The sequence below is a fragment of the Siniperca chuatsi genome, linkage group LG19 (assembly GCF_020085105.1).
Source record: "Siniperca chuatsi isolate FFG_IHB_CAS linkage group LG19, ASM2008510v1, whole genome shotgun sequence".
Lineage (NCBI taxonomy): Eukaryota > Metazoa > Chordata > Actinopteri > Centrarchiformes > Sinipercidae > Siniperca > Siniperca chuatsi.
In genome coordinates, this window is record NC_058060.1 from 19,311,238 (window position 1) to 19,599,595 (window position 288,358).

General features: G+C 40.7%; 5 protein-coding genes and 1 long non-coding RNA gene across 10 annotated transcripts; 4 read left to right on the forward strand and 2 right to left on the reverse strand.

The window, feature by feature from the left end:
- Nucleotides 1–685: 685 nt before the first annotated feature.
- On the forward strand, nt 686–92,938 carry gli3 (GLI family zinc finger 3). 2 transcript variants are annotated; one of them, XM_044175946.1, is made up of 15 exons: nt 686–1,109; nt 17,413–17,586; nt 34,500–34,745; nt 48,815–48,920; nt 66,589–66,794; nt 70,100–70,261; nt 73,948–74,149; nt 75,818–76,037; nt 77,148–77,261; nt 78,260–78,400; nt 85,669–85,818; nt 85,950–86,114; nt 86,224–86,514; nt 87,744–88,137; nt 88,728–92,938. In XM_044175946.1, the coding sequence occupies exons 2-15, from the start codon at nt 17,454–17,456 to the stop codon at nt 91,112–91,114; spliced, it is 4,917 nt and encodes a 1,638-aa protein (XP_044031881.1). In that variant the 5' UTR covers nt 686–1,109; nt 17,413–17,453; the 3' UTR covers nt 91,115–92,938. The 2 variants fall into 2 exon arrangements, with proteins under 2 accessions (XP_044031881.1, XP_044031882.1); XM_044175947.1 differs by lacking the exon at nt 686–1,109 and adding an exon at nt 7,551–7,569.
- Nucleotides 92,939–94,008: 1,070 nt separating this feature from the next.
- Nucleotides 94,009–104,101, reverse strand: prpf4bb (pre-mRNA processing factor 4Bb). 3 transcript variants are annotated; one of them, XM_044175948.1, is made up of 16 exons: nt 103,950–104,101; nt 102,518–102,596; nt 101,029–102,170; nt 100,536–100,703; nt 100,150–100,308; nt 99,038–99,119; nt 98,640–98,841; nt 97,386–97,459; nt 97,077–97,167; nt 96,678–96,825; nt 96,362–96,499; nt 96,086–96,239; nt 95,874–95,988; nt 95,637–95,788; nt 95,417–95,503; nt 94,009–95,219 (listed from the first exon to the last, which is right to left on the reverse strand). In XM_044175948.1, the coding sequence occupies exons 1-16, from the start codon at nt 104,006–104,008 to the stop codon at nt 95,016–95,018; spliced, it is 3,054 nt and encodes a 1,017-aa protein (XP_044031883.1). In that variant the 5' UTR covers nt 104,009–104,101; the 3' UTR covers nt 94,009–95,015. The 3 variants fall into 3 exon arrangements, with proteins under 3 accessions (XP_044031883.1, XP_044031885.1, XP_044031884.1); XM_044175950.1 differs by lacking the exon at nt 103,950–104,101 and adding an exon at nt 103,866–103,886; XM_044175949.1 differs by lacking the exon at nt 103,950–104,101 and adding an exon at nt 103,668–103,813.
- Nucleotides 104,102–112,342: 8,241 nt separating this feature from the next.
- On the forward strand, nt 112,343–123,496 carry pxdc1b (PX domain containing 1b). Of its 2 annotated transcripts, none has more exons than XM_044176424.1 (5): nt 112,343–113,046; nt 120,013–120,104; nt 120,260–120,377; nt 120,539–120,589; nt 121,164–123,496. In XM_044176424.1, exons 1-5 carry the CDS (start codon nt 112,791–112,793, stop codon nt 121,388–121,390), a joined length of 744 nt encoding a protein of 247 aa, XP_044032359.1. In that variant the 5' UTR covers nt 112,343–112,790; the 3' UTR covers nt 121,391–123,496. The 2 variants fall into 2 exon arrangements, with proteins under 2 accessions (XP_044032359.1, XP_044032360.1); XM_044176425.1 differs by having other exon boundaries at nt 112,344–113,046; nt 120,478–120,589.
- Nucleotides 123,497–124,607: 1,111 nt separating this feature from the next.
- On the forward strand, nt 124,608–156,704 carry LOC122866589 (protein disulfide-isomerase TMX3-like). The gene is made up of 16 exons (XM_044176427.1): nt 124,608–124,727; nt 124,974–125,031; nt 125,657–125,696; nt 127,345–127,468; nt 128,278–128,323; nt 131,401–131,481; nt 131,934–132,033; nt 132,285–132,362; nt 132,746–132,812; nt 137,763–137,861; nt 139,698–139,755; nt 139,973–140,026; nt 143,684–143,740; nt 147,365–147,494; nt 149,171–149,239; nt 153,682–156,704. Exons 1-16 carry the CDS (start codon nt 124,634–124,636, stop codon nt 153,961–153,963), a joined length of 1,437 nt encoding a protein of 478 aa, XP_044032362.1. The 5' UTR covers nt 124,608–124,633; the 3' UTR covers nt 153,964–156,704.
- Nucleotides 156,705–201,391: 44,687 nt separating this feature from the next.
- Nucleotides 201,392–209,377, reverse strand: LOC122867035. Its single transcript, XR_006375854.1, has 3 exons — nt 209,128–209,377; nt 208,234–208,342; nt 201,392–201,573 (listed from the first exon to the last, which is right to left on the reverse strand). It is a non-coding gene; the product is annotated as an uncharacterized LOC122867035 (long non-coding RNA).
- Nucleotides 209,378–267,272: 57,895 nt separating this feature from the next.
- Nucleotides 267,273–273,804, forward strand: LOC122866875 (dermatan-sulfate epimerase-like protein). The gene has a single exon (XM_044177076.1). The coding sequence runs from the start codon at nt 268,310–268,312 to the stop codon at nt 271,964–271,966; it is 3,657 nt and encodes a 1,218-aa protein (XP_044033011.1). The 5' UTR covers nt 267,273–268,309; the 3' UTR covers nt 271,967–273,804.
- The last annotated feature ends 14,554 nt before the right edge of the window (nt 273,805–288,358 follow it).

Sequence of the window (288,358 nt, forward strand, 5' to 3'; positions counted from 1 at the left end):
CTCACAAGCTAATGTATCCAAAAGGTTGTTATATCATGCAGGATTTTACCAGTGCAATTTAAAAATATATTTCATTTGATGCTAATGTATTTGAGATATGCAGGTTGACATTATGCTGAATGTGATGTTAGATATGTCCAGTAAGTTTAATTATAGGGATTTTATGTAAATGAACACAAAGCAACATATTTCTTGAATGAGCTTTAAATTATGTTACACTGCACTGGTGCAGTTTTAGCAGGGCAAAACATCTCTTTTAAAAAATGTAATTTATGAAGCAGAGTGCGACTTGAGTCTTTGATGTGGTCCATTGCCTAAGCAGGTTCTTTCAAACACTAGTTACTAAGCTACATGGGCAAACAAGCAGAAAACAAACAGGAAATAATGCCAGAGATAATCAAAATCTAACTTTCTTGTCAGTGAAAACCTACATTTTTTCTTCTTTCCTAACTTGGGTCAGTTGAAGACTTCCTAATGTGCTGCAAAGGCCTATGAGGAAAAGGAAAAGGTAAACTGAGTTTATTGTTGGTTTATGCTCCGTAAACTGTAATATTAGGACTAACTAGGATTAAAGTTTCAACAAATGCTGGCTTCAAAAAAAAAAAATAAAAAAAGAAAGAAAGAAAGAAAGAAAGAAAGGGGTACACAAAATAGAAAAGGAGGGAGGCAGTGAGCAAAGGAGGGAGCAATCCGAAGGGAGGAGTCAAGCGAGGGAAGGAGCAGCTGGAGTCCCACACTTCGCCCTCTCTCTTCTCCTCGAAAAAGCGCACTAAATGTAATAACAACTCTCCATGCGCTTCTCTGACGCTTATGTTGTTTTTACGCACATCTGCGGTCTGCTATCGGCAGATATTATCGGCAGGCTGATGGTGTTAGTCCGGCGGTGGTTAAACACAGCAAACTGTGAGAAGGAGGAGAAAGACAAGCAAGAGGAAAAACTCTGGCAGCGCCGTTTTGGAGTTGGAGTTGCAGCGTAAAAAAAAAGTCCCAGGCAACTCCAGAGGCACATCTGCAACTTAGGAAGAGAAGAAGACGAAGACAGAAGCCAAATCATTTTTTTTCTTCGAAGATAAAAGTCAAGAATTAAAGGGGAAATCACCCAGAAAGAAGTAAGTAAATGCACGCACAGGCGGGATAACTTTGAACGTTGTTGCGCTTATTTGTCTACTTTTTAACTTAAGTTTAGTTAACGAGAGGCAGTCAGACTTTGTGAAGCAGCAGAGGTTTCACATTTCAAAACGATGGAATTTCATACAAGTTTAGATGTAGACATGAAGTGGACTAACAGAAGAAACGGCGGTATGAAACAGCAGCTTTTTAAACAACGATGAAAGCTTCGATCTGGGATCCCAAAACAGCCGAAAATGCACTACAGACTGTGTTACACTTGGCCTGGGTGTGATTTATTCTCTGTGTTGGTTGTTAGAAACCCCGGATGGCACACTTAACAAGTATCCGACAGACAGATGTGCATTTTAAAACCAGTTTGAAGTTGCATAAAGTTTGGTAGTAATGAAAAACGTGTTTTTGGATCTTTGATGTGATATGAGACAGACCAAACACATGTAATTCTTTTGGGAGTTTTGAACTACAACTTTATGAACTTCTGCAGACGTGTGTGTGTGTGTGTGTGTGTGTGTGTGTGGGGCATATTTACGTGCATGTGTGATCATATTTCAGTGTCCGTTATTGATTCGGTTTATCCTGTTAGTTAGGCTACATGGACATGCTCAGACACAATTTTATTTTTTAAATCCATCCAAGCCTGTGACTGACCCTGGCCTTGACCTTTAACATTTACACATATTTAATTTTATAACCTTTCCACAACTCAAACATTTCTAGTCTACTATCACTGGTTTTTATAATGTTTTTAACTTAAAAGTCAATTGGAGACCTTTTTTGATACACACAAGAAATATTTGCACTGCAAAATATGTCTACATTAACACCTCATTTAGTTTCACATTTTGCATTGACAACTGATATTTTCAAACACGTACAGTATGCCACTGAGGTGAAATAGTTCTTTGTGTTTCCGGTGCACTTTCATTTTATTTTCTGCAGAAACAAGTGTAAGTATCTGGAAACCTGACAGAATCAAAGCATTTAGAAGGAGGAAATCATTCAGTTTCAATCTGACAATTTGATTTTAATTGGAAAGTTTTGAAATTATTATCTGCTTCACCTAAAAAAAAAAAGAAAAATGTTTGAGGATACATCAGAGCATGTTTGAAGGCATGTGCATGTGCTCAGAGAATTTTAAGCCCATTACAGTGGGGTCTGTGGTCCTGCAGGGGTCTATACGTGGAGTTTAATGGGGCCCCAAGCAAAATTAGAAATTGTGTGAAGTCACTATAATTTAGTTTATTAGAATTCATTGGATTTATCACAGTTAAAAATGGATAAGAACGACTAATACAATCACAGGTTTGTCTCTTTCATAGACAGTCCTTCATTTAAAAACAAAATCAACACTGAAAAAACAAACTCTCACATGGACTTGTGCAGGGTGAAAAAAAATCTCTCTCTGTGTGTTGGTTTTGGGGGTCCGGGACATGAAAATGTTTGAGAACCTCAGAGCCTCCACATGTGTGGATATTTGTTTGAAACTTTCCCTCCTGTCCTCGCCAGCTGTTCCACATTTTATCTGCTTGTCTGCTCTCGGGTTTCATACAGACGACGAGGGTCCGAGGTGCTCAGCCATGCGGTGCAGCTCAAATCCTCCTTTTTTTGACACTTGGCAAATTATTAATGGAGGTCTGGCTGCCTTGAGACGGAGCAGTGAGTGAACACACCAAATAAGACGTTTAACAGCACAAGTTCACACAGATAAAAATCTCCTTTTAGCTATTTTTATGAGGCTGTTCCATCAGTCATCTTGGCTGTGGATTTGGCTTTGAGCACAGTTTTTGCAGGTCTTGGTTACATTTGTCTAATAAAATTAAAAAGGGGACTGTCACATAAACTGTCATTTAATATGTCCCCTATTTTATTTATAATAACAAAATAACATTTCACAGGGTCTACAAGTAGGAAATGAATCACTGTCATGTCAATGATTGAGCTCAGTTAACAAAAAAATAATAAATAGACAGATGAGGCCGTAAACCACTCAGAATTTAGGCCTAATATTTTATATTTTAAAATGACATTATGAGAATTATAATTTTCTTTATTGAGATTAAACAAATAGAGCTGTACATTTGTCCCCTATATGTTTTGCTTTTTTTTGCTTGTGACTTGTTAATCATTTAAAAATATCATATAATTGCCTCTATATAATTATTATTTGAGGCCAAAATTATGATGGCATCTGATTTTATTTTCAGTGTTGGCAAAATATTAGATGTGATATATTTTTCACAAGCCTTAAATTAAGTGTAATTAAATTAAATTTCAGTGACTGACTGATTTGTGACAGTTTTGTATTTTATATTCTATAAAATTATTTTAAACATAACTAAGTTTAATTTCTGTTTTTACGCAACATGTGGATGTCAGTACATTTTTTTAAGTATGTGAAATATAAAACATATAAAACAGCTTCATATTGTGAAAAAAATCACTATCCAATAATAAATATGTATGAATATTATATGAGAACACTTAACTTTGTTTTTGGTACTATTACATTTTACCTAAAGGAAACTACCAAGGGGGACACTGATGTCAAACAGGTGCACCTTTACCAAAAAAAAGGACTTTGTCTCATTATGATGCAGCAGCAGTGATGAATGCAGCAGTGTTTAAGATGCTAATCTGCTGGAATGAGATGCACAACTCAGAGCCATTCGCTTACTGTAGCCAGCAAAGATGTATCATTGCCGCTCTCTGCTTCTTCAGCTCCACGCGTGAGGAACAGGCGGATAATGTTTCCCTCTGCAGGAGTCAGTCCGTCAGATAGCAGCAGCGTACTGTTTTATCTCAACTTTAAGCACTCCTTTAAGTAAAATTATGCATAGCGACACTGGCCCAGTACACCCATGACCTGGCGACCTGGCAGAATATGGGCCGTCATGTTAATGCAGGGAGATGACATGCTATTAGCTTTTGAGGTATGGTCCTCTCCTCTTTTTAAGGGCCTTGCATTCGTGACTAAAGGCAGGTTCTGTCCTCAGGCCTTTTACACCCTGCAGGAATAATAAACTGTTATCAGGTTTGTATGCAAGAGGCCCTAATGAGCTGTGTTGTTGTGCTAATGCTGTGACCCGAAGCCCTCAAAGAGGTGGCAAATGTTTTGTTAAAACGAGGGTAATGTGAGGAAGTTAATTTTCCTTAAGATAATGAGGACTGTAGTTTATTTTTAGTGTTTGCTCTCTTGTTTTGCAGGTTGTGGTGGGTTGTGTGTTTTCCCCATTTTGTGTTTTGTTTAAATTATCCTGTTTCGTGGGAGGTTACAGGAATCACACAGAGGTGTAAATAGTAACAATTATTATAAGTTTTAAAATACACAGTAACCACCTAACAAGTTTGCAGCAATTCCCTGTATAATTTTATTAGCTGTTGCTCCCCTTGCATATAACTGGTGTAGTTGAGTAGATGGCCCCCAAAAGAAATCTCTCACTTTGATGATTGGGTACTTTGATATGTTGACATCAAATGAAACAGACACAGTGGGGAAAGAAAGAGGACAAGTCAGACAGAGGTAGTGATTGAGGAAATAAAGGCTGTGCATGAGAGTGGGTGGAAATGTGTGTGTGTGTGTGCACGCGTGTGTTGGTGTGGTTTGCGAGGCGTGGAGGAGTGCTATGAAAAGTTGGGCTGAGATGGCAAACCTGAGAAGCGTCAAAATGTCTGGATGCATTTGCGTGCAAGCAGAGACAAGAAGGGGTCTTTGGGTGTGCAAGGGCTTCTCCTTGGCCTCCTAATCCCCAGGCCCAGCCATCCCTTCAGGGCATGCTTCAGATCTGGCTCTCTGGCTCTCCGCGCGGACAACCCAGCTCTGCCAGCAGATTTAATATGCTATGTGTTCCTGCTCCCCTGGCTCCCCTCTACCTCAGCCATCATTGTCCCACAGTGGGACCCCCGTTCCCCGCTTCAAGGAGCCTGCTAAAGGCACCTTTCAAGCCGGGTGATGTCTTTGGATAAGGCGTACGTACAGTGGGGGGAAAGTGGTCATGAAGTGGGTGTGAGACTCAAGATATCGTACTGTAATTTTAGATATGTATATTACACACATTCAGGAATCTTAATACACTTGGGGCTTTCGCAAACAGCATACTGACACAACAGTCATATGCCTCAGCACACTCGAAATACATGCATGTACATGCATTCTACTGCTCATTCACACTTCTCTTTCTCTCTCACTCATATACAAGCAGACAAATTTAGTTTTTATTTAGTCTCTTTTTCTTTTTCCCTCTCTTGTGGAAGCAATTTTTTTTTCATTTGTCTGAAGAAATAAGAAATGGGAGGAAAAAAAGTGGGAGCTCAAGTTGCCTTAGCAGGGGCTGAGAGAGGGCTGGTTTGTTTTCCATGGCTTTGGCCTGTTGGAAACTCCAACTGGACCTGACAATTAGTCTGGTTAACTGCTCTCCCAGAGTGAGGCACCGAAAACAGCAATAAAAAAAGGAAAAAAAGAGTGAAAACAGTCAAGTAAATTTGAATCAAGTGATTTGAATTTACGATCGATTAAGTTGTATTTGACAGCTTAACATAAGCCCTGTTATAGGTCATGGTAAATTTTATTACAAATATGCAGGTTTGTGTGCGAGAATGCAGAGTGTGCCAGCTAGCTGCTGCGTTTTCTTTTCTCACATACTTGAGCAGAAACAGGACAGGTCACGCCTGCATGTGGGTGCTGCTCATCCCCTCCTCTATTTGCTGTAGCTGCCGTAAAAATGTCTTTAAGTCTGCGGTGTGAAGTATAGCAGCAAGAGGTGAAGTGCTTTGGTTTGGGACCCATTTGCTCATGGACTGTGTGTAAAGTTGAGTGCCTAAAGTCACAGTTTCACGGGGCCGGGCTGTTATTGCAGATGTGGCATTGTGTCAGCTTTGATGGGAGCCGGTTGTGGCATCCGTGAGGGGATCTGTGCTTTTTCGTCCGGGGTGGTGATTGGGGGACAGATGAACTGGCTGCTTGCTGTGAACAATGATCTGTCACTTACTCCTGCTTCTTGATGTGTGAAGCCATGAGTCAGGCTCTGTCTACTCTAAGACACCAGTACGCACACACTTTTTTCCCTCTAGAATTATTTGAACTGAGCAAGAAAAAACAATATTGTTAACCGTGCATTTTCTAAACAAAACTCCTGTTCAGTAATTAAGTTATGCATTGTCATGCAATAATGCTCACAATATGAACCCCATGTGTTTGCAATCCCATGCTGCTTGTAGTTGTCTTTCAGTGGGAGTTATCCCTGAGTCTTGCTGCATCCTGGAGTGGAGGTCAAGGAGGGGTCTATTGTTTGAATGTCAAATGTAAATCCCAAGGTTAATACCTGAAAGAAGCACAGGCCCAGACATTCTCTCTGCTCTCCAAACATGTTTAGATGAGTACCTCTTCCCCTACTTTGCTCCTTCATTTCCTTCTGCTGCGGACTTGGGGCAAGTTGGAAAAGGAGGGGGTCGGGCATCCCGTATAAACCCCTCTAGTGTGTTCTTCTCAGCAATGAATGCTAACAGACCCTGGCTCTAATAATGCCTCATTTTAGAAAAACAAAAGGGGAACTCTACTATCTGAGCAAATTTCTGCCCCAACCTGAAAGAGCCCTCCTTTGACAGTGCAGCATTTGAAGACTAATCGTTTTTTCTCATGCAAAGCACGCTGTATTAAGAGCCCGGGCCACAGAAAGAGAGGGGGCTGTGTTTTAACAATACTCTGCAGGGAATGAGGAACAGGGTTTGGGGGGGGGGGGTCCTCTTTCCTTTGCTCCTCAGACAAAGCCCAGTTCCTTTCAGGGTTGCTTGGGGGGTAGGGTGCGTGGGGAAGAGGAGGGAGCATCCAAGAGTTTGAGTTCCTTGAAAGAGAGGGACTCTAGCTGTTTTTAATGACACTTTGTCATCATGGATCCTCCACCTTCCAGAGAAAATGTAGGGCTGGCCTTACAGTGACAGGCCTGGAAAGAAGTGGCCCCGAGAAAATTTATAGAGAAACAGAAATATTAACGTGTACATGGGGCCCTAAAACGGCTTTGGCTATTCCTGCCAGACTGGTGTTTTTATTAAGAGGGGTCGACATGCTTTGGAAATATATCTTATTCATGAAGAAAGCCAGGTTAGACTTCCCAAAGAATTCATTATATTCCCCCAGATGCGGCTTTGCGGGTTGCAGCCGTCCCTTGGAGGACGTGGAGCGTGGAGCGCGACATTGTAAAGCCTCCCTCAGTGGGCCTGGGAGTGCGAAGGGTTCCATTTGTCAAAGGTGCTGGAGTCTTTTTCCCTCCTCAACACTTTCCCGGCTCAGTCTCAAACTCATTGTCTGAGCAAAGGCAGGACATTAGTCACCGCAACACCACGGGAGCCTGCAGGGCTAAGGACCAGTGCTCTGGAGCCCTGGCTGGGACAGAGGGAAGGAGAGAGGGTAGAGGGAGCAATGGAGGGAGGGACGGAGCGATGGAAAAGGTGAGAGAGGGGCAAGAAAGGAGGAGGAAATGTGGGGTAGACGGAAAGTGAGGAAGAGGGAAGACAAGAGTGCAGAGTATGTGTGTGGGAGAGGGAGAAAGACCATGGGGGGGTTAGAGGGAGTGGAGTCTGTAGCTCTACCTCAGGGCTCAGTATGTAAGCCCCTGTCTACCCCCCAAAGCTGCTTTCACAAAGAGATTTACAAGACAGGTCTCCGGTGTGCTTTGCTACCCTGCATTATGAGTGAGTAAGTGTGTGAGTGTGTAAATGTGTGTGTGTGTATGTCTTGCTGAAATTTACTTTTTTTTTTGTTTTCTTTTTGTATCATCTATGCAAGAAAGATATTCATGTTGAAAGATATTCACCCACATTTACCAATACAGGCAGGTCACACTCAAAACAGCCCCAGTGGAGCAGTGTGAATAACCTATTCCCCCTGGTGGCAGGGTGTGTGTGTGTGTGTGTGTGTCTGCGGGTGAGTGTGCATTCATGTGTGAATGTATTTCACAGATTCACACATACAAGGGATCCTGTTAGCTTTTGGAATTATTTATAAAGCCTGGCTTTTGTGTGGCGCTCTAAGTCCCTGTCTCCTCCCATTACTGCCTATGACTCTACCTGGGCTTCCTTCAGCCCCCAAATGCTCCCTCAGTCACCCTCCCAGCACAAGGAACTGAGTTTGGTGTTGTATCTAAACCCTTTACAGCTACTAGTTTCCAGAGAGAATCACTTTCTTTCTCTGTATATATACTGGCTAAAGATTTGCTCCTCTGGAAAAATTGTTTTCTCATTTAGAAAGTCATAATCTGCAGAGACAAACACAAACTATACACTTCAGAGAGACACAAAAAGTTATACTGACCCATCCCATATGGGCCTAATTACCCTGTAATCCAGGGAAGTTTTTTCCCCCCTTTTTCTTGCACGGACTGAGCGGGGGTGAAGGTTTTAGTGTGTTTGAGATGGTTTATGTTAATGTTGCTTTTATTGAAACAAGCTGGGATGTGATTATAGTCCTGCTCGGTACATATGAGCAGCGCACTGCTCTAGTTTCCCCATCTCCCTCTGGCATAGAGATCAATGCAAACCAGCTAACGCAGGGTAATAAGCCATTAGTACACACATTGTTGGAGAGATTTACATACATCGACCGGCGTACTGATAAACTAGGTTCCATGTCCTAGAGGTAAGAATTATTGTGTGTGTGAGTGATTAGCTGAATGAACTCTGGGTTAGAGTATGTGTGTGTGTGCGTGTGTGTGCGTGTGTGTGTGTGTGAACCATCGCCAGGTGATCTCTTCCCAGTGACTGCCAGTCCTATGTGATAGGTGCCAGATTGCGTAGCTGGGAGCCAGGTTGTCTCTGCATGTCAGGAGAGCAGGGTGGAGGAGGGGAGATGTGAGGATGATTACACTATACACTGTTCCTCTGATCTGATTCATTACTAACTGTCTCTCCTGCAAAGGGTGAACTTATTATCCCTGTCTCAACTTCCACCGTGGAGCCAGCTGCTCTCCATGCTTCCCAATTAACCCCAGGCACCCGTCAAACGCTCCAATTAAGGCCTCCTCCTCTTCCTCCTCACAAATTTATTTGCCTGCAATAGCCGGCCCTGCTCCGGTTGGGATGCTCCAGCATGCAGAGAAGAGTGAGTGAGTGAGCCGGCAAGCGTTGAGCATGTTTGTTTAGGAGCTGTCCTAAGCAATGGCATTACAGCTCTGAGATTTATTTAAGGTGGGGTTGCAAACAGCTGAAACAAGTAAATACACCCAGATGTTTGGCTTCCTCACGATCAAGTCGGCGGGCCTGAGGAGGCTGCCTGTCTAATGACAGTCTTGTTCCTCGTTCGTTATGCCGGGGATTTTCAGGGGGCCATTTTGTGACTGTGCTCTTTGGAGTTTATGGGAAGTTTTTTGTTGAACATTTGGCAGTGCTGTGAGGTTTATAGCATCTCATTCCAGTGTTGCGTGGTGTGATATCGTCTTGGTATTTGAGTTGCGTGAGTTTTTTTTCACTGGGCTGAGAGTTTCTTCCGAACTCAGCCTTTCGAAATCTCAAATATTCAGCTGTGTGTTTTTGATGCATTGGTTTCTGATGAGCAACAGCGTGTGTGTGTGTGTGTAGGAGTGTTGCTGTAGGTGGTGTACAGGTTTGGCAACACTGCGAAATCCTCTGAGACTTCATGGATGGGGGGGCTCTGTGGCTGATATGAAAGTGAAGGGAGAGTGTTGTCTCCCTACACTGCCGTTGGGAGAGCCGTCAGGGAGATAGAAGTCTCCGGGACTCCCTCTGAGCTTCAGCTGTCTTTGATCTCACACCTCCGCTGCAGTATACTCCACATTACTCTATAGAACACACTCTCACCTGCTGCCAATCCTGCAACACAGACCCACAGTTCACATGGATGAGACTCTTAACTTGTATGCTCCACTTACTGACCTGCACAAGGGCCAGTGAACCCATTCACTGTGTTGTGGTTTCATATGAAAGCACTACTTATACAACTAGCAGGGAAGAAAACCTTTAAAACAGCAACTGCAAGAAGACATAAGGAAAATATTGGGCTGCAACCACTGACTATTTACATGATCAGTTCATCTGTTGATTATTTTTGTCAGTAATCAATTAATCATTTATTGTATAAGATGTCAGAAATTTGTGAAAATTGCCCATTAGAAGTCATTAGATGTCTACAAATGTCTCGTTTTGTCTGACCTAAAGTCTAAAACCCAAAGATGTTCAGTTTACAATGATATAAAAACAAAGAAAAGTGGGAATTTTTCACTTTTGAAGAGCTGGAACCAGCAAATGTTTGGCATTTTGTCTTGATAAATTACTAATTGATTCAGCTAATCGACTAGGCATTTAATCAGTGCTATTCATTGTGCTGTTAGTTTAAGATCAGTACAGCCACCTCATTAAAAGCATGTACTTTGTGTTGCGTGTACTCCCTCCCCTTTTTACTCCTGTCCATCACTGACATGTTGAAATTAAGGTTGGAGTGCTGATAGAGTGACCTTATTTTAAGGTATTTTTCAACCCGTCTGATGAAAGATAAGGAGAATGCAAAGATACAATAGAATCATCCGTTTCTTCATCTGTGGAATGTGTGACCCAGTGTTACCCTTTTGGATCTGTTCCCATCCACACAGGAAGCATTAAAGCAATGCCATTTCTTTCTTTTCTCTTCCTTTTCCCCCTCTCTCCCTGCATTCCTTTCGACTGACTGCGGCACATTTCAGGACAGCTTCATTCAGCATTCCTTTACATCCCGATATGTTTGCCCTCCTCTCTTATTTTTTTCAAGTCTCCCTCTGTTTAGGTCCGGCTTTCTCATGCGAGAGCCAAACACCAAGACAACTTCATCTCATCCAATTTTCACCCCTTTAATTCAGTTTAAATGGCATGACCGCGAGGGCCAGAACGGGAATTAATAAGAGCCAATAAAGCTCCCCACTGGGGCATCGAGGCCAGTCTTTAAGTAAACATTATGACTTCTTGAGGGGGGATTCAGGGGCAGCACTTGATGAATTGTGGCGGAGCTTGGGAAGGGCTAATTTCTCACTTAGCCGTCCTGATGGGGCTAGCTAATAGGCCTTGCTTTGCCTGGCTGATTGTCTGCTGGCTTTATTATTGTGCATTATCGCGCTGCCCCCTGGCTGTTGTTAACGTTCGGCCCCGGAGACGCCAGGGCCCGTCATTAATCACATACCAGAACTGACTCACTCCGCTCCAACACTTATCCCAATGACACAAAGGAATGAAGGAAAGGAAAGACAGATAGAAAGGAGGAGGGAAAAATGAGAGTAGGGGAGGGAGTATGCATGAAATAAGTAAGGAGGAAAACTGAACAGAAGAGAAGGGGAAGTCCAAGTGGGCAAGGCAGTTTCACGATGACTTCGTAACCTGTAGCTGTACAGTCTCCGGATTGCGCTCAGTAGTTCAGTTGCCTCAAATAGCGCTACGCTTTGTGATACACTTCTGTCTAAGGCACAGAGGATAAGAGGAGTGTATTCTACAGTCCCCAGGGCTAAGTGTGAAGACCTTCTGTCAAAGCCATAGCTGCTGCCACTACACTCACACAGGACCATCTATCTGCTTGATCCTTCACTGAGTGCATGTGCGAGGAGGAGGCAGAGATGTGTGTGAGGTTTTCATCAGTACAGGAATTTCTCTTCCTCCACTCACATCCCCTCCCTGGGGTCCCCTCTCTTGTTTATGTTCTGCACACAGTGATCTCACTTGCATACTGAGAGGCGTATAGAGCACCTGGTGCATCTAACTCCTATACACACCGTCATGCAGCAAGGCTTACACACTCTTAGACACAGTTGAAACAGTCCCTCTGTCTCCCTGTGCAATGTTCACACACACATGCATTACATAGGAACTGTGCTCTGAAACAACGCAGCATACGGCGTAACATGTTCTCTTTCGCTGTGAAAGCACAGTGAAGGATGTTGTCGCGCTCTGGTTGTGGTATCGTGCAGAGTGCTTTCTAAAGCCTTGTATGAAAAAGACTGTTTTCACTGGAGATGAGAGGCCCACTGACAGGATACAGACCTCACTCTCTTTTGCTTTACAGTGTGTGCCATGTGCAGGGGCCACTCGAGTGGAAACCTTAGCTATAGAGTATGTGGTGGCTGTTGCTACAGACAGTGATTTTATAATAAACTGAATTTCAACTGTGTGGATACAAGCAAACTCTGTTCTAAAGTAGGGAAAAGTATTTGTAATCATAATTTCTGCAAGTTCAAGGCAAAAAACTTTTGCATATAGAAAAATGTTTTTCTTTTCTTTCCAAGGACCTTCATGGTATTTGACTAAAGTAATAGGTTGCATTGTTTGCTTTGGCGTGCAGTAAACAAGCATATTTTCCTTCTTCTCAAGAATCAGGAAAAGTGTCTGATCAAACAAAGGCTCTACGTTTTAGCATGGGAAGAAAATGAATAAAGTAGAGAGCAGGGGAAACCAATACTGCATAACTGGGCCACCACTGCAACAAAGCTGACTGCATTATCCATTGTCTCAGTCTTCCCAGCCCCACTTGCCCTGACACAAGTGGCTCATGAACAAATGCAAAGTCAAAATAAAGAAACAATCTAATAAGCAGGGGGCTGTGGGGAAAACGTGCAAGATTTCCACTGTGGCGCATGCTTTATTTGCCCCTTATCTACTGGGTAGCGAGCGCAAAAGAAGCATCGTGTAAGCATTATGATTACATCGTGTGGGTTTGTTACCCAGAAATGTAAGATGCACTCAGCTCATTCTGCGGTGCAACACACAGGGTCCCTCACCAGCCCTCCAAAGCATCTTAAGTGGAGAGGTCTGAGGGACAGAGACACACGCGAGGATAATCTTATTAGCTTCGCTGAAAGCTACTGATGGGCTGTGTTGTTGCACTGTTTGTCCTTGACATAAAATATAAACACTCCTCATTTGCACAGGCTTTCCTTTTTCAAATATTGTGCAGTGCACTTGTGATAGCAGCCCATATTATTTGCGGATGGAATGCTATAATGGTGCTGTGCCTCCGGTGTAAAGATAAATTAAAGACAGGTAGGTCTTTTGTAAAATCTTAATGCAGAAAAAGCATAAAATATGCATACATTTTTACATGCAGTATTCACAAAATGATTTACTAATTCAAAATATAAATCATCTCAATAAGTATATCAACTTCAAGTTTTACAGTGTAGCGGTAAAAAGTGGGACTCCCACATCATGGTGAGATCATATAGAAACATGTAAATGAGCAACAATCTGCTCAACCATGTCACTGTATACAAAAGAGTCAGAAGGCCTAGCACTAAACCAATCTGGGATTTGATATGTGTGTGTGGCGGGGTGTGACTAATTCCTGCTAAATGGCCCTTACTTGAGGGGCTGGTCCCCATCAGCTGTAGGCCAGACTTAGTGCCATCTGGGCACAATGTTAAGTTTCACTGGTGAATGGGAGCCACAACCACCAACCCCCCCTTTTTTTTTTTTTTTGCCTTCCAGGGCCAAGGGCAAGCCATAAGTGCAGTGTTGAACACAGCATGGAAACCTAAGTATGTGGTTTCCTCAGAGGGCCATTGAGTTTGAGAACACCTCCTCAGTAGAGATTCTGAACCCATGACAGGTCCTCTAACCACCAGCAAGCACTTCCACTGTCTCCTTAAGGGGCCTCATCCCCTCACTGACCTTATCCAATGCAAACACATGCAGCCTGAGCCAGCGCGTTCTGTTATATTGCTAGATTCAGCTAATCTTGCTGAAGGGTTTAGACTCCTCCTCCCTCTTTGCCCCTCAGTGTTTTAGTTATTCCAGCTGTGCAGGAGCCCTTAATGTTGTTGGCATAGCTGCGAAATGTGGAAAAACACACATTGTACTCACAGGAAAACATGTGCAGGCATGCAGGGGCACAGTGAGGTGCACACACATGCATGCACACATACATGAGCACACACACACACATTCTCATGCTCCTCCCTTTCTCCATTCATTTTCTCCCCCTCTTATCCCACTTTTGCTCACAATCTCCCTCAATCGTCTCCATCTCCCATCTCTCCCCTCCCCTCTAACTCGCTGCGCTGCGGTGCGTTTGTGCGGCGTTGATAAGCCTAAGATAGCAGATCTCGGTGGTCGCTGATGTAATGATGATGAATGCTGCGGCGCTGCCAGTCTCCCCCCTCAGGGGGCCCTCGACACTGAACAGTCGCCCTAATGAAATGAACACAAATACAGTACACCGTCTGTGAGGGGAGGATGCTAAATCTAAGAAGACACTTCAAGAGTTTATGTGAAAATGTCCCCCAGTTTCTGTGTGTGTGTGTGTGTGTGTGTGTGTGTGCGCCTTCCATTTGCAAATGTGTTCCTAATGACAGAATGCAGTGCAACTAGAGGTACACCTTAAGCACTTTCATAGAGTTGAGCTTGTAAAGATGCAGCCTTTAAATAACAAAAGGCAGTGATTTTTTGATAGTGTTAGCAGTCGTTTGAGCTTGCATGAAGAAAAAAGAAACTGCATTTTTTTTCTATCAAAGGCAAAAGTTTATTTTAGTGTTTCACTTTGATGTGTACAATTTGCAGATGACTTTCAACTCAGTGCCTTTGTCACCAAGGCGTATAATTTATGTTAAATTGATTTGCTTAATGTGCTTATAAAATAAGAATGTTTTTTTTTCTGAGGGAACCGTCTGAATTGTGGTATTTTAAACCTGTTTAATCGCCTCCCTTTCTGTGTGGAAGGATTACAGTTGAGCACAAATAAAGATACACCCTCTTTCTCTCTTCTTTAATTGGGTGTGGGACAGACATTTCATGGGAAAGACATTAATATGAAATTAACATTTATTTTGGGTAACAACAGCAACCAATGCCTAGTTGTAATTCCTTCTTTTGTGCCAGGCCTCTGTGACACACCACTGATGCAGGGTGTGTAGTCCCCATACAGATTGTTATTTCTGTGCTGTCTCATCTAGCCTAAATGTATATAAAAATCTAATTTCTGCATATGGCCTGTAAGTACATTAGTGTCTATTTTCTTCAATCGTGACTCTCAAACTAATTCTGTAGGGACGTAGGATATCTGTCATTAGATTAACATCTTATGTAAAAGGATACACACAGAAAAAACTTTTTCACATCAAGAAGCATTCTTTCCACATGATAAAAGTCTTGATGTAAACACAGATGGAAGTGTCTCTGTGTTGGTGAATTTCTGAGTGTTTTTGGAGAGCTGGACAGGGCGAAAATGAGCAACACGAAAGGCGAAAGCAGGAACATCTGCAGGATTGGGTGTGGGCGTCCAGGTCAGAGGGATTATGGGTGAAAAGGTCCTGCTTTTAATTGCTGCTTTGGAACTGTGGCCTGCCTTGTGGAACACAAAAGGCCGGTCAGACACGCTTCAGTGGCTTGGACTTGTGAATATTTGCCCGACCAGTGGAATGCCCCGCTTTCTCCTCACCTCCCCTACAAACCCCAATCCCGACCCTCATATTCACTGCACTTTCAGCTCTTTTAGCTGTGGTCTGACTCACCTAGGGGTGACAGGAAGACACACACATACATGTATGCACACTCTGCAAGCAAAGCATGTTGGGAGCTATTCAGTAACAACTGTAAAGTAGGTTCTCTCCATGTTATTTTCCTCTTCACTGCTTTTGCTCAAGTTCAGTCATTAAAATGATGTAATTTTGGTTTCAAAGAGGGAGACTAAAAAAGGTTCTCTGATCGCACTCTCGTTTCTGCTGATGAAACTGAATGAGTGGCACCTATGATCAGTTATTATAGTAGGAACTTGCAAATATGCATTTGCAGGCATACATGCACCGCACATAGTCTTAACGATTAACTTGCTCATACTGCAAAGCCCCCCAGAAATGAAAGCATTCACTCTATCAAACACATGCAGCAGTGATATGAGATGATATCTGTGCAAGTAGGACAAAAATGTCTTTGGTTGGAGATGACGGCTACACATGTATCCATGTGGGAGCGATTAGAGGACGAGCGCTTGTTTAATTCTTGTTTAATTGCATTGTGTTTTTTTTTCCTTCATTTTTTTAATAAGCCAGCAATTGCTTACAGATGTTGTTGTCGGATCAGAATGGAAGACAGACTCTGGTTTTTCAGGGGGTTGGAAAAAAAAACAAACAAAGCGCACAGTGTTTGTCTGAAGTTTACCCCTCACCACTTCCCCCTCGCCTTCTCTCTTTGGGGAGTTGGTAAAAATCAGCCCCCCCCCTTCTCTTGTAGTTTCAGCAGCACTTCTCTGTTTGCATTATAGCTGACTTTATTTTACTATAGCTGGCTTTGCTGGCCTTTGTATCCATGCATGTTTATAGGGTGGAGGACAATTAAATAGTACAAATGTTAGTCAGACTAAATATTTCCACTAATTATCCATGAATTATGGAGTCTAAGTAAAGACTTTGTATTGGACCAAATGAAGCTGTCCTGTACTTTGTGTAAATGAGTGGTTGTGGTGTATCACCATGTTGTCTCCATAATCAGAGACCTCCATGACCTAGATAGAGTTGAGTTTGTAGACGGCCTCTGAGGTGCTGAACTGAGCAGCATTTTCTGCTAGACTGTTGGCTGAACCCCTTCTAAACCCACAGACAGTATTAACTTGAACCACCTTTATTCTTTGAAAGAAAAATTGCCCGGCACCATGATATTCCCAAAAGGGCCTTCAAACAACCCTTGTTTTTTCAGGACTGTGAACGTTTCTCTCTCTGTGGTATCCCCTTAAGGTTTCTCCTTTCTCTGTGGAAAGACTGCTAGAGCAGGATTATCAGTATATCCACAAGCTGCCTTTACGTCTATTCTGAGATATAAAACCTAGTCAGGATGTCCTGCCTTGTTATGTTTATAGAGTTTTTGTTTTTTTTGTCAAGAAGTCAGAAGTTTAGTGTGACATAGTTGAAAATAAGGTAAGCTAAAATTTGGTTTTGGATATTTAACCACAGTTAGTGGAGAAGGAGATCAGCCCCCGACAAGCAGATCAGAGCCCAGCAGGTTTTAGTTAAAATAAATCAGGGTGAGCTGGTGGATTGACCCGTGGTCTGCTCTGGGCATCATGAAAAGGGAGGGTTGGATCTGAAGTTTTCCTCACAAGGTTCTCAGTCTTGAAGTCTTTTCTTGAGGCACTCTATTGATCAAATGTTTAACTTAGATCAAACAACAAATACTTAATTTATGAACTTAATGCACAAATCCAGCCAATGATTTACTTCAGTTTTACAAACAGAGACACATAAAACAAAAAATTCATACATGAGCTGATTCATCTTGTCTTATGTGCTTCATATCTTTGCATTCACCCATCCTCTCTACCTTCTTCTTCTCCACCAGTTATCCCGTCTCCATGAGGTGTTGAGGAATGAGCAATCGCCATGGAAACCCAGTCCCAGGCCAGTTCAGCAGCTGAGAAGAAGAAGAGGGTGGAGACCATTGTGGCGACCAAGGGCTCATCAGCGCGCAATGACATCAGCGAGAAGGCGGTGGCCTCCAGCACCACCTCAAACGGTACGCATCACCTCTAACTGCACACTCAGCCGCTGTGGTTAATGTAAAAATAATATTGGTCTTTTAGAATACACTCAACTTTGGAGAGATTGGTCCGTTATTCAGCTTACCAGTTGAGTAATGGGAACATGGAGCCTTAAACCATGAGTGAATGTGATTCCACTAGGAGATTGGGTACAGGTAAAAATCACTACACAGCTGATATTTAGATGTTTTTCCACCTGAGACAGTTTCAAATATAAACTCGGTAAACAATAATACATTTTCAAATTGTATGTATCCACATTTCTTAAAATAAGATACAGAAACAACTTCATTTTTGTAAAAAACAGTGTCTTTAGTTTGGATATTGCTGGTGACCTTCTGATCCTTATCACAGGATGATTGAAGTGTAGAGAAATTCACGTTCTCTGTGCAGGCTCAGGTCGGTCACATCTGTTAATCAAACTTCATCACTAACTTGTGGATAAACATGCCATTAAATCACAAGTTTCATTCATTGTTATCCTAAATTTAGCTAAAGCCACAAAGGCTTTATGTATTGATGTATTCCAGACCTCTGTGAGCTAGAGACGGAGGTTTGGCTACCTGCTATCACTCAACATATTTAAGGAATAGGGGCCACTGACCTACTGGGAGTCAAGAAATGTTTTTTGTGCTTATGTTCTCATTACTTTAAGATGAATTTGACCAACTCCCAACAACATGATTTAAAGATTAAGACATGCACAGATCCTTGCTTACGTTACTTATGTTTACTTTTCCCTTATTCTTGTGGTTCACAGTGAGTCACATACACGCCTCACTGGTAGCAAAACTTTGGCATGTTTGCATAGCAATGTCTTCAACACATGCTATTAAAAGCGGTGTGGAGCTTACAGTTCACTAAGCCTGTCGCCATTCAGCCTTTCATTCTCATTTCAGATGCTGGAATGAGGAATATTAGATGGTGATTTTTTTTGTTGCTTTTTGCTGTAAAGCCTTGGAGCATCAAGTTAAAGTCATAACAAAACCAAAGTTGAGATCACCATGGCCTAAGCTGCAGCTGTGCTCATTAGCAGTGAGAGGATTTGGAAGGTTTTGGGTGTGGAGGGTTGGCTTTAGTAGCTGGAGCTGGTGGCCTGAGTTTTCTGTCACCCCCCTCGACTCTGCTGATGTCAAATGTGATCATCCCAAGTGTGAACCTGAGACAAACAGTCCAGGAAAGGGTAGATATGTTGCTGTGACTTGCTCCCCATATGGGAATTATCTCAGGAAGTGGGTAAGGTAATGCATCCTGAAGCAGCTTGGGAACACTCTCACTCTTACTCATTCCCAGATGGTCAGCACTGTTTTATTAATTAAAGGGGCAGCAAGGGAAAAAAAGAAGTTTGTTGTGGAAAAAGCATGGATGTAATTTTGCTCTGTGATTGTGGATTTTTCTTCGTAATGCGCTGGTAATTACATCTCTGAACAGCATAAGGTTTGTCTTGAAAACCTCGCTGAGGATTCTCCTACACTGACTCAGCCACATCAGAAGATACGCTACAGCTTTAAGCAATGTTGCCCTCCCTAAAATACAGTAGTCTCATAATTCACTTGGCGAAGGGAGGGATGATACTTATCAGCAGAGAATGGTCCCTTTTAGATCCCAATCTCTCTCTTGGAATCAGAAGATAGCTTACACATTCTTTGTGTTGTTATAATTACAGCACATTCCCAAGTCGCCCCCAGAACTCATAACCTCTTATCAGGTGTAACCCTACACTCGCCTCAACTTTAACCCCCGTAGCCCCTGCCCGACCGCCTCCATCCAAACAAAAGGTAATTGTGAGCAGCTGTGGAACCCCAGTGACTGGTTCTTCTTAGGAAGGCCTGGCGAAATATTTCCCCCCGTCAAGCAGAGTAGTGGCCCCTGATCTCAGCGCAGCGGAAACCCCGTGGTGCGCCCGGCAACAGCGTGCTACGATAAGTTGTGAAAAGTGGCTTGGTCTTTCCAAAGCAATCTCTGCTACCGAGAAGTCCATGCTTTTTCTGGTATTGGGATCAGCTTGCACAGAGGTATTGATCTGATCAGATCTTGTAGCTGATCAGTGGGAACTTTAATCTGTTCTAATTATCAAACTGCACTGTTGTCTGGAAACTGATTTAGCTCTAAAATCTTCACTTTACGTGCACCACAGGGATAATTCTCAACTTGATGCTGTCCTTCTCCTCCACCCTGTCTTCCCCTCTTGTCCCTAGTCTGTAAGTTTTGTCCAAGTTGAGCAGGCCCAGAATAATTATTGAGTCCTGGTAGAGCGTTCCCACATGGTTGGCTAAATGGTGGCTTCATCCTGTGTGCCATTCATCTCTGTGCCCCCTCCTCTTGCCCTGACAGCTCAAAAGAGCCGACTGTGCCACAACAATGCTGTGATTGGTGCTCTTTAGGAGGGGCTCAGGGGGGTTCTCTCCCCTCCCACCCTCATCATTCGGCAGGCAGGTGGACCACAAAGTCCCCTGATTCTTTTGTTGGGTCCTGAGCTAAAAAAAAAAAAAAGATGTCCATGCTCCTTGGCTGAATAAATCCTGTCGTCATGGGATAATTTGCTAATAAAAAAAGAGAAAAAACAGGGAGTGGGGGCTAAAGGATTGGTTATTTGCAAAATTAGAAAAAGAAGGGGGGAAAGTTTCTGGTTGGTTGGACTTTTTATGATATGGGTGCTGCTGATTTGAGGAAAGAGAGGGAGTGTAAGTAATAGGATGAGAATTGAAAAATGGGGAGGGGAACAACTGGACACAGTTCTGAAAATTGTCAGGGAATGCTGTTTTAACATGACAGGGCCTCTGTAAAGCAGGTTATGAAGTGGATGAGTTGGGACCTTTTAATGGACATGCTTAAAAGAGCAAGAGCAAGGGTCTCAGAGGCAAACAAGTTAAGCTTTAAAGGGCAACAAATGTTAGGCTTTCGTGCAGGTTACCAAATGGAAAGCGTGGCTAAAGTGTTTAAAGAAGAAAAAAAGAACTATTGACTGCTTTGAAAAAAAATCTCCTGATGGGAAGAGAAGGAAGAATGATACAGAGAGCGGGGAGAGATAGTGGAAGAGTGAGGGGCCACCTTCTTTTTAGGCAGTCATTTAAATGATCAACAGTAAATAGAGGGGAATGTCATCTGACAGAAATAAAGTTCCCGTTAACAGCGGGGATGGAAAGTAATTTACAGATACGCTGTCCCCGCCATCTTTGTGCCTCCCAGATAAGGTTTCATTTCAGAAACGGATAGGAGACATTTTCACTTACGGGCCCCCATTCTGGGACACCTGTGATAACAGCTTGTGGACCCCTAATTGAAAATGGGTTTCAAAATGGATTTTCACTTTTCTTCCTCCCTCCTCTCCCCCTCCATTCCCTCCCTCCCTCATGACTAACCCCCCTCCACCCCCGTCAACACCCAGCTCCATCCCTTTTTTCCTTGGCGTTGGCAGAGAGAGACAATATTGGAAGGACAGGGAGGGAGAAAGGAGGAAAGGAGGGGAGGCTTGGGGGAAATGGAGCGTTGGGCGCGGATCATCCCTCAGCCCATGTCACAGCTATGACAGCCGCGTGATCCGTCTTATTAATGAAATCATTGATCACTTGATGGGACTCATAATCAACTGTTTCTCCACTGTGTCCTGCCCCATCTCCTCCTCCTCCTCCTCCCCCTCCTCCCCCCTCATGCTGCCACCTTTTTTTTATCCCTGTTTTATACCCTCCTACAAGATGAACCACTTTGGGATTCTGATCTTTTTTGTGTGTCTGAAGAAAAAAAAAAGATAGATAAATACAAAAAATTAACAAGAACACCCAGACACTGCCTGACAATAAATGCTGACAAGTGATTCAGCATCTGGAGATCTGATGGGGATTTTAAAATGACAAGAATTGTAAGAAATGTATCTGCTTGTATTTGTGCTGTATGTATTTCATGGGGACCAAACGAGGAAGCAGGGGCCTCTCTGTGTTACCCTACTCTGGGCTCTGCCTGTGGGGGCTAATGAGAAAGGACTGATGGAGGGATAAGGGACCTCATGGGAGCTCTGGCTGGCCCACGGGTCAAACAGCACAATGGAGGAGGCGTTATAGAGCCTGACACACAACCCCACACAGGAAAACTGGCTTTTAGTGTCAAAAGACCTCTGTTTGGTACATCAATTATACATAAAATACATACAAACTTATTATAAAAGCTGAAATACATAGAAGAAAAAACTAATTTATCCACAATATGGCTGTTTTCATGATAGTACATCATGAGGTTTTAGAGATATATAGGTATCAAATATAAAATCTACCTGTAGATTAGGGTTTGTACAGTCACACTGGCCTCATATGCACACAGTGGATGTGCTTTGCCTTCACTGGTGAGCCATAACCATTTCATGGACATCTGCACTGAAGGCAATTTCCTGCAGCAGCAGGGGGACGAGCTTTGGCAGAGTCACCTCACTGGGGCCTGAGGCGCAGGATTAGCTTAGCCTCGTGCTACTCAGGGCGGAGGGGAACCTCAGCTGCCCAGCCCAGTGCAGCCCAGCCTGGCCTCTCTTGTCTGGCACACTTCCGCATGCCCAGATCTGCCTGCTGGAGCTTCACTGCTCCTTCACTGCTGGAAGATGCATATAAGCCACTGCCTCAAGACGTTTGCACGCTGTGGAGATACTGCCAGAATTTAGCTGTAGAGGAATTGCATCTTTGTTTTGTTTTTTGGTCAGAGATCATCCTACTTGTTTGCCCTGGTGGGTGTGGCAGGAAATATAGCTTTGAACCTCAATGAAAACCTCAAATTTTGCCCTCGAAGGAAAGTCTGATTTATTACAACTTGGGTCATGTTTTTGTAGTTTTTCCGTCGTTTCTATCAGTTATAATAACATTGTACTCACCAAAGCATTTGCTGAGATCTGGAACATATTGCTACAATGAAGTCAGACAGGGCAAGAAACACGAGCAGTCAGACAATCAGACATGTTGTAAATAAGCCAGATTATTTAAACCACTTTATTTGGCTGGATAAAATCCAACTTGAGCAAACCTGAAATGTCAGTTTTGTTGCACAGAAAAACTGGACAGATGCACAACCATGGTAAGTACTGCAGGTCAAAGTTGAACCAGGAATTCAGTATTTATACTGTGATGGATGTTTGCAATGGACAATTCGGGTAATAAATGTATTGCTTGCCTTGGTTTTCTCTTCCAAATAAGTTTGGCAGCCTTGGGGTTCATTAAAAACCTGTATGACTGTGTTCCTTGCTTGGACTTCCTTTTAGCAATGTTGCTGCATTCCCAGATCCTGGCAGTCAACTTGGTGAGTACAATGGTATTATTGCCAATAGATATGACTATAAAAATAAGACTCAAGTTGTAATTGGTTTTTCCCTTTAATTTGACTCAGAATTCATGCTATGCATTGATACAGAGAGCAATATAAATTTGACATCAGTCATAGATATTTAATTCTAATATGTTGTGATAATTCACGCTGACCATCACAATGGCTCCTTAGAAGAACCTGAGATCATTTTCACTGACACGCTGAGAGCCATAATAGCCTTGGAGTCAGAGGTCACCTGGGTCAGAGAGAAGTCTCTGAACCAACGACCAGCCTCACAAAGACAAATCAGCCTGCCCTGTGTGAGGATCGGGGGTACATCGACCAACCCGGCCCCGCTGCATCCCAGCAGCACTGTGGCCGGAACTTACTCATCTCAGAGAGGGATGCGCAAGGGCGACCAAGGGCCCGATAAACTCATAAACCCATAAAGTCGGGAAACAGTAGTTGATTATTCTACCACTCTGTCCATTTGTCGGTAGGCATCAGTGGCCTCCCTCCTGCCAGGAGGAACAAAGCAGGAGTGTCAGGAGGATTTATTGTGGTGTGTTTTTGTCCACATCCTCTTTGTTTTGTTCGCTCACTCACGCCTCCTTACCACAGTCGGGTTCTTGTTGAATGGGATGAAGTAGCAACTAGTGGCCTTGCCACCAGGGTTGGAGTTTATATGAAAGAATGAATGTGTATGAAGGACAGGTCCTACTAGTGAATTGATCTTTTGCATTCTGTATGTGATTTTTTTTTTACTCATGAAGATACTGTAATCAACAAAGGATAATAAAGATGATTTATATTATATGCATTTTAAGGCATTTTCTGCTTTTTCATTTTTTAGTTGCTTGTTTGACATATAAGTTGTAAGGACATAAAAAAGAATCTGTACCGTAGCTTGTGAATTATTAAAGTTCTCTGTGTGCTAAAAAGACACACAAATAATTCACATTAGTTTGCATATACATGTTTTATGTGTACATTACAAGAAAATGTACCACAGGTGAATCGAGAAAACACTGCTTTACTTTACGTTACGATACAGCAGTTTATGAAACATGTTTTAATAATTAAAGTCTTTTATGTCCCCCTCATCGAGTAAATTTTTCTTTCTAACATGTTGGCATAGTGGAAGTGTTATTTAAAATAATAAATCAATATGTCATTTTTAAAGAAGTTGAACAGTTTAAAAAAAACATTTTTGGCATTATAGTTATAAAATTTTACTTTGGAGCCGGAAACTTATTTTTTATCTTTCGTCTTTCCGCTCTCTGCGCAAAACTCACTAGATAAAATCAAGACATGCTTTCAGGTTTGAGAGAGCAAAAGGCCCTATACCCCCTAATCTCTCTCACCTGACCTCCACACCCTCTGAGCCTTGACTCTCACCCTGCTCCCTCTCCCCTTTCCCTGCCCAACTCTCTCCCTTGCAGTGTGAAAGAGGAGCTAGGATCAAAGGCCATAAACCATGGCAGTGATTTCTGGTGATTGATTAGAAGCAGAGGTTGAGAAGCAGCAGCTCTCTACCCTCCATTCTTCCCACCCTCCGGTGCTGCGTACGCATTCTCCCAGGGCTCTCGTAAATAGCTCAGGCTTCAAGTGTGAAAAGAGTTGCCACGATTGGCAGACAGAGCCCAGAAACACATCCGTGGCGGAGCGGCTTGGCCGGTCTTTCTGCCTCTTCCTCCTGGATGTCAGGGGGGTGTCAGTTGATAAGAACCATTTGTTGTCTTGCTTGGATCTGGGGAGGGACAGTGTAATCCCCTCGCCCTGGTCTGTTCGCAGAGCTGGAGGAAAAGAGCAGAGGAGAGGAGGAGGAATTGATTTTCAGAGAGAGGGCATGCGGAGAATTGAACTCAGATGTGTAGCAGAGACAGGGTTTGAAAGAAACATTCTACTTGCGGGGAAACAAATGTCTGTAGCTTACAGCAGAGGGGCCGTGCAATTTGAACTTGAGCAAGTCCTTCTAATGTTAATCAATTGCATAGTTGTCTTTCACCATTCTCTCCCCGCCTCCTCCTCCTCCCCCTGTCCTGAGCTCAACTCAGCCTGGAGGCCTCTTGACAAGCAAGTGGTCCTGTAAAGGCATTTTAATAGGCCATGCCCATTCAGAGGCATTGAGATTAACGCTTGAACCACATCTCCTACATGCATGCTTTTGCAAAGACACAAATACACATGCACCTCTCTCTGTCTTTCCTACCCTGCCTGATCTCACCTGGAGCTGTGAGTCTAATGATGTTCGGAGTGTGGGCCTCGCAGCGACAGCTCCAGTCCCGGGGAGATGTGTCTCATGTCAGACTTTGCGCCAGACAGACTCCAATAAGGAAAGGGGGGTGGCGGCGGGGTGGGGTGGGTGTTCTTCAATGCAGCTGGAGCGAAGCCAAAACTAAAAGTGCAATTCTCTGAAGGTTTTGTTTTTCCTCTATGGTATTTACAAAGTGATTGAGCGCATTTTTGAGTGTCATGGAGTATCTCATTACGCTCTTAAAAGCTTTTTATTCATCCACATGCTCTAAGATATGTACACATGCAATGCATACTGTAGATACTCAGTCATGCATGCATGCAGACACATAATCTCTCATTTTCTCTCACTTTCCTTGACTGCACCAAACTGTACACACACACTTAGTGCAGCTGGAGGATGGGCCGTCATTATTAACTGTTTGGCGACCTCATGACTTCATCTTAGGACCTGTCAGAGGCGGCCCACATTATGTCTCCGCTCGGCTCAATGGGCTCTTTGTTCTGGCTTGGCTCTGGAGCAGCTCAGCATGGGGCTGCGTGAGTCCAACAGTCCCACTGTGGCTCTGGAGGGAGGGAGAGGAATGAATGCATGGAGGTAGTGGAGATTTGAGAAAGACATGGGAACTGGGAGAAGACCTGGGAGAATGAGGGATTAGATCAGGAAATCAGGAGTGAGTAACAAGAGATTAGCAGGAAGAATGTGCGAATGAGATATAAAAGGTGGGATGTAGAGAGGTAAAAGGGGAAATGAAGGACAGAGAGGGAAGGAAATACTACATGCTACAGGTGAATCTTAAAGTAGCCTATAACAGCTGAGTCTTTTACTATGATAATTTTAAACACTGCTATCCCTCCTTCCCACTGACTCATTCCAATATGAACACCAGATTATGAAGGCAACATGTCATCTGAGCTGAACCGGCCATCCTTGTGTGGAATGTGGGATTAATGGCAAAGTAATGCAGAGATTAGAGAAGGAGGCGAGAGTGGAGAGGGAGAGGAGGATTCGCCTGACGAGAGTGACAGGAGAGGTCATACATGAGAAGAGCTCATTACCGAAAGGGGACAGCAACAGGAGGCAGAGAGACGGGGAGAGACGTATAGAGTAAAGGGGGAAGGAAGCGAGAGGAAAATGGACAGTTGATGCAGGAGATATGATGAGAAAAACTAAGAGGTGAAAAGATGAAAATGATTTAGGAAGCCACATAATATGTAGCCAGATAGAGGAATGTGTCTCATGTATGGAATGTTAAAGGAGCAACTTTTGTAGATTTTTGCATATTGTTAGAACTAATATCTTTTTTTCTTCTTCAAGGTAGTCCCCCTACTGCCAGTCACCTCTACTTATTTATGGAGAAAATGTATAGGATTTTTACTTCCGGAATCTTGGACACCTCAAATATTTCCTCTCTCTGTTACACACTACAATGTACACTTAGTGAGCGTGTAGGGAGTCAGTGACACCTGAAATATACTGGCTGATCTAATTTGTGACATACAATATGATTGCTCCAGCCACAAGTCCATCATATCGTCTTAAACCTGCAACTTTCACCTTGTATTGTGCTTTTTATTGCACTACAGAGGCACTTATCTAATCATATAGAAAGTCTGGTGCCTTTTCCTTTTCCCTACTCACCTCCAACCTCCAGCCCCTTCCCAGCAGACTGCGGTTAAGTCTGTTTGGCCAACATAGCAGATCCTCTAATCTGCAGAGCTTTCCCTGCCTGGTGCAGACACTGTAATGAAGGGGTCCAGGTCTTACCTGTATTTTAAGGGAAAGAGGGGTGAATTACACCCTGTTTATTAAGTGGGCACTCCCATTCATATCACACACTGGGGGCGAGAGAGGGTCAGGTCTGGGATTTTGTAGCAAACATGGCCCAACCATCAGACGTAATGATGATAGGATGTTGGAAGGCAAATGATGATTGATAGGTTTTAAAGGGTTCTTTGTGAGGTGATCTGGCAACTTTTAGGTCTTGGTGGAAAAAAATGTGGAAAATGAACTAATGTTATTTTAGATAATTAATGTGTCAAGCTGTAAAGGCAAAAAGTTGATTCAGTTAGCGTTTTTTTTAACACCAGGTGACTTAATGTGTGTGCCGAACAGCCCCTCATTGTGGGAGCAGAGTGAAGGAGTCAGTTGAGTTGTGTTATTTTTATGGCATTTGGCTTGTAGTTTGGAATTCTGATTGTCATGCTCTCTGGTAAAAAGGCCTTATGTCCAAATGTGACGAGTTAGAAACTATAAGCATTACCAGCTGCACCATCAAAGGCCCAGGCATACTGTTCATTTAACCCAGATCCGTCACACTGATGTGTTGCCCCTGATTCAACCTGTAATGTAGACATTCAGCAGAAGGCATTAGACTGAGACTAATGTAGAGTTATGGATGCAAATTAACTCCCAGCACCTCTCTACCTGTGATATATCAAAGGTTACTGACTATAAAAAAATAAATGAACTTTTATTTATAGAGCACAAAACAAAGTACAAAGTGCTTCACAGAGAGAGAAATAAAATACCACAGTGAACGATAAAATATAAAATAAAATAAAATACATAAAAACAGCTCAAGTAAGATCAGGATATGCTTTCCGATAAAAATGCGTTTTGAGAAGAGACTTAAAAGAAGACACTGACTCAGACAACCTAATTTCTATGTTTGAATATATTTGGTTGGGGTGCTGTTGGAAATTAATACAGGTTTACAATGAATAACCATAATCATTACCAGCAAATATAACCTCACTAACCTCTGTGCCAACACACAGAGAGTGTATCCACACTAAGCTGGCTAAATTTGAATCTTTTTCTCTCAGAATTGATAGGTATGTAAATGGCATGCGTTTCAAAGTGGATGGAAAAAAAATGATTAAGTAAGCCTGGTCAGGTTCTGGAATTGTTATTCTGGACAAACATGGTTTTCACACTTAAACAGCGTTTTCAAAATTAGCCTGCTTAGTGTGGACGTAGTCTAAGCGTTGTTATATGGCTCTTTAAACAGTTTCACCTCTATTTACTGAGCTGCATAGCAGGTGCGAGAATAGATCAGCAGCAGCAGAGCAGGCAGTGAATTAGACCGACAGATCTGAACATCCACAGGCCTAATCACCACAGAAGAGAGAGGGAGGGAGAGAGAGAGAGAGTCCACTCTGGGCTTAGACGTTCACCAGTCATTGATAAAGTGCTTAGCAGCAGGAAAATTAATGAATCCGGCCTGACTGGGAGAGGGGGTTTTGCGGTTGAAGGGGAGGGAGTGGAAGTGGAGGACGAAGGCTGTTGGGGTTGTGCGGGGGGGTAATCCTGTTCCAGCTAAATGGCTGATCCCTCTCATTCCTTAGATATCAAATGTCAAGAGTTAAATTAGCCTGCTAGCCTCAGATAGGAGTTAACATGCTTTTAAATGGGGCGGGGCGCGGCCCTCTCTGGGATGGCGGGCAGGTGCCTTTGAAGTGTCTAATTATCCAACTCCTAGTAAGTGCTAGCTAACTATCTTAATGGGGGGCTCTATGCCTCAATACAGTGCACACTTATGCACACATGTACCAGAATGTGTGAATGTGCATTTTTACACAAACAAAAACACACAACATCATACTTTGTTTACATAAGAGGAACAAATGCAACATGGACAAAATTAAAAGTTAAGTGAAAGAACTTTATGATATCATGCTATACTGTAAGGTGGGAAACATCCACAGTGGCATTTTGGATCGTATTTGATGTGCTTGAAATTATTGTATTATTCTTTCTATTTTATCCTAACTGTTGGCTCTGTGTTTCTTTGCTTTGGCTGGATATCCATTTCTCTTGGCGAGCCGTTCCTAATCTGAGTGCCACAGACTTGGTCCGGATCACTCTGGTGTCAGAAGTGGGATTCCAATGCTGAGGCCCAGTGGAAATCTGGCCCACTCTGGTCTGTTGGGCAGTGTGCCCAGATTCACCCTAAAAGACCCACTATCCCAAACGGACATAATTCTGCCCTAGTCTGCCCTAGCACACAATCATTTTATATTGTTACAGAGGACAGTATAAATAACTAATGGCTGATCATAGCTGGCTTGTGACTATCTGAAGCAATGCTAATACAGTCTATAAGCCAATCAGACCACTAAATGGCATTTTTTGCTTTGAAGCCTCGATCAAATGCATCTCTTGGTGTTTGATTCCTCAAAGAATCTAGGCCAAGGTGCCCTTTGAGTGAAAAACCTTAAAAGCCATAACTATCCATGGTCAAAAATGCATCAGTGTGCATTTTAGAGTCAGGGCTTTCAGCTCTCTCACCGCAATGCTCATTGCTCCCTCACAATGTGGCCCTGATGAAATGGTAGTGGGGTTTCGGGCTGCTCTATGGTGGGCCTGTGCCCCTAATGGGTGAATAAAGGGTAGCTAGGGGCAGGCGGAGGCTTGGCACGACACAACCCTGCTGTGAGACTGATTTGAGGTGAGGGCAGGAAAGATGGAAGGCGCCAAGCAGGCTTTGATTTGCCCCTCCCCAGCCCCGGGGCCTGGAGGCTGAAACTGCGAGATGCTGAGCTCTGGGTGCGTCCCAGCAGACCCCTGGCGGCAGAGAGAACAGGCTGGGACTGTGGGTCGTGGAACAGGGGGTTGGGGCGTGGGCTGCCGAGAGCCAAATTGAGATGTGGGAGTTGTCGAATTTGGCTGGATGAATATTGAAGAGGGCATTTGTAGGTGCTGTGTGGGAAATCAGCAGCTGACAATAGACTGCTAACCAGGAGAGGGAACATCCTGTCCTGCCCATGCCTCTCTCTGCAATTCATCCAAACATCAGTCACATGCTGATGGTTAAATAATGTACCTCTACGGATTCACTCTGCAGAGACAGAATCAAACATGAGCGCAAAGTTAAAGGGAGTGAACTTTGTGTGCTCAAGTTCTCCAGAGCTCTGACAATTTTTTTGAATTGGGGCTGCTAACTATTCTGCCCATAGGTATCAGGGACCTGATTCTGCCTTCTGACATTTAGAAGATTTGTTTGTCAAGGAGTTTGTTGAATGTCACCCTTTTCAGGCAGATACAGGAAGCTCCATTAGGACTTGGTAACCTTCACATAATGCAGAACTGAACTGTGTTGTAGGGAAGGCACCTAGCTCCTTGTGGCACTGAGCCCGTCAGCCAAGAAGTTGATCAGAAAAATACCTCACACAATTGCAGTAATCCCCTGTGCTCTTGTTGTGTTGGGTTTGGTGGAGTTTGAGCGGTCTCTCTCTCCCTCCTCTTTCAGCCTGTGCTAATCGTGAATGATTCCCTCTGTCTATAGCACCAGTGCCAGGGCCGGTGAATCAGGTACATAAGCCTAAGCCGCTTGGAGAGGTGCTCTTATTAAACTCCAGCCAGCTGCTGGAATTTTTCTTCCCCCTCTCATTGTTAATTGGGGAGTCTTGAGTCTTTGCCGGGAGTTGATTTGCAAGAGAAAGAAAAAAAGGAGCAAGAGATTATTGCACAGGAGGAGAGGAGCTTTGAAGAAATGTTTTGTGATTTCACTGTATATCCTCCACTCCTTTCGTCCTTGTTCACTCTCTATGTGCTCCCTAGCCAAAACCTGTTTGTGCCATTGACAACAGTGCTTTGAGAAGTTCGAAGGTGGAACACAGCATACGTCTGGCTTTGGCTCAGAGATACTACAACACCTCCTCTGATGTTTAGGCTTTTAGGAAAGGTGGTAACGGGGGGAAAGAGTTGCAATGTGATGTGCAATGACCCTTTGTGCACCCCTGAAACGTGTCTCAGCTTTAAAGACTCTGACTGACTGAGTTCAGGCTGGAGGGCAAATCAGATGCTTGAGAGTCAAGGACAGATTGGCATGTGGGGGAACAGCAATCCTTGTTCTTAACCTTTGCCTCTAGAAAATACCTTCAAAAACAACAAGCCAAGGGTTTTGTTTCACTTTTCATTTCTTTGAAATGGCTGGGCACCCTTAACTTAAGCCCTCCTTGTCCAAGAGCCCAACTCTCAGAGGAATTGGCCCCATTCAATAACTCATTATCTCTTAAAATTTCATTTTGTCATTGCATCTACGCTCTCTTTTATGCCACCATATTAAAGGCCATGCATAGGGTTTTCTCTGAAGGTATTCGTACCAGTTTTACAATAGAGACCCCAGACAAGGGGAAAAAAGGGAGAAACCTAGGCTTTAGGATTTAATGAGTGGCTTGCTGGGGGTGAAAGAAGGATAGAAAGCAAGTGAGGGAAAGCAAGAGAGAGTGCATTTGTAGAGGGTTAGAGAGAGAGAGAGAGAGAGAGAGAGAGAGAGAGAGGAGAAAGAGTAGTAAGGGAGGAAGAATGCAGGAATGGAGCACCAGGTACCATAATAGTGGCAGAGAAAGCTCCTGAAATACTAGAGCTGGGGCGTGTGCTCTGATCAGGACGGCAGTGAGCACAATTACCTTCTTTTCAAATCCTTCAGTGACACTGCGGGAGGAAGGAGGACTTTGAAACTTGAAAGGCAGGAGCTTGCTTTCAACCTCAAACGCGAGCAGGAAAGGGCTCTGAAATTTGTTCAGTGCTCCCCATCCACCATTAGCTTGTTTCTTCCTCTCGCCTCCAGGCATTTAAGCGCTTTTTGAAAAGATGTTAAGAAATTCAATCACCATAGAGAGAGAGCGGGATAGTTCTTTTTTCTGTTTTTTGAGAGGCATGCTTTCCTCTGGTCCACAGAGGACCGGCCTGCTGCTTTTGTATTGGGTTGAATAGACCTGCAAACTGGTAGAGGACTGGATGTGGCAACCATGGGAAAAGAGAGGGAAATAAAAGAGGAATGAAAAATGAGGGAGGGAAAAAGGGAAAGGGTCTGTTGGGCGGATGGTCAGAGTTAGAGAAGTGTTGCAGGGTTGAACTTTTCAAAGTTGCATGTGTTTACCTGTGTCTGCTCTGTCTTCATTAGCCCATTTTTTGACAGATACCTAACATGTTGTAAGGATACAAAAAGTTTCCACCAGCAGGTACAAGCAGCACAGAAGAGAAACCTTACTTGAGACTTCTGGTTCTCTTCTACCAGTACGACGAGTCAATTGATCAATGTGCTGCTGAGTGTTTGTTTAACCATTTAAGGTGCTATAAACTGAGGTAATGAAGCCCCTTAAGGTGGTATATGGTAGAATGATGAACCCCCCTGTGGGCTTTCTATGGTGACTGGAGGGGGATGGTGGGACTTTGACACTGCTGTGATTGAACTATTAGTCGCTTGACCTCCCTTGGAGGAGAGAGACATATCTGAATAGCATTGGGGTCACTGGAGAAGGAGAAAAAAGAAAGGAAGAACAAGAAAGATGGGGGAAGAGTGAACAAGACAAATTAAAATAGAGAAAAAATAGTAATGCATAGTATATTTTCTAAAGTAAGCAGTTGAGTCTCCTCAGTAGTTTTTTACTTGTAAGCTTGGCAGATGTTTTAGGCCAGTTTTAGTGCCCAATGGCCTCTTAACTGCTACATTATCTAAGGCCCCAGTGATTAATCTATTTATAAAACATCAAATATTTGAAAATATGAAAGTAAGAAAAAGACCTCATAAATATGGTGATAGTTTTTACTTTCCCAGATGTAATGCTAGATTTTCTGGATGTGAAAGAGCTGCACAGTGGAAGCCTGTGCTACACACAGCTACATGCTCTACCCTTAACAGTGCTTGCTCCCAGCATAGTGTACAGTCTCGACTTCTTTCAATCCATGTCAGGAGATGAACCCAATTCCAAAATCCCTTTATGTTAATATTGCGCTTTGCAAGAGCAGACCTATTAATCCAGCTTTAACCGTATAAGTGCCATTATTCCCTTAATAAGATCACTGGCTGTGCAGTATAGGATTAAATACTTATATCATAACTGACACTGTCATTTCCTACGGATGAGAGTGGCTTGCCTCTCTGGCTGTCAGTTCCGCGTTAAGAATCCTTGAATCTGCTGCCAGTGCTGTGCTGATGCACGGCTGGCCCGAACGCTGGTAATGGATGTGGGAGAGTGAGGGGAATAAAAGCGGGACCCGTGGGTTGCTACCCTGCTCTCTCTTTGCCTATCTCAGTCTCATTCTCTCTTTCTGTTTCTCTCTCTTAACCTCCCCCTTTCTGATCGCTTCTATTCTCCTGTGAAGTGATACAGCATTATGGCGGCCCTCTTCAGTGCTTAAGGTAGTGCTCTTTAATCTGGCCTTCTCCTCTGTTCTTAATTGGCAGTTGGATGCTGTTGGGTTTCAGTGCATAGTGGGGGAGCCTTGCATGGCTAGGCAGCTAACACTACAGAACTTCTGGTGCCAGCAAAGAGGCATTTTGCCAGGTTCTCTGTGAGCAACATTAATGCAAGAAAGAGCATTTGGGTGGTACTGATGACTAACACCCTCAATGGTGAAATCATAATTCCATATAACCAGGGTTGAACATGGAGACCATTCACAGCAGCAGCTGATAAAGGAGTCTAGGCCTGGTAGTGACAAGACCAGATTGTTTGGATCTGACTGAATGAAAGAGCTTGATTTGACAAATGTGGCTCAGGGGAAAAAGTAGGGTCTCACTCTGCAAATGATCTTACTAAAGAGCACAAAGTCTGGCCATCATAAATGTGACATGCAATGCCAGTTTCTGAGTTAGTCTATATAGTATTGTACTGTAGAAAAGAGGCCAGCTCACCCATATACATGTCAGTTCAGAGGTCAGGCCAAGGGTCGTGTCTTTCTGGTAGAGCTCAGCCCTTGAACTTAACTCTACATATATCCTCTTTACCCAGCATGCCAGGAAGCTTTCTCCGGAGAGTAAGATTTAGTTTGAGAACAGAGAATGGGGAGAAGGAGCAAACAAGAGAATGAAGGAGGGTGGGGTTGACACAACCCATGACGCTGGTTAATGGGCAGCCTGGAATGTAGGCAGAAAGCCTGTGTAGCCTCCTACATGGGAATCCATTTCTTCATTAAAAGAACAGACAGAGCTGAATTTAAGAACAGACTTTTGAGAAACGCTGCCTCAACTGTGCGAAATGAAGAGATTGGGATTTTTTAATTCATGGTGTCCACTGGCTCACACACCATCTGCCTCTGAACTCCCACATCTGGCGCCATGGAAGGCAAAGCCTTGCAGATTTACACTCATAATGCCCAGTAGGTTTTAGGTGTACAAAGCTGATCTCCAGATCTTCCCTTTACCCGTGCCTTCTACATGAACCGACTTCCTCACCATGTGTATGGGTGTTCAGAACATGTGTGATGGGAGCAGATGTGAGAAATTCTCACATCTGCACCCAACTTTAATTCTTATAACTACTCATAGTAAATCTGCAGCTCATTGTTTTCGTCCTCCAAAGTTTTAACATCAGATTCTCCTCCTATCTACCCTTGCAGAGGACGAGACTTCAGGCACGCCTTACCACCGTGAGAGGCGCAATGCCATCAGCTCCCAGGCCCCAACGCCCCGTGTCCCTGACAGGAACATAAGCGAGGAGCCCTCCACCTCCACAGAAGAACGCCCCTCTCTGCTCAAAAAGGAGCTGCATGGTTCCCTGCCCCACCTGGCTGACCATGCCCTACCGTACAGAGGCACTCTGTTCGCTATGGACCCTCGCAATGGCTACCTAGACTCACACTATGGTAAGTCCACTAACCACAAAATTGTTGGTATTAGAGGGAAAACTTGTAGATTTTGTAAAGTAAAGAAACTACACAGCTCAAGGACATGTTTGTAGCACTCCAAATGCTGAGGCCAAGTTTGTGTCTTTACTGTAGGTGAGAAAAAGGACTACCAGATGCTTGATTAAGTCTGACAGATTAGCCTTTCTCTTGCGCTTGCTCTTGCCTCACACACACACACACACACACACACACACACACACACACACACACTTGTGAACACATGCACGCACACTTGTCTTGTTTTGTGCCTGGGAAGTTAGTATGGGGAACGGCCAGCGTAGCTTCTTAATTCCCTCATTAGGGGCCTGTCTGAACACAGTACTCCGCTTTCTCTCATCAACACACACTTCAAAGCCCCAAAGCAGCGCAGAGTCAAACCTCACCACCCCCTACTCTGCCTCTCTCTCTCTCTGTGGGACTCAGAGACTGTGTGAGAGAAAGGCGGCGAGAGAGAGAGAGAGAGAGAGTGCGAGAGAGAGAGAGACTAATGGAGATGAAGCTTGAGAGATTGAGGTGAAGGGAGAGCTGTGGCTTGAGTGAGATACTGAAGATAATTTGAAAAAAAGGTGAGATAGCCAGTAGTAGTTAGATGAAAGCGAAGTTGTGTGTGTATGTGGAAAGAGAGAACAGGAGATAGATGATTGGGGAGTAAGAGGCTGATTAGGAGGTTAATTCAGTGGCCACTGTAGCCAGGCCTGCAGACAAGGATTTGATGTGATAGCTTGTTTAGTTTGGTTAAATTGGCTCTGAATTGGGGCAGACAGAGTGGGACAGAGGGATTTTAATCCAGTGGCAGTAATGAAAAGTCCAGTGGACCCCAACCTTATACTGTAACTCTATTTATTCAGCCACTTTATTAGCTACTGTTCCCTCGTACTTGTGTGCCTGAGAGTCACCAAGGTGCCTCTTTAAGGGAAAGGTTACTTAAAACCAGGCAATGGTTCTGTGGACAGGACCCTCGAGGGCAGAACATTACTGCCCATTACATCCTGACCTAACTCAGCAACACTGCCACTTCTCATTTTATGTATGTGTGTGGGTATGTGTGAAGGAGCTCTGGAGGTTCCAGACCACTGAAGCCTTGGAGTAGGAGTGGGGAGAGGGGGTCACTCTGAGGCTTGGGGTCATCTAGAAAAGTCACAGTCTGAAATGGAGAGTTCAAAAGCAGCAGGAAAAGTCAAAAGGGCCGTAGAGCTTGAAGAGGCTTTCTTTGTGCACTGGGACTCAAGAGGCAGACTGCTGGAAGACTGCAATCATATGAGGCAGAATAGAGTAGAGCACAGTGATGCTTGCTGGGAAGCTGTAGGCATGAAGCACATTGTATTGTATTCTCCTTCTACACTGCTTCTTCCACATTTTAATATAAAAGTCTTTAGTGTTGGTGCCAAAACAATAAGTCAATCATCACAAAACTAATCTGCAACAATTTGATAATTGTTCACTTGTCAGTAATGTCAGCAGATATATAGAATTACACAAAAAGTTAAGATCTGATTGGTTACCAGTGCTATAAAGAGAAATAACACCAATCAAGTGAAAAATAACACAAATTTTGACTTAAAAACATATGAATAGCTTCTAATGTTTTTTTATCGAAGTTTCCCCTTCAATTCTCTGATCCTGACTCTGCTCAGGAAGACTTATGATCTGAGATGAGAGCATTGCTGTGTAAAACACCTCCTCCTGGCCCCAGGTGTTGAGGACATGGGGTGTCCCTAAAGGCGGCAGTCCCATTCTGTCTGATTGAACCCAGTACCAGAGCTCAATCCTCATGAGCTCCAGCGGTCTGAGGGTCAGCAGAACGAAAGGGTTCCCCTAAAACCTCCGCTTCCCCTCCCTCCCTCCCTCAGCTGCTTTGAACCAGAAGCCTGTAGCGCCTGTCGCCACTCCTGCGCCACAAGGTGTAAAAAGCCACGGGCTCCTGTTCTGGTTTCTGGTTCCATACACATGTGAGCACACTCATTTTAAACACACACACACACACACACACACACACAGCCCATACTCCACCAGCAGTAGTCCCTCTCTATGAGGGCTTTGTCACCTCCTAAATTCATCCCAGGTGTGTGTGTGTGTGTGTGTGTGTGTGTGTGTGTGTGTGTGTGTGTGTGTGTGTTTGTGATGGAGTGGGGGCCCTAAGCCTTTGTGCTGTGCTTGCATAGCTTGCCGCGCCACGCAGCAGACAGCCAGGTAAATCCGATTACTCTTAGCACTGGTGTGTGTCAGTGCTTAATGTGCCTAAATGCGACGGCACCTGCAGCCTCCCCACACCTGGTCGCCGGGTCGTTAACGTGGTGGTGAAGCTCTGGGAAGCGTGGGAGTTCAGTTGAACAACGAGACAAGAGCAAGAGGGGTTTATCTTCAGGGGTCTGTGCTCTGGGTAAATCTCTGCTATTCACTCAGATTTGTGATCTCCCACTCCTCTTACATCCGGGGCCTAAGACTATGTTTACTATGATTTTTACACCCACTTCAGTGCAGAAAAGAGGAGGCACTAAGGAAACATTGCCCCTATTGTTAGCATTAGCTAATCGTGGTGATGCCTGAGTCTTAGCCGCTTTTCTTGGGCAAACACTGGATAAGAGTCCACATCCTTCTTAACACAACACTAATACATGGGGCTTTGCTGTGGGATAAGAAGAAAGGATTGAGATGAGGATTAATGAGGGAGAAGTCTTTTTTTAAGATCTTAATTGTCTAGAAGTGTGAATGGGATGCGCAGCGCCGACATCTGTTTACACTGTGCGCTGATTAGCCGGTCAGTGGTCCTGCAGCAACAGTGAGCCCACTTGCTGGCGAAGCATCTCTGCTTCCTCCGAGGGGATCTTCTTCTTTAAAGTGTCTCTTTCTTAAACACTTGCCCTTCTTTGCCAGACTAAACACATCCATGGAGGGACTTAAAGTACATCCCTTTCAATGGCTTTCTTACAAATGTTAAAACTGCACTGAAACACCCGAGAATGTTTAGTGAAAGGAAGGCAACTAGAGGAAAGTAAATTTGCCAATCTTTAGAGACAGTGCTTAAGTATTATGGCACTGAAGTGACATACGTTTTGTGGCTGTACTGTATCTGTGATACAGTAGGTCATTGACAGGAGTAGACCAGACACATTAATTGTGTCTCCAGGCTGTGATGGCTGTCCATCAGTTGAATAGTCTTTGGATTAGCTCCTTTAAAAGATCTAGCTGAGATCTGGCTGCCAGGACCTAATCCACACACCAAAGCCTTGCTGTCCTTGACTGATCTCAGAAACCAAGCCTGCTAAGCATGAGGCAGTGGAGGTATGGATCTCTTAGTTGAAGGATTCCTTCTCATGTATCACAGTAACCCTGCTCTCTGAGCCTGGACAAAGGTGACTGCTACCTGGATCATACTGGCCCTGTGTTCTGGGAAAGCCAGCAGGAACACTGAGGCATGGCGTAAAATCCGTCCTGGGGTTTTATGATGTGGTGGGGTGGTGAGTGTCCAGTCACAGGGGTTAAACTCTAAACTGCTGTTTCGAGCTGATCTCAGGTCTACTGGGCCGTAGCACGGCAGCCACTGCCATGGCGTCAGTCTGTCTGCCTCAGTATCAAAATTCAGCTGACCACTGAACTGAATGAGCTAGCTGTCACCAAAATGAACGTGATCCGCACAACAATGGCCCCCGACTCTATAGTTAATTACAGTGTTTGGTCTTTCAGTTCATATGGATTGCACAGGATCTTTCCATATGTCTTCAAAGCGTAAGAATGGCAATGAGAGCAAGAAAGAGCAATTATAAAGTGTGCGTGTATGTATAGGTGGAAAAAGAATACAAACAAAACACTCTTCTGAACAATTGAGAATGACTTCCGGATGGGAGCCGAAACGTCTTGATTCTGAAAACAGTGTCCAGATGACTACGACTGAAACCTTTTCTACTTGCTCTCAAAGAACAAACTTTCTGGCCTCTTGTTGGTTTAAACATGACAAGTACTGGCTGGGATACAGGTTCAAACATCCTCCCCCAAAGAACTGTGGAGTACAGAGGAGAGCCTGGGGTGAGAAGACACGTGCCTGTTTCAAGGGTAAGTATTTGTCTTTGTGATTGTTTCAATATTGGCTTTTTGAGCGTGGTGGCACAGTGTAGTCCCCTAGTGGTGTGCCGGCACAGAGAAGCCTGGGGCACACTGCAGGCAATGGAGAGGGATCCCTTCCATCCACCCTTTCATCAAGTAAGAACAACATGGGCCTGTGCGCTGCTGTGGCCCCTTGGTCCAGCGCACCAGGGATAATCAGATGATCCCCTTTTATACAGCTTATTAGAGGCATCTCATGCTGTAAAATAGGCCATATTCTCACATGCATGTGCCCCTTTGTAGCGCTTGATGATTTAAGGGGGTTAAGCAGAGTTTGAAGTGCTTCGAGAATGCACTTTCATACCATCTTAAGGTCATGTGGTGCTCTTACCACAAAGCTGATGCGTGTGAACCGAATATCTTAGAATAATGGCAGTTCTTATTAACAATGACAAGATTAAATGTGAAGGGGCTAAGAAGAATTAAGACACATTTCCAGAGAACTTAAGATGTTCAAAGAAGAATACTCAGCATTTCTTGGTATCATTGTCACAACATCTGTCAGTGTATTTTACTTCTTTTCAAATGAAATGTTCAGTCAAGTCACAGAGGCAAGTAGGAACAATAGCACTTTGCTGACTCTGTGAAGGCTTAAAATTAAGATTTGCTGCATCTAGTACATACAAAAGGAGAATCAACTACAGAAAACACCACTGGCAACAATAACATTAAGCACTATACTATAAAAACAACAAGACTAAATGCTCATGGGGGCTTCTCCTCAGCTAGCTGGTTGAGCTTTTTCCTCCTTAAGTTACCCTGTAGTCTCCAGTAGGATAATCACCTCTCTGTGCTATGGGAGAATCAGAGTTATTTCATGCCTTTCTACATGTTTGGTTCTCGTGTATCTAAATCTCATTGCTCCTTTTTGTATTTGCAGTCCTCTCACATAGTGGCAAAGATAAGCCCTTATCCCTACAGCCAACAACCTGTATCTTGCTCTCGTCTTTGGAGGGTCGCAAGTATATATTGTTCTACATGAAGAGGAGGCTGATGAACACAGTATAATTAAAATGTTTCTAGCAGTCTGGTGAAATGTAAGATATCACTGGAGAAAAGAGAAAAAAGGAAGGGAGTCAGGGCTGAGTCTGATGGTATAAGTGAGACAGAGGGTAAGAAAAAGAGAGAAGAGCCAGAGAGAGTGGAAGAAGGAGGAGGAGGAGGGGGTGTAACAAAGCAGAAAATGAAGAGAGACATAAAAGAATGGGAGCTCAAGGAGGTTCAGGCCCATCACAGGCTTTAGTGTTGCCTTTAAAGATGCCTGGGACAGGTGGCAGCTCCAGACAATCTCGCACCACAGAGCAGCATCCTCTCAGGAGAAGATAAGGGATTCCTCCATCCAGGCACTCTCCTCTCCCTCCTCCTCCCACCTCTCCTTCACTCACACTCTCCACCTCCCTTATGCCCACCTCCCTCCCCTTCATCCCGTCTTGGGGTTCTCCCAGACAGGCTGCTTTGATGTGGCTCAGTGTGAGCGGGCAGCTGTAGGCCACGGGGCTGCTGCAGCAGCGCTGCTGGGCCACTGGGCCGGTGGACCGTTGGGAGCCGACTCGAGTGCGGCTCAATCAGTGGGGCTCTCCGGTGCCCGGCATTTTCAGGTCTCATTAAAGCGCTCCGGCAGGGTTAATCCTCTTTAAGGTTTACATGGGCCCCAGTTTGTCTCTCTGCCCAGGCTGAGGGAACCCCTGGGCGCCACCTGCGTGACGAAGACTCAAATCACTGTGACACAAGTTCCCCTCCGTCTGTTGCCTCACTCCTCTGCTCTCCTTGTATGTTCCCTCTCATCCCTCTTTCTCTATGGCTCTTACTTGCCTTCCCCTGTGCATTCTGCCTCTTCTTTACTCCCCTTCCCTTGATAGTACCTAGGCCTGGTTGTAAGTCTTTTAGGATTATTTGGGTGGAATCTGTTGACAGGGGTGCAGTAAATGGATTACAACTTTGTCCTTGTTTTGTGATGCTGTGAGGAGGGAAAGGGGAGAGATCAGGAGGATGCACTTTGAATAATGAGAGAGGCAAAGAAAAAGAGATAGACCAAGAGCAGGATTAACTGAAAGAATTAGGAAGACGATGCAAGAGTGAAAGAGAGGGTGAAAGAGAGGCTAAGGTGACAGCAATGCAAAGAGCACAGAGAGTGGAAAAGAAAGATAATCAGAGAGTTCCAGATGATGTTGCACTCATACGACCTAATTGGTCCAGAAGTGTCTGGCCCTGCAGAGCCCAGCAGCTATTTGTCTGATTGCTGTGACACTGGTCTTTGTCTTTGGCTTTGTCTGTGACACACAGTTTCCTGCATTAGCCCAAATAATGGCCACATACTTCTAGAGGCCTGGACAGACTTTGTCTAATGTCTGTATGGGTTTGCTGGAAAATAGAGGAATAGACTTACAGTACAGGGGGAAATACCACTTTATTGTAAAATATATCAAAGAACTGCACTGGTGGTTTTGAATGTTAAGTTTATAAACTTAAAATCATATATCCATGGCCATTTTCCAAAGGATACAATATGTTCTCAGACTGATTTCCCACCTTCCAGACAGCCACTGGTTTCTACTAATTTTAACACATGAAAATCAGCTTGCAGAGGTTTACAACTTCTCAACTGTTTCGTGAATGCAAAGATTTTCCAAGATTGAGATTCCAGAGTTGGTTCTCAAACTGCAACCACTGAGGAGAATTTTTAAACTGGCCCCTTCTTTTAAACACATTACCATGCGATAATACATAATTTTGACATAAAAATAAAGGTGACAAAATGGTCACTGTGATGGATTACCACTCTTAACCAAGATTAAAGTATGTGCAAATTGATATTCATAGCACACAGTGAACTGAGACCAATGGCTACCTGGAAATGTAATTTTGTAAACAAAATTACATTAAAATGACCAGCTTTGGTCAGTGGCCTCTCAGCACGATTCAAAATTGAGAAACTGACCAGTTTCCCCAAGCAGTGTCCAGCCGGTGTGATATTATAATGCAGGTGCATTAGCCTCACAGTCACTATCACACAGTCAGATGCAGTTTCAGTATCACCTGCATAGGAGCCAAGGGAGCAGCTGTGACGGGTGAGGGTCAGTCTGTCACATAGTAGCCTGATACAGCTGTGGCAATCATAAACACTGTCACTGATATGACCTTGGCTCATATATAGATGTTGCAGTAAATCCCAAATAATTTATCATACATTTTCTATGATACAGGCATTTAAAGAAGTCTTTAAAAAAACAGATTACGGATGCATCTTTTCATTTCTTTGGTGACCCCAATTCCTAAATATTGAAAAAAAGATTCTATTTGAGTTGAATAAATCACACAGGGGGAGTTGAAGCAAAATAAATGTAGCAAAGTCCTGGTGAGTTAACCTGAGATTAAATCAACTCTCTTCTTTCTGTTTGGAGAGAAGGAGATAGACAGATGTGAGAGAGAAGGGGAAAGAGGTGTAGCGCAGTGTTTCAGCTACTAAACTGCTGTGTAAATCTCTCCCCAGCTTGGTGGGGGAGAGGAGGCTGGAGGGTGGAGTAGGGTAGAGAGGGTACTGGAGCGAGGGGGGAGGGTCAACGCATAGCGCTTTGTTCTGCTCCCTAGCTTATCCCAATCTGGAGAAATTCACCAAATGTAGGAGATAGATTGGTGCTCCACAGAGGCCTCGTGAAATAACCTTCACTCCCTGAGCCACACTGGGATACAGGGAGGAAGGAAGGCGGGGAAGGGAAGAAAAACGGGGCATAGCTGGGGTTGGATGGTGCTGGGGGCCCGTGGAAGAGCAGTGTGCGTGCTTAGCTCCACTCTTTAGCAAGGCAAGGGTCCTTGTGCTGGTGTGCAATTTGGTAAGACTGACTCGTCTTGGTAAATGTCTTGCAGATGCTGGAGTTCTATTAAGATATTTGTGTGACAGGGAGGGGGTAGAAGAGGTAACTGCAAGCTGCTTAGAGCACAGCCTAGATCATGATCTTCATCAATATGGGTTCTGACTCCTGGTTGCTAGAATCAGGGTTACTTACTGTATTTTATTTCAGATAAATGTCCTGCAAATGGATACATATTTCACAGGGGATACTCAAATGTAAAACGTTGAACTTTTAGATAAAGTTTGACAGTGAATTGTTGCGTGTCACATGGATGATGTATGAGCATTGTGAACCCTTTGTTGAATAAAAAATGATCCTGTACGTAGCTTTGAAAGTATTGGCACAAAGAGATAACCTGCTTGAACATTAAGTCCCAGAGCAAATATGCATAGACTTGTAGAACCACGAAGAGAAAGGATGGGAACTGACCGACTTGTTTAGTCTAGACAAACAAATTACTTCTGACAACGAGTAGCGATGGAATCTATACTTGTACAGAGAGTGTGTTTTTGCGTAGCTGATGTTTCTCTTTTTACTGCTCACCTTCTCTTCTCTGCTGTGTTTTTCTTTTCCACCAGGTTAATTACGTTTACCCACAGAAAGACTGTTTGTGTTTAAGGGTGTGAGAACAATTGAGCAAGAGAGACAGGGAAAGCGAAAACAGAGGAGAACACGGCGGAAGAGAGGAAAAAAAATCTATTGATTTACAGAGGAAGGGCAGAGTGTGATCTGCCAGCCTTGCGTATATGATGAATGGCAGAGAGATTGGCAAGGCAACACTTATCATTCTTCTGTTATTTAATCTCTCTGCTTGCTTTCTTCTCCCTCCTTCTTACTATTGCTCTTTGCTGAATAAAGGCTTTTTATGTTCTAGTGCCAAAGCATCGCATACAGTATAGAAAACTCTGCACAGCAAGAACATTAGGCTAATTTATACAGCGGTAATTAGGCCATTAGACCTGAAACAATCTGGGACCCATAATTAAGCAAAGCGCTCCAAAAGTCAACAGCAACTCCCATTGAGCTTAGCTAAACAGTTTCTGAAAGTGTTATTTACATGTCCAAACAGCTTGAGGTCTCAGTGTAAGCAAACATGATGAGAGACGGGGTGTGAAGGGATTGATCAGAGGGAGAATTCTCCTTCACAAGACAGCCAGCTTCCAAACTACTTCTACTGATAGTCTGCATGGGGCTTCTCCATCTCTTGCCAGCCAGATAATTGTAGGGAAGCTCAGTTTCACATCTTTTGAAGAAAGCTGTTTTAGAAGAGCTAAGCACAGTACAGTTCAGGCACATACTAAATACTCATAGTCATGCCTGTTAGCTGATATGTCATATCTGTGTTTACTAAAAGAAAAATTCCCTCAGATACACTCAAGCTGAAATGTTTCACATTACAGGAGTCATTTTAATAAAGTGTAATTCATTTTATTTTATGATGATGAATTGATTGATTTCTGTTTCTATGATTGTTTAAATGTGGTACAAAATACTGCAACAATTTAAAAATGCTTGTGCTTTGATTCTCCAACCTGATGTTAACAGTTGATTTTAGGAAAAAAAAATGCTTTACTAAATGCTTAACTTAACTGTAGCTATGCTGTATGTCAGTGATTCCCAGCCTGGGGTTGTGAGCCCTCCAAAGGGCGACAAGTTAAATCTGAACGGTTGCAAGATGATTAACAGAATAGAAAAAAAAGAAGAAACTAATCAAATATTTGCTTTTTTTGTGAAATATTAAATAGTTTTACTTCTTTAGGCCTATAAAGTATTCACTTGAAACAATACGAGAAGGGAATCACTTTTTGGTGGAACTGTTCAAAACTCATAGACATATGCAAAGTGCAAGCTGTTTTTAAGAAATATTCCCAAAACTACATTGTCCTTTTTTTGCACAGTAAAGTCATGTACATGTGCTTGTATTCACTCCTACAAAAGAGCGCACAAGTTGCACACACATGCACTTGCAAACACGCAAACAAGTCTGGAGCATCTTTCATACACTCTGCGAAGTGTTGCAGAGTTATGGTATAACTGCGGGCGTCGCTGCAGACGAGCGTGCCTGAACAGTGAGATCATGAGCGGGGAGAGAGGTGGCATAATGAAATCTGGCAGTCACAGCCCCGGCACAGGCTTCATATGTTCCACATTAGCAATTCACAAACCTCTGGAACAGGCCCCAGCAGCCCTTTTCTCACTCCGCCTTAGTCGCTTATGACAATCTGTCACTGGCTCTTTGTGCTCTCGCAGCAGAGCGTCGATGAGAAGTGCAGTGTTTATGGAAGAGTGTTTCGTCCTCGCCTGCGGGTGACACTCTGTTAGAACAGAGTCAGTGAACCCTCACCAGAGGAGAGGAGGAGCCCAGGTTTAGCAGTCAAGACAATAAACTCACAATGCTGAGTTGACAACAAAAGAGAAAGAATAGAAATTGTTTGTGTATTATCAAAACCCAAATCAGAATTGTGAGTGACAGCTCAAATTGTCCTAAAGTATCACATCACATATGTTCCAAGGCACAGTGAAGATCCTTTGTGGTAAAACTTCCATTATGAAAGGAGATTAACCAATAAGGATATTGCAAATGATGTGCTTTAGGCTTTATCCTCCCCTTGTCCTCCCCCTTCTTTTGAAATTATTCAAGTGTCCAATAAAGGACAAGGCAATTACCATCCTCTCTTTAATGAAGGGGAAGCTGGCTTTTGGTCCTGAGCACGGTGTGTTTGTGTTGAATTAGAATTAATGAGCCTGGTCAAAGTTTGCCTCTAATTGCCCTTTCATTAAGACCCATTTGTAATCATGTCTTAATGACTTCCATCCCTTCTTCTAAAAGAATAAAAAAAGGAAAACTTTAAACCAAAAATTAATACTGCTGCTCTGAAAAGTTGCACTGGGGTCATTAAAATGTTGGAGAAGAGTTCTGAAAAACTGATGAATTGGTAGAGAGCTATAAAAAATGTTACCCATTCTATATTTCAAAAGATGCATCTCAAAAAATTTTGCTAACTGAAATCCAGTGTTCCTGGATTCCTGACTTTCAGCATTTGATTGGTTGAGATGACTTCTTCAATCCCTCTCGCTTTGCCAGTGGTGGTTCACCATATGCAACAGAGACAAAACCGTCATGATTACACTTTCCTTAGGAATGCTGGAGCTGCTGTGGTGTGTGGCCGCAGTGGGAAGGTAAAAATTGTGACGCGTGTGATGGCTTCCTATGTGCCTTCCAGCGGTATTCTGTATTAGAGGATGAGAATACCCCTGAATATCCAGAAGAGCAGGGGCAATTTAGTTGCAGAGTAAACAGTAAAGAGTCCCTACAGGAAACACTGGAGATGGATTGCAGGATGAAGTCTCTCCCCCTCTCTCCTTAGCCCTCTGTTCTTTGCGACTGTATACATTCCCCCCAGTGACACAGGGCTGTTTGCCTTGCTAATGGAGAGCTGCACTCGTGTAAAAGAGGTGGCAGGCTCTATTTAGATAGGACCATGGTAAAGTAAACTTCAGAGTTGGATTTAAATAAACCTCAGAGGAACGGTTTGCCATGCGGCAAAGTCATGGGCCACAACGAGAGGTGGGAGGGAGGGAAGGAAAGAGTGATGAAGGAGCAAGAAAAAAGGGTCCAGTCGAGGCACAGGGCTGTGCTGAGTGAGGAGCTCCAGAGACATAAACATAGGGGGGATCTGCGTAATTCACTGAGGAGTGGTGGATGTGGAAATGTAGGTGTGTGTTGCAGGGGTGAAGCACTGGGATCTTTAAAATTATTTCACAGTGTGTAATCTCTACAGTCATCCCCTATTGCCCAACATGACAGAGGTTAGTATAAAGTTCATGCAATGTGGGCAGGGATCAGTAAGATTAGAGAACAGGAAGATTTCACTCCCAGCGAGCTAGAACACAGTTCATAGACCCCGGTAAACCTGAAGGTTCATTTCCGAATTTGACAGCCAAGGGCTGACAGCCTTGGAGTGGAGCTTTGGAGAGTAAACAAAGCAGAATCTGCCCTTGTCTACCAGAAGCCCATCCCTCTATCCCAGCATCCCCTCATCCCTCCCTCCCTCAGCAGCTCTGGAATCAGCCAAGGTGAGCCAAGCCAAAACTGAGTCATCAGGAGGAAACTATCAAACAGACAGAGACAGAGTGGTCAGATACTTGCCAGAGTTGTATGGAGGAGGCTTTTACCACCTATCTCTACTATTGCAAAAACAGGATGGTTTCCAGAAGTTTACCTAAGTTTTCTTTTTACTCGTTGAGCACATTAAGCAAACCCTAACTTGCTCTAATATTGCTCTGAGTGTTTTTTTAGGGTGTATTTGGGAACGTCAGTGATCAACAAGAATTGTGCTATCATCTGGCAAGAGAATAAGCCCATTCAGTAGATTGTGCAAAGCAAGAGAATCTGAAAAAAATGCTTTTCTGGGGCATCAGCAAAGGAAAATAAGGTGTCAACTGTTGCAGGGATGTCAGCCTCTTTGCTATAGGTGCGTGGGTCTATTCAGAAAACAATAGGGGTTGCTATTTTATGCACATTGTAAGGTGCCAGTGTTTTGGACTTAAAGGGGCACTCCACCAATTCAACATGTCGAAGTCGATTTTCTTGTCACAGGGAGTACTATGTAAGCTGTGAAAACAGCTGAAAATGTTGTCTGTGGCTCTGGAGAGAGCTTTCCAAAGTCTCCAAAAATCAAAAAGTCAGGATATCTAAACCTCTGCTACTTCAATTTTGACATTTCTGTTTTTAATCTGTCTCTCCCAACTTTATGTCAGTGCAATACTAAATCTCTGGAGTACCACGTTAAGACTTGCATTCTAATGCTGTAGGATTACAAACAACACCAAACTGATCTTAACTTAATTGTTGCTGTTGACCCAAGCTGGCAGTGATCATCCCAATGAATGAATGAGTGATGAGGTCAGCAGACCTGCAAGGTACTGGGGGATCAACACCTGCTGCGTTGCCCATTGCTGCAGCTGCGTTTGGCATGGACCAACACTTGTAGAACTGTCGGGCACCCCACTGTTTACCATCTGCCCTCTTGGCACACGCTTCCAAATGTTTACAAGCAAAAAACACATAGCTAGCAGCCTCGGAGACTTGCTGTGTGAAGGTATGCAGATGTTGACACATGCTTTGCCTCAGGGCGGTGATACGCAACTTGGCAGTGGTCTCAGGAACAGGCAATAAAGTGACATGTGTTCTGGCAATGAGATGTGTTCATAAAGCATGTGAATGAAGAAGTGATTAATTTGTTGCTGTGTGGACCCAGTAAAGTTTCCTTGTGTGTGCTAGCCATTTGCTGTTCCTGTCTTTCTGTACAAGTTTTAACCCATTTTCAGTTTCACATCTCGACCCTCAGGTAGGCAGCATTTGAGCAAAATTCCCGCTCATGGTGTGCTCGTTGCAACTTGTCCAACAATGGATGCACAGTTGCAACACAAAATTCCAGCTTTAGTTTTAAAGATTATGGTGTTGAGTGCAGTTAAGTTTAGAGTGCCTACATATGTGAATCCAGCCTGGTGGCAGCACAACAGTTTCAATTTCTGGGGTAAAAATAGAGAAAGGCTTGGAAGCTCATATTATGCAAATGTTTTAATGTTTTATCTGAAGGGGGAAAAAAAGAAGCCTCTCGATTCTCTCTGGCAGTTGTGACAAAACACTGAAACGGAAAAGGATGTTTTTGTTCTCATTTTGTACATTTCATTGGTTGTACTTAAATGTTATCCTTTGTACAAAACAATATTATGCTTGGTATGGTGAAAAACGTGCCATTTGGCTGCTTTTCTTATGGTTATCTATCACTGTTTATTTTGAGTTCTATCAGCCTTGAGACATTTACAATGACTTCCTCAGTGAATGCTTTGGAGCAGCTTTTAGTTCAGTGAATTTAATGAGGTCTAATTTGGGTGGGTCTGCTGAAAGATAGCCATCAACCACTGCCTTTCATTATAGCTGCTATTTAGATTAGCTGAGGAGGGAATAAATTCACATGACAATAATTTCTTTTATAGGAACCAGGAGTCTTACAAAGTGTAAAGAAAAAAACATTTCTTTTCTCTTTCTCCTCCTGTTATTCTATACAGCTACGCCACAGTTCTTCCCTACCTTCCATCCTCCCGTGCCAATCGACGACAGACATGCCCAGGGACGTTACATCTACGAGCCTTCCCCTGTGCCCCCTCTTCATGTGTAAGTCTCTCAAACTAGTCACACACACACACACACACACACACACACACACACACACACACTCAAACCAAAATACTGCTGATCATACCTGAGAACACATTTGATTCAGCCGGATCACACGCATCATTGGCGAGCTTCCCGCTCTTAATGGTGATACAAATCAAGCTTCTAAACTTCCTTCCGCCTGTGGGCGTGGAGCATCCTCCTCATGGGTGCTGGGTGCCTCTCTTTGCCTTTCAGGATCAAAGGCCACGGCCCTGTACGTGTGCAACATGATCCGCATGTCAGAGACACGCAAATGAACATGTGTCAGAGACATGGAAATGAGAGCAGGGTGAGGGGAGCCTGGGAGTGTGCAATTCTCATAAGAGCAATGATCAAGCCTTGTCAAGAGAAGGAAGCAATGCCTCTGCTGACATCTACCCATTTCTAACAGACACAGATGGGCTTCTTACACATGAACTGTATACAACTAACCATCCCACCTCATCCAATCACATGCACGAAAAGGCTATGAAATATGAAGTAAGGTAAAAACATGGTGTCATGCCTCGTAAGAGAGAGTGGTAAGTATTTAAAAGCAGGGGAACTTATTACAGCAGTCTCGTATTTCCCTGGAGTGCTTCTGACGGTGCTGCCCAGGTCAGCAGAGAACTTCAAAGCACTCTGCATTCCCTTAGCTCACTTATATACACTCATGCACAAATTACTCTTTTTTCTCCTCACTTTTAGTCACCTTCTTTCACTCTCTTTGTCTCTTTTACTCTCTCCATCATTTGTATTCTTCACGTCCAAACAGTGAGTAACATAAGGAGATGCTTCATCGTCCTTGCAGTGCTTGTTTCCTACCCGCAGACACGAAGGAAGCGATCACCGCGCGACGAGGACAAATTGGATGGGGCAGCTACTTGGGCCGCATTATGTTTGATATTCTTCATCATTATCAACTCCCCCTTCTCCTCCTCAGGAGTCATATCTCTCCCTTGCTGATGTGCCACTAAGCGTAATGAATTTTTTATGTCCCCCCTCCGCCTCCACACCTCCGGCCCACCCTACCTCTCAACCCCTCATCTCCTGCTCAGGGGCTGCAGCAGAGGAAAAAAAAGGGGGGGGGGTCGAGGAAATAAAAAAGGGAGGTGATTGATGCCCCGTGTCACTGCAAACAAAATGGCAAATATAATTTAGCATTTAGTTTATGCAGAGATAATGGGGCGAACACGCGCCGGTAACATAGGCTCGAACAAACAGCCCGGCTTGTTATCCGTCAGGAGTGCTTTGGTACGATGTGGGGCACAGGTTAGGGAGGGGGAGGAAAGAAATGAGGAGGGGGTGGAGGGACAACATGGAGCCAGGGAATTGAATTAAGGGGGAGAAGTTACACAGCGCTGGTGTCTTCAGTCACTCTGTCCGGACAGGAGTTATCTGTGCGCTTGGTTTGCTGTCACTGGAGACACGGCCGTGCTCTGCCATGCTACTTATGGCCTATTTATTCAAGCCATTAAGCATAGAGCTGTTAAATATGACACGCTATGTTGAGGGAAACTATTTGTCATTATTATAAGACAGCTGTTTAGTGGCCAGCCTTATTTAAATCAAGTCTGTGAACTCAATGTCATACACGTTATCTATGAACTTACGTGGGTTTCATGCAGAAATGATCTCAACTACTTTTGAGTCTATGCACAGGGAAGCAACAATATTGCCTTCTTGATTAAAAAAGCAGCACTGAATTCCTCAGTGAGAAGAAGCACTCATCAGTTGCGGTATTACAGCTGGGTCCAACCACCTGATGGCAAATTAGAGTTAATTAAACTTCCAGGTTTGGCTTTGTGCAAGTTTTAGCCGTGGCCGTACATTACGACCGTCGAACTACAGCCAAAAAATAAACCTCTTTTAGGATTTAAAAGTGATGCATTCTGCTCAGTAATGTTGCTTGCAGCCAGGCCGAGCAAATAGAGGCAGTCAACGTATAGCTGTCGCTTCAGGGAAATGGAAGGAGGCGGCTTATGGAGAAATATTGAATTGTTTTAAGACAAGTTCTCCTCGGTGAGCAGAATTAATCGTTATTAGCCCTCTCAAAGATATGCCTAAGTACACAGGGACTATTATTGCAGTACTTCCCAATGCAGCCTCTCATTACGGCCTGTAATTACAGTTGGGTTGGCCCTGCGGCAGTTCCATCAATCCAGCCAGCTTCCCCCGCCACGCACACAAGCCAGTCACCATTGGGCATCCGTGGCCGGAGAAAAACACTGCAAACGCCCAGCAGCTTGTTTCCTCTCTGCCACAATGACACATCCACCAGCCATACGTGGCAAATGAACAGAATCATATCCTATTACTGTGAAGGGCCTAATTGAAACATGTTTATTTATGGCCTCCGTTTTCAGACGAGGAGCGGGTGTTAGCAGTGCAGCTAACGGGCTCTAGCGATATGAGGCGGTAGAATTAAATTAAAAGCTCATAAAATGAAATATGCTCTGTATTAGCTGTTTGACACTTAATTTGCTTTCAAATGAGCATAGGAAATCACAAATTAACTGTCCTTTGTTTTTTTCCCTCTTTACCTCACCTCCCCTATTAGGCAAGAGAGAGTGCAATTACAGACAGAGGCTAATCGTTTAGTTTATGAATTCTTGTGGGGAAGGTACCAATGTGCCATTCAATATTAAAGCCTCAGGGTCCCTTCTTATGGGTGCTTGCTTTATTGAGGAACTCGTATATTCACATGAAAGAACGGCACTTTACAACCCCATTTTGAAATGAAACCAATGCCAACTAACAACAAGCTTCTTCTGAGCTTCCATAACCTCTCAACTTAAGCAAAGCCTGTACTGATCCAGGACAAGCAAAAATCTTTCCTGTCCTGAAGCTAGTGCTTTTTCTTCTACATGTCTCTGGTCTGGAAACAGCTGACCTCCAGCCTCACCAAAAGAAGAGCCCTTCCTGCGCCAGAGAAGATGCTTCCTGCTTAAATAAACACATTGATTGGTGAAGAGCAGGCTCTCCATGGGAGCTCTGGTCCCCTCTGCCACCACCATTGTGCGGGACTGGCTTAATGGGAGTTTGGGGGGAGGCTGGAGCCAAGAGAAGAGACCGCTCCTTTCATTCCAGCTTTATTGCCTGACCACGGTACACAGCAAAACAAAACAGCCCTCTCATGCGGCTCAGCGCCGGCTCTCGGTCACCCGGAGACCGCTCAGAACAAATAGAGGTATTCGTCACAAGTCAATTATCAGCATCAGAGTTTACTCTGGAGTCCCGGGCCCTCGTGCTGTGAATGGGGCCACTAAAACAACAAAACATTCTTATGGGATAAGCAATTGACTCACAACCTTTTGCTCAGTTACCGTTTGTGGATTTAAGAAAGAATGGAGTCCATTTAGGAGTTTGTAAAGTTGTAAAGCAAAAAGAATGACCTGAGCTTTGACTTTAAAAAAAATTTTTTATTGTGTATTTGTGATGAAATATTTGTATACAATATTAAATGGTTCTGAAAATAGATTTTTTATTGAAGCATCTGAACTGTTTCAAATTACTTAGAACCACAAAAGTAACATTTAGATTATATAGAGAAGTAAAGTAAAACATAAATATATAATCCAGTCTACACTTTTTATATACGAAACACAAATTAGTTTAAATACTGTATATTTTTAATGTTCTGAAATTTATACAGAGAGCATTTGATACAAAGACTGCCATTTACCTGCATTAATGATGTTTTAATGGATTTAGAAAAATCCATCAATATGAAGCTCAAAGATGCTAAAAAAAAGTTTGATTTTAAAGAAAAGAAAACTTCTCAGTGTGACTCATGAATAAAGTCATGGACTGTATTTTCTGTCAGTGTAGAGGTAGAGTGCAGGTGGGGGGTGTGTTTCCGTGTTCCCAGCCTGTGTGGTTATTTCATTCAGGAGTGTGTTTGTTCAGCTGCGGGCCCGGCCTGACTGAAAGGTATTCTGGAGGTATCAGGGGAGAGCTGCGGCACGTCTCTGTCATCGCAGTACAACCTCAGCTCTTAAATGATGAACCAGGAAGGAGTTAATTGACTTAAGGGCTGTGTGAGCTGTTGCTTCAGAAGCATTATTTTATTTAAAGATTGCAAAAAATGAGTGAACCTCCTTGTTAACCTCCTAATTCCCATTGTATTTTCTGTAGGCACCCGAGATTCTCACCAATTTCACACTATTTCCATACACCAACTCTCACTCACTTCCCCCTCGCTGTCCTCTGCCTTTGGCGGAGACTTTTTTTTTTAAGATGTGTGCCGTGTTGTTTTGTTATTTACATAAACTGTTGTCAGAGCGCCCAATCTGGGCATAGAGGAGCGGCGTGTTGCTTAGCATAAAGACCACGGTCTTATCTCAACACCTCCTTCCAGATGGGACGACGCAGAGCATTGCAATACACACACACCACACACACACAAGTACAGACACATACACATATTGCAAAACAATAGAAAGACAAAAGGGTCTAGTGTAGCTTTTATTTGAGCTAGAGGAAAAATGTTTTGTGCAGCTTCATAAATGGCTATTTATGGTGTGATTTGACTTTGCTGTGTCAAGGCCTCCTTTAATAGTTGATATTTCGATTTCAGGCTATACTTCAACTCAGTTTTTACCAATTTTGCAGTTTTAGTCAAGATATGACACAGCATATGACAAGCATTTGTAACTATATATTTTTTGTAATGTGACTGTTATTTGCAAGCAGCATTTTTGCAGATTCTCTGTAGTAAAAAAAAAAATCATAGCCTTCATGATGATTTGCTATTAATATTCACATTTGAATATCGTCTAGACTAAAAAAGAATGTGAAGTGGAGCCATAAATTACATTAAGAATTAATGATTATTTCATAATCTCATCTGATAATTTCTGTCCAGATATGGCTGCTGTCACCGAAAAGCAGAGCAGAGAGACGAAGGCCACTTTTTCATCCTCCTCTCTAACTGTCCAAAACCCATTCTGTGTGACTTCATAGGTCACCCCTCTCTGGTGCAGTCACTAGTTTCCCTCCTTCCTCCCTCCCTCCCTCCCACATCTCACACCCCCCTCCTCCCCCCTCTTTAATACTTTCTCTATGGAGAAAGTCAGGGAGACAGGCGGTCACGCAGTAGCTAGCTTCATGATTAATGGTGTTTATTCTTGACAGAAGGCTCCTTTATTTATCTGCATTGCAGTTTCACTGATACTATCAGTCACCTGAATGAAAAATATTCACTCATACCAATTTTGCAGTATAATTGAGTAGAGTCACTTCCTTTCAGTTTTTTTCCCCTCTCGCTCTCCTCTCCCACTCTATCTGGCAGCCTTATCATCGCCACAGTAATTTTCGCGCTGCGTTGTTTGATATGGAGAGGCTGGCTTTAGCTGTATTTGACATAAAGCCTCTTCAATTTTCACTGGAGAAAAAAAAAGGGAAGAAAGAAAGTTGTGCACCACTCTGAAAATGTGCGAAGAGGGGAAAGTAACTCTCCCTCTTTTTTCGGAGGCAATTTCAGGATTTAGAGAGAAAGGAGATAAATGCCTAAGCAGAAATGTGGGCAGATTGAAGTTACAGTATATCTATTTTTTGTAATACACCAGTTTCAGAAGCCTAAATGGGCAGAGCAGTCTTTTTTCTATTCAGCCTGTGCACAGGACCATGATATTTTGAAGGCACCTGTGTATTTTGAGAATGATGGATCCAGCAGGTTGGAGGGAAAAAACAGAAAAAAAAGAGAGTTTGGCACAGCAGATATTTGACAAGGTCTGTAAAGGTTTTAGGGTTGAGTCATTACCCGTGGAGATCTGTTAAGACATGTTCCAAAACTCTACTTACCAGGCTAGGATTACCTACGCTGAGGCTGCTGCTGTGCTGTGTGTATATTTGTATTTGTCCATAGTTATTAAATATCACATGCATTTTTAATGTTTTTTTCTTTTTGCTCTTTGCTAAATGGTTTATGACTGATTTAGTATCTGTCTTCAGTGTCTTAATGGCAAATAAACTAAAACAACTAAAGAAAAGAATTCATGTATTTCTAATCTACAAATGATTCCTTACATAACACTTTGATTCATGCAAATCAAATCCTGTCTGATTAACAAATATTTCCTGTTCATTGTAGTGTTAGTCCTTGGTTGAATTTAATTTTAGGGTCCATTATAAATATCTTTGAAAAAGGTACATTTTGATAAAACAGGAATACATTAATCTCTAATACGAGGCCTCTAAATTTGCACATGTAACACATTAGTGAATTAGATTTTCTATACACAAGTCATTTGCCCCCCTCTTCATGTTTGAGATCTCAATTTGTAGCTCTCCCATGGAGCACAATAGAAAACCAGGTCTGAGGGGAAGAGATAACAGGCAGGTGCCAACAGCTCTGCACTAATGTGTGTGTGTGTGTGTGTGTGTACGTGTGCTTGTGCATCCATGCTTACACACACACATGTTTAAAATATTTCCTTATGAGTGTTTGAGTGTCAGTTTATTTATTTCACTGCCATTGTTTATTTTTTGTTTGCAATTCTTCACCTTTTATTTTCCTCTTAAATGTGAAACAAGCAAAATTACATTTAAATTCATATTAATTTGCATTAAAAAAAAAGTTTGCTTGTCACTCTACACAGTACAGGCTACATTTTTCATCTTAGACATTTAACAATGTATAGTTTGCAAAATAATGATTTGATTGAAGCATTTAAATAATTATAATATGCATTATAAATAGGGCTGCAACTAATGATTACTGTCATTTTTATTAATCTGCCTATTACTTTCTCGATTAATCGTTTGTCTACAAAATGTCAGTAGTTTATAGTGAAAAATGCCCATTACAATTTCCCAGAGCCCAAGGTGACATATTCATATTGCTTTTTTTTAATCCGACAATCAGTCCAAAAACCCAGTTTACAGACATGTATAAGAAAAGTAGTAAATCCTCACATTGAAGAAGCTGGAACCAGACAATGTTCGGTATTTTAGCTTGAAAAATGACTGAAATGATTAATCGATAAAAAAAAAAAATTTATTTAAATGTTGCTGATTAATTTTATGTCAGTGGGCTAATTAATTAATCGATTAATCGTTTAATCTCTAAGTCCAAATATCATTGACAGCGACACTAGACAAACCTTAAGTAACATTTAATTTGCATGATGTATTACATTCATAAAGAGCACATAAGTAAAAGCTTACAGTCTTTAGTGGCTTTGGTGGTAACTTACTTGATGGGTGTGGCAGACTGTCACTTTTATGAGCCGTGCTGATTCTTAATTGGCTTTGTAAAAGACCCTCCTCTCATTGGCGGGGAGCTATTAGAGAACAGCACTGACTGTCAAGATATTACCCAACGCTGGCAGCACGCCGCCTCACATCGTCTCCACAACCTCAGGCAGCTGCTGTCCTGACGTCTACTTCACAAGTAGTAGTAGTTTTAAAGAATGAGCTTCCCACTAAAAGAAGCTGAGGTAATCGGAAGAAATACTGATTTTTAGAAAGGAAATATTTTGCTCTTTACCTAATGCACACTGATCAATTTTAGCTCTAGACTCTTAAGAAATTGAGAGTCAGTTTTCAGCCTTTTTTGACTCAGCCGGTGCCCTACAGACGTCATGGTGTAGCAGTGTAGAAATGTGGAATTTCCATTACTCTAATCTCTGGGCTGTGGGCTGCAGACCCTGCGATCCCACTCTGGGGGCCAGTTACAGCAAGTAACGAGACCAGGGGAACAGGGTCATAAATCCTCTCCAACTCTCCTCATTTTCCATCCTCCCTCTGTCCCTCCCTTCCTTTCCTCCCTCTCTCCTTTCGCTTCCATCTTTCCTAGTCATGCCTTCAATATATGATTTACGAAACCTAAATGCAACAATGTGAAATATTACCACATGTTTAAAGTCCAGCATGTTTTAGTCCAGCTAAAGTTCTGCTAAAGACCATTTACAGTTTTAATGTAAGAGGAAATGAGTTCATTGCCTCCCTTACAGCTTCTGCACCTCTTCCCCTCCCTTTTTCTATTTGTTTATCTTCTAAATCACAGAAAATGTCACTCCTTTTACACTCACCCCACAAATGAAAATTAATTCATAACCCATAAAGTTATTCTATTCTCGCAGCCCTTCATTATCTCCCTTATCAAATGTGGTGTCCATTACATGTGATAGTGTGATAGTGAATAGTTTGATCTAATAATGTCGTTTGGAGTTTGGAATGAGCCAAAAAGAAATCCTTTGCTACTTCTGTCTCCCATGATGCTTCCCTTTTTTCCCTTTTTTTGAGAGTGGGGGTCAGTGTGTGAGGTTTCTTTCCTCATATGAGCGTCCTGCGGGAGCTGCACAAATATGCACAGTCATGTACGCAGCTGCAGGGTGACTGCATTTGTAAGAATGCAGCAAGCTTTTTATTGCATGTGCATCATTTTGTGACATCTCTGTGTGAGAGTGATTTCTCTACATTAGGAATGAAAGTTTATTTAAAGGGATTAAATAAAGCTGGGAAACTTGTTCCTAGAGCCAAAGACAGAAAAAAATAACTGTTTCCCAATGCAGGCTTATTAGGAATTCCCTCCCATTCATATCAGTTTTGTGTCATTTATGTAGCAGGTTTGTGAAACATCCTCCTTTGGGTATATCCAAAATTTACACAGGTCTGTGTTTAAGCCTCCCAAAGCTTCAGCAAGCCTGAGCTTGGCACCACCACGCACTCAGCCCCTTCATGATTAAATATCAAGGAACTCTGCTTGACATTTTATTAGTCCAACAAGATGGATGAAATGGCTAGAATAAAGTAGGCTGTGTCTTTTCACTTTCCCACCAGCACTTGCCTTTCTTCTGTCCAGATTTTCTTTCCTTCCCCTCCTCTACAAGAAGTATGTATTAGGAAAACGTGATGGATTTCCTTCTGAAAAGATTTTCAGTGCTGAGAAGGAAACATATATTTTTGTGTCTTGTACCTGATGCTCCTGTTCTCCTCCCTGTGTCTCAGCTCTCCCTCCCTCCCCCTTTTCCTCCCGACCTCCTTTTTTTTCTGTTGTTCTACCTCAGATCTCTGTCTGAAGGATTAACCATCTCCAGCAGTGTGTCTCTGCTGTCTTGTAGCGCTGTGTATTGTTTGTGATTTGCTCAGGCCCATCCGTGCGGCTGCTCATTTCAGCAGCCCAGCGTGACGTGGTGAATTGAGGGGGATCCATGCCGCTTCTTGCAGCCCTGGGCCACACTCATTCTCCTCACCTGAGATGGGCTGTACACACGCAGACTCGCACGCTCATTACCGGACTTGTCAGGGTAGCGGAGGCGGTGGGGTGTGGAACCTGAACCCTGTTTAGCTGCAGGCGTCAGCTGAGTTTTTGTGTAAAGGCATCAGGGCCATCGAGACATTACTTGAGAAGAAAAGGAAAGATAGATGTGCTTCCTCCCTGTTTTCAGAAGTTTAAGAGTTCAACACCCAGGAGTCCCCTCCTGTCTTCTCTCAAGCCCGAGGCATGCCAGAGGTCGTCAAAACACTGACTGAGAGCGGCGCTATTTCCACCTGTGCTTGCTTTGAAAAAAAAAAAAAACAGCAATCAAGTAATTTGCAGGACATGGAGATGAAGGTGGAATGCTACATGCAAAACAATCGCTCTATTTGTAAAAGGACAAAATCAAGCATGTGAGAGGACCAAAAGGGAACACGAAAATATTTTCTTTTGTTCCCTGATTCCAGCCCCCTTGAAATTACAGGAAAAAAGGCAGGCTCATTTTGTGTAATTTCACTTTCATGTTTTCATTTTCTTGCTATATACTCTGTTGATTCGTTTTGGTAGACATTCTTATCTTGATGGCTGAAATTACATTTAATTGCAGTGCGGAAAAATGGTTTTCAGAACAGCCTGTGGAAACCCCCCCCCCTGCTGTGTGGCAAAGCCAAACATAAACTTTTCAAAACGACGATTGCGTTCGGTGGTAATTTGGAACCAGTGCAAAAGAAAAGATGTGATTCTGTTGTTTTTGATAAAGCATAATCCTATGACTTTGTTGTTGAAGTGTAAGGAGTGCTGAGGACCCTGGATTTAAAACAAGAAGCATTTTTTATATGGGACACACCTTCAGCAGGTTCGTGACTCCTCTCACAGGCAGCAGTTATAACCAGATCCTCTGACACCTGGACCCGTTTGTTATGACCTGAGCCTGTCACACTCACTGGCTCCTGTTGATAAACATATGTTATCACTTCAGTGGCGTGGAAGTGATACGTGCCTACAGGGATGTACTGTACATCTTTCTGGCAGGACAAGTGTGTGTGTGTGAGTGTGTGTGTGTGTTTGCTCTTTTTGCTCTTTTTGCTGCTTATATGTAGACAATGTGAGTGTGACTGAAATACACAGGGGGAGGAGACAGAGAAACTGAAGGAGAGTGCTAGGTATTCAACTGGACAGCGAGTGTGTATGTGTGTGTGTGAACTGACTGTGCTGTGTATGGGAATGTCTGGCACGCCTCCAGAGCCATCCCACAGAGAGGGAATCCTGCTTGATGTGACCATGAATAGAAAGCCATCCCCACCCCCTGAACCCACCCAGGCCTTTGATGTCAGGGGGTCACACAGAGCCCTCGCAGCTCCGGGGGCACATAGTTACCCTGAATGCCTGGCAACCTCACCCAGCCATGCCAGGCCCACGGTCTGCTCTGCCCAGCCAGAAGAGAAAAAAAAGCAGAGAGGAGGAAATTCAGATTACATGGGAAACAAACTGCTGAAATTTACCAATTGAGTTTATAGAATTAGAAAAAGTTCATTTCAAATATGCAGCCAGCTACATACTATGTGGGAACTGTGAGAACCGTGATTGATCAGCTTTGGCTACTTGTATTTTCTCCTACAAGAGATAGTTGATAGTCAAGACAAGTCTTCAGGAACACACATCTAGCAAAGTCATAGAAAAGGTTTCAGTCGTAGTCATCTGGACACTGTTTTCAGAATCAAGACGTTTCGGCTCCCATCCGGAAGTCATTCTCAATTGAGACACACAAATTGAGAATGACTTCCGGATGGGAGCCGAAACGTCTTGATTCTGAAAACAGTGTCCAGATGACTACGACTGAAACCTTTTCTATGATAGAACACTCCTGGACGAATGAGGGACTACACCGTCACATCTAGCAAAGCCATTTCCACTGCAAACCCTTCAATACAGTGAATGAAGCAACGTGCTGTAAATGTGGCGACTGCACACAATATTCTCATATTCAGTAATAAAAAACAAGGTGGACCTTCCTCTGTTGCTCGTGAGTGAAAGACTGTAAACACAGGTATGAGGGGAATACAATTAAAGTACGATACGGATCATCTGCAATACATCCATCTAATGTTGTGGTGATGTTGCTAAGGGGTGAAATCCACCACTGAACTATAAATCAAAACCTAAGCTGTAGGCATCTGTGGCGGGACTCCTGTTAACCCCTTGCATCAACCATAAATTCAACTCTCAAGCCCAACTTTTAAGATAGCTCCATCTGCTGATGAAGACCGTGGGATACACTTGAAATCTCTGGAACAAGCGAGTAAGCCAACCTTGGTTAACGGTAATTTCGGGCTGTTAGCATTGACACTCTTGACCAAGCCTGTGTGACAATAGAAACAGAAAAATATGTCAATGGTAACTCCTGTAATGTGTGACAGCCTATACTGAAAAGCAAAATAAACAATCAAAGAGAGTCGAAGAAAGTTGGCATCTTAACTTTGCTGACAAGCAGACATGCGTCAGTCATGTTTCTGAAAGATGACAATATGTCAACGTTTTTGAAAATCATCTGCATCACACCATGTATCCACTTCAAAAAGCTCCATTTTGGGGGTAGAAATTGTTGGCTAAGATGTGTTTTTAAATGTATTCACCTTTTTGGTTTTTTTGTTTTTTGCCAAAGCAGCCAGATCCAGAGACCCATGGTTTGACTGAAGGCAGGCTGGATCTGAAAGCAAAATAGGTTCAGTTTTAACTGCTGCTGTAATTGTCATTACTAATGTGGAAAATGAAGTCATTGGAATGTGCTTCAGTGGCAGAACTTAATGAAGACTTTCCAATCGAATCATTAGGAACCCATAATACATCTACCTTCCTCTGTTTGTGTCTGTCTCTCGGTCTCTGTCTGTCTGTCTTCTCTCTTTCCCCTTGTCTCAGCTCCCTTTCCTCTCTCCTTGGGTCTCAGCTGGCACTGTTCCTGTGGCCCTTTGATCTCAGTGAAAGGGTTTGGAGCTTTAAAGTGCTTCTGTTTCCGCTGTCAAGAGCCCCTCTCTTCCTCCTCTCTGGTTTAGGCTTTCAGAGCGGTGGCAGCCTTGTGCTGTGGCTGGGCGGGTCAGGTGGTTGGGGGGGCACAGGTTTCTATGAGGTGGAGAGATTGAGGTGAGCTTGGAGAGGGAATGTGTGTGTGTGATGCTGTCAGCCTTGGTCAGGAGAGGACCTGACTGATCCCAGTTCCCACCAAAACCCCAGTTCCCACCTCACTCAGCCCCTTGTGGTCACAGGTGCAATGTGTCAAGAAAGACGGGTCTACATTGGTTTAACCTGCAACCTTGTATTTTTGTACTACCTCTTCTTTCGCTGTATTTCATATATATATGAAATAAAAGGGTGTTATGTTTTGCATTTGTAAATTTTGTTACCACCTGATGGCCGCCCACCATTGAGTCTGGTTCTGTCCAAGGTTTCTGCCCTCTTAAAGGAAGTTTTTCCTTGCCACTGTCACCAAATGCTTGCGCATGGTGGGATTTGTTGGGTCTCTGTAATTAATATTATAAAAAGTACGGTCTAGACCTGCTCTATAGCAAAAGTGCAATGAGATAACTTCTGTTATGAATTGGCGCTATATAAATAAAAAATAAATTGAACCAATACATGTATAGAATGGAAGTTCCCATTCGTAGTGACTTGTTTTTGTCAAATCGCAGGAACCTTTGTGATGTGACTGATTTTAGCACCACTCCACTGACAATGCAAGATCGTCAAAAAAGTTTAAACTGGCTCAACTTTTGCTGTGATGTTATGCAATCTCACCAGGCAAGTTGGCATCAGATATGTGCAAGCACACAATCCTGCTAGATTACTCTGTATTGTGAAAGCTCTATTTCTACTGTTCTACTTTCTATCAGTAATCAGAAATCAGAAATACTTTATTGATCCCTGAGGGGAAACTCTTTTGTTACAGCAGCTCACTATCACGTCACCTCACCTCTATTACCTCACAATGGTGTCTGAAAAACCATTACCCTGCCACTCACTGTATGCCACATAGGTAGATATTAAGTTGGCTTATGTTAGCTAAAGCTTGGCTGTCATTTCAACTGCCTGCTCATAATTTTCACTATATAGCCAGTATAATCTATTTAAGGTAACTTAAATATGTAATTCACCAACATAAAAAGCAGTGGTTAAAGCTTTTAATAGCATCTATAGCAACAATTCAGTTCAGTTCAGATCCCACAGTGAAGTAATTGGCTGCAAACATGGAATTAGGATGCCTATGACATATCTATACTATTTTATATACATATATATACCTGTTTATTGTAAACAAATGAGATCAAGTCAAAGTAATTAATGAACTCTGGAAATGTTAGTGTTTCCCAAAATTAAGACCACATTTCCCATTTCTGTTGCTTCCTTTTGCAAAGTCGACGTCACTTTACTGAAGAAGATAAAGATGTTGGAAGTATTTCCATTGTCTTTCACTCTCAGTTGTCTTGGTGATTCTTAATGGCGATTTCTCAAGTGTCCGTAAAATATTTATCAAGATTAAATGCTACAAGTGGGTTTAATCTAACTTCCATTGGACTTGGTTGGTATCGTGACTCTCAACTTTAATGTTTTTCTTTTTCAAATCTCCTTCGTGGGCCACTCCAGCAGCTATGGATGGAAAAATGATGGTCTATGAACATTCATAGTTGCTGGATTACTGGATTTGGACTCACTAATTTCCTGTACCCTTCTGTGAAGTACACATCAAGAAATTTTCATTTTATTTCATGTGCAACCATTTCATGCTCGAGCTAAAAGTATTTTGCAAAGCATGGTTCCTGTTTTAGCAGACCGCTGTGTCAATACCACCAGGTCTAACTGCTGCACCACAATGATACCTTCTGTCCTAAGTGAAGTCATCAACCTTCACCGCAACTGTGTGTTTCTACTGCAGCTTTCACCAAAAAATTTATTAGTGTTGATATAACCTTGTTCCAAACAAAGATTCAAGGCCTGTTTACATGAACACACCCCTCCATGAAACCTCATCTTTTGGGGGCATATTTACACTTGGCAAGTGTATATTCATCCGGTGAAATAAGACGACAGTTTAAAATCCACAGACCGCCCCGTGTAAACATGCAATGTCTTAAAGAGGCACTGGCTGGTTTAAGCGAGGCCACGTGAAAGGAAATGGCTTCCATATGGCAGGAGCTCAGTCTTTCCTTGTGCCCTGTTTGCAGGATGTCTTCTTTGAGGGTTAATAGGAATTATAAACCTAGGAAGGGAAGTAGAGGAGTGAAAAGTTTTTCTCTGGTAAGGCAGAGAAGCCTGCAAACCCTGCGGTACAGCTTTGATGTAAATCTTAAATCAGGTGTAACTAAGACGCTACTTCTCTGGCACACACCTACTTGCACATCAGCACACACACAGGGTGAACATTCCTGCACACACACTGCACGTTGTCAGATTACTTCCTTTCGTCATGTTGATTAATGCATACTGGCAGATGCTAAGACGATCACGACCCTGCAGAGAGCAGCTGAACACGAAGGATCGGACACTCTCTTGGTTTTTCTCTCACAAGTACAGAGACACACCGCACTCCTCCAAACCATCCATCTCTCTCCTGTCCTCCTCAAATCCCCTCACACCTGGCTCTGCACCCCTTGAGACCTCTTTTTCTCTCCTCCTTTTCCAGCTCCCCCTTTCTCCTAACTCTTCTCTGTCCACCCTTCTCTCCCAATTTATAGTCCATATCTTCACACGTTCCCTCCTTCTCCTCCTCCTGACTACTGTTCATGCTCTAACTGCCTTCCCTCCCTCATATCCTCTCTCCACACCTCTCTCCCTTCCCTCTCTTCTCTTCAAACTTTTCTTTCCCTTTTCACCTTTCAACAGGCTGAATAATAACTCCCGATGCCACCATCTTCCTACCAGTCAACGTGTGTGCTCTCTTTTCTTTTGTTTTCTGACCACCTCTTTTTTTTCAGTACACCCGCCCTTCCAATAGGGCTGTTCTTATTCGCTAAGTTAATTGGAAAATCAAGGCAAGCAGAGGCATTTAGCCAGGGTCAGTGTAGAAAGATGCAGCCAACGCATGACAGGGTTAATCAGTGTCATGGCAGCCAGAGTGGGTGTCTGGCTCTCCTCAAACAGGCATGTGGAGGGCCAGACGAGGAAAAAAAGTCATGAAATCTTTTTACGTTTCCGTCTGGGGTCTTATTTCGATAAAACGTCATATGCAGCCATTTCAGGCACATAGAAATATTTTTCCCATATACTTTGGCATTAAATGGACCCTTGTACATCTGGGAATTTATAGATTTTAAATGTATTCCACTGTTACACTTTCTGACTTGTAATTAAAACGTTTCTGTTTCTGTTTAAATTTTTCTTCTGCCAACGATGACAAAGCAGGGTTTTTTTTTTTTTGCATTTTTCCCTCAGCTGCATGTGCTCCTGTGTGTACGTGTATGTGAGATGTATGGTCATGGACATCAAAGTGAGCATCACTCTGCAGCTGTGTTGTGATCTGCGTAAATGAGGCATGTAATGGTGGCGTTTGGGCACATGACTTGCTTATCATAAACACTCTGTCACACACCTGTTTTGAAGTGCACAGTCGCCCTCAGCATGGCTTGCTAGGTGTGGAGGAAGTAAAACTATTTCTCATGAATCTTTTTGACAGGAGACGTGCAGAAACAAACCAATAAAATGGAGGTGAAACAAATTCCATGACCATTGTGTTGCAATGTTGAATAGGATTTCTTAATCTGTCACTTTTGCACACTTTGTACAATGAGGCTTTTACTGAGATTCCTCTCAGGACTTCCCTCTTGAGAGTGCTGTTGTCTTTTTCACATACACCTGCTTCAACATCACCGAGACATGTTGTCACACACTTGAACACAGTGAAGACCTTTAAAACCGTCCCATAGCCCCTTTGGGCTCATTACAGAAAGGCTCCTGAAGACAAAGTTTGTGTGTGTGAATGCCTGTGTACACATATATCTGTGTGTTTCTGTGTCTGTCCTCGAGTGTGTGTGTGTGTGTGTGTGTGTGTGTGTGTGTGTGTGTGTGTTGTTTCCACTCCTCAGTGCTCATTATTTGCACTGGCCTGAGCTCTTTCATTAGGAGGGCTGTGAAGTGGAGGGACGGAGGGGGCCGGTAGGGGATCAGGGGAAGGGGTGGAGGTCGTAATTGGGCTGTTCCGCTCCCCAGGCCTTGCTCAAGGTCACTATGAGACAAACTCTGGGCCAGGTCTCTCACTCTTTCTTCCCCTTTCTCCCGTCTTTTCCCACCCTTTTCCATCTCTCCTCCTCACCTCTTCTTAAACCCCCACTTTTTCTCTTCCTCCCTTCTTCGTTCATCCTCTCCTTCTCCTGGGGTCTTTTGTCACAGTAGACTGTTCCACTGGGGAGCCACAGAGAAGTGGAGGGGCTAATTCAGTCTAATCTCTTAGCCTGTTAATGTCTGGCTGATATGTGGATTTCTCCACATCCTCAGGGGAAGGCCTTTGTGGTGAAGGCCATCATTATGGAGTTTCCTAGCCCTCCCAGCCAATTATAAGAAGGGAGACAAATTAGTTCATCTCAAACTTGGCGCCTCAGAAGTTTTCCTGATTGTTCTCAACTTTATTTCACATCTTATACCATAGCGACAATTCACAAAGAATAGCCTGATAGTGCTCATATTTTCTATTTAAAGAAAAAAATTATGTGATCTTGTGTGAAACTTGCTGATGGATTTTGTACAACATTGTATCCGTCATGTGCAATTCTGTACACGGTTTCAGCTCAAAGCCAAGTTTGAAGCCATCTGAGTAAAGTGGTGTAGCGTTGCTTGTCTGGCGCTGGCCAGCGGTGAGCTCGGTCTAACGTTTCCCTCTGATTAAGACACAGTGGTGAAAGCTGCCTTTGATCTGAGGAAATGTCTGCATAGGGAGCAGTTGGAATGCAGCGCTCTACTCTCTGCCTTGCAGATGGAGAAAGAGAGATAGTGTCACAGTCCATTTGTCTGGCCTTGCCACTGCCAGTAGTAAAGTCTGGATGGTCAGAGCCTAATGAAATGAGCATGCAGTCCCTGTTGAAATTGTGGAGTCAAGAGCTTAATCAAATCAAAATATGTTATTATTCCCCATGTGGTGACTTAATTAGTTGGATTGCAGACTTAAATATGTTCAACTCATTTGGGAAATGTATGTTTTTTTTTAATAGCTTTTATATAATTATAATAGCTTTTATAATTTTTTAATATTCCACTTTTATGAGCATTGTTTATTAAGGGTTCAACTTTCATCAAACTTCACTTAAACTGTAAACTGCAAATGAGTTTTCAAATGACTATCATCCAGCAATCATGCATTTCCCTCAGTAAATGCATGTGAAGTTTAATTTTGAGTTTGTAGCACATTTAAAATATATATTCATGTTCTTTCTATACTTTCTTCCCTGTGTGTCTCTGCAGGCCTCCTGCACTAGCGGGCAGTCCAGCGTTCTCTGACATCTCCCTCATCCGGATCTCGCCCCAGCGGAACCCCTCTGTGGGGGCGGAGTCGCCCTTTCACCCTCCGCACCCCTACATCAACCCATACATGGACTACATCCGCTCACTCCACAGCAGCCCCTCCATCTCTGTTCTGTCAGCCACCCGGGGCCTCAGCCCTGCAGATGGTGAATAAAGTGAAACATACACCAACGCAAAAAGCATGATGCATATATACACCCACAGCACAGATGCACACTCAGCACACACATGCACATCTGCACACAACCCCAGCAGAGCAGAAATGGCCGACAATGCCTCGGTAGACCCTTAAAAATGATATTTGAAATTGATTAGTGAGGATCGATTGCTACTAGCAGGAATCTCGATTCTCTGTATCAGTTTAATTCCTGTTTGAGATCAGAAGAGGTCAGGTGAGAGGCAACTAGATCCATCTCTATTAAGACCCAGGGGTTGGTGAGATGTTATCTGAGTGAGGGAGCGGGTGGATGGGAGTATTATGAGTGTGGCGTGATTCGTGTGGGTGGGGGTGCAGGTCTGAGGGAGGCTAATCCTTTTGATCTGTGAGTCATGTCAGAGACCTCTGGAGGATGCATCAGTGAGCGGCAGGGTCACATACAGTTACAACGCGCACACCGAGGGAGGGTCGGATTCAAGTTTGGGGTTGGCGGGCGTGGGGGTCGGTTGTTATGGTGTCCTACAGGGAGCATTTGTTTCCTGAGATCTCATGATCGATTTGGACTTGGAAATCGATTAAAGTGGACACCAGAACTAGTTGAATTATAAAAAAAAAAAATGGATACAAAATATCAATATTAAAAACTATTAAAAAGGAAAAGTCAGTCTATAATGAATACATTTTTTACCAACTTAGTGTCGTGTGATGAAAAGATTGGTAGCGTTTAAAAATATGTGATTTTGGTATTAAGTAGTGCCGAAATGAGATGTTGATTAATCGATTTGACAGAGGATTTGCTGTTCTTTTTGGTTTTCTATTATTTAAAATTTAATACATCAGCTTGGGCTCTGGAAAATTGTTTTTTGCAATTTTTTAGACATTTTATGGACTAAATAACTGAGTGGTTAATTGCAAAAATAAATGACAGGATAATCAATAATAATAATAATAATAATAGTTGTTTGCAATCCTATTGTATTTTCTGTGTTTTTTTAAGATTAAGCAAACAAAGCTGTACCAGCCAAAGGTAAAAGCCACTACAGCAAACTTAGCAAACAACAAAGCAAAAAAGTTAAACTGCTGCAAATGACCATGCCATAAAAAGTATGCTTATTAAAGAGCTTATTTGCCAAATATCTACATTCACCATAAAGGTCTTGAAATGGTGTGAAGACACATTACGGCTGTCATGTCATCAACCATCAAGCTTTTTGCACTTCAGCAGCAGAGACCCACTTTAGCTCTTCACCTTGTGTTGAAGGGTATTTCTGAAAGGGCAGATTGCAGGGGCATTTCCTCTACACCAGCACACTCGACTTCGTTTCATCCAGGTCTGTTAAAAGCTGTGTCTAAGTGAAGACCAAGAGATTCTGCTCGCAGCCCTTGCTTAACCCTTCTTTGGCTCCCCTGCACTCCAACCTCGCTCTTTGCGAACAGGAAGTATATACTCAAGCTCAAACTCTCTACCCTCCAATTTTCCATTACCACAACATAATGTGCTCCAGTCTCAGCTTGCTTTAAATCAAAACAGTTTCTCCAACCTACCACATGATCCCCTTTCAGTTCTTAATGCTGTGAATTGTGAATGAGGCACCTAATTACTCCTTTAATCAATCCAGTGATTAATTAACCCATCAGCTTTTGTGTTGTTAGTATATCACCATGCTTACAGGGAGCCTCCTTCTTCAATATGCAATTTTTCCCCACCAAAAAGTACATTTAAATAATGATGAATTAATTAACAGAATCTAATGGAGATTTAAAGTGGGTGGGATTTAGTGCCACCCTCTTGCTGCCACACATTTGCTTTCACATCTTTTTTTTCTCCTCCTCCCTCATAATATTTCTCTCTTTTCTATATGAGATGGGGTTCAGAGGTAGGCTTGCCCCTGATCCTATTGTAATGCTGAAGGAGCACCCGGTGGCTCACCTAGTCCTGAGGCAAGTCTCTGCCTTTTCCACGTCGAGTGCCACACTGACAGCCTTCCCCCACTCCCCCTTTTTGCCCCCAGGATTGCACTCGGATGCCAGCATTTCTGATTTAGAAATTCCGCAAAGCCCTTTTCTGTGCGTGGATACTGAATGGGCCATATTATGGTTGAATGCAAAAGCAAAGCTAAGGCGGAACAGTTGAGACAATTAAGAAACTCCCCCCCCTTCAACTGAAGACATAATACCCAGATCGAATTAATTTAGATTTTTTTCTTACTTTCATTCAACCAATCATGGATGCATATTGCAGGTATACAGGCCAGCCTTAAGAGGAAATCTCCTCATACAGTGTTTCTTTATTTATTTTCTCTTTATTTCTTCAATTGGGGGAAAAAAGAGCTGCAGCACTGGGTCTGAACCGATTCTATATTTGCATCCAAAACCACAGTGTTAGTCTTTTCCCTCTCTCTTTCTTAAAATATTTGCATAAGGAAGCCCACCACCAGATGTTTATTTTTAGGCTACGGTTCAAAGACTTACACTCTACTGTATAACTACGGGAATGACTTGGAAAAGAGAGGCATTTTGAGAAAGAGAGAGAAAGTAAAGTAGAGGCAGAATCGTTTGCTGTATCTTTATGCATGCAGATATATCTGGGCAGATTTAGGCCTTTTGTCTTCCTATGGAGTTTAAGGGTGCACAGTCGAGGAGCAGGTTGCATATCTGCAGACTGCAGCCCTGATGTGTACAACACACAAGGACCATCTCTGGCAAAAGATGTGTCAGCCCACATACTCTTACCACACACACACATGCACACACGCACACACACACACAAACACACTCTCTCTCTCTCCAAAGTGATCAACAGTAAGAAAAGAGAAAAAGCTGTTTAAGAATTGTATTGTAAGACGATCAGTTATGCTGTGCTCGGTATGAATGCATCAATCAAACACTAATGCACCCTCACTGTAATCTCTGAGCAAGCATCCGGTAATCCCCAGTGAGGCTCTCCACTTCAGGTGATGCTCCCTGTGCAGCTGTTTTGCTTAACTTGATGGTGTTGCTAATGTGCTCATTACTGTTCTGCTGAGCTGATTATCATCTAATGTAAATGAATGCAGGTTTATAATGCAGTGCAGGTGCTCTCCCTGTTGTGTTTTTCTCACTGCCTAATTCTTTTTCTTTCCTCCCTATCTTCCTCTGTTTGTTTCTCTACTTTCTCTTCTTCAAATACTCCCTCTCTACCCACCTTTTTCAGAAATTTCCTTCCCATGCATTCTCTTCGTCTCCTCATCTGTCGTCTTCATTTTTTGTTTACCTTGTTTCCTCTTTGCTGACCCGATCGTTCTCCTGTTCCAGCCCCTCACACAGGTCTGACCACAGCCGAGTACTACCACCAGATGGCTCTGCTGGCGGGCCACCGTAGCCCGTACACGACCGACCTGCTCCCCTCTGTGGCGTCCACAGCTGGCGCCAGTAGCGCCAGCGCCCTGCACATGGAATACCTGCAGGCAATGGAGAGTAAGTCTGCCCTGATCTCACACATGACTCATGACTGATAGCACAGTTTATGACACACACACAAGCCCATTTCTAAGCATCTCAGGAGTGCTGATCTTCCATATACATGAGGTCCGAAACTGATCCAGGGCCATCAGTTCTCAGTTTTTACAGACCATGGGAGTTTTCTGAACTTAAACTTGGTAATGCCAAGTACACTCGCCAAGTTGGATGAATATAATAATATCGTTCATTTTGTTTATTTATAGAGGCCAGTTTTGCATATCGCTGTCGCTGTGTAAACAAATTGTCAACTATTCATGAGCTACAGTAATAAAAACAGCCCCGATTTCAGCTTTGTAACAATGCATTTTTCAATAAGATTTGAAATGGTTTATTTAGCGTAAGAAATTGGAGAAATTTCTCAATCCATGAAGGAACACATAATTCTTAATGTTTTCAAAAAAATTCAAGATCACCAAATTTGGAGATACATGGTTTTCAGTGGACAGCAACGATGAATTTGGTGAATTCTTTAAATTATTCCATTAAGGATTGATATCAACCAATTTCTCAGCATCTATGTCAAAACCGGGCTAAATGTGGTTAAAAAAAGTAGAAGTTTTTTACACATCTAGGTTACATATACATACATGTTTCAACAGCATTTAAATTCTAACTGCACACTGAAATGTAGTTATTGAAATGATGTTTAAACAACAGTTTTAGGTAACCTAGACATCTAAAAAAAACTGAATTTTTCAACGAGATGTAGCCTAGATGAAAACACAGCAACCAAATCCATGCCTACTGGGATTGCATCTTAAAGTACTGAGTGCATACCTGCACATTATAGCATGGGTGGCCCCAGTGGGAAATCAATCTCTAAAATGCACCTTCACAATACACCTATCTTGTATTATATATAGATCAAGCTACAGCTCAACCGCAGTGAGATGGAACCTGCAACTTTACTGTGACATGATTTAAATGAGCTATTGTCTTAATGTGTTGGGCTCAGGACTGTGTGCAGAGGACTTATGCTAATGAGTTATTTTAAAGTGTAAATAGGAAATTAAACGCACACTGAATCTTAGAAAGGTCAGACAGCCTCACCCCGCTCCCTTTGATGAGAATGTATTTAGTCAGGCAGTCGCCGCTTTCATGGAAATCCGGGGTGAAGTTCCCCCTATTCCTCTGAACAAACTAATTAAAACTAGCCAAACTTGTGCGGGTATCAGAAAATTAATTGCTATTAAGTGGGAATTGGAATGTCCCACCATTCATCACTGGAGAAATCCTTTCTTCTGTGTCACTTTTTAAGATTAATAGACTGAAACAAAACAATTAGGGCCAAATTTAAGTGGAGATGCGATGCTCCTCACTTAAAAAAAGCCTGTGATCATTGCTGGTAATAACTCATCATGTTTCAACAATGTGTGTTCCAACGTCTGAAAAATTAACACTTTAAAGCTTTGTTGGATTTCAGAAAAAAAACATACAAAGAGCAGAGTCTATCAAGAGGCTTTTGCTGATAATCTGGGCTACAATGTTACTGCGGCTATTTTAGTCTATTTCACATCAGTGTAATTACCTTCAGTGAGAGCTAATGAAACAATGGGCCTGTCCTGCCTATTTGTGCTTTAATGGGCTATTGTCTATGTGCGTACTGCCTAATTAGTGCCATAGCTCTCTTTATTAGTTCATTTTAATTTCCTTGCTATTTTTTCTATTCATGTGGCATTTTTCTCGTTAACAGGTTCACTTTTAGTAACATTTTGAACACTGGAACTCATGTTTGATACAAACAAACCATTTTAATTATTGTTATTATTAGTTATTGGTTATACTTCTTGAGCTGTAATTTCAGTAGATTGCCAATAATTGTATCTGTTCAGCAAAATTTACAAAAACACTTCCACAAACAAAAAGTGACACATAATCTTTATTTTGAAAGTTAATTATAAGTAATTAGAATTCTGAAAAACAGGATTACTGTAATTTTTAAACATGTCCTAAATTATTGCTTCCCTTAGTATCTTTACATGTCCTAAAGTAAGTTTTCTGTAAGTAAAATTCTGGACAGTCTTATATTCATACTTCGCCCTCCCCTGTGACAGTGTCCCTCTCAGGTGGCCCCGAAGCATGTCGGTGAGGGTTCAACCCCAGTTTTGGAGCCAGCTTTTATTTCCAACACCGTCAGTCTGGCCTGTCTAAACCATCCCTGGCCACAAGAATTAATGACGCAGCACATAACCAGCAATCCCGTCCATAAATCAAAAGGAAATTAGAGGGACAGTCCTGCTACGAGCCAGGACGCTCCTCTCTCTGTCTCCCCGGTTGGCCGATTTATCATTTGGGCTGTGCATTAATAAACACCACTCCCATGAGGCTTTGCAGTGGTGGGATGCTGGCCCTGCTGTTGAATTAGGAGAATTCACTTGCGGTGGATTTGGCTTGTTTAAAAAGTGTCAGGTGTGTCAAATTTTAGATGTAGAAGGTTGGATTTGTCCAAACCAGGAGTATAAAGGATGATTTTTTTTTGCAGGATTATATGTATTATTTGAGTGAAAAATCAGACATGTTGAGGAGCGCCATGTGATAGACTACATTGTATTTAGCAATTGTGTGCACTCAGGGATTTTTATATGTATGCCACCCCTCCAACACCCCCTCCAACACTAAGACATAAAAAGACCATACAATGACAATGTAAAGGGGGTGTTGCTCTCCATACAGCTTCATGCCGTAATCGAAACTCAGGCCTACGTATGCCAGAACACCACCGCTGCCACCACAGAGGCATCTACACACACACACACATTCACATCCACACACTGTGATTACCATGTGAATGGAGCGTTCTGTAATCGTTGGATGTGTCAGACGAGAGATGGAGCATTTACGTTTGGGAGATGGATGGATTGTGGGGGACGTAAATATGGAGGGGGGTTATCGGGGCTGCATAAGCTGGTTTTGTTTGCCTTTATAAAATAACTCAAAATGTTTTATTTCCAAGTCTTGAGTCACAAAGTCATTGTGTCAGTTCATGCACAAAGCACGACATCCCCTCAGCATCCCCCCCTCCATCTCCCTCTGTTTTTTACTGTCTTGTTTGTGACATCTCCATGTGAAAAGACAACAAAAGTCATGTTTTAATCTCTACCCGTGGCTCATTGTATGTGCAGAGAGAATGGTTGTGCCGTTTCCGCCTTTTACCTTTTCAAACCCCCTTTTAGTATTTCCAGTCAACACTGATTGCATTTGAATAACGAGTCAAATTGGACTTGATTAAATATTACCATACACAGTCAGAGCATTTCTCCAACATAAAAGGCATGTTTTCTCATGGATGAAATGCAAGCAGTGCATCAAGTGACAGCTGAACACTCATTCAGATGAGCCTTTTGTCTGATGATTGACAAAAATGTCATCTGTTGGGGTTAGATTAGGTTAGAGTTTGGATGAAGTCAAACAGAAAATCATGTATAAAACAGTGAATGCTCTTTTTTGATCTGTAACTAATTTGTAGGAATTTAGCTGATGCTCTTCTCCAAAAAAAAAACCCACCATGGAATGAGGGAGCAGATAAGGGTTAATTTACACTTTTACGGCGCATTTTAACCTTTCACTTTCACAGCAGCCACTTGCCAGTCATTCTTTTCTAGTACCTTACTCTGATCTCCTCCTCTTTCCTCATCCTGCAGGCTCTCGTTTCTCGAGCCCGCGGCTGCCATCACGGCCCAGCAGGAAGCGCCCCCTTCCTATCTCGCCCCTCTCTGAGCACAGCTTTGACCTGCAGACCATGATCCGCAACTCGCCCAACTCTCTCGTCACCATGCTCAACAACTCTCGCTCCAGCTCCTCCACCAGCGGCTCCTACGGTCACCTCTCTGCTGGAGCCATCAGGTAATTTTACTGTATGAATTATTCTCAAAGCTCCCAGGTCATTATTATTATTAATATTATTATTTTCATTGTTATTATTATTAGTTTTGGTTAGGCTTGACACTTAAATCTTTTAACAGAAAGTCTGGGTTGCAGTGTAGGGTTTGAAAGAACTGAGCTTTGTGGAGGGCTAATGAAAGACAATATCAAGTTGCATTATGGGAAATGTAGGATCCAGTGTTTCTGGAGCTTGACCCGTAATATGGGCTAAAAATCTGAATATTTCAGCCTTTGCTGCTTCAATTTTGAACATTCTTTAAAAAAAATCTGGCTATTGTGAGTCCCCAAATGTTACAGAAGTGCAATACAAAATCACTGCATTACCCCATTAATGTTAAAAAAAACTCTTATCCTGGCAGGATGTCTTTCAGGAGCTTTGATTGATTGTGTTTCTCTCAAGATGGTCATTCAGGGACTAAAATGTGCCAATGATAAATCAAACAGCAGGATCTCCTCGAGGGGGAATGATGTTGTAAATTATTTTCTAGCATCATTGATTGGCTGATTTTTCATACAGCACACTTGTAGTGCAGAACCCATCAGGATGGCAAGATAATATTACTCTAATTACAATGCACTCTGTACCATTTGTGTGAGTGAAAGGGGGTGAAAGTAAGTATGTGGTGGAGCAAATAAGTGCGTGCGTGTGTGTGTATCCTCCATGTCAAATCCCCATGTGGGTGACGATCTCCCAGCCAGCCAGTCAGCCTGCCTCCCCGGCGGCTCGTGTCAGTCATCTGGTGCACCTCATGGAAACATCACATACATCACGCCCCGTTACCAGAGGTGAGCAAAGGGAAGAAAAAGACGAGAAGAGAGAAGGGAAAAGGAAAGATCCATTGCCCCACCCACAGACATTGATCAGCGATCTGTAAGAAGAGCCTGATCAATCACGTTGCAGGCTCAGCCACTGTCCTAGTGACAGGACCCAAATAGCCAGAGCCAACAGACTGATGAGTGATATGACAAGCGGATGGGCCCCCAAATGTGTCTCGGTCCATTGATTTCCACTCGGCTCGTAATAAGATCAGCAGACATATGGGTCGCAGCGAGAGCGAAGCGTCAGAGCTCAGGATGAATGGAGGCCGCTGCTGTCGAGCCACACAGATCTGTGTTTATCTGGTGGTTCACCTGCGGTTATACAGACCCCAGAGGAGGTTTGGTGGCTTCTGGGATTTTTAGGATAAACAAAGTTAGCTCAGGTCGAGGGTAAATAATAATAATAAACGGAGGAAACAAGTCTGTTGCCGGAACTGGGAATTAATTTTGCTTTATTTACATGGCTATACGACACACTCCAGATTGTTTATCATCTGTATAATTTGCCCAGTGGAAGAATGACATACTGCCTTACACAGACCACATGATAATTCACTGTGTGTAACAAGCTGAACACTCATTGGCAGGGATTTGCCGGCAGCCCCATGGTTCCAGCATTACCACACCATCTCCTGTCAGATTGTCCTCAGGGAGGAGGAGCTATCCAGAACAATCCATTTATTCTCTGTCTTTCCCCTTTTTATTGCCTCATTGCCCTTGCAACTGATGTTTTAGTGAAGTTGTATTTTAGTTTTATGATTATTTTACCCAATACAACTGGTCAGCCTTTCCCTCTTCTGCTCTCTCCAGCCCAGCGTTAAGCTTCGCCTACCCTCCAACCCCGGTGGCTTTGCACGTGCACCAGCAGCTGATTGGCCGCCAACCAGGCATAGTGGGCTCTGCATTTGGCCACAGTCCGCCCCTCATTCACCCATCGCCGGCCTTCGCCACCCAGAGGCCTGTACCTGGTATCCCCCCCTCAGGGCTCAGCGCCAGTGAGCGCTCAGCCATCTCCAACGACTCCTCACAGGTGAGAGCGGCGGCAAGTGCCTGTGCGATTCATCATCACAGGTAATAGATAGCGGTGTTGCATGCCAGCCACATCTCAGCGAAACGCAGCAAGCTAACATGGTAAAGGCAGGACCCCCCCTCCAAGTGCTCATCTCCTGGGAGTTTACTCCTACTTGTGTTGTCTCTTGTTTTTAGACTGCCGTGCACAGCCCAGAACGTGCCTGCAGCAAACAACAAGGGGCTTGTTAGCATAGAATCCCACTGCTGACTCCATTAATCACTAGAGAGAGAACAAGGATATAGAGAGGGAATATTGACATGGATGGATGGATCCAAAGGGGCTTTTTCTCTCCTTCCTCAACCTTTACTTTATGTGCGGGCCCACATTTGAAGTAAATATTCAATGTTTATTACCCGTCCTCCCTGCTGTTTCCTATCACTCGAATTCCGTGTTATTGTGAATGAGGCCTCATTCAAATTTGGCACACCAAAATTGCCTTTTCCTTCTCCCGAATAAACAGAATATTGCTTTGGGGCAACAGCTGAATCTCATATGTTTCAGCTAAGATAGAAGGGCAAATGTGTTACGTGTTATGTAGACTGACAGGATCACTACAACTCCTGTCATGTGAAAAACATCAACATTAGTAGAGTTAGCATTTTCAGGAAACACCAAGGAAACTTATTTCCTTTTCCAGAACCTACTTGTTAATTCTTTCATTCGTGTGAGTTTGGTATGTAACAAGAATTCCCCCAAGGGGCGAATTTAAGCCAGGGCCAAAGTCAGGTCATCCACTGGTTCAGTGTATGGTTCACTGAATTGGTCCATGAGTTTGTTTTAATTGCTGTGATTAGAGGAGCTAATGCAATACAGTGAATTGCATAGTTTTTCATTTGCACAGTTAAAGATTTTGCCTGGGACTGAGGATACAGAAATCATTATGGTGCAACCACAGTTGTTTTTTCAGCTTGATTAAGTAAATGATTAATTGACTTATAAGCATCACATGCATTTTTAATATTATAGAGGATAACATAAGACAAATCAATAAAATATTAAATTGAATCATCATCAGTCAAGTTCATGTCATGGGAAGCTTGAAATGATGAAATATTTTTTTTCCCACAGACCAAACCAACAAGTGAATCTGCGGTGAGCAGCACAGGAGACCCAATGCACCACAAACGCTCCAAAATGAAACCAGAGGAAGAGCTGCCAAGCCCAGGCGCAGTGAGCATACAGGTGTGGATTGTCTACATATTTCAGCAATATAAAAATATATTTGCAGTTACTGGCTCCGTAGAATATTCTTCAACTATTTGGCAAAACTATACAGATTCTGGGCAAAAAAGTATTACACTGCAAACTGGCTGGTAAATCTCAGAATTCACTAGCCAGTTTTTATTTTTAGATTTTTCCACTAGAATAGGAAGCCCATATAATGGCTGGTCACCTGCCAAAGTGGATGCAACAATAGACAGGCTTACCAGCCACAGTTTGTATCTATTTACCTGTGTTTGGCTGTTTGTTGGTGTTAGTTTCCCACCCTGCTCTTATCCGTCGCTGTTTCCGAAGCGAAACAATTCATTGATCTTTTGGAGACTAGAAGGAAATTGTTTTTGCTTTTGTTTAATCAAAATTTTAAGTGGCTGGAAAAATGAAAGAGAAATGTGATAACAGTAAGTGTTTGCATCTGCAGGAAAAACCTTATTAGAGTCGATATTCAGGCTGAGGTGTGTGGTGGAAGCCCAGGCTCTCCTGAATCAGCCCGCACCAACTCTCTGCTCTACTCAGCCACCTAACTGTGACAGTGAAATATGTCTGGGCTAATAGAGCAACCTACAGCAGGAAAAGGGGTTTAGATTCCTGAAATACTCGCCCCGGTCCTGTCGTATAACAAACCCCAAATACAGAGCGGGGCTTTCACCGCTACATTTCCGCTCTCCACACTTTTCTCCCAGGCAGCCAAACAAGGCCAGATTCATAAGGGCACTGTAGCTGAGACCTGTAACCAAATCATTCTTGGCTGAGCCTGTCATGTAAACCAGCAGGGCGGTAAAAAAATACTTTTATGACAGATTTGGATGGACTGATGTTGGGGAAAGGAAGGCCGTTCCTGTAGTTTTTATGCTCTTATGTCGAGCCTGGTATTAAGTCAGTTTATTTACATTATTTTCATTACATTGTTGCGCTTGGTGTATTGATTGTTGAACTAGAACTTTTTCACTGTTGTTTCTCAGGACCATCCTGATGGGATGACCCTGGTGAAGGAGGAAGGAGACAAGGATGAGAGCAAACAGGAGCCAGAGGTGGTTTATGAGACAAACTGCCACTGGGAGAACTGTTGCCGTGAGTTTGACACGCAGGAGCAATTAGTACAAGTGAGTAGCACACACACAAAAGTCACATTAAATGCTTATTTAAAGTCTAACTCCAGCACAAAATGTTTGATTTTCCATGTAAAGCTTCCCCAAGCATTTCTATACATTGGCAACTCATAATGGCAGCTCAGAAATGTCAATATCCAGAAATCCTGTAATGATATAGTAAATTGTGCACAGAATGTTTATTTTAAATGATTTAGACAGTTTAGAAAAAAGAACAAGAAAGGCAAAACATTTCTAAACCGAGTGCTTGCTTGTGGCTGATTAGCAGATGGTTTGCATTTCACTCTTTAGTTGCGATTCATCACTTCCTGTGGGCAGAGAAGTGTTCACACCTGACCCCGGTTGTTCTCCAGGACCAGAGTTTCTTGTAAGGAAACAAAGAGACACAACAGGGTGTTTACAGCTGTAAGATGGGTGAAGACTTACATAAAAAGCTTTCCCGGTGCAGCTCAGAAAACACACACCAAACCTACAATTTCTTTTGGTTTATATGCTGTGAGAGTTTTTAGTGTTTCTTTCCTCAAGTTCAGTTGATCCCAGCAATATCAACTGCAGCTGTACTATTCTGCACAATGCCTCCTATCAGGCCACAACCCCTTCCTGTGCGTCTGTACAGCAGCAGCAACCTACAGTAGAGTCAGAGCTGCAGGCGTTGACTGATACTGCTGCTGGATTCCTGATTGGATCCAGGGACGGTGGTAATGGGCTCAAAAGCTGGAGAGAACATCTCACTGCTGAACGGGGCTAACTGATTTGGCGGGTTAAGCCTCCCAGAGTCAGGATGTGAGCTTTGTGTACAACACTGGACCGGCCCTCCTTCTCTCTGCTATCAGAACTCTCACACAGCCCGGGAGATGGATGGCTCTCATCGTATTGCGCCAGAGGGTTCACTGTTGACTGTTAAGCTAAATATTAATGACATTATGGTTGTGTCGCCCCCACTACGGCTACGCTATTAGCTCTGCTGCTCTCTCGCGGCCTGTGAACCACTCACCCATCAGCCAACTGAGAGAGCTGACTGAAGTGGGAGAAGTGGTAAAAATACACCAATATGATGCCGTGAACAAGGGACGCTGTAGTGTGTGTGCACAGACATACACACACATGCACATGAAACACACATCTGATAGAAAGATCCTCAGCTCTCCACAGCTGTCTATTTGCCGTCTTGACATTGCAATCCTCAGCCGCGGTGGTAACCCCTATCTATAATTGATATCCTCAGCGCGGAATGGGCTGCCTCCCGTGTTTGAAGGGCTCGGCTCAAAGGTTGAGAATCTTGACAACTTCTTGCCCCTGTTTCAGGGGGCGGGATGAGTTAAGGTGGTGGGAGATGAGGGGAGGATGGCTTCTTAATAGAGGAAAAGCTTGCTCACATCCTCCCCCTACTCTAGTCACACCAGGTGGCCATCTGAACAAAACAATGTCCTCTCATTCCTCCACATATACTATGCAGCCTAACCTTGCCAAGCGGCACTTATTATCAGATTGCCCAGACCAACAAACTCCTTATTAGTTTTCCATTTTTCCATCCTGGAAAGTTTTTTTTCTTTTTCTGGCATTTGACTTTCTGATATTGCATTTTATTTCTCATTCTCTATGCACATGCAGATATGCAGAAAGATGCCAATAAAAAGTCTTCGCCTACAGAATCCCTGCCCTCTAATTCAGCAGAGCGGACGAGAAAATGCTCTTATCTCTCCGCACCCCCACCCCCCTCAGTAATAGGATAAGTACAGTATTTGGACCACAGTGGCTCTCCTCACACACTGGGAGGGGTTTGGGGGTGGGGGGGATTTCCATATAACCAAACAATGGAGCGTCCCTTCCCCCTGTGCTTGTCTTCTGAAATGGCTTTGGGGAAAAAAACATGATGAGAAAAAAATACCAGTTTCTCCTTGGTTGTAACCAATTTAACCACTAGCATTTGCACAAAGTTTACACATGGATTCATATTCAATGACAGTCTTTAAACATGCTCAAAAATTTGACTGCTGTGTTGATAATCTACATCATGAGATAAATGTTTTAAATGTAGTTAAAGTAACACCTGCACTGATAATACCCTTTTTCCTTTGTGGTTGGCCTAATTTTAGAATTAAGCCTTCACACCACTGTCATTGTTTTCCCCTTTTTATTCAGTATTCAGATCCTTTACTTAAAGGTTCAGTGTGTAATATTTAGGGGGCTCTATTTGCGGAATATGGCGATAATATTCATAACTATGTATTCATTAGTGTATAATCACCTGAAAATTGAAGAATTGTTGTGTTTTCCTTACCTTAGAATAAGCCCTTTATATCTACATAGGGAGCGGGTCCCCTTCCACGAAAGTCACCATGTTGCACTGCCATGTTTCTACAGTAGTCCAGAACGGACAAACCAAACACTGGCTCTAGATAGGGACTTTCGCATTTTTCGCAAGTTTCGCAGCCACCGTAGTTTCTCCTACACGCTTGGAACAGGAGGGTGAGGCAAGCGGTATTCAAATGGTTGCAAATTGCATTTTCACCGCTAGATGCCACTAACTCCTACACACTTAAACTTTAAGTAAAAGTATCAATACCACATTGTGAAAATACTCCAATACGAGTGAAAGTTCTGCATTCAAAACCTTACTTAAGTAAAAGTATGTAAGTATTATCTGTAAAATGTACTTAAAGTATCAAAAGTGAAAGTACTTATTGTGCAGAAAAATGTTCCCTGTCAGTGTTTTACTATCATATATTATGTTTTTGGATTAATATTACTGCAGCATTAATGTGTATGATGCATTTTATTGCTGTAGATGTGCTGATTTTAACTACTTCATATACTGCTGGGTAGTTTAATCTACAGCAATGCATCATATTCTATAAGGAGTAGGATCATTTTCTCAACCCATAAAGGAACACTTAATCCCTCAGTTTATCAGAAACATTTCAAATTCACAATCACCACATTTGAAGATACATGGTTTTCACTGGACACAAAGGGTATGAAAAATTGTAATCTGAAAAGTAACTAGTAACTAAAGCTGTCAGACAAATGTAGTGGAGTAAAAAGTACAATATTTGGTTCTGAGATGTAGTGGAGTAGAAATATAAAATGGCATAAAATGGAAATACTCAAGTAAAGTACAATTGAAATGATTTTTTTTTACTTAAGTACTTGAGTAAATGTACTTGGTTACATTTCACCACTGCTTTCCACCTTGTTCAAAAGCACTTCATGCATATTTTTACACTCTCCAACATGCTCTCACCATGACATACCATGGCGTTCCTTTATCATCTGCGTTTAAGCTTTCTCGGTGCAGCCGATAAGATAAACATCAGATCTATGCAATTTAGCTCAGTTATCTGGCCTACCCAGTCAGCAAAAGCGAAGCGGGTGTCAATTTTAGTTTGCTGTATTTATTTCATTTATTACATTTCAACTCTCTATACCTCTTCATCTCCCTCTCCACTCAGCTCCACATTCTTTTGCTTCCCCATTTCTGGGCATAAACCTCTCCCTCTCTCATTTTCTCTTTCATTTTCTCTCCCTCCCCTCTTTCCCCTCGGAGGGAGTACTTTTAAAGATAAGGCCTGGTGGCTTCTTTAATGTCTCTCTTGAAGTGGGCTTTTTTCACTCGGTTTTGTCGCTGGAGATGGCAACCCCGCACTCCCATAATTCCCTAATATGGCCTTGCTCAACAATCTTTTATTATTTTCTCATGGATCTATTACTGATACTTCACCATGGAGAAATCTACAAGGGGGCTATGCATTTTCAGCATCCTTGTATGATGTAAAAATTCATGTATTGTCCTCTGTGTGGCAAAGCAGTTTTTTTAGTAAAGAGTGACTGTAGAGGCGTTGGATAAGGGGGGACAAAAAATAATCAAGTGTGGCGTTATGAAAGGTGATCCAATTTGAATCAGCATAAAAGGTGATGTTTTTTCATCACTTAGATTTGCTATATTAATTAGCATAATGTATTATTCTTCAGCTTCTTTGTGAAAATGGGCTTTTCTGTGATCATCCATTTGTGTTTATCTTAGGCTTACTCTTTGACCACTTACAAGAAATGTGTGATCTTGTGTGCACATATCCATAGCTAAACCATTCCTGGCTTGCAAACTTGAGAATTCAGGTTCTGTCCTGTCATTGTGGGCCTGCTGATTTTTGAGGATGTTTTTTGAGGATGAGACTTTATGTGGGGGGTCTCTGATGGGGTTTTATGGTCTGTATGTGTGTGTTCTCACAGCTCATCAGGCCTTCCCCACCATCTACAGTCTACCATTCTGTTCCAGGTCATCTACATAGGTGGTGCTGTGATGTCCTTGTTCTTAGATGGGGAGCTGGCTCTCCCTGTGTGCAGCCTTGTTGAGGCGGCTGCTGTGCGCCTCCCCGGTGTTAAAAGGAGATAAAGGCAGGCGCAGTCTGAAGGCAGCCCCCTCTCTGGCTGCTGGCGCAGGCTTTTAATTGGTAAAATGCAGATTTTTTTTGATCAGGAGAAGGATTAGGCCCCTTATCTGTCAAGAGTATCTTACTCTAAGATGAAAAGACTGTGCTGAATTACACATGCCAATTCTAGCTCCCTGCCCCCTGCCTGTTCACTCACTTACTCTCATCCTCCCTCCTTCCCTAAAACACTCAATTTTTCCCCCTTTTACTTCCTCCCTCCTCCTTCCCTCCCTTCTTTGCCTTTTTCATGCTTTTTTCCTCTCTCTTTACACAAAGCACTTCAGCAACTGACATCACAAAAGAGCATATGATTTATTAGGCGGTGTTTGATAAAGCTAAACGGTGTTGCGGGTCCCACAGCTTAGTAAAATTGCCTTGTAAACAGGCCCTCTTTTTATGCACGCTTGCATTCTAATGCATGAGGGCTATGTCCCAGAGAGAGTTTGATAAGAAGACATGGAGATGGATACTGAAGTGGGCAAATGCTGGGAAATAGCAAAAAAAAGAGAAAAAAGATAGGATTATGCGTATTACAGTAATGCGTGTAGAGATGTGTGGGTTTGAGCATTCACATAGAGTGACGGGAAAATAATTTTAAATCAGAGGCTTTTATTTTTTAGAAAACATAAAAACTTAAATCCATGTGTAAAATTGTTTGTGTGTGTCAGTGATATTTATGTTTATGGATGTTTTTGCCATGCACTAAAGCAGCAGGGGTCTGGACCAAGAAAACAGTGCCTGCACCTGTGTGCTTGTGTGTGTGTGTGTGTGTGCACCTCTCATACGTCACAGACGGCTTCAGTGTCCCCTGTGTCCGTGTCCCTGATGCTCTGTGTCGTGCGACTCCCTCCTAAATCCATCTTGGTGGCATTTTTACAGTTGTTGGCCGATAAGCTGGCAGGGGGAAGATGAATAACCTGCCGCGCCGCTGCTATCAGCACCTGTTTGTCGATTTAGCTGGCCAACGGGGCCTGTCTGCTCAGCATGGAGATTATTGATTCAATAAGAATTGCCATTAGATCATGCCATTAGGTTTCCTCGGCGGCCCCTCTCCCCGTGCTGTCTGTCCCCCTCTCTGTCAGCTCAGAGACTCATGCATCACACCCGTCAACGACCTCCTTCATTTGTACAAACAGGGTGTGAGTGTGTAATCCATCTGTGTGTGCAAGTGCGTACATGCACTTGTGTTGTGCCAGGCACCCGCGTGATCCAACACCATGGCACTCTCCCATCGCTCTCAGCCAGGGGATATTGAATGCTGTTCACAACAGACCGATTGCTTGCCACAGGGATTCCCTCACAGAAAGGAAGAAAAAGAGAAGACGAGTCAGGTTTTCTGAGGCTCTGACCGAGGTGGGGAGGAGATCAATCTTGGGGAAACTTCACTAACGTCTGTGGTCATTCAGTCCCCAATAATTTTCTGTGGAATTAGTCTTGTTTTGTCACTTTGAAATTAAAAAAATGTCAAGTGAGAATAATGGAGGTCCTTTGTGGACAAATTAGTGTCAATTTTACTCTTTGCTTTTACTGTTGCACTCTGCTGTTACTGCGCTGACTCATGTCGATACGCCTCCTTTAGTAGTACTGGGAAGTGCAGTGGTTTTGTAGTTAGAGAGGGTCAAAATGTCCTGAAGGAAGATTAAAAATAGGGCGGTTTCTGGTGATGTCATGGTCATGATTATATGTGGGGTCATGATCTGGCCAATGGGCAGGGCACTGGGAAGGTACAAAGATGCCATTGTCAAAGCAGTGTCATGCCTGCAGGGTAACTGACCCTGGATTCTTTATTTGCTTTGGTCCTGCATGTTTTATCACTCAACAATCTTGCGAGTAAGTGTTCAAAGAAAGCACGTTTTCCCCAGACATTTAAGAGCATTCAAAGTCTCTATTTATCTCCCTTCCTCCTCCCTTGTTGCCATCCGTCCCCCTTCATTCACCCCCAAGGTAAAAAGACTCTTGTCCGCTGCTTAGGAATGTAATAATACCATTTTCTTTTGGTCAGGATATTGTGTCTGTCTCCCTGGGTTTAAATTGCTCCCGGAAAGGCAGAGGCCACCACAATGCTGTCTCTGAAAGAGAGCCAGATGTTGACTTCGTCCCCAGAGGGTCTACGTCTGCATGACTTTTTTTCCTCCTCACCTCCCTCATTCCTCTGTAACATCTACCACTTACCCGGTTTTACAAGACAGCGACAAAAGAAGAAGAAAGACGGAGAGAAAGGAAGCGAGAAGGGGATGGAGCAAGAGAAAGGTGGTGCTCACAGATATAATGCTTGGCTGGAGTTGTAAAGCCCTTGCATTTCAGATTCCTCGACTGAACTTTTGATTTCTCGCCCTTTCTCCTCACCTCCCTCCCACCTGCCCTTCTTCCTAAGCCTCAGATTGGAAGTTGCCACGGCAGCACAACTGTCAGCAGTTGTCATGAAAGGGCGAGGGCCCAGTGTGATGCGAAGTGACAGGGTTTTATTTGAAAATCCTGTTCAGATCGGACACTGAAACTCACAAGTCTGCCTTTTTACCCCGTGTTTGTGCAGATTTCAGCAGAGTGAAGCAGAGAAAGAGAAAGGCTGGAAGGAAGGAAAGAGTTAAGAGAAATGAGATGGAAGAAATTAAATGGAGAAAGTACCACATAAAAAGAAATGGAAAACAGACTGGTATATTTGCCTCCTATGCAGCAGAGCAAAAAAAAAATTCCTCAAGCTGATCAACAAATCAATTCAAGGCAAAATAAAATTGCACTTAGTCCTTACTTCATTCTCATGAACAGACACAGCAAGAGCGTATAATAATGCATTGATTGCTTTAGTTAAAGTTCTGTCATCTTCTTTTCTAGCACATCAACAATGACCACATCCATGGGGAGAAGAAGGAGTTTGTGTGTCGGTGGGAGGAATGCTCTCGAGAGCAGAAGCCCTTCAAGGCACAATACATGCTGGTGGTCCACATGCGCAGGCATACTGGGGAAAAACCCCACAAGTGCACAGTAAGGATATTGCTATTTGCTCAGTTGACTTCATTTATTTGCAGATGAAATGCTATTTCACATGTAACCCACTAACACAAGATTCAGGCTGTATGAGTAATGTCCTCTTCCTCTTCTCTCTCTTCCTGTAGTTTGAGGGCTGTGCCAAGGCCTACTCCCGTCTGGAAAACCTTAAGACTCATTTACGATCCCACACTGGAGAGAAACCTTATGTGTGTGAGCATGAAGGCTGCAACAAGGCCTTTTCCAATGCCTCAGATCGGGCAAAACATCAGAATCGAACACACTCAAACGAGGTACTGACAAACATAATTTCAGACAATTATGCTCCTTTGACTTGCTGCGTGAATATGGTGTTCACAAGCAACATGTTTCTCACAGCTCATCTTTCCCCTGTCTCTTTAGAAACCGTATGTGTGTAAAATCCCAGGCTGCACGAAACGCTACACAGACCCTAGCTCATTACGCAAGCATGTGAAGACGGTGCACGGGCCGGAGGCGCACGTCACCAAGAAACAGCGTGGAGATTACCCACGTCCTCCGCCCCAGCCCCGGGAGCCTGCGGGCAACAACCAGGGCCGGTCACCAGGGCAACTGCCCCTGGGTGGGTATACGGACCAAAGGGAGTACAACCATGCTACCTCAAAACAGGATGAATGTCTGCAGGTCAAGTCCATCAAGACAGAGAAGCCCATGGTGAGACTTTATTTAAAGTTTTATATATATTTTGCTGACACTCACACCTTTAACATTATTTTAATTATTTTTCTAATACTTTTACAGATTCCTTTACTTTAACATAGTAATTATAATGGATAATAATAGTGTCTAGTATTTAGGTTTGTGTGTGATTTAACATTGAATTGGGGGCATGCACATTTAACACTGAAGTCTTCTAATGAGTAAACGTTTTCTTCTATCCAATGCTTCGGCATTTCTCTACTTCCGTTTCTAAGGACAGTGGGTAATCAGGTGAGATAGGTATCCCTTCATATTGCATTTCTAAAATATTCTTTCACTTTTTCGTTTCTTGCTTATTGTTTGATTGTTTGTTGGACTTTTCTCATCCCACATTCTCACAACTGCCTGACTTGACTTTCACCCAAAACACACCAGATTTGTTCTCATTGTAGGTTTCCCTCATCCCTCACATTCATAAAGAGATTATTCTTCTCATTTCATAGTACAACACTTGGAAGAGTGGCAATGATATTTACCAAAGGCAATGCATTTTTCTGAGCAATGCGTATGCCTTGGACAGAACTGTGAGGGCACTGAAGGTATGCCTGATAATGCCCAGGGCTCCATTGTGCAGCCAAATTAATTCAGACAGTAAACAGGGTGAATACCCTTTAAACACTGTTGACACTTGATGCCAAAAAAGTAATTCCATTATCCTCAGTGCAACACAGTTTCTAAAATTTAGTAAAACAACCACTAGCCGGTCTCACAAAAGGCCGTTATCCTATTTGCTCTGAAAACAACCCAAAACATGATTTGTCTTTTAATTTTTTATTTTTTTTTTGTCAGTCCCAAATGGATCACAGGGGGAGGAATTACTCATGCCCCAATAATGTACAAAACATTGACTTCCAAGCACATCTTTTTTTTCTAAAAGAATAAATGCAGAAGTTGGTTCTCTGGTTTGAACAACCAGCTCAAACTGCAATGATTATGCAAGATGATTATATGAACACATGAATAGAATTATCTTTCATGGTCAGTCATCTTTCATGAATAATTATCATTGTCTGATGTTATAGGGAATGCATCCTTCAAAAGATTACATTTTATCATGTTGTTTGTGACATAGGACACTGTATACCTTCCCTTGTGTTACCTGAAATAAACCTGAAAATCATCTGCTTTTCTTTCTTTCCTCCCTTCTCTCAATCATTTCTTCTTTCCTGGTCTGTGTCTGTCAGACGTCTCAGCCAAGCCCTGGCAGTCAGTCTACATGCAGCAGTGACCAGTCCCCCGTCAGCACCTATCCCAGCAGTGGAGTCCAGCTTGCTGTGAGCGCCGGACACTTGCCAGGAGAGGGGCTGGAGGAGGATGAGGAGAAAGAGGAAAACGAAGAGGAGGCATATGAGGAGTGTGAGGGTGAGACAGCCCCCATCATGGACTCCACAGTCTCCACAGCAACCACGGCTATGCTGACCCTACAGGCGAGGCGAAGTGTTGGCCGCCCCCTGCGATGGATGGAGCACATCAAGATGGAGAGGCTGAAGCAGGTGAATGGAGCGCTGCCCAGGCTGGGGCCCCTGTCCCCTACACCGCCCCCAAAAGGTTCCACACTACCCAACATCCTGGGGAAGGGTAAGGTTAACTTTTTCTGAACTTTTTAAAGTTACATTTTGTTTGAAAATCGTTGAATGAAAGTGGATAACCTTTTTCTAATGCTCTTATAATGTTTTTCTAAAGTTTACAACCCTTACAAATTCACAACAGCATGTAGTATCCTTATTTCGACATGTGGTTTAGCTTATGTGGGCTTTTTACAGTTAAAAAACACCTGTACACAGAATTTACACATCACCACAAATATGTGTATAAATCACGCCTTGAGAAATAAATTATCCTGAATTCCATCTTGCCCATTTTGGCTGAAGCATTCAGGCAAAACAAATGCTGAACATTTACTGTTCAGCTGGAAAATAGTATCAAAACCATATCAAGCCGTGTATCCTATCAGAGAACATAGCATGTAACAATGTTTCATGGGAAAGTGCTGCCTGTTGTCTATGGCAGCATCTGTTTGAGGGATCTCTCCGCACATACACTTAATTTATTTAGCTTTTTCTTTCTCATCCTTCTGTAATCTCCCTTTCAACACATAATTTCCTTGTTCTCTCTATTGGTGTCCAAACTTTCTTCATTCCTTTTTCTCTGTCTGTGTTTCTCCCCAGGATCCTGTCTGGGCAGGCAGTGGGGGGTGTCTGCTCCTCAGCCACCTCCTCATGCTGAGCTAGGCAGCACAGAGCTAACAGTGCTTAATTTGCTCCGAGACCGGCGTGACAGCAGTGGTAGTGCCACCAGTTCAGCATACCTGAGCAGCAGTCGGCGCTCCTCAGGCATCTCCCCCTGCTTCTCCAGTCGACGCTCCAGCCAGGCTTCCCAGAGTGAGGGTACAATGGCAGCCGCCCACCACCGCCGCCTCCACAACCTCAGCTCCACCGACTCTTACGACCCCATCTCCACTGATGCCTCCCGCCGGTCCAGTGAGGCAAGCCAGTATGGAGGTGGGGCAGGAGGAGGGGGTGGAGGGATACTCTCAGGTGGGGGCTGTGGAGGTGTAGGAGGAGTAGGTATAGGAGGAGGAGGGGGGTCACGGGGAATGCTCAATTTAACCCCAGCACAGCACTACCACCTGAAAGCCAAGTATGCTGCAGCAACTGGCGGCCCACCTCCCACGCCTCTACCCAACATGGAGCGCATGAGCTTGAAGACTCGCATGGCCATGATGGATGAGGGTGGTAGCAACCACTCTTTGCCACCTCTAGTCAGGCCACATCGCTGCAGTGATGGCACCAATGGGTACACCAATGGGTATGTGGGACATGCAGGTTATAGGAGGAGGGTTCTCTATCCTGGCGAGGGACCACTGAATGGGAACCGGAGGGCCAGTGACCCAGTGCGGACGCAGGCTCCTGATATTTGCAGTCTGCCCCCAGTGCAACGCTTCAACAGCCTTAACAACCTCCACCCTCTTCCACCTCTGTCTCATCATTCTACACCTGAAACTCGCAACTTTAGCCTACAGAACTACACGCGCTCAGAAGGCAACCTGCAGAGAGGCCTGCAGCATTCACCATACACTCCTAGCATCGCAGAACACGCAGCCTTAGAAGCCCTGGCCATGGAGGGCAACGGGGAGGCTGGCCTGTTGCTTGCGGATGAAGATATGCTACCAGATGACCTGGTGCAGTATCTCCACTCCCAGGTTCAGGTGGATGGTGGCTCCTACATGCACATTGAGGACCAAATAGCTTCTAGTCAAAGGGATACCTCCCATCCATCTTTGGAGGAGATAGAACAGATCCAGACTTCAGGGTTGAATATGGCCTTCCCTGGCTCCCACAGTCTCCAGCAGCAGCAGCAGCAGATAGCAGAGCGGAAGAGCCCTAGTAAGCTTCCCATCCAGTGGAATGAAGTGAGCTCCGGGAGTATTGATAGGTCTCCTCAGAAGGAACAAAACCACCAGACACAGTGTGGAAGGTGGTCAGGCACAGAACATGGACCTGTATCTGCCCTTTTTGGCAGGTTTGGAAACATGGTGGTTCAGCAGCAAGTGTCCATTGATTTCCAGAACAGTTGTGCCCAGGCTAATCAGTCTCAAAGTAATTGCTGTGTCAACCCTGGGGTGAAGCTAGAGACATCGCCTAACTCCTGCATGGAGATGAGAGGTACTGGTCACAACTCTACAAACACCTTTGGAAGGCCTAACTTCTCACAGATCATCGATGGGCCTCTTCTGCAGGGCTTCAAACAGCAGGCCTCCAATGGACCTCAAAAACAGAGCCACTTCCAGCTGAACCACAACAGCAGCACCTCTTGCCAGGTTGGGAACAACCTAGTCCTTAGCAGGGCCTCTATGGACAACCTACTCAGCCTCTCCCAGGGAACTGCTCTTCATCACAATCGGCAGATCCATGCCACTCGCCCACCGATCAATAGTTACAGGAACTTGGTCAGGACCCAGCAGTACCTCAACCCTGAGAACTCCGGTGAAATCCAGGCTAGTCTCAACCAGCAGCAACAACTGCAGAGAAGTGGGGACCACTGTTCCCTTGCGCATCAGGTATCTGGGCTGAAACTGGAGGCCCCAGACCATGGATACTTAGAGCAGGGCTTTGGTGACTGCCTCTCTTACGAACCAGTGGATCGCAAGGCCTCCTCGTTCCCTGTCAGTGACCAGTGCTTGCTGGACTCCATGGCTGAGTCTGTGGGACAAGGTGGTGGCAGTGGGAACTCAGTTGCCCTTCTCTCCCCTGGTGCAGACCAGGTGACTAGCACAGTGGATGGCAATGTGCCTGGTGTATTAGATGAGGGGGTAAGTCTGGACTTTGGTGTCATGCTGGAGGATGGCTTTGACCAGGGTAGCCTGGTCTCTGGGGTGTTGAGTCCCTCCATCTTCCAGGGTCTGTCCAGGACTTCATCACGCCTGAACACCCCTCGAGCATCCGCAACCTTCCACAGTGTGGCCCCTGGCCTAAACAACATGGCAATTGGAGACATGAGCTCTCTCCTCACCACACTTGCTGAGGAGAGCAAGTTCCTGGCTATCATGCAGTAGCTGCTCCCTCTCTCTCTCTCTCTCTCTCTCAGCTTTCTCCTCCCTAAGGAAAAATTGAAAAAAGGAAGAGAACAACTCTGGTGTATGTGAAGATTAAGACCAAAGTGGCAATTATGAGAACTTTATTATGTACTTAAAAGTGTTGTGGAACAGGCAATTGCCAAACCCATTTATTTTGTAAACATGTCATCCCACACAGAACTGGGATGTGTCAAAATTATGTATAGATAAATAGTTATATTCCTTTTCTGGAATGTAGGCTATTTTTGGAAGCTCTTCTCTTTGTATTACTATGTGATGGTGAGCAAAAGCTCACTTCTTTAAAACAGTATTCTGTGTATTGTCACTGTTTTTGCTGTACACACTGATGGTAAAAATGCATGTATTCAAGGTTAATCATGAACACTGTCTATATACGTACATAGACTAGCTCATGTGCCAAGTATCTACCATTCTGATCCCACAGGTACAAAACCGCTAAATCCATTCTTGTTACAGCAGGTCAGACATGGGTCATTAATTTAACAGGCCCTGATGATAACTTTATATATCATAGGTTTTAATAAGTGGTGTATCTACATTTGTTGTCATTTTGTTTGTATGTTACTTTTGTGAATCTGTAAATGTTTCAGTGCTTCTACCAAGTGGTGTTTTTGTCAAGAATAACTGGTAACTGGTATCAATTCCAAAAAATGGACAGATCTGAGTCTTCAAGGCACCGTAGATAGTTGTCTACTTGATATCTAAATGGCTCGATTTAGTTAGTCTGGTAAGGTACTCACAGTGTATATAACAGTGTTTTTATATTCTGTTTGTGATAAACTGATTATTGACATTGGATCGCACGGTTTCTCAGAGCTGATATGAAAATTGACATTTTCTCCTTGATGATCAAAGGTCCCATTTGGTGCTTTATGTATGCTTACATGAATAGATATGAGTACTTCATGTTTTTAATCTGTCTTAATGACCCACAGTGGTCCACAGCACATGAATTTTCCTCTCATGATGATAAATGCTGTAAAGTGATGTGTTTTGTTTCATAGGAAATCATCTGTATTGTTTTCTCCAAAGCTCTTAATTCAGAATGTGTACTGCCATCAAGTATTGCAGTGACTTTGTCAACAGTGTTAGTATTGCCTTGCAGTCTTATGTGACTGAACACAGAATATTGAGTAGTTTACCTTTTATTCAGCGTCAAAGCAATGAGGTACAAATTGTTTTATTGTTCTTTGGTACTTTTGTCATTTTTGTAGCTGTGCATTGATGGTGTTTTTCTTTTTTCTCTCCAAAAAAGTAGAAATAATTTCCTTTGAAAGAAGGAAATTACATTGAGGTATGTGCCTTATAAGTATCTGCCTGTCAGTAAAGAGAAAGATCACTGCCAATCTTCCATTGTGAATTATGAAAAAATTAAAGATAAACATTTAAGGTGTCTTGTGAAACCTGAAAAAAGATAAAATGATAGAACATTTATATAAGAAAAAGTCTGAATATCAGAAAAGTTAAGATTTGCAAAATGCATTCTACTTTTTGATTTTGTTTTTTTTTAAGTTTTCACATTTATTGTGCTCTTTTATATATAATGTGTAAATACAATACTCTTTCTGTAGGTTTAGCAGAGGAAATGGGGAGTATCCTGGGGGCCAATAAAGAACTGACTTAGAAAGCAGGGATTTCCGTGGCCCTGGGTAGAGGCCAGACAGATCTGGCTCTGAGCGGAGCTTCAAGGGCCCAGCACTGCCCCTCCGCCAGAAGAGCCACTTTGCTCTTTTATAACTGACTACAAATGTTTGTATGGTTTTAATAAAAATGGAAATTATATTTTAAGTCTCTTTTCTTCTTTATATGCTGGTTTTTATAATATAAGAAATGTATTGGTTTGAATTCTGGTTTTATTTCTATGGAGACAACCTAAGACAGAGGATAAACAGAATAACTACTTTTGTAATTGTACAGACTCCTTATATTAATATATATCAAACTGATTACCTCATCAAACCACATTTAAAGAAACCATATTATGCAACTTGGTAAAAAACTGTCAAGACAGTAAATAAATAGCCTGATATAAATAACATATATATGCTCCTCAAAGTTCCAAGATCAGTCACTATCAGTAATTTCATTCATGGAGAATATCTAGTGCTTCTAATGCCCTCTTCTGATCATCACAAGAAATTACAATTTTCATTGTACACTGTGACTTTCATCCTCATGAATTTGATAGCATAATTAGAAGTTACTTGTTTGGTTACATATTCACATTAAAAGCAGTCATGCACTCGTCTCTCTATGTTGAGATTAAAGCCAGTAGTTGTTAGTATCCCTGCTCATTCACACTGACATCTTTACCAGTGGTTATTCCACTATAGCCCACATGTATTTACAGACCCTTTAAGGCTGACAGCCCATCAGTGTGCTCTTGCATCATTCCCTAACTTTCCAGATGGAGAAAAAATGGGAATCTATTCTAAGCGAGTCTCCCATTATGCTTCTTAGAAGCTTAACACAAATGCAATCATGTGACGGAAATGAAGGGTGCAGTTAGACTTTCCACTGCAGAGAGGGAGCATGAGCTGTAAATTGTTCTAACTGGATACAAGATAGACTGTTTTTACTTTAGATGCTGAGGCTGCAGCAATATTCCCTTTCCCTCTCTTGCCATCTTCAGACTGCACTTAATGGGGTACAAGATAAAAAAAAAAGCCCTTATTGGACAGCTAACATTCAATTGAGAAATCTGTACACATGTTCCACGACTGTGTACAGCTTCCTATCTAACACTTAACAATTTTATATGAATCGAGCTATTGATAAACAGGATGCACAGGACATCATGTCATTCACCATGCCAACATGTTGGGGATAAAATGAAGAAAGGGGATTTGGTATACAATAGGAAACATTTTATTACTAAAAGGTTGTCTTATACTGAAGGTGCTCTTTCAGCAGCGTTTCCACAACTATTCTTTATTGAAATCACAATATTGTATTTTACCACTTAACAGGGAAAAAAACTAATAAATCACAAATGAAATGACAGTAACTGTGGACTATATACAACAATGGGAGAGGAGGGTCACAGGTGTGGCTTCAATAGGCCAGCATTGTTTGGTGTTTTAAACACACTAGGCTCATACAGGAGGCACTTGAATGTGAGAGCCTTAAGAGCCAGGACCTAGCCAGAGTGCTGGAGGAGGAAGGTTAAAAACAAACAACAACATGGAAATGTCCAGCAACAGAAAACAATGACTACTTGCTTTGAAAATTTAAAAAAAAAAATTATTGGAGTACATAATATGCATCTATTCCTTCGATTCAGACCTCAAGGCCTGAAGACTTGGTTAGGGGTTGCTGTCACATGTGGGACACTGATGCACATACAGAGCATTTACACAGGCCTGCACCACAGAAATCTAGAGCACAAAGGGTGCACATTCAAAAGCATGCATCGGCCCACAATGAGAATTGTGGTTTTAAAAAAAAGAAATGTGTTTAGATATCTGCAACTACAACAAAACTCAACTGTCTGCTGCTTGAGATTGTTAATGCAATAGACATACAGTATTTACAGGATTTATATTTTTCTTTAAAATATCTGTCACTCCAATGCCAGTTAAATAAAAAAAAAGTCCATAACTGCATTGCTGGGTATGAGGGGAAGTTTACAATGATAAATCGCAAAATCCTTGTCTTCAAGAATGGCTACCATTTAATGATCTATTTACAATAAAACACAATTATGTATCCATAAACAAAATAAAGTTGAGGAAGAACAAAAATCCATGACATTCTGAATAGAAGTCTGTGGGTTGGCTGCTTCACTGCAGAGTTCCTGTCAGAGCTGGTTTAGTGGTTGGTTCTCTGTCTGCTCTGGGAGTGTGTGGCATTCAGGGTGTCAGATCTTCTCCTGGATAAAGGGGTGCTGCAGAGCCTGGTTGATACTGATGCGTTTGGCTGGGTCCAGCATCAGGGTGCTATCCAGCAGGTCCTTCAGCTGCATCACCTTCTTCCTCTGGTCCTCAGGCAGTCGCTGGCCTCCTATCATGTCTGTCAGCAGGTCTTTGGTGGGGTTGATGGTGCTCATCACCGTCACCTTCTCCTGATGGGGCAGAGAAACAGAGAAATGACAGATGTTAAAATGAATCAATAATGATTACAACTACTGCACTTTTTCAGTATGCATCAAATACTATAAGATCTGAACAGCCAATAAAATAACATTTTATAGTTATCAAAAATTGTACGATATTTTCATCAGGTGAAAAGGTACAGAAGAAGTAAGAAGGAACACGTTACCCTTTCTGTCACTTTATCTACTTCAATGTACAGGAAGTTCAAATTCTGATCGAAGTGCTGGTCTTTGAACAAGCCTTTACGGATCATCTGAGGAAAGAAAACCAGGATATTGCATCAGCCATAACATCTTGAATACTGCATGGAACAGCAACACGTCTCACTTCATCTAGGAAAGAGAAACAATAACTGAAGGAACTGAAATTGTATGATGCAATTTTACCTTGTTGGGCATCTTGCCCTTGAGGTCCATCGCTAGTTTGATCATGTGATTGTTAGAAGATCCAGGAAACAGGATTTTGCCAGTGTAAAGCTCATATAAAGTGCAGCCAACAGACCACATGTCAATCCCATAGTCATAAGGCTTTCCTATGACTGCGACAGAAAGAAATTGTGAGCAATGTCCAGTTTTGAAATTGATTAATGGTGAGATTAGTGATTTATACAAATAATGACTTACTGATTTCTGGAGCTCTGTAGAATCTGCTGACCAGATATGGTGTGATGTCGTTGTCAGCAACATGGGATGCAGAACCAAAGTCACAAAGCTTCAAAATGGTCTTTGACTCATTCACCTTTTAAGGACAAAAAATAAATTAGTACACACGAGATTGTGCCATCATTCTATAACCTGAATTAACTTGATTTGAGGATTGAGTATTTACACCGTACCAGGATATTGTCTGGCTTAATGTCAGCATGGAGGATGTTGCATCGTTTGAGCAGCTTGAGGGCCAAGAAGAGCTGCTGACTGTAGGAACGCACAGCCTTGATGTGGAGCCCAACATCTTTACCGTATTTCTTCAACACCTCTCGCAAATTCATACTACGGATGAGAATACAACAGGTAATTAGGAAGTGAGGCCATCACATAAATGCTACAGACAGCAGTGGATGCACAAATCTCAAATGATGAGAAGAAAGGATTAGTGTTTCCTTTTACGGTACCTGAGTGGCTCAAATACCAGACATAGATGCTGCTTGTGGTAAAAGTGCCTGAAGAGGCGAAGGCAGTGGAACTTGTCATCAGGATCTGCGTCATTCAGCTTCTTGAGGAATTCTAACTCTTTCAAACCGGTCTTTTGCCTGTTGACCAAAAAAAACATGTTGTTCATCAATGCAAATTCAATATCCATATGATTTTTGTTGTTGAGAATATTGTATTTCTATAGTATCTATACTTGTTTGAATATACATATTTGACAATCATATAAAAATGTTTTTAGTTCCTATAAAAAAAGAAAAAAAAAAAGATATGACTCACATGAGCTCATTGTTTCGGATGATCTTGACTGCCACCTCCTGGCCGGCCCTGGCAGTGTCCCTGGCTCTGATCACATTGCTGAATACACCCTGGCCAGTGTAGCCATACACATCATAGCGCTTGTCCAGCGTCTCCCCAATATTCACTCCTAAATAGCCACACAGTCCACAAACTTGTTAATGGCAGGAAGGTCGCTACTCCACTTAAAAAAGCAAACAGACGTATGTGTGTGTGATTAATGCACTGAACAAGCCTCGACAGGAGACAATTCTTATATTAAGTCGTAATGGTACGTTGCCATGACATTAAGCAAACATTGATGAGTGTTTCCACTGATACTGACACAGTCCACATCACAGGCTTGCCTCCAGATAACACCTGTCTTGAGGCAGTACTTACGGTAGTAACCCTCAGCATCAGTCCAGTTGTCCCTGAGGTTGGGGTTCTCTTTGAAGTCCTTCCCTACACCTGCTGCTCTCATCCTGGCACTCTGCAGAAACACCACAAAAATGAGGTCAGTGGCTCAACACTAGCTGCTGAGTCTTCAAGTGTTTGCTATTTTCATCTTATTCTTTGCTGTAACTTCAGACAAAACTTGTGAAAATTACATAGATACTAAAATGCAGAGGAAAATCATAAAAGTAATGCTCAGATGTACTACAAAATTTGATATTTAAATTTTCCTAAAACCCAACTGAAAATACTTACATCAAAGTCAGCAGCAAACATGTCATCTGACTCTGTAAACATGTCGGGGGCTGACGGCTTCTTTGGGTTGGCTCCTGAAACAAACAAAAACAATAGAACAACACAGGATGAGTTTCTTGTCATCCACCATGTTGTAAAACAGAATATCTGGAACGTGTTTGATTCACATACTCTGCAGAGATCAAAATATGCTGCAGGTGGCAGAGACACCCAGGCTTTGGATTACAAGCCAGCAACTGAATGAACACATGACAGAAAGAAACAAAATTAAAATCCCTGCATCACACAACTCTGCATTTCTCACACAAATCAAGCCACCAAATGCCATTTTAGTTTTGCATAGACCGGTATTTTTTGGCCATAACAGTGTGAAATAGGCCACAAAAAAGTCAAATAGTTCAAAACTGCAGGGAAGTGCAAATATTAATGCACATTTATAGTTCAAATGAATTTAAAGGCAATCGGCCATCAATCAGTTTTCATCTTTGTAAATTGGACTTCCTCCACATCTGCTAAACTGACCGTGATTGAACCAGGGTAACTGCATTGTAAGAACACCAAAAAATTGCCATTTTGCTTCCTATGAAAATAGACAGAAAAATCTAAATCAAAAGTGATTGCTATGCCTGATAGTCTTCTGTGAACACGGAGGTGATCAGAACCTGAACAGCTAAAAGCTCTGTGCTCTTCAGTGATGAAGAGAAGCAGAAGAATCTTTTCTACAGCTACATTTCAAAGCTTTAAGTGATGGGCGAGGCTGGAGGGAGGATAGACCGTATATTCTGTAGTTACCTGGGTCAAGCTAGCCCGATTCGGCCACAGACAACATATATGGAGCTACTTTTGTGCTTGACCTGTTCCTCTTCCCAGTTTAACTAAGATTTCAAGCCATACATGATTGATGTCTTTTTAGCAACTAGTGTGATCATACTTCTGGCTAGCAGATATGGAGGAAAAAGCACTGATTGATAATGATGTGAGGAACCATATCCGCATCATGAGGAAGCACCACCTGTGTTTAGGACAATGATTGGCCGGTGTGTGCCAACATGCACATACGTCTGAACAATTCCTGTGTATATATCATGGAGAGGTATTTAATTTTTGCATCCTGTCCCAAAATTCCAAATATTTTTAGAGAAATGAATTGCATGTTGACACTCGCAGTTAACTATGGAGCACACACCTAACGGTGTGGTTCATTCAGTTGGCCTTGTATGCCAACAGATATGATCATTTTGACCAGGACATTACCGTCTTTCTCCTGGGCGATGAGGTTGTGCTTGGCTTTGATGCTGGCCTCAAAGGTGTTGAGGTTCTCGCGTTCATACTCCTTGACATCTGCGGCTACTCGCTCTAAGATATCATCAGGTGAGGGTGAACGGCTGCGTGTGCTGCTCTGAGGGCTGCTGGGCTCTGACACCATGTTGGTGTCCTCATTCCCAACCTTGTATTTCTGTACAATGGCAGGAATTGTGTGACCATAAGAATATATCTCAAACATAGTAAGTCATGGACATTAGTTGTGTTATTTGTTTCCAGGTAGACAGACCACTATATAGAGAGCATAACTTACTGCTTCTTCACAAATATTGGATTAATACGGCAACTAATAAAAACGCAGGTTTGGATCAGTATAGGTGTATACAGACCTGGACAATGGCCATGCGCTGCTGGCGGCGCTGTTCAATGAGAGCCTCTTCATCTACCTCCTCTCCATCAAAGTCCTCTAACCTGCAAACACAAACAAGGCTTTAAGAAATATGGAGCACAATTTCCTGTTCTCATCAAGGTCAAGATGAGTGAATTCTGAGGTAGCATATCAGCTACAGATTTTTTTTACCCGGGCAATGAATATAATTTGATATCAAAAGCAGTTGCCATGAACAAGCTTAATCCAATGTTTGTCAACTGGTTAGCAGTCGTGGTACACTGTTTCTAAATAAACTTTCAGTTGATTGCAATGATCAGCACCCTGCATGGCATATACTGTGAATTTTACAATGCAGAATCAGAGAGGAAACTGGATCACAAAATGCCGTTTACATTTTCTTCAAATTTTGCATCGTCTTAAATAAATTTAAAAAATAGCTCATGCTGCCTTGATATAATTTCACATGTAAAACATAATTTTAAAACAAAACCTCTGTATGTATAGTAGATGTCCATGATTTGCTCCTGATGTATTACCTTGCGAGGCAGCTGAATTTGTGAGATCACACGAGAATTCATCTTGCCAGGCTTCAAGTTACGCGCTTGTGGCTGAACCAGTGGTTCGGACCAATCAGCGTCCTATGAAGAACTACTGGCATCTATGGACATGGTTTAGGTGTGACGACAGCGAGAAGCGACTGTTCGTTCGAAAACGACAATGGCGGCTCCTAAAGAGGTTAGCGTAGCTGCTGCTATAGCATCAGTCATATCAGAACTGTAGATTATTTCTTCATTGAAAGAAGAGGAAAGAATGGCACTGAAGGCTTTCCTTGATGGAAAAGATGTTTTCGATCTTCTCCTGACTGGCTCTCCTACTATGTCATATGGTTTGTTGATCTGATTGGTAGAAGTTAGGTTGTGATAGACCGTGATAGACAGATGGTTCATCCAATCACCTGCCAAGTATTTTTTGAAAGTGCCTGCCCTTTTCCAAACAGTTTCCAAGGACGACCTCTCAGATGATTCTGTGTAACAAACCATCTGGCGTGTCAGGTTATCTTACGTATGACCTGCAGGGGAAACAGAAGGGACAATATCTTATTTTACTCACACTTCTTCCTCTGAGGATTCCTGGTCAACTTTCATGCCCTCTGAAAGGCTGCCCTTGAACTTGTCCTCATCTCTGCTGCGTCTTCTTCTCCTCTCCCGATCGCGGGACACTGAGCGTCGGTACTGCCTGGGCCTGCCATACCTGTCTCTCTCCCCAGACCTGCAAAGCACAGATGTCAAGGAGGGATGGTTTTTTACCTTGTAAAAGTTTTAACCTGAAAAAGGTCTTGCCACAATACTACTGTGTTACTACTGGGCCACACCAAATGCAAGCAAAGTTCCAAAGAGAAATGCTGCCACAGAATTTAAGTCAAGACAAATGTCCAAACTCCCAAAAACATGACAAATATCCTCTGGTGTGAACAGAGACGAATGAAATGCCATCACCTGTGTCCCAGTGGAGACCGTCTGCGGGGGGAAGAGCGGGAGCGTCGTCGTGGAGATGGGGACCTGCGTCTTAGAGGTGAGCGACTCATCCTGCCTCGATAGGACGATCTGGGACTGTTCTCTCTTGATCTATCTCTGCCTGGCCCTGCATCTGCCCGGGGACGCTTCCTGTACAAAACATCAGGGGAGTGGACGAACAAGCTGAAATAGACATTCTACACAATCAATTGAACAAAACTGTTACAGTGCAGAAGAACCATGAAGGACCATCAGTGACGCTTTCAAATACTGTATATTTTTCTGTCTTAAATTCTTTATATTAAACACTTAATTGATGTCATTATTCACTGATGACTTTTGCCATTTCACAAAGCCACTTTTAAATCCTATGTTTTATAAATGAACGATGAAATGCCAAATATTTGATCTTGGCATTTCAGTCAACTTATTTTAATGTGAGAAGTTATAAGTCAAAACAACTCTGTTCACCAACCTCAGTGGTGAGTCCTGCCTGTCAGCATCCCTCCTCCTGACGTCTGGCGAGCGGCCTCTCCTGGGGGGGGACCTTGTTCTGGATGGTGAGTGGCTCGGTTTCGATGTCCTGTCTGAGGCACTAGCCGAGGGGTGATGGGCATCTCTGTGGCGAGGGGAAGCACTGCGTTTCCTCATGGGGCTTTGAGGCCCTCGTCTATGAGGGGAGCGATTCTCTTTCCCAGATGACGCGTCCTTGGATGGGGACTTGGCTGGTCGCTTTTCCCTGTCAGCATCTGAGCGACTTGGCCGTTCTCGTCCAGGTGATCTGGAGCGTCTGCTCGTTCTCTCCTGATTTGGTCTGTCATCCCGCGGTGGAGAGGTACGTTTATCAGTGCGGCTGCCTTTCTGCTCTCCTCTCCAGCTGGAGGGGGAGTTGGACTTCCTGGTTCTCTCCTTGGACCTGTCAGTGCTGTCCGAACGCTTTCGGTCTTTTGACCTGCTTCTGCCGCGGCCTCTGTCTTTAACACCTGTGTCCTTGGTGGTTTTGGTCACCTTGTCCTGCTTAGACTCCTTGGCCTGTACTAGCCTGTCCGCAGACTTACTCCGACTACGACGCCTGACGCTGGACTTACTGCCCTCTGTTGAGTCCCGTCTAGATTTCCCACTCTTTCCCCCTCTGGGAGATATGGGTTTACCTGAGCTGCCCCTTTGACGCTGTTCTCCATTTCTGATCCTAGCATCTCCATCCTCTTCGGATCCAGAGTTATAACCCTGAAGAATTAAGCCCATGCCTGACTGAACCTTGCCCTCCATCAACTGGCTATCCAGCTCAGCTTTGATCATGGCCCTCTGTTTCTCTAAATCCTCCAACAGGGCCCTGTCGTCAAGACTTGGATTTCCAGAGGAAGGGGAGGTCTCAACTTTTCTGTGGCTAGAGGAGCCAAAGAGGACAGCACCAGAGGGAGAGGAGCCCTCTTTGCGTTTGTGTTTCCTGTGTTTGTGACGATGCTTGCGTTTGCGGTCCTTGTCCTCATCAGAGGCATGCTTGTGTTTTTTGTGCTTACTACGATGCTTGTGTTTTTTCCTCTTGTGTTTACCGCTGCTGCTGTGATGTTTGGACCCCTGTTCTGTCTTCTCACCACCATTAGTCACTGCCTCCTCCTAGGATGAGATGACATATCAGCTTGACAATTCATTCAAGTGTAAGATCATCTCATTATTTAGATTTTTAGATATGTTGTGAACATAGCTATAATATTTTTTCTACAAATTTTATGTGGTTGTACTCTTCCAGATTGTATGAACAGAGTTATAAATGAGGACTATAGTTTTATTGGATTTTGACGGTGCAGAAATGGAGCATCATTGCCACTATGGTTTGCCAGCAACAAAATTTAGACTTCTTCAGTTAAAGTTAATTTAAACTAATTTTAATGTAGAAAGTTTAGATCAGAATCATGGCATCATACCACTGAAGATATTTAGGCCTTGCTGTTGTCCACCCCTACCTCTTCCTCCTCTTCTTCCTCAGACATGTCTCCGCTGTCCTCATTTCCACTTCTTTCATGGCTTTCCAGATCCTGCTTCCTGTTTATAAGAGAACAATCTTAAATATTGAGCACAATATTATATATTAGTGTTTAAATGACCAGTCAGTTAATCAGAATGTTGATAGACAGAATTAATTGACAATTTTGTAGGAAACACTCATCAAAAACTAACTCAGATCTTATCAAGCTGATCATGTATCAGCTGTGACATGATCGATCCACAATAAATACAGTTTCTATACCAACATTATACAGTTTACATACCACATGAACAATTGATTAATTGAGACTAATTAATGCATTGATTAGTTTCATTAATAATGAAACTAATCATTGATAACTACAATCCCTAGTTGTAGCCCTAATAAACATTGAGGTCACAGAGCTTGTACAGGAGCTTTCTATTGTTGTCTCTCCCCCAACACTAGTAACCATTGGCAACGAGGGCACTAGTGACTTTAGGTATCATAATATTTGTCGCCCAACTTTCTGTGCTGTGGTGAAATCGACTATGTTCCTTACAGCATTCAATAAGACCACTTTAAATGAAACAAAAATTTTAGCAGAAGTTTTATATACATTTTATTTTTTTATGATACCATATAAACTGTTGTCGTCTAATTGGCAGACATTAACTATGTAAATATGTTGTGAAGTAAATCTATTGCTTGCACTAATTTTTAGTAATTTTAGCACGTCGAACAAAGTTGAAGCCGTTACCCAGAAAGCAGCATTTAAGCTAGATCACTACAAGTACAAGTTAGCTCAGTGGTTAACATTAGATAAACCATGGTTACGTAATGTGCTGAATTTAAACACTAAGCAGTAACGTTAAGAATAATGGCCGCAACTTTTAGTGACAGAAATCTACCTATTCGTGTCAACGACACATATTTGTCATGACATAAACTTGACTTATTCGCTCTTCCCATGAGCACGACCGCCAAGATGATTTTCGCCCACTAGCTCGGATACGCTAGCCGTTCATAGCAAACTTAGAGCTAGCAAGCTACATCCTAATGTAGCTTCTAGCCATGCTAACTTACGTTACATGATCGCTGCATGCTACCAAATAGCAACGTTTGACTATATGTGGCCCGATACGTACATTTTATGGAAGAAAATGCACAACACTGCAGTTGATGTTCACTTCTATATGCTATGCATTTAGCGAAACTTAATGCTATGTGAGCTAAAGAACATTAGCTAGTTGGCTAAGAACGTTAGCCAACCGCTGACAAGTAATTTAGCTAGCCCCGGCAACAACGTAAACCTGCTTCTGTTAACCTCCGCCGTTCTAACTTACAGAACAGTTCCCTTTTGATTTCGGATGAGGAAGACGGTTGCACCTTATTCCCACGAACATCTTATCTTTAATTAAATGACTTACACGTGTTCGTTCCCATTATTCATTCTGCTGGACGCGATGTCCATCTCTACGTCGGCCATTTTCCTCGGCTGAGGGGCCTTTTCTTCTTCGATTATTTTACCACAGACGTTCAATGATGTAAATATACTCTCATATTCCCTCTGTTGTACTGGCGGCGCACTGCAAGCGGGATTTGTGCACTGAATTTTGTCTTTTGTCCACCAGGGTGTATGTTTGTGTAACTAAAAGTTTTACAGGCTAGCACACGGGCTTACAACATCATCGGCGTCAATATATTAACACAACAGGAGGTTTTAATAAATAAGATGACATGACTTGACAGAGTGATGCCAGCAGGACTGGCCTGAGCCAAAATAAGGCAAAAGATTGCAGAAACAAATTATTCTGTTCTTGTCTGTTAATAATTAACAACCTTTTCCAAATCGTTCCATTGATTCCAATATCTTGGCTCCAGTAAGTTTTTGGGATGGGTTCATTAAACTTTCCAAAATTATCCTTATTGGGAGGGACCTGGCACACTATGAAAAAAGGTCATTTTTGTTGTAATGTTTTTGACACCGACCCCTCTTCTTAAGTATGCCAAAATTATACACAAAAATGCACAGTCACAGATTTCTGGATAGATATTTTAAGCATTAAAATTAGAAAGTACATATAACCTATACAGTGTTCAGATCTTACTTGAGTTTTCACAGAGTTTCTCTGCAAGCATGCAGAGCTATAGTGTTAAACACTTGGGTGCAGCCTTTGAGAGAATGCCAGAAACAAAAAGAGAGAAAAACAGCGAAGGGTGGGTTTTAGGAGGTTGCTTAGTATGCTTATACCACAGGATGGCCCTGGAAGTCAATGGGGGTTGTGCTCCTCACTGTGCCCCACTGGTATGCTCAACAAAAATACTTGTGTGTTTGATTTAAATTTTCATTCTTCCAGTACAGCAAGATCCGCAGCTAATTTTGGAAAATATCTTTTACAGAAGAATGTATTCGAAGGTATCTAAAGAAACAATAATCCTGAAGATAATTTATTTTTGGGACTTTATGGCCTGATTTCTAAGAAATGTATTTCGCATCATATGCAATATGAATATTTTTACCCATGATCTCTGTTCAGTCTATGTATTTCATTAGCCTATTTTTCTGCATGAGATATGATTTCACCTGCACTTTTAGCAGGTAAGGATACTGATATTAAACCTTCTTGTTGCATTAACTGTAGGTCACTTAACTGTAACTTCAGTTGTCTGATCGATTCAGTATTTGAATTTGTTGATTTCTCAATGATTAATTAAACAGTTTAGTTTTTGGCTGGAACAAATCATTCTGTCCTATATTTACAGTACACATTTTGTAAGTATTGTACAACTGATGCTGTTTATTTAAGTATGGTGTTGCACATGAGCCAAATAGTATACTGAAATCTCATATTTACCGATGAAATTCACAGTTTTACACTGCAAAAACAAGCCTGACAGGAGAAGAAACCTAATATTTAGCTATTGAAGTATCTTGTTTGTAACATCAATATAAGTTTTAATTGCACTCATAATGAGATATGCAAGTTATATTTCTGGCACATAAATGCGATTGCAATCTTGGGCTTATGATACTCATGCGAGTACTTATATGATGTAAAGCAACTAAGCAGTTGCTTCCAGCACAGCTCAGTGAAATCACATGACATTCAAGGATGCAAGAGCATTCAAGGGATGGTTATTATACACACTTGACAGTTTTATAAGAAGCAGTAAATCATGTTATTGTGAGGCACCTGTGGTTGCTTATTCACAGCAGTGGGAAAGTAATGGAGGCGTGTAGATATAACGGCATTAATGTTGACATCCTGGCAGATGGGACAAGTGCTTTTGGCAGATGACAGTCCTGAAGGTGTTCATCATTATCATCATGTGTTTTTTCGACATCTTGCTTGGTGCAGGCTAGACTAAAAATTAAAAAATGTTTCCTCGGATTCTGTTTGAGATTCTAAAGCAATTTATATACAAAAATGTAAAAATCTAATGGGACTCTGGTTGTTGCTTGAGCCCGTCTGATATAAATATGTGTATACAGTATACACAGAGGGTCTAAAGGCTGTAACTCACAGTCTGTGCCTTTTGCTGTACAGTGTGTCTCAGATTTTGATGGTAAAGTTGCAAGCTGGAGGTCTCACCACAGATTAAAGTGTCGGCCATGGAGGCATCAGATATTCCATTAGTTGAGACCTCTGTCCCAGTGTGCCCAGTAAATCATGGTCCAATACAGTATGTGGCTAATGTTGTGTGCTGCTGTGCAGTCTGGAGAAGACACTGTCTGACTGTGTCATACAGTTTATGATTTATAGTCCACCTACAAATAGTTTATAGAGTATTTTTAACATCGCAACTGTTTCGCTGTTGTCTGTAGATGTTTGACAGATTATCAATAAAGAATATGTGACAATGAACATGCCCTAACTGAGATGATTTTTTGTGCCTAAACCTAACCAAACCTTTATTTGTGAAACAGATGAATTGTTGAATCTCAACTAATAAGTTGTTGAAATGTTACATGTACTCTATAAACTCTCTGTAGGCGGACTCTCCAAGTAAAGTGTAACCCAAACATTTTCTTTAAGTCATCCTGAAACTCCTTTTTTTTTTTTTAATTTTCTTTATTTGATAGGAACATCTGAAGAGAGACAGGAAATGTGGGAGAGAGAGAGAGCAGCAAAGAGCCTTGGGCTGGACTTGAACCCGGGCTGCTGCGGTAAGGACTCAGCCCTGCACATGGGGCACGCACTCCACCAGGTGAGTCACTGAGGAGCACCCTGAAACTCTAATTGGTCCATTGGTGAGGCTTTCTTTACAAACTCATTTTGTGTGGTCAAGCATTCGAACACACAAAACTTTATTTTAAATTCCAATGTAGATCCCATGTGTCCTGTATATCAGGCTGAAGTTTAGGGAAATGTGTATAAATCCATGCACAACATGACATTGTAGAAAATTAAGGGAAGGTTTAAGGGGTTAAATCTGTGTTGCAAAAGTGCACATTGGCAAGAACTAAGTTACAATAATTAACATTAACATTACCCATTGGCAGTAATTTGCCAAAGTCTAGAAACAACCACAAAATCAACATATCATTTCACGTCAGTTTGCGCAGTAAAAACTGTGCTAACATTACTGGTGGAACAACATTCATAGAGCTGCATGAATTTCTTGATGCCCCAAACCCACAGATCTGATTTATGACTTTTGTAGCTGGAACTTGGATTTCCATAGAAAGGCAATAAAGCAAGCAGACGTTAGGTCTGCCTTGACTCTTATAGGGCCTCTGCTCTCCAAGCTTCACAATAAGGATGGGGCCATAAAACATGAGGTCCAACAGATGCACAGTGAAGACAACCACAGTCCATTATAGACCCTGTTAAAAACACTCAGGCAGTTCGCTAAGCCACTGTCACCTTAGCCCCTGCGCTCTTCATTGTGTTTTGTCTGGTGTTGTGTACGAGGACAGAGTTATGGCTCAGAACGACTTCCTCCGAGTGAAGCTCTGCCACAGCACACAGTGCTTCTCAATGAAAGGGAACGCCTGCTTCCATCAACGCAGATGTTCTTTGTTCCCTGACAGATGTGTCCATCTTTATACTTTTCTTTCTTTTCTGTTCCTTTCTGAACTGTTTTGCTTTATGAGTCTCTGATGTTTGATTTTCTGAAAGAATAGGGGCTGGCACAGCATTTACAAAGGCAAAGAATCAGGTTTGGGAATACGACCTTAAAGCATATGGCCTTGTCAGAGGTTGAAATTTATATTTGCTTCAAGGGAAAGGGTGAGCACGTAGGTTTATTGTCATGGCTTGTGAGCAACTGAAGCACAGTGGCTTTGAAACTGACGATCATTTCTCCGTTGTCATCACAGGTGATTTTAATGTAGAAATCTACAGAAGTTCTTTTAATTTGGGGCAGGCTGGAGACCCTGCAGGTTTAGGGTGTGGGAGTTTGGAGTTTGGCATTGAGGGAGTGATAAATTAGAAAACAGGAACCCTCATTTTCTTCCTCTCAGCTGCACAATTAAACATGGGTGTAAAATTTTACTTGGGTGATAATTAAGGCCCCAAATGTCAGCCTTTAACTATGCTGTAGGTCCACCACCCAGGTTACAAGATAAACATCCACCATAAGCTGGACCTCATGTAATGTATGATGTTGTATAGTATAGATGTTTTCTTAATTTGCTTGTGTTTTGTCTATTAGCGTGTGTTTTCTTAAGTTGCAGTGTGTTTGCCCTTGTCAGCCACCATAGTTATGTGCTGGACTATTTCTTGACTGGGAGCAATGTTGTCATGAAGTCTTGTCATCACCGTAATCATCACCCAACTGAGACTCCGGTAAGTCACAAGATATAAGGTGTTAATTAATGAGCATTATTAGGTGGTGGTAGGTGGACTTCTTTTACCTTTGCACAGCCAGGCTAGCTGTTTCCCCCTTTTTCCAGTCTCTATGCTAAGCTAAGCTAACCGTCTCCTGGCTCCAGGTTCATATTCATTCAACAAACAGGTGTAGGAGTGGTATCAATCTTCTTGTCTAACTCTCAGGAAGAAAGCGAATACGCATATTTCCGAAAATGTAAAACTTTTCCTTTAAGTGTTAAATGTTGTGAGGTCTCTGATGTTGTAAACTCTATGCTTAAACCCCTAACCCTTATGCCATAACTCTTACCCTTATAAATGTAGTCATATACAATTCTTAATCCTAAACTAATCCTGAAGTAATCTTTATGCTAGCCTAAAACAAATCCAAATTCTTATTTTAAACCTAAATCCAGTTACTAATGTTAAATGAGCTCATTAAAAGTGCAGAGCGGTAAAATGCCTCCTCAGTTTGGAGGATTTTTTCATATCTTTTTATCCTGTGAGGACATTTGAGCACACACACACACACACACACACACACACACACACACACACACACACACACACACACACACACACACACACACACACACACACACACACACACACACACACACACACACACACACACACACACACACACACACACACACACACACACACACACACACACACACACACACACACACACACACACACACACACACACACACACACACACACACACACACACACACACACACACACACACACACACACACACACACACACACACACACACACACACACACACACACACACAAACAAACTGTCGTCTATCTGGTGACACATCAGGCTCTCATCAAACAAACCAACCCTGAACAATTCCAGTTGCTCTGTTGCTTTTCCACCACAGTTTTGGCATCGACTCTGTTGTTATGAGAGACAAATGTATTTAGAATTCTGCATGAGGAGGCTTTTAAGGATGAGTGGGCAAAAGTATATTTTTCCATTTAAAGTTTTCTTTTTCAGAGGAATTAGAGTGGAATGGGGTATTGAGACAGAATGTGCTGACTCTGTAAATGTGGCCAAACCACAGATTGAAGCCCTGTTCGAAACAGACAGATCCGATTATTATACGGGGGGAGAAGGGGGTTTTCCAATAATACTGAGGCGTTTCGCTGTGTAATACAATCATTCTCTAATCATTCGTGCTTAAAATGAAATGTGCAGCATACAGCATCTCCACACTTGAAAAAAATTGAACTATATTATCATCAACCAGATTTTTTCATAATAGGACATGCTTCATTGTTTTTCAAACACTTGACAGTTTTGGATGGGCTGTCTGTCGGTTGGTTGGTCCACCACTTTGGTCCAGACTGAAATATCTCAAAAGCTATTGGATGGATTGCTTTGAATACATTCAATAGCCATTCATTGTCCCCAGAGGATGGATCCTACTGACTTAGGTGATCCCCTGAATTTTCACCAAGCGCCACCATGAGGTTGACATTTTTATTTTTTAGGGAAATATCTCAACATCTATTAGATGCACTGCCATGAAATTTGGTACAGATCTTCATGGTACCCGGAGGATGAATCCTAATATCTTTGGTGTTCCCCTGACTTTTCATCTAGCACCATCATCAGGTCAAAATTTTAATTTGTCCAGCATTTTGGTTATAACCAAATAGCTGCAAAACTAATGACAAAATTAAATCAATTAAAACTAATAATTGTAAAGAAACTATTAATTTGTGTTTTATGCTAAGAAGCAAATGTTAGCACGCTAACATGCTAAACTAAGATGTTGACCATGGTAAATATACCTGCTAAACACCAGCATGTTAACATTATCATTGTAGAATGCTAATGTAAGCATTTTGCTCAGAAAGCTGCCTGACAGAGCTCTTAGCTTGGCTCTAGACTCATAGGCTTGTTTACTTTACCTTAGTTTGACTTTGCAACTTGAAACCTTTCAGATGCAAAGCTACTTTGAAAGCCCAAATCTCTTTTGTTCAAACCTCAATAGTGGTGATCAAGTGGTGCCAAAGAACTGTTTTCAGAATACATTTTATGTAATTGGCAGAGCTGAATGTCAAACAATTTGTACCTAATTTAAATAGAAACTAAAAGTTGGCAGACTTTTTAAATGTATTTTTATTTATTCAAGGCCGAAGGATGTCTCATTCTGGAACATCAACTAGGCTGCCTAAATTTCTCTTTTACCTTTTGATTCTCTCTCTTGAAGTCAGCCTGATGTTAGTCAGAAAATTGTGGTTCTTTGACGCTGTCCACTGAGGTCGAACTCAGTCATTACAGCATTATCAGAACCCCAGACCTGTTCCTCACTACATGACAATTCAGTGCTGGTCAGAGCTATTTTGTTATTACAGCGCATCACAGTAATTTTCTTCCCACTGTATAATTTCTGCTTTTATAATGAGACAGGTTAATGGTTGGTACTGTGCAGACAGCAATATCCAAAGGAGCTGAAAGCCTGTTTGAAATGCATATTTAGTAGTAGTCATGAATGTTACTTCATTATTCTCATAAAGTGAGATTTAGTTTTATTACAAAATTGATCTCATCTCCATTTTGAACACCAGTCACCAGTGTAAGAAAGGGGGCATTTAAACATGCTGGCTACTGCATTTTAAATACATTTTGGGGATATTAAGAAATTATTCTGATCACTGACTACAAATCTGGTTTGCACTATAATGTGTATGAAAAACACTTTCAGTAATTGTTTTACATTTCTAGACAACTTGTCAATGAAACAATAACAGAAAATTACAGGGAAATAACATGACATGTCTGTGGTTAACAACGTGGAACTTCCAGAGAAGCAGGAATCCCTCCCTGAGTCCAGATCTTCAGAATTTTTTCTATATTTATTTATATATATCCTATTTTCTACTGTAGCAACATCTTTTAAATGCAGACATTTACAGCATCTAATATGTCTTCTCACTGGCAACAAGGAACTGAACAGCTGAATATGAAACTGTCCTAGCACAGTCACATGTTAAGGAGACCTCTTTGGACAGTTTAATGTGGCAAAATTGAAACTTAATATTTTCAATATGTTCTTACATTTGCAATAGTGAGACTGAAACACTCACAAAGGTGCAATTACGAGCTCAAAAGGGGCATGAATGCAAACTTTTGCAGCAACCATCTGCTCTGACTCATAAAATGTAATGTGCATATTACAGCAGGATTGCTTTCTCTGATCTCATTGGTACAATTTTCAGTTTTCTGTACAGATTTATGTGCACGTGCATTTGTGTGTGTGTCCAATAAGGATTGTTTTACAGCTTCCTTTTACTTGCTATTAACATGCTATTTCCTGAACTGTATGGTTTTGAATTGCCTTTACCAGAACTCTTTGCAGACAGTCCTTTTCCCACAGAACAGCCATTAATTACAGCTGAATTGTCATTACTTGACTTGGCCTTGACTTCCTGTAAAGCTCTTTTACTGGTCTCTGCCTCTCCACTCAGTGAAACATTAGTGTGCTGCTCAATCGAGCAATGCAGAGAAAATCTACAAATTTTTTTGGTCACTCTGACAGGAGACAAATAACAGGCTGCAGTGCATCTTCTTTGCTGTGGCTAAATATTGGCTAAAATACTGATATTTTCTGAAGACACATGAGGCCAGAAACGGAGAATCTTGCATAGGCAAATGTTAATGCTCCTTAGCTGGAAGGAGAACTGCTGGATTTGAGTTGTTGGACTTTATGAAACTGCATTTCAACAGCCTCTTCTCAGATTTTTGTCATGTGATGATTTCCAGACATCTAATTTCAAGATTAAATGTACTGATTTAAGGATAGACGTGGCAATGGCATCAAATCCAGGGTTAATAAAAACTATTTGAGTAAAGAAAAAGAAGAAAATAAGCTATTTCTCCTGATTATAAATAAGGAAATTGACAGTTTTGTCTTTGCAGCGCTTTGCGTTCTTTGCATAATAATACCCTGTTGTTAAGGAGTGAGGAAGGAAGGAGAGGGAGGGCAGGACACTGCGCTGAAAGAAGAGCAACTGCTTGTCCAGACAGTGTGAAGTGAAATGTTGAGGATTTAGGAAACTAACGGCAGACTGGACGAGGGACTTTACTTTGAGAGATGTAGTCTTTGGACTTTCCACGTCTTGTCGAGGATGACAGAAAAATATCAATATTGGCAAATCAATTTTGCGGGGGCGGTATCTTTGACTCTAAAGTCTATTTTTTTTCTCAAATCATGCCACGTTTGAGATCAGGCTACGCCTGTGATGCGCTGAGCAAATCCTCCTCCTCCACAGCTGCTGACAGACCGCTCAGAGCAGACTGACCGAAAAGTTACGGAAGTTGTTTTTCCTTGTTTGCCAGAATTTTTACTTCCAAATTTCTGTGGCCTCGAGTCCTTCAGCCCCCAGGTCCGCCGACCCGCCCCAGCATGCTGGACTGACGTCTTGAGGAATGGCATCGGCTGTGTTTGAAGGCACGTCGCTGGTCAACATGTTTGTCCGGGACTGCTGGGTCAACGGGATCCGGAGGCTGATCATCAGCCAGCGGGGAGAGGAAGAAGAGTTTTTCGAGATCAGGACAGAGTGGTCTGACAGGAACATTTTATACTTGCATCGGAGTTATTCCGATCTGGGGCGGCTGTTTAAAAGACTGATAGAGTCCTTTCCTGAGGACAGAAGAGACCTCTCCAAGTCTCCACTGATAGAAGGTTGGTCTGATGGGAAATCGCAGAATGTGACAGTTATATGACAGGAAGTGAAGATAGACCATTTAATACAGTAACAGAGTATCACAAACAATATATAATATACATTTTTAGGGTTAAGTTCTGATCAGGGGCATAGCTACAAATTATGGGGCCATATTCGCAGGAGGTGACAGGGGCCCCCCTCAACTTTCTCTTCATCTGCACCACTATTTTATCTTGGGCCTAACTAGCAAATGTTTGGCATTTTTGCTTAATGAAAGACTTAAATAACTCAAATCAGAATTGTTGTAGATTAAGTTTCTGACTGATTGTTGAAAAAATGGTTTCTGCTCAACACTAAAATCCTTTGCCATCACTTTGCTGCAACATAAATGCAGCTCAGTACAGCTACTGTATCATTACTGATCACTTTTTTGGTCTTTGGCTCTACCACACCAGGACAATTTCCCCATTAGTGGATTCTGGGGAGGAAAACTTTTCATGCGCCTGCACAGGAAAACTCCTGTAAAATGATATTCCTGTTTACATGTTCCTCAGATAGCACAACTGCTGTTGTTGTGCATATGGGAAAGTTTATTTTTCTTTGCATTTTTGTGGATTACAGTCAGACCATGTTGCCTAACCAGCTGTGTGAAGTAAAACTATAAAACATTTCTAAATGTACAATTGAGAACCATAAGGGCATTTCTTTCCAGATACCGCAGCTTTGGGTCCTGTAGGTAGATGGTAGTATTAGGCATCACTCTTGGGCTGTTTGGGCAGCTATTATCTGCTGCTCAGGAACCAACCCCAGTTCTGAGGGCAGTACTTCGATCAAAGACAATGTCAGATGCATTCCTAATATCTAAGGTCCTTGGTGTGGGAGTGAACCAAAACAAGCACAGGGAGAACTTGCAACTTTACAGAGAAAAGATTAGGGCTGCGATATATACCCAGCTGTGAAGTGACAGTTCTTGTTGCTGTCCCAGCATCAGGCTAAAATGTTGACATTAAACACGGCATCACAGTTATCAGTAACACATCATTCAGCGCTACACTGTACTCAGACATATCTACATGTCATCGCTATCCAATAAAAACATGTATCTCCAAATTTGGTGATTTTGATTTCTTTAGATAAACTGAAGGATTAAATTTTTATTTGTGTGCTACAAAACAGTTGCCATTTTGGAGATACATGTTTTTCACAGGACAGCGACGATGTGAAAGATACATTCTGTGTGTACGGGCAAAAGAATTTTAGAGATATTAGATTGAAATTTGGTTTTTGTCAAATATTTATAAATATTAGGATAAGATGCCTGTGATTCCTTTTTTAAAAACTAAATTTGGCAACATTGTTTGAGTGTATAAAACATTAATTATCATTAACCATCCATGAAAAACAACTTAATCGACAGGTTTAAAGGTTATAATTTATGAAAATGTGCTGTGACATCTTCTGATAGTGCCATCTGGTAAAACTCTACAGCAAAGTTTTAGGCAGGGCTTTGTAGAGGGCATATGTAGCCCACACCTATGGACCTCAAGGTTTGGATCTTTGACACTGTGATGCTGTGGCACTGCCAACAGTTTTGGCAGAGCTCCCAGTTTCTTCTGTGTGTATGATCTCCCAACAGTCTCCTTGGCACTTCCCTTTTGTCTCTACCCTCTGAGCCTATATGAATGTTTTAGAAACGTCCCTTTAGTGGCGACTGGAAAGCTTTGCTTCCTGCCCATGCACAGAAATAGCTGACAGGGTTGTTGACAGCTTGCTGCTTTGCCACTGCCAGTGTGCAGTGCATTTTGGGTAAGGGACATTTCAGGTATCATGACTCACTTTTCACTTCTTTTTTTACTGTCTGTCAGCCTTCATATCCTGATTACAGCTAAAAGATAAATGGAGCTGTGATAGCAGCACTGAAGGAGGAGGATCAACGTTACTTCAGTGACTCAAGCTGGTTTGACAATTTCATTGATAGATAGCAAGCCACAGGGTTAATAACATTCTCCTAATGGCCTTTCCTTAATTCCTACCTCTCGTCAATATTTCATCTGCATCCCTTCTAATTGCCACTCAGATTGAAAGTCCCTGTGAAAAAATGTAGCTCTGGCCTTTCTCAGTCCACTTTGCTCCAGTTTCTGGCTCTGCTCATGTTTTCCTGTTTCTGTGCTGCGCCTAGGCAACAAGGAAGGGGTGCAGAGCTTTCAGACCGATGTCATGATGAGAGAGAGAGAGAGAGAGAAAGAGAGAGGGTGACTGGGAGAGGAGTGGACTTCCCATATTTAGTCCTTCTGGTCTGCAAAGACCCCGTAACACCTTACATGTGACCCTAGAGTGCACACAGACAGGAAGTGATTGCTCACATTCCATGTGAGCCAGATTCCACAGAGGCACGTCGACACAGGCTGCGTCCGAAATCACTCCCTCTTACACTCATTCACTACTCCCTACACGATAAATACCTCAATAGTTTGCTCCTGGACACTTATGAATCATCATTTCAGTTGGTTATCAATGGGAGTTTTTTTCGGGGAGGGGGAGGTGTAGTTCAAACCAAATCAGTTCAGTCCAACTCTCCTTAAGTTTGCAGGTGTATTTAACATTAAGTTGCTGGCCCATCTGCCTGTGCAGAGAGCAACTGTGCACACGCCCCTTGGATCGGGTTTTGGGTTGCCAGGTTGCGGTGACAGATGGGTTGAAATTGTACGTTGTGTGTGTAGATTGTGTTTCATTGATGATCTGGCAACTTGGGTGACGTCAGACAAACATCCAAAACATACATATAACCTCCCATATAACCACAACGTGCCGTTTTTACATGTTGGTTTTTGTACAGATTAAACAAACATGTTAATTAGTGAGCTTTATAGGTGCTGATAGGCAAAGCAGTGCAAAAACCAAAGTGTAACATTTATGCTAAAATAAGCTAACTGGCTGCTGGCTGTAGCCTTAAATTTAATGGACAGTTATGAGAGTGGTATCTTCTCCTCTAACTCTCGGCCTGAAAGTGAATATTTGTATTTCCCAAAATGTCGAACTATCCCTTTTTAAATTCAATGTAAGGGCAGCAACAGTGAGGCTCAGTTAAAAAACTTTGTTTTTGTGTTGTTTGTGTAACTAATAAAAAAGGAAAAACTAAGCAGCTGTTTAGTGAGAAGAGTTTAGTAAGAGTAACTGAACAACTAATATTATAGTTTGTTTACTCATGATGGTTTTTGGGACATGGTCATGGTAAAATAGCGTTGATTTTACTGTTAAAATCGGTTAAAAAATTAGAAACTTAAATGTCATGTCTATAAAACATCATTAAGTAAATTATAGTGCACTAGGTAGCGAATAGGTAGTGACTTTGGACACACAGCCACAGACAGTACTGGTACTTGTACACACCAGGTACAAGAAATTTGTGTAACATAGCCAGATCTTCTTATGGACATGAATGCTTACTGAGGTTTGATGTCCTCATTGACTTGTTGACTGAGGCGTCCAGAAATAACACAGTGATGAAACTGCAAGAGTTAGTGGTTAGATGATAAAGGGTTAGGCTGCTGACATGTGCTTATCAGATCCGTGCAGAAGATAGCTGTGAAATAGCTGGTGCTTACAGCATCTGATGACTGTTTAGATAGTGTGTTTGAGGATGACTTGGACACAGTCAAGTTCCTACTTCTACTGTGTTATTTCAGCTAATAGATGAAGTGGCTTGTCAACATGGCATGCTGTCACAGAACTAACAGACAGGTGACTTTAGTGTGCAATTACAAAAATGATGAGGTGGGCACATACACAAATATATCATTTATCTCTGTAAATAAATACTCACTTAATCTGATCTTCCAAAAACGAAGATAATTAAGAGTGAATGCCATAAAGAAACAACCAAAAGCACTTCCTGGCTAAAATAGCAGCAGGATAATATTCTCTGATGCCAAATGAAGAAGGGTTTGTAGAGGACAATTAGACTTACTAGGGGCTGAATGAATAATCTCTGAAAGAAGAAAATGTTGAATAATTTCTTATAACACAAGGACCAAAGTAGCCAGGAAAGAGACTCTTTCACAGGAAATTGGAGGAAATACTCTCTGGTAGGAAAAAACATAGCTGCATTTTGTGTCAGTGTCTTTGAAGACATTTTCTAGAGGATAGCCCTGTAATTGAAACAAACATAGCAAATCTGAGATGAAATATACACAGATGAATAGTTCATAGTTTTTGGAGATCAAACTGGCAATCCAGTGGCGTACTGCAATTTTGGTGTCAAGATCAATCACATTTTGTGCCACCCACCGCCTGCTCAGACCAAGATAGCAGTGCACACCCGAGTTTTTCATTATGCACTCTTGTCTGATTGCACAGCATAAGATACCGTTTTATTCTGATCATGGTAGTGATGCCAGGAAGGCAGAATAAAGATTAGTATCTCATTTTATCTAGCATCTGTCATCCACAACAGTTTGTTTATATAAGCTTTTTTCAGCTGATTAACATCCTTTATATCCCTCTGATGGCAGCATGTATGTGTTGAATCTGCTGTATCTAATTGGAGAGGTGTGCATTGTCAAATTGCGACTACACGCACCAGAGCCACTGTGGTTACCATGATTAAAATATTGTGTAACTAGCACCAAGCTGTTGCAAAAATTGCCACACATACTTCTCTTTTGCACATCAAACAGGCCTGTCATATCTTGGTACTCTACACAGCCTGCTAGTTTATGCAGTAAAAATCATGCATCTGTACACAACACATGGTGACCTCTGAACTTTCAACATGCCCAGAAATATTATTTAAAACTGACATCATCATCTTATGGCGGCATATTTGGGCTTCCAAATATATTCACTTGCAACTCTGTGTGTCCCGGACAAGTTTCCTCTCGGGACGAGCACCTCTGGACTTTCCACTCCATGACCAAACTATCAGTATGTTATGGTGGAGAAAACAACTTTTTAAGGGGATGAGAGGATTTATGATGATTGTCACCACCCTCTACCATATGATAATACATTCTTCCTAATCCCACCCTGTTTCCATGTGCACCCTGGGTGCGCTGTGTACCTGCACCTAATAAATAAGGTGCACTTGATTCATAACATTAGCACCCTACATGGCGGGATATAAACTTTGCTAATCTGTTTACAAGAACAACAACTAACAAGACTGGGTGCGGTTTAAAGTCTCTGTGGTGAAGTTATCACCCAGACTTTGTTTCCGTTTAAGATGTTAACTGCTGTTAGCTGACGCGAGGCTTGTCAAGGCTCTATCATTAGACTCGCTAATTAGACTTCATAATTGCATTTTTGTCTGGCACAGTTTAATACATCTCTTTAACTTTCAACTTCTATCTTATAATTACATTATGTCGTACCAAATCTCTGAATCAACCATTTCACGAAATAGCATGCACAGTGGCAACCCAGAACTAATGTAGTGGTTTCCAATATTCTGGACTGGACTTGTTTTAAGTATGCTGTCCACTTCCAGTACAGTATTTGGTTCTTTCCTGACCACAGCTACATGAAAAGAGTCTGAACAACTTTCAACTTGCAGTCTGTAAAATTTGCCTTAATTTACATTACATTACATTTCACACTCACTGCTTATTAGGTCTGCTTTAATCATATTTCCGACTTTAAACTCTGTAAAGCATCAGTACAAAAATACCTGTATTGTTATTCACCTTAAACAGAATTACATAAACTGCCTAAAAACTTGACTTACAGCTGTTCAGTTATGACAAAACAGCACATCATATCAGTATAAGCCTTAAACATGTATGATTTGTTACATTTACAGAGAAAACTTACAATCAGGTCTTAAAGGGACTAAACAAAAGAACATGATACAGACTGCGTGGGGGGTCTCACTTGGTTCCTTGTGATGATTTAACAGCCCAGTCACTCTTCACATCACCCTGGGTATGATGTCATCACTGCTGGCCATTATAAATGGATGAGACTGTGACTGTGCATAGTGTTGCTTTAGGCTCTCTTACTCAGTACTTCCATGTAACAGTAACTGCTGTGTGACTACGTTTTGTCTGTACCACTTACATCAGACAGAGCCTCACCAGTGTGGCTGCAGTCTTCATCATTATTCTCCTCACCACATCCCTTTGTCAGCATGGCAGTAAATGATGCTTTGCTGACTGCTCGCTCACATGGGCGGCAGCCGTGTGTTGCTAAAAGTGCTGATTTTACACTCCCACTGCCTCTTAAATTGCATTCCTAGTTTTATGCAGGATTAACATGTTATCTCAGACATGCTCTCTAGCCTTTCTCTCTACCGCTGTTATTTCTGTCCTCTGTTATTACTGCTATTGTACAAATTGCAATTACACTGGCAGTTTTACAGCGTCACTTTATACTGTGTTCTTGTTCTAAAGACAATGATATGTAGTCTATTCTTTCCTACTTCTACTTGGGGTAAATATCAGGGGGCATTGTTAATAAAAAGGTTACTGTATTAAACAGACTACTACCTTTTCACTTGCGTTTGTAGCAACCTTTTTCCAGACTAGGGATAAATTCAGACCTGTCTGGCTTTTTGTGTCCTGACAGATAACAGTCTGACGGCAGTAAAGGTCATAGCAGCTGCCCTTTTTTATCGCACAGGCACAGAAATAGTTACACTAAACATTTTGATTGTGGGACAGTTTCTTTGTACATCAGACTCTTTAGTTCAGTGTTGATTGTTTGTATATTTGAAAATATTTTATATTATTCTCTAGGCTGTAGTTACTGATGTTTTTGTATTGGATTGGATTATATTGTGATCTAATGTGAAAAAATATTAGAGATAAAAATTTTTATAGGCTTCACAAAGAAAGGCTTAATATCAAAGCTGTTGTACTGAATTGCATTAGATTGCACAGGCGTGTCTAATAAACTTTTAACTCTGGTTAACTCTAATTTTGGAAAATATTTTTGAAATCCTCACACTAGAGCTGATGATTTCAGATGTTCATATTTATTTGTTCCAGGGCTTGTAAAAATCAAAGAGGCAAACGACATCGAGGAGAAATTGAACGAGGTGGAAAGACTACTGAAGAATGCTATCAACATGCCATGCAAGGTTGGTCATTCAAATATTACCCTTATATAATAATAATATCTTAAATCAGTTCTTTATTAGCATATTCACTGTGCATTAGAAGATTTTCATTGGGAGAAAAAGGTCGATGTTTGGAAACATATTTAGACTAAATGACTAAAAACCTGACTCCACAGTATTCCAGGTCAGAGGTGATGTTGACGTTCTTTGAGCGATCACCGCTGGACCAGGTGCTGAGGAATGACAAAGTCCACAGAATCCAGCCGTGCTTTCAGAGTCCAATCAAGATATCAGGTACATATCTAGTATTCTTTTGTAACACAAAAACGGAGCCACTGCTGACATCCCTGATGTCATGATGACTGATTCAATATTGCACTCTGTACCTTTTTAGAAATCATGCGGTCCAATGGATTCTGTCTGGCTAATACGGAAACCATTGTATTTGATCACAGTCTCCCTGAAGAAAAAGAGAGACCCTCATCCACTGACTCTGTGGAACATATGTGAGTATTAAGACCACTAAGATCTCTGTCTTCCCCTGGCCGTTGTCATATTGGCTTTTTCATAGATTAGATTACTTAATTTTTCAAAAAATCATGCCATGAGCCTGATTATAACCCAGAGTGAGTCAATCCAGCAACAAGCTGGTTGCAGTGTAACACAAATGACCTGCTTGTTTTCCACAAATATAAGGACTTCCCTGTTTGCTCTTGAGTGTACAGTTAGTGTTTTGGTGAGTGTGGAAGTCTTTGAATGTGACCTAAACCCAGAACCCCCCACCCCCACAGGAAGTGTGTCTGTGCAGCTCTTCCTTCCCTGGGTGTGTGTAGGAAGCAAAAGAGAAACACATTCCTCTTGGAACTTCACACAAAACAACACTTTATGTCACTCGTAAATAGCTAAAATGTTTCACTACTGCAATGCTCTGACCTTGTACTAACAAATAAAGTCTCTATGGGTTGATGTAGACAATCAACACAGGGCTTTAAATCGAATGCATCACGCTTTTGATTCCTAAATTAGACTATACAGGTCCATTCTGTCCTTGGAGTAATTTGTCTTTCATTTTATTGCCAGGTATGAGGATGGAACAGAGTTTTTGCCAATGGAAGCAGATGTGTGTGATGAGGAAACAGAAGCGTATGTCACCAACCTTTCCTACTACCATCTGCTCCCATTTGAAACTGACATCCTGGAATGAGGAACCGATGCCTGTTGATAGACATATGACGCTGTCATTGAGGAACATGTACTCCTTAAATGGAACCTACTTATACAATGCTGCACATAGCTGCTCCAAGTAAATGCTGCTGCTTATTCTAGAAACCTCTAGAGTTGCTTGAATTTCTTCTTCTTCTTCTTGCCCATCATGGAGTTGGGCAGATGTACACACTAAAACATTGCAGAAGAAGAATGCAACAGCAGCACCACTTTGTTTTTGCCACCTTAAGCGATGTCACCAGTGTGCCTCATTCAGAGCCTTACTTGAGTGTGTCAAGAAAAAAACATAATGGGATTGTCTTTATACTGGCCACAGAGGGCTTTCAGGTGTTGTAATACAACATGTGGCAGCAACAATGGAGGTCCTTCAGTCCTTAGTCAGATGCAAACAGCTGGAGAGGTTTCAAAACATGTGACTTAACCACAATAATTTCAATAGCATCAAACACATCAGTGTCTGTGGTTTGGAGTGTGACTGCAACCAGAGGGGAGAGTGCTACACATTAAGCGTAATTTGGAGGCAGAGTTACACTATTACACTACACTACATTCACTGTAACTTAAAAGCTGAATTAACCAGCACTCTTTTTCTATCTCAGTTGTTTTATCTTTATTCTCCTGTGGACCTCCATGATGCCATCGGCCTGGTTTGCTCATAGATATGTGATGCATCTGCAAAGCCTATTGTCTTTTCATTTAAACTGCTCCCTGAAGTGTTATCCACAGTGTTACCACTCTGGTATTTTATTCCTGGAACACAGGAAGCTGTCATGAAGCCTTGTGGATGATACTTGTTTACGGTGCAATTTCCACCAGCATTTAGGGACGTTTTTGTTTGTAAAATACCAGCTTGAAACTCATAGGATAATTCCTGTTTTGTTGCTGTGATATGCAGTTGGTTGTTTGGCATGAGAGTATCCAAGTGAACTAGACTGCATTGGTTTGATAAGAGGCATACAAACGTAAAGTTTAACTACCACTAAAGATAAAAGAATAGTAATCATTGGGGGAAATTATGTCCAAAGTCCAAAAACAAAAACTTGATGGTAAATCGAGTAAGAATAATGAAGCTTTTATGCTAATAAAATGCTCGAAACATGTGTTAGCATAAGCATTAGATACATTTTTATGGGTATATACAGTATACTGTATATGTTTAACTTGGTAAAGAATGTAAAAGACATGTGTCATTATCATTTTGTCACACCACTCACGTTCCAAAGTGAAAACTTAATGCTGCCTTTTTGGATGTTTGGATGTTTTTTGTCTGAATAATAAATTAGAATGTAGTACGTGTTAGCAGTGTAGCTTGTAATGTAGCTTATTTTATGTTTATAAACCAATAATTTGATATATTAGAGCAGAGCATTGAGTGTTGCCATTATGTGGATAACTGAATCATCTCACTGCTCTTGTTGCCATGTTATGAGCAAAAAAATGGGGCAAAGAAAGCTTTATTTTATGGGTCAATTGAGGTCATATCTGATGAAGATGACGTGTGTGGGTTCAGTCTGACAGCTGACTGCAGTCTTACTGAATGTGGGAGTCTGCAGCTTGGCATGCAATAGGAGAACAAGTCCTCTCTTTATCTAAAGAAGACAAACGACCTTGCTGTACTAAAACATTGTATAGGAAAAGTTGTGTGAAATAGGCAAACACTTGATTAATATTCATGCCTTTTGTATGTTTTAGGGGTCCTCCCGCCATAAGGAGGTTGCTTTCACTTCTCGTAGCAACTTTTACGAAACTGTGGAACTCAGTGGAGCATTGCATATGTTTTGAATGCAAGTGAAAGGCAAAAAGATGTATATTTGTGTAGGGTTAACCATAACAAAGTCTATCTATCTTCATTGCTTTGACAGTTTTGTTAATGCAGAAGTCATTGGCCTTACAATGTGGGCTAACAGCTTGTGTCCAGTTTTCTGCATCTCCAAATACAAAGGCATTCAACCCTCACAAACTTGGCACATGAGGCTTCAACAGGACGGTCCTCCGCATGAGTCTATTTAGTAACACAGTCATGATCACCATTCACCCCATGAGAAAGTACAGCTCTTTCTCACGGTGCAAAACGATTTCTTTTTGTTTTTCTCTTTTCTCCAAGATTGGAACAAGAATAACATCAAGAATTGATGGATATTCTTTGGACATAAAAGTTTCTGTTGAAAAAGTCACTCTTCTAGAAAGCAGCATACATAATGGCAAACATAAATAAGATTCAATAAAAGAAACTGGAATTTCTGATTTAAATTTCATACCAAGGTTTCTCACTTTAAAATAACTGCTTGATGTGTATCAAGTCCTGTATGAGTTCGTATTTAAAGATCAAATATCTATTAAGACGTCTGTCTACCCGGGCTGGGATAGTGTATTATAAATAGTTATGACTAAAATGGTACTCAGCTGATCTAGTACAGTGACAGGAGTGAGTAACACAATGCTTGTACTCCAGTTCCAGTGAAGTTTTTAAACATATCAATATGCCTATCATACCAGCCAGAGGTGTGAGGATGGAGAGGGAGTGACAGATAATATATTTTATTTATTTTATAAACTTCAGCCACACTGAAGCTAACCTGCCTTGTAATTTCATTTTTATGTGCTCATGTGTGATGTGAGATCTTTTTGTGTGTAAATGTGTCAAAAGGATTGAATGATTAATTATAACCTTTGAAAATTAAGTTTATGCGGTAACATGTTTGATAACTTTAAAGCTATTCAGACAGTATTAGATACAAAATATTATTCTCAAAGCTTCTCAAAATAAATAAGTTTCCAATAAAAGAAATGTTCATGTGATGTTTTTTTGTGGAAATCATGATGGAAATACATTTAGTGGCCAAATAACTGGTCAGAGGCCAGTCAACAGAAGTTGTGGAATATAGCTAAATACATTTGCTCAAGTATTGTACTTGAGTGCAATTGTACTTTATGCATTCAGGGAGTGAAGGATTTGGCCTGTTGCCCATTTTAATTATCTTAGAGCGCCACCTTTTGGTGTGTATCGACAGTCATCATCAATATCCCTTTATCCTAATTTAATACAGATAAATACAACTTTGGTTTGATAAATAAAGATGATTAAATATTTTTAAAAAGCAAAATACACATGTAGGCCTACTATGATGCTCATAACATAATTTCTTATGGTGATCTATTGATATTCACATATATATATATAACATTATACTATTTGTCCGGAGTAACGCACCGGTTATAAGGTTTTTTGTTGCTGTTTTTTAAATATTGGACTTAACAATAAATAATCAAAGATAATATGCAGCTGTTGGTGCCTGAAGCCCTCAGGAGTCTGCGTAAACCCGCGCATGCGCAAAAGGTCACGATTTGGCAGCTGTATTTCCTGCTTGCTGTTTTCACTCGAAGCGATGGCAGAAGTGAAAGCTTCCCTGATTTGTGGAGGTACGTTCACTTTTTATTTCATGTTCATTTAACACTAGACTATACATGTTATCACAGTATCTGTTAAACTGACTCTTAAAGCTCCTGTTGTTGAAACCGTGAAGCAAATTGATGCACAGTTAGCTGGGGCGACAGCTTTAGCTGGTGATGCTTCAGTCATGAGGTTTCAGGCTGGAGGGCAGAGACGACAAAGCTCTTGTTCACATTAATATAACATGTACTTACATTTCTGTTTTAATATTACAGTTGTAGCGGCTTTCCTAAGTTCAGCGGTACTTGCATTTGTTGAAGATCTAGATGACACGTAAGTGATGCACTCCTGAATACCTCTGCTTCAATATGTCATCTTCCTGCCACTGTCACATTATAGCATGATCACGCAATGCAACTTCCGAGTGTACCAACAAACTTGATGTAGATGCAAATCAGAGTTTAGTTCAGTGCTTACTTCTTCCCTGTTAGAGGAAAAACATGTAGTCATTCTAGTTTGGCTTTCTTCAAACTTGTGCATATTTTGTTTGATGCAATTTTACCATATTTTTTAAGGGTTCATCAGGTTTCTAAAGGGGGAGGGAGTTGTGATTTCATCTCAGGTTTCCAGTTGCACAGTGCTTTTTTTAAATGGATGCCTGTGCTGCAAAGTCTGTAGAGATTTTGTCTCTTGTGTATTTGTGTTTGTGGGATCATCTAATTTGTCTCTTTTTGTAATTGGGAGCTTTTTCTGCAACTTTTTACAAATAATAACTTACTTCAGTTCTGTCATATCCTCATATCTTGAGTAGTAATTGCTCTTCTGTCTGTTGTGGCATTATTTTTTTATAACATGTAACAAGCATCTTATGATGTGAATCGTTCAGTATACAGTATAACATATGAGTACCTAGTATTGGCTAAAATGTAAAAACTGCGTTCGTTCTTCTTTTTGACAGATTTAAAGACACCAGAGTGAACGATATCTGGCTGGTTGATGTGAGTCCGACATTATACACACACATACACAGACACACAAAAACCAGTCTGGGTCCATTCAGCTATGCTTTAGTTTATATCAAGCACGCCACTGTCCGGATCATCCCCTGCGGAAGTGGCACCAGTCAGGGTGGGATGTAGGAGGGCGGGGGCCGAAGGGGGTGTGCAGACTGTCCTCTGTGTTTGTGATTAGTGATTGAGAAGTCATGCATGCCGGGCAAAGCCAGGGGGATCGGAGGGGTTTATATCAGCGTTTGTGTCTGGGTCCATATAAGCAAATCTAGCTCGAGCACCTGCAGCTGCTTTCACTCCTAGTTTGGGAGGCAGGAGTGAGTCCTTATGCTGGGAAGATTTGAGATTTGTGTACAGTAGTTATTTGTAGCTAGCTAGCCTAAGGTGGAAATCAACGGAAATACTGGTAAGTTTAAAACACTGTAAAGGGTGACGAGAGTGGATTTTCACTGTCCCATTCCACTCCCACAAAAATACTCCTGTCACGTCCAAATCCCATGACAGAGTAAAAAAAAAAAATCCTGTCCCGTCTCAATCCTGGAAGAATTACTCCCGTCCCATCCTGTTTCTAATAAAAAAATAAAAAAATCAGAAAATAGCGTTTATTCATTTTAGAACTGCATATTTATATATAAAAATTACCTGTGATTCCCGGTCCTGCCTGGCAGTTTTTTTTTTTTTTTGCGAAAAAGCTCTAAAAACCCACTATACACTACCTGTTCAGCACCAATCGACAGACAGATACAGTTAGAGACTAGCTGGTGAACATAGTGGAGCATTTAGCAGCTATAGAGCCAGATATTTCCCTCAGGAGTTGGTAGAGAACAAAAACAGAGCCAAAAGAGAGTGAATATTGGACTTACATTTGCCAAGTGACCAGAGACACAACTCCAAATGAATTATAATGTTGCTTTGTAACTGCTGGATGTGTAAATAACTGTTTGCCAACATGTTTGCTACATCAACTTAAAAGGTGATAATATGTCAATGTTGTGTTCACAATTTGTTTCCGCTGCTCCCAAGTGGCCCAAAAAGTTGTTATAGGTTTAAGAAGTGTAAAATAAAGTTAAATAGCCCTGACCGTTAGTCACATTTGTGAAATTCAGTATTGTCGTTTTGTACTTAAAAAATCAATCACAGAGGTCATACACAATATCATGTAGTCTTTCGAAGTACAATATTGAGAACAGCACAGCTCAAACAGCTCTTAAAACCTTCCAAGGTCATATACACAAAAAGGCAAGGCAATAATTTTAAGCCATTTCAGTAGAAGCACACAACATAAAACAATACCACTGCCAAATATTTCATTTGGTTGGTGTGCTACTGTCAAATAAGGTGAAACTCAGTTTGGTAAATGTCGTATTTTCCCTGGTGTAAGATGAAATTGAAGTAAAAATAAAGAAATTTAAATGTTTTGTTTGTTTTTCTAAAATTAACCCTGGCACACACTCCAAATTCAGCACGGTAACATACAAAGATATGTGTGTGTGATTATATAAGAATATAGAATTTAGGATTTGGTTATTTACTATATAAATAATGTTATATTTTGTATGATTATACATCATTTTGAAATGTTAACGATGTGTTGCGCAGGATCTAAAGATTGCTTTCTTCTCTTGGTTATTTTCAGTTCTATGCACCATGGTGCGGCTACTGTAAAAAACTAGAGCCAGTATGGCATGATGTGGGAGTCGAGCTGAAGACCTCCGGGTCGCCTGTCCGTGTGGGAAAGATGGATGCCACTGCTTACTCTGGTGAGTAAATGATGAAGCACTGCAATGTCTTCCCTTGGGGCCTATTTGTCCCAAGGTGATTATTTCATGTGCTGGAGACAGAGATTCAACCTAATTGCCTGTGTTGTTCGACATCATGATGATGTCCTGTATGTAAAAGGCTTTCAGGTCTTGTTAAAAGCACCATAAACAATATTAAAGATGGACTTTGAATATTATTTAATGATGTTTATTGTAACATTGTCATGAAATCTCAATATTATTGTCACTGTAATATTTTTTGCCACAATAACCATACAGTGAAAAATTAGTATTGTGAAAGTGCTAGTAAAATTACAGTAAAATCCTCTTTTACATTATGCAGGCTGTGCTTTAGGAGTAATCCATGGACACATAGAATTTAATACACTGATTGACAGACTGAAACCTTATTTATATTCCACTAGGCTTTTAAAAGAGTTAGACTAAGTTATATGAGAGTTAGATTGATACCACTGTTATTATCTCGCCGTTAAATATAAAGCTACATTTAACATCCGAGTTAGCTTAGCTTAGTCTGGCTAGTTTCATATTTTCTGCAGCGACGTGAGAGTGGTATCAATCTTCTCATCTAACTATTGGAAAGAAAGTGATATGCGTATATCCCAAAATGTCAAACTATTTCTTTAAAACATAATTTTTTTCCCCCATTTTACACTTTGTCTGAAATTAAGAAGATATTTGAACCCTGTAAGAAGATGACAACAGGATACTTAAAACCTTTGAAGGGAAAGAGGATTCTCAGATATATTTTTTTGTTTGAGTTGCTACATTTGTTTTCTGTATTGCAGGAATGGCATCAGAGTTTGGTGTTCGTGGTTACCCCACAATAAAACTGTAAGTGTTATTTCTCTCAACCTACCACTAAAATCATAGTTGACTGTTTACTTAGATTCAAAACCTTTGTTTTTTGTAATTAGATTTTAAATACCTCTGTAACCATGCGCGCTGTTCACTTTTTTTGCAAATTGCTGTAATTTTCTTAACCACTCAGCGCAGCTTTGAATTGGCCTAGAGAAATCCAAATGAGATTAAAATGTTTATAGAATTTTGTACAGACCTACATGGTCTGAACACAGTATGATAATTAGTTCAATACAATATATCTGCAGAATAACTATTTCTGTGAAGTATTTGTTAAGCCTGTGTCAGAGAGGCAGTGATTCAACTTTATAGTTTGTTTTGAGGCTGTAATTTGTGATTTTGGTGTTGTATTATATTGTACAATGTATCCATTATTTTGCCCCCCTCCCTTCACCTCCTGTATCTCAAGTGTCTTTACTTAAGTTTGTTTTGTGTTATTATCGGTATCCTTTTACCCCACTGTTGTCTTTTTTCCTTTGAGGTTTGGCCTGTTGAGATGCCCTTAGATGACTTATTCAGGAGGGAACAAGGTGTTGTTGCTGCGTCCTTTAGACATAACTAAGTTACAAACTCTGTTCACACCTTTTGAGCTTGAATTTGATTAGATTCAGCCCTCCTGGATGCTGTCAATTATATAAATGTCTTGGGCAAAAAACTGTGTTTAAAATCAGCTTTAGCAATTTAAATTTACCTTTGCCTCTTTCTTATATTTTACTTTACTCAGGTATGTCCCAAATCAATTACATTTATCTTGTGATCTATTGATTAACAAATCAAGAGTGATACTATTTCCACTTGTGAACTATATCAACTGATTTTTCCCATGTGTCTCATCACTTTTTTTTGTATGCAAGTGACATTTTTAAATAAAATTAATGAATTTAGGTTGTCCGCAGCTGCTCAACAGCAGAGCTCACGTTGTCTTGAGAGAAATTATCATTCTACATGGCAGAGTTTCCTCCATATATTTGAAACAGAATAATTTATCTGCACACTGCCATAATGGGCTCCCCATTTAGTTTCATCAAGCTCATTTGGGAAAGTGCCACAGGATCACCGCAGGGTTCATAACATTAAACCAAGCAAGTGATGAAACATCCATCGAAGAACACGAGATACCTCCCTTGGAGACAGAAGGAGACTTGATTTAGAGTTCTGTTTCCCCCTGAGTTCATTAAGGCCTGTGGGGTGATGCAACCTTAGCGATCCTTAATGCATTCTGTGTGTTGTAGGAGCTCGACTCAAGCAGTTTCCTTGGCTGGAACTCAGTTAGACACAGTCATTTGTTTTGTTTTTTCATTAAAGGTGTGGTGATTTAGATTAGCTTGACCTTTTGAGGTGAAAAAAGCTTTTCCTGTTGGATTTGCTGTTTCATCAGAACATCTTGTAAGAGACAGGTTGTCGTTGCCATGCTCAGATGTCAGGCACAGACTTTAATTGTGCCAAAGACAAGTGCTGTCTTTAATGGGCTGCAACTAATGATTAGTTTAATTTTCAGTTAATCTTTTGATTATTTTTTCAACTATTTGATTGTTTAGTCTATGAAATGTAAAAACACGTGAAAAATGGCTCTAATAAGTTTTGAGAGCCCCAGGTGACATCTTCAAATGTCCAAACCCAAAGATATTCTGTTTACAATCATATACTCAGTGGTCACTTTATTAGGTACACCTGCTTGTTAATGCAAATATCTATTCAGCCAATCATTTGGCAGCAACTCAATCTATAAAAGCATGCAGACATGGTCAAGAGGTTCAGTTGTTGTTCAGACCGAACATCAGAATGGGGAAGAAATATGATCTTTGACTGTGGAATGATTGTTGGTACCAGACAGGGTGGGATCTCAGAAACGGCTGATCTCCTGGGATTTTCATGTATAGCAGTCTCCAGAATTTCCAGAGAAATGTGCGATAATCAAAAAACATCCAGTGAGCAGCTGTTTGGTGGGCGAAACTTCCTTGTTAATGAGAGAGGTCATAGGAGAAGTGCCACACTGGTTCAAGCTGACAGGAAGGCGACAGTAACTCAAATAACCAAACGTTACAACATTGCTATGATGAAGAGCATCTTTGAATGCACAACACGTCAAACCTTGAAGTGAATTTTTTTTCAGAAAACACACCGGGTTCCACTTCAGCTAAGACGAGGAAAATGAGGCTACAGTGACCACAGGGTCACCAAAACTGGACAGTAGAAAATTGGAAGAACATCACATGGCCTGATGAATCTCGATTTCTGCTGCCACATGCAGATATATGGTCAGAATTTGGTGTAAACAACATGAATCCATGGATCCATCCTGCCTTGTATAATACCACTTAATACCAATTGTGCATTGTTTAAATGCTACAGCCTACCTGAGTATTGTTGCTGACCATGTGCATCCCTTTATGACCACAGTCTACCCCAGCAGATCATAAAGCACACATCATCTCCAGCTGGTCCCAACATGACAATGAGTTCAGTGTACTCCAATGGCCTCCATGGTCATCAGATCTCAATCCAATAGGGATGTGGTGGAACGGGAGATTCGCAGCTGCGTGATGCCATCATGTCAATATGGACCAGAACGTTTCCAGCACCTTGTTGAAGCCGTGCCACAAAGAATTCAAACTGTTCTTGTGTCTAATACCCAGTATTAGAAAGGTGTACCTAAGAAGGGCCAATGAGTGTATAAAACAGAAAAGTAACAAATGTTCACATTTGAGAAGCTGGAACCGACTAATATTTGCCATTTTGATTAAACAACTAAAACAATTAATTGATTGTCAAAATAGTTGCTGATTAATTTTCAGTTGATTGACTAATCAAACAATTTAGTTTGAGCTTTGCCTCTGCTGTAATGTTCTTTCCCTTTTGTTCACTGAATGAGGGTTTTTCCCCCTGAATGCAAAGTTCAATGTCATGTAATTGATTTCCATTTTATTTTATTTTCACATCAATGTTTCAATTAGCATTTTCACTGCACAATACAATGAATGCTGCTGAATGGTTTTACAATTAAAATATCATCCTTTCAGTCTTGTTTTGTTTCTGTCTCTCCTTTTCAGGTTAAAGGGTGATCTTGCCTATAATTACAAGGGACCAAGGACAAAAGATGATATTGTAGAGTTTGCCAACAGGGTGGCAGGGTAAGTCACAGCCTTCAATCACCACTTCAAAAAGAAATTACATGAAACTGATAAATAAATAGAACTCCCCTTATTCCACAGGAACACATGCTATACTAATCAGAACCGTCCAAGCAAGCTTATCAATGCCGACTATATTTGTTTCATAGCTCAACGGATTTCCTCCTCTGATCAGTTTAAGCCACTGTATCAACTGAGCCTGACAGATTTCTCCTCCTTGAGGGAAATAAAGCTAGATCCGTGACAGAGGGGTTGATCAAAAGCTTGGCTCTGATTTGAATCCAGGCCCCTGCATATTGTTGAATCTCCACTGGGTGGCGCCACCAGCACAGAAATCAAGACCAAAACTGTTGGAGTTTTAACATCAGTTATTACATTAGTATGCCATTTTTGTGCTGAATAGGATTTTACTCATTAAAATGAACTAATCTGTGTGGGTTTTATCTTTCCAGACCGGCAGTCCGGGCACTTCCCAGCAAGCAGATGTTCGAGCACATGATGAAACGACATGACGTGCTTTTTGTGTATGTCGGTGGGGATTCTCCTCTCAAAGTAAGCACCATTTATGTCACCCAGACATGAATCAAGATTGCTGTTTTATTCTAAGCACCCAGCTTCTTAAGAACTACCACAATGCTATAACTGTATTGATTGAATGATAAAAGCACTGCTCTGCTGCTGTTGTAACATCTTTTAACAAAGAATAGGTAATACCCTCTAGTGTCTCACCCTTTACAACTGTTTAACACTGATTTATTGAAAGCTATTGTGTAAATGCTGAAAGACCCGTTTTGCCGTTGCAGGAGAAGTACAACGACGTAGCCTCTGAGCTCATTGTCTACACTTATTTCTTTTCGGCTTCAGAGGAAGTCTTTCCAGAGGTAACGCTTTGAGTATGCATCCTTGAATTTCAGAAAAAAGCTGAAATCACTTGTGGAGCGTTTCATATTTATGACATTAAACGTCAAACGTCAATACAATTGAGTATTGTGCATCCAGTTGATGTTTCTATCCTTGCTAGTTTTCCAGATTGAAGTAAAGTAAATAATTAAATTTTTTTAGCATAGTTGTCTTCCTATAGCTGCATGTACAGATACCAGGCTTACAGGCTGTCTTTATTAGTATATAACAAATGTCACAGTTTGCTCCAAAGCCCTGCTGCCAACAGTCTTGTCCCACATTTTGCAGCTGCACATACATTCATAGAGTCAAAAGGATTTATGGAACTCAGTTTTAAATTAAGTATCTTTTGTTTTTTCAACAGTCAGTAACTTTGCCAGAGCTTCCTGCGGTTGTAGTCTTTAAGGACGGAGCCTACTTTACCTATGATGGTGAGTATTGTGTTACCCTGTCTTCATCCACTGTTGTCTTGGGGCACTTTTGTTCAGTTAGTCATGAAAAGGCAAAAGAAATTGTTTAAGGGGCCAGTAGGTTGCCATTTGTGTACCGCTCCTTGTCTTTTTCGTCTTTCCTTCCCTGCGATCCTTGTTTTCACTAGCTGTGGTCCTCTAGTTTTCCCGTCCCTGCTGCTGTTCTTTCATCTTCCTCATCACACTGAGTTATGGTGTGCCTGGCCCATCATAAAGCACCCAGGGCTCTGCCCACTATTGTGTGTGCGGTGAGGCCAGTGATGTTGTGGTGGACATACAGTACATAGCAGGCCAGGGTGGAGGGGAGTGAGAGACCACAGTTTAGGGCAAAGAAACCACTGCAGAGCCGGTACTGTATATGCAGTCATTTAAAGCCAAGAATGTAATCACTGAAGCAGCCATCAAGTCTCTGCAAAAAGATCATATTTGACGTAAGAGGTTTATCGGAGCTGCTTTTTGCTGTTGCCCAATTTGAAGCTTCTCACCGCAACAATGTGAGTTCACCACATTCCTCCATGATGTCTTGTATTTTGCTGCCGCTGAGGGCCTGAGCTGGGAGGCGGAAGCGGAAGTGAAGAGCATCAAGGCACAATGCCAACACAAAGGGGCCCCAATAGTGGCTGTTGGGCAGGTTTGGTGCACGGTGTAGCGCCCGGAGAACAAAATCCATCTCCGCCACCGCCTGCGAGTTCACATCCGTCTGCTCCACCTGACCATTATGGAAAGGGGGCTTCCTGCACCAGAATTGCAGCAGGAGAGGCTCGCCACAGTAGACGTTGATGACAAAAACTCCGCACTCTGCAGAATCCTCCAGGACCTTGACACGGAGGATGTGGTGAAGGTCTAGCATTGCCATGGTGACGGCGTATTAAGCTTATCAAGGACTGAGAAGGTGAGCAGCATGGCAAAATCACGTGGTTGTATCCTTCCTCATATGACGGATTTCTCCTTTCCCTTTCAAACCTCTAGAAACTGTAGAAGAAAATTGCTCTTATTATTAGGAAGGTGAAAATGGAGGAAAAATAATGTGTAGCTCATTAAGCACTTACCTACAATGACAACAAAAAATCCATTTCTCCACTGTGCATCAGAGTAAATAGTAGCCTGTTCCCTTTTTTAACACCAGTGGTCCTCAGCATCTGGTTTCTCTCCAGCTGTGCTGTTCTATGTTTCTCAGAGGACTGGTGTCACTAAAAAACCAATTGACCATTTTGGATTAGGGAATAAATAAGGCTGAGGCAACTTGTGTGGTTTTCTATGACACTCACTTTGCATGATGTTCTGTCAGAAGCTTTTTATCGAATGTTATTTGGCTAGACTTCAGAGACACATTTGCATAGGCACCCAGTGACTGTTTTATGGCAGACTATGACGTTTATTCAAGTGTGTGGATGTATAATGCACATATTTTATTTTATATTAGCTGAATTGTTTTTATCTACCAGCTACAGAGGCTGGCAGTTCCTAGGATATACAAGCAACTTTTATCCTCCCCCCTGGTACTTGTTTTTGTATGAGAAAGAAAGTCAGTGCACACTTAGGGTCTGAGTTGTCATTGAAGCTGCACTGTCCACACTGGCCTTTCGCTTTGTGTAAAATGATATTTGACGTATTGTTGTTGCGCTTTGATTGATTTAGTGCACATCACAAACAGCGGCATCCCTTTTGAAGAGCGCTGTTAAAATATAGTACAGCACAGAGGCTCATACATATTTAATAACATAAAGCCTCAGTTTCATGCTGCTATACAGGCCTTCATTGTTATTGTGCTTCAAGAGCTAAATGGTTTTGTACATTGTGCATGTGCAGTGAAATCTACTGGGCTACATATTGGTGCTGTAAGAAGACAGATAAATGTAATTTGGATTTATGTTAGTCTACACAGTATGCTATGTGCAAATGCTTCACTCCAGGAATGTGCTTTCAAACATGTTTTAGGTGTTAATACACATTAGTTTTATACTCAGAGCCCAGCATCAGGCTTTCTGTTAATCTGTTTCAGTGGTTTATGGTTTGGCTTTGCCACACCTTCTATGGAAAGGTATATAAGACAGCCAGCTGTGTTGCACCACTATTTTGCATGTGTTTATTGGGAGCGCTTGAATGACAGGCTGCTTAACAGTCCCATGAATGTGATGACAAGATGAGATCACACTTAAAAAGATGATAACATACTGATGACGGCACACATGGACAGTATTCACTTATTTGAACTGGCAAAGACAACAAGGTCAGTGTGGATGAAATGCTGATGAAAAGTGCAATAACTGGTCGTAAGTGTTGACCATATTTCCCACACATGTAATATCCCCACTATATTGTAATCCAGTTATGTTAGTTGTTAGTGTCAGTTTCTGAGTTGTCAAAACATTTGGTTGGGATAACTCGGTCGGTCTACCACTTTCTCAGCAGCTATTGGATGGATTACCATGAAATTTGGACAGACAGACATTCATGTTCCCTTCAGGATGAATTGTAATGGCATTACATCACCATCATTAGCCAATCATTGATGATGATAATTTCATTATTAAACAAGACAGGAGTCTATAGCAATGCTAGCTGCTCTCTGAAGCTGTACTTAGGAACAGTGGCATTTTGAGTTAAATGCTAACATCAGCATGCTAACATATGACAATGCTAGCACACTGATGTTTAGCAGGTATAATGTTTATCATGTTCACCATCTTAGTTCAGTGTCTTACCATGCTAATATTTGCTAATGAGCACTAAACACAAAGTACAACTGAGGCTGATGGAAATGTCATTAGTTTTGGCCTGATGATGGTACTAGATGGAAAGTCAGAGGATCATCAAAGATATTCAGACAGTTCATCCTAAGGGGAACATGAATATGTGTACCAAATTTCAAGTTAATCCATCCAATAGTTGATGACTCTAAACCACAAATGTCAACCTCATGGTGGTGCTAAAAAGTAAAAACAAAGTGCACACGTCTCTTGACCAAGTTCCAATAATATTGTAATATTATATTATTGTTATATATTGTCAGCCTGCTTTCTTCCATATCAAGTAGCTGATTCCATAAGTGAGTTACATATATGTTCATATGGTTCCCATCCCTCCAATAGCCAAAGCATTTTCATTGCAAATCTTTAAGCATTTCTCTTTTCTATATAGTAAGAAAGCAAGACATGTTTTCCTGTCATTTCACTGAGCTTTCTTTCACTGTAAAATACATCCATCTTTTCATCCCGTGCCACCTTGAGTGTCTCACCATGTTTGAATTATCTTTGATGATATTACCTTCCTCGTCTGCCTCTCTTCTATGTCTCTCCCTCTGGTTTTGTTTCTACACTATTTGCATCATCTTGGAGGTCTTCTGCGCTATTAACCTTCATCCTTGAAATGTATTGGAGCAGCCTCCTCCCTCCACTCAAAACTCTGACACTGGATCATCCTCTCTCCACCCACTGTCTGTTTCTATTGCTCCTCCTGCCCCTCATCTTTCTCTCTTGTCTCCCGCTGTGTGAACTCTGGGCTGACAGGCTCCTGTAGGGCAGTATGGAGATTGTGAGGTTGGCGCCCAGGAAGAGAGCAGCTCTAATTTGTTTCAAGGTTGAAGCTGGTTCAGGCGGAGTAGAGGTTCATCAGGCTGTACACTCACAGTATGGGGCCTTCAGCTCTCTCTCGCTTCTGGGAAAAGAGAGTCAGGCAGCTGCATGCTGTCTGTAAAGCCAAAACATCTGTGGAAAGAACTCTGTGGAATGTCTACCAGATTGACTGACTGACTCAGCAGCCTTAACAACAACACTGCTCTGCCTTTGCACAGCAGAAGCACTGACAAATAGAGTGCATTGCATTAAGGTCATTTTGATTCTAATACTAGTATAAGCTACGACCTTGGGATTTTAAAAGCGTGCTCAGGTTTTAGGTTGTCATGTTCAGTATTAGACTCCTAGCTCCTTTGAGGCCGTGCAGCTTAAGAACCATGTAAAAGTCATCAGTGTTCATGTAATTATTGTAATGGTGGCAGAAAGGTCATGATATCTTATTAACTTGTCATAATGAGGTCCCAGATACATTTGACATCAATTATGAGCATCCTGTAGCATCTCTCAACTGGAGAAAACAGTGTTGTTTAAGCAGCCTCACTACACCCGATTTATACCCTGGAGGTACAGACTCTGCATGTTGCCTCCAGATGTTAGGGTAGCAACAACATGTGGTTCACATTCAGGAAGCAATCCTTTATTTTACTTCAGCTTATTATTTATTTATTTGTTGCACTTCATCATTTTTTGTTTTGTGCCTCATGCATCTGTTGAATTATGCATTCGCTCCAAATGTGTAAAAATCTGCCAAAACTGTGTTCTGAAAATGAATGTACATATGTGTGGAGAATCATTTACAAACCAAATGTGTGTGTGTGTGTGTGGGGGGGGTGGTTTGAAGACAGAACGGCATAATAGCATCCCAGAAAAAAACAGCAACGGTTATTTGATAAATAGCAAATTAATCTTTTTACAACATGCTTATTGTGGACAATCCAGACTGAACAAAATGTTCTTTCGTTTATGTCTTGGAAACCAAACTGATACTTTGATTGTTTACCTCTGGATTGATTCCCAATCTGCTCACTCTGAGTCACAGTCCGTTGTGCTGTTTCAGATCCAAAATAGCTTCCCTGACTACTTAACCCAGAGGCAGCCCTCTGTCAAAACAATTTCTGATCATTGTTTAAATGACCTCTGTCTATGACTGCTCAGCTTGTGCCCTGCTCTTTATTCCCTAGAGAACATGCAGGTGGTAAACATTGTGATCTTCTTACAATCCAGGCATCAATACACTGTTCTCCTTTGCTTTTAATATTGACAGGTTGTGTGCTGAATGTCAATAGGCTTTTTTTGTGCTTCTCTTTCTGAAAGATTCTGTCTCTCTGTGTTGCAGAGTATGAAGATGCTAGTTTGTCATCATGGGTGAACAAGGAGCGCTTCCAAGGATATCTTCAGATTGATGGCTTTACACTATATGAGCTTGGAGAAACAGGTGGCGTAGGCATAAAAAATGTCATCCATTCATTACTGTATATGTTCTTTACTCCCAAACTGCATTTTTGGGTATGTTTTACTTTCCCCCAGTTTAGGTTTTTATGTATATTACTCTCCAAAATGTAATCATGACTTGTTGTTCCAAATACAGGGTAAATGATTTACATAGGTATAGTTTAATTTTAGGGCTGCAACAAACTATTATTTTCATTATTAATTAATTTGCTGATTATTTTTCCAAGGTCCAAGGTGACGTAGTCAGATGTTTTGTTTTATCTGACCAACAGTCCAGAACTCAAAGGATATTAGTTTACTATCACATAAGAAATGTAGCAAATCCATTTGAAAAGCTGGAAATGTTTTGCATTTTGCGTAAAAAATCAGTTAAATGATTGTTTCAGATCTGTTTTATTTTCAAACATTTTAAATGGCTATGTTTTGTAGCATATAATTGTAAGCATAATCTGTGGGATTTTTTATTTTTTTTCAGTGTATTTTTAGTTTTGCGTCCTTTTTACTCTTAATGATTATGGAACCAAAGTCAATAGTCAACATTTTTAAATTACAGAATGAGTACCAGCATATATAATTTGAAGTGCATCAGAACTATGCACACAGCTTTACTCCGCTTGTACCCTTAATTCTACTTTGCACAAAAATCCCTAATATTTAGCTTCCCACCCCAAAATATCTAATCTGCATTATGATACTTTATAATTAAAAATCAGACATTTTAGAGCTGCTCTTGTCAAAAGCTCCATGTGAATATATCAGCATTAATTGTGTATTGGGACTGTGATAGAAAAGACTGTCCCTTCCCTCTAGATTTAGACCATGTTGCTCTACTTGCTCAAATGTACATACACTTTCTCTCCCACAGGAAATTTAAGCTCAAGAGTGAAACACAAACTGTCTCTTAATGGCAGTAAATTGATGATCTGTCCAGAGAAAACAGTGCTTTCTAATATTAGATACAGTATTTTACCTCTTTATGTGCAGTTTACTGAGATCTGTGATCAACGGTTGGATTTTGCTTAATTTGTTGCTGCTCACAGTTTGATTTTAACCCATTTATACCAAATTTGCTGCTTAGTATTGGTAGTTCTGAACACAGTAAATGGGTCTCTATAGTCTCTAAAACATCTTAATTAGATATGCACTGTGTGACTGATTAAAGCCGGCATAGTCTGTGGCTTCAGTCTGTTACAAAACTTAGTAGAGTTTAGATCGAAGTGAAAACAGTATAAACAGCATTTTCTCTAAAGGCTTTCTAAAGGCTTATTGTGGGTGGGGGTGTGGGGGTGATACTGTAACCAAAGTATTGTAAAAATGTGAAAGAATGTCACAATCACACCAAAAACTAAAATATAGCTTTAATGTTCCTTTTCATGATGCCACGCTGTCTACTGCCTTTATATAACCTCAACATTGCAACATAACCACAACCAGTGACCACCAGGGGGCAGGCTGGTACTCTCATTGAAGCAACAAAGGGTTCCTAGCCTCAAAGTCTGAATAACAGACCTTTTAAGTTGTGTAACAGTTTTTTTAAGTAGACCTATTTGTCATGTCATGGGTTTGGGTTTTGAATGGCACCGAAATAGCTCCTCGACCAGAAAGTGACCACTTGTTTCCTGTTAAACCAAGTAGAAAGCCTAAGCTAGCTTAATGTTTGAGTGATGAATGAATAAAGCACACTCGGTGCCTCTGTCTTTCTTTTCCCCTGTTGAGAGGTGATTCGTCTCCTCCAGAGCCTCTTATCTTCCTGCCATTGTCTTCTCCCCCTCTTTTTGTGTGCGTGATTGTGATTTGTAATCCCTGTCTGCCATCTCAGGCAAATTGGTGGCGATTGCAGTCATCGATGAGAAGGGCCCCACAGAGGAGAGTGGCAGGTACAAAGAACACTAAAATTAAAACGCATGGGTGTATGTAAATGACTCCCGTACACTCCCACGGTTACTACAGTAGTTGTGCTTAAGTGCACAGCTTTCAAATAGAGATAAGACTTGCTGTTGTTGTTTGGATCTTCCCTCAAATTGCAGGGATCGGCTAAAAAAAGGTTAGACTCCGACTCATGTGGCATTTCACTCTCTTCTCATTTGCTTTTAGATTAAAGACCCTGATTCAGAGGGTGGCAAAGGAATACAGAGAACATTTTAACAGGTAAGGCACGGATACTCGATGAGGTGAACAATGAACATCCAATTTATACATTTATTCTAGGATGGTACACTCACTGGGGAACGCTGCCTGTCTATTCAGAAGCAAGTTTATGCCTTTGTTAGGGCATGTCTGTTTTCGTTGAGGTTCAGTAGAAAGGTAATTATGCAAAATGTCAGCTTCCAAATATAGGTGTTCTTTTCAGCTGTCAGTCAAAAACTCAGCTCGGTTTGTATTAATGCATAATTTTCTGTTTTTTCCAGCTCCAGTTGTGCAATAACAACTGAAGATGTACTGTACTGCCTTGTTCGACCTGTTCTTTTACTGGAGAGGAACCAATTTAACAAGGCACTAAATACAAAAAAGAAATGCACTCAAAATGTATAATTTTATAATGGTATTGTTATTTTTGCTGTTAGTGGCAGTAAAAGTTGGAAGTAAAGATGGTGGAAAACAGAGATGATGCAAGACCACAGACACCCAAATGCGCACACATGTAAAACACTTGTATGTGTGCAGCAGGATGTTAGTAGGTAGGTCATCCTTCAGCTGAAGGACCCAGGTTAAAACAAACGTGTGCTTTGCTGAAGTGGCTTGAATTCAAATCCTCTAAGGTCGCTGTTCTGCAGCTGACCCTTATCTCTGATCACTCCCAGTAGAGCGGCAGGCGATGAGAGGATTTCCTCAAAGGGATTAATAAAAAATGTATCACATTTTCATCATTAAGTTGTGCTCAAGTACCTTACTGTGCCCCATCATTGACGATGTTGCTTCATCAGATAGATTTCTGCTTTTGAATGAAGAGGTGTATTTCAAACCGCCATGATCAAAGTGTTTCTCCCTCTGCAGGCATTCCCATTAGGAATGATTGAATTACACAGATCCCTATCATCAATTAGACTACTATGTGCCGCACTATTTAGTGCTGGGTTTTTTTTAAGACTTCTGAGTTTGACATCCCCACTGAGAGCAGAGCTGCCTGTAGTGTGACACACCAGAACAGTACTTGTAATTACAAGTTGCAGGCTTGTGTGTCGCCCCCGGTGGTGGGTAGAGCCAGTGCACAGAGTCAACGGATCATAGGTGATGACTGACATTTGAATGAGCTGATGCCGTTTGATGCAGTAATAAATGTCGTGGTATTCCGCTCAATCACCATTTGTAGCATTTTGACAGAACAATGCAGATCTCAGATTCGAGAGGGAACTAGTCTGTGTGTCTGAGGCATGTGCCTACATGTGCGCAAATTGCACTTGTGGGAAAATCTGATTTTGTCAGTTATTGGGTGTGCTTTGGGTTGAAATTCTGCACCAGTCATTGTTGTCTTGGCTTTTATGTGCCAGTTGCTACACAGAAGTTGGTGCAACAAGACTAGACAAGAAGCCTTGTCACAAAGAGCTTCTTAAGAAACGGAAACCTTTGACCTGTGACTTTATGCCCATAAATGTTTCTGGACCCTCCGGGTTTCAGGTGGTACTTACAAATGTTGCTCAACATCTAATCAGTAACATTTTAACCATTTTTTGGTAAATGGTAAATGGACTGCATTTATATAGCACCTTTCTAGTCTTCCGACCACTCAAAGCGCTGCATGCATACACTGCATGTCAACATTCACCCATTCATACACTGATGGCAGAGACTGTCAAGCAAGGTGCCATCAGAAAGAAACTAATGTGACCCACTCCACCTCTAAGCCACAGCCGTATCTTAAAGCTGCACATCATAAAGCTGCACTAATCAATATTTTTATGTTTACAATTGATTAAATATATAATGTGAACCCACAGAGAACTATCACTTGATTCTGCTATTCCCCTCAGCTCTGTGGTGCTTCATAGTGTCTTTCAGCTTGTTGTTTTGGTTGTATGGTCTGCAACTTTACTGTTTTAATTCAGTCCCTTCCTCCGTTTCCAGACACAGCAGGCAGCTGTTCTCAGCAAAAAAGCTCTTATAAGCCCTCTGTATGCTCCCTGCCCAGCACCAAACGGCAGACATAGTTAGCGACTAGCTGGTGAACATAATGGAGCGCAGCTAAAGAGCCAGCTATTTGGATGGGTGAAAACTAAAACAGAACTAAATTAATGTTAATGTTATAAACTGTTTGCTAACACATTCGCCACATCAACTTTGGCGCTCCCCTCCAGTGGTAGTATTAAAGCAGACATAGCAATGCAAGCCAGTACCCTATCCCCGTATAGGCTCATTTTTTAACAAAAACCTATGCCATCTGAATAATTTGAAATATGATTAAATCACATAAAAATATTACAGAGGGTTGCTTTAAGTTTGGTGATTGTTAATATTGCATGTGGGTATTTATTATATTTCCAAATATGTTTTTATATGATCATTTGTTGATCAATAATAAATTCCTGTCCGCAGAGACACCTTCTGTTATAAAGTTGATCTCTGACAGCTTAAAGCCTGCTGGTGACAAGGGTGACATGATTTTCCTGTGGAATATTCTTGCTTATTATAAACCACATTATATAATTTGGCAATGGCTATGAAGCCATTCCCCCTACCCAGAATATAAATTGTGTTGAAATCTTTTCTTCAGAAAGCACTCTACTTCTTCATGAGAACCACTTGACATGATCGTTAATGTCAACAAATACCTACCTCCAGTTAGAAAAATTTCGTTAAATGAATAGCTAATACATGGAATTTTTAAGTAGCAAGCCAAAATCTTCAACTCTTGAAAAATCTGAAAGTATTTACCAGAATCACATTCTTGCCCTCAATTTGCTCCATGCCTCCTCTCACACATGTAAGTGTCTCAGTTGGTTACTCGCTCCTCTTGGCCGATCTACTCAGCGGTCTGGCCAAGAAGTGTCAGTGTGAGTGGGAAGATGGACATACACGGGAAGCAGATCTGTAAATATTTAAGTTATTGAATAGGGAAAGCATTAATAGTAAAGTAAGTCAGTCTTGGACATGTGCAGACACTGTCTGATCCATAAGTCACAGTGCTGCAGCTTTCAGAGCAAAAGTTGAAAACTGACTTTTTGATGAGCTTTATTCCCAGTCTAGCCCACTATTGTCAGCTAGATTATCACTAACATAGACTGATTTTATATTGCATCCACTGGATTTATAATAAAGTTCAGTCTCTTCATAATCATGTCATTAATATTAGCGCAGGCAGTATTGTGTAGCACCCAGGGGACAAACGTGCTAGATGTAGCTTTGATTCAGTATGAATATAATATATATGTAGAGGCCCCCATAATCAGTCATTCAGTGGAAGTCACTGGCTTCCCTGGACTTATGTAACCCCCCTCCCTAGTCTACCCACAATACACTGCTCAGACATAGTGCAGCACAATGAGATACAAAATGAATTCCTCCTCCTGCCTTATCATTTAGATAAATCACCGAACTCTTTTCTGCGGTGGGAAAGATGAGGAAAAACAGGAGATGACATACGACAGAGCTTTGGGGATATTTAGTTTTTTTTGCAGTGACAAAAGTGATCCTAGTTTTCCATAACAAGAACATATGATTCCATTCAATGTGGTTTCATATTTGTGTGCTGTGGTACAGGAGTTGGCATCTTAGTTTTATGCTGTCCTCTGAGACAGGAAAAAACACTAATTTTACTGTATTGTATGTTGTTGCTATGATGCACTGTTTGTCTTTGTCTTGCATCCCCAGAGACTTCCAGTTTGGCCACATGGATGGGAATGACTACATTAACAGCCTCATTATGGGGTGAGTGTCTCACGTCCAGCCTTACCTCTCTTCTCATGTCATCCTCCTCTTTCTCTACCTCATATTACCTGCTGTCAACTGCTTTAGCAGGTCTGGGCTGACTTGTAATGCCAGCCTCTTCCATTAAAGATGCTTTCTTGTGGAGAAGTCAATTACACAGATGGACTGTCATTTCTTTTTTAGTGCTCTTGGCACTTTTAACCCCCCACCATCACACGCACAAGCTCCTGCAAATCTGCTTGTGCAAGGACAGGATAGTAAGAGGAATATATGAGGAATTTACGAATAAGGCTATGCATGGATTAAATCTATTGCGGTCATGTGTTTTAATAGCTTGTCAAAGAGCAGGGCTAATGATGCAGAGAGCCCCGCTGTAGTAGCTTTGCGCCCAGGCTGAGGCCAACTGTTGGTGTGTCTTGCTCAGAGAGGCCCTGCAACTGACATCCCACACTTTTAATTAGACAGAACCCCGCTAATGTTACAGGCCAGCAGGGCTGTAGCAGTTGGCATGTCTGTTTTGTGTATGTAAACGTACAGTATCTAATTATGTGTCTTTGTACAGTGTTGTGTGTGTTTGTGTGAGAATCTGCAGGCTTAATAGACCACTACAGGATGTTATTTTCATTTGAGCATGTTATTGTTTGTATGAGGGAGATTATAGCAGACTTGGTCTCCTAAGTCCTGTGTAATTAAAAGTGTGTCAGTCAGTACAGTAGAAGTCGTATTTGAAATATGACTACATTCAACCAACAAACTCTTGGTGAACAGCTGAAATTAGACAGGCGGTGTTTATATTTAAGGATAAAAGAGGTGATTAGCCTTCCTAATTTTGTATGAGTACATACAAAATGTATTTCGCTGAGTTTAACACGACTGAATTTGGCCGCTGTAGCAAAGGATTAATTGCCCTCCTTTGAGGAATGAAATCCTGGCCTGTCAATGTCCACTAATTCTCTCCCTTAGGAGAGCCATGGAAATAAATCTGATGGCTTTTTATCCCTCTTTCTGTCATCACAGCGATTACTGTGTTCTGGCAGCGGTCTGTCTGGCGTAAGGCTGCCCCTGCTTTTACCAGAGGCACATAGACACACTCGTGATTACACACATACAACATGAGCACCACAATAAGCCTGAGGCTGTCTCTGCCTCTGTTTAAATGTAGGATTATCGCTAACCCCTTATATGGAATGCATTGTGGGCTGTGAAAAACTTAGAGATGTGAGGTGACTGAAAAGTCTGTGTGTGAAGGGAAGACTTGCAATCACAGAAGGTGAATGACTAGACAGATCATTATTACCACACAAACCAGTGGTCATTTGATTTGTATGCTAAAGATTGCTATTGTGGAAATGTATTGTGGAAATGGTATTCAGTATAACTTAAATACTGTTTCCACAGCTGACAAGTCCCAGCTCACACACAAATAAAGTTGATTTCCATTAACTTCCACGATTCTATTGTTTTTCAATTTTTATCAAGAAATACCAGAGTTTTTTTAAAAGGGGCAGATCGGTTTAAACATCCAGGTTTTATGTCCCCATGCTTTCAAAATGCTTCCTGGACACAATATGATAATCATTATCACAGTTTACTGTTAGGTTTTTAATTAAGTTCTCTTGCAATAATTAAAGCTCTGAAAATGCCTCTGGTAACAGAAAGTGAAAATAAAACTTGGGGAAAAATAACTAATGAACTGCTGATAAAACCCAAATGGGTAAACTACAGATTGTTTGCAATGCATGTTATTTTTAAAATCCAGTTTTCACATAAATCTTTTGATTTTCGTTTTTTTTTAAATCAATTTTTATTGATGGACTAGAATAGCTCCAACAGTTTGTTTTCTTGCTAAGAGTTTGATGAGAAGATCGATACCACTCGCATGTCTCTGCGTTAAGTATGAAGCTAAAGCCACGTAGTTAGCTTACAGCAGCTTAGCATAGCATGTTCACCAAGACATTGTTTCACCATGTAACGTCCCCTAAAACCACAGATTGTCATTCTTTTGTTTGTGTCAATAATGGAGATGAAACAAGTTATTTAGTGAGGTTTGGATGTGCTGGTCGGCATATTTTTAACTTCAGAGGGAGCCAGGCTAGCTGTTTCCCCCTTGCTTCCAGTCTTTATACTAACATAGGCTAACAGCCTTCCAGCTTTAGCTTCATAGTCAACGCACAGTCAGAAGAGTGGTATCAATCTTCTCATCTAACTCTTGGCAAGAAAGCAAATAAGCATATTTCCCAAAATGTTGAAATATTTCTTAATTTTTTTTAAAAATCCATGTGAAAATTTTATGCTAATGCTAACCCTTCTGGTTTTAACTCCATATTTAATGCACAGATATGAGAGTGGTGTCGAATTTCTCATCTAACAATAGCCAAGAAAGCATGCAAGTGTATTTAATAAAATGTCAAACTGTTCCTTTAATAATCGAAATAAACATGGATACAATTCCTGTATGTTTTAAAAAGAAAAGAAAAATAATAATTAGCCCTAATTATATGGCAGCCGTTTTTGGCAGTGGAAAGGAAATGACTTAAATGTGTGCTTTCTGCCAGTTCTAATTGTATATAGTACAGTATATGACCCTCCATTATGGCCGGCAAACCCCCAGTAGTCTCCACTCACAGAGGTGAATAGACTAATCCATATTTATTTTAAATGGGTGCCATCTGTTGGAGATCTGCAGGATGTCAGATGGAAAATGCATTCATAATGTGTGTGTGTTTGTGTGTGTGTGTGTATACATGTGATTGCAGATCTCAGCTGGGCAGAGTAGTGAGGAAGTTGATGACTCTACTGCACGGGCGTGTGTTTGCACTCCTGATCTCAGCTGGGTGTTGGATTGGGACAGTGATGGATTCGTGTGCGTGTGTGTGAAATTTGCTGCCGGGTTGAGTAACACCGCAGGGATGTGAGGTGGCAGTGCTGTGATGGACTATTTGTGTGTCTGTGTGTGTATATGTGTGTGTATCTAAGCACTAGGATACCTTATCAAAGCTAGGGTTTGGTGTTGTGCAAGACGTGTGAAAGAGGGATTGCTTGTTTATATGACCTTGTTCGTTATCTCACTGAGCTTTGTAATTCCTCTGCTGATTTGTCGAAATAAGTGAGCTCCAGAGTGTACAGAGTATATGTCTGTTTCTGTGTTTTCTGCTGAAAAGAGACAAGATTACTGGGCTGGACACTACTGAGCTTCTTTGTTTATGTTTTGTATATGTCTCAGCATGGATGCAGAGTTGCTTTTCTTCTGGACTCCCTGCGATTCACTTGTCAGCTGTAATTTGTAAAGGTCTCTTTAACAGTGACCGGCACAGACCCGTAAAGCCCCTGAGTTGCACACTGTTTGCATAAAAGATGTAAAAAGAAGAAGAAATGCCACTCTGAAATAGGCCAGTGTGCATCGCCTTTTGCCTCAGATGGAAAATACTCTCTTTGAAAGAATACCTATGGGAAAAGTTAGGTTGCTCTGAGTACAAAGAGGTTGTTTATCTCATTATTGTATTCTCTGTTACAATTTGTTCTTTGCGAAACCACAATTTGTTCCCATCTAATGATGCACTTTGATAATGGCAATCCAAGGTGCTGAGGTTAAGAAGATTAAAAGCTGTTTCCTGTTTTTCTCAGCGAGGTGACAGTGCCCTCTGTTATCATCCTCAACACATCCAACGAGCAGTACTTCCTGCCCAGTGAGCCGATTGAGTCCATGGAGCAGCTGGTCCAATTCATCAACAGTGTTTTGAACGGTTCTGCACAGGTCCAAATCTTCCTGTTCCCTCTCTCCTCTACTGCTTTCTGTTTATGCATTCAGCTCAGTGTAGCCCTTTCCCTTGTGTTGTACCATTGTAATCACACCAGTAGTCTTCATTAATCAAGCATGTTGTCTAGCATTTTAAGTCCTCCCTGGAAAATATTTTCACCAGATGAGGTATTTTTGCAATCTCCTTTTGCATGTTTAGATTTCATATTGCTGTCCTTTGTGAACAGATTATCTACAATAATTCCGCCTTCTAAATCAAACACTGAAATTACTACACGACTCTGTATTGTAGTGTATACACTAATCTGGAAAAGAAATGTCATCACTTTCCCTGCACTACACTAAAGTCACCAGATGTATGAAACCATAAGCCAAACAGCCAGAGGTCCTGTCCTTTTTTCCAAGAAAGGTCGTGGCTATTTTTTGCTTGGCATAACAAATCACCTCCCGCCAAATAAACAGAAACAGAAACCTCCATGTTTCTGCAGTCCAGTTTGTGGCAAAGCCTGGGCAGTTTCAGCCTCTTCATGTCATGTTGGTAATGTCTGCCATGAGGTGTCTCAAGGCTGGTTTGTGCTTGTGTAGAAATACACAGAATAATATGATTTAAATGCAATTTAATTAAAAATAATTCAGATGGTGCAAAAAAGTAGCAATGGGTACTGTTAGATTTCAAGGGTGTTCTTTTTTTTCTTTCTCTGGGAGTGCGGAGAGCGGAATTTTTCTTCCACGCATGACTAAAATTTTTGAGTGTTTTTCGTAAGAAGCATGAAAAGCATGAACATTAAGGTACCCAGACAGCATGTTTAGCCTCGCATGAAGCATGAACCAGCCAGAGGAGGACAGAGCTGACAGACTGTGGCATCTCTCCAGCAGGTTTTTAGGGAATAGATACATTTTTTAAAGTATATCCCCACTTACTGCTCTCGTGGTACATAGGCTGGCTTCATTTTTTAAGTCCTCTATCCTTTGCTCCTTTGCAATTAAGAAATAACAACTTCAACAACATGCTTTAAAAATGTTTGTAAAAACTTCTCAAACTACTTATGCAGTCCTCACACAGCATAAGCATAAGTCTGTGCAACAGCTGCTTCCACAAAAATCATCCCATGCCCACCTTCAGCTCATATAAGTCAAGTCGATGTTATTGATATAGCCCAATATAACAAATCACAATTTGCCTCAAGGGGCTTTACAATGTGTGTAGCATACAACACCTTCTGTCCTTAGACCTCTGGTTCACAGAAGTCCTGCTTAGTCATAGCTCACTAATTGGTCATCCTGATGAATTAGCACCGGGACAGATCACTCATTGGCTGCCCAGGTGCCGTTGCCAATTAATGAGCTCTGACAGAGTAGAACTGCTGGGCAGTGAACAAACTAGAGTTGGGCACATCAGATAATTTTGTGGAGAGAAGCAGTTAATTAAACAATATTTTAAATGTCTGGGATGTACCATATGACTGGATACCTGAGACTTAGATCATTCTGTGTGCGTACTGTGTGAGTAGTTTGAGAAGTTTTTATCGACCATATTGATAATTGTTTTGTTATTATTAACGGACGTATGGATGAAACCCTGCATATGTAGTACATAAGTGGTGAGCATAAATCAGGGATTGACTAGACACAGTAGCGCCTCTGTCTCCATTAAATGATCTGTCTCCCTGTAGGCGTATGGAGGTGATGGCGTCATTCAGAGGATCAAGCGTGTGGCCTTTGATGCCAGATCCACCATTATGGTAAGTTGGTGAGAGGAAATAATCTCTTAACTGTCTAGATTGAATTAAGCACAATATTGTTGTTCAAAATGCTCAAAACGTGTTGTGTCATATTAATATCAAAAATATTTTTACTTTAGGTAAATTAGTCTGCACTAGTGGTTAAATGATATGCACATCAGGTTGAATTTAAACCACTTAGCAATAAATAATTGCAAAATAGAAAAAATAAAGCTCTAAAAACCCCACACATTTCAGATATATTTAGTTTTAGTTTATGAGGGTGTTTAGTAGACATGCTACTGTAGCTTTAGTTAAATGCAAGTTCAAAATTCACACTCCTTTAGCTCTGTTTCATGCTCCACTATGTTCACCAGCTAGTTGCTAACTTTGTCTGTTTGCAGTTTGGTGCTGGAAAGGTAGCGTACAGTGGGTTTAGCTTGTTGATGAGAGCAGTGATAGCGAACCAGAACAGTAAAATTGTGGCCTGTAAACTGAGCTGAAAGACACTAAACGCTCCATAGACCCAAGGGGAACTGCAGATTACATACCTGGTCTTTCTTTACCTCTACAATTAAGCCATTCATTATTATGATGCTACTGAACACCTTGTACTTGTTGATGTGCTTCACACCATGCCTCACCTTGACTGTGTTTGCCAGTTTAACTACAATACTGCATCTATGCAACCTGCGCCAAGTTCAGTAACACTGTAAAACAAATGCCATAGTGCCCTGCTCCCGGTTGGATTAAAAACAACATTCAGAGGACAACACAGGGCGTACAACTGAGAATATGCAATGCAGGCAGTAAACACAGTATGGGGAAAGAGAAACAGGCAACAGAGCAGGAGGAGGTGGAATGATGAGGGAGGAGAGAGGGTCAAGAGGCTGAACTCGCTTCTCCTCCCACTTTTACTCTAAGTAGCTGGTTCTTTTGGGAGAACTGGTGTTTATTCTACCAAGGGTGTGATAGGAATGTAAATACAGCTGTGTTGTAATGCTCCTCAGTTGGCACAGTTGTACTGTAAACATGGGGAAAGCTTAACACTGCCTATAACAATGTCCTCAAAAGGATGTAGAGAACTCCTAAAGTAAAATTATAGATTTTATTCAGGAAAAAGTTGAAATAGAAGGTATAGTCAATTCTGGTACGAATAAATATTTTTAGCTGTTTGGTTTGACAGTTAGGGAGAATAAGACCTGTCAGAAAAGGTTTTAATTCAGAAACAATATTTCCCAAACATTTCTTTGGGCTGTGTAGGAGCAAAATGTGTAGGATTTGTATTTGTCTCTCATTAGCTAAAAGTACGAATCCACGTGTGAAGGGCTTGTCTTACACCTGTAAGAGAAAGGAAAGGCCGTTCTCTTCTTGCTTCCCTAAATTTAGCGAGATGCAAGCATCACCATGGCTGTTCTTGCTCACAGTGAGGTTATATGATACAAAGCAGATAGGCAGCAGCCATCACCTTGCCCCCGGAGAGCCTATCTAAATGTACGTCTGACAGGAGCGTGAGGAAGCAGCCACATCAGGCCCAATGACTCATAGCCAGCTGTGTTAGCATAGCATACCCATCTCTACCTCATCTAACATCACACAGCACCGGCAATTACCATCTCTCTTGCAGTGGCAATGACTGGAGGGGATGTGAATATTTCTCTTCTTCTCTGCTCAGTGGCTGACAGAAGTTGTGATCGAATACTCCCTTCTAGGTACATTGTCTCTGATGTATCCTCCCATATTAAGGCCAAATGACTCATTTGTCACTGAGATCATTTAAAGAAAAACTTGGAAAGTTGTTCCTCAGTGACTCGGGCATTGTTGTGCGCGCAGGAGATGAGGGATCGTGTTTTGCAGGAGTGTAGTAGTACAAAAGTTCAATTTTATATGCAGGTTCAGAACATGGATGTTAATGAGATGTTCTGTAATCACGACCAGGGAGCAGATCAACTCCCGCACAAGTTGTTGGCTTTGTGCATTTACTGTATTTTCATCTACTTTATTACATGGCTTTGTTCAATACTCGATTTTGATTGGTCAATTAAGACATTCTACGGTCTGTTTCTGAAGAGCAGACTGCTGCTATGAATAACAGAGCATTGCTATGGATGCAGATCTGAAAACGTTTTAAAATAATTTTTAAATCAATAAAATCAATATTTCCTGTCAAATTATTGATTTCTTTAGTAATTATCCGTGTAATAAGTGGGATAATGTACAACGAGCAAAGGTAAAGGAATGTACAGGGTGATTCTAGACCCCTCCGCTTCGCATCAGAGTTGACCAGCTCGCTGTACATTATCCCTTACGTAACTGATCCTTAGGGATCCTTAGAGTCTTCCATTTACCCACAATGTGCTAAGTGGCCTCTATGAGTTGTCACCAAATTATGTTGAATCTACAATCTACCATCAGTAAATATAGAGAAACAAAAAAAGGAAGTCTAGAAAAGTTTAGCTGAAGCATTGTAAGAAAATTTTTTGTTGTAATTCACTTTGTGTGCATGCAACCTTTGCACACATGTAGGTACAGTATGCGTTTGAGTTTGTGGTCATGGGAGGTGAGCCTATTATAGGCGAGGGAGACAGAAAAAGAGTGTGCGTGTGCAGAAAATATGTTCAGACAGACTAGTGTATAAAGGTGGACCTTTGCTTGTGTTTGAGATTTCTTTATTTATTTGAGTTCAAACTGTACAATGTAAAAGTACAAGAGATCCAAAGGATTATAGATAAAAGGGTACAACTCTCCAATGTGGTCATCAGTGTCAAACAAAACCAAAACAAACAAGATAGACGAGACAAGATACAATACAAACAGTATAACGTAATACAGACATCCTAAAATTACATGACAGAAATTTAATTAATACTAAAATATTAAAGCCTGCCTGAGTTTCTGCAAATTATTTGTGACCTGCCTTCTAAACACACTTGCAGAGCTTAATAGCTTAATGCAAATGAATGAATAAATGAATGAATAAAAATGCAGCATCGCAGCTAAAAACATAAAAGCCTGTCAGTGATTTTCCCACAAATATTTTTGGATCTGCCCTGCAAATAGGATCTTGAATCCACTCTACCTAATAGCTGGGAGGCTCTTTACTATTGTAAACACTGGCTGTTGAGAGAGATGTAACACTTTTTGTCTACAGCCAGGCACTCACTCCACATCTGTGCCATACTATATTGAAGAAGCACTGAGAGAAATGAAAGAAAGATAAATTGTTAGTGTGTTTGTAGTTTCATGTTTGAATTCAAGAAATATGGTCAGGGTTGGATTAACCTATTTGGGGGCCTGGGGCAAAAATGGGCTTCTGGCCCCTATTGAACCCTGGTTCTTCCCACTTTCTCTACATTTATGCATGCATCCTCCACAGTACCACATCATGATCAGTGCACATGGCAGACTACATATTATTAAATTTTGCCTAGATGCCCACACCCTAACCAGTACTGCTTTGCTAGAATACTACCCCCTACTCCAGTTTCTGTTAGCCTGTTACTCAGACTGAATTGCCATCTTGTTTCACTTCGTACGTTCAGTCTGACATCGTTTCCATGTTAGCCGATTTCTGTTTGGGAGTGGGGATGGGGGTGTTACTTTGTTTTGACGTATTCGTCCTGCTCACGTCATTTTCAGTTGACACAGAAGCTGCGTTAACGGTTGCTATAAGCAGTTAATTGAATATTTTTTCATGATTAAAGCAATTTTCAGATTTAAGAGTTACCTGTGTTTCTCTAAATTAACTGACAGCTACCTGTACAGCGACCTCATCCACGCTTGTCCCCGTTTTTGTGGCTGTTTTTCTGATGCTAATTTTCATGGGTGTCGCTAAGTAGCTAGTTAGCTATGTAGGAAGATGATGTCCCCATTCTTAATCCTACAAAGCTCGGATTGGTCAATTGTTTCTCAAACCATGTGAAACTGCAGTCAATGAGCACGACACCAGATATATTTGAATTGCTAAAAAATTTAAAAATATGGATGGTGATTTAGAGGTCTGTAACCAGACTAGGCTTGTGGTAATGTAAATTAAAAAAAATTATTTAAGCATATGCACCATGTTCCACCAAGCATAGTCTCCATTAAACACCAGTAGTATAAGCCCTGGGCTTCAACATTATACAGAAACGTAATACCAGCTGAAGATGCAGTGATGCAGAAGCGTACCCCTGGCTGTGTCAATACACTGTGACATCACTGTTGGCTGTGGTTATAGGTGCAATAGAGCACAACTTCAGCCATGTTAAATTACTCTTATAAGTGCTGGAACTGCCTTCTGGCCCTTATCTCTTCAGTGTATACATTTTAGTGGTGCTTACTACCAAGCAAATTTGCAATTAATGAAATTAGTACAAACAATTCAAACTTTCAAACTTTACTTCTGTCTCCATATTCTCCCTCCCTCCCACTTCCCCTTTCTTTCTTCCTTTGATCTTTTGTTGTCTCCTTTCCTACATCAGTCAGTGTTTCGCAGCTCTCCACTGCTGGGCTGCTTCCTGTTCGGCCTACCGCTGGGTGTAATTAGCCTGATGTGCTATGGCATCTGCACAGCTGAGTCGGATGACGGTTTGGATGACATCGATGCGCTCAAGAGGGAGGGCCTGACTGACGAGGAGGAGGAGGAGGAGGAGGAGGAGGAGGAGAGGCGGCAAGGCGCCGCTGAGCTGGAGGGCCCCGAAGAGGGCGAGAACGAGGAAGATGATGCTGGAGACAAGGATCCCGAAGAGAAGAAAACCGATTAACACAGGGGCTCCCATCGGATAGAGGATGATAGGCCTAGTCAAATGCAGTGATATGAAACTCAAAGACATATCAATGTGTTACTGTTCAGCTTCTTTGTCTTTCATATCACTTCCCATCAAAGCCCCTCTAGCACAGACTGTTCTCCCATCTTTGAGTTCTGTGTGTCAGTGTATAAGGTCAGGTACTCTATTATTATTATTATTATTAATAATAATAATGATAATAATAATAATAATAATAATTTTCAACAGAAAAAGCGATGGTTGTGAACCAAACATACCACTTATTTATTATGATTCAACCAACCAGTGGTTTATTCCATGTGATGTGTGACCCTTTCTCTGACATTGTTAGGTTGTTGTTTTGTAACCACTTAAAGCCCCTTATTATATATATTTTTTGTTCTGTTCCAATCTCTTCTATATTTTCTTTTTGATTCCAGTTTGCTATGATAACCTAGAATAGTAGATGTTGTAGCTAGTAGATCAATCTTGCCTTCAAACTGAATACAACATACATACACAGACATTTTGTTCACCTCTTCTTCCAACCCAAAGTGTAGGCTTATCATGTACAGTGATTGATGAGAATAGAAAGCAAAGGAAGTGCCCAAGAAGGAAAATCTGCCATAAATGAATTGTGCTTTTTCTATTTTATGTTATTGCCTGAAAATATTTTTTCTTCTTCTAGGGATGCAAAGTGCCGAGCAGTTCAACTTATTTCTCATGCCAGCCACCTGTTAGTGTTCATTTATGAAGAGAGTTGATATCAGTCAGTACAGTCTACTGTAATATAGCAAATGCACTTTTAAAAAAAACAAACTCATTTCAACCCAACATATCCAACCTGCTAAAAATACCTAGTATAGATGCGTTGTACCTGTAAAGCAGACACCCATAACATGCATCAGTAGTTCCTGCGGCTTTTAACATCTTATATTCCTCAGATAGACCGGCTCTGTCTGTCTCCGTACTTCAATCTGTCCTCCATCACTGGTTGCTATATTGAATTCAGTAGGCAGGTTAAAGTTTACATCCCGATGCACTGAGAAGTACACTGAGCGTACAAAATATTAGGACCATCTTCCTACCATGTAGTTTAACCCCTTTTTTTGTTATAACCCACTATTGTCAGTTTTCTCAAGGCAAATAAATCCATCTCTATCCTATTTTCATACACTTGTGACTAAAGTATGTGAAAGCTGAAATCAAGTAGGGGTTATGGCTTCTCCTTGGATTTGGGTGGCCAGCCTAATTCATGAAAAGAGCAAAATCTGCTACACCCACTTTAATACCATTTTTATGAAAAATGCACAGCAGAGTGCACCTTGTTGGATTTGGGGCCCAGTGGTGCCTCTCATGTTGGCATGTTAAAGCACCTGAAAACATCACATATCTTCAGTATCTATGAAATTAAATATTTGCCACTAAAGAAGGAAAAAATAATGGTAAAAGTGTTTTTAAAAAACATGTAGTTAAGACTTAAAAACTCAGGGTGTTATTTGATTTACAGTGGTGTTTCCATGGCAACAAAAGTTAATTTCCCAACAACTGTCGTTAGTCAGTTCAGGGGCTTTATTGGCATGGGAAACAGAGTTAACATTGCCAAAGCAAGTGTGAAATAAAAAAAACATACATAAACTGAAGAAATGTGCTATTAAAATATATACAGATATGTACAATAAGATAATAATAATAATAATAATAATAATAAATTCTTACTTCTCACCTTTTTTTTTTCCAATCCTCTAACGCTCACAGTTTTTGTATGGATTAAACAAACAAGATATAACGTGTTTATTTGTGAGCTTTAGAGGTGCTGTTAGGCAGTTTTTCCCCTTTTGGGCAGAGCCAGGCTAGCTGTTTCCCCCTGCTTCCAGTCTTTATGCTAAGCTAAGCTAATCAGACATGAGAGAGGATCGATGCCAATCTTCTCATCTAACTCGGCAAGAAAGTGGAAAAAAAATAAGTGTACTTCCCAAAATGTCAACTATTCCTTTAGAGGGGTACACTGGATGATTATTTGCTCTGCATCTGTTTTACATTCATCTGAAACATTCATGGATTATATTTAACACACAGAGCTGCAAAGCAATTATAGGTTTGAAATGAGCAATGAAAGCTTCTATAACAGGCTTTCTCTCAAGGGAACTTTAACACACGGTAATGAATGAGCATTAAGTTCATTCTTGACCTTGGGAACAGTAGTATGTCAAAGTAATCCTAACTCTAGGTCTACAACCTGACTTTCTTGACCTTTATAACTCCATGACAACTGAGCAAACTACAAAGCTATTAAGTGGACCTTGAATTAAGATAGATATCTTATATTTGCAAATGTTATTGAATGTTTTGAGCTGTTAATGCTATTAATGTGTAAAGGCAATTCTCAATCCTTACCCCCATTCTGTAACCCCTTTTATAAAGTGTAGCTGAGTAATATGATGGCTACAGGATTTGTTATTCATTGTTGCTCATTTCATCGTGCTTTTGTAGCTCAGTAAATCTTGTAACTTGATAAACTTAGGCACCTCAACATAAGCACACCTGTTGTTTTTAATATACAGAGGTTATCTGTATTATTACTGTGAAACTGCACTAAAGGAAACCATGCCCTCGCCTTGCCTTCTGGTCTTTGTAGTTGCCTACCATTCTCTGCCAAACTTCCTCTTTGGGTTTGAATTGAGATTGTCACACTTTATTACAGGTTTGAAAAATTTAAATAAAGATTGTCCTCTTTTTTTCTTGTTGACTGGTATCTTTTTCTCATCTGATGTACATATGCTGTTTTTTTCTCTCATTTAAATTATCTGCCTGTCTTCCATTTAGACATCTGTTTCTCCATCTATCTCCAATCATCACACGTCTAAATGTGTTTTTTTGTCCACAGTATAATCTTAGGTAGAGGTGTCTACTCAATTATAGCAGATATAATCAAATTTTTGGAGATCCAGGTTTAACCGTGGCTGATTGCATTACTTGATGTGAAACTCATTTATTTCTTCTCTTTAGGGAATGATAGTACTCACAAGTCAAACTCAGAGACGTGACTTCACATAATGAAAAAGCACAATGTCACAGCGTACTTTCTGAAGACTGACCCTCACACAGTTCGAGAGATAGAGGGAAAAAGTGTTGTTTTTCAGGTCTGAAAAAGAAGGAGAATGTTCATTTTCCGTTGGATGTCATTTTGGGGATAAATTACCACAAAGGGGGAGATAATGTATTACTACATCAGAATCAGTGTCATTGAGTGGTGCTGATGCAAAAGTAATTCACCGCTCAATTACCTCGCTATGTATTCTGCGAATGAGTTTCATTGTGTGGCAAATGAAGGAGGCCTACTGTCTCTTTTTCTTTCTGAGAACCAACAATCTAGCACTAGACAAGGGCAATTACACTTTGCTGGTCATTCTGACGTCTGTCTTATGTTGAAATGGCAAATTAAGTAATCATCTCATTCCTGACTCACATGGGAGGTGTTTAATGGTTTCGGGTCGCATGTAGGGTCAAGGTAAAGAGATAGATGGTTATTTGAGTTAATGCTTCAAGTCTGTATTTCAAGGGTATTCTGAGCTTAGTTTGTGTCACTCAGCAAGATGAGAAATGGCTGATTAGCTTTGCTCACCATGGAAACCAACCCACACTTGTTCTCTGAGACTTTGCAGATCCTGTTAGAAACAGTATTTTGTGCATTATGGCTGATAGATCGCTGCAGCTGCTAAAGTCCATCTGTTTGGTGCCACTTATAAAAAGAAATACCTCAATGCCTAATTACACAAACAGTGTAGGCAAATGTGCCCTTTTGAGATATCACCTCCCCTCAGGAAACCTTTTTTTGTTTCCATCATCAGCATTTAGATAATACCTCGCTCTGTCTGACTATTTTTGGTGCTGCGACTTCACGTCAACAGTTCAACTGGGTTTAATAGCCGCTTGTCAGCTTGTCAGTCGATAGCTGGTGGTTGTTGCTGTTGTTTTCTTCTGAATGGCCTGACATTTTGGAAAAAATTTCTTCAGGGCTGTGTGAAAATGAATGCGTGCAAAGATGTCTGCTGCACATCAAAGCTGTTACAACTTCTCCTGCATCAAATATCATCACACACACACACACACACACACACACACACACACACACACATACACTCCTGCAGAGGACAGTATCTGCCACTTGAAAAGAAGATAAGAAAAACAGTCAAAAATACACGATTTTTCTGAAAGACAAATACTACAATACTTTTCTAAACTAAATGCTGATAATTAATTATTTCAATCAGAAAAACAGGAAAAAAGTCATAATACCTGGGTGTATGGATACAGTTTAAATCAATAATCTCAATTTTCAGTTTTTTATGCAGTGTTATGTAAACCTGAACTCTCCATTAGTACTCCCCTGTGATTAGACATTATTAAGGGTCACCACAAATAGCATGCAGATAGCATTTTATCACAAACCTATCATTCATCCCACCCCCTACTGTACGCTTGTCATGCTTTAAATTCTTTCATTGTACATATATAATCAATACAATGACAAGAGGGCAGATTTACTACTCATAATTCATAATCATTTTTGAAACAGTGGGTCCTTGATTGTAGCAAAAAGCCAGCTAATTGCTTGGCTGAAATTACAACTGTCACTTGCAGATTTTATCAGCTGTAGCTATTTAGCTAAGTAAGCTAATGCTAGTTCTATTGAGCTAGCTTCTAGCTGACATGTTTCAAGTTTTAAAACAGGAAAACAAGAAACTCAGCGAGCGAGAGAGAGAGCGAGAGAGCAAACTAGAGAGTGAATGAAGAGATGGAGAACAAAGCCGTGAATCAGAGAAATAAAATGTTATTTTCTGATTGTTTCACAGCATTCTAAATCTTAAATAAACACGCCCACACCTGCACAACCCTGTGGGAAGGCGCCACATTGCCAGATTTTGTGTGAATGCACACGCTTCATCCTGTCCACTGTGGCCTCTATGCCAGTGTTGCCAGATCTCACGAGAGAAACAAGCAACCAGGTCTATGGAAACAAGCCCAAAAAAGCCCAAAACTGGCAACCTTACTTCCACTGAGCTGAAATAAGCCCCTTCAGTTTATCCCAGAACGTCCTCAAACTGGTTTAACCTGCCATGGGGTTAAAAAACACACATCACAGTCTTTTTCCCAAATCTACCAACCAATGACATCAGTACTTAACCTAGAAATAATTTATTAATAATAATTATTTGATTTAATAATTAATATATGATTTAAGGAAGCGGCAAACAGAAAATTCTTCAGCCTTGAAAAGCAACATAAGGCAATATAAAAAGCCATTTAAATACAATTAAAAATAGTTAAATAGAAAATAAAAATAAGATAAAACAGGAAAGTAAGCCAGTGTAAAGACCTTAGAACTGAAGTGATGTGATTCACTATCTTGGTCTTCATGAAGACGCAACAGCGTTCTGAATCAGCTGCAGCTGTCTGATCTATTTTTTAGGGAGACCTGTAAATACACCGTTACAGTAGTCGAATCGACTGAAGATAAATGCATGGACAAGTTTTTCCAAATCCTGATAAGACATAAGGCCTTTAATTCTGGATATATTCTTCTGGTTTTTAACACTACCGATTGAAGTTGAGCGCTGACTTTTAATTGTTCCTCCTTGGCTCCAAAACAATTACTTTACTACTTTGTTTAATTGAAGGAAATTCTGGCACATCCAATCACTGATTTGTTCAATGCATTTACTCAGCGCTTGTATGGGATTATAATCCCCTGGTGATGTGGTTATGTAAATTTGTGTGTCGTCTGCATAATTACGGTAACATATTTTGTTGTTTTCCATAATCTGAGCTAGTGGGAGCATGTAAAGTTTGAACAGAAGAGGCCCCAGAATGGAGCCTTGGGGAAGTTCACAGGTCATTTTTGTCCGCTCAGATGCGTAATTACCTATAGACCCAAAGTAGTCCCTGTCCTTCACACCAGTTTAGTACTGTGCCAGAAGATTATCAGGCGATGAATAAGTCCAGAGTGTGCCCCTTGTTGTGTGTGGGCTCCAACACATGCTGAGTCAGTCCATAGGTTTTAAGAGCACAACTGTCCTGGGGGTTGTCAACATGGATGTTAAAATCACCATCAATAACTACACAATCAAAGTCAATACAGATTACAGACAGCAGTTCAGCGAAGTCATCAAAAAAAGTTTGCACAGTATTTAGGTGAACTGTAGATATTTAGAAATATAGCTCAAGAAGAGGAATTCAACTGATGAGACACATTCAAAAATAGCAAAATTTCCGTAAGATATCTTCTTGCATTGGAGGGAATCATTAAACAAAATGGCAACTCCTCTTCCTTTCTTATACATTCTAGCTTCGCTCATAAAACTGAAGTTGGGAGGGGTAGACATGATAAGAACAGCTGCACAGTTATCTTACTCTAACCTAGTTTCAGTTAAAAACATGAAATTAAGATTGCGATTGATGATAAAATCATTGATTAAAAATGTTTTTTCCTGATGTTTAATAACGCAAAATGTTGTGTGTTAAAAGCACTATCTGCCCAATTTTTTGCAAAAGGCTGTGGCTGATGAGAAATGGATGCTAAATTTGCTAAATTTGCAGAATCGGTTAAGTGCTTCGTGTTTCGTGAGGCTGAGGAATTAAAGCCAATGGAGTGGAGGTGGCCACTGAGAGGGGTTTAGGGGAGAGAAAATGGGAGTAGGATGAGGGAAGGAGCGTGGGGTAAGTTTGGTCCCAGCAGTGACCAGCTCTTTCATCTGGTCAGTGAACTGCAAGGGGGTGAATCCTCACAGGTGATTGTGGGTGGAGACTCTTCCTCTTGGCTCTGATGTCTCTCATGATTAAAGCTCTCTTCAGACGGGGGCTGAGGTGGCTCTCTTTTAAGGTTTCTGCCACGTTGTGTTATGTCTTCTTCTTGTTTTGATTCCTCTTGTGTCTTGTCCATGGCAGAGGGAACAGATGGGTGACGCAGTAAGTAAAGTAATAAAGTGTAATAAAGTAAGATTAAAGTATTAAAGTCTCATTTCTCTCTAATGCTAGACTGTTGTTTCATAGTACTGAGGAGGTCATAAAAGTGTTATATATAATATGGCAATGTGGCAATAAATTACGGTCCCAATGATTTATAAGTATCCAGGAGCCGCTGCTCATAATTTCTAGCAGAAAAAAAATAAAACAAAAATATCAGCAAAAGAATGCAAGCAGAGGCGATAGCAAGCAGCAAAGTGTTTGCACTGTAAGAAAGCAGGAAGTCACAATTAAGTTGAGAGCAATGTACATGTGTTCACATACTTCTGATTTGTTATTTACCATTAAAAGCTGTCGTGTTTAAACATGCATGTGATTAAGTAATTAACAGAGAATAGTAAAAAGAAATGCCTCATATATGGCAAATGATTTAGTGGTAATCAAAATATATTCAGGAGTAGCCTATTGATAATGCATTCACCTCATAAATCATGACATATTTCTCTCCCTCTCATGATAGTACATTATCTGCAAACAATAAAATTTATCGATATCAGTATTGATATCGGTGATCCTGGCCCTTGGAATTACTTCATATCGGCTCGAAACCACATTTTGTGGTATCTCCCACCTCTACCTGCTTAGTTAGGTTGCTGAGCTATGGATGGACGACTGCTGTTCGGGTGAGGGGTTTAGTAAACGGTCAATTAGAAAACGTAAAATTCAGGAAGACTGCAGCTCAGTGACTCATCCAGACTCCATATCTCAGTTTGCGACAAATCTTTATTTATAGCTGAAGCATACAAATGATGTGCAGCTCTGCTGAGAATAACAAGTGCATGGCCCATATTATCCCTGTCACCTCTAAGTGCACTGTAAGCATTTCTGCTTATCACTCTGCCAAGGAGCCGCTGCCACACAGCAGTTGCCTAATGATGTTGCCGGGGTCGTGATCATTTACTGAAGGGACCTGTCCCCTCAGGGGGGTCAGGGTGACTTACAGTACCTGAGACATAACTGTTTCTGGAGGAGGTGACATGTGCCCAAGCACAGCTGATGACACTGTCAATCCCACCGTTGCCACAAGCTACTTCCATCTTACAACCTGATTATCCAAAGAGCTTAAAAATCATAGTCAAGGAAGACAATAGGTTCATCAACACATCTAATCCTTAGTCCCTTCACACAGACGTTCAGGGACGCTACGTGACTCGCATGCTGGGTCCAGAGCTTACTTCCAAGCCCCCTTATAGTGACTGTAGCCAGCTGGGTTTTAATGACGGTACAGTCACAACACTTATGTACACTCATACACATGTACACACACACACCTTTTGATGCTCAGGCAACTGTAGAAATGGGATAGCTTGTGGGAACTCTGAATCCCTTAACCCCTAAAAACTGGATATCTCAGGAAATACTTCTGGGGAGGAGCTGAATGCTATATTCTCTGAAAAAAGTGGGATTTATTTAAGTTAAGAGCTTTTGCACAATAATCCTTTCTTTCAGGGGCATGTCTACAACATTTTGAATGGGTGGGGTCACAAGCTAAGAGGAGAGGGCTGTCTCTTTTTATGGGCTATACTGCAGATTATATATATTTATATATACATACCTGTGTTCAGAAAGAACCTGAGGAAGATTCAAGAATGGCTTGCTGTGGAGGCTCCCAATTGTTAACACTGAGCTCAGTAAACAAAGCAGAATATGAAACAATTTATGGAGTTCTCTAATTAATATACATGTAGCGAAAAGGGTGTATGTGACTTATGTTTTTGGTTTAATAAGGGTTTGGAACCATGCTCTTGTATTTATTTGCTTGTTTGATGTCTGATATTATCCTTTTATCCTTTTAATCTTTTATATCAACTGCAGCATTGTGTGTTTTCTTAACTTGTACATGTATTGGTCTGGTTTGATTCTGTGCTAAACATACACAGAACACACCTGATCAAATATTCACAAAATAAGAAAAAAGAAAAGAAGAAATCAAGACAAAATACTCCAATGTGGGACATAGACGTACTTAGAATCATAACATGTAATACTTTGATTTATATTATCCCATGTACACAGGGTACCCAGCCAAAAGAGAAGTAAAGAAATAGTTCGACATTTTGGGACACTGGGTATTTACTGTCTTGCAGACAGTTAGATGCGAAGATCAGTACCAGTCTCATGTGCGTACGCTAATTATGAAGCTACAACCAGTAGACAGTTAGCTGAGCTTAGCATTAAGACCGGAAGCATTCGGAAATAGTTAGCCTGGCTCTGTCCAAAGGTTGTGGTTTTACAGGGGCTTATGTGCTGGGCTATTCCTTAGCTGGGAGCAGTGACTTCCTGAAGTAACCCCCCATAAAACAACTTGCTGTCTTTACACTTAAGTTTTTGTACTGACCTTCAGTCAGAGCCAGGCTAGCTGTTTCCCGCTGTTTCCATTCTCTACACTAAGCGAAGCTAGGCTAACGGTTTCCTGGCTCTAGTTTCATATTTAATAGACAGAATGTATCAATCATTTTAACTTGATAAAAAGCAGGAGGACTTTAGAGTAACAGTACAGCAAAGACTTTATTTTGAGGGGAATTTTGTGGTGATCAAACAGAATCCAGGGAGGGACAATCCCACCCTTGCCCATTCTGCACATGCCCCAGCATCCCTACACTGGAGAAAAATAATGCATTTAAAATTTGCCAGATGCCTTTGAGAGTTCATGTGAACAATGACAAGTTGAGTAGAGACAACTACTCCTGATGTATTATTCTTTGGAACAGCAGAGTGCTGTTAGTGGTCATTACTTAGCCCACTTTAGCATCCAACACCACGGAGGAATAACAACACAGTGCCTGCAGAGAGTAATAAGATCTTAGTGCTCCTGTGGCCACATTTGGCTCAGGCCAGTGGTTAACTTTGCAATCTAATAGTAAATGTTTCCTTTTCAGCTCCCTCTGATAGCTTTTTAATTGGTTTCAGAGACACTGTCACCTTTCTCCCTCAATAACCGGGGAGACCATGTTGTGTTTGCTACGACCAGAGAGCTCTGTAATGTAATCATGAAATAATCATAATTAGGAAAACATAATTGTGAGCAGTTATTTGGTTTAAAATGACCCAGAGGTGCAAACTAATCTCTTTAAATACATTCTTGTTGATAGTAGATGGCTTAGGAACACATTTAAAAACAAGCAATAATGAGGCTTGAGGGCTACCTACTGTTTGTAGGGACCACAATGACAGAGTCTATCACTCCTCTGGGCTTTCTGTTAATACTTCTGATAGAAACCTTCTGGGTTGTAATAATACACAGTGTTTTTCTGGCTGTTACACAGAATTATTGTTATTGCGTTAGGTTATACTGAAATGTGTCTTTAATATTTGTCCACTGTGGGCAAAATATTAGGACAGGTGGAAAAACACTAGAAGAAGCCTAAAACAATCAATTGCAAGTGCATAAATATAATGGTCACAACCGCACTGTTTAAACAAGACAGGTAGCTATACGACTCGTATATACACATCTTACATGAGAAGCTGTATAAGCTGAAATTGATTAGTACCTCGATTAATAGCAACAATTATTTTCTGTAAACTAGGCGTGGGCGACACTGCAAAATTTGGTTTTGATGCGATACCAAGTCATAAAGGGCCAGAATCACTGATATCAATACCGATACTTTTTTTTATTAAAACCGGCTCATGTACTTTCATGTAGAGGAGAGCAGTGTGTCATGATTTACAAGTTGAATTCATCATTGTCAATGATCACTAAATCATTTGCAGAAGGTTTGTAATCATTGTAAAGTTAGCTGAGTGGTAGAATGTCTACCTGCCACCTGTGAGAAACATTGCAGCTGTGAAATAGCTCCAAACGATGCTCCGCTTTCGTTCAGCCATTACTGCAATTATGTGTCGGATTAAACTAGTCAGGGTAACATGTGCGACGCGTATGTTGTTTGAGTGTACACAACACGACAACAACAGAGGAGAAGCAAAGAGTCTTCAAAACGAGACGTAATATCTGTAGTATCGATATTTTGGTATTGACTGTCCACCCCTACTTTCACATTCAAAATGCAACTGAATACCTCTTTTTGGTGACATGGCTTTACTCAAATCTAGAAGGATCAAGAAGGATGGGTCATTTTTGACATTTTGATGAAAACAATAAAACAGCTAAATGCCATTTTTTCTGTTTTCACAAGTTCAGTCAGAAGTTAACAGTTAACAGAGAATCTAGTTTATCCACAACATGTTCCTTCTACAGTGGTTGTCCTGCAGGCAGTGGCGGCTGGTGAAAAATTTTCTAGGTAGGGTTGTGCCACAGCCAATCAATTTCAACAAACATCCCAGTTTGATTTAATGCAAAAAAGTGAATCTATCAAAAAGAAATTACTACTTTGCAGTTAAATATTTAACAAACGCCTTGACAAACACATCAGGACATCTTATTTTGGTTACCCACAAAGGCGAATTCAGTATAATATAAAACATGTAAAGATGCCCCTGTTGACCTTGTTTTGTTGGGGAAACCAATAGGGAGGTAAAGATCAGGATAAGTAAACATGAAGTGCAATTAGTGGTGTTAAGTTGCTATTCAGGCACTTGAATGGACATATGAGAGTCAAGTGCTTTGAGGTGTAGGGATAGTAAACTCCAGCAAACTTCTGCTTCAAAACTCTCTCACAAGTGAATAAAATTGATTTATACCCAAAAATAAATTGTGGGGTCTCTGATAACCAATACAAAACAGTTAACAGAAGGAAATAATAATAAATAATAACATAAACTAATAACAAACAACCTTGTCAAGATCAATTGACCCAACACCTGGAATAATTTGAGATTTGTTGTAAAATGTCAACTATGCACATCACACAAAAACGTACAAAAATGCATCTGCTTGATACCTGGGTATACATTGTCGAATTGAAACGCTGTAGCAATGGTGTCGACAGTTGGTAATGAACTTGAAAACACGCTGGATGTTACTGTTAGTGTCGATGTAGCTTAGCACAAGCACCAGTGCTGGCAGTGGGTGGAGATGTCGTCTCGTCTGCTTGAATGGCGATAAAATCAGCGCTCTTTACTTCTTCCAGAAAATAATCCTTTGCACTGACAGCATGCAGTCCAACAGCTCGTTTTGTACCGTCTTTGACGTGCCTTTAAAAATGGTAAGTTAGCTGTCTTAGGTGCTCCTCCAGCACGCTGTCTAGGGAGGCAACAAAATCCACCAATCCCCTGAATATGCCAGGAGTGTCAGAGTGTCGTCATTCTCATGCAAGGCTGACTCAAAAGCCCCAGAAAACTAAACACAATCGATTATTTTAGATAAAATATGCCTGTTTTTATCCACCTCCTCATTCTGACATGATCAGACAGTCGTCCTTTCTCCCTGTAGCAATTGTTGCTGTGTGGCACTCAGCTGTTTTTTACAACCTGCTATTTATTTTCAACAAGAAAACGCACTTCACTAATGTTAGGTCAACACTACGTGCTAGATCACGTTCCATGAAACATCACCACACAAAGTAACCTAAATCTATAGCAAATGTATAGCTATATGTTGCAAAATGAATACATTACTCTATCACGAAAGCTTCATCACTTGACTGAACGAGTTGGCAACCACTGGAATGGAATGGAAGGGGGGAGGGGGAGTGTGTCATCTAGTTGCTGAATGTAATCAGTGTTATCAATAGCACCTTTAAGATATTGTTATTAGACACACAGCAAGTTGCCATCATGTATGTTTCCTTTAAATTACAAAACAGAGGGGTCTCACTCTGAACTCACAGCAGTACATTCATTTGACTCAAAAGACAAGTCAGAACAACTCATGTTTATAAATTCTGAAGTGGTCTGAAAATAAAACTTTTATAAGTTGAGCTAACTTGACATTATAAAACGTATATATTTACGTTAAGTTATTGAGAAAAGATTAATTGATTCCACTAAATTCCTGCATTATGTTTTACAATATAATGTTTTTTCGTATGTATATCATGTCATTCTGATTTGTTAAGTCAATATCAATATAAGTGTAGCTGTTGTTGTGTATTGTCATTATGTATATTTTTATATGTGATAAAACAGCTAATGGGGGATCCAAATAAACAAACAGTAGCCTACTAAATTTCAATAGGAAAATCTGTAACTTGGCATATGTAAAAACTCAAACTATACTTCCTCAAAACTTCCTCAAAACTGCTCCAAAATAAAGTGAATACCAGATAAAAACAACCCCACAATGTCATTGTCAAGCAGCATTGCTTTTAAGGCAGTGACATGTGCTCTCTATGGGGACACGAGCAGCCTGGATGAGTGGTGCAGAAGTTGTCAACCATCCAGATAAATCTTCTCAGAGCACCATGCTGCTGAGACCACCCAGGAGGATCTGGCCCGGGGGTTTGTCAAGGACAACCAGAGGCAGATTCAGAACTGGCCCTCAGCCCTGTTTTTCCCAAAGTGGGTTTTATTTTGTGACTTCAGTTCTGTGTGTCTCTCGCTGTATGATGTGCATGCCTGTGTGGTGTAGCTGCAAGTAGGGCAGAGATTGTCTGTCATGCGTTTTCCGCCTATCTGGACTTGGTTTAAACAGAGCGGAAAGTGAAAGCACTGCTCAGTGTGGGCTGTGCAGCTCTGGCCAATGATGACAGAGGGGGAAAAGATGGGATGGCGCACCTGGAGTTAATGACAAAAATGTAACGCTCATACGCAACATGAAGGGTCCTGCAGGATCAGAGCCTGCCACAGCCACTTAGAGGCTACATTTGTCATGAGTAAAGACCGGGAAGCAGGCAGGCAGCATTGCCTGTTAGAGAGTCCTTTGCTGCACCAGTTTGTATCAATCAGCTTGTACTGACAGCAGCATGAGACAGAAAGAGAAACAGATGCCAACTGTTCTTGCCTTAAAAAAAGTAATCAAAGACAGTTTGCAGTCTACTTTCTCATCAAGGGTTACTTTCCAAAATCTTACCTGTCTGGGAGTTATTTTGATACCTAAAATATTTCAATATCAGATTTAAAGACAAAATCATGTTATTTTAAATGTACGTCTTGCATTGGCTCATAACTCTATAGTAACCACATTTCCTTTAATAGCAGTAATCATATAGTCCCATCCCAGTCCCAGAAGAATGACTCCCATCCCATCCCATCCTATTCCTGATAAAAAAGTAGCATTTTCTTTCAATATTAGAACTGAAAATTTATTTATAAAAACCAAACGATTCCCAACGAGAACCTACGATTCCCTGTTCCGCCTGCTCCCGTTAACTTTTTTTCCTGCCCTGTCCCAGTCTGTGATAAATAGTGAAATTGACTCCCACAGGGAATCCCACAGGAATCCTGTGACCCACAGGATTCCCGAAAAAATGTCAGCTTCCAGTAGGTACCAGTTTTTTCAAATGATACTAGATTTAGATACTATAACTCACTTTGAGATAAAAATGCTTAGTATGTTACAGAGTGAGAAAGCATCACTACATCTGTAATAACTTACAAGTTCTTGGAATCTGCACTTTACTGCACTATACTGATATTTTATTCATCCCTCAGAGACAGAGACAAAACAAAATGCAGAGCCTGGCACTGTTGTGCCTAACATTATGTGGAATATAGCTTAACACAATTAAGAGGACAATCTTCCAAAATGATAAATGTTGATGCTCCTGCTCCACTGCTTTATCCATTTATCTTTCTTTGCAAATTACATATTTTTTTGGTTTGATATTCTCACCCCTCTCCATCAAATGCAACTAGAGGACACAGGGGCTATTTATTCTGTTTTGTTTTTTTCTACATTGTATTTTGGTGTATTTACTGCTAGATTCAATACAATGCATCATATATTAATATGACAACATGCTGATTATTGCCCTTTGAAAAAAACATATCAAATCAATAGCAACTAGCTGACCTGCAAGTAAAGATTTAATTTCCAAATCAATCAAAAGTTTTACACAGTTTGGTCCCAGAACTTCTCAAATAATTGACGGTTCACTAAACTCCACTGCCCTTAGTTACTGTTGCTATACCTGTCAAGTGTTCTATTCTAGCACAACACAGAACAACAGTTTACCGTGGCAGAATTACCACTCAAACTTTATAGTCATTTTTCAAACACTTTGTCTTTGATTTCACACAGAAGTGAACAAAAGCTGTTCTTGTTGTGAAGCTGTGTTCCGTCATTGTTGGCTGAAATGACAAAATACATTTTATGAGCTGTAGCTAGCTGGGGTAATGCTAAAACTCAAATTTAAAACTCAAACTTAATGTACAGAACCTGGGAGGCATGATTGAGAAAAAACAAATTTGTGCGCAAAATGTAATACTTACTTGGTAATCCACACAGAACACAAGTACTGACGCTTCTCCAAACCCCTGGATTATTCAGTGACGTGAGCATAATTGGTAATATTTATAAATCCAACACATTACAGACTGCGAGATTGTAGAGCAAAGTGAAAGAGGCTAAACTCAACATACATGAAAGGTGTTTTGAGGTCTGTGTGTGCACCTCTGCCAACCAAAACAGTGGCTGTTACTCTCTCTGTAATGTTATGGACCAATCGTGGAGCTGTAATGTGGTAAAAAAAAGTTCTGTGTGCAGAGGAAGCCTAGTTAACCTATACAGATACTGTATATGTTTCAAGAAGTTGCTTTGTGGCTTCATCTTATTTGGAGTGAAATTTGTTTGGGCGGCGTGAGACAGATCCTGAAAGCAAGTGTCTCACGCTATTAAATTATATTAAGTAATTTGGCCATACAAATTATTAAATTGAGAACACAAATTACTAAATAGTGTGCACAAATTAGTTTTTTGTTTTTCTCCGTGACACCTCCCGGGCTCCATATTAATTTTACCAGCCGACTCATTAAAACCAGTTCCCTGTAAAAGGTTCTTGGATATGCACATGATGCCCGCATACATATATAATGTTAAAAGATTGAGGCTAAAGCTGCCTTTCCCAGGCAAAAGGTCAGCATCCTCTTCAGTTGATGATCCATGTAGAAGACGTGTAGATCTCGATAGACCTAATGTTACAGTATAGTACAGCATTATAAATGAAAATGTAATTAAAATGTTATTTGTTCTAACATAACCATTAGATGAATTAAGCTTACTATAGAAAAACATACTTGGACAAACAAGATGTTAGATTTATGCTTTAATGTTCGTAAATGCTCTGCTTGGTAACAGTTGCTAAACTATGATTGGACAATCACTGTTTGGAGGTAGGGTTTAGCTCACAGTCAGTTCCCTAATTAAATTTTTTAAGCAGGTTTTGATCTTAAAAATATTTATGTATAAGTATATGTATATATATTTGATATGTTTTATGGTTTGACGCCAGTCAGCGGGGTTGCCACTGTTGATGGAAAATGGTTACCTTGCGAAGCAACTGGATTCCGAGATCACGCGAGAATTCACCTTGCCAGGCTTCAAATTATGCACTTGTGGCCAAACCAGTGGTTCGGACCAATCAGCATCCTATGAGGGACTACTGGCAGCTACGGGCGTGGTTTAGGTGTGATGACAGCGTGAAGCGACTGTTCATTCAAAAACAACAATGGCGGCTCCTAAAGAGGTTAGCGTAGATGCTGCTATAGCATCAGTCATATCAGAACTGAAGAGTATTTCTTCACTGAAAGAGGAAAAAAGAACGGCACTGAGGGCTTTTCTCGATGGGTAAGATACTTCGCTCTTCTCCTGACTGGCTTCGGCTCTCCTACTACGTCATATGGTTCGTTGATCTGATTGGTTGAAGTTAGCCCGTGACAGACAGTGATAGAAAGTGGCTGCCCTTTTCCAAACAGTTTCCAAGGATGACTTTTCAGATGGTTCTGTGTAACAAACCATCTGGCGTGTCAGGTTAGGAAAATGGAAGGGTACAGAGAAACCTATAACTATAAATATGATTTATGACTTCCTAAAATGAATGTGGCACAAACAAAATTGTCCATTTTCATGGCCTTTGCAGATATTAGAAAGCACCTTAACTTTCTTATTCACATGGGTACAACCAACCTGAGCAACTGAGACTTCTCTTTGGTTTATGGTAGGTGACACGTCCACTTCATGCTGCTGTTTTTTAATACATACTATCCCCCATGACTGAAACACACACGCGCACACACACACACACACAGCCTCCTGCTACCCATGTTGAAACCACCTTGTCTTCTTTAACCTCAAAAATGCTTATCACAAAATGTATTCAAATTACCCCAAACCCACTCGTGATGCACATGTGCAGACAGAAACGTACACACACACAAACCACCTTTATCTTTCTATAATTCATTCCCCCCTCTCTCTTTGGCTTCTGTCAACAGTGTCTGATATCAGAATGAATCTGAAAAGTTGCTATTCTTTGCCTATTAGCATGCAGGAGAGACGCCATCTCTTTTGCATGTGAATAAACAGTTATTAAAATTACAGTCTGAATCTCAAGAGCATCAAAGATTAAACGGTTACACTGAGTGACACTTTCTGATCCAATTTTAAAGTAGGGTAACATCCCAGTGTTTATTTTAATCTCACGACAGTAGGCACTTCAGGCAGCAGGGTGACAGACTGTTTAGCAATAACCTTTAACTGGATAACCTGGGTTCAACTATAATAATAATAATAATGGATTACATTTATATAGCGCTTTATCTTTGATACTCAAAGTGCTTCAGTGAAGGGGGGAAACTCACCTCAACCACCACCAATATGTAGCACCCACCTGGGTGATGCACGGCAGCCATTTTGCACCAGAACGCTCACAACACATCAGCTTGAGGTGGAGAGGGAGGGAAACATAGAGCCAGTTACACTGGGGGATGATTAGGTGGCCAGATGGAGAGAGCCAGGTTGGGAGTTTTGCCAGGGCACCAGGGAATCCCCTGCTCTTTACGATAAGTGCCATGGGATCTTTAATGACCACAGTGAGTCAGGACCTCGGTTTAACATGTCGTCCGGAGGATGACATTTTCTACAGCGTCCCCGGCACTGCACTGGGGCATTGGGATTTTATTAGGACCAGAGGGAAGACTGCCCCTACTGGCCCACCAACACCACTTCCAGCAGCAACTTAAGTTTCCCAGGAGGTCTCCCATCCAGGACCACACCTGCTGAGTTTCGGTCATTCAGCAGAAACAGGGTACATGTTGGTATGGCTGCTGGCCATCACTCATATTGTCAAGCATCAGTCCTACTGCTGAAGTACTGCTTTTTTGGAGCAAAACACCAGCTTCAGCATTGTTGTACAGAATCACCCTTTTCATCCTTTGTCAGCACTAGAGTGCTCTTCCGGCCAGTTCTTTTTAAAACATTGCTTAATATAACTTAAGCATAAAGCAAAACGAAAAACTTGTTATGACTTTATAATGAAGAATATATAGAGTTTATACATTTTTACAAATGTATTTATTAAGATTTGAAAAAAAGCATTTATTTCTGCTTTATGAATCAGTAATAATCTGTGCAAAATAAGATTGCCACATTGCAAGTCTATATCCCCTTCTAACTAAACCTGCTACTTCTGAAGTTTGTCATTAAACACTGCTTGGACATGATGCTTTGTAGTCTTCTTCTAAGATAGGCAGTTAAATTCACACGGATTCATCCGCTTTACTAGCTAAAAAGTTAAATTACTAGTGTGCGCATACTAACCAAAGATTCTTGGCATGGCATGTTTTATAAATGCAGTTACTGAATTGTAAAGTATTTATAAATAAATAATAAACATTTGTAAAGAAGTTAATACATACTAGACTATTCTCTGCAGTGTGGTTGCTGGGGGATAATGTTTTTTTTTTGCTTGAGCTGCAAATAAAGGAGCTACTGAAGCAGAATGTGCTGTAGGAAGAGGAATAATAAGAATATATAAAAAAGAAGTTGTGTAAGATGTGTAAGCAGTGAAAGGAGTTGAAGTAACCAAACATAAGTGTAAGCCTTGTTGTAAAGCAGTATCCAAAACTCTGGGGTCTGTCAACCAACTTGTTACCAATTCCTTTTAACTTTCAACTAACAGTGAGTATTCATTTATTTATTTTCAAATACATCTATGTGTACAGAGCAAAATAGTGCAGCTTTAATTCAGTATACATGCCGCACAAAGTGGGACTTCTGGATTCGCTAACTGTTTGCTGCTTATTTACACATACAGCAGTTATGGAGAAACATTAGCATTAATTTGGAGTTGTGTTTCTGGCAACCCGATGAATGTAAGTCCAATTTTCACTCTCCTAGCTCTGTTTTGCTCTACATCAATCTGGCTCTTTAGCTGCTAAATTCTCCACTATGCCTGTCGCTAACCTTGCCTGTCTGCCATTTGGTGCAGGGCAGGTAGTGTACAGGGTTTTTTTAGAACTTTTCGCTGAGAACAGCTGCCTGCTTTAGCCGAAAACGACGCCATGATGGCGATGAGACTGAACCAAAACTGTAAAGTTACGAGCTGGAAAACCAAAACAATGACCTGAAAGATGCTAAAATGCTAAGAGCTGAGAGAAACTGCAGTCAGGGGATGATTCTCTGTGGGTTCATCACTCTCTCATGCAGTCTTGTGACCCATTGTTAATATAAAAATATTGATTATAGCCACTTTAACATTGCATTTTTAATGAGAATTGGTGGCTTGTGCATATCTTGAACTGAAATGTAATAAGCTGCTGAGTTCAAGAGTTACAGTGATGTAGAAATTTTAAAATAGTCTTTGCACAGCTCCATGAGCTGAGAAACTGCTACTCATAACTCAGCCGACAAAGATGAACAGCTAGTGAAGCTTTTGTCTGGTTTTAGACACCGTCTTGTCAAAAACTGAGGAAATGTTGATGATGGAAAGACTTGATGCAGCAGCCCTGGTAAACTGCCCAGCTTTTAGTCAAACTTGAAGTAGAAACATCTCCCCTCCAATATGTCTGCTGCTCTGAATTCAGAAATTCAGACGTCAGTATGCCTGTGTGAGATAAACACGATGATGACTGCAGTGTCAAATACTGGAGTGTCTGGGCTGTGGTCTCAGCCAGTGATAATGAAGTGTTGTTGTCTTGGCTAACAATCGCTCTCTAACCGCTGCCGCCAACGCACGCCCTGCTCTCTCACTGAAATCCCTAACAGCACATGATCAGAAGGCCTCCATGTTAGCTTGTTATGTGAATAATGACTCATTGGCAACAGTCGTGTTATGGCACTTGTGCGATCATAGCAGGATACTACGCTCTCCCTCAATCTCGGTTTTTGTCTCACAAACACAAAAAAACACACACTCATATGGGAGAGTGCTATAGTTTGACTTGTGTATCCACTTTGTCTGCCTCACTAATGTTGAATTGTGTGCCTCAGCAGGAACTTTATTGGCACTACTGCACATACCGTGGCGTTATTCACTGGACCAAATGAATCTATGAGCTGTGAAATCATTCAGTGGGTGTAATGATAAGCTATCACAGATCTGTTCTAGCTTTTGTAGCAATACAACACACAGATAGAGTTAGAACTATGAATATGCTGACACTTTGGAATGTGAAAAGCTGCAATAGCAGAGTTAGGAGGCACTGCACTTCCTGTTTTTTTTCCCTCATTCCTCTTAAAGCATATTTCTTCAGAGCCAGTGGACACTTTTATTAAACCCCAAAAGCACCCAAAGGGTGTCCATGCTCAGTCTATAATGAATAATGTACATATTTAATTTTACATTCATATGTGGCCTGACTACTTTCTATATTTATTTTGCATAATAGTGTTGTGTAGGCAGCTACAGAGAAGGAGTTCACAAAGCAGCTATGTCTTTTAAATAATTTTAATTCACAGATTATTACCAGAGAGTAGCAGAAATTCATAATAAATAATCAAAATAAACAGCATGCTGTGGAAGCTTTTGGGGCTGACTGATATTACAGAGTAGTTTAGGCTTGCAAGGTTGCTAAAATGTAACAAAAAGAATTACTGAGGAACTGGAACTTTACTCAAGTATTTTCATTTTGTGAGACATTTCACTTAAATTCAGGGGGAAATATTGAATCTTTACTTTAATTATCTGATTTTTATAGTCACTCTTTGCTTTGCAGATTAAGGTTTTACATAAAAATGATTAATGTTGGCCTAATTTACCACGATAATATTTCCCAAACCTTGAAAAAGCAGTTTTGGCTGTCTAACCTTGATTCATTTTTAAAATGTTGCCATTTAACTTTGTAAATGTTGACATTCACCAAGGCTTTGCAGAATTGACAGTTATCAGGTGCTGGAAGGACAATAAAAAGTGATACAAAAAGGAATTTCCACACACTACAGTCTCTATACTCTAGTTAATTACATATGCAAGCTCTGAGTCTTTCATCATCCACACAAACATAATGCAAGAACACTCCAGTAATTAGCCCCAATGCAAACCGGTGTATCCCTGACACAAGATCACACTCACAGGGTATTGTAGTCCTATGGCATGTGTGGACTACAAAGATAGAAGACAAGGGATACAATGTATGAGGCAAAGAAAAGGGAAACACATTTAAAAGATACAGTAAATTGCATACTTCATAAACAATGATACTATGAAAAACATCAGGGAACTGCTGTCATACCTCACACCACCAAACAGAAAAATATATCAAAGTAAGGCAAAACAGTCAGGAGGTTTGTGTGTAAACCGGCTATTTGCTTAAATCGGTCATTATAAAACTAGAAATATGAGCCATCTAACAAAGCACTACATAGTTTGGGCTGTTAATTTCTTTGTGAAAATACAAATGTTTTTTGGGTTATGGAGATTGTGTCTAACTATGGTAAACATTCTGGGTTTTTTGTTTTACAACGGTCCACCGATGATTCACAGATGTACAGTATATATCAATCATGTACTAGATGCTGGCATGGCTGTAGATATATGTACACACAGTAAAGCCCACAAACTGTGCAAAGGCAGTCACCACATAAAAATGAGCAATTAAACAGCCACAAACCAAGTCAAATCAACACTAAAGAAAATATTTAGTGCAACAAAGAAAAGCTCACAGTTAAAACTCAGCTTTGACATTTTGTCCATTCCTATATTTATCTTAATTGGACAGCATTAGTATTTTTCCCATAAGGTCACCTCACAGTACAATTTCCCTGTGAGTGCTTGGGAGTTTGGGCACCATATATGGCTTTGAGTAAAAGATTTAAAGACCTTTCCATCTCTGATTTTTGAGCAGGGCAATCCCTGACAGAAGTAGTTTTACAGTGAAACATTTGGCAACAGCAGGTCAGACTTGATTAGTGTGAAAAAAATGGTTAAAAGGGGTCAAACTTGCAAATGGTGCCAATTTAGAGTTGTCATGTCATGATACGCCTCTCCTCTGGCAGGGTCTCTCATCCACAGCTTCTGTCTGTGACTTATGTGACTGATACCCCTGGGTGAATCATAAGCCTGTTGCCTAGCACTGTACTGCCTACCCATCATTCTTTTCACATGTTCCTCCCCCTTCTCCTCCCCCTGTTTTATAGGTGGCTCATTGCTGTCACCACACGCTGTCTGTGGGGGAAAAGTGACTGCCACGCAGGTCTCTGGTATCTCAGCGCCCATCTGTCATCACCGGTCTGGCCCAGTTCCACACTGTGTCCAGGGAACATCTGGCGTGGGCTGGCCACCCAGCAGGGTGGCTTGATGACTTCAGTGTACGCTCATAGTTACAGAACTGCCTAGAGATTGGATTTGTGTCAAGTCAAGCAGCAGGTTTTAGCAGATATCAGCTGTAATCTTTGTGTGTCTGTGTGGAGCCACTGCTGATAGTTTTCACAGCCTCAGCAGTTCTCACGTATTGCATGATAGGACGTGACTGAAGGTCTCCATTCACATGACATAACTAAATATGAAGGCTGCATGACAGGATGACTACTGTACAGTACATCGACAGTAAATTTAGGATTTATTAGGGATATTAATGACTTAAATGCAGTGCACTGAGAAAGGTAATCCTGGTAACATTATTTCTTATTACTGTACTTGAAAGTCTTTTTTTAAATCACAATAATTGACGTTTTTAATATATCAGAAAATTTTGATTAATACTGAAAAAGGAGCTGCAACTCATCATCAGAGAGTTGTCCTTCATATTTTCTATATTTAGCAGTGGTTGAAGGTAGCTAAGTACATTTATTCAAGCACTTAACTTAAAAAGAACTTTGAGGTACTTGTACTTCAGAGTAACAATTTAGAGTTTCCAATTTTGGCTACTTTATACTTATATTTCACTACTTTTCAAAGTTACATATTATACTTTTTACCCCACTACATTTATTTGACAGTACATAGTTACTAGTTGCAGAATACAACAACACATGATCATCTAATAAAATATGATGCATTGTAATAGATTAAACTATCCAACAGTAAATTAGCTCTATTCTACCAGCTATAACATCAAAACACTGCTTACATGTAAATGCATCAATATTTAGAATAATCCAATAACCTACCATATATAATAACACTGAAAGGGGGCATTCTGCATAATGAATACTCCTACTTTAAGTAGGTGAGTACTCCTACTTAAGTACATTTTGCTTTGACAATATGTATGTGCTTTAAAGCTAAATTTGATGTATTAACAATACTTCATGGTCATTTTATTTTGTCGCCATCATCAAATGACCAAGCTGAGTTTGTGGCAAGGGGGAAGGGTTACCAGTTTAAAACTTTTGTATGTGCGAGGTCAGAAAAAAAGAAGGAAAAAAGGAGAAAATTGGTTTGTAATTATTATTTTTACTCATACAGTGGTGGGGTCTATAGGATAACAAACAACTGGCTACAACCAAGCCAATGTCAACAAAATACAAGCGTTAATGAGAATGTACTGTGATATACTGAGTAATGAACCTAAAAGACACATTTTAGAACCAATTTCAGTTAGACTTCTCAGTTTATGGCAAGGCAGTGTGTGTATCCCAGTTTCCCAACAGTAAGTGCTGAACATGTGATTCTATCAAAGGCCCGTTTCCAGTGGTTTCAGCATTTTTAAATCACTCGCTAACCCAGATTTGGTCTCAGTTGAATCCCAACCCAGATCTGGTGTGCCACTCCACAGAAGGATGAACAGGTGATTTATCAGTTCTTGGAGTGGTGGGAAACGATTTATGGCTCGGCTCTTTTTTTAACTATTTTTTCTTCCTCTCTCTCTTCTTGTCTCTTTTGCTTTCTGTCTCTTCCCCCTTTAGAGGGCATGCCGGTCACTAAAGCTTGATAATCCTAATATATGCTGAAGTTCTGGGATCTAATGAGCATTTATGTTTGATCAGAAGCTGGAAGTACGTGGCGTTTACACTACTGACACACGTCAATCCCAGCATGTATTCATGGTGGGATGAATGTGAACATGCACTCAAGTACACTCACACAAACACACAGATGCACAGTCTACTGTCAAACTGAATTAATGCACAGGCTGAAGCATTGCGAATGCAAGTTAGTGCTTATTCTCTCTTCCATAGAGAATGTACCCGATGAATAAAACATTTGTGAATAAACACATATATTGATTTAAATATAACTCTATGAATACGCTATAGATTGCTCTTGAGATTTTGTCCCCTTCCTTTCCCTTTACCCATTATTCCATAATCACTGACGTTAGCATATTTCACCATCTCTCTTTTTCCATTTCACCCCTTTGCTATCTTGTGAAAAAAGAATTGGACTATTACCATCATGCATTCAGGAAACGCAGCCTGGGGATGTAAATTGGTCAAATGCAAACAAGTGGGATCCGCTGATCCTAAATGTTAGTCACTAAGTCGAGAATTTTGGGCCTTGAAATGTCTGACAGCTTAAATCACTGTCACTCTGGGCAATGATGCAGAGAGAACAGGAAGGGAGGAAGATGGAAACAGAGGAAGAAATAATGAGTTTTCCCGTAGTATCTGTAGGGCCACAAAGGCCACAGTAAATATGAACAGCATTTAAATTTAAGCTTGTTATCTGTGGCTCTATGCCTGATGACCACAGTTTGGCTTCATGCCTTTTTCATGAGCCCCTATTGATAAAAATTCATAATCCTGATCTGCATTCTCTGATCAAAAGCCCTCCTGAAATGTGCAAACAGATTGTCACCTCATCTAAAACAGATATGTTTCACAAAGAAGAGTGCAGGTAAAAACCACTGCGGGACACAGGCCCTCTTTCGGTTTGAAAATGATACTTGAAAGGCGAGATAAAATATTCACCAGAGAGAAATATGGGGAGATAGCGCATAGCCTTGAGCAAGCAGAGCTCCTACTGTGAGATGCAGGGGAGAGAGAAAGAGATGGAGGTGGAGAACGAGAGAGAGAAAGCTGAGGAGAAACTGGGTAAAAAGGAAAGTGAGAGGGAATGTAAAAATAAATTTATTGAAGAGCAGATAAAGAAAGAATAGGTGAAAGAATGACCAGTAGGCAATTAACACCTCAAAACTGTAAATCTGACTCAGTGCCTATTAAAATTTTACTTTGCCTGGAAAGGTCATACCTGTTTACAAATTTGCTATAAAGTTCAGAAAAAGAGGCTAACACATCCCATGAGCTTTACCCATTTATATTTGGGTTCAACTGCAAAAAAATTAGCAATTTACCTGCAAATCTACAAGCAAAAATGACACTAATTTTCCACCTGACATTTTGTCACCACGCTCTTCATCCAAGAGATCATGAGAGCATGGGAGAAAAGCATGATGTATCGTTTCAGGACATAAAATTCTAGGTCACCATTGATTTGCAGACACTGGCTTTTTGCTTGCCTCTCTGTCATTGCGGGGCCCTGGCTTTATTTTTAGGCGAGAGCTGATCGATAGAAGGCCGCTTTGTGCAAGTCTCAGTGGCATTGTGCCTCCCTGTGGAGCCCGTGTAGGTCAGACCAAAGCACTCCGAAAGGTTGAACCAATGATGGGAATCAATGGATGGGAAATGTCAACTAACATGGCTGTTTACCACACTGGAGGACACTTTCTAGATACATATTGTTTCATGTGAACTGATGTCTAAACCCCATTTATATTTGTCATCCCTTTAAACTTCTGCTAGATATAAATCTAGGACAGTTGGCTAAAGGAAAACAAGTAGTTGTGAAATTTTCGACCTATGTAGATATAGAAGTGTCTTGTTGGTTTATTTATGTAGTCAACTGGCACAACATTTGGTTGCCTTATCCTGATTTAGTGATTTTTTGGCCACTTGGGTTAGCCAACTGCGAACCGTTGCCTATTAGCAGACCTGGAGCAACATTAGCATTTATTCGGAGTCATGTTTTTGTCGACCTGATGAATGTAAGTTCAATATCCACTCTCCTTTTAGCTCTGTTGTGGTCTCCACAAACTCCTGCTAAATGCTCCACTTTATTCGCTAAATAGTTGCTAACTAGTGCAGAGCAGGTGTGTTCATTGTGAGTTTCTGAAAGTTTTTTTTGCTGAAAACAGCTTCCTGCACAACACTGGTGAGAGCGGGGAGAGTGAATTAAAACAGTAAAGTTGCGGGTTGTGAAACCAAACCAATGAGCTGAAAGATGCCAAAACGCTCCATAGAACTGAGGAGGTGGGTGATTCTCTGTGCGTTTGTCACTACGAGTGACCCCTTTCACATTATAAAATTCATTCATTATTTCATTCTTTGTTGAACTGAAAATATTGGTTAGTGCAGCTTTAATGTCTACAGCAAAATGTATACATTACCAATAAAGCATATGTAACTGTAACCTACAAGATAAATCAAAGTAAATAATAAAAAACTCCAACATGCCTTCTTTTCTGACCTTTTGAGACAGAGTAAGCTAAAAGACATCAAAATTAAAGAACTATTCAAATTTTTGATCATCTGTATTTGCAGTTTTTAGGTGAGCCATTTCATAATATGTGTTAGATGTGATGCATATAAACCAATTATTTTGTTAATTAAATTCAAGCTATAATAGCTAATAATAATCCATATGAATATTTCTGATATACAAATGACTAAATATATTTCCAATAGTATGTGTCTGGAAAACAACTATTTTGGCACTTCACAGTTGAACAGATTCAGTCTATTCAGATCTGTTATCAACTCTTGTAATTCCCCTAATGATCTCTTTGTTGTGATGAGTAACATATCTGACCAATGCAGCAATGAAATGTTAAAGCACAACATATTACACAGTTAAACAAATGTTGTGAACAAAGGTGACCTGACAGCCCAATTTTCAGTCCACACTGTTTCACGCTTCACTCTCTTGCTCTCTCATTTCCATGTGAGAGTCCACTCGTGGAGTGCACATCCACCCACTTATGTGAGCCGCTTGAAGTGCTCGATGACTCAGCAGCGTTACACAGTGAAATCACAATCTGTTTATGAGAGGCACTTAAAGATCCTTAATCCATTCCCGAAATTGGCCCTGATGCAAGTGGCAGTTTTTACGTTGTTGTGTGACAAATTGTTTATGGTTTCAAATTGTGCTCAAAGTCAGTTATTTGTTTAGTGCAAAATACTCTGGACAGCAAATGACATAACTATGAGGAAAACTGTATCAGCCGTATTTATTCCAAGGTCATTGTTTCCACGTTTTTCTATCATATAAAGCACCCAAGCTTTTGGATTCTGTGTCAAAAATGTCAGAAGAAATGAACCTATAAAGTTTTTATATTTAATGCAGTATTCATTTCTGAAGACATCACTTGTAAAGACCCTGAGGAGAGTCCGTACAAGGCCAAAAATGCTGGAATGTTAAGCTAATGTCGTTTTTATTGCAGCATGTCAGTGAGGACCACAAAATAACCCAATGAAGCCATGAAAAAACACATTTCAACAGTGGAAAATGATGTTTATTTGTTTGTTTTTTTGAATATGTTTTTCTCTCCAGGCCTTGAAAAAATATTGAAATTAAACAATATGTGAAATCACTCTTTGCCTTAAGTGCACGTAACCTTTGATGAGGGTTTGCTTTTGCTTCATTTTAAAGGCTTACAAAAAAGGAACATCTGCAATATCAACCAGACACACCTTGTGACAAACAACAGTTTTAACAACTTTTTTTACTTAAACTGAGCAGCTTTTCAGGTGATGTAATTTCAGTTTTTTTCAAATGTTATTACTTTTTTCTCCAACTATGTTCTGACCACAATGTTTAATTATTAACATTTCAGTCACTCAACTCGGATGAATGGATTATTATGTGAATTATTATGTGTGTGTTCAGACAGAAAGCGAAGCAAATTTTCACTTTGAGTCATTTGCGTAAATTTGACCGTTTGGCTGTTTGGGTGAATAGACACAATGTACCAACTGTACAGACGTTAACTGTAAGCTAGCTAACAATGGACACACCAACCACTGTGGGAGTGTGCTGTGTTTGTGCTCAGCTCAGTCACTGACTAAACTCGCCAGAAATTAACTGTAGCGTTAGTCCAGGCAAAGTACTGAAGTCACACTTGTATTGGCTGGCTGATTGGCATCAGCTGTTTGCAGTATGCTTTACAATGATTGGCTCATTCACATCTGTGTGGCTAGTAACATCCAGTCATATTCACACAGGTGTACAGTGGGGACATTATAACTTATTACTGTTACTCTGCTGATTATGCTCATGCCAACGTTGTTTGCTGCTGCAGCTCTGTGAACTTGAACAGTGGTTCAGAGTATCAGTGGATCAGGTGCTGGTGTGAGAGAGATAACGGGTGATTATAGAAACATCTACACCCGTAGGCCCAGTTTCACCCAGAAAGTCTCAGCAGTGCTGGTGTCAGCTGGGCTGTGGTGCATGCAGGGCAGCAGCCGGTCAGTCTGGGGCAGCTGGTTCTCCGACACACAGCTCAGAACATTGATCCCTGCTACCTAGCGTCCTCTTGCTCATTAGTAGCATTACTTGGAGCACTGTGGGGCCCAGGGATCCTGCTCCAATTGGATGGCAGAGCTAGTCAGCGGTCTGAGGAGAAATGATAACATACCCAGTTTTCAGGCCAAGGAGCACACACAAGGGCCAGGCGGATTAGAGTGAAGCACAGTCTTGTTTGGCCAGAAAAGTGAGTTTAACAATCTTGTGGCCAGCTGGTCAACTGTAGTGTATATTAGAGACTGAATTGTGGTTTCAGTGCCTGAGGACATGATGACGGCAGCATTCAGACAGCTATGGAAATAATAACAAGCAAGTTTAGCGTGTGCTGGAAAAGAAAAAACAATGGCTTTTTACAGATATTTCTTTCTGCGCTCGGAAAGTATTTACCTTCCCAGGTTTATTCACACCAAAATACAGTACTTGAAATGTCAGCTATTTCCAGGCTTGCATAGCGCAAGAGGCAGATTCAGAATCCTCTTTTTTCCCCATGTGTTCATCTGCTGATAGACCTACAGCACAGAGGCAGAATTTGATATACATACCTTAGGCAGATGAAATGTGAGATCTCTGCTTGTGTTTTTTGTGTAAATGCACACATTTACATATTTTCCAGGAGGAAAACCTTATCTGCAGAAAGTGCAGTTGACAGGTTGCAGGTGCATAAGGTTATGTATAAGACAGGATTTTTCTGAAGACTCCCTCGCCTTTCACGCTGTCCCAGTGCTGGACATTCACTAGTAATTTGAAGTTGAACAAATGTCTGTCTTGTTTCTTAGATCTGGGATGATCAGCGGTTGGTGAGAAGACCACAGTAACACAGAGAAGTCATTATTATTTGCAGCCTCTAATTGATAGTATATTAACAATCTTTTCGGTGTTAAACCTTACATTGTGCTACAAAGTTTACAGTTGACATGACCATTAATTGCCTTTGAAGCCAATTAAAAGACCTTAACAATATAGCGACAATTTAAAATGTGATACTTGCTCAATTCAAAATTTGTGTTTTGTTAGGGGATAAACACTTAAAATGACTCCTCGTGTAGAATATACACTTGAGAAGAAAAGTTGAAAAGAACGTCAAGGGCTCTCATGTCTTCTGGATCTCAGGTGTGTATGATCACCAAGTGTCACTAATACGCCATCCACAATGCCTGTTAAAAAGGGCTTCATTTGATCCCAGCAGCACCACGGTGCTCCCTCAGTACCAGCACAAAAATACTGCAGCGAAAAGCAGCAAAAGAGCACTGATGTTCCGCTACTTTTCTCATAAACAAACGTCTGACATTTGCTGTCTTGCACATTGAACATTGCACCTTGTACTTCTGTCAAAGAGTACCTTTGACTTTCACAAGTAATTCTTGTTTGAGGGCACCTGAAAGGATGATGTGAGGAAGAAGGCTTCCAAAAATAGGCTGCTTATTTATATCGTATGTCAAAGCTTAGATATTGCTCTCTTTATCTAAATATATATATATATATATACTTCTCCTGAGCGGTTTGCTTGAAACAAGATGTGGCGTTGTCTTGGATAATAATGGGGAATTGTAAGAATATCTGAATGTCAATCTGACACATGTAGCATCATGACATCAGTAAGGATAAATGTCCTGATAGGTAAAGCTGTAGTATTTCTAAAACATTAAAAACAGCTGAGTCAGTTGAGAAGAATATGCCTTGTCAGATCAACTCCTTGTTGCAGAAAAAGTCACATATTTCGTCCTCCAGGCAGAGCAGAGATAAGGGTCAACTACAGAACAGTAGCCCTGGATCTGGCAGGGAAATAAAAGTCTTGCTGAAGAGCACTTCAGCAGGGTGGATCTCTTGTTGTTTTGTAAAAGCGCCATTCCGTATTTTTTAACAAAAGATTTTAAGAATATTAACATACATTCAATAATTGAAGGATTTGTTTTGTGACTTTCTCAAATGGTCAAAATTGAAAACACAAACCCATTTCATACAATAAAACATGGGACCTTTGACAGCATAAAAAACATTAAATGGGCACTCCACCAATTTTACACATGAAGATCAATTTACTCATCATGACTATGAAAACAGTTGTATACACGATACTTTTCAAAGTTTGAAGCAAAAAAAAACCTTCTGTCATCAGGATTATCTCAGCTGGGTCGTAAACTGGGGACGTGGCGGTTGAAAGATGTAGGCATTAACGAAAAAGTTTGACTATTTATCGGCCAGTGGAGTCCCTTTCTTACCAAGCAACAGAGACTTGAGGAGGTGACTGCGCCCAACCTAAGAAATAGTATCACACATAACCACTGAAAAAACCACAATGTATAATTTTTACACTTTGGTTTTTGTATAGAGCTTTAGTATTACCTTTTGAGATGCTGGTAGACATATTTCTTTTTTCCTTCAGACAGAGCCAGACTGGCTGTTTCCCCCTGCTTCCAGTCTTTGTGCTAAGCTAAGTTAACCGACTGCTAGCGGTAGCTTCATATTCACCGTACAGACTTCAGAGTGGTATTGATTTTCTCATCTAAATTTCGTCAAGAACGCAAGTTTGCGTATTTCCCAAAATGTCGAACTATTCCTTTAACCAGTCATCAGTCCAACCAGGAGACACTATAAAGTTGTTATTATTAATGTATCCAGCATTTTTCAAGCTTGACCCAAACTAGGGACTAAAAGTCAGGATATCTCGGCCTCTGCATAAGTTATAAACATTTTTCTTTAAATTGGCCTCTTGTCAGTCCCCCATCTTTATGGAAATGTGATACTAAATTGCTGGAGTACCCCTTTAATAACATTAATAACTAGTGTTACTCCCTGTATTAAAAGCCCTGTCTTTTAGTGGCGGGGCGACCCTTTTTTGGTTAACTGATTGTGCCTTTAATCACTATGTCATCCTGCCACCCTGTTTAACACAGGCCTGTTACATTTTCAACCACTCTCACCACCAACACATCCTCTGGGAGCATGCATTATCATGTGGGTGTGAGTAAAACACATAATCTGAGCACTTTAAGATTTGAGGTTCCAATTCGGTCATTTCTCGTCTTTGACAATACTCTGACATAATTTCATCCAGCTGTTTCTCACCCAGAGAGGCTCGCAGCGGTCTCTCTGCTTAGTGTGTCGGAAATAGCAACCAAAAGCACTTCCTTCAAACCTGAATTAGAGATGAGCCATGGAGCCAGCAGGAGGAAGAGAGGCAGGATGCACCTTAATCTTGACAAAATGGAATGATTAAAGCTCCTGGAAACCCACGCTTCATCCCCTAGTTTCAGCCAATTTATGACAGCACTCATTACTGTCGCGGCAGTGGTGCATTGTCCCAGATGTGCCACACACTGCCCAAATTAGCAGTCCTACATCATACTGCCTGTTTGTACATTCAAACTATACAGACTGGGCTGTAAAAGTAAATCATGTCAGAGAAGAGGCTGACCATAAACATGTGACAGTGCTAGTCATTGCATCTGCACCTCCTTGCTCTGAGAGTATCTCTGAGATGGTAGCAATTTCCTGGATATTTCATGTCAGCTCTGAAACTAGTACCCCACTCCTTTTATCCTCTGCTAGCAACAATCTGCTCTCTGCCCATTGTGTGTTTTCAGAATATGAAGTTGGCAGGTACTGAGCGAGCCTGATTGGTGTCTTTAATCATTAGGAATGGACCGCGGCACTGGTGTCTGACATTTCAGAGCGACATGAAGCAAGGCCTGTCACACTGATAACGTCCCTCGGGTGACGTTGCGAGCGAAACACCATCTTTATTTATTTATTTCTCATTAATCCCACGCACTCAAGGTGGCAGCTGCGTATGGAGATTGTCATGTTTGCGGTATCTTTGTTCACTTCTCTTTGCTATCACAATGTTACACCTTGTATCAAAAGTGCAGCAGTTTTCTGTGAAGCATTTGTGTTATCATGCTAGCAACCAACTTTTGAAGTGGAAATGCTGTGATAATGTATGCAAGTGCAGTATTGTAAAGCTTCATGGAGTGAAATGCTCTTCGCTGTTTCCCAATTGGGAGCAACAGTTGAACATAGTTGAGGAGAAACAGGACTGCCAGCCAGTTAGCGGTGGAGCCTGGAATAATAGCTCATGCTCAGTCTCCACTGCCACCTCTAAAAGTAGCATACTCTTTGTTTATGGTTGTGGAGCTTGCAGTTTTAAAATTCCAATGAGGCTCCATCCAGCGGTGTCTTTATCAGGCTGGATGATTTAAGTGCATCCAGGGAGTCGGAGGCTGAAGTCACTGCCTCGTTCACAGAGCTGGTACAGTATGTAGCAGTATCAAGTGTGCTTGATCTTCAAGCCTTCACTGGCCTTTGTGAGTGTAGTCTGAAGACTGAGGTCATAACAAAATCATTCGTTGCTTTTGATCCATAATTTCAGTTATGGAGCATTATCATGATAGGCTTTTTTGAGGACTCTTTAATGGAATTACTTCTCAGAATTTGTTGTAGCTTTCCTTAATGACAGCAGCTAAGTCCATTATTGTCATTTCTTGATTTATTAAAATGCAGTTTACGGATAACGGCCACCAGCCACAATACTGTATGTACAGCAATTTTTTTGGATCTGTTACTGTATTTCCCTTTGCCTTACTAAATGTGCACTATAATGACTAATTCCTATAAAACAACTGAGCATGTCACCGTGAAATGGCCTCTGTTTGACCTGTGCCACATGCCTGCTGTGTTGGAAGTCAAACACTTAGATTGTCATAGGTTAAAACTAACCAACAGTATACAAAGTAGGTAAAGTTATTAATGCTTTATTTTACTGGTTTGATTATTTATTAGTAATTTTATAGGAATTTCCTGGAAATAGCTATGTAATATAGTACAAATTATAGGAAAGTAAAAACAACGTGCTGAGACAGTTATTTGTGTTTAATTAGGGTTTATAAAGAGTATTCGATTTGCAGAGAAATTTGAAAGAACTGCTAAAATCATAATGGCTAGGTAACACAAGCAATTCATTGGAAGTAATTAATCGGAAGTGTACCATTTTAACAGTGTGTCCATTTTCCCTATAACACTTGCCCATATGTTTGTTTGAGGTGCCAGCCGGAATTCCTTCCGACAATTTTAATTTTTGCTATTTTAAGGTCAATCCCCCACAGGGATACATGAATTAGTGCAACATACACTCTGTCATGAACCCACTTCTCTTGAATCTGAACCATCAACAGAATACACACGAATAATCAAAGCAATAATCAGAGGACAAGGCTAACCCAGGGAAGTTCAATATAAAATGTATTGGTTTTACATTTGCATCCTCATTCCATCCATCCATCCATCCATCCATCCATCCATCCAAGTCCAAATATGTCAAAGGCAGTCAATTGATTTTCATAAAAGAAAAAGAGACCAGAGTTTGACAAAAAACATCACTTCTTGGGAATACAACACTAAACAACAACATCCAGTTTGTATTGTTTAGGTTTCACCTCTTCCCAAACAAACCAATAAAAGATCGCTGGCGTTGTTTCAATTATGTCAAGTACAGTTTCCCCCAAGAGTAAATCCTCTTCCCTAATAAAGTAATAAAAGATCTCTCAAAAATGAAAAAAACAAAAACAAAAAACATACACCCTACATCTCTGACGCTGTCGGAGTTACCTCCGGTGCCGGTCAGCTGAATTTAAGAGCCTGGATGAAGAAGTTTTGCTGAGAGGTTATATGAAGGCCTGCGTGGCGAAGAATATGTAGCTCTGGGTATCTCCGCCTGCCGACCTGCTGACTTTACTGGGCCAGGGATAGGCCACGGATGCTACTACAACACACTGTTAGATGGACTCAGCCTCTTCTCCAGTGATACGGTATGCTGCCATCTTGTTTTGCAGTTACCATTTTTTAAGGATGAGGGACACATTACTCATTTGGATGACAGAATCCCATTGGCAGAACAAGGGAGGTGTGAATTGAACATTTATAATTCAGGGGAAAAAAACTATATTTATGGCAGATTGCCACAGTAGGATTTAGTGGCATCTAGTGGTGAAAATGCAGTTTTCAACCATTTGAATTCTGCTCGCCTCACCTTCCCCTTCTAAGCGTGTAGGAGAAATTATGGTGAAACTCGTGAAAAACATGAAAGGCCCTAGAGCCAGTGTTTGGTTTGTCCATTCTGGGCTAATGTAGAAACATGGCCTCTGTGGAAGGGGCCGCCATGTTTATCTCTGTAGATAAAAATGGCTTATTCTAAGGTAATGAAAACAACGATTCTCAGTTTCAGGTGATTATGCGCTATTGAAAACATACTTATAAATATTAAATTCCATTTCTGCCAATAGCTCCTCCTAAATGTTACACACTGGACCTTGAAGTAAAGAATATAAATACTTCCTCCACTACTGCCCCTGACAAAGACTTGAGGCTAAGTAAGTAGAGCACTATGTTGCCCGTGTTTAGACCAACCATACAATGCTCATAGAGCCACACTTCCTTCAGAGAGTACGCTTATACAGATACACAGTAAGAACGACACGGTTGGGGGGAGCTCCCGTGCTGCTGGATTTATTTTAAGTTGAACTATGGCATTGGCAGATTCAACATTTATGAGCATTCCTTGTTTTCTGAGCATATGGTGCTCCGCCGGCATTCTTCATCCCATACGGTATGGTGCCCAGGAGAACATGCAGTTTAACTGTTAACATTGCTGGGCTCTTGCAGGTGATGGTATACCACTCCATCAACCACAAACTGAGCATGAATAGGCATGCACAGCCAGAACAGTAGATTATTATATGGAATATCACACATTAAAGTTACAGCAGTACGGCTGCCAGCTGAAATCCCAACACATGCCTAGCTAGGGTTAGCTCATAGCCCATTTATAGCAAATTAGGGTTAGGTAGCTAATTTGCTATAAATGGGCTAAAATTAGATTACTTGTGTGCACATTAAATTTTCAATTTATTTACTTATAAAGCGCCAATGCATAACAGAAGTTATCTCATTGCACATTTCCTATAGAGCAGGTCTAGACCGTACTCTTTATAAATGTATACATGTACACTCATAATGTGTTGCAGGGTGTATGGCTTTGATTAAAAAATAGGATTCCCCAGATCATAAAGATATGGTAGCCTACCCTCAGTCCTGTTCACTTTATCATGATTTTTATTTTCATGGTCTGTGCTCAAGAAAAGTATGTACATAGTAAAACACAAGCACTTACACAATATAGAAGGTAATTTCAACATTTTAACACATTTTTCAATATTCTTTCAGTGGATTTTAAGTAAATGTTTGTGGTAAAGAGGTGTGAGTTTTGTGCTTGCAATGAATGTGGCATGAGCGTAGATAATGAAGGTGATTTATGGAGTTTTAAATTTGTTATTTCTAATCACACCGAACGTAGTGCATGAACACATTTATCATTAGAATTGAATTTCCCGTTTCATTGTGGTCTCTGCAGTTTGGCTGCATCACTGACGGGGTCTATCTCTCACGCTAAAATAACCGAATTATCGCCATGGCAACATGAGCTGGGAGTGAGAGCTGCCGGTTTGATATTGCACTCTGAGCTTCAGCTCACTCTTGTTAAGAGGATGGGAGTTCAGACCATTGTGTTCTCTGGAAAATAGGCAAGCCTGCAAGAGATATTAATCTGGACTATAAGAAGTGGCAAGGTTTTCTAAATAAACTGATTCCAACATCAAAAAAAGATCTTAAAGGGGTATATCGCTGGATTTTAGCCTTGACATATGTTATCTGTGCTTTTAGAAAATTCAGCCTGCACTGGAATATAGACTGTCTTTTAAAGCCAGAAAGAGATTTGTTTCTGATACTTACATATAATGAAACCAAAAGTCAAAAGGAAAGATAATAAAAAGCATTGGAAGGTGACTTTGACGGTGCCAAGAGGATTAAAGTACATTTTAAAATTTTTGGGTGGTATTATTGTCTGATTGGAGTGTTCTGTTTTTAAGTACATCATTACTTGTGAATGCAAATCATAAATGACACCCCAAAATCACCTTTTTTCCAAGTATAGTGAAAATAAATTGTCTCAATGAAGCTCACACAAGCATACAGTTAACATTCAAGAAACATGTACTTTTATGCAAATTATTGTGTCAGCTGTAGCTGTGGACCCCAAGTGTCCAGTCGTTGATTGCAACAAGGTGTAGTTTTTAGAAATCGACATCTTGTCGTGCAGCATTCAGGGTGTTTCAGGGACAAATGTACCATAGCTGCAGGCAACTGGTGTTTACACTGTTGAATGTTTGAAGTAGATTATACAAGTGCTATTTCTGGGTTTCACTTTTCAACAGAATTATGTAAAAAAAAAAAAAAGTCCAGTAAAGTATCACAAGGTAAAATTCCAGGAAAACTGACAAAGGATGCCAGAGTTACTCTATTATCTTTAATGCTGAATCAAAAGACATTTTTAAAGGTTTTCCAAGGTGTTTAATGTTTGCTATTATCAAATAAGAATTCTTGTGTGGAAAATAAAAACTAGTTATGATGCATAGAAAAAATAGCTAATATTTACATAGAAATAATTTACATAGACTACTGTGGACATTATGAGTAATGCAAGATTTTGTAAACAGTGCTGTACAGCAACAACTTTTCCTCAAAGCAATAGTTTGACATTTTTGGAAATATGTTTAATTGCTGTCTTGCCAAGAGTTAGATGAGAAGCTTGATACCCCTGTCATATTTGGCCATATATGAGGCTACTGTATAGCCAGCAGCCGGTTAGCATAACTTGGCATAAAGACTGAAAGCTTCTCTTGCTGAGAAATAGTTCGGCACGTAATCTCCGTAAAACCACAACTTGCCATTTTTACACTTTGGTTTCTATACAGACTTAACAAACAAGATATAACAAGTTATTATTAAATAAGGGTTAGCCTTATTATTATCCGGAGTGGAGTGTTTCTGGGGGCTAGGCCTCACTGATTACTGTACAAAAATACACAACTTGTATAACTTTATTCACTGATTATGGTGAAACTGGATCATATTTTCTGGAGAAAATATTTTCTGGTTTTCCCTCTAATGTCCTCTGGCTGCTCTGCCTCAACTCTTGGTGATTTACGGAGTTTCCTGATGAACAGATAGCTTTAAAGTAACTGCTGCCAAATGTAGCTGCTGTTAGCTAGTTAGCTCAGTTAGCCGTGCAGCTAGCAGTCATTTAGCTTAGCTGACTCTGCCTGGACTGGGAGCTGTGCATCAAGAACTAACTTTCCTTCACAGCTGAAAAAGCACTTTCTGTGAGACATACTGTACAACCTCCAAAAACTTAAAGAGTAGTCCTTAGACACCAGACAGACTGAGTGGGTGGATGGGCATGTCCCTGTACTGTGCCTGGAGCAGATCATGAGCAGATGACCATATACAAAAGTAGAAAAAAAGTTGAAAACCTAGTATTCAGAGCAGTCTGAAGCCTGAGCTTTTTGTTCACAGGGATTATTTTTAGATACGTTTACCTCATTATTTGAAACTTTGGCCATGTTTAATATGAACATCCGACATTATAACATTATATATATATGACAGAAAATAAGTGTTATAGGTCCCCTTTAATGAGTGAGCATTAGAGGTGCTGGTAGTTGGATTTTGTTACCTTTTGACAGAGACAGGCAAGCTATTTCTCCCTGATTCCAGTCTTTATGCTAAGCTAAGCTAACCGACTGCTGGCTCCAGCTTCATATTTCACTGACATGTAAGAGAGTGGTATCGATCTTCTCATCTAACTCTTGACAAGAAAGCAAATGTGTATTTACAAAATGTCAAACTTATCCTCTAACAACTTTCTGAATAAATAAAGGTAGAACATATGAATATAGTGGCTGCACTTATACATGCTTCTCAAAATGTCAAAACTATTGCTTTAATTCTGTGGTAATGCAATTAACATTTGGATCACATAACTAAAACCAAATGAGAATCCACTTGTTCATTCTCTCAAGTATGAGACAGTACCATGTTCTTACCATCACTGGAAACTAATTTTGGTTATCTCAGTCTAGATTGTCCCAGTAGATCTAAATACAATTTCTTTTGTGACTAAAGGAGCTGTAGAGAATGATTTAATTTACATGGCACAATGTGGCTCTTCTGGTTGTCTTCCATTGATGTTGCTGAAACTCTCCAGTGGAAGTGAGGAGGGGGAAGAGTGAGAGATATTCATCTAACAGCCGCTGGAAGCTGTATGGCTGCATCGATTGAGCAGCACAGGAGGATTCGTTGTACATACAAATGATGCATGAATTGCAACACAAAGTGGGAGATACTTAAAGTCAGAGCTGAACAATTTGATTTGATTGAACTGAGTCACAGACAACTCTAAACGGCTCTTTAAAGAGGTATTGCATTTGCTGAAATCGGATTAGTTCGGGGCCTCGCTGGAAACAAGAGACTACGTTTTTAGCACAAGAAATACACTGACATTAAGATTGATGCCTTCACTGACATAAATACTACAAAAATCTTTTCCACCAACAGCCCATTTCTTGTATAATGAATTAAAATCCAATTACAAGTGCTCATTACCGTAAACAAACACCACATTAGCATCAAATATGCAAATGAGCGAGTATCATGGTACTCAGTGTGATGAATCACTGTGCATTAGATGAGTGGAACCCAGTGATGTGTCTGTAACAGCCTTTCTTTTGTTCAGTCTGACTACGTGGAAACCACCCGGCGCAGTTATTTGCAGCAAATAGTGTGTCTGAGTACAGTTATTCGCAGCAAATATAATTCCCATTAAAGATTCATTAGTAAATCAATGTACCAGACACATTCTTTTCATCCTAATTGGTTCACCGGAAATACTAGCTCGCACATAAAAATGACTCAGAAATGTGTTGCGGTTTTCTTCAGGTCCTTGCAATTAAGTCTGAACTGGTATGTGCAGTAAACCAGGGAGATCTTAAAAAACTGCCACTTCAAAGGAGAGTTGTCAAACAGGAGCTGAAAGAACTGTAGGGAGAGGCTATAATTCAAAGTTATAGTGAAGCAATGCCTCATATGTTCTTTAGGTATCACTTTTGTTTTGTTTCCCACTGTTAGTTTGTGATATATTCACAATGCTCAGCGTCAGTGGCAGAATACCACAGGGGAAATCTGAATACTTTCCATTGATGCCAAAAGATCATATAAGTTTCTACTTTATGCCAAGGAGAGTAGAGAGTTAAGTGGCACAAACAAACAGACCATTTGCATATGAAAGGTTTTCAATGTTTTATGAAGATTGTTAACTAAATTTTGGGGTCTACAAAACAGTTTAAAAAACCCAATATGGGTTTAATATGTACAAACGAGTCACAGCCATGCTGGAAGCTCTGTTAGGCGTCAACATGCTGGTTTAGCAGGTTTAATGTCTACCATGTTCACCATCTTAGTTTATGTATGTGCATTAGCATGCTAACATTTTCTAATTAGCACCAAATGCAATGGGAAATAATGGGCACATTATTAGTTCTGCACGTATTTGGTCATAATCCAAAACCAAAGATTATGGCACTAGTCAGAGAACACCAAAGTTATTACAATTCATCCTGATGGGGACATGAACATGTGTACCAAATTTCAATTTAATCCATCCAATGGTTGTGGACACATTTCAATCAAAACCACAAAAGTGAACCTCATCGTGGTGCAAGAGGAAAAGTCAGGGGATACATCCTCTGCGAATTATGTCTGTACAAACTTTTGTGCCAAACCATCAAGTAGATATTGTGAAAGTTCTTTGGATGAGTGAAAACTTGAGTGAATTCATCCTTGATTCATCCTCTGGGCGCCTTGAATATTCGTACCAAATTCTCTAGACAATTCACAAAAAACCTCATGGTGGCGTTAAAGGAAAAGTCAGGGGATCCCCAAAGTCATAAGGATACATCCTCTGGGGACCATGAATGTCTGTACAAGATTTCATGGCAATCTACATAATTGTTACTGAATTATTTCAGTCTGGACCAAAGTGATGGACCGCCTGACCGGCAGTACCAGAGCCATGCCACTAGAATGGCTAAAAAGCACAACACTAAAAACTTGTTTTCTCTACTGTCTATTTCTAACCCTGAATTGACATAACTGATTAAAATGACAGAGATGACTGTACATATATTATAAAATTTCTTTCGTATATAATGTGGCACTGCATAACTCCAGAATGTATACAATGTGGATAGAATGCTGCTAGTTTAATTTCATCCTGTTGCTGCTCTTGCCTGTAAATCTTGATATTAGAGACCAGAGTGAAGGGAAAGAAGGTGCATTTTCATTTTACATCAGTGTCAAATTGCATTGACTGAAACACATTATCCTCCATCAAAGTGTATTTCCAGGACAATGGTTGGACCTAAATGGGCCTCATTTTAACAGTGGTGCATGTCAGGGCTTTTGTCAAGAAAGTGGCATTTTTCTTAGGTGCACAGAGGGAATTTCTAATTTGGTTCTGGTGAATTTCCAGAATTTACCATAACTCCTTTTTGCAGATAGGCTTTTGAAAATTTCTTGTCATATGGTAAAAATAGCAACATTTTCATACTATAACACTATGTAAATGATTGTCATCCGGCAGAGAACAATCCCTACATGTCATGATGGATGGAATTATTCTTTACAGTAGGTCAGGCAATCTAGATGGCCAGCAATCCAACGTACAATTATTACCATACTCTGTTATAGGTGGTCCACACCACTGCATGTTTCTCCTGTGCTGTAACTCTCCCCAATACTTAAGCCTCCACATGCATTAGTATTCATGAAGTCATACTATTTTGGTATATATATTAATGCAATATGCAATATAACAAACATTAGTCCCGTGTTTGCTACATAGTCATTATAATAAGGTAATATGCATTTTCAAGGCTGTGCTCCATACAGTATTGTATTGTAAAGACAGATGGAAAGAGTTTTTATAAATTCAATTCAATTATATAAAGTTTTATAAAGTAAGTATATAAAATTGTATTTATATACCGCCAATTCATAACAGAAGTCATCTCATTGCACTTTTCCTAGAGAGGGAGATGGAGGCACAATGCAAATACCACGTAGAATCTTTTTTTATATAGTAGAATAGTAATTGTAGTGTTAATATAAATACATTAGTAATAATAGGAATGACAGCTATAGGAAAAATAATGTCATTATTAGTAACATAGCCAATAACAACAACTGTAGTACCAGTTGTCGAGCAGGAACACGAGGGCAGCAGGTGGCCCACAACCACAGATCCAGTCTCTGCATCTCCGGAGGCAGAAATACCTGCTGAAAGTGACAGAAGGAGAGAGGAGAGAAACGAGAAAGCACAGAACTACGGGAGAGAGAAGATGTTGAGTTAGTAACATGCAGTAATGGGATAAAAATGCATACAGATGGAGAGGGAAGCCCTATAAAGTACATTTAAGGATTGCAGAAGACGTTGAGTGCTTTGAAAAGTGCAGAAACTCATTGTTTTAAATTTACTTCACAGAAAGAAAAAAATATCACAGTGAGATCTATGCTACAAGTGCTATGCTACATGTCATCCAGGTCAGAGTCACTCTGTTCACTTGATGTTATTACAGTTGCATGACTTTTACAAAATAACACTAAAATGAGTAATGTAAGCCCATTACAATTTAGACAAAGGAATTGATAACTGGTAGACTAGCTCCTTTCATAGCCAATCTTTCCCTACAGTTTGCTGCCATGTATTGCTTTCTGCCTAAAAACCCATTCACATTTAGTATTGCCTGACAACCTATTCCCATTCATATTAGAGATTAATAGCAATATAATGTCATATGACAGGGCAGACATTTGAGGAAAACACCAATGTCCGCCTCTCTTATATCTTAGCAAATATAAAAAATGACAACCTTTTGTTTTTGTATATGGTTTCTTGGGTCAGGAGATGTTGACTGAGTGGTTGGTTGCTGCCAAATATAACCCGATCTACCACCAAGTTAATTTTACATCATCTGCCCTCAGTGGGTCATTGCAGTTGCTGTATATTCATCTGTGGAGATTGTGCACCTCCTGTAGTATAGAAAACTTTTTGGTCTTCTTCTTTTGTGGAAGAACCTCTCTATTCTGTCAGTAAGACGTTATGAGGATGGTGTTTACTGCTGATCCCATTGTGGATCAACACCCCAGTTTGCAACCCTATGAAGCTTTTTAGCCATTCTTACCTACTCAGCATGATTTAGTGAATGGCTGATATAAATAAATTGCTCTGTCTGCTTAAATGATAACAACAACAACAACAACTTTATATAATACCTTTTTCAAAGGACCCAAGGATGCTTTACACAAAAAGGGATAATGTTAAAGACCATGGGCCTGAGTGAGTAGGTGAGCTTTGAGGAGGTTTTTAAAGATCCCTGATGGGAGGGAGTTCCAAAAGGGTGAGTGCTGCAATGTTGAAGGCTCTGTCCCCAAAAGTCTGCAGTCTGGCGGGATGGAGAGCAGACCCTTGTCTGTGGACCGCAGATTCCGGGACGGGCTTTAGGGATGGAGAGAGTCCAGTAGGTACTTGCCCAGTGGAGGGCAAGGGCATGAAGGGAATTTATAGGTGAGGAGGAGGATTTTATAAGAGATTCGTCTAATTAAATGATAGTTTGCCTGTTTGTAAGCCAATAGCACTTCAAAAGCTGATAGTATATAAAGTCTCTGTTGGTGTGAGTTTAGTTGAGAATGTTTCTGCACATGGTTTGTGTTCTGCAGTTGCTTATTCTCGCTGTACAATTATCACAATTTAGTTGCTACACCTTAATCACGTTCTAGCTGCACTTTGTTTTCCTTATCTGAACTAAGGGTCTAATGATTGGCCCATATAAATAAATACGACTTGACTTAATTTCACACACCACAGATTTGTGATACGTTTCTGAGAGTCATCTTTGCCTGTGACTGTGACTATGTCTACCAACTGCCATGTGGGCCTCTACAACAGCACTGACATGACATGAATGACTGTAGCTGGTCATCTCGATAATTTAAATGAAGGGGAAATATTTCTACATTGTTTAATGCATACACTGTGTATGTCATTAGCATTCACTGCTGAACGGTTTAGCCATTCAAAAGTTATAATCCACCACTGCAAATGAATGCATTCTGTTATATGGTTAATTTTTCCAGGGGATGAATTTGATATCAGTGACAGTAAGTTCCTTGATATAGAACATTTTAATGAATGCAAACACTGGGAACAACATGGCTTTTGTTGCAGTTGATAACAATTAGATTTTTTGTTTTATTGCATCCAGATTGTTTGTATTAGCGATGTGCTGAGCTTGGTGTTTTAGATTATGTTTACACATGCTGTCATTAAGTGGTGTCCTTTCAGTGGAAGTAACTGCATAAATCCACCCACCAGGAATTAGCTTGTGGATAATGTAAAACAGAGGTGCAGAGAGAGACATGATCACAACAGAAAGGCCCTGGCATTTCCGATTGAAAAGACCCAAGTGTCTTTTGTTACATGTGGTGGGATGGCATTCCCTCAGCCATGTTGGGAAGTGATTAGGATTTTAGAATGTTTAATAACTTAATCTTTAATAATCTACATATTTGGGTTATTTTTAGTCTTGATCCCTACCTTTTAGCTGAAGCACAGCCATGTGGAAACACATTTAACCTTCAGTTGCTTCCCATTTACCTCCTATGGAGATGATGCCTTAGTAATTATAACCCTCAGCAGGGTTCCACAACCTAAACAATTGTAAGGCTTAATATCCAACAAAATCCTTGACAGGACTGAGCTTCAGGCTAACATTAATGAAAGGTCTGGCAGAGCAGCCAGGTGTGCCGTGATAAATGGCCAACTATGTTGTCCTTTAAAATGACTGCCCTCTTTTATTTTATTTTTTACTGTGCACAATCAATTATCCACAGTGTTTGAACCTCCTTTTTAAATTTGTAAACATGTACTCAAAAAAGCCTGAGGACATTTTTACCCCAGTTGTTGGCCACCTGAGAGTTTAGAGAATTGATTGGGACAGAAAAATGCCACTGGCAGTGTAGCATCTTCTGGGAACCGGGTGTCCCTGTAAGCCCCAGGTGAAGGTGGTTCTTCTTGTTGGTACTTTTACTTGAATTATAAAAGACTGAGATTTCATGAGAGCTCTCTGCAAGTCAGGACAGTGGCCTTAGCAACAGGTGTCTCTTACTGTGGCTGCACCATTGCAATTTGGATATGGAGTAGGTGCTTACAGTGATGGATGTATTGTGTCTATTGTGTTCCATAACACTGTCCTGGAGACCTAATTTGCCTCAGGCAGCATGCCTCAGAGGGAGAGCAGTAATTCCAGCCGCTGGCAGCCAGACTGATAACAAAAACCTAAAGCTACTTTCAGCTTTAGACAGCAGGTAATTTCAAATTTCTTGATTTGTTTTATGTTTTTGTACATGTATTATTTTTCTCATGTTGACCTAACCTAAAGTAATATAAGCTAACCAAACCTTGAATTTGGTGCCAGTTCATTGTTCCTGTGATATACAATAGGACCTCTAACTGGAGACTATGGTATGCCAAGAATAGTATACATACATACATACTTTATATAATTTCTGCTCATAAAACCCAAACTTTATTAACTTGGATACCATGGCAGTGTTTCCTTTTTTGTTGTGAGCTTTTTGCTGTACATGCAGGCCATTGCTTTACTGTTTCCTGCCAAGAAGAATGACAGTATCAGTCGTTTCAACTTGTTTATGTTTATGGACAAACAATGTATTTTGTTGTTTACTATGGAGGACTTGTCTTGTTGTACTTGCTGTTTCTAAGGAGGTTCCCTCACTAGTTCTCACTATCCCCTAGTCAGTTTGTTTCACCTCAATTTACCATTAAGTAATTATTTTAGCATAAGTATACCGATGTCAGTAACACTTTATTTTAACCCTGCTATATAGCATATGTAAGCAGTATATAAACATTCAGTAAATGGATTATAACACATTCTAATGTATTTGTAAGCAGATATAAGTGTATATTAATGTATTTATCAACAACTGTGGTCACCCATAAGTGGAGGCTGGTGTATAAACAGATAATGACAAATAGTAAAACACAGGTAACAATATAAAATATGTCTTCATAGGAGTAAAGTGTTAACCATAATGTCTTCCCCAAAGTGGTCAGTTATCAATTTCCGAGTGGAAACCTCACCTCATACAGTATACTGTATAAAATGGTCACATCTGTAATTTTAGGGCTGTTTATCTCTGTGAGCTTACTTGTTTTACCTTGTCTTACTTCATGTACAGAATATGGAAGGAGAAAAGTAAGCCTTGGAATGAACAGCAATCAAACACATGTATAACATACATTTAAAGCCCCTTGAGGTAAATGTTATTTGTGATACTCTGCAATATAAATACAATTTGAGTTGATACAAGTTATCCTGTCTCATCCACACCTTTTTTGTGTGTGCTGTTTTTCTCTCTTTTAATTCAGACCTAGCCTCAGGGAAAATTCTGCTGTGGGCGTGTTTGGCTAACTTAACTATCTCTGACTGGTTCACAGGAGCAACAATTAACCTTTCTTCTCACAGGGGTCATAGACAACAAATACACAAAAACCCCTAAATGCATGGCCTATAGGAATACATTTATTACTTTGCCCCTGTCCTTTGCGTGGATGCTGCAGAGTATCATCCAATTAAGCATTATGTCAGGTTCATCTGACAGGGTTATTACTAAGCAGTGATTATCAGCAGATTATGCCAAACAGATAGGAGGTTAGATGTGGGCAGTGAAGTTTTTCATGTTGAACTCTGAAATACACATCTCTGGTTTGAGCCTGGATGAAACTTTCCTGTATGGATTTCTCTTTTGCTGTAGGCTATATTGTTTTGCGCACATTTAATCCTAACATTTCAAAATTAAAGACAAAAAATAATTAAATGCAAAAACCATCCTTTCTTGTGACTTGCCTAACAATTATACTTAAAATAATCCTTGGAAGAAGTCTTGGAAGTGAAGTAAACCGTCCTCAAAAGGCTTTTCTGCAGTATTCGTTGCTATGTTGCCAATAGCAACCATCTGCATTTTAAAACATCAGATGTTTCTTTGTAGAAATCGTGATCTATTTTTGTTTATTGTTTTGCTGGTGCGCAGGCTGGAATTATTACATGTGTATGTCATGCTTGGCATGAAACTCTCCCTCCCATGAATTCTACATTTGGCAAACAAATCTGCTGACTGTAACAAATTAGGGCAATGCCAACACAGAAGTCATGTATTGTAGAAAATGGTCATTATTTATTTAGTGTTATAAAGGTTAGATAAAATCCTCTTGAAACCCTTAATTATCTTAGATGTGCACAGTACAGTTGCAACATACTTCTGTTGACACATATCAAAAGAAAAGTGGGATATTCTCAGCAGGCATAACGCAGAGGGGATGGCTTGTAACAATAATACACTCATATGAATTCACATTTAGAGGCCCAGGACCATATTACATCTTGTTGAATTCATTTATTTTATTCAATTAAGCCCTGAAGTCCCTGCTATTCTGTTTTTAGCCATACTAGTGGCATGGATGGCAATGTCAGTCAGCCAGTCCACCACTGGTCCAGACTGAAATATCTCAACAACTATTGGATGGACTTTTCCTCTAGCGCCACCATCAGGTCAAAATTTCATTTTGTCCAATACTTTTCATGTTATGGTACACAGACTCTGGACCCAAAAGCATGACTCAACAAAGAGAGTTAAGTGGTTAGTTTTGGTTTATTGTACAAACAAGTCGAAACCAGTAACCAGGTGTGTGGACGGAAGCTCCTTAAGCAGGCAGACGGGGCGAGGACAGCTGGCTGACGTGAAGCAGCGGTGAATCCGGTCATGAGAAGTTTTTGGAGAGCCGGTGAGTCAGGTGTTGGTTTGAGGACTGAACCTGAACACAAGGAGTCAGAGGGTCAGGGATTCAGGAAACATGCAGAAAAAAAACCCTTTTTCTAAGGCAGCATCAGAGGCTGCGCCGTAGTACCTATAGAGTTAACAGACAATCTGACAAAGACTGGTGAGAAGAGTCAGGTAGATATACTGCATGGTCTTGATTGGTGGATGGAGAACAGGTGAGTGGCAGCAGATGAGTAGCAGGTGTGTCAGCTTCTGAGTGGAGGTTCACCGGAGGCCACGCCCTGCCAGCACACACATACAGACAAACACAGGAGGGGAACCAACAGGGGACAAACAGGCAGACACGAGGAGTAGTACAGCTGTACCACGACATTCCATTCTTATTAGCCTCAGCTGTATTTTGTGTTTAGTGCTAATAATCAAATGTTAGCATGCTAACATGCTAAACTAAGATGGTGAACATGATAAACACGATACCTGCTAAACATCAGAATGCTAGAAGAATGCCTACTTGACTCTTGACAATTTTATAGTTTGGACATCTATGAGTGATCGAAAAAAAAAACCCCTGAATATGTGGCAAAATATGTTTTCTGAAAGTTTATTATTGCTTTGTTCTTAAAAGTTAACAAGCAATACTATTTTAATTTGTAGCTCAGTCTGTGTTAAATAAGTAACAGATCTATGAGGTTTGTAAGAATATTTTGCAAAGCACCCATGCCTTTAAGGGTTAAAAGACTTTTGTAAAAGAGAAAAAAAACCCCATTTGATTAATTAAATGTTATAATAAAAAATGTGATCATTTTCATGCTTGAATTATTCCAAATATATACTTTGCTGTCCCTCTACAGCATCTAGTGCCTCTGAAGCTAAATGATCAGATTCCTCTCCTCATTACATCTTTCCCGAGTCTATATAAAGGGCAGACTTTAAAGTCAATGCCGCCACATCCATTCTAACTTTTCCTGTCTGCAAAATTAAAGGTTTCAACTATTCCACCCTCCAGTGAGCTCCCACACCAATAGATGGGCATTAGGGACACAGGTTTTACTCATCTGTCATTTCAGGGCTTCTGGGGCGTGCCCCAAACAATGTGGTCGGCTATCTCCCCCGTAGAATGTAAAGAGGCACCACCAGTAGAGTCTGGAAATACCATCTATGTGCAAGCATTTCAGATTACATGCCAGTCGAGTATATAAGTAAAGCCAAAATGACTGTGGTAGAAAATTAACCCATATGACAGATTCAGAGACTGCTGTATATGTTTTCTCTGACAGGGATTACAAAGTGGATGGAAATGGTCCCATACTCCACAGAAGTTTGGCCACACCACAATTAATGGTTGGTACATTATATCTTGTATGCAATAATAACCCCATCTTATTCCTTTCCCCCACATTTTTATTGTAGAGAACCTTAAATTTCACACTAACCTCACCTCAGCGGGGCATAAAGTCTAGTCTGCCTAAACAGGTGGTCAAGGCTGGCTCTATTTGACAGTCACTGAGAAGATTTGAGGTCTGTCAATCAGCACCAGCATCAATGTGAGGAATCCTCTGGCGGCAGTGATTGATTTGGAGGTCTATCTCATCTAAGACCTCTGAGTGTTTTCTCCTCTTGGAGCCCTGGGTTATAAACCATTGCGAATCCCTTAAAATTGTTTTTCTCTTCACCATCAGATAGAGGGAGACTGGGGTTTTGTTTGCCATTACATTTTAATAAGACAGATGAGAAAGAAAGGGGAGAGTGTTTTTGAGAGGAAAATAAATAATCAGCAACCTGACTTACTCTGGGCCATATTGTGAATGAATCAATGGACTATTAGAGCCTGAAGCCAGGCATGAAAATGCATCTGTCTTGAGCTAAGAGATATAGAGGTCAGAGATGACACTGGAAAGATGTGTGCTCCTGTCAGATCTGTGGCCATACTGTTGTCATGTCTCTTCTGGCAGAGTGGAGCTTTTGTTCTTAATGATGCCATACGTCAATATGGACATAACTGTCAACCACCCACCACTGCCACGACTGGTGATGTTTCATCGCTATTGCATCACAGGGAAAATACATTCACAAGCATTTTACTTGCATATCTGAATACAATGTGGCATTAACTCCATTCTCTCTGCAGTGAGTGCAGAATTTCAAATTTGCATCATTCCTTTTTCTGTGTTGGGAATGAATTGGAAGATAAAAATCTCTTCTTAGGTTTAGGTGACAAAAGCACTTTGGTTAAATTGGAGACAATTTGTGGTTTCAATTCAATGTTAAACCTGCAATAACTGATTTTTTTGGCTACTTGGGGGCAGCGAAAAAATCTGTGAACACAACAATGACATACAAGTTGATATGGTAAACCTGTTTTGTCCACCTGATGAATGTAAGTCTAAGATTCACTCTCTTTTACAGGTAGCTTTGTTTTTGGTCTCAACCAACTCCTGAGGGGAATATCTGGCTCTTTAGCTGCAAAATGCTCCACTGTGTTCACTAGCTAGTGGCTAACTGTGTCTGTTAGCTGAAAGATACTATAAAATTCTACATAGAGCAGAGGGTAGATGCAGTCGGGTGATAATTCTCTGTGGGTTCATTGCTACAAACAACACCTTTCCTATAACACATAATCATGTGATTTATTGTCATGACAAAAATATTGATTATAGCTGATTTAATAAAGTCTTGTGCTTAAAGTCACTGTTGATGTTTTCAATATTTAACCAAGACGACAATATTAACATAACCTAAACATAACCATTTTCTACATTCCGTATTAACACTTTGCAACTGCGCAGATACGTTCATTAAAAACATTTCATTATGTTGACAAAAAATTAAATTTAGGTGGCATTACATTTCTCTCAAAATGTATTTGCTGTTTCAGGTAAGTAGTATATGAATGTCATTTCTAGGAGACAAGGTAAATTCAAACAGGTGCACTCATCGTTAGGTGGTCAGATGTCAACACAGAGTCGGAAAGGAGAGGTTGCTCAGATCTTCAAATGTATTTGACAGATGCCACACATTAGTACCATTCATTACCATTAATCATCACTGTGTCACCAGTAATTACTCCATTTAAACCGACCAGCCCTGGTCAACCCGCTAATGAAGGTTAATGTGCTTTCCTGCGATCATTCTTCTGCCTGCATTATACCAACAATCACAATCTCCATCAACAACACAATGTGCTCTCAAGCATTTTACTGTAGCAATGCCATTATTGTGTGACTGCTGTCTCTCATCTCATGCAACAATGAATGGCACACAATACTGCAGCCACCTTTTCTATAATGACAGGCTGCAGTATTGCCTAGTGACCAAGACACAAAGCAGCATATCTGTCTGGATTGTAAAGGCTACTGAGGGGATTTTCTGCAGGAATAGAAAAGAGCTTATTTACATTTCACTCCTTTTATTGAAATCCTGGAATTAATCCTGGAGATGTAATAGAGCTGCAAGTTGGCCATGTGTATAGGGACATGTTTTTATACGTCTCCATTTGCCAGATCATTGTAATTCGTCTTGGTTTTCCCAGGCTACATGCAAATCCAGTCCAGAGGTTGGTGGTAATAAATAAGAATAACTCTTACAGTTTAACAGTTTAGTTCAAACAGCTTGGCTAATCAACAAACAACTAACACAAACACATGGATGGATCACAATTATGGGCTAGGCTTAGTGAGACCAAAATTTTATCTTTATTTTATTTTATAAAATCTTCCTCTCATTCATGCTGCTGCCTCACCCATACAGATCATTTAATGGTCAAACTGATCACGCATCAGATAAACGCTATAACAACTATGTCTGCCTTCTGTATCGTATGTGTTGAAGTCGCTGGAGCGGATTTCAATTCATCTTGAATGCTTCTTGGATGCATACACGTTTTTGAGATCAGATAGCCAACCTGAGTCTACCAAAGAGACATGAAGTGTAAATGAGGTCTACCATATGGATAAGAGTCTTGGGGGAGAGCAAATGCAACCAGCAGTCTAATTGCTGTGGTTAAACAATAAAATGCACATTGCAATAAAATGCAATTTCCGACAATAAATGTAAATTTAATGTGGTTAAATACCTTCTGGACACAATCTGGATAAAAGATGAATGAACTGTTATAATGTTAACTAATGATCACTGACAATTAGTTTCATTATCAATTTATCTGATTTTTTTGGGTTAATTACTGAATAGTTTACTCTTTAAAATGTCAGAAGATAATGACAAATGCCCATCACAATTCCCCAAACTGTTTTGTCTGACCAACAGTTCAAAACCCTAAAGATATTCATTTCACAATGCTATAACACAAAGAAAAGAAGCATATTCTCACTGATAAATTACTCACATCTAATTTATTATCAAAATTGTGACATTCAGTATTTCTGAACAACAAGTTGGTGGTGCTGTTGGGAAATACAGTGTAATACAGCCTGTTATGTGAAATGTTTCCTTGTTGACTGGATAACACTATGATCTCACTATGAATTAATCTAAGTTTTCAAACATTTGTATGGCTGGCCCCACTGGCCATTTCCTGTTTACGTGTTTCTGTTATCTGTAACAAGTGAAGCATTTGTCAACACACACAGCCCATCGCCTTGTCTGGGTGGCTGCAGGGGAAGATAAAGAGGCATCGAGGCAGGCCCTACCCTTCTGACAGAAGGCAAGAACAGAGGAATGGAAGCATCCTGTTTGATCGCTGAAGAGGGAGGCTGTGTCCCACTGTTGGCTATAGTTCTGCATACTGAGTCTGATAAGGGGATACTGTGTATGTCCATACAAGAACCTGTTCAGAATGAAATTGCCAGTGTATAAAAGTTATATGTTATATACATACAAATTCAATAATCTTACATTTTATCATTTGAATTCTGTGAAATTAAAGCTACACTGTATTTTTCCCTGAAAGTTTCATTCTTGGCAGGCTGGAAAGGTCTCTGAAACAACATTTAGCCCATAACTTCAGACATTAAAATGCTCCATTAATTCTTTTGGATAATGAAAGTGTCTTGGATGGGCTAGTAGCTCTTCTAGGCAGACTGACCCCTCCCAGCCATTCAGTTGTACATTATGGCTTTAATAAAGGTTTAATTCACAAATGTATAACTAAGGACTTAAATTAGGTAACAAGAAGAATAAAACTTTGTCACTACAGGTTTTACAAGGTGTTTTAATATCTCAATCACACATTGTTGATGATATAAAAAGGAAAAAAAAACATATTCACCTTGCTCATTTGTTTTTCTGTATAGCTCCTGAAGCTCCCATAAACAGTCCCTCATTGATAAACGATCAAATTTAAATAGCTATATTGCCTTTTTGTTTTCATTATTCAGAGCATAATGACACCCAGACTGCTAAGTTATTTCAGATGACACAGTTTTATCATCAGCCTCCAATAAACCAGGACAATCTGCAGGATATATAATGCAGTCCACAGTGGTAATGGTATGCTAATTTGTGCAAGTGTTTTCTTGCCAAGAAAACTGCAAATAAGGTGAAATACCTCGAGTTGTAACTCATGCAGCTCCAAAAGCCTCGTGCCCTGTTCCTGCTCCTGTTGCTCACCAACACACACTCAGCCTACCATTCCCCAAATCTTAAAAACAATTACAGACTTTAACAACAAACAGCAATGTAGCGCAAGTGTGGTAAAACTGTCTGGAATAGCTGGAGTCAGCAGCAATGTTCTTTGTACTGAAGCGGACTGTGGTTTTTCGTCTTAATTAAATCACAGCCACATTTTTAGGGGAATCTTAAGTTTTATGATCCATGGGTTTATGAAGCCAGTGTTCACGCTCAAACGTCTATAACACACCATATGGGCAGTGCTTTCTCAACAGCACAACACGTGAATAAAAAGTAGCTGAGTTGCTCATGACGGCTCTGAGACAATAATTTTCAGATGTAGGCTGAGGGGGAACATAATTAAGGGCATATGAAACCTTTTCTGCCATGCAGTATCTTCATGAACATTAAAGGTTATCCATATAATTAATTTCTATATACTCTTGAGTCTTGACACTGGGTTTTCTCCACCAGTTGCTGCACTGCATTTAATCTCACTGACATACTTATAATTCAAATGTTATTATGCTTGGCGGTATAATTTTAATTTAATCATCAGATTTTCTTTGGCATAATTAATATTCAGTGACCTCTCTAAAATTTATAGGAGAAATCTCCAACTGACAAAGCCTTGTCGTGACCCTTTAATGACTATCATCAGTCATTCTTTATCTATTGATATGCTATTTATCATTGACTCCACTAATGGTCAGTTAATAAGCAGCCAATACTTTAGAAATGAAAGCTAGATTAGCAGCAAATACCTCATGCATTCACCGGTTTAGAATTCGAAAACGTGCATCTTTAAACAACGTTATACCTTAAAGACATAAATGAAGAAATGTGGACCAAAGCATATTTAACTGGCATTCGCCCTGCCAATGCTGTTAGACCACAACTGGTGTATTTTTCATACCAGAGAGTATAATTAAAAGTTGTTCAGAAGTGCAAATTTGGCAGAGCAACTACAAAAAAGCCCCTGGGCGAGGTTGGAGGCACCTCATTATCGGATAGAGAGGAAGACGCCAAGAGCCAGACAGATTACTGCCAGTAAAAAAAAGAGAACAAGTCATTTATTAATACGATGACTGCTTTACTTGAAGCTCCCAGGCATCAACAAAACACTCACCTAGTCCTGGCAATTCTGGGTCCTTTGACACCTCAATTTATCACCTGCCCTGGTGCTGTTGGTGCTAAGAGGTTTCCGTTTCAATGTGACAACTGGAGTGGACATGGAGCTTTAAAACAGAGGAACTTAAGATTAGCTTGACAATAATACTTGAATAAAAACACTTTCAGAATGTTGTACAAATACACTTAAGGTATCCTATTATATAGTAAAATGTATGTCTTTAGTGCTTGATTTCATTTTATTTTGCTGATTTGTCATCTGTAGCCTAGTTATTGGCACTGTTCTGCTGATATTACATTATTGGATAATTTGATTTTGTCTTGTCCAAGATAATTGGGAAACATTGGTAAAACTGGCAACGAGGGCCTGTAACTCTTCTGTAATCACTGGTACATCAGGGCATTCACATAATGATGCCTTTGATGCTCTTTTTTGTCTTTGAGTGGTGGCAGCATGGCAGCTATATGCAGAAGCTGTGTGCCAGAAAAAAGCAGGGGAAAAAAGCAGCCTCCAACATCACACCAAAGACTGGCAGTGGCTTGCTAATCAGATAGCACAATAGCTCAATAGCTCCTGGAGCATCTCTCTATTTTCTCTCTACTGTTTTACGTCCCCATGGTATTTTGTTCACCATTGAGCACCATTTCATTCAGTTAAAAGTTACTGAAGAGGGAAAATATACCTCTCCAAGCTAACGTGCTGGCTAACAGTCATTTAGCAAAGTCGTTAGCTTGTTATCTTAGCTTATGAGACAATAAGTTCACATAATTTATTCAAAAGACATATTTGTACTGACTACTGTTTCATAACTGTCTGCAAACCATTGCTCTTTTGGTGAACAGTTTTTACTCCAACAGAGGAGGTTAAATAAAAGTGAATAATTCAACACACCTAATAAGCCACAATAGCTTCCTCCATTTTGGACTCTCCAGCTCTTCGTCCCCTCAAAGATGAGCACTGTCAAGACAGCTTGCTCTTGGTCAACAGCGTGAATTCGTGGGCCAAAGTACCCCAAAGTTGAACTCTACGTGCGGATTCATTTCGCCTCATTGAGCGGATCTTCTGGCGAAATCAATTAATTCCAATCAACCGCCACAAAATTTCGCTGTCTTAAATCCTGTCACCGAGCCCTAAGACTCTAGCCATACTAGTAGCTCTGAGAGGCTGTAGGCACAGCTGTGCTTTGGGCTAAATGCTGGTCAGCATGCTGACATGATCACAGTGATAATGCCAACATATGGGTGTTTAGCAGGTATAATGTTTATCATGTTCACTATTTTATATGCGTGTGATAGCATGCTAGCATTAGCTAATTAGCACTAAACACAAAGTACAGTTGAGGCTGATGGAAATGTCATTACTTTTACAGGTTTGGTCATAAACCAAAATTTTGGGAAAATTGAAAATTTAGCCGGATAATGGCGCTAGATGAAAAGTTAGATGTTCAGAATTTATCCTCTATAGGGACCTTGAATATCTGTAGCAAATTTCACAGCAATCCATTCAATAGTTGAAGACAAGATATTACACTTAAGACTAAAAATGTCAACCTATGGTAGCACTAGAGAAAAGTTCAGGCGATCACCAAAGTGTACAGGATTAATCTCTGCGGGACCATGAATGTCTGTACATAATTTCAAGGGAATCCATTCAGCAGTTGAGATATTTCAGTCTAGAAATATAAGTGGTGGACCAACCGACCGGCATTGCCATTTCTTGAGCCATGCTCAAGAAATTGCAAAAACTGTCAAAGCTGGGGTTTGGATTAGACATTTAATGGAAACCACGCTGATTCATTGATAATTTTCTCTTTCAAAAGTGTTCATTGATGTACCGATAGTTTTTATTTTTAACCTAAACACAACACATGCATTAAGCCCTAGCAAGAACAACAGCAAACACTTTACAACAGTATATCTATGCGAATTCCTCATACTGTATCTAGTGGTGTATTAGTCTTGGGACTTGCACAGAGTGAAACTGCACCCCTTTACAAATTTCACAGATAAAAATATCCCACTCTCCACGAAAATAAACCAGTGACACTTTTGTAGTGCTGCAACACAGATGGCCCTTTTAGGAACAGCTTGAGAGGACACCATGATGGAGATTGTTTTTACTACATTAAGCCAGACTCCTCATTTCCCACCTAAACCCAATCAAAGGCTCTATGTTATCAACAGCATCTCCCCCTGGAAATACAATTTCAAGGTCTATTTGATACATGAAAAAGCAATGGTGCATTCTAAATAATAAATTCCACTATAGCATTTTTCATAGCTTTTGAGAAGAAATCTTTGATAATCCAGGTGCAGTGGAAAAACATACAGTAGGACAAAACATGCAGTGCTAGTAAACACTTTTTACAAACTGTTTCCTACTTCAGTTAGAGGTCATTAGGAAATGGTGTCATTCTCACTGTACATTCATGGTTTATTCACATATAATAATCAATGTCATATTTAATTCTGCTCCCTATATTCAGCTATAGTTGGGATTATATGAAATAATCTTGATTTAAAATGGTCTCTTAGTGTATCAAAAACACTTTTGTTATAGAAAGGAAATATTAAGGCTGCCCTCACCAGAAGAACTACAGCATTGTTCGTTTACTCAAATACCTTAAAATTACCTATGTTTAAAATTCAGTAGCAAAGTAGAGAGTAGTTTTTAAACTGACATAAACAGTCACAAAAGGTGTTTTGACTGCTAAACAGATTTTGTCCCTTGCTTTAGTTGCAGGAATTTGACTGCTGGAGTATTTTTGCAGTCTATGTTTACTGGCTGCAGCCAATGTACCGACTGTAGTGTACAAACGTTAGCTGTAGCTAGCTAGTAACATAGGCCTATTCACTGACTGACTGGACGGACGTCAAAACTTACCAGGACCTCCAATTCCTCTCCTTTTTACATTTTAAATTTGACTAATGTTTTTGTACAATCATGTTTTGCAGCCATACATAATGTTTTTCAGCATTTTGGTTATATTTGTTGAAATTCGCTTTACATCCCGACAGCAATCAATAAATCAAATGCTCTGAAAACAAAAAGAAAAAAATCCGGTATCTGTGACTGATGCAGGCCTGTGCTAAACTCATCCAAGAAATGATTGGCTGGCTTATCTGCCTACCTGTGGGCACTCTGCCCGTGCATTCATTGCGCATGAAAATGTATTTTGGGGCGAGTGGCTTTCGAGAGAGGGGGTGGGAATTTTTTAGGTTAGATACTTTCAAAATCTAGCTGTCTCTTGCTAGTTTCTCTAACATTACCTACCCTAGCTTTAACATGTGCCTTCTAGAATGAATCCACGCTCATCCACTCTACAGTAAAGCTGTGAGTGGGTTTTGTTTCATTGACAAGCAGATTGACATTAGATAGGTAGCTAAAAAGAGAAAAACAAACACCCAGGTCAGAAAGTGGTGTTTACCCGTATTTTTTCGATGTATGAGGCTGGGAGGGAGCTGGTTTCCCTCGAGCTGCAGCAGGATCCCAGCCCCCAGTGTTAGTTGCTCCTCTCCAGGAGAAGCTTTCTCGGGCCGCAAAGTGCAGCGAGTTGGGCTCCGCGGATCAGAAGACGTACCAAGGGTGCAATACTGGAATACTTGGGGAAACTTTACAGATTTGGCTGCTTTCACGTGTTGTGCTGCTAGCTTGAACTCTTTCTTTGAGCTAAAAACAGCACATAGATGTACCGCACGTAAGGAGAAGAACGTTCACAAACAGTGCTTATAAATGTTGATACATAACCGCACGGTATTAAAGCGTGAATAACACTAAAATTCTACAACATATTATGCTAACTTACATGTATCATGGAGGTTTTGTGAGTCGACTGAAAATCTGCCATTCAGGTATACAGGTTTCTTTCTAAATAACAGTATAACATTTATAAATGCAATACTTGATGATTAAGGGACATTATTTAAACCTTAAATGTCAAGTTGATTTTGGTACTGTACACTAACTATGTAGCCAAAGCAAGCAGCTAGTTGGGAAGCCGATTTTGTTACCTTTGGACAAAGCCAGGCTAGCTGTTTCCCCTGTTTCCAGTCTTTGTGCTAAGCTAAGCTAACCGGCTGCTGGCTCCAGCTTCATATTTCACAGACAGATACTAGAGTGGTATCGATCTTCTCATCTAACTCTCAGCAAGAAAGTAAGTATTTGATGTTGAAATGTTGAACTATAGTCCTTTAACTTGTTGGAAAGATTGTGTTCACGTGTGTATGGTATAGTGGTGAAGGGTATAGGAATAAAATCTGAACCAGACTGTGATTTACACTACTGCAGCGTTTTGTTCGCTTCTGGCTTACACATGACTCTCAATAAAAGATGTGTGTTTATCATGCAAAGAAACTCAGGTGTTTTTCTGTCTTTGTAATATTAGGGCAATAAAATAGCAAGAAAACAGATTTAAGGAAGTCAGGGGGAACAGTGCATGGGTGTTGTTTATCTTCTAAAACAAGTGCACAAGGCAGGCTATGTATAGATACTAGCAGGTTATTTGTAGTACAGTGAGCAGAGAATAGGCAACTGATGTATCAATCTGTCTTCCTGAAAAATACCTATCGCCCAGAGGAGTGAGATATACAGTAGACCTCTGAAGTGACAAACAGCGAGGTGTTTTGCCTGGTTCAGCAAAAAAACAGGTCTGATCTGGTGGCAGAAAACACATTCATTTGTTTAAGAAGAGCTTGGCAGGAACATATCTATTTGTCATGGAGAACATGGTGAGTGAAGGAGTGATTGAGTGGCCTGCAGTGAGTGACCCAGTGCAAGGATTACATAGGATTGAAACAGTGACGACAAAGCTGGTGCTTGAATTGGAAAAAAGGGAGCAAGAACCTGTTTCTGCTTTCGAACCTGTACTGTGTGTACCACAGAAGTGCATTTCTCAAATACAAAATGTACTATATATACCGTACATGCATTGTCCTGCGCTGAATTTCTGGTGTAGTGAAAATGAACATTTAAGGAAGAACCTACTTCATATTGTGAAATACAGTATTTATTTCAACAAATTTCTTTTACAAATGGCATCTTGTTTGAATTTAGCAAATGTGATGGGCATGAGTCAAATATAATAAGTCGTCAATTGGTAGTGATTTCTACTGGTTCTGTGGGTAGGTGAAAGAGGTGCATTTCTTCGTATTTTTCTCTCCTACTTACCACCTCCAGCTCTGACTTTTATTTATCCTGGGACCATGTAACATCTCCGAAAGGACCGAGGGCTCTATTTTTGTGCTATTGCATGGAGGATGTTGGGGCTTTTGTGCTGTGGCATTTTCACTCACTGCACCCAGGTTATTTTCTTACCAGTTCCTGTTGGGTGTTTTAGTGTCGCCCTGTGAACTATGTGGAAGGAGGGGCACGGAAGTGGGTGTGTTAGTAATAATCAAACAGTGCAGTGCAATTTTGGTGAAAACAATCTTCCTGATTGTTACTTTGGAGATTTGGTTGCGCTTCCTTCTTGCTTGGACCACCAGAAGGGAGTTGTGATATTTGGACATCTGAACATGCTTAAAAACTTGAATGATATTCTGCCCAATATAACTTTTAAAGGCAGCCAGTCAGCAGAAGGAAATAAGATACATTCCTTTTTTAGACATGTGTGTCTGGTTTTAGTCATTTCTATCCTAAATAGATCTGTCAAAATGTGTCATGATGGGGTTTGTGGCCTTATCCTGCATTAGACCCCGGCTGGAGAATGCTTGCTATTCAGTGGGCACATCGTTGGTTCCAGCATTTACATCTGGCAATGAAAAATTATCGAACTTCAGTCACCATGTGGCTCAGATTCAGATTTCTACCATGTTCCACTAAGAAAGAAAAACAGAGGCTGAATGAGGACATTTTTGCTGCTTTTTGTTCATACAGCTAAAAACAATACAATAGTTTTTTTCAACATTTTCAAAGCCAGTACAAGGATCTAAACTGGCAATCGAGTGGTCACTAGCTCTCTTCTCTATTACACCACTATTTAATATCCTACTGAGAAAAGAGCTGATACTAGCAGAAAGAACAGAAACCAAGTCAAGTAAATTTCTCATTAATATAGCACACATGAAACCAGATTCATATGGTATTTTGGGCCTGATAGCAAATAAATAATACAGGTGCGTGCTAAAACTGTAGACGAGTTACCTGCAGGTGCTGAATCACACTGCAGCAATTAATCCCAACATTTTGGAGTCCTGCCAGGCTGGGGCCTGCTGATTCATTCACCCTGTTTCAAAAATAGCGTCACTGCATTAATATTGCAGAATGCCTTGATATATATGAACTTGCATGTTTTTTTAAATATAAATACAGGATTTTGCATGAAACAGGATTTCTAGTTTCAGTGGCACAACATGACACAAACTTGATTTTTGATTTGATTTAACAACTCGCCCTGTGTTGAAACTGTCAGCATAAAAAAGGCAACCCAACAGATTGTTGTTTCCTTGGAAACAAGCCAAACAGGCACAGCACTAAGATCTACTTGGAGATGTCAACCTCAAACATAACATGCACATACACCTGCACATATGGTTAATACACACCTGCACATATGGTTAACAACCATATGTGCAGGTGTAGGAATCTAAGATCCACAGCTGCATTCACAGAGAGGATGATGGGAAGTTTTTGGGGGTGGGCATTTTCTGGAGACATGTGCTTAATTACTGGACAGGAAGGTAACTATTTTCAATTTTTGATTGATGATAATGAACTGCACACAAAACACTCATGTTTACCAGAATGACAGAGCTGTGATCAAAGGATACAAAAATGAGACTGTAGAGGGAAAAAGGGATGTGGATGGGGGGTTTGACAACTGCTGTTTATGGGACAATTTGAATTTTTCACTTTGTTTTTAATGTGTCACTTCTTATGGGTGGATAAATGTTCATATTTGACATGTGAATTTCATTTGGAGACAACTTATATTGTACATATTTATCATCAACTGGTAATCCACTTTGTACTTTACACTTATTTTAATTTTATACTTATAACCACTTGGTGCTTAATTTATCTGACCTGTATTATAGTGTATTATATTTTTTGCTCAGTACTTCTATTCCTGTGTGCACTGACGTGATATTGAGCAGCTGTAACAAAGAGTTTCCCCTCGGGGATCAATAAAGTATTTCTGATACTGATTCTGATGAACAGAAAATCTCTGTGGTTTTAAATTGGAAGTGATGTGATGCTCTCATCACAGCTCCAGTATGATTTACACTGATAAGACAAGTATATTGTTATTTTAAAATACCGCCTAGAGCATCTTCACAATCAAGGTAAAATAAAGATAAAAAGTTTCATTTTACTGTAGGTTACTTGGACATTTCAATCATATGGTAATATTTCCTCAGGCTAAATTGTGAACAGGAATATACTAAAAGTGCCACAAGAACATATCTTAACCAAAAATCTTCTTTGGGGAGCAGAAGAGGCAGCTGCAAGGCAACAAAGACAAACTCATCTGTGCCACAGCATTTGCATGTCTCTCCAAGCTGTATTAGCAGTCAGGAAGTTCTGGAGAGTAGCGCACAGGAAGTTATTTGATATGATCAATCAACCTCTATACACTGCATGATGAATATGCAGCTAAACATGGGACTCCTTTCACAAGAGGGAAGACTGAAGAAGTTTTAATTAAGATTCAAAGAATCTGAAATCAACCATAGAAGCACAGTGGCAACCAAAACAGGAAGCAGGAAGCCTCAACAATTACCAAGATAGACTGAGATGTCATCAAAGACTGAAATAATAAATGAAAAAGGGTAGAAAAATATCACATCCTGTATCACATCCTGACAACTAGGTGTGAAGTGCAACTCCCATGATGGCTGTTTATTGGTAGGAACAACTGATGTTTTAAAAGTTTTTAAAACTACAATGAAACATATTCTCCACACATCCCTTCTCATTATTTAAGCTTATTGTGTCTCAGAGATATTTTACATATCGAGGGAGATGAGATGATGCTTTCCACCCTCAGGAGAAAAATAGTTTACACAACATCATCACTTTGAATTCAAAGGTGCTGCAGCTCTTGACAAAATCTGATCTCTGTGCTGTGAAAGCTTAAAGGACAACAGAGCATTTTGGTCCTTTTGATGAAAAGGCCATTTGAAATCACTTTTCTTTCCTTGACAAAACGCTGCATCATACCAACATGCTTTCCTCTCTTTTTAGAGACTGTACTATACACAATAGAGCTTCATGGCACTTTGTTGAAAATTGAATTTGATGTGATGATTTTTCACACGCTGACAAGCCTGTGATACCACTCAATTATGCCATCAGTGCAAAATAAATACTTTAAATTTAAATAATTTAAAAGCATGCAGAACAGAGATTTGAGGAATTAGGCATAGCAAGAATGACAAATGACTTGAGGGTAAAAAATAGGGATATTGTCCTTTAAGTAGGTCTGGTACTGTGAAAAATGCATGCTTAGCTATGAGGTGCACTAGGGAGCAAATTTTGCTCCAACGCAGCAGGACTTGCTGGGTATCCAAGGAGCAATATTTTATGATTAAGTGCTCTAATGACTGCCTTTACGGGGCAAAGGCATCATTCATAATACACTTTGCATGAGGTTGCCTGTTCCAAACTAGACTAACTCCGAGCAATCCCCCATTGCACTGTTTGCCCTATCAAATTAAAAGTGGCAGTCAGCGTCTGGGTCTGTTCATTCAGGAGGTGGATCTGATTGCGCTTCAGGCCCTGTCAGCGCATGCAGCCTGATAAGAGGCTTGTACAGCGATTGGGCTGATTGCAGAATGATGTTTTGGCTGCCATTGATGCAGAGTCTATTGTGCGCTCAGTGCTGATCAGGCTGAATAACGAGGTTGTTATGACGACGAGACCAACTCTACTGTGTAGTGTGTTTTGGATTTTTCTAATAATGATTGACAGAGATGGTTTTTCTATTTGTTTGAATTTATCTATTAGTTGAAATTAACCATGAAATTAAAATGGTTGGTAAATGGACTGTACTTGTATAGCGCCTTTCTAGTCTTCTGACCACTCAAAGTGCTTTACACTACATGTCATTCACCCCATTCACCCACATTCATACACTGATTGCAGGTGCCAACTGCGAATCAGATCAAAGAAACTAATCATTCTCACACACAGTAACATCAGAATGTTACCACTGTCATTGTGAGCATGTTAGCATGCTGATGAGCTACGTGTTGCTGTTGGTTTTGACCATAGTATATAAAGATGGACGACGCGTCTCCACTTCCTCCCACTGTACAGAAATTAAGCCAAAATATCCCAGATATGGGAGCTGCCATCTTGCACTGGTGATGCCATTTGGAGCCAGAGTCTGTGCAGTTGTGATCGGAGTTGGATCCACGGTATCGAGGTCCTGCCCATACACCTGGCTGACTCAATAGCGAGCCAACCTCAGCTTTTAATCATGACGTGAAACCTCCTTTTTATAGCATCAAATAACTAATTAGAACCAAACTTATCAGAAACATTAACACTTGAACATACATCAGCGTGATAAGAACTACCTAAAATGACAGAAACCATCTTTGGGAAAAATTCATTTGACATGTACTTTGGCTCATGTCCCATCCGCTAACATGGAGGGGGCGGGGTTTATAACCTATACTGCAGCCAGCCACCGGGGGGCGATCGAGATGTTTTGGCTTTACTTTTGGGGAGCTGTCATGTCGTCCATCTATATACAGTCTACGGTTTTGACAGTCTGCATTTGCTGTCCCCATAACTCCATAAAAGAGAGACAGGCAATGCTATCTAGACCCTCCTCTTTCTATAATGTGAGACAACACAACACTGAGCGGAGCGGGAGCTGCCAATGACTCAGCAGTGCTAACGTTAGTAAGCTTAACTAAGATGGAAGATAGTTAACCTTGCTTCCAAGTGGTAGCCAGTTAGCCTAGCTTGCGAGCTTCCACTTTCCTGGTGGAACAACAGCATGTATCCTCCTACTGACAGATTCAATGTTATAAAGAGACAGACAGCTTAAATTGCTAATTATGCATAACCAACACAATGTGGGCTTGTTGAAAAAGGAAAAAAAAACATGTATCAATGTTAGTAGTACACCACGGAAGTTGACAGCTTGTCTCCTAGCAACACCAAATGTAAGTCAACTGTTGCCATGGAAAACGCCCACACAGAGGCTTGATACTAGACGCTGTTTCAACAAATATGTCAAAAAAATGGTTTTATCCTCTTTTGCAAATTGAAAAATCTGCACAATAGCCAGTGTCATTATAGTTTACATTTCCTTACACGAAAAATGAGAATACAAATTTCAGTTCAACTTAAACTGAAAAGGGAGATACCGTGCTAGCTATTTCATGTAATTTAATCACAATCAATGTTAGTCACACAATCACAGAACAAATGTGGTGTCTATTCATTCAGCAACACTCAGAAAAATGTCAGGGTAAAGTCGAATAGCTTAAAGTGTACACACCAATGGTTTCTAACTTAGCCGAGGCCTTTTAATACTGGGAACCCAAAGGGAAATACATCATCAGTGGCTGCTGTAGGGGACACGGGAAAGGTTATGAATGTCATTACAGTCCTCTGCGGACTTTGTGGTGAACTCATTCAAAGTAGTTCATAGTCATGGTTCTGAAAAGCTCAGATCTGGCCAAAATGTATTATACTCATAACAATGATGTGATGTGGTTCTGGTCACTTGTAATGCTGTTGATAATCAGATAGGCAAGGAACACAATGAGATGCAGTGGACCTGACAGCATGGAGAGGCTGGATTAGACCACTCTGTGAAAACAGAATCACTCGTGACGGACACTCGTGGCCTTTCATAGAGACAGCTCACAATAGAGATAAATATATAAAAAAAATCATTCCCAGTTATTTCTCTTATCAAACTGCTCTTTTCATTTCCTAAGCTCACTATTGAATTTTCTCACTCAAGCTCAACATGGTTGATGGGGTTTCTTTTCTTTGTTATGTGTCATCCACACATTGGTCTCACCCAGAGGTTAATAATGAAAGTTAAAAGAGTGTTGCATATTAATGCTGAACTCTATTGAGCCACACGGCAGAGCAATAACTGTCCTTCAATTGCAGACTGCTGTCTTCAAATAATTAATACGCGAGACATGTTGGCCTATTCCACACTCGACTGAAATCACAATTCAGGGAAGTTCTCATTTGGATTTATATATTTCAACAGTGATAACATACAAAAACAGACATTTCCAAAATTACTACTCCAGTTTTTTTTTTTAGCTCTGTATGTTAAAAACTAAAACGTCATTCCATTCCAACTTTTAAAATTTTAAAATTAATCCTCATTTATCCAAGATGACTCGCTGTGAATCAAACATCATTTACACTAATGTACTGTGTGATACGTACAGATTTTCAATAACACACTATTCTGTGTCTTATTCAATGGGCTGTCAGCCGAATGGCTCCAGTCAAAGAATCAGGGAAAGGTTTTTATTCCAGATATCCCAATGGGTTACATTTCCAATCTGTGGGGTGTGTGTGTGTGTGTGAAAATAACTGAAAATAAATATGTATATCAGGAATCATGCAAGTATTGTAATAAGCTCAATTATAGCTTAACAACTAAAGTGGCAAACATGCATCTCCAAATACCAGCAAATAATAATTATGTATACTTATTGGACAAATTAAATATAGTTTTAAAGAAAAGAAACTGTGTAAGTTAACTCCAGTACTCAACAGTTACTGAAACAGTCAATCTGATAAGACAACCCTAGCATAAGCACAAGAGAAAACATGTGCAACAAGGTAATTAAGCTAGCACATAGTCATAAGTGGTGGCAAGGCAAATAACCATTAACAAAAGTCAACAAATGGAAATTAACAAAGGGATTCTTCAAATAGTAAGTATCAAGGTTAATGATTACTCACAGATATGTCATTCACACACACAATGAGGCAGGAGAGCAGGAGTCTGCACACACAGCTCAGCTTGAGCAACTTACCATTATGGCATAGCAGTGAGTGATTGGCTATGACCTAATTACCAATTGAGGGGGGCTGCAGCACAGGCTTTCCTACAGTATCTTCCTGATTACTAAACCTGTACCCTACTTTCAACTATCTCTTCTTCAGAAGTTGATTTTGCTGCATAAACTGTTGCGCTAATAAGCAGCATCTTGAATTTAACTTACATTATTGGTTTTACTGTAAGACAAAAGACATGACAATTAACAAAAGTTTAGTCAAAGAACAAGGTGATGTTAGTTGTTGTATGTGCGTGTGTGTGTGCGTGCCTGTGTTCCACACTTTCAGACTGGGAAGAAGTTTATAAGGTGGATGGGAGAGAGAGAAAAAGGGGAGTGGAAAGGGAAAGCATGGGGAGAGGAGAGAAAAAAACACAAAAAGAGGTAAATAAATGTATACTAATGCTAATACTAATGCTACTACTAATACTATCATCACCAGATATCATAATAATAATAATGATATAGTCAGGGAGAGTGCTGGCAGCATGTCTGCACCGGCCACTGGCAGTGAAGTTGGATTGGGGCATCAGGGAGCTCCAGAACGGGTCGGCAGGGTCAGGTCTGCTGGGTCAACATTATTATTATAGTTACCTTTTGTGATTATTATTATGTATATCATCTCTGCACTGTTACTACCATGTTTCCAATATTGTTATTTTTTTAATTGTGATTTGTGTTTGTGTTAATTGTGACGGATATTGATCCAGCTTTTTCGCTCCCAGACCTTTAGGGGGCGGGCCTATTGTGGGCTTGATCCCTTCCTAAACCACTCCCAGACCCTAAGGAGGGGGCCTGTTTATCAGGGATTGGCAGTTGAATTCTGTTGTGGTTGAGGAGAGGAAATGACTGGTTCTTGGAAGGAAAAAGTAACAGATGTGTGGACTAAATTTACCTACAGTCCCACTGAAAATTGGACAAGAAGTGACAATAAAACAACTGGGACAAAGCAGGAAAACTGGCAACCCATCATGCCGACATTTCTAAAAAGGAAGACTTCAGTAGACTATCTTAAACTAGATAAAAAATTATTTGGCTTTGTCAACAAAAACTGAACCAAAACTAACTAAAAATCTAGTTTTTGGTGCTGAAGTTTACACTGGTCTGTTGTACCATTAGTCACATAGGTAAAAAAAACGGCTTTAAATACCAGCAATACTTCCACAAGTTAGTGTGTACAATTATATTGCATAACCATGAGGCCAACATGTCCAATATAATTTGTTTGATGTTTGTATTTTCAACATGTCCCTCCTTCAAGATACCCATTTTTTTAGTCAGATGTCAATACTGAACAACTTCAATAATGCCAACAGATTAGAAATATGAAACGGTGCAAAACTGATATTTTCCTACTGAAGAAACTATAACATTAATGGTAGATTTGTCCTGAAGATAGTGGTCTCTGGTGCTAACTGAAAGGGCTTAACTAATGCACATTTAAAGAGCTTTGTCAGGACAAGAGGTCACTGAAGGTTGTGCCACTCAAGATAAGTGATTCAGCATCTCTTATCCAGATTTTCTAAATTTGATAACAGCTTTGCATATCAGGCGGCACATAGCATTTCTGTGTCTCTGATGATGTTGTAGTATGTTGGTTGATGTATGTTGATGTAGTATATTGAACTACAACACTGTTCTCTAAAGAAGGCGTAGATCTCTTATAGAATAAATTCAGTGCTTCATCAAATGAATGTTTCCCCCATGTGTCAGCCAATTTAGATAATCCTCTACAATGTCACTGATGTGACACTAGTGACAGATGTTACTATGCTGTGAAATATCACAACATTTTCGAAGCTAACTGAACCAGGGATGTGGATCTTTATTAAGATCAATATTCATTTATTTATCATTTGTCATATTTCCACTGATAAAGATACGTTTTAGTAAACTGAGTCCAACAGACGCAGCACAGAGATGCTGATTACAGCAGAGAGCTGCTTATTTAGACAAAAACTTTGAGACTTACAGGAGAGAAGTAAAGCTGGAGGAGAGGGCATTGATTGAAGCTGTGTGTCACATGGAAGAAGGAAGAGAGAAAATAAGAAATGCCAGGTATTGAGCAGAATTGAAGGCATGGCAGGACATTGTAAATCCACTTCCAATTCCCCAAATCACTTGGGGAACTGAACTCATCTAGAGGTCACTTGCAACTCTCTTATCCATGCAGAACTGCTGAGTGGGCTCTTCAAGTCAGCAGGGTCAGCTGTCTCTTTGGCCACCACTGATGATATCAACAATGAGTTTATAAAGTGTTGGTAAAGTTAGAAACTTCTGGCTAAGTAATGAAAGTATGGGATTAAATTTAATACAACTCCCTGTTGCCAACTCATATACAAAATGTGAGTCAATATAACCTAATCACATTATGAAAGCTTTTACATTACATTTCATGAAATCTACATTTCTCCATCCCTGAGCCAAAACTAGTTAGTATTGACTTAGATTAAAAGCTTTCCAAGATGAGAGGAGACTGAGGGAGATGCAGATGAATCTTATGCTTTATGGTAAGTTTCAGTCTTCATTTGTATTGAAACAGTGGCTATATAAAATACCAGCTCAATAGATTTTGCTGTCCTTAGAGGCTCTAAGGATGGCATTGTTGGTCAGTCAGTCAACCACTTTGGTCCAGACTGAAACATCTCAACTATTGGATGAATTGCTATGACATTTTGTACTGAAATTCTGATATTCATGCTCCCCAGAGGATGAAATCGAATGATTTTTGCGATCCCCTGACTTTTGTTTATCCGCTGCAAAGGGGTTCACTTGTATGGTTTCAGTGAAATATCTCTACAACAAGGTTATTGGAAGGATTTTCTTTGACATTTGGTACTGACATTTATTTCCCATGAGATGAATTGTAATAACTTTGGGGATCTTTTTATCTAGTGCCATCATTAGGTGAAATTTTAAATTTGTCCAGTACTTTAGTTTATGACAAATAAACACAAAATTAATGCCATTCCCAACAGCCTCAGCTGTACTTTGTGTTTATTTCTAATTAGCAAATGTTAGTATGCTGATATGCTAAACCAAGATGGTGAACATGGTGAACATTACCTTCACAATATCAGCATGTTAACATTGTCATTGTGAGCATGTTAGCATGCTGTGGTTAGCATTTAGCTTAGAGCACAGCTGTACCTTCAGCCTCAAAAGCTGCTAGCATGGCTGTAGTCTGTTAGTCTTGCTGAAATCTATCTACCTTCAGTTTAGTGATTTAAGAGAGAGAGACAGTTAAAGTTACAGTTAAACAAAAAAGTTCTGTTTAGGTATTGTGTGTATCCTTGAGGTCTAACAAACATTTTGAGCATATTTCCCTCCTCATAAAACATTTGCAAAGATGATCTTTTAAAATGTTTTAACTTTTGCAATTTTTTTTAACGTTTACTTGCTATCAATCTTCTTCTCCATTGCTTTTGCTGTGTTTGCAATATTGCCTCCAATTGCTGATTCCTGAGAATAGTTTGAATCCAGCGGCAGGATGTGAATGTTCGCATGCATGTACAAGCATCCTCGTGCATACAACCAAAGCTGGGAACCACATGTAAAAACACTGCTCTGTAGTGCTACTAGTGGACTAAAACTCCACATGGTACCTTTAATGCATAGATATTAGATCTGCCCCTCCTGTAAATCAGAGCCACACACTAGCTGATGACTTGCTTCTAGTAATGACACATGTGGCCATGTGCTGATGTTTTTTGATGAACAAATCTGCAGTATAAAAAGAGGCTGGAAGGCAGGGAATCATTTAAAATTAACAAGAGTGACGATATCTCGTCACCGTTACAAGGTCAAGACCGTAACATCATTTGTTGCGCTGCGCTTTCCCTCAACATGAATCACTTCATCCTCCTAGTCTGTACTCTCCTGCTCTGCCCTTCAAACACATCCAGTCGGACTGGTGTAATTGCACCATGACAGGAGCAATTCCTCATCCCCATCAATCACTCCTATGAAGATACAGGCTTCTTCCTAACATGACTACTCCCACCCTCCCTCCTCCCTTTCCTTCCTGGTCTGCCTCCATGTTTTATGGTTATAGTAATAAATAACATCCAATGTTCGGGCCCCTTCGTCCAAGCCCAGATTTCCTGGCCTGCATCCTATCAGGGTTGGACCAGAAACACAGTGCATTGAGTGATATATTGACAATGTTGGGTTAGAGTTTTTCTTATGTTAGTGCTGTTGGGCTGCCATCAAGCACTCCCTATGTGTGGTATGTTGTGTTTACTTTGTGCTTTGTGGACCACCATTAAGGAATTAATACAAAGGACAATATCAAGGACCTGATCAAAATATTAATATTATGTTTTAAGGAGATGCACAGCAAAAAATAAGAATAAAATTAATATAAAAGGTCAATAAAACATTGAAAGTAATGACAAAAGGTAACTGTTTCCTAAAATTAAAGTTAGTCATCATTTCAGATCAAAGCATCCTGCACAGCCTCAAGGGAAGTCACTGTTTGGACAGAACCAGATACAGTAATCTGGGACTCCTCAGATCTGCAGAGGAAAGATAAGCCTTGGCATTTCTAAATAGCTTGTTCTGCTGGACTAAGTGATTAGTCTACACAGTAATATTGACCTGGAGAAGGATCTTTATGCCCTTTAATTAATATCTTTTTTTGCATTGTGAGGTTTTTGTTACATCCAGAAACAGATCAGTGCTGCGGTAGGTTCACAGGCAGGGTAGTCTATTCATAGCAGTATGTACAAATGAGTCACTGGAAAGCCTCTCTTCATCTGCACCAATACAAAGATTGTTTGTGTTGTGAGATGTTTTGTTTCTTATCAAAAGAACAAGTGGAAGGTTTGCTTATAGAGCCTGGTGATAGCATCTCACTTGCACAGCTATGGGAAAACTGAATTTACAAAAGCAAAGCACACTCAAATCTGGTTATTCAATGAAATTAGGTTCAGCTGTACTTGAGTGAACAGAACAAAATCTAAATTTAAATCTAAATCTGAATGTCCTAACAGGTCCTGCTTTCAAATCTTAGCCCTGTACTTTCTGTGTTGAGTTTGCATGTTCTCTGTTTTCTCTAGGTGTTTCCTTTCAAATCCAGAGACATGCATGCAACTGTATGTATTAGAAATACTAAAGTTGGGGCGCACCGGTGGCTCACCATGTACTAAGGCCGAGTCATTACCGCAGCGGCTGGTGTATGATTCCAGTCCAGGGCCCTTTGCTGCATGTCATCACCTCTCTCTCTCCCCTGTTTCCTGCCTCTCTTCAGCTGTTCCTATCTAATAAAGGCAAAAAGCCTGAAAAAATGATCTTTAAAGAAATACTACTAAAGTTGCGCTTGACCAAAGCACTTCCCTCAGAAGTAGACTTGGTCCCTTGGTGCTGCACTGTGGCTGCACATTGCTCTTAAATAGTTAGGATGGGTTAAATGCAAGAGGACAAATTTCCCCACAGGGAGGAATAAATAATAACTTGGCCATTAACCCCAACTGTAGCTGTAACCCTAACTAATATAACCCAACACTTGATACAAACAAATATCATAATACAAAAATACCATTTCACGTTATTTCTATGGTCTTCTGATAGTATGATCAATATCTTCTGATAGGACACCTGTCTCCAATGCAGCTGACTTGGCAAAATAACCAAAAATAGTGCTAGGCATCTCTATGGTTTCTAGTGTGTTCAGAGTAAATTTGCGCCTTGCTTCATTTGCACAAATTTGAACATGGGCGTTTTTGCATTATGTATGTATTCTGTTGAGACAGTGACTGCACTGATTGTAGCAACCTTATTGCCAGAAAAGAACGTCAATACTGGACAATTTGGCAAAACCCAGATCATGTTCAATGCCAAAGTTTTTTGATGTCCAATGCCAAAGTTTTTAACATTCTCACTTTGTTCCATGTCTGCGCATGGCAGCTGCGGTATGGTTAAGGTTAGGGAAAGATTGTAGGTATGGCAAATAAGCTATGATTAAGGTATAGTTAGATTAAGCAACAAAAACTGGTGTGTTTCCTAACTGTATTTTTTGTTTTACAATAGAAAAGACTTAAAGGATAATGGCTAACTGGTTGGTTTTGCAAATGTATGTTTGGTTAACTGCCCCACCTCTGTTAAAGAGCAGCGCACAGCTGCTTCCCTGAGCTTTTCTATGGAACTATCTGGGGCTGTCTCCCATGCAGGGGAGTCATCCAATATGGACACAATTCCTACAGATATTGGGCTGATAGTACAGGTGCATTATATCTTTTGTGATTGCTGAAAACTTACCAAGAACACCGATTCATTCAGTCATTTTCCTCCAGACCCCTCTCCTTTTTCCTGTTGTCTCTGTTATTAATGAATAATGTGTATCCCAGAGTCCTACAGCTCTGTGACAAACAAGTTTATGCTCTAGTGTAAACATTTTCAACTCTGTGAGCATGTCTTCACCTAAAAGCATGCCATCTTTTCACATCCACATAGATTCTTCCATTGACTTTGTATGTGATCACACCCCTTCTAATATTCACTTAGTCTATAGTCAATATACACAGTTAAAATTTCAGTCAAGGGTAATGTACCCCAAAAAAAAAATCCAACAAGGTTAATGCTTAAGATACCATAGAAAGGCTTAGTGCACGTAATATTTTTATTGTCTTTACAGTAAATATAGTGTTCCCACGATGTAGATCAACATATAGTATATATAACAAAGCATAAAACAAACCAGCTGAATAATGATGCATACAGTATATTTGAAAGCAAAATGCAAAGTAGGCTGCTGGAACTACAGTTGACATTCTGGGTAAAGACAGCAGTGACTGTTCCAAGCTCAGTAAGCTCATCTCCCCTGAAAGATCCGTCATCTGTGGAGTCTGTATTTCCGGCCTATGCATGTTGCCACACACATATACATACACTAACAGAGTAAAGAGACAGACAGTGGAAGACAAAAACTGGAATTTGTGTCCCCACAGACTATTGGTCAGGAGTCTAGTGCATTTACAGTATATAACCTTCCTCTCCCCAATTTGGATTTGTGAACACAAACAAATCAATTCTCCTAAAGGTGGACACAACAGAGCCAAGGGCAGAGTGCCTTGATGATTCTTGATACCAACTAGAAAACCTTTAACGCAATGAAATCTCCAGGTTACTGCTGCTGGATACGTTTTATTGCTTGAAGGCTTCAGACATTAGAAACTGTGGTAATCTGGGTTCTGGCTGTGGAAGAGAATTGTTCACAAATATTGAGCTTTCTTATATTTCAAGGATACCACTGGCATTGTGTTTGAAGGTGGATTTTTGCATTAAGAGACAATTCTTTGGTTAAATCCACATTTAGTGACTCGAGATATTTGATTTAAAGTTGCATTAGCTACCTTCTGCCAGTCCTCTTCCAAGGATTTTTTTTTAATCTCCTCACAATGACTCCATCACATATGGCCATGAAAGAAATCCATGGCATTCTGAAGGTAAACTCCCACACTATACACTCCGCAGTTTCTGCGTTTGTGTTGAGGAATAAAAGAAAAAACATAGCTTCCATGTTCTTTTCAGGCTTTAGCTTAAATGGTAGTGGTCACAAAAACAGAATTCTCACTTGTTCAAAAGAATCAAACTGAAATATGAGACAACAACAACAGTTTTCCCCTGAACTGATAGATGTGACATTCATTAGGCTTGAATGAGAACATCAGCAACAAATGGCCATTCAGTTCAATTTCCCTTGACCTCAACTGTAACCTCCGGGTGATATAACAACAAATAAGCAAAAAAAAACAAAAAACAAACAAAGGACAAAAATACATACTTTCATTTGCAGAGATGTAATGGCAGTAATTATGGTGCCTGTATGTTGGAAATATTGGTGCTATTTTGCTGGAAGCCTCTGGCTATAACAGAGAAATCAAGCCTCTGATGAGGAAAACTAGAAACCACTATCATAGTGTGCACCTCTGTAATCTCACAGCTCATTATGATTTAAATAGAAACACCGACCACCTCAGCAGCTATTTTAGTGATGTTAGCCCACGTGTTAGCCAAGCATGGGATTGTCCTTGTTTCCCTTTTTTGTAGACACAGCTGATCCTTCTGAGGCAGATTTCCTAACAGTCTTGGGATGGGTGGGAGGGCTGAGAGTCTATTTGTGCTTCATAGGAGGAGAGATGAATCCATATTTTGTCAACTCTCCTCATCCCACCACCAGCACAGGTGTTTCGCTCCAGAGTTTGCCTCTGTGTGGCTCCAGTTTTTTGGCTTTCCCCCATCTGTGGCTGGTGCTCCGCTGGGTCTGCGCCTTCAGAAGTATGGCAGTCTGTGGCATTTCCGAACACGTTAATGGACCTCTAACCCCTCATCACTGATTAGCATGATTAATCAGACAGCGGCGTACTCCATGATTCCCCTCCCATCCTCTATCCCCCAGCTCACTAGCTCTCTATTCCTGCCAGATGGTATCAATGCAAAGCTGAGAGCAGAGGAAAATCAAAGGTAGGCTTCAGAGGCTTGAAAACCAAGAAAGCAGTTATCTCCTGCTGTTCTGATGACACATTTACAGGCTTCATGCACTCTATGTAGAATAACCCCAGGAGAGAGTGCAAATGAAAAAACACTTCACAGGCACTCCCTGAAACACAACTTTAATAGCTATAGTGCATGTGGATATGATGAACAAATCATCTACTAACGTCTTATATTAATTGTAATTGTGTGTCATTTTTACAGACCTGCTTATAAATGACTGTAAATGCAGATTTAATGGTTGCAAATTCAAAGTCAACTCGATTTCCATAAGAACAAAAGCACTTATTCTCTTTCTTGACAAAAGATAGATGAGAAGATAGATGCCACTCACATGTCTGTCCATTAAATATGAAGCTGGAGCCAGGAATTTTAAGTTTGAGTTTATTAGCATCCATACTCACAGTTAACAACTGAATAGAAATATATAATAGAAATATATTTATATATGATTGTACATCATAAAAATATAGAACTATACATATACATATATTATAGGAGACAGATAGCTTAGCTTAGATGTTAATTAACACGTATATCTTGTTTGTTTAACCCGTACACAAACAAAAGTGCCCTTTTACACAGGGTTGTGTGTCAGATTACCTTTAGAGGTGCTGGTTGGTGGATATTTTTACCTTTAGACAGAGCCAGGCTAGCTGTTTCCCCCTGTTTCCAGTCTTTATGCTAAGCTAACCAGCTACTGGCTGTAACTACACATTTACTATACTGACTGAGAGGGGTATCGATCTTCTGACCTAAATCTTGGCAAGAAAAAGAATTAGAGTATTTCCCAAAATGTCATCCTCATTTAAGATTTCATCCACACAACAGCATGGCATAGTAAAAGGAGTTGTTTACCTTGATGATGTTTCGAAGGTGTTCTCACAAACTGCAGAAAAATGTTACTTGTCATCTGCAGCTCTTAATCTAACATCTCACTATGACTGCTTCCTTGCAAAAATGGAAAATGATCTGCTGACCAAAAGCACAGAAAAAAATCTAGTTTAATAATCAATAGCAGGGAGTGCCAACCTCTGTAACAAATACATTGTGTTTCTTGTGGTTGCTTCTCAATGACAGCCACCAGTTAAATGCATGAGCAGTAACTTAATACATTTCTGTTATGGCTGTAGAGAGTGATGAGTGAACAGGGAGGCTTCTATCAATGAGACAGAATTACAAACAGTAACACTGAAGTACATGCATGCATGTATGTGTTATTAGGGATGGTGGACTCAACCAGTATGAAAACTACTACATATATAGAAACGTAATTCCTGAATGTTAATACGTAGCAAAAAAAAAAATGCAATGTTCAAAATAAGGGAAGTTAAAAACGTCTTTGCTGAAAGCACTGGAGACACAAAGTCATTCTGCACAGAGAGTTCATGGATGGCAATGCTGAGCTGACCAGCACAATTACATCTAAGAATCCGTTATTAGTTCAATCACAGAAATGGCACGCACAAAGCCTTGAAAAATCCAAAGCCCTCCATCCAAAGTGTCATTAGCTGGAAATGTCAAGGTGAGCCTGGAATCTGAGGGGTGAGAATCACGGCATTCGAGTTGGCCTCTGGAGAAAAGAGGTCGAGATATTTCTGTCTGCTGTCCACCCATGCACTTCCACTCTGGTTATGGCGATGAATATAATGATTCAGCAGAGAGATGGCAGACTGCCATGGTGTTTTCTCTGAGAGGGAAGTGTTGATGAGAGACTGTGCCAGGTTTTTTTAATTTATTTATAACACAGTGAAAAAAGCAGATTAAACTTTTCAATAGGTGGGAGCCATTTGGAACCACTGCATATAAACTCTTAGGCACATTGTAATAACATATTGACTCAAGGCCTTCCTGTGTTCCCAAGCCTTAAATGCAAGATTTAATCTAGGATCCAATTCTCTTGATTCTCATTGTCACTGTGTTTGGGGCGGGCGAGTTTACAGAGCACAGGGGAATGAGAAAATGAGTTTCAGCTGCAGCTCTTTCAGACCTCCACCAGAGTCCCATGGGTATTTTCATCTCAGATTCAAAGACAAAATAATTAGAGGCCGTTTTGTTGAGGATAGCCTTCATTTAAATAAGATCAAAGCACAGTGCAAGGACAAAGTAGCTCTGCGAGATGTATAGAGTCCATGTATTTTCTACATAGTTTAGTGTAGTTTGTTTAGACTTTCCAAGGTCTACATTCCACACAGAAGTCAACATACAAGTTTCGGGAACCCACACTGCTCCTGTGACCACAGAGTAATTTTCCCATAAGCCTGTATTTACAATTTTAAATACACCTTGAAGGAGGCTATTAGAATAAGTGGTGAATGTTGGACAATGTTTGAGTGAAATACATATTTCTTTGAAAATTAATCATTGTGCTTGCTAGCCGCCAGCTGGTAGATGATGATCTTAGTAACTAGGACAAATGTGTAATCCTGGAATTAACATGAGAAAAGATCCCATTCAATCTGAATCAAATTTCAGGGGTGCATTCATGATGTTCACATCAGCTGCTTGGAGATTATTATTATTATTTTTCATCCCTTGAACAATGTCATAGAAAAAACAATTTGAAATGAATCTCAAGTGAATATAACACATTGGTAATCCTGACCTAATCTAATTTGCCATGCAGGTATTGACATTAGTATCCATGGGATTACGATGCAACTGTGTTTGCTTATGTGGTTAAGTCCCTTAAACTAGTTCTCCCCAAACTTTTTTTGTCTGATGTACCCCACCTGTCAGATGAACTGAAGTACACCTTCATTGACACTGACTGCCATGTTACTAGATGAATGGATTATAAACTGGAGGTTATTCAACACTATTAATATTAAAGTGGATATTATTTCCATATTTTTTTCATACAATTGTCAGTGTTTATGTTGTTTTTGTCAAGCCTGCATTTATACAACTTGGAGTGGCAGAAGATGGACTTTTCAACCATTTCTTTTAGCTAACCATGTCACCTGTTTATTAATTACTTTTAGCTATTTTAATTGTTTATCCATTACTTTTAGCTATTTAAACTGTTCCTTTAGATGTAGCTAACTATTTTTACTAGTCATCATTTTTAGCTTAGCTTTAACTGTTTATCCATTATGCCTGTAAGTAAGTGAGTATTTCAACTGTTTATTCATTATTTTTAGTTAACACTATTAACTATTATCCACTACATATAGCTAACTATTTAAACTATTCACATATTATTTTAGCTACCTATTTAAACCATTTATCAGTTACTGTTAACCTTTAATTTTAACTGTTTATTTATTATTTTTAGTTCCTAGTTTACCTCTCTGCTTGCTTGCTTCACACACTCAGGTTGATAGGCAGCTTACTGAGTAAACATCAGCATCACACATTTGGAGTTTAATTTCCTCCATTGATATTTTTTGTAATCAAATCACAATTTCTATTTCTTAGTTGAGCTTTCCATATACCCTGGAAACGACTGAAGTATCCCCTGTGGTACAAGCATCCCTTGTTGGTAAACACTGCTCTAAATATCAAACCACTCAAAGTTAAACCTGCCTACTAAGTAGTAGTAGTAGTTCTGAACAAAACATTGACATATCATCACCTTTTAAGGTGATATGGCGAAACTTGTTAGCAAACAGTTGCTTATTTACACATCCAGCAGTTATGGAGCAACATTATCATTCATTTGAAGTCGTGTCAATGGCTACCTGGTAAGTCCAATATTCACTCTCATTTTAGCTCTGTTTTTGGTCTCTACCAACTCTTGAAGGAAATATCTGGCTCTTTAGCTGCTAAATGCTCCACTATGTTCACCAGCTAGTCACTAGCTTTGTCTATCTGCTGTTTGGTGCTGAGCAGGTAGTGTACAGTGGGTTTTTAGAGCTTTTTCACTGAAACTCTGAGAGCGATGAGAGTGAACCAAAACATTAATGTTGCAAACTTAACAATGAGCTGAAACTTGCTATAAAGCTCCGTAAAGCTGAGGGGAGCTGCAGATTCAGGTGATAATTCTCTATAAGTTCATCACTACGAGCAACCCCTTTCAGATTGCACATTGTCATTTGATACATTGTAATTATTAAAATATCAATTATAGCTGCTTTAAAGTCAATTACAGTGAACTCTTCTGTGGTTTTTACCGTGATGTATTGAAGCTTGTATCTGCGGCTGCATACGTCTCAGCCACTTCTATAAATTCATATATAAATTCCAAAACATCTATAATTGATTCACTTTCCCAGTAAACAAATCACAGCATCTGACTTCCTTGAGGCCCATTAAACACTTGGTTATCTAAGATACATGGTCTGCTTTGGAGCGTATGCTCATCTATGTTTAAACACTATAATTGCCTGTCAGCGGATTGTGAAGCTGAGTAGTTAATTACCTTTTGAGTGTACGTGTGTGTGTGTGTGTGAGGTGTGTGTTGACATAGCTGACAGGTGAGTGACAGTTTACTGCAGATGCCGTGAGGTGTTGTGAGTGGGAACATTAATAAAAATGTGTTAAATGTAGTAGCATGTTCTCAGTCTGTGTAACAACCATTCAGTGTATAGGTTTGTCAAGAGTTAATAGTATAGTGATAATTACTGTTCCTATATATCCATCACAACAATTAAATTGATGGCCTAAATTTATTAAATTCTGCGTGACTAATCAATGTGTGTCATCCATGTATATGTACTTCAGCTGCCTTTGATGTACCTTTGAAACAAACTTCAAAGCTCAGAGACTAGTGCTGGTTTGTACTGATGTCTTATGGAGGGCGCGAAGGGTGTGCTGGTATAGCAGAAGATATGAAGCCATTCACTGTGGGGCTGTAGGAGCAGCTGCAGGGCAGCCTCGGTCACAGAGTTAAAAGGAGGATACACTTTCAACAAATGACCCATGTGCTGCAATAAGTGAAAAATAACTCAGGCAGCATTTGGCCTTATTTGTGTTCAAGGTCACAGGATTCTGTAGTCTATGCCACTAAACACAGGCAGAGAGGCACACTTATAGTAATATGCACACACACTCAGTGGGGGCAAGTTTGTCTCTGCCTTCCAGAAATATGTGACCGTTTCCAAAAATGATTCATGTGAGTGTTTCTTTGGTTTACCACATCTGTTTAAGTATAAGGCAAGTACAGGTTTTCAAAGTTATTCTGATTGGAGTGGTTTTTCTAAGGTGTGATAGCAGTGGTCAGTGGTTTATACCCACCCATGACTGGTTGTCATTATTTTTGCATGGTATTGGTATGAAAGAAACAGTCTTAAATGACAGAATAGTGTATACTACATTTCATTGATGTGATGCAAGTTGTACTGTGTTGTTATGGATAAATATTCCATAATCAATACATGTTCAATTATATTTTCATGTGTGAAAACAAACCTGCAGTAATGACTCTTCTTCCCAAATCACTGAATAAGACATTCAAATTCAACTATCTGGACTAAATGTGAAAACTCCCATGTGAATTGTTTGATATTGTAGGAAATACACTTGTTCACGTTCTTGCTGAGAGTTTAGTGAGCTTTAGAGATGCTAACTGGTACCTTTGGACAGAGCCAGGCTAGCTGTTTGCCCCTGTTTCCAGTCTTTATGCAGTCTGTGGAACAAGACACTGGGAGAAGATGCAAAGTCCAGACAGAGGTAGCAACTGCCCTTTTGTTCTTTAAATTCTTTAAAAGCCACTTTTTTGTAGCTTTGTAATCACAGCATGCCCACTCAAATGCCATCTGGATATGGAACCATCCAGAGCCCCTGATGTAGAGCTTTTATTTTGGAATGTGTGTAGTGTCACATTTTTTGCTGTGGTAGGAGTACAACTTCAGCGGCTTTATGCCTGAAATATACATTGAAGAACGACTGTATGAATTGTAAAAGTGAAGTGTAACAAGTAGTGTAGTGCAAGTATGAAGTGCAACAACCCAGATGGCTTTTGAATGAGGCTGTGTACTAGCCATCTACAGGGCAGCATTAACCCCTAAGATCCCTTGCTGATATTAAGTAAACACAGACATGTTTGAGCAAGGGTAAAAGTGTTGTAAATGATGATTCCAGCAGCAACATTTGTTGATCATGGCTATTGGGTGTTTTTGTGTTGAAACAATGTATTTCAGTGGCTTCAACTTTTAAAAGCTGCTTTCTTTGCCTCCTTCGGCATGGGATGAAAAGGAGTGGATGTACATAAAGCTTTTCAGTGACAGGATGTTGAACGCAGTCGGTAAAAATGACAAGTGTAAAGAGCAGAAAAAATAAAAGTGTCCTGAAAATTCATTGTCCCATTTATAAAAACAAAAACAAAAAACTTCGTCCTTCACCCTCCGTGGGTGGTCTCATCCTTTCGAGCTCGGGCCATCTACCAGAGGCCTGGGAGCTTGAGGGTTCTGCGCAGTATCTTTGCTGTTCCTAGTACTGCACATTTCTGGACCGAGATGTCTGGTGTTCTTCCAGGGATCTGCTGTAGCCACTCCTCCAGTTTGGGGGTCACTGCCCCAAGTGCTCCGATGACCACGGGCACCACTGTTGCCTTCACCTTCCAGGCCTTCTCCAGCTCTTCTCTGAGCCCTTGGTATTTCTCTAGTTTCTCATGTTCCTTTTTCCTGATGTTGCCATCACTTGGTATTGCCACATCAACCACAACAGCTGTCCTCTGCTGTTTGTCCACCACCACGATGTCTGGTTGGTTCGCCATTACCATTCTGTCAGTCTGAATCTGGAAGTCCCACAGGATCTTGGCTCGGTTATTTTCTACCACCTTTGGAGGTATTTCCCACTTTGACCTCGGGGTTTCCAGTCCATACTCCGTGCAGATGTTCCTGTACACTATGCCAGCCACTTGGTTATGGCGCTCCATGTATGCTTTTCCTGCCAGCATCTTACACCCTGCAGTTATGTGCTGGATTGTCTCAGGGGCCTCTTTGCACAGCCTACACCTTGGGTCTTGTCTGGTGTGGTAGATCTGGGCCTCTATTGCTCTGGTGCTCAGGGCCTGCTCCTGATGAGTGCCTCTGTGCTGTCCTTCAGTCCGGCCCGCTCTAGCCATTGGTAGGATTTCTTGATATCAGCCACTTCAGTTATGTTCCAGTGGTACATCCCATGTAGGGGTTTGTCCTCCCATGATGTCCTCCCATGGGGCCTTATCTTTGATGTACTTGTGGATCTTGGATGTTTCATCCTGGATAGTGGCTCTCACACTCACTAGTCCACGGCCGCCTTCCTTACGGCTAGTGTACAGTCTCAGGGTGCTGGATTTGGGATGGAACTCTCCATGCATGGTGAGGAGCTTTCGCGTCTTAACGTCTGTGGTCTGTATCTCTTCCTTTGGCCACCTTATTATTCCCACAGGGTATCTGATCACTGGCAGGGCGTAGCTGTTTATTGCCTGGGACTTGTTCTTGCCATTGAGCTGACTTCTTAGGACTTACCTTACTCGTTGGAGGTATTTGGCAGTTGCTGTTTTCCTTGTTTCCTTGTTACCTTGCCATTTGCCTGTGGTATTCCAAGGTACTTGTAACCATCCTCAATGTCTACTATTGTTCCTTCTGGGAGTGATACCCCTTCTGTGTGGATATATATAGATATATATCTATATCTATATATCTATATATATCTATATCTATATCTATATATCTATATATATATAGATATATATATATATTGTCTGTTGGCATAGTCAGCACATGGTACAACAAAAGTGATTAGAGCACAGTTGCCTGGATTTTTCTTTGTTCTTTGTGGAGCCACCGCTGGCAGCTGTCTGAGGTGATGCAACCGCGCCTCTGGAGAGAAATGCAGACCCGCTTATTTATAAAAGCCAAAGGGAAGATGAAAGGACAAAGGGAGCTCGAGTGACCTGCTTGGAGATGGAGGTTCAAAGTCAAAGCGAAGTCATCTGGTCTTTACAGGGACAAGGGTAAGATAATGAGCACTGAGAATAGCCCTTGAGAGGGAATCACAGAGAGTTCAATTAGGCTTCCACACTGTTGCTTCTGGCTCAGTCTGACTGCTTGGTGTGCCAGGATGAAATTTCTTGAGTTTTTATAATGACAAGAGCCCACTTGGAGCACCCTGTAAAACCGAATCTCAATAATATCCCCTCATCGCCTTGTAAGCAATAAGAGGAGCATGCTGCTTAACGCTGATATTAAAGCCCACCATGGAGTAGCTTGGTAATTGTTTTCACTTTGTTTTGCTGATTTGGAACTTTTTAATGATATTTTTTTTTCTTGTTCTCAGTGAGGGTCGAAGGTTGGGGGTGTCATTTTTATTTATTGTTTTAATTTTTCCCTTAATGTGGGCGTATAGACGTCCTAGAGGCAGTAACTGTGATTAAGGGCTATACAAATAAACAACTGGAAAACAACAAAATAAAGGCTGGTTTAGCCCCAAGAACTGATACAGCAGTAATATCCCTCTATGTATCCCGGCCAGTTGAAAATGGTCATTGGAAAGTACTCATTGTTAGACCCTCTAAGCAAAACTAACACATGAAAGGAATAAACCACTGTTAGAATATTTTTTATTTCCATTTTCTTCTCTCTATCAGGTCCTCGACTGTTAGTCAGTAAAGATATGTTGTGGTATAAAAGTAAAGTCACATCACCATGTGCTGGACATATGTTACCATTTAGACTCTCATCTGTATCAGAGACATCACTGATAAACATCATCGCTCTGGTGCACTAAACTCAGGGTGCTGAAGTGGCATTGCAAGCAATGAAAAACATTCAATTTGTGTGGGACAATCCTTATTGACCAACGCTCTGAAGCAACCATCCAATGCAGGCTTGTGGTCAGGTGGCCGGCAAGCTGTGAATGGAACAGATAAAAATCGTCCTTCCTACTCTTGCACTACATTTTGTTTCTAGTCTCCTGACCCACTTTACAGTTTAAACATTATGAAATAAACAGTAGTTTATTTAATCCAGTAAATAACTTACATGTCACTGAGTTTCCATGGAGGTGGCATTTAAGTCAATAAGCACAAACAATATTCAGTAGTTGCTATGGCAGCTTGAGTTCCTGACATGCAAGTGTGAGGCTGCAGCAACCATTCAAATTAAAACAAAGTTACTAAAGCAGGGCAATGGCAAATAATATCGCAAAAATACTTTTATTTCAAATGTCAGGCTATAGCAGGAGATTTTAAAACATGCCTGCAACCTGAGAATTTGCAACATGCAAGCTATAATTTGAAACATGAGATAATTCCTCTTGCCTGTGCATGAGTGCGCAAGAGCAATGTAATACTTGCAAATGTATCTGCAATGAGTGCAATTGGGAGTGACAATCATTTGTGTCACCATTTTTGTGAAAGCAGTGCTCACAAATTGGTTTTGTGAAATCTATGTGTTGCATGTTTGATGCAAGGATGTTTCTGTTTATTCCACAACAAGTTTGACCCACTCATAGCTACAGGACAGAATTCAGTATTCCCTTTGATATGCATCATCGTCTTACAAGACTGGGGATGATCCGTTTGGTAGGCCTCTTCTGGGTTTGTCCAGCCTTCTCTTCTCTTGATGTTGACAGTTCAGGTTTTATTTTATGAGTAAAACAGGTGGCAAATTTCCCAAATTGTCCAAAACAAAAAAATCAAACAATTCACAATGTGGCACCACTTAAGATCTCCACCACTGCCCTCCTGGGGACGGTGTGTTGCATCTTGGCTACTAACTAGGTATGTAATGGGTTTGCACTGGTACAGGTAGATACTGCTTCCAGAAAATAGCCATAGCCTCAACTTCTGAGTCCAACACTGATAAAAACTCTTGACTTTACGTGCCAATTCTGCTTTTATACTGTATGTTACCAAGCTTACTGCAAGTGAATGAAATGGAAACATTACAACCTTAAACAGTATTACAAATTCACTTGAATACTGTGTGACAAAGTTTAGCTTGCTTTAAGCAGTTGAACCTTCCCGTACATGCCAAGCTGCTGCCTCTTTGCCAAAAAATACCAAAGATACTGCCTAGAGCTTCGGGACTTGGTTCACATTGGTTCCTGCCCTGGTGTTAATGCTTGTTAGCTTGTTAACTATCCCTGGCTAAGATAGCAACTTAACATAGTATGTGTGGTAATGAAAATTGTCCACAGAACATAATATTACAAGCAGTTTTTAATTACCTAATTGGGAAATTCTAAAATTGTCTGAAATATGAGCGTGGTGAATATAATTTTTTAACAACTAGGTTCACCAAGGACGTATCCACCTTAAATCTGACAACTGGCAATTATCACAGAAGCTGTTGATTTTTCTAGACCATTTTACTGTCAATTTAATTTCACACTGGACTGATGGAAATAACAAGGATAACCAGAAAACCCATTGGCTGACCTACAGTGGCCTCAGCATTTGATATAATGGGGCGTGGTGGTATATTAACATTAACTACGGCAATAAATCTTTATAACAGCTGGTGTTGGCTTTGAATTTATAGCTATAATTTTTTCTCATGAAGTCATTTAACAAAAAGTCCATTCTCGCTGTGGGGGGAAAGTCACTTAAATTGATTCGGGAGCAGAGGAGCACCCGGTGTGGACGGACGCCATAATTCATCAATTTTAAATTCTAATTTGCAGCGGTGCCCCTGAGATTAGCAGAGATGTAAAGGAAGTGGCGCGGCGTCTGACTGTACTCTTGGCTGTGACTAGAGGCTTGACAATGGATAAGTATACTGTTATGGTAGATGGGATATCGGTGAAAAGAGAAAAAGAAATCACATTAGAAGTTTTCTAAAATGATTTTCCAATATATTTTTCAAGCCCATTCATTTGAAATTCTTTTTTTGTGTATGTGCATGTTTATGTGTGGAGAGAGAGCTGTACATGAGCAGGCATGCAGTTCAGCATGAATTGACAGCTACCTGTTTGTGTGCGTTCACAACACAATGCGATTGATTTTGTCAGCTCAACAGCAGCACATGAACCGTTCCTGCTCTCATAATCAGCCATGACATTACAGCTCAGTAGCTCACATAATGGAGGTCTCTCCTGATCACACTTTAAATATTCATGGGCTGCTGTTGTAATTCACACACTGCAACAGCTATTGCCTTGTTTCCTCTGTAGGCTGACTCCAGCTCTGGATCTTGATGTCGTGTTCCACAAACCTTTCTCGCGGGTGTTTGTTTACAGCTCACTGCTACAGTTCACCTAAAGTCATTGTGCTGGAAATAACAGCAAATTAATTTTTCACAAAGTTTAAAGAACTTATATTTGCAGCATTAAACTTGGGTTCAAAACAGGACACAACCTGTTGAGCATTTGTTAGTCTAAATGTCTGGGTTATTTCAAGTCAATACCATTTTTTATAAATAATTTTATCTCATGATTTTTTGGGAAATGGACATTAGCGTGAAATATTGGGCCTGGCAGTGCTCTAAGCAAAAAATCAAAGTGCTCCTTTACATGTGCATTAGTGTGTCATTGGTAATCAGATCATATTGTCGGATCATTGGACAGAGCGTAAGCACATGAAATCCAAGTTGAAATGTACCAGAGGTCCAACCCAAGCTAAGACACTGAATATATGGCAATTTGTGGTTCATTAGGAAGGAGAGAGCAGATTTCATTCTATATAATACATACATACACTCAATTGCCAGTTTATTTAGGTACACCTATCTAAAAGGCTAAAACTAATGCAGTCTAATGAAATGGTCATGCAATAATCATACCTTCATGAAGGTTATAATGTTTAATTTTTGTTTCTATTATTTTGTCCACACCATTTATAACAATGAGGGTAGGCAAAATAACAGAAACACCTCTCAGTATTATTCAATAGCTCAACAGCACCACACACATCCTTCAAAATGATCATGAAGTGGACTTAACACCTCTCTAAAACACAACTCAACATCATAACCTTAATGATGGTATAGATTCAGTGCAGGACTGTTGTATTAGACTGTCGAGTGCTGAAGTGCCACGATGTTTAGATACTAGTCTCTTCCATACAGTTAAAAACTGAAAGGCAAAAATAAAATATAAAATAGTTCCTTTTCCTGTTCAGAGTTTTGTTATACACTGTAGAAAATAACTCTTGAACTTACGTTTAAGAAAATCAACAGCAAAATCTCTTTGCAGAAACAGCGCCCCCGTTACTTTGGATTATCCAGAGACCTTGCTATATCAGTTTTTATATGGGCTATTTTTTGGTAGAAAGAATTTCCAGTGTAAACATTCACCTTTGTTGTATTTGAGTGGCAGCAGAAATCAAGGAGATGGATATCTCTGTCACATTTGAGGGCTTGGTTTAGCATTTCCTGTCTTGCCTTATTTTGAAATATTCTCCTCCTCTCATGTGTCTGGTAGTTTTACTTCCTGTCTTTATTTGCTTTTTCCCTCCAGTTTTGATTATTTGCCCCGCCCTAATTAGTTTCACCTGTGTTTAGTTATCTTGCCCTCACCTGTGTATATAGTCTCTGTAAAGAAGAAGAATATAGTTTCTGTGTTTCCCTGGTTTCTTTGTCAGTTTGTCTTTGTTTTATGTCAATGGTTTCAGCCATTGTTTCTGCAGTGTTTCTTGGACTCTGATTATTTGTTTGCTCCCTTGGACTTGTTTGCCTTTGTTGGACTGCTTCCACTGCCTGCCTGATATACATGTAAGCCTTTTGTTCATCATTAAATGGTTAAAACTACTGTGTCCTACTCTTGCTTTCCTGGTTCCCCGGCTTAAACAATCTCAAAACCTGAACAAGAAAACCCCAAACTGCATGGCTAAATACCCCCAGAGGTAAGTGAGGAAAAAATGCTTTTTATAATTTGGGTGAGCAGACCCTTTATCACATAACAGACACAAACAACATTTCATAGCCCATGAAAAATGAGGCCTTCCAGCATGATGCCTACATTAGTTTTCTGTCCATGTCCTGCATGACCTTATCTCACCTTAAGCACAGGATTCAAACCAAGTCACTATGGTGAAACTTTATTTATAAACAAAGACCAGAGACTGAATTTACATCATTGATGAATTTCAACACAGCATTTCCTGGGAGTCAGTGAACCGTGCTGTTTGAAATGTGCCCTGTAGGTTTGATGAATAAAAATCCAAACCTCTCAACATCAGTTTCAGAGTGACAAATGAGCTGTTTGATCTGGAACAGACTGATGCTTGGCTTGCATACAGTGATAACAATAAGCTTTGAAGCTCCATCAGTGAGATGGTGCCTAGTCCCTGCTGCTCTATTTCCCACAGACACAGTGTACTGTAGGTCCTGTAGCATGTGCTTCTTTCACAGCTATAGTGGTAATACCAAATTTCCATAATGGAAAGGTGATTGTGAACTGTGTGTGTGTGGAGGGGGTTAAATATATATAACAAGGCAGCAGTAGTGACCTGTGGAAAGTATTGTACAGTCAAATTGTAACTGATCTGAGAATGTGCTGAGGCTCGTGTTTTTTTTTTTAATTTTATTATTATTTTTTTTCCCCCATGCAGCATTTTAAACAAGGTAATAAACATGCTGAACTTATTGCCATGGACTGTATGTCAGCCTGTGTTGGCTTGAGGCAAAAGTGGAAGTTACAAAATATGGTGCAGGTTAAATCTGCATTAATTTAACATTGTGGCATGCAAAAAAAAGTAAGGGTAATATATGTCAATCTCTGTACAAAGACTGCTTTGGATGCTTGATCTGCATTTCAATCAGGCAAAAACAAATTTCACCATTTAGTCAGATGCTGTGCTCATGCCTCATGGCGCTAAGCGCAAGAAAGAAGATGAAAGGCGAGGAAAACACTAACGATGCTGTGAGGCACATGGAGTAAACACGCAACTGTCTCACACCTCATTCTGTATGGGTGAGGACCCAGTTTAAGTCAGCAGTTGAAACTGCTGCAGCATTTTAAAAAATAATCTGTAGTCCTGTGTTTTAAAGGGTAACAGTAGGCTTGTGGACAGGAAGGAGGAGGACCATGAGCTTTGGCCCTCTTTCAACTCTGGATAAGCTCTTCATCTGGTAGGTTTGGGCCGTCGACTAAATTAGCTACCACGGAAACGGCCCCAAGCGACTGCACCGCCTCCTCCTAGCCACAGTCCCTCCATCGTCATGAAAAATAAAAAAGATACAACACCCCCGCGTTAGGGAAGCTTTCAGCTCCTGCTCAGCCTCTGCGTTAATATTTCATGGCCTCCTCTTATTTTAGTGGGAATAATTGATCTGGAAAGAGCAGTGCCACGCAGAAATGAGAGGCTTTAAAGAACTGGGCAGAAAAAAAAAGTTCTATTATGGTTTTGACGACTTGAGATTCTGCAGCTTTTGTTTGGTGCCGCCTAGTACACCACCAAATGAATGGCTACAATTTCTAAATTTGGTGAGGAGACAATGCATTCTGATGTGTAGCTACAGTCAGAAAGACAAAATGTTCCACAGCTTGTTTAACAGCTAATGGAAAGGTTCCTATAAAAGGTGCATTCTAGGGCATTGTGTGCAGCTGTTGAAAGGCTAAGAAAACATTTTTATCAGCAACCTCACTCCCCTTTTACATTGAAACATAGCTCATTCATTTGGCCAACTGCAGGTAATTTAGACAAATATTTACCAGCATAACAAAAATAAGCTCATCCAGTAATGTGAATAACCCTTGTTCATGCTATTCACTGTTAGCATTGTGTTCTTATTCTAGCAGCTGATACAGGCAGTCTGGAAACACAATTGATTCTTTCTCAGGGATAAGGGCTAAGGTCACCCTGGACCAGGAGCTGTATTCATTGATGCACAAAAACACCTCCAGAGATCTGCACCTGCAAGCATCTTGCCCCTTGTGAATTCCCGCTGCAACCCAGTTTAATGATTTGTAACAAAATGAAAAAATATGTTGCTCAGGCAATGTGTATGGAGAAACAGACAGAAAGGCACAGTTAGGTAAACTAAGTTTTTGACAGTAGTTGAAATGAAAAAAGACAAAAGGCCTTCCTAGAAAAACAAGAAGTCGACTTGTCAAGCCATTTCACTCGCCGAGGGCATTTTGCTCTGAAAATTATGTGTTATTATCGAAGATTTTCTGTTGACATGATGGAAGAGGTATTCAATATGTGTGTGTGTGTGTGTGTGAGAGAGAGAAAGATGCTGAGTAAAGGAAATAGAATACCTCAGTGACAGGTAGCACTGCGAGTCAATGGCAGACCAAGACAAATAAAGTCAAATAGCCATTTATCTTGTTGACAGTTGAAATCCCATCTCAGTAATTACAGCTGATGCCTTGCCTTGAGATCAAACCAATCATTTCAACAGAGGAACAAATGATGTGGAGCCAGGGACCATGGATTGCTTTAGAGATCAATGAACTTCATCAGGAAGCAAGTTAAGCTGAAAAACAATAAACAATTGTTTCACGTCCAACAATACATTTGCTGCATGTGATGGATCTCGACAGTGGCTGGCCACCTTTTTCTGGGACGGAATTAGAGTTGGGGACAATCGATGCACTGGCCAGAGGACAATCCCTGTATACATTGTTTTACCGCTGACCGGGCCAGCCACATATCATGCATTGAAACCCCATCTCTCATAACAATATAGGTGTATAGTTTACAGCATTTCTTGGAGCTCCTTTTATTTTTATATTTTTCCCAGAAGCTGCTATTAATTGTAATAGTACATTTTCAAACATTTGGTGTAATAAAAACCTTTTTAGATAATTTAATAAAATTTGACATTGCAGTCATTTTAAAGTTTGACATGTTGGGAAATGTGCTTATTTGCTTTATTGCCAAGACTTGAGAAGATTGATACCACTTTTCTATGTATGATAAGTATGTAGCTGGAGCAAGCAGCTAGTTAGCGTAACATAAAGAAACCGCTTGCTGGCTCCAACTACATATTTAACTTGCAAACAGAGTGGTATAGATCGAAAACTTATTTCCCAAAATGTTCAGCTATTACTTAACAAAACAAACATATGTATGATTTTACAGTATTATGACATTTGTTTGGATAGTTTGTTTTTAGGAATTGGAGCAAATCTATTTCAGGGGATTAGTGTGTTTTCAAATTTTCCTGCAAAAGCCCGTCTGCAAAAAGCAATATAAATAGATTTAGAAGGTGTCTGCTATGTCTCATGTTTCATTTGACCATAGTGAGTCTCTCAGGTTGCCGGGGGGAAAGTGCTGACACTGTGTGGCTTTGCCATCTGCTCAGTGTCCTGTGAGATCCCTGGCTTGTTCATACATCGGCTGTCTGGCTGGAGTGAAGCTGTGGGATGCAGTGATATACTTCTAGCTTGACCTCTGCAGTAAATGTATTATGGAATTTTTTTTTCCTAGTGCAGTATATAAGTGTTGAGGGTTATTAGAAAAATGAATGACAGATTGGAGAAAAAAAAAACTCACTAGATGTACTGCTGAGACACTGGTATAATAGGTCACCCGTCATGGTTGGCTCAGCTCTGTATTTTGGCAGGATGATGAGTCAAAAGGTGAAGAAGCAGATGGATACACTCTGTTTGTCCTTTTCAATATGAAGGACCTCTTATTGTTGAAAAGGACAATACCTGCATACACCTGGATCAGTAGTTGTAGCCAAAGAATGCCTCAAGCACGCTACAGGCAGTCAGGTACATTCAACTCTAAATAGTCCAACATACACAATTTAGGCTCTTCACTAATGTGTTTAGATTAGAGTGTATATTTTTCAGCATCTTTTGGTGTATTGTGTTATTATTGTACTGAAAACTATGGTTATAAGAAAATGCACAATGTTCTTTGAATTTGTTTGACTTATTCTTGTGCATATCTAGCCATAAATGATGTAACATTAACTTAAGTTGTTTTGGAATTAAGTGGAACTTAATAGAAAATGTTTTAAGGGATCTTTAAACTCAATAAAAAACCCCTCCAATTTCAGTGAGTATCCTTTTTAAAAAGAGCAAGAGATGTGAGTAGTTTAACTGTTTTGCACCTCCAGTATGTTCAACAATCATACTGGGAGGAAATCCATTGTAGAAGGGACAGAGATACCAATTTCACCACCAACAGTAGCATCAGTAGACCACAATACAATGCAGTCACAAGATGTATTGCGTGATTATCAAATACAAGAATACTGAGTCAATACTGGTGACATTGTGGAGTAAGTTCTCTTAAAGCTGCCTAGGAGAGAACAGTCTTCTCTTGAAAGACCAGTAAACACAGATGCTTCCTTATGGTTTGAGATGGACTGTTCACATCTGAGGCTGTATGTAGGTGTGTGTGTATATACAGTGGTGTGCAAAAGTGTTTGCCCCCTTCCTGATTTCTTTGCATGTTTGTCACACTTAAATGTTTCAGATCATCAAACAAATGGAAATATTAGTCAAAGATAACACAAGTAAACACAAAATGCAGTTTTTATATGAAGGTTGTTATTATTAAAGGAAAACAAAATCCAAACCTACACGGCCCTGTGTGAAAAAGTGATTGCCCCCTAAACCTAATAACTGGTTGGGCCACCCTTAGCAGCAACAACTGCAATCAAGCATTTGCGATAACTTGCAATGAGTCATTTACAGCGCTGTGGAGGAATTTTGGCCCACTCATCTTTGCAGAGTTGTTGTAATTCAGCCACATTGGAGGGTTTTCGAGCATGAACTGCCTTTTTAAGGTCTTGCCACAGCATCTCAAAAGGATTCAGGTCAGAACTTTGACTAGGCTACTCCAAAGTGTGGTGTGTTTTGGATCATTGTCCTGCTGCAGAACCCAAGTTCGCTTCAGCTTGAACTCACGAACAGATGGCCGGACATTCTCCTTCAGGAGTTTTTGGTAGACAGCAGAATTCATGGTTCCATTTATCACAGCAGGTCTTCCAGGTCCTGCAGCAGCAAAACAGCCCCAGACCATCACACTACCACCACCATATTTTACTGTTGGTATGATGTTCTTTTTCTGAAATATGGTGTTACTTTTACGCCAGATGTAATGGGACACACACCTTCCAAAAAGTTCAACTTTTGTCTCGTCAGTCCACAGTATTTTCCCAGTTATTAGGTTTAGGGGGCAATCACTTTTTCACACAGGGCCGTGTAGGTTTGGATTTTGTTTTCCCTTAATAACAACCTTAATTTAAATTCTGCATTTTGTGTTTACTTGTGTTATCTTTGACTAATATTTACATTTGTTTGATGATCTGAAACATTTAAGTGTGACAAACATGCAAAGAAATCGGGAAGGGGGCAAACACTTTTGCACACCACTGTGTGTGTGTGTGTGTGTGTGTGTATGTATGTATACATACACACACACACACACACACACACTGCTAACTGTTAGTGCTAATTGCAAACGGAACATTTCCTACTGCTGCAGCTCCACATTAAAAGCATTCAACTTGCGATACACGGGGTGTCTTTTATTGTAAAGCCGTCATAGAAAAAATAATGTATTTGCCACTGAGGCTAGTGCTGACTCTGATCGTTAATCAAAAATTTGTCTACAAGACAACAACAATTGCTTTGACAGTGGTGATCAGTTTTAAAGTAGTTCATTTCTCAAGACCAGAGCTGAGAATTTCATTTGATTTCAACTACACAACTATCCTGGACTTATAAGTGAACTTTTATATTTACATTTTTGTGTCTACTTTAAATTTTAATTGCTTTCACATACTAACTTAATTTTGCTTAATTTTTAGAGCTAATACAATAAATGTCAATGACTATTGTGATCTCTAAATAAAGACACTATGAAACTTCTATGTGAGAGCATTGTTTTATTTTTGAATTCTGGAGAAAAATGTCTTGCTATAAAATTATGCCTGGACGTTGATGCAGGGTTGGTGAGAGCTCATCGATGTGGACTACAGTTTTGATGTTGTCAGTTGTTTATCTCATGATTCTTTAATCCTTCCCCTCTCAGACCACTTAAACCCAAAAAGCAAATCCATTCTCTCTTCTTGCCCTTTTAAGTGCAGCAAGAGACACAGATATTTTGGCTGCTAAGAACATAAAGCTTGGTCCATCGTGACAAACTTCTACCTCAGTCTCAGTGCTGATGGTGCAACACAGGGACTAAGTGCTCTTATTTTCTTTTCCCACGAACACCGTCACCAAGTGGATTACTGGTTCATTTATAATTTATTATCCCCTGTATCTCTTTATTGCTATCAGTGTAACAATTTGTTGGTATCTGTCAGTAATTTGCCAGAGGATCTTCTACAGGCAAAACTGCTGGTTCTAACTAGCATGAGGGAAAATTGTCAGAATTGGCAAATGATTGCGTTGCTGGAAATATAAAGGAACCCTGCAGGGCAGGCCTTCTGTGCAACATAGTGTTCCCTGCCCTTTACCATGTTCCTGCGCTTCTCTCTCATGTGCAAAATACACGCTCTGTCAATTAAAACACATTGTAGTCAGTCAGCATGCAATCTAAGCTGAACCATTCCTTTGGGGCAGGAATTACAGATGTGTGACTCCACCATCTTCCCTTCAGAGGGATGAGGGTGAATGGCAAGAAGACAAACAATAGTAGCGAGAGCAGGGAGACCTGCCTCTGCAGCACAGAGCCTAAACAGCATTGATTGCCATGAGTCGCTCTGAGTGGTTTTGATAACATTTCAATAAATATTGAAATGAGCACAACTCTCTGAGGGCACTCTAGCGCAGCTGGATTGACAACAGTCTGGAGAGGAGTTTCTGTGTAGCAGCGTTGGGTGGGCTTGTGACAGAACAAAATAGTCTTTTGGCACAAAAACCTTACGTCACATGAAATGCAAATGGAACAGTTACAGCACATGCAAAAGTGAGCATGGCAATGCTTCAATGAGATAATGTTCAGACGGTCGTTAACAGAGCTATGAGGATTCGAATGGAAATGCACAGTGACCACAAAACATCCAATCCAAACCTTTCTAGCCAACTTTTCTTCACTTCTGACCATTTCCTGTCAACAGGCCATAGCCTGGATTCTTATCTCCTGCCTCGCAGTGTGCACACAGCTCTGCACAGTCAGCTGACTTGGCACCCCTTAGGTTATTTCCAGTTACTGAACCATGAACTTCTCCAAGCACTGCATGGTTAAATAACCCCACACACAGTCATTTCTAACCCACAGAGATGTGGTGTAGCTATGGACACTTTGTTGTACATGTGTCTGCACATCACTTTCATGCACTCAGTGGTGTGGCTGTGATTTGCTGCTTGGCTGGCATCCATGTCCGCGCTCTGCTTTAGCACTGATCAAATAGCCTCACTAATGGCTTGGGATGATGACACTGGATGAAATTTCTCTCTCTGCTGTTCTAAGACAACAGTTACTTAGCTGGCACCAAACAACTTTCATGGTCAAACATTGTGCTGTTAAAGGAACAAAACTAAGAGTTTAGATAAAAAGTGTACAAAAAGATCATGTGGTACAACCACCATTCTTCCATGTGACAGGTTACATTTGGTTTCTGTCTGTCAGATTGTTTTGCATTGAGCTTTGCTATTTTGGCTGCAGGGCTGATGGTGGTCTGAGGCCTTGGAATACCAGACATAGGTAAAGAAATGGATGATAGTGGAAAGCTAAGCTTTGACAAGGAATGACAAGTAAAAGGCAGCGATGAATCAAAGATTACAGGTTTAGACCTGCATTGATTGGAGAAATCTTGAATTGTTGAGCCAAGTCTATACTTTGTGACAAGACAAACCAAAACTGCTAGTTATTTATTGATTTTTGAGTCAACAGCTAAAAGAGTGGCTTCAACAGTACCAAAATTGCAGTTTTATCCTTGCCCAAGTTTCTCTTTCATCTCCAGATTGCACTGCACTTTCCTGCCTGAATGATGAAATTAGAAATCTAATAAAACCATGACACAAAATTGCTCCTCTGTAACATGCTCTGTAGTGTGCCTCTGGCAAATACATCATAACAAGCAATTTCTCTAAATTATTTTCCCACAAATGTTCTCTGCAAATGGTGAAAGGTGGTCTTTGACACAGGCTTCACCTTGTACAGAGGCTCTCTGGGCTTGATCACTTAGCGTCACATATGTAAGGTCATGCCTTCCCCTGCCTTTCTCTTTACAACCAGTAGGCCTAACTCTTACATAAATACCTTGATACTAACCATATAAAGTAAAGATTGTGCGACTCCCAAAACAGAAGAGTCCTAGTCACTAATCTCTGTGACATAATACTTAATTTCTACACAAGTTCAACCTTGTATTCTCACATTGCTGACGTTTGTTTGTTTGGCATGAGTGACTGACCTATTGTGTTACTAGCACCTACTGAGCTTGATCCCAGGTCTTTGTTCTGATAAATGACAGTTGCAGCTATCTCACTCATCCTTCGAAATGTGTGTTTTTGAAGACTGGCACTGTTCTTACTCTGATAGGAAGACTAGCATCTCCACTACAGCAAATGACACCTGTTTGAATTAACAATAAGTGACTTTAAATTATCATTTGCTTTTTAAAATATGAACTTTTCACTGCAAGGTGTGGAGTCGCACAGTTTGTCAATGTCAAACTTGGCCCAAGCAAGTCAAATCAAGCAAGACGTGGGCTTTACTACTTTACCACTTTCTTCCTGTTGAGCAGCCAAGTGAATCTCTCTGAGTAAAATGCTGTTTACTATGCTGATAAACAGGCTGGACTGGGTAAATTTGGGTAAATACATTTAAGCAGGAGAGACAGTTACCACCATTACAGGACAATCTTTATAACCACCGTCTTTGTTTTCCTATTATTTCCCCCGTTACTAATTGTCAGTTTTGTTTTTTTGTCTTTCATCTACCTTGTTTTTATTAAAATTGTAATTGTCAACAAATGTTGTCATGTCTGTTAATTGCAGTGGATGAAACTATGATTTTGAAGTCCACTTTTTCTCCTCAAATAAAACAAAATGTTAGCTACATTGAATGACAAATGTACTGTATTTTTGAAACAGTTCAAAGATTTGGGAAATAAGCTTATTCAGTTTCTTGCTGAGATTTACGGTAAATATGCACCCGGAACCAGCATCCTGTTAGCTTAGCTTAGCATAAAGACTGGAAACAGGGGGAAACAGTTAACCTGGATTTATTTAATCTGTACAAAAACAGTGTAAAAACGTCTGACTTGCTGGTGGCCTAGTAACCTCACAGTGATGACAAGACAAGATAAGGAAGCTACTGCACCCGGCCAAGAAATAGTCCGACCATAACTTCCGTAAAACGTTAATTAGTGAGTCTCAGAGGTGCTATCTGGTACCTTTTTGTACAGAGCCAGGCTAGCTGTTTCCCCGTTTCCAGTCTTTATGCTAAGCTAAGATATCTGGCTGCTAGCTCCAGCTTCATATTTACCGTGCAAATATGAGAGTGCGATTGATCTTCTCACCTAATGCTCAGCAAGAAAGTGAATAAGCCTATTTTCCGAAATGTTAAACTATTGCTTTAAAACGCATGTTTATTTTAATGTGGTTTAATTACACTAGCAGGAGGCCTCATGATATTTTTAAACTACACAAGTGATGTTGCTGGCTTCACTGTGGTCACACACAGTAAATAGCTGGACACTTCCCATTTTACAGTGTTCTCATACAGCTGTAGACATCTCATTTTAAAGAACTGGGAGGCTGAAGGTTCATTGAAGAAACCTATGGCAGTAGATCAGTCATATTCATTTTCCAACAACATTTCGTGGCTTGACCCTTCCCTGACTCCGCTTAATGTCTGAACAATATAGAGAGATAGGCCATAAGAGTCACTGCAATCACACCTTACTGACAACAACGGGCCATAACTTCACAGAATGACCAGCCATTTGGACCAATAGGGAAAACCTACCTCGGTGCAATATTTCACCTTGCAAATAGATGCTGCTGTCAATGCCGAACAACACAGATTGCTGCTGCGATGAACGATGCATGACCCAAAGCTCGACTGGCCAGGACGACATTGGAAATATTTCAGATAATGGAATATTGTCAGGGATAATGGGATTATGAGGGCAAACACAGCCTGGCAGGGTAGGATAAACATTAATTGTAAAACTCGGAGGTCTGGTATTACAGGTTAATCTGCTGAAGAGAGAAGTCCAAGCTCAATTGGAGGATAGAGCTTTAGAAATCTTTTTTTTGTCCCTCACAAGTCCTTGTAATGCACTGAGGCATCGCACGTAAACACATTGAACAAGACACATTACAGTGCATCAGAGCACAGCAAAGGACATAACACTCGCTCCACAGCCTTGCACTTGCCTAATGGTTGTCATGTCGTCTTTACCTCCTTATAGTGTCTGTGTTTGTTTATTTATTTATTTTTGTTGTGAGAAAGGCCCCATCACATCGAACCATTCACTGGGATGGCCTTGGCTAACTCCCTAGGTGCCAGGATTCCTGTGCACTCACTGAGGGCCCCTGCTTGCTGCATATCCACTAAGCTTGTGGAAAATTACAAACACACACAAGGTCACAGTGGAGCCGAGCCAGCCTCCCACAGAGCCCATCTGATCCAGCCTGAAACGCAGCAATTACCACCCTCTGTGTGCCTCCGTGTGGGGCTGCAGCTATTTCATTATTTATTTGAACAAATAGGATTACGGTTGGTCTGCGGTGGATTGATTGTGACGAGGGATGAGAGGCTCCAGAGAGCTGGGTGCTGTGGCCCTGGTTTGCTGAGCCACTCCGCTGTGTCAAGCACATGGTTTGATCTCCTGTCTTGGTCTCAGCGACTCCTCCACTTTTCCTGGACAGTGGAGCATCGCTGTGTTGACATATGCCATCTGCTCTGCTGCGTTCCCTGCACCGATTGATGGAGAAATGTGTTGGCTGGTTTGCGTATACCACTTTTGGGAAAATATACATTCATGAGACCATAAAAAGCACCTATCTGTCATATCCACTGAGGCGTAGCACTCACATTTGACAACGTTTGACAGCACATTCACATTCTCCATAATGAAAGCTCTTTTAGGTGCTCTCAAAAAGATTTTCACTCACAACATGGGTGGTTTTAATTTAGTTGAAAATGAATTTGCATCTAAATGATGGAACAAAGTGACACCATTGATGCTTCACATCACTTCCAAATTAATTGCTTTAGAGGTGCTATTAAGTTACCAGCTAAATGAAAGTGCTGTGATTGAAAGAGAAAAATGAACAGCTCTAAAATGTAGATTGTTAGCTTCAGCACATTGTACTCAACAGCTTATTTGCAGCATACCAATGCCTGCTGAATAGTAAATGGACTTTCTTTAGATCATTATGGGATGATATGTTATGATGCTTACATCAATAAAGGTTAGACTCGGTTGTGCACAATCTCACAGTATTTGAAATCAATAGTGTAAGGTTAAGAGAGCAACCTGCAGAATAAACAAGAAAAAAAGAGCAATCCTGATATTTTTTTTGGAAACATTACCATCAGCGATCATTTTGATTCAGTGCCAACTGTGTGGTCTTTAATAGCTAATAGCTCATCCCAGATGGAATTTGACCTGGCAGCCCCCCCCCCCCCAAAAAAAAACCTCCTTTGAAGTGATGAGGCTCCAGGTCTCTGCGGTGGACTTATCTGCTTCTGGAGATTGATCGAAAGTAATTTTTTGCCCCAAGAAAACCAGGGAGGAATGTGATAGATAGCTCAGCCCCTCTATCTCCCTGATGGCGATATTAGTCCTGATTAAGATAAATGGGCCCTCTCTGTCTAACCATGCAAATATGTACTGCTGGTGCCATTTATACAAGAATGTGGAATTGTGGAAACAAGAACAACATGCTTTTTCTTCAGCTGATCTTTGGCTAAAAGTCTTTTTTGCCAGGATAAATTGCACTGCCTTCAGACAAAAGCCATCATAACAGAACTACTCAGATATTTTTAATGTATGAGCAGCCATGTCGTGGGACATCTGATTTGGTAATGGGGGATTTGAGGCAGAACAGGAAAGGGCTTTTATCCTCGTCATCGTATATAAATGAGCGCCTAGTCATTCAGTTATACAGTGAAGAGGGCATTTACTGCGCTTTCCCGGCATGCCGACCTAAGCTGCTCTAATTGATGTTGATTAATCAAATCAGCTGGAGAGAGGGCAGAAGGACAACCTTATCAAGCAGAAGGTGTGACCTCTATGCTATAGAGCAGCCTAATGAATAAACAAAGACAACAGATATGCTGGGCTAAACAGGCTATAAATGCTAAGTGAACTGAACTGCAAAACACAACAAAAAGTGTTAATTGATGTTAAATACAGTCGATACATACGGTAATGAAAATTACTCTACCTTTGCACAATTTTTTAAGACAATATTGATATTGTTAATTACACTGCAGTCTTTGATTCTTTTTAGCAGTGAGCCTCTATATAGGGATGGCACAGTGGTCACCCCAACACTTTGGTCCAGACTGAAATATCTCAACAACTATTGGATGGATTGGCACAACATTTTGTACAGACATTTATGATGCCCAGAGAATCAATCCTGCTGACTTTGCTGATCCCCTGACTTTTCCTCTAGTGCCACCATGAGCATGACGTTTGTGGTTTTGAAGGAAATATCTCGACAGCTTGAATGAATGAATGTACAGATATTCCCCTAATGATGAACTGTAATAACTTTGGTGATCCCTTAACTTTTCATCTAGATCCATCATCAGGTACATTTTTATCTGTCCAGTACTGTTACCAGATACCTGCAAAACTAATGACATTCCCATCAGCCATCAGCTGTACTTCAAATGTTAGCATGCTAACACACTAAACTAAGATGGAGAACATGGTAAACATTATACCTGCTAAACATCAGCATGTTAGCATTATCATTTTGAGCATATTGGCATGCTAACATTAACATTTGGCTAACAATAAGGGGTAAATGCCATATCCAGCCTCGAAACACTTACATTTACAGTCAATGAGCAGTTAATCCTCACTGAAAGGTGAAGATTTCTCAAACCCATCATTTCCAAACTGTCAATCTTTCAATGACCAAGAAAGATCTGTGGATTCTAAAATGTTTAATTAGCTGTAAGTCTCAAAAGCTCTCAACATAGAGGGGCTGTGTGATGTTTGAAAAGCATCAAGTTATCTGTGTGATGTTTTCATATGACAAAATGCAGTGATGCAAACATTTTTAATTGTTGGTATATATACATTTCACACTGCCTGTTGATGAAAAATGTTTATATCTTCATAACCTTTCAGCCTTTTATGTCTGAAGTAAAGTTCTACTTAACTTTGCAAGATATGCAGTGCCATAGCCAGGACTTCTGAAAGATTGAGGTCAGGAGGTGAAGTCCCTTGCAACGCCCCTAAAAAAACATAAAAAATTGTTTTTTAAATTATTTGGATTTTTAATATTTTATTTATTCAATTCACTGTTCAATATTTTCTGCAAGTATCCTCCTGAAATCAATAATATAAACTTAACACAATTAAATAAACTAACTTAATCAGAACTGTCTCTATTTTGTTTAAAATTAATACCTGATTAGTTCTTTCCAGGAAACTTAACTAAGAAATTATAAGGAAATTAGAGACCTGTACATACAGTGTTACAATTTTATTTGCCAACATAAAGGTCTAAATGATTTTTCCACACTGAGGAATTAGATTCTGGTGGAGAAATAGTGAATCGTTTTATTAATTTATTCGGCCTAAAAGTAGTCCAATTTAAATATAATGATTCTACAAATACTGGAATCAGCCTTAAAAAAACTGTAAAACTGTTTAACTGTAAAATCCTGCAAAGTTGCTAAAACCCCTGAAAATACACAGGACATGACCTTGATGTCCTCAATGGTAGCTGCAGCCCTGATGATATGGAAATGTTCATAGCAATATCCCAACCTGATGACATACATTTTAAAATTTTGACCAACTTTTCCCTTTCCTCACTGTGGTCTGTGGAGCTCAATCAGTGAAGCACTTTAACACACGATACTATGTTACCCTGCTGAGTGGTGCAGAATTGAAGCTGCCAATCAAGAGGCAGGAGCCTGAAGCTAATCAATCCAACCAGGCCATGATGTGATTTTTTTCCTTGTCAAGGGTTGAGCAGGCTGACAGCCTGCTAGATGGTTGGATTCATTCACCTCCTGCAGTCTGCGTAAATCACAGAGCTATTGTAACACATGTAAATGTCTCTTTCAGGCTCTGTTTCACTGCTGCTACCAAATTTACATAAAAATGATAAGTAAATGATAAGCATGGGCAGCTATTAACCTAACAACAACACTGCCTGTTTGAATGGGACCAGGAATTATTTGTTTGGTGAGAAATTTCAGTCACATTGCTATGTTTTTTTATGCAGAACCCAGTTAGAAATCAATGTTTATTTCAACAAAAAATGTCAAGATAGAGATGAAAGTTTGAACTGTCATTCTCTAATGTATCCTTAGAAAAACCTTAAAGTGAAACAAAAGGCATGACACAAAGAGGACGGCGTGTAACATGGAGGCTTGTTCATACAGAAGAATAAGAATTCAGACGACTAAAGGGAATATTAATCTGTGACTCCATTAGTGGAAAAATGTCCTGAATGTGTTAACCCCTTTTTCTCTCACACATAGTCACATTCACATTGCAATTTTTATTGTTGTCAAATATTATTTGCAAGGAAATTGGACTATTTACTGTAAAAGACAGGTGCTCAACACTATTACATGCTCTTGACTTTGAGTTTGATATTTATCAATATTATGAGGGTGCAGATGTGTGCTTCTGGTTGGTATATGATGGAAATTTAATGGAATAGTTTGTGATTTAGGGAAATACACTTATTTGTTTCTTGACGAGAGTTAGTTGAGAAGATCAACACCACTCTCACTTTTGTATGTTAAATATGAAGCTATAGCCAGCAGCCGGTTAGCTTAGCGTAAAGAGGGATAAACCGCTGGCTCTTTCCAAAGGTAACCAAATCCGTCTACCGGCACCTCTAAAGTTAACTAAGAAAATTTTTTTCACAACAACAATATTTCACAAAAACCGAAGTGCATGAGTGACAAGTTGCGGTTATGTGTCAAGCGCAGGAACTCACTGTTCCTGGCCAAAAAAACTGCCTGGCACATTCCCCCCCTTAATAATGCAACTTGTCATTTTAACACTTTGAGCAAATTCAGGCTAACTGTTTCCAGTCTGTGTGCTAAGCTAATCGGCTGCTGGCTGTAGCTTCATAATTTCGCAAATTATTGAACTATTCCTTTAATTTAAATCCGCTATGTGTAGAATATTTATGTTATTAAAATATTCCTCCATAAACTCTGTTTGTGTTTGTAGAAAACTGAGTATTGTGGTCAGCGATAGCAGCACAGCGTACATTGTTGTCGGCCACAGTGTCTTGTTGTTATCACTTTGTTGTTTTATTGTTGCTACCACTGGGGGGCACCAAAGTCAGAAATGTTCAAATTTACACATTGTGGCATTGTGTTGTTTTATTCTTCTGTGTTGGTTCATGTTCGATATTCTCAAAGAATAAAAAAGCAAATAAATGCCACCTGAAAGTCTTTTTTTGATGTAGAATTGTACTTCAGAGTGTCAGTATTCTGTGACATCACTGTTGGGTGTGGTTAAAGGTGCAATGGAGTGGACTCTCTTCACCACTTACAAACATAAAAAATCAGACATGTCACTTTTAACTCCATTGGAGTAAACGACAGAATGACAATTTTCGTGTCAACAAGTTGTCGTCCAATGAAGAGCTCAGCTATAATAGTCAGGATTTGCCAAGGACTTTTCAATAACCAGATCTGATGCAAATTGAGCATTTGTCTGTGAGTCTGAATGTGTTTGAGGCAGCATTTTTCAGCCATCATAAATATGTAAGACGTAGATTATCTCTCCAAATTACTACACAAATTGTAATTAGCACTGGCTCTGCTGCAAGAGAAGAGTGGATCCAAACAATGGCAGGAAGAACTACTGAAGGCATTGGCAATACAAATCATTGGTTGACACATTTATTTAATCAGATGCTTTATTTTATCAATACACAGTTTTGGCAGCCAGGCAGTTACTTTGATGTTTAGCCTGTTTAGTGACAGAAAGTGTTGTTACCATAATGCAGTTAAATTGATTTGGTGGCATTTTGCAACTGAATTAAGACATGCCCTTAAAAGTCATACTGCACTGTCAAAAGGATGTTCCCTGTGGGGGGAAAGTTTCCGTGTTTTTGCAAGAAACTTCAGAATTAATTAAAAATCACATCAGGAGATGTCAAGGGATTTACTTCAAGGCTCAGGAAGGCAGCCCTTTTTCTGGTGAGGCATCCTTCAGTGAGGACAAGCCTGTGTTCATAATTCCATTTTTCATCAAAGTGTGTTTTAATCTCAACATTCTCAGTACGCTGCAGACACATCTTAACAGGGAATCCACTGTTCTTATTTATTTTATTCCCTACCGGTCTTGCCTAAGCAATTTTAAACTTAAAATATATCAAAGATTGCACGGTGGCAGAGCTCCAACAAATTGCACAAGACAGGTCTGCTTACTCCGGGTTCTCCGGCTTCCTCCCACCATAATTATATTTCAAATGTCCATGAATGAATTTATGATTTGGCTGTGTTGAAGCCGAGTTGGCCACTGTCTGCCCCCATCTGGGACAGTATCCAATGCATTTAATGGATGTATGTAAAGAGTATCAATGCATTTAAAGTATGTAAAGAGTATCACGTGAAGAAGAACATGCTGTATTCTTGAGAAAACTAGTTACATCTAGTCTTTCCAGACAACATCACACTGCGTTGGGTCAAGTTTGCAACCTAAACAAAGCAGGGAACATGAGATTTCAGCCTCCCCAGAGAATTATGCAGGGAACATTGAGCTACTGGTCACTCTTAATACTGACTCCCTTTGAAGTCAGAGTCTCTGTGGCTTGCAGAGCTGCTTCTTCGGGCCGGACCTCTAAGCATCATTCTGTGTCTGCCAGGCAGGAAATTATGGCAGTCTGACAATAAGGACACGCTGAAAACCTCAGGACAGATGGAAATGAAATATTTTGAGTCAGAATTGGTGATAAAAAGTGTAATTACAATACAACAAGACTAAAGCTGCCAGTATATACTCCATCAGAACTGCTTGTCAGATTGCCACATAGCTTCAGAAACCCCCTCACCCCACACCTTTCCGACATTGGATTTTGGGGGTGCTGTGTCCGACGATTTCTGTAAGTTTTTGAAACTGACAATCCCACATTCACACCCACTTCACGCCATGATTGGCCAGCTGTGCGGAGGTGAGGAAGTAAGATGGGTTTGAACTTCTCCCTGTAGCTCTCTTTTTTTAATTTGTTCCACAGGTATTTGTGGAACTTTTCGGGTGTACAACAGAATGCAACACTATGAATGTCTTCCAAGATAGACTGTCTGAAAATGTGCACCGTTATCCCCATATTTAAACAATATTGTGTCTCTCGGCTGGCGGCCGATGGCTGGCTTTTTACTCTGCCTTCCACTGTGGCAAGTCAGAACAAATATAAACACATTTGATTTCCAACGTGGTCAGACAACATGTTGGATGAGTTCTGCTCAAGCATGACTCCACGCTAATGGCCGGGCCACTCTGCCTACCTGAGCAGTGGCATCCATGTTAACAGCAGCAAAGCGTCATCTAGAGAATAGAGATCTTGCCTATTTTTTCCGATTAAAAGCCCAATAGCGTTTCTGTGGACAGAATAACCCCTATTTGTTTACAAAGCTTTTATTGTATTGTATTTATTAAAGGAAAACTCAATCTAAAAAGACAGGGCTGGCAGCAGCAGCAGCATCGCTGCAGAAGCAACGCTATCTGTGTGGACACCACACGTGTGCTAGGTGCAGCAGTTCAGCGAGGCAGCCGCCTTGCACAGGTAGAGGTAGGCAGCATGGCCGTAAGAGTAGAGTCTACAGAAATGCTAGCAGCTCTGTAGGCACAGTGGTGCTTTGAGCTAAATGCTAAACTCAGCATGCTATTATGCTCACAATGACAATGCTAACATTGCTAATATGATGTTAGCAGGTATAATGCTTCCATGTACACCATGTCATTTTAGCATGTTAGCATGCTAACATTTGCTATTTAGCACCAAACACAAAGTAGCTGAAGTTGTTTTTGGAAATTTTGTCCTGGTGATGGCATCACCAAAGTTTTTACATTTGTACCTAGGGGAACATGAATGTCTGAACCAAATTCCAGAGCAATCCATCTGATAGTTGTTGAAAAGTCAAAGGACCAGCACAGTCATTAGGATATGTTGTCTGGGAACCATGGATGTCTGCACAAAATTGAGTGCCAATTCATCAAATATATCTTGAGATATTTCACAGGATAAGTGAAAACTTGCTGACCTGCTGGTGGTGCTAGATGTCACAGTCACTAAAGTATTTAGGATTCATCCTCAGGTGACCATGAATGTCTGTACAAAATCACATGACAATCCAGCCAATAGTTGTTGAGATATTTCAGTGTGGATCAAAGTGGTGGACCGTTCAACCGACCTAGAGTACATTGTCACCCATAGAGCCATGCTGCTAGTGTGGCTAAAAAGGTGGAAGTGGATGCAGGAACCATAGTATCAGGAGATATTTCCCTATATACAATAACACCAAAAAGTAAGATACAAAAAACACAGGTTGAGATATAAAACCTTTGTACCATGACAATCCATTTAGAGAATGATTTTCTGGAGGGGAAGATTATTTGTAAACCGATGAATTTGCCCTGAAAGGCCATCATTCAGAATCCCTTGGCTATTACAAGAACATAAGAAATCAATGAGACATTTTGCTGTGAACTGCTGTGAACTGCAGATGAACTTGCACTTCACTTGTTTATGGATTTTAATTAGGGCCAAATAGTCTCATGAATTTATGTAAAGCTCTCATACACCAGTCTGTGTACATCACAGACAGAGCTAGGGGAATAGGGCCAGTTGTGCAGGCTGTGGAAGAGGTCTGTGCTCTCCTGCCAAAACATTGCATGATGTGAAGTAGGCACAGTTATCTCTGCACTGCGTCTCATCTTTTAGTCCCTTTTCAGAGACACTGCGGTTTCCCACTGGATGCTGCCGTGAGTGACACTAGAAACTCATCTCCTATTCCCCTGCTTCACAGCAACATGTCAACCACAGAATCTGTTGAGATGTAGAACCCAAACTATTAGAAGCAAGTTTGCCCATTTGAATAATGTGCACCTAAGAGAACACACATTCTCTCCCAGACTCTTTGATGTGTTTGCTGTGAAAAGATGACTCCTGACAGCGTCAGATTAAACCCCAGACTCTCTGAAAGTGGCAAGAAGGAGTTGGAGGAAAAAACCTAACATTGCTGGAGTTGTAATCTCATCCTGCAAAGAGCTAAACCACACCACTGGTAGTAAATGATGTATCAGTCACAGTGGGATGTTTCATTTGGCACCCTGTGAGAAAATCACATGTCACTCTTTGAGATTTGAATTAGTTTTGAGGGCTGTTTATTTGCTTCTGTACAGAGTCAATGTGTTGTGCTACAGAAACCAATATCTGCATAGCTGTATCAGCAAATGTGGAAAAGGACAAAATCAATTCTAGCAGAGGAAGCACTGTATTGTGATGGCAGCAGTGACGGGGACTATTGTGAACTTCAATTGGCAGTATGTTTGGTTCACGTTGTTTTTAAAATAGATTTCACAATCTTTATCTCTTTTCCTGTCACCTCTCATAAAAGTGTGCCTTTTTTAAAATTCAAATTATCCTTTGGGATGCTGAAATTAGCATCCTGAAATATTCATGGCAAGTTTCAGAACTTGTACTGTATACCTCCGAGGACTTGAACAGGTACTGTATCAACACTGCTTGTGTTCGTAAATTTTTCATGGACACTGCGCAGCAGAACTCAGATCAGTGAATTTTCAATGTTACACCCATGTCAGATACATTCATTTTCTTCCTTTAAACTGATTCAAAATACAGTATCCTGCTCAATGTCCTAAAGTATATTACCAATGTATGTTTAAAGGCTAATTCCGGTTTATTACAACTTGTGTCTTACTTTCAGATTTTTGTCCATCATTTCTATTAGTTATGATAACACAGTATTTACCAAAGAAACTGCTGAGATGTGGAACACGGCAACATCAACAAAATCTGATGGGGCAAAAAACACGAGCGGTCAGAAGATCTGACAGCAATTTCTGGTTGTGGCACATTGTCAAAGGATTAATTCAGTATGTATTAACCTTGTTCAATTAAAAAAAAATATTTAGAAGCCTTAAAGGATAAAACTATTATCAGCATTTCACAAGAAAATATCTGAAAACTTACTGTAAATGTGTGTAGCAGAATATGTTTTTTGAGAGGTAAGAGGTAAAATTTTCCAATATTTCACAAAAGAGCAAAGATTACAGAAAAATTCTGAAAAAAATTATACAGACTTGTGCAGCAGACCTTTTTTTTGTTTCCTACCCCATTATTCAACTCACAAACACACAGATTTATGTTGTGACACTTTGGAGGGCCTGACTCCTAGATTGGGAACAGTGAACTATACCTAACTGTATATAAAGTGGTTAAAACGTGTTCCACCTTGACCAGCTACAACAGTTAAATGCTACTTGTGCATTGATGCATTGATATTAACAATCTAATAATGTAATATATGAAAACTTTTAAGTCACAATACTTTTACTTTTGATACTTTAATTACATGTTGGTGATAATACTTTAGTAGTAATCTTTGATTTGAATTTGAATGCAGGACTTGTTATAGAGTATTTTTCCATTGTGGTATTGGCACTTTTACTTAAGTAAAGGATCTGAGTACTTCTTCCACCACTGGTGTGCGCACTACAGAAAGTACAATAGGCCAAAGTTGAACAAGGAAGTCAGTCTGTAAACTGTGATGGCTTGAGTAATAATGTTTAGCTGGCTGATAGTTTTCTCTTCCAGATAAGTTTGGCTAACCTGGGTAAATCTTTCAACCATGTGCGATTGTCTGATTGCCATGTTTCTTGCCACTTTGGACTTCTTCTGAGCAATGTCTCGAGATTAGCAGAGTTTGAAAGGATGGAAGAAGAAATTATAATAATGAGGGGGCATTTCAATGAAGGGCATACATGTAATGTTATTCAAGGGGTGAACAATGACAGGACGAATCGACATCAGCAAACGGAAATGACAACAGATGACAGTCCACATTAAGCAGTAGGTATTAAGCACATCAGGCAGATGCAAACACCACTGAAAGGTAATACAGTGCATTAATTAGCAACTAGTTACAAATGCAAAACAACAATTCATTGTACAACAGCAAGAAAATGTCTAAACCAGAGTTATATGGTTAAACAGTATACAACAATACTATTTTGGCACAAACAGAACCTTGTAGATGTATTTATAGTTACAGTAGATGAAGAAGAAAACATAACATGAGTTGTGCTGAGTATTTTTGCACATTTTATACTGTAGGTTATGTTCTGAGGTTGGAGACTGCACTCATAGCCTTGGAAAGTGATCATCTTCAGGTGTGATCAACAACACAAATACTGTCAATGAAGCACTCAAGACCTGAGAGTTGCTAGCAGCGCCAGTCTTTCTCCTCTGTTTCCCTTATGTGAAAACTACATGGCCTGATAGTATGATTTGATAAACGAAGCTCGCAAGATTGTTTCATAATAATTTCTCCAATAAATGTTTTCCATCTTTGTATATGAACATTATGATTATTATGAAGTCCCTTCTGCATTGAGTGTTTCCATTTCCAGGCTCATCAGGTAAACTATTTCCTGTTCTCTGGACAAGTAGATTTAGTGGTTTTGAGGGACCACAATGATTCTGAAAGCACCCACAGAATACTGTAGCTGCATGGATTGTTTTGAGAAGACTACTGTGATTGACAGACGGCCTCGTAGAAGGCACTGAAACCGTCTTTGAAACCTGAACAGTTGGAGCCAATTTTCCCTCTGCCTCTTCCCAGAGGGCCGGATGCAGGACACAGGCATGCTGAGCAACCGTAGACTCTTGGGGGAAATTGAAATTCTCTGCAGGGAGAGAAAGAGGGGAGTCTTTCAAGGGCCTGGTTCGCACCTCCCTTTGCTCCCAGCATGGCATATTTTTAATAAGGGCACTGGCTGTCAGCACACACACACCTCTCCTTTCAATATGTATGGCTGGAGGTTTGTTTTACTCAACAAGCAAAGCCAAGATTTGCAAATCTTCAAAAAGACAGCATAAACAGCAGGAGAGCTACAGTAGGCATGCAGACACTAGTTGCCACCTGTCAATCAATGGTGCATTCAGAATCCATGTTTGACATGTTCTTGGCAATCTACCATTTATCTTCTCTGATCAGATGTGCTTGTGATGTCGCCAGATGTCGCTAGGCAACCAGTGCAGAGCAACAACTTGAGGACCTTTCTGCTCAACCCGAGGCCCGAGCAGCTGTGGATGAGAGTGATTAGAGTGTTAGTTTACTGTGGTTGACATCACTCAATCATTTTACCACACCGAGGCTCTAATTAGGATGCACCGTTGAACTTGTTCTCTCCAATACACGTCTGACAGGGAGGAATCGACATGCAGCGTTATTCCAGTTACTTTTGGAGTAAACCTTCAAAAGGATGTTGGTTGTGTGCAAGAGACAAACATTCCTCTCTTTCCGAGCCCACTTGGAGGAGCGATGTTCCAGTGAAGACAGGATGTAATGCAAGTGGAGGTGACTAAATGAAGATCACATTAGTCAAAAGTACTCTGCTGAGAACGTGGAGGTTGAACAGATGGGCAGTTAATGGAAGCAAAAGTCTGGGTAGAGCATACAGCAGAGGGGTGCACACTGCAAAAAGAATGTCCACTTGAGTGAGTTTATTACTCAGATTCAGTTTTAAAAATCACATTTCTCACAACAGATAGCTACACTGTTTCTTAAGCAGTTTAATTCATATCAGAAATAAGTTCCAGTATCTTAACAACAACAACATAACAAGGTATGGTTGAAGACTTTATATAATCAAGAAAATGACTGCCTTAAACCAGTTTAAATTCAATGAATATTTACCCTTGACTGCCTGAGTTTTTTGCTTTTTCTGAAAAATACATATTTTTATATATATATATATATATAGTGAGCCTAAATCACAGATTGCAGCTGAGAAAAAGTTCTTTGAGAATTTTGGAGAAAACAGTCCTCACCAGTGAGGGTTGAATTTGCTGTGAACCTAATCCATGCATACATACCACTGACTAACATGAAATGTACATCAGATGGATGCCCTGATTACTGGCAATATGTAACAAGCTAACTGAGCTAACCTGAAGTAGCTGACGTCAAACACATTAAAAGATGGAGGAGAGACAGTGAATAGGGATATGTTTTCCTAAGTTCACAGAGCTCTTCTTCGGTGAGGCAATAATTTTATGGTCACTAAGCTGCTGCTACCAAAGAAGAAATACCAGCCTTTATCACTGAGTGAGGTGCGGCCAGAAGCACAATGTGGTTAAAACTCGTAGCCCACAGAAATGCAACGATAGTGGGTCAGATTTCCGAACAAATATGCAAATTTAATGCACTCAAAAAGGAAGATGCATGTCAAATGCAGAGGAGAAGAGCTAGGGACTTTATGCAGCATGTGGCTACAGCATTAGACACTGGATAATAAGCCAGTAGTTCAGGTTAATTTTCTGTCTCCAACATACACTATTGTATTATGTATAACTGTATAAAAACACTTAAATAAGGCCATTATTTAACCATGCTGCTTTAGTTTGGGACGTGGCCTATAGACACTAGAACTAAAAGACATTGCATCGAGTATCTCTCCTTTAGGTTTCTGAAAGGACACTCTCAAGCATGGATTTAGGTTTACATCTTGCTGCCATCTTACTGCTGGAATATCCAAATTTGACAAAGAGAGAAGGAGCCTGGCTGGAGCTGAAGTGGGACAAGCAATAACCATCATGGCTGATACAGTGGAACTCATGTCAATCAAGCAAACATGCCTTAAAATATAATTATCTTTAAACCATAACCTTATTACAGTGTGTACAATACAGAACAATGATTCTGAAATTGCTACAAAGATACATATTAGAAGAAGACAAGTAAGATTACATCCTGAAAACATAATTTCTACATTAGCATTTTTAAATTTTGAATTTGTATTCAGACTTTATGAATAGTGTCTTAATGCAATTCTGCATTGGCTTTAGCTTGTAGCCATGGTTTTAACCATGTGGTGTAGCTATAAAGACGTTGTAGTCTTTTTGAATTTCAAGTGAATTTATGGCAAACTACAGAGACACTGAACCATATTGCTGCTCTCCATAGTTCTTCGGTTTTATTCTGAAAAACTGGAAAATATGTGTTATGAAAATGAACTTGCTGCGACCAATTGTCAGTTTTCAAGCCTCTTCTTGATTCCTGAAGTATAATCTTTATGTTTATGAAGTGATTTGACTGATGTGAGTTCAAGATTATCATCATCGTTTAAATCGAGGCAGCTTTTTTGCAGCGCATCTCCTCTCCATATGGAAGAGTTTTGTCCTAAAAGAGATGACTGTGCATCTTTCCTGCAGCGATCCTGATACGTCTAACTGTGCGCCTGTAGCGTGTGCTTTTGAACTGTGGGGAGAAAAAAAAGCATCATGCAACAGTGGTCCCTGTGGGATAGCATGCTGCAGAAGACACATGTGAACTGGGTATAGAAAAAGCAATCCATCGTTAACTGAAGATGCTGCACAGAAACCTAATTTACACAGAAGGAGGTGATCAATGAGTGCACTGTGTCACGTGTTAGGACAGGCAAATGTCACGCATTTCTCGAAGGAGAGATGCTTTTGAGGTTATTGGATGCCTTTTCTGTTGCCTCAGGAAATGTGTTACAAAGACATACAACTGAGACTGCAGATAAAAAAGTGTAAAGAGACATTTGTGGCAAAAAAAAGGTTAATTTCAAATTAAATATCTTAATGAGATCTATCCTGTAATGCTTATTACTTTTGCAATATGAATTCATATTGTATCACTACAAATGATGGTATAAAGATATAATGATATAAATGTCAAATAGTGAACAAAAATTTACATAAATAAATACATAAACAAAGTTACTCTTAAAGTAAATTAATAATAGGACCCCCATAAAACAGCAAATAATCATTTGTACCCTTCGGTTTTTGTATATTAAACAGATGAGATAACTTGTTAATTTATAGGCTTTACAGTGGTAGGCTAATTTTGTTACTTAGATGGAGCCAAGCTAGCTGCTCCCCCCAACTTCCAGGCTTTATGCTAAGCTAAGCTAACCAGCTGCTGGCTGTAGCTTCATATTTAACAGACAGATATGAGCGTGGTATCAATCTAATTATCTAACTCTTGACAAGACAGGAAATACATGTATTTCCCAAAATGTCTAACTATTTTTTTCATATCAGTTGTGTCTGCCAAAAATAACTTAAATGCCTGTTAAGCGTTAGACAATGCATTTAGGACCTACATTGTCCCTCTCCATATTAGTGTTTTTAGTAGATCCAAAAAAAAAAAAGTGTGTTTTATCCCCACTTGTTTGATTTTGCTTCTGTAGCCTCAGAAATAATATTGGTAGGAACTTAATGTAACCCGTCAACCACCCTGTTAGGGATATTGAGGGAGAGAGAAATGAATATTCAGTTTTCCCACTCTCTTCAAGAGAGATGAGGCTGTGCTTCTGAAGTCACGGCTCCCTCTACAGTTTGTACAGTGGAAATTTTCCATCCAGTGCAGGAAAACAATCAAACTGACTGTGTTGAACAGTCGGGAGGACACAACGGAGACGCGTCCGGAGATTACACACATACACAGCTTTACTTGTGAGATGTGTGTCTCAATCGGCAGCGGATACATTAATAACCCTACAAAGACAGTAGATTTACATCTGGAATATACCTCATTTGGGAGGCTGATTTACGGTTTCCTGCGGACAACCCGAAAAATGTCTCATTCTTGAATACTTGAGTGACGACAACTTTCCTCTTTCCGGACTTCACCATACTATAATCGCCGAAGATAAAGCGTGGAGCCCCCCTCCCCCCCGCCCCAAAACGGATTTAACAATGCAAACAGATCAATTTCATGATCAGGATTTGCAATTTTAAGAACCAGGGAGTTTGGGGGTCTCTGCTGCGGGGACACCAAGCAATGTTATCTGCAGAGATGCGTGGTTTGCTGAGGTTCATGTCCATGGATGTTGCAGCTCGGTCGGGCTGCACACGGTGCCGTTGGCTGGCTGTGATTGGACCGGACACAGACTGGGGCTGACTGATGTTTGTCCGAGAGTGAATGTTTTGGGGAGGAGATCAATATGAGTTACTGGCGCACGCGAGGGGGGAGATACCAGTCTTCACGAGTACAAGTATTACAATAAGGACGGAGGAAAACATGCACGCATAAGGATTTTTCTCTCTCTTGGATTTAAATTAAAAAACAGACCAGAAAGATCTTCTTATCTTTAGACATTTATATACATTTAAAGTGATGCGTTTTGTTGCCTTTGCAAACTGTTACAAGATTGTTACAAGTGGATATGGAAAGTATTTGTCTTTGCACTAAAGTTTTTTTTCTTCCCCTCTTTTTGACAATCTTGCATGGTACTTTGATGTTGTATCATTGGACTTATATAAAATTTTTGGACACCTGCGCATCTAACAAATATATTTCACCTGGACTTTTACTCTGAAATAACTGCTGAAGTTATGGGACATTACAACATAATTTTTGAGGAAGAAAAAAAATCAGTTGCCTAATTTTGAAATCCAGTAAAATGTATTCACAAATGCCTGGCAACATGGCATTTAACTGGGTTGTATATTCTGTTTTTTTACTGCCACTGTTTGCAGTGGGGACAGCTTTCTCTGGAGTCTTCAACACCACAGACAGAGACATTTTTACAGATGATTTGCTGCAGGTCAAGCTCACACAAGACAGAGCGACTGAGCAGTGGAAACTCCAGTCTACTGATTCCCATCCTAACCTATATTTTAACCAAGTGGATGTGTTGCACTTGAGGCAAATGTCCTCCACCACCCACAGTCACATATTTAAAGTCATCCGGGCGGCTGCGCTCACCATGTTGTCTAATGTCCCCTTTTACATGCCCCCTGTGAAACATTTGGAGTTTACAAGCAAGTGGAATGAGATTTATGGGAACAACCTGCCTCCCCTGGCTCTCTACTGCCTGTTGTGCCCAGAGGACTCTGCTGCCCTGCAGTTTCTTATCAAGTTTATGGATAGGATGGCTGAATACCCAGACTGGAAGGTGACCAGTGCCCCTAATGACGAGGTCCCCATGGCGCACTCTCTCACTGGGTTTGCTACTGCTTATGACTTTATTTACTCCTACCTGGATGAACGGCAGAGGGATGTTTACCTCAAGAAAATTCGCTCTGAGACAGAGGAGCTGTATGAGCTCTCAAAGTACAGAGGGTGGGGGAAACAGTATCTCCAAAATCATCAAACCACTAACATATTAGCCATCCTGACTGGTGCAATAGTTGTTGGATCACATGACGACCCAGAGTCAATGACCTGGAAACAAGTGGCAGTGAACTACATGGAGAAAACTATGTTTCTCCTAAACCATGTTGTTGACGGGTCTCTGGATGAGGGGGTAGCGTATGGAAGTTACACAGCCAAGTCCATCACACAGTATGTCTTCTTAGCTCAGCGCCATTTCAACATTGATAACTTGCAGAACAACTGGCTGCGGGGACACTTCTGGTTTTATTATAACACTCTGTTGCCGGGGTTTCAGAGAACAGTTGGCATCGCAGACTCCAACTACAACTGGTTTTATGGGCCGGAGAGCCAGCTTGTTTTCCTCGACACATTCGTCATGAGGAACGGAACGGGTAACTGGCTGGCTCAACAAATTAGAAAGCACCGACCCAAAGATGGTCCCATGGGACAGTCATCAGCCCAGCGCTGGGCTACACTTCACACAGAATACATCTGGTACAACAGCCACCTCACGCCGCAGCCTCCCCACAGCTTTGGCCAAGCTAGGATGCATATTTTCTCAAACTGGGGTGTGGTTACCTATGGAGCAGGGCTACCCAACGGCCAGGGTAATACTTTTGTCTCCTTTAAGTCTGGCAAGCTGGGTGGCCGTGCAGTCTATGACATTGTCCATGACAAGCCTTACTCCTGGGTGGAGGGCTGGAACAGTTTTAACCCAGGTCACGAACACCCTGATCAGAACTCTTTTACGTTTGCTCCTAATGGACAGGTATTTGTGTCTGAAGCACTTTATGGTCCCAAGTATAGCTATCTTAACAATGTTTTGGTGTTTAGTCCGTCTCCTACAAGCCAGTGTAACAGTCCATGGGAGGGTCAGTTGGGGGAGTGTGCCAAGTGGCTGCGCTGGACTGATGAGGGGGTGGGTGATACCAGAGGGGAGGTGATTGTCGCCTCCTCACACAGGGACACCATGTTTGTGAGTGGGGAAGCAGTGTCGGCTTATTCCCCCGCTATGAGACTAAAGAGTGTGTTCAGAGCCTTGGTTCTGCTCAACTCACAGACTTTGCTGGTGCTCGACCACGTGGAGAAGTGGGGTGATTCACCTGTAAAGTCCCTCAGTGCATTTTTCCACAATCTTGACATTGATTTTAAATACGTTCCTTTCAGATTCATGGACAGATATAACGGCGCGATGATGGATGTGTGGGATGCTCATTATAAAATGTTCTGGTTCGACAGCCAGGGTCATAGCCCTGATACCAGGATACAGGAGGCAGAGCAGGCGGCTGAGTTTAAAAAAAGGTGGACTCAGTATGTCAACGTCACTTTTCCAATGACAGGCACAGTCAGCAGAGTAGCTTACGTGTTACACGGGCCATATGTCAGAGTGTCCAGCTGTAGATTTATGGATAACAGCAAAAATGGTGTGAGACTTTCTTTAACCATAAATAACACAGAGAAGATAGTCTCAATTGCTACAAACTATAAAGACATAGGAGCTAGGTTGACTTATTTAGGATTTGGAGGTCACTGTAAAGTTGAGGATGGATATCAAATCACTCGATATGGCCTTGGGACGCAACTCATCCCCAAACAAATCAGCAGTGATAATCAGCTGTTTGACTTTGGGTTCACAGTCAATGTGATAGCAGGGGTTGTTCTCTGTGTGGCCATAGGATTTTTCACCACGCAGAGAAAGTTTTATGTCTGCTTCAGCAGGATGATGCGTTACGCCCTTCTCTCTGTGCTCATTCTGTGGATAGCAGAGCTGCTGTTTGTGTCTAACAGCTGCGATCAGCTTCTCTGTGGGGTAAAATGGAAAGGTGCGGGTGCCAAAAGCGAAGTAAACAAACAAATCAGACTGTATGAGCAGCACCAGCTCCCCTTGCCCACCGTCGTCATAACAACCCTTCCCGGATCAGGATCAGAAATACTCAAGCACCTTTTCTACAACAGCTCAGACTTTGTTTACATAAGGGTTCCCACCGAGCACGTGGACATTCCTGAGACTGAGTTTGAGTTTGACTCTCTGGTCGACGCCTGTGAGTGGTCAAGGTCAGATGCTGTGCGTGGACGGTTTAAGATTATTCAGGGCTGGCTGCATTCGCTGGTCCACAACACCAAGCTGCACTTGCAAAATATTCAGCTGGTAGAGGGCAGCAGGGTCAAACAGCCCCAGAGAGTTGGGCCCACTAGGGACAGAAAGAAAAGATCCAGGAGGAGAGAGCCGGCCTCTGAGCTGAAGGGTAAACTGAGAGCCAGTCTGGACAAAGACGCAGAGTATGTTAGGGAGATGAGGCGCCATGTTGCGGAGTACCCTAATGCCCGGGTGGTCCTCAATATGCGGAGTGGAAGCTGGACGCTCAAACTGCCTTTTATTCAGGAGGTTGTAGGACCTTCCCTGAGGACAATATACTTGGTGAGAGACCCTCGAGCGTGGATTTATCTCATGGTTTATAACAGCAAACCTAGCCTTTACTCCCTTAAAAACATCCCGCAGCACCTTTCCTTGATATTCAAAGAGAATGCTGTCAGGGATGGGTGCCCAACTGTGGCGCCAGAGTTTAAGATAATCCAGAGGCTGCTGTCCCATTCAGAGAAAAACCCCATCCTGATACTAGCTCATCTGTGGCTGGCTCACACCGCAGCAGTGCTGAGGGTCAGCGAGGGCCTCCCTGAGGAGTCCTACCTCCAAGTGAGGTTTGAGGACGTGGTCAACTTCCCGCAGGAGACAGCAGAGGGCATACACACATTCCTGGGGGTGCCTGTCTCACCCGCAGCCCTAAATCAACTTATATTCACCACCTCCACAAACCTGTACAATCTAATGTATGAAGGAGACATTTCACCAGCCAACATTAACATGTGGAGGCAAAAAATGCCTCGACGGGACATCAGACTAATAGAGGACATATGTAGGAGTGTGATGAAGAGGCTGGGTTACACCAGGTTCGCCAGTTAACTTACTGCTGCTGGTCAGCTGATATTGAGCTGTCTTGTTTACTGTAGCTGCCAGTCTCATTGAGTTCTGTCGTGGTTTTTTTATTTGCACTGACCTTCCTACAAGTTGAGGAAAAGCTGGGTAGCATTTCTGCCTGTGTTCAAGTTTTTTTTCTGTTAGTTGTGTTTGGGTGTATGTAAGGTGTTCTACAGACTACAGCAACAGATGTTTGTGAGGGAGGAATATTTTACATTAAAATAGGAGGAAGGGAGCTTATGATGTTCTTTTCCCCCAGCTCAGTTTCTCAGAGATTATTTACTATATGTCTTAGTAAGAGATGAAAAATCAGAGTTTTTCCCATCCCAAATCTGTGATGTCAGAGAGATGTTTGTGCAAAATCTATATCTGTTATTACTGACATTATTTTTTTTTTTTGGGGGTTGGTAATCAAGGTATATTTACTGGTTTGGAACATAAACGTTATGAAGCTCACAAAGAAGTAAGATTTGTATTTATTGACAGTCTTCTAATTTGTAGCTTTGGGAGAGAAATTTCAAGGAATTATTTGGCTGGCATGAATTTAATATCTGAACTTTGAGTGCCGTTTCCCTTTAAAACTAAAAAAGATGCTGCAATGTATAGACTCTTTTATCAAAGCAGAGAAAAAAGATGATAGTAGTGCTTTATTGCTCTAATATAGACATATGAATGATATGGATTGTATTTTCATTACATCAGCAGAGGGACTTTATTTGAAGCTCAAAGATGTCATGACGGTTTGGTGGCTTAGCACTTTCACAGGGACTCCTTTGACTGTATGTGGGATTCAGTGCATTTTTCAAAGCTAAATTTTACTGTATGTAGTCGAGTAGCTTGGAAATATAAAACCTCTGAATATATATGAACCTTTGAAGATATTACATCTAGAAGAAAGAAAGTTAGAAGTATTTATGGGTTCCAAAGACACATATCCCTACGGATCAGGGATGAATATGATTATTATAACTCCCTTTGGCATTTATTGAATTAGATCAGAGGGAAGTGCTTAATAGGGATCAAACTGAAAAAAAAAAAAAAAAACTGTCAGCCTTGACACATTTCTAGTCAAAGCAATTTCCAAAGCATCCCCCTCAGCTACTCATATTAATCTGCAAAAATGCCATAACTGAGTCTCACCCTGTGTTTTATTGCTGTGCTATCTTCACTATAAAGGCCTGGAGGAAATTCAAACAGCACAAGTTTCCATTTCCTGTCGTGGTCAATCAGATGATCTTTTTGGGCCTTTGTCTTGAAAGAGCTCAGTGAGCAGTGGACTGAACAGGGAGATGAATATTAAGTATAGCTAAAGAAAAAAAAGTCAGAGACCATTTCTACTCTGTGATGTTATGCTCTTTGGCCTGGGCAAAAATGTACGCTCCTCAGTAACCTTTGATACTGTCTTGCTTAAACATTTCTGTACTGTAAATGGATCACATGTAACATGCAGATGGTACACTCAATTATAGTACATCTGTACACAAAAAAAAACATACTGTGTCCATTTGGAAATATCTATCTTTCCTCAGCTAGAAACAGTTCTGTTTGTTTTCTTCTCTATGAACACTGAAACCCTTGACTGCCTGGAAAACCCGTTTGATGTTTGTGGTCTTTGAATGTGTAGACTTGGCAGACATGCTTTCACTTTGGTGTTGCAATCCTGTTACCAACTCTGTTTTGTATTTGCTCGTGGGGATATGGTTCCTTGCTTCTGTGGCCTTGAATTACAATCATTTCTTTATAATGGTTTTCTGTGGGCTCTGGAGCACGAGGTGGAGATAATGTAAAGAAAATAATAAATTTAATAAATACATAAGCAACCAGTCTTTGTTCGGATGCAGTGATTTATCTTGCGCTATGATAATAGAATGTACCATGTGATTATATAATGTCAGTTCTCAGTAGCTGTAGATATTGTTTTTATGCTCATGTTAAAGTACTATTATCTATCACGACAAAAGGCAGAACATAAATCTTAATTTGTACATAGTCTCACTATGGTTACTGCTAACCGACTAGCAAAATGTCTACTTATGCAGATGTCTCTGTGCTGCCACAATTAAGCAGCAGCGAAATCTCCATTTTATTAGACATGGATGACAGGAGCCTAATTGCTTATATGGGTGACGTGCATGCCAAGGAGGAGCCAACAATTAAAAACATAAAATTCCTAAGTCATGCTCTGACTAAGATGGGGCCTTAACAGGAGCAGGCTTCGAAAGAGCACATGCCGTGTCTCATGTCTCGGAACGGTCTCAATGAGTCAGTCATTTCATTAGTCATTTGTTCTTGATACTTACTGTAACACTCTAATGCTTGGCATGTGTCCTCTATTTCTAATCCTTCTATGCAGAGGCATGTTATTCACTGAAAAACCTCAGGCAACTGCCTGTAGAAAGGTTTCGACTTGCACTCGCTGGTTAAGTGGCCTGTTTTTTTTTCCATTTTGGATCTAGGAGTCACTGAAAATATTGGTGCATGAATAATCTCACTGTCAATACTCAGCTTGACTTTAATTATTCTGATTTTATAGAATAGTGTGTCAAGGTAGCTTATAACTTCAGTCCCATGGAATCATGGACTATTTGATGGTACCACTTTTAAATACAATAAGTTGCTTTTATATAGCTTGTATTGGTTGTAAGCAATTCCTTTATTAATGGTTAATTAATATTTTACTGATGCTTTATAGATCACTTGTGAAAATCTTTATGGCTGGTATTTATCTTCATCCAGCAGGCAGTGGTGGAAAGTAACCAAGTACATTTACGCAAGTGCAGCTTTAAGGTACTTTAAAGGTACTTACTTTATACTTGTAGGCCACTACATTTCAGAAGGAAATGTTATATTTTTTTACACTGCTACATTTGCACAGATGTTTTCATTTAAATAACAGTTTGAGACAAAAAGAGGGCTAACGATCCCTATTTTCACAAAAAAGCAGAAAGATTAATTCTAAAGTTTAAGAAAAGAATACAAATTTGTGTAACATTTTTCCCCGTCTTACCTTTAGGTTGGGAACAACTGGACTGAACTACCTAACTGTGTATAAAGTAGTTACAACTAGCTCCACCTCAACCAGCTACAACAGTAAAATGCTACTAATGCGTGGATGCATCGGTATTAACAATCTAATCATTTCCTATATAATAATAAATCTCTCACAGAGGCCATTTTTCTGCAGAATGAACTGTTTTATTTTTGGTACTATGTACATTTTGCTGATAATACTTCTGTACTTTTACTTAGGACTTTGAATGCAGAACTTTCTTTTTTTAGCTGCAGGGTATATGCATCACAGTCTATTTATTAACATCTCATTATTATTATCATTATTGTAAAACCTTTTGTCAACAACTTCTTAACGTTTACAACTGTAAATGAGTAACTAATTGTAGATTACTAACTTTTGCTGTGACCCATGACCCTTTAATGATGACTTTATTAGCATGTGTAACTGCAGACTTGATGGTTTTTTGAAAGTGTCAATACATATCAAATGTCCTGCTGGGGGAGGACAGACACCAGCCAGAGAGATTTTTCATAACTGGCAATACCCCCCAAAATTATCTCATTAATGGCTTATAACTATAACTACTATGACTATAAAGAATTAGTGAATGGTTTATTAGCCATTAATGAAGCTATAGTTCACACCTTATAAACCATTTATGAAGGGTGACTCATGAGAACATAATAACACATTTATATTTTATGATACCTAATATAACTAATGACTTTATTAATGGTTAATTAATCATTTACTAATACTTTGACTGAGAACAGCTTTTTGGTTGCCAGATTATGAAAATACCTCTCTGATGCTTATTAGAATGTAAGAAAATCATGACCATTTATAAATGACTTTATTGACAAGCCTGACTGCAGAATTGATGTTTATTAGCCCTTTATCATTGGATGGCACAAAACATTATTTGCCTGGTTTCTTCCCTATAAATCTAATCAGGCTAGTTCACACAGTAATCTCTACCACTGAAATTTAATGGCATTTTACAAACGGGATAAAAATAAAGCTATATGTCGACGTGGGTTTCCCATCTGAAAATAACACTGCAAACGCCAAACAAATATGCTTTATGAAAACCTTTTGATGTCTGATCACAAGAAGCAGATTAGCAGAACTAATTTAAGCTCGAAGGTTGCCTCATAGATTATTTTTGATGTTTGATAACCAATACATAATCATTGCATGAAATAAGGTTTTATAGAGAAAATTATGAAAAGCTATATTATAATCTAATTCCATGCAGCTGCATGGAATTAGATTGTGATCAAGTAGCTTACTCAGACTATTAAGTACATGGGAGGTTATCCACATAAAAAAGGGTGACTCAATTTCAGTAGTCATTCCACCTTTATCTTTCGACACTGGCGAGTCCAAGTCCAAGGAGAGCCTCTCCCTCGCCGGCAGCCATCGCTCCTGCCACTGCTCATTAATTAACCTTTGCTGCAGCCACCATCAGTCAGAGAGCAGCCTGATATTCTGGAGAAGAGTAATCATCGATACTGTATAAGGCTATTGTGCTGGAGAATTAGCCCGCTGACGGAGAGTAATACCATCATTGTTAAGAGTTTTTGTAAGAATGCATGACTGCATGTGTGTCCTTCAGATGACAGAGGAGAGGCTCATGATGTGTTCAGACTTTACTGACAAGGTGTAAGCAGCTGGCGATGCCACTCTTCTATATTTAGTAATTTTCCCTTTGGTAAACAATGCCTGTGAGGTCCTCAGATCCCACTGTTCGAAATTACCTGCTGATGACACTGCTGTGTTTGGATATGGAGAAGCACAGATCCCAGGAAGTGCTATTAATAAGAGTTGACTTGCAAGGAAATATGGCGCATTGTCAATTTGCAGCTGGTGGCAAGTCATTTCTGTAGTGAAAATGGGATCTTCCATGCCAATAAAGCACAGTGGCAACTGCTAATGAAGCCCAGTCTGGTCTTATAGCGCAGGGAAATCAGACCAGATGAGGCATTTTGAATTTCACTTCAGGCAAATCTCTATACTGAGGCAGGCTCACAGTTGTGAATCAAAAACACCCCTTAAGGCTTTACACAGTCCTTGCCAATTTCTTTTTTTCAGTTTGACAGAATATATAATATAAAATATGATCGCCAGCTGAGTTTGTCAAAATGAGATCATTCCACTTTAACTGCTGAGCAAACGATGACGATGAATAGGAGTATTGTGTCGTCTTAGGATTTGTGTGTAAATTGCGAGGCTTCCAAGATCCTTGGTGCATTTCAGTTATAAATTCTTCTATTTGTTTATTTGCAAACATAATTTTAGTGCTGTTTACTTTATTCAAAAAAGCTTAGAGTTTCTCTGGCCATTCCTCTGTCTGAAAGTCAAATGAAAGTCTGTGGAAATTGAATTTTCACTGCTTAGCAATATGGACATGACATTCTGACTGAGGACTTTGAGAAGTTTCTGACTTTTTGACTTTGAAAGTGAGACCCTTCAGTATAAACCAATATCCTGTCAGCTTAACCTGTCTCTCTTGACATTTTGGTTAATCCCCTCTGTTGTTCTGTATATCACAGAGAGTTTTCAGGGCAGACAGAGCTCTCTGACTCTCGGAAATTGAGCCACCGTAGTATTACTTTGTGCAGGGCTCCTCTGTTTCTCCTATTTCAACCACTGTGGTTTGCTAGCTGTGCAAAAAATGAGCAGAATGTGTAAGCTGGAAAAATAAATAACAAGAAAAATACCCCACAAAAATCAACTAAATGATTCAGTTGTTGTCTGACTAATGTGAGTTTACTAATTCTGTTATGGAAAGGGTTAGCCACTGTTGTGATTTAATGAGCCGTTTCTGCCTATTAAAGCAAAGGGTGGCCACGCTACAGCGTTTGAGGCCTGGTGTTATTCTGAGGTGTAGGATTGAATCCAGCTGGCTGGGCGACGGATGACACATTCAGTAGTCCTTCATTACTGGGACCCAGGAACCATAAAGCGCCTGTCAAAGTGCTGCCACGGCCACCGCTCTCCTAAACCATGTCTAGGCAGAGCATGTCTGTCGAGAGGATCATTTTCATGTTACACACAATATGACTGATAGAAAAAAAGGAGATGAATATACAGTATGTGAGTTTTTGTGGGAGCACTCCATCCGGCCTAATTACATCAAGCATGAGTCATTGATCTCTAATTAGTGGAATTTATGTCTTGAGGAGGAATGATGGTCACTATGACATTGGTCACAGTGTGCCTTGGAGATTACAGTAGAGCAACAGATTGGCATTAAGTCTTTAGAAATGAAAGAACTAGTGCATGGTTTCTTCTCCCTGTCCTCACTTATATATTCTCATCTCATAGTGCTTTTGATAGAGCAGAAATGGAAAGCAACTTACTAGAAACGAATTGACAGGAGACCTGGCTGGGTGAGGAATTGTCGCACTGTTAGCTTCAGAGATAAGCCAGTCATTATAGTCTACACAGATGTTATATCATCCTCTTCCCATACCTGTCCCACACAGCGTGGCTATCTACACCTCTGGAATCAGTCCAAGAAAGAAAACTTAATGAGTTTATTTTTTTCTGTTCCCTCGTGGTGACTGTTCTTTTCAAAGAAGAAGCTTCACTTTTAGGGGCCTTACATTTCCTTGCAATCACCCTATTGGCTTGTACAGCTTCCGACAGTGTTTTATTTTTAAAAGAGACATCTTGACACTGACAGTCGGCAGGAGACATTCGTCACGCTTCTCTTATCCCCCGCGATTTTTAGCTGCAGAGGAAGCCAGATGGTCAGATTCTCTGCTCATATGGTTGTTCCTTAGAGATCCCCATTCTTGGCCTGCTTGGCAAAAAAAATAAAAAAAGGAGGTAAGAGTGAGAAGATGCTAAGAAATTATAAAAATTGAACAAGGCCAGGAAAACACTGCTATTCAGGAGAGCAGTTTTAGGGGGGAATTTGACTCCTTTATATCACAACGTCAAGCAGGAAATTCAGGGATTGGACCCAAATGCAGGGTACAGAGGCAGGGTAGGTGTAGTTCAATGATTTAATGGTATAACAGAAGGCTTACAGAGTGGTGAGGCAGGCACAGATCAAATCCAGAAGGCACTCCAACACAAGCAAACAAATCCAGCAGGGAACAGGCAAATAATCCAAAACCCAAATCACATCTCGTAGACAATCCAACAACCGGGGTAGAACGTCCAACACACTAGAACACACAGGGAACGGACTGGACCACTCAACACATGGGACAAAGATGAACTGACACTGAGGGAGTGAAACACACAGACTAAATACTCTAATGAGGGATAGATAACAAGACACAGGTGAAACTAATCAGGTCGGGGCAAACAATCACAACTGGAGAGGAAACACACAAAGACAGGAAGTGAAGTTGCATGATACATGAGGGGAAGTCTATCAAAATAAAATAGGAAACTGACAGAAAACCATGAAACAAAGAACATGATCTAGGGAGTGGGACAGGACATAACACATGACACACATTGATCCATAAAAAAGAGCATGAGAAATGAAAAAAGAAATGCAAAAAGAAATGAAATAACAAAAAGAGGTAGCACCACCTTGTAAGAGGTGATAGTAAAAGGTGTCGTCTTTGCAGGCACAGAGTGATTATGATTTGTAGGTTATAGCAACTGTTAAATTCCATTCTGTCACAGGATGAAATAACCAGAAGGGTACATTGTTTGGCTTTATTTTAGTCTGCAAATGGTGCTTAGCTGTGTATTTTGTAGTAGTACACAGGACAGTTTGTCCAACACCACCACTTGATTAACCTGCTTGGGGACCCCAGGGCAAAAATTAACTGGTGGGCCCCCATTACACCCTGAAGCCCAAAGTAGCTGCAGTTGCTGAATAAAACAGAAAAGAAACACACAGAGGATGACACTCTGTCTACCACAGTACAGTTCATTTACAACATGTTCCCATTCCATTTGACTACTAGTAGTGCTATACAGCATTATTTTTACTGTGTGGGTCAGTGTTTTGTTTGTATCATACAGGTGCACAGGACACAAGTGTGGCGATGTGATACACATTCCTGCCAAAAGGTTTCACACTAATGAGCTAATCAACATCTGGCAGGAGGAACGCTCCAAGAAGCTTAACAATGTGTCAACAAAGGTAAGGAAGAAGACGACAGCAAGCTAACAGAAATGGATGTAAACAATGCAAAATTTATTTTATGAGGTAGGAAATGCATTCAACATTTTTGTTTGGCCTTTTTGTGTGTTTAGACAGACAATTTAAAAATGCTTCTACTTATGCAAAAAATGTGTGCATGAATCTGAAACTTTATGAATTTGATTCATAAACATACATACTAGAGGAAAAAGGAGTCTGCATCCATTCCATCCAACGTACAGTTGGTAAATTTGGCTGATTGGGGTGTGTAAACACACACGGTCCAGCGGTCAAATTCGTGAGGAAAGAAATTTGATTCACTTTCTGTCTGAACCCACTTTTACAGATCCACAGAATGCATTGTGGTCCAAAACACTAATTGTAAATATAACTGCTTGACAAGAAAACTCAAGTTACAGGTTGCCCTTAAGTACCCTAAAGTAAGAATCCACATCCTTTTCCTTAAATTATCCTAATTATATACTATACTGGTTTACAAAAGACTTTTCTGTTCTACATAGGATTTATTTAGAGAAATCCTCTGATACACAGGAGGTGGTGTGTTTAAATTTATACAAGCAGTCACAGCAGTTTGTTTGGAATAAATGGAAGAATTGGGTAGTCAGCACAATTGTTAGGGGAAGGCACTTATGCTACAAAGGAAAGAGACTGCCTCCATGCCAAAAACAGTGCAGATATTGGTGCCTTTTTTAGATAAGGACCCATCCATCCATCCATCCATTTTCTACCGCTTGGTCCCCGTTAGGGGTCGCGGGTGACTGGAGCCTATCCCAGTGACCGGCCTTAGGCAGGGCACACCCTGGACAGTGGCCAACTGCGTGCAGGGCGAACACAGACACAGACAAGGACAGACAACCATTCACTCACACATTCATTCAATACGGGCAATTTAGAGTTATCAATTAACCTACACATGCATGTCTTTGGACGGTGGGAGGAAGCCGGAGAACCCGGAGAGAACCCACGGTAACACGGGAGGAATGCAGACTCCACCCAGAGAGATTGTGTGATGTTGGTCCGGTCCGGGAATCGAACCCACGAACCCACGATCTCCTTATTGGGAGGCAGGAGCTGTAGCCGCTCTGCCACCGTGCACCCCTAGATAAGGACCCTGTACCTTAAAATGCAGACAACACTCTTGCATAATGACAGCAAGGAAATTTAGTGGAAAATACCAAAGCAATGTTTGTTTATCACCAAATGTATCCGTGAAATCAAAGACAACAGGAACCTAATGGATGTCGCTTCAATGCCAGGATAATTATTTGTTTACTGGATAGCCAGGCCAGTTCCTTTCTCATTTAAGCACTTTCTGCCATGAATGCCAAAAAGAGGCTCTTGTACAACACTACACCTAATTTAGAGACTGTACAGCCCGAAACATTTCAGAGAATTTACCGCATGTGTAAGCTAAGAGATTTATTCTGAGCTTATTTTCAACAGTTGCTCTCCTAACTCTTTGGTTGTGTCTTAAATCAGGGCTGCAATTTAACTTCAAAAAATGTTTTAATAATTAATCACTCCTGACAAACCTCCTCTGGTCTCTTGAATTCCTGCAGTACAGATTAGCAACCTGAGGTTTTCTGTGACTGAGAGGTGACAAGGCCGCACGCTGGCTCCCAGGGTGTTTACTTATTGTCATTTGTGTCCTTTTGCAAACAGTCTCTGACAGGCTTTGATTTGACTCTAAGGCACAAATGATGGCATTACTTTAATAGCAGGATGTGGTCACAGTGACTTTGCTCCTGAGCATTGACTATAATAGGAGTAATGTGTGGATGGTGTCCCTCTGGCTGGGCTGCCTCATTAAATGGCTGGAGAAGAGTGACTGGCTGCAGGGGTGATGCATTATTGATGAGCGAGCCTGATTAATTGAAAATATCCTCCACAGCAGGGGAGGTTGTGTGCGTGCGTGGGCATATATGTGTGTGCGGTTGGAGTAAATGGCTTAATTTTGTGTGAACAACTTCATCAGTTGCTGCATAGCTCAGTTTTTTGATTGTTATTCTGTACAGGCACTCGCTGCCAAACATTTACTGTACGTGCAATCACAAATATGGATGTAGTAAATTATATTATTCATATAAGCACAGTCCAGGTGGGAGTAATAACCTTAGGCAATCTGCAGAATGTCAGTTGGTATTAAAAAATAGAAGATATTTGTGTCAGGAGACTGAGAACATTGTTCATCTCCCTTGATGTTGGTCTCCTGCACCTGTGACACAGAGTAAGTGGTGTAAATAAAAGATGAAGCCCTCAAGAGATGAGCAACGGGACCAAAACAAATTAGCAAAAGTAATCACTTGCTAACAACACCAAAGACAGTTTTTACAAGCTGCGTTTCAAATCAGTGGTTGATCTGAATGCGCGGTTGAACCTGTGTCTCTTCCACAAATGAGACGGTTTATCCTCACAGAGACTAAAACTAATTATGCATTTGGGCACTCCTCGTCAACTCGTAAAGTCAGACATTTCTCAGTTAATCACTAGGAAGGTTCTTCAAATGGCCTGCAAAGTGTAAATACAAGTGGTAAACTGGAATAAAAGTTTCATGATGCCTGAGTTTAAAGTACAAGTTGTGATGTTAAACTTAAGCACGTTCAATTCAGTCACAGTCAGCCCTGTGATTGACTGGCAACCTGTCCAGGGTGTACCCTGCTTCAGCCCCCCCAAAGACCCTGCAAAGATGAGCGGGTATAGCTAATGGATGGATGATTCATTCAATTCAATTCAATTCAAAATACTGTTTTTGTCCCTCAAGGGGCAATTTGAGGCCGACATACAAACAATTAATTTAAACACATTAAATAACAATCTAAAAATACAAATATGACAATGTCTTGTGAGTTGAAATACACAAAGGATTAACGGCAGTCGCCAGTCCGCAGCTGGCCAACAATTTCCGTTGTGCCATTTATTTATACACAAGGTAAACTGACCATTTGTTGTAGTCAGTTGCCTCTGGAATAAAGCCTTCTATTTGTTTTGCATACATACAGGCAATCTAAAATGCATCTAAAACACATTCTTGATTGCCATGATGGACAACTTGCAAATAGTGCACCAGCTTAGTGGTAAGCAGTAAGTAGTGGTGGAACTACAGAACACTGCATGAAACAATTGACCACACAGAGCACAACAAAGAAGGGATAGAAAAGGCATCAGTATGCTTCAAACGAAACAGACAACCACGCTCACTTCATGCAGGGATTGGCCAGGGGTACGGGGGTGAGAAAGTATGTAGGATTTGAACTGTTCTAGCTCTCAAGCTAGCTTTTTAATACTTCAGTCACTAATTAATGTGAACAACTGAGTGCAACACCATGAACTTCTGGCTCTGGACAGGCCTTGTCAGCCTTTTGTGACATATTCCTTCTACAAATTTGGACTTTGGAGGATCCAGCCCCTGATTTGGGACACAGCTACAGAACCTCCATTATCTCATTTCCTTCCCATCCTTTGTCAACATGCAAATTTAGTCCATTCTCCACACTCAACTTCCATTAAAACCCATCAAGGCTGCCATCAGGATTCTGTCTGAAGTCATGCCAGGGGAAATTACAAGCCCTGCTGGCAACCGCCAATAACAAATGACATATATAAACTCACATTGATTTGAAATTCATAAAGGCAGAATATATTACAGACTGGCTCACTTTTTAAAAATGCTTTAAAGGACAAAAAATAATTTTTATCTCTTAGTTTGATGTGACATTTACTGACTCAAATGTGAACATCATTGCATATGTAGCAATAGCTTCACCCATACATCTAGGTGTTAGGAAGTGTGAGGTAAACCTGGCATTAAGCAGAGCCCTGAGGTGAATATGCTACTAAAATAGTATGTGATAGTACATTTCTACACTACCACTTAGTCCATGGGTACTGCAAATGAGCAAAATATGTCTAAAATTTCAAACTATAAAGTGTCAAAGTGAGGAGTGGATACTGTGGTGTGCAAAAAGACGCTGTGCTCTATTTCTCCGACTGTCTGGCTCTGTGGCAGAGAGTGTAGCATGATGAGTCCCTGAGCTGAAGCTGCAGTCACACACTGTTTACATTCATGTTAAAGGTTAGAATCTTATGCATTTCTCAGCTCCCTCTGAAGACTTTAAGTACAGAAACAACACGCTGCATTCAGTTTACTGTCATGACCAGGTGCTGAAACCATCAGTACGTGCCAATGAACACTACAAGACAGCACATGTTTTCTTGCCTCACAGACATTGCACCTTCTCCACTGATTAACTCATTGAGATCAGGTGTGTGCAAGTAATAGATTTTCTTACTCCCAAAGGAAGAAAATCAAGTGGATAGCCTATGCAATGCACAATAGTCTAAAAAACTGCTGTACATAAACAAATTGCCCTGTTCCATTAACATATTGTTGACTTTCAACTCATTTAAAAGAAACAGTTGAGATCATTCCTCTTTCAGACCCTTGGGGGCCAGACAATCCAAATAATCCATTACGCCTCAGACTGAAGTGAAAGCCTCTCCACTCCTTGGGGTATTAACCAACTTCAATACCCATATAATGTAGTTCATTAACCACATGTCCATGTCTGCTGAAACACCTGACAGTGTTTGATTTTATGTGTCAACTTGAAAGCAGCATTTTGTTCACAACTTCAGCTGTTTCATTTTCCCCACATCGAATCTTGACCAAGATATTGTTGAGTGAAAATAAAACCCTTTCTCATGCTGTAAAAATGAAAACAGTTGTCATGAAAAAAAGTAGTAAAACCATTTAAGGCAATTGTACCATAACTAGATAAGCCCATTAGCTTAGAGGCTTCTTGTAATAAAATCCTGCAAAAGAAAGGAACACTGGAATCTGTAGATTTACAATAATTTTTTCATAATATCTTTAGTTCCATTGCACGGTTAGTTAAATCTAGAGAGTATTGCAGTACTACAAGTGGATTTCTTTTACTATATTCTAATGAAGAACATAAAGATTCATGATTTTAAAGGATAGTCCTTAAGTAGGTGGATACACTTTTTTCAATTACACAAAGTAACAACTTCCAAATTAAAGGAAGGTCTTGCTGTTTCTTTAGCATACACTTCAGTATGTAACTGGAAAAACTCCAATACTGAATGGATCTCGTTGATGTCAGAGGATGGGTGGCGACCCAGGGCCCACACTCACCAAGGGGCCCCATAAAGGAGCCCATAAGATCACACCCTACTTTCCCCTTTTCCCTGTAAATTACATTTTATTATTTTCAACTGATTTAAAACAGTCACAAGATGTGATGTCATGTAGTGGGCTATGCATCTACTGTTTTCCTGTACCTCTCTATACTGGTGGCATTGTGGTGTTCCTACAGTGTTCTCTGTCTGGTACTCCTCGAATGGACCCCCTTGCCTTTGTTTTGCCTTGCTGTGGACTTGGTTATTTAGTTTAACACTGAGTGAAAGGATTTTTCAAAAACGCTTAACTTTATACTCAATTTAGTTTGACATATATGAGTCAGTTATATAATAGTTGAAGAATACATTTGAGTAGATCTGAGTCCTGTTTTGAATCAGCGCCAAAAACGAGTCATTGGCAGGTTTGGCAGTATGAAACAGAAAGGGATGCATGGACATCTATAACTGGACAAAACTTGTATTTAGTTTGTTGTTTGGAGTTAACTGAATAAATCATTATCTTGGGGATGAAACACCCATCATCGAGAAACACAGAGCTAGGTAAGTCAAAAAATATATTTGTGTGTGTGTGTTTGACAGAGAACGGCACAGCTTTGGCGACTGCAGAGTGACCTGAAAATGTGACCCATGTGAATCATGCAGATCCGTAAAAAATGTTTTATGGTTTTTATGTTGTGCTTGTTTGACATACTTTAATATTAATAGTTTTGGAAATATATCCAGACATATAGTGGTTGCGCTTGCAGATTTGCATTTCATAGAAGACTGGACTATTGGCCTTGGCGGAGGTCTGCGCTCTCCGTGTGCCCTTCTAATTTATGTGTGTCTTTCTGTGTGATTAAACTAAATGGCTGCTAATAGGTGAATTCAGAAACATTAGGTGTAAAAAGTGTGAGTCTGTTAATTGCCTCTTTGTCCTTTGACACACTCATGTTCTGCTGTCTATTATGTCAAAAAAAAAGCTTGCAGCTGTTTGTAGCTATCCACCACATCATTTGTTTTGTGCATTAGTCTCTGCTGTGTCCTTTTAACTGGCCCTTTCTCATCTGAAGACCACTGATTGTAGATAACAGCTTATTCCTGAGAAAATCAATCAGAGTCCCTTTAAAGATTGGTGGCCTGCGTGTTGGTTTGTTGCTCGTAATGGTGTTTGCTCTGCTCAAAGTGTGGTCATATGAAATGAGAATCCTTCGACTGAAAACTCACTGAATTTAATTTACTAACCTTTGAGCATCAGGTAGCTAGATAAAGGCTATTCATATGTATTCTTGTCTTGACACTTGATGTCTTTTCTCTCAAGGACAGATTAATGTTAACAGAAAGGAGAAAAACATTTTCCATTTTCAGCAAAGCCAGGACGATGTTGCTAATAGAATTCACTTCCTGTTCCAATGCATCCAAGTAATTGGAATAACTCACTATAATAAATTTAAATCATTTCAATGTCTTGTAACCTAAAGGTGCGCAATTCATAAATTCATTTGAACATTTTCTTCACTGCTCCCCTGATAATACGCTCCTTCACTCACCCAATGTAGAAACTTTAAGGACTGAAAATTAGATTTCTTGATTTAATGTCATTTTTCATCAAGGTTTCTCAGCCCAGGCTGATTGCAGTGCCAACATTTGGCAGACATAATGTCAATATCAACCCGGTTAGCTGTGTTTTCTTTGGTTGCCATGCCAATTTACTATAGACTTTCATCAGGGCTATTGGCAAGGATGCTGGGTTAATATTTGATGGGAAACGAAAAAAAAATAAAACAGGTCATTTGCTGTTTCAAGAAAGTTCTTATTATCAGAGTCTAATATTTTGCTAATGATGAACCTACGTTTACTAGACGTGGTAATCAGATGTAATTTACAACGTATGTTGTCTTGAATGATTGTGGAATTTCTTTCAACACTACGTTGATGCTCTTTCAGTTTCCTACTGGTTAAGTATTAAAGTCACACTGACAGTATGTAGCCTATTTTCCACATGTGTGCTGCTGTTGTGCTATGTCCTTGAGTTTAAGAAAGATGCTTTCTGATAGCTGTATTCTTTACCTTCAGGTTTGGTGTTTCATTTTAAGTCACTGTAAAAAGAGAAACACAGAGGCACTGCTCTTTTTATTGGGAGAAATCAGATACATATAATAAAATAAGTTGATAATCTTAAGCATTTGACGCTTCTGCTACAAAAAAATGCTGCCAAAGTATACTGATTTTTAGAAACACTCAAGATTTTTCACCCAGAATGAAGACTGAAACATGTTTTCCCTGAAAAAACTCAAAGTTATGCTTCATATATCCACAAGACAGAGAGGCTTCAAAGAGGCTTCAAAGCAAGACATCAAACACAATCATAGCAACTTTTATAACAACTCTGATAAATAGTTAACTTAATTGCTTTAAAGGTGGTGTATGCGATTCTGGAGAAATCCAATACCATGACAAATGCCATGATATAGAGCGAACAGCGACACAGCAAGTAATATAGTAATAGTAGTAATAGTAGGTTGCGGGCTAGCAAACTGTCCTTACAGTTGCTGCTGCAAAGCTAACTATGCAGAGAAGATGAGATGGTTTCCCAGAGCCAGCAAACCAACTCCAGACAGCGATACTCACAACTTTCCTGCTACTATAGCTAACATCACAACAACAGCATATCTTGGCAAACTAGAAAGTAAGCTGAATATCCGTGGGCAAGTCATTTAACGTTACCTCATGGCTCTAATGGCTGGAATAGTGTTGGGTGGCTTGGTCTGAGTCACTTTGTTTATTTCCCATTTGCAGAGCCAGGGCTGCGTACAAACACCAGATTTTTTTTCATCGCACACACAGAACAGACAGCTAGCGGACCGTGAGGAGATATTTGCTGAATTTGACAAAAAGATGTGTACTGGATTAGAAACACATACTCCACCTGTAGTAACTCTCAGCAGCATTTTAAATTCAAACATTTTTCAGGAACAAGTTTCTCATAATCAATGACACAACTTTTGGCTTTTACAAAATCACTAGTGGGACAGTGGGAACCATTGATTGTAGTTAAAACCAAGGAGCCAGAAAACAAAACATA

Bases quoted from the DNA above. Each gene is read 5' to 3' on its own strand.
- pxdc1b (XM_044176424.1), top strand. From the start codon at position 112,791: ATGGCATCGGCTGTGTTTGAAGGCACGTCGCTGGTCAACATGTTTGTC. The intron at 113,047-120,012 runs GTTGGTCTGATG...TATTTGTTCCAG, and splicing joins CAAGTCTCCACTGATAGAAG to GGCTTGTAAAAATCAAAGAG. The intron at 120,378-120,538 runs GTACATATCTAG...ATTTGATCACAG, and splicing joins GAGTCCAATCAAGATATCAG to TCTCCCTGAAGAAAAAGAGA.
- LOC122866875 (XM_044177076.1), top strand. From the start codon at position 268,310: ATGTATTCACAAATGCCTGGCAACATGGCATTTAACTGGGTTGTATAT.
- LOC122866589 (XM_044176427.1), top strand. From the start codon at position 124,634: ATGCGCAAAAGGTCACGATTTGGCAGCTGTATTTCCTGCTTGCTGTTT. The intron at 124,728-124,973 runs GTACGTTCACTT...TTAATATTACAG, and splicing joins AGCTTCCCTGATTTGTGGAG to TTGTAGCGGCTTTCCTAAGT. The intron at 137,862-139,697 runs GTGGCGTAGGCA...CTGCCATCTCAG, and splicing joins ATATGAGCTTGGAGAAACAG to GCAAATTGGTGGCGATTGCA.
- gli3 (XM_044175946.1), top strand. From the start codon at position 17,454: ATGGAAACCCAGTCCCAGGCCAGTTCAGCAGCTGAGAAGAAGAAGAGG. The intron at 74,150-75,817 runs GTAATTTTACTG...TGCTCTCTCCAG, and splicing joins CTCTCTGCTGGAGCCATCAG to CCCAGCGTTAAGCTTCGCCT. The intron at 85,819-85,949 runs GTAAGGATATTG...CTCTTCCTGTAG, and splicing joins AAAAACCCCACAAGTGCACA to TTTGAGGGCTGTGCCAAGGC.
- prpf4bb (XM_044175948.1), bottom strand. From the start codon at position 104,008: ATGGCCGACGTAGAGATGGACATCGCGTCCAGCAGAATGAATAATGGG. The intron at 102,171-102,517 runs GTAGGGGTGGAC...ATCTCATCCTAG, and splicing joins AGGAAGAAGAGGAGGAAGAG to GAGGAGGCAGTGACTAATGG. The intron at 96,240-96,361 runs GTACCGTAAAAG...TCTCATCCGTAG, and splicing joins CTGGTATTTGAGCCACTCAG to TATGAATTTGCGAGAGGTGT.